The 266,723-nt window shown below is 47.4% G+C and overlaps 34 protein-coding genes across 70 annotated transcripts in view; 30 read left to right on the top strand and 4 right to left on the bottom strand.

Moving 5' to 3' along the window:
* Nucleotides 1-425: 425 nt before the first annotated feature.
* Nucleotides 426-10,202, top strand: nr2f5 (nuclear receptor subfamily 2, group F, member 5). The gene is made up of 4 exons (XM_085919039.1): nucleotides 426-1,259; nucleotides 6,474-6,754; nucleotides 6,858-7,104; nucleotides 8,800-10,202. The coding sequence occupies exons 1-4, from the start codon at nucleotides 887-889 to the stop codon at nucleotides 9,120-9,122; spliced, it is 1,224 nt and encodes a 407-aa protein (XP_085775165.1). The 5' UTR covers nucleotides 426-886; the 3' UTR covers nucleotides 9,123-10,202.
* A 10,812-nt stretch (nucleotides 10,203-21,014) lies between these two features.
* il21r.1 (interleukin 21 receptor, tandem duplicate 1) lies at nucleotides 21,015-24,838 on the top strand. The gene is made up of 9 exons (XM_085918057.1): nucleotides 21,015-21,334; nucleotides 21,483-21,569; nucleotides 21,708-21,816; nucleotides 21,919-22,094; nucleotides 22,343-22,479; nucleotides 22,603-22,795; nucleotides 22,949-23,027; nucleotides 23,362-23,455; nucleotides 23,749-24,838. The coding sequence occupies exons 2-9, from the start codon at nucleotides 21,515-21,517 to the stop codon at nucleotides 24,283-24,285; spliced, it is 1,380 nt and encodes a 459-aa protein (XP_085774183.1). The 5' UTR covers nucleotides 21,015-21,334; nucleotides 21,483-21,514; the 3' UTR covers nucleotides 24,286-24,838.
* A 90-nt stretch (nucleotides 24,839-24,928) lies between these two features.
* LOC147052481 (uncharacterized) lies at nucleotides 24,929-27,702 on the top strand. Its single transcript, XM_085918069.1, has 4 exons — nucleotides 24,929-25,603; nucleotides 25,793-26,008; nucleotides 26,193-26,268; nucleotides 26,543-27,702. Exons 1-4 carry the CDS (start codon nucleotides 25,264-25,266, stop codon nucleotides 26,943-26,945), a joined length of 1,035 nt encoding a protein of 344 aa, XP_085774195.1. The 5' UTR covers nucleotides 24,929-25,263; the 3' UTR covers nucleotides 26,946-27,702.
* LOC147052482 (uncharacterized) lies at nucleotides 27,349-72,036 on the bottom strand. Of its 13 annotated transcripts, XR_015066881.1 has the most exons (8): nucleotides 71,696-72,036; nucleotides 62,549-62,650; nucleotides 56,820-56,921; nucleotides 35,794-35,964; nucleotides 35,642-35,682; nucleotides 35,456-35,559; nucleotides 30,244-30,416; nucleotides 27,349-27,610 (listed from the first exon to the last, which is right to left on the bottom strand). XR_015066881.1 is itself a non-coding variant. In XM_085918080.1 (5 exons), the coding sequence occupies exons 1-5, from the start codon at nucleotides 71,795-71,797 to the stop codon at nucleotides 30,384-30,386; spliced, it is 441 nt and encodes a 146-aa protein (XP_085774206.1). In that variant the 5' UTR covers nucleotides 71,798-72,036; the 3' UTR covers nucleotides 28,284-30,383. The 13 variants fall into 13 exon arrangements, 3 of the variants coding, with proteins under 3 accessions (XP_085774206.1, XP_085774207.1, XP_085774208.1); XR_015066880.1 differs by having other exon boundaries at nucleotides 35,642-35,964; XR_015066878.1 differs by lacking the exons at nucleotides 35,456-35,559; nucleotides 35,642-35,682 and having other exon boundaries at nucleotides 35,863-35,964.
* Nucleotides 29,181-33,004, top strand: LOC147052483 (protein rapunzel-like). 2 transcript variants are annotated; one of them, XM_085918076.1, is made up of 4 exons: nucleotides 29,181-29,340; nucleotides 30,737-30,847; nucleotides 30,967-31,445; nucleotides 31,536-33,004. In XM_085918076.1, the coding sequence occupies exons 3-4, from the start codon at nucleotides 30,972-30,974 to the stop codon at nucleotides 31,740-31,742; spliced, it is 681 nt and encodes a 226-aa protein (XP_085774202.1). In that variant the 5' UTR covers nucleotides 29,181-29,340; nucleotides 30,737-30,847; nucleotides 30,967-30,971; the 3' UTR covers nucleotides 31,743-33,004. The 2 variants fall into 2 exon arrangements, with proteins under 2 accessions (XP_085774202.1, XP_085774201.1); XM_085918075.1 differs by having other exon boundaries at nucleotides 30,737-30,811.
* On the top strand, nucleotides 35,006-38,489 carry LOC147052484 (protein rapunzel-like). 3 transcript variants are annotated; one of them, XM_085918077.1, is made up of 4 exons: nucleotides 35,006-35,059; nucleotides 36,280-36,383; nucleotides 36,491-36,969; nucleotides 37,044-38,489. In XM_085918077.1, exons 3-4 carry the CDS (start codon nucleotides 36,496-36,498, stop codon nucleotides 37,248-37,250), a joined length of 681 nt encoding a protein of 226 aa, XP_085774203.1. In that variant the 5' UTR covers nucleotides 35,006-35,059; nucleotides 36,280-36,383; nucleotides 36,491-36,495; the 3' UTR covers nucleotides 37,251-38,489. The 3 variants fall into 3 exon arrangements, with proteins under 3 accessions (XP_085774203.1, XP_085774204.1, XP_085774205.1); XM_085918078.1 differs by lacking the exon at nucleotides 35,006-35,059 and having other exon boundaries at nucleotides 36,174-36,383; XM_085918079.1 differs by lacking the exon at nucleotides 35,006-35,059 and having other exon boundaries at nucleotides 36,380-36,969.
* Nucleotides 35,041-50,755, top strand: LOC147052485 (protein rapunzel-like). 3 transcript variants are annotated; one of them, XM_085918063.1, is made up of 2 exons: nucleotides 35,041-35,059; nucleotides 49,020-50,755. In XM_085918063.1, the coding sequence occupies exon 2, from the start codon at nucleotides 49,066-49,068 to the stop codon at nucleotides 50,248-50,250; it is 1,185 nt and encodes a 394-aa protein (XP_085774189.1). In that variant the 5' UTR covers nucleotides 35,041-35,059; nucleotides 49,020-49,065; the 3' UTR covers nucleotides 50,251-50,755. The 3 variants fall into 3 exon arrangements, with proteins under 3 accessions (XP_085774189.1, XP_085774187.1, XP_085774188.1); XM_085918061.1 differs by lacking the exon at nucleotides 35,041-35,059 and adding an exon at nucleotides 47,218-47,328; XM_085918062.1 differs by lacking the exon at nucleotides 35,041-35,059 and adding an exon at nucleotides 48,267-48,857.
* rpz6 (rapunzel 6) lies at nucleotides 39,950-43,266 on the top strand. The gene is made up of 3 exons (XM_085918064.1): nucleotides 39,950-40,097; nucleotides 41,726-42,222; nucleotides 42,317-43,266. The coding sequence occupies exons 2-3, from the start codon at nucleotides 41,729-41,731 to the stop codon at nucleotides 43,005-43,007; spliced, it is 1,185 nt and encodes a 394-aa protein (XP_085774190.1). The 5' UTR covers nucleotides 39,950-40,097; nucleotides 41,726-41,728; the 3' UTR covers nucleotides 43,008-43,266.
* LOC147052487 (uncharacterized) lies at nucleotides 51,414-54,487 on the top strand. 2 transcript variants are annotated; one of them, XM_085918058.1, is made up of 3 exons: nucleotides 51,474-51,570; nucleotides 52,486-52,567; nucleotides 52,860-54,487. In XM_085918058.1, exons 2-3 carry the CDS (start codon nucleotides 52,514-52,516, stop codon nucleotides 54,051-54,053), a joined length of 1,248 nt encoding a protein of 415 aa, XP_085774184.1. In that variant the 5' UTR covers nucleotides 51,474-51,570; nucleotides 52,486-52,513; the 3' UTR covers nucleotides 54,054-54,487. The 2 variants fall into 2 exon arrangements, with proteins under 2 accessions (XP_085774185.1, XP_085774184.1); XM_085918059.1 differs by lacking the exon at nucleotides 52,486-52,567 and having other exon boundaries at nucleotides 51,414-51,570.
* On the top strand, nucleotides 55,936-59,465 carry LOC147052488 (protein rapunzel-like). Of its 2 annotated transcripts, none has more exons than XM_085918073.1 (4): nucleotides 55,936-56,032; nucleotides 57,239-57,342; nucleotides 57,450-57,928; nucleotides 58,002-59,465. In XM_085918073.1, the coding sequence occupies exons 3-4, from the start codon at nucleotides 57,455-57,457 to the stop codon at nucleotides 58,206-58,208; spliced, it is 681 nt and encodes a 226-aa protein (XP_085774199.1). In that variant the 5' UTR covers nucleotides 55,936-56,032; nucleotides 57,239-57,342; nucleotides 57,450-57,454; the 3' UTR covers nucleotides 58,209-59,465. The 2 variants fall into 2 exon arrangements, with proteins under 2 accessions (XP_085774199.1, XP_085774200.1); XM_085918074.1 differs by having other exon boundaries at nucleotides 55,944-56,032; nucleotides 57,239-57,306.
* Nucleotides 60,927-66,100, top strand: LOC147052489 (protein rapunzel-like). 2 transcript variants are annotated; one of them, XM_085918066.1, is made up of 3 exons: nucleotides 60,927-60,961; nucleotides 61,504-61,587; nucleotides 64,078-66,100. In XM_085918066.1, the coding sequence occupies exon 3, from the start codon at nucleotides 64,124-64,126 to the stop codon at nucleotides 65,306-65,308; it is 1,185 nt and encodes a 394-aa protein (XP_085774192.1). In that variant the 5' UTR covers nucleotides 60,927-60,961; nucleotides 61,504-61,587; nucleotides 64,078-64,123; the 3' UTR covers nucleotides 65,309-66,100. The 2 variants fall into 2 exon arrangements, with proteins under 2 accessions (XP_085774192.1, XP_085774193.1); XM_085918067.1 differs by lacking the exons at nucleotides 60,927-60,961; nucleotides 61,504-61,587 and adding an exon at nucleotides 63,340-63,915.
* On the top strand, nucleotides 66,178-68,666 carry LOC147052490 (uncharacterized). Its single transcript, XM_085918584.1, has 2 exons — nucleotides 66,178-66,437; nucleotides 67,083-68,666. The coding sequence occupies exon 2, from the start codon at nucleotides 67,102-67,104 to the stop codon at nucleotides 68,272-68,274; it is 1,173 nt and encodes a 390-aa protein (XP_085774710.1). The 5' UTR covers nucleotides 66,178-66,437; nucleotides 67,083-67,101; the 3' UTR covers nucleotides 68,275-68,666.
* Nucleotides 70,680-74,489, top strand: LOC147052491 (protein rapunzel-like). The gene is made up of 2 exons (XM_085918065.1): nucleotides 70,680-70,732; nucleotides 72,619-74,489. The coding sequence occupies exon 2, from the start codon at nucleotides 72,665-72,667 to the stop codon at nucleotides 73,847-73,849; it is 1,185 nt and encodes a 394-aa protein (XP_085774191.1). The 5' UTR covers nucleotides 70,680-70,732; nucleotides 72,619-72,664; the 3' UTR covers nucleotides 73,850-74,489.
* Nucleotides 74,490-74,640: 151 nt separating this feature from the next.
* LOC147052492 (uncharacterized) lies at nucleotides 74,641-76,822 on the top strand. The gene is made up of 2 exons (XM_085918068.1): nucleotides 74,641-74,980; nucleotides 75,630-76,822. The coding sequence occupies exon 2, from the start codon at nucleotides 75,649-75,651 to the stop codon at nucleotides 76,819-76,821; it is 1,173 nt and encodes a 390-aa protein (XP_085774194.1). The 5' UTR covers nucleotides 74,641-74,980; nucleotides 75,630-75,648; the 3' UTR covers nucleotide 76,822.
* Nucleotides 76,823-79,150: 2,328 nt separating this feature from the next.
* Nucleotides 79,151-82,281, top strand: LOC147052493 (membrane-spanning 4-domains subfamily A member 15-like). 2 transcript variants are annotated; one of them, XM_085918070.1, is made up of 6 exons: nucleotides 79,151-79,302; nucleotides 79,931-80,232; nucleotides 80,429-80,485; nucleotides 80,966-81,178; nucleotides 81,295-81,429; nucleotides 81,623-82,281. In XM_085918070.1, exons 2-6 carry the CDS (start codon nucleotides 79,936-79,938, stop codon nucleotides 81,680-81,682), a joined length of 762 nt encoding a protein of 253 aa, XP_085774196.1. In that variant the 5' UTR covers nucleotides 79,151-79,302; nucleotides 79,931-79,935; the 3' UTR covers nucleotides 81,683-82,281. The 2 variants fall into 2 exon arrangements, with proteins under 2 accessions (XP_085774196.1, XP_085774197.1); XM_085918071.1 differs by having other exon boundaries at nucleotides 79,167-79,302; nucleotides 79,935-80,232.
* Nucleotides 82,282-82,523: 242 nt separating this feature from the next.
* Nucleotides 82,524-87,114, top strand: LOC147052494 (uncharacterized). Of its 3 annotated transcripts, none has more exons than XM_085918588.1 (11): nucleotides 82,524-82,654; nucleotides 82,760-82,870; nucleotides 82,957-83,013; nucleotides 83,090-83,263; nucleotides 83,332-83,442; nucleotides 83,776-83,807; nucleotides 84,595-84,739; nucleotides 85,039-85,149; nucleotides 85,230-85,286; nucleotides 85,727-85,885; nucleotides 86,490-87,114. In XM_085918588.1, exons 1-11 carry the CDS (start codon nucleotides 82,610-82,612, stop codon nucleotides 86,670-86,672), a joined length of 1,185 nt encoding a protein of 394 aa, XP_085774714.1. In that variant the 5' UTR covers nucleotides 82,524-82,609; the 3' UTR covers nucleotides 86,673-87,114. The 3 variants fall into 3 exon arrangements, with proteins under 3 accessions (XP_085774714.1, XP_085774716.1, XP_085774715.1); XM_085918590.1 differs by having other exon boundaries at nucleotides 85,837-85,885; nucleotides 86,490-86,636; XM_085918589.1 differs by lacking the exon at nucleotides 85,727-85,885.
* A 389-nt stretch (nucleotides 87,115-87,503) lies between these two features.
* Nucleotides 87,504-91,130, top strand: polr3c (polymerase (RNA) III (DNA directed) polypeptide C). The gene is made up of 13 exons (XM_085918897.1): nucleotides 87,504-87,626; nucleotides 87,793-87,939; nucleotides 88,112-88,376; nucleotides 88,559-88,821; nucleotides 88,929-89,033; nucleotides 89,108-89,281; nucleotides 89,354-89,405; nucleotides 89,507-89,567; nucleotides 89,631-89,781; nucleotides 90,067-90,168; nucleotides 90,388-90,437; nucleotides 90,511-90,660; nucleotides 90,734-91,130. Exons 2-13 carry the CDS (start codon nucleotides 87,793-87,795, stop codon nucleotides 90,831-90,833), a joined length of 1,620 nt encoding a protein of 539 aa, XP_085775023.1. The 5' UTR covers nucleotides 87,504-87,626; the 3' UTR covers nucleotides 90,834-91,130.
* itga10 (integrin, alpha 10) lies at nucleotides 90,897-106,644 on the bottom strand. The gene is made up of 29 exons (XM_085918896.1): nucleotides 106,215-106,644; nucleotides 103,803-103,914; nucleotides 103,616-103,725; nucleotides 103,458-103,546; nucleotides 102,206-102,320; nucleotides 102,011-102,138; nucleotides 100,627-100,775; nucleotides 97,536-97,686; nucleotides 96,724-96,889; nucleotides 96,062-96,132; nucleotides 95,840-95,984; nucleotides 95,372-95,520; nucleotides 95,157-95,300; nucleotides 94,811-95,014; nucleotides 94,603-94,733; nucleotides 94,363-94,529; nucleotides 94,150-94,292; nucleotides 93,966-94,076; nucleotides 93,801-93,886; nucleotides 93,587-93,728; nucleotides 93,326-93,418; nucleotides 93,086-93,252; nucleotides 92,933-93,017; nucleotides 92,671-92,784; nucleotides 92,494-92,601; nucleotides 92,311-92,424; nucleotides 91,995-92,090; nucleotides 91,806-91,919; nucleotides 90,897-91,720 (listed from the first exon to the last, which is right to left on the bottom strand). The coding sequence occupies exons 1-29, from the start codon at nucleotides 106,255-106,257 to the stop codon at nucleotides 91,670-91,672; spliced, it is 3,498 nt and encodes a 1,165-aa protein (XP_085775022.1). The 5' UTR covers nucleotides 106,258-106,644; the 3' UTR covers nucleotides 90,897-91,669.
* A 4,397-nt stretch (nucleotides 106,645-111,041) lies between these two features.
* crabp2a (cellular retinoic acid binding protein 2, a) lies at nucleotides 111,042-115,326 on the bottom strand. The gene is made up of 4 exons (XM_085918190.1): nucleotides 115,093-115,326; nucleotides 112,112-112,290; nucleotides 111,918-112,034; nucleotides 111,042-111,849 (listed from the first exon to the last, which is right to left on the bottom strand). The coding sequence occupies exons 1-4, from the start codon at nucleotides 115,172-115,174 to the stop codon at nucleotides 111,799-111,801; spliced, it is 429 nt and encodes a 142-aa protein (XP_085774316.1). The 5' UTR covers nucleotides 115,175-115,326; the 3' UTR covers nucleotides 111,042-111,798.
* A 6,221-nt stretch (nucleotides 115,327-121,547) lies between these two features.
* Nucleotides 121,548-127,999, bottom strand: ca14 (carbonic anhydrase 14). 2 transcript variants are annotated; one of them, XM_085918894.1, is made up of 13 exons: nucleotides 127,939-127,999; nucleotides 127,707-127,730; nucleotides 125,841-126,020; nucleotides 125,607-125,752; nucleotides 125,409-125,504; nucleotides 125,265-125,331; nucleotides 124,782-124,939; nucleotides 124,288-124,414; nucleotides 123,940-123,963; nucleotides 123,788-123,872; nucleotides 123,634-123,675; nucleotides 122,095-122,148; nucleotides 121,548-121,656 (listed from the first exon to the last, which is right to left on the bottom strand). In XM_085918894.1, exons 1-13 carry the CDS (start codon nucleotides 127,997-127,999, stop codon nucleotides 121,548-121,550), a joined length of 1,173 nt encoding a protein of 390 aa, XP_085775020.1. The 2 variants fall into 2 exon arrangements, with proteins under 2 accessions (XP_085775020.1, XP_085775021.1); XM_085918895.1 differs by lacking the exon at nucleotides 123,634-123,675.
* Nucleotides 128,000-132,884: 4,885 nt separating this feature from the next.
* LOC147052499 (uncharacterized) lies at nucleotides 132,885-138,868 on the top strand. The gene is made up of 6 exons (XM_085919366.1): nucleotides 132,885-133,146; nucleotides 134,289-134,611; nucleotides 134,677-134,752; nucleotides 135,163-135,241; nucleotides 135,443-135,614; nucleotides 135,926-138,868. The coding sequence occupies exons 2-6, from the start codon at nucleotides 134,291-134,293 to the stop codon at nucleotides 136,433-136,435; spliced, it is 1,158 nt and encodes a 385-aa protein (XP_085775492.1). The 5' UTR covers nucleotides 132,885-133,146; nucleotides 134,289-134,290; the 3' UTR covers nucleotides 136,436-138,868.
* A 2,755-nt stretch (nucleotides 138,869-141,623) lies between these two features.
* On the top strand, nucleotides 141,624-146,977 carry prpf3 (PRP3 pre-mRNA processing factor 3 homolog (yeast)). 2 transcript variants are annotated; one of them, XM_085919203.1, is made up of 17 exons: nucleotides 141,624-141,826; nucleotides 142,128-142,280; nucleotides 142,668-142,798; nucleotides 142,860-143,036; nucleotides 143,133-143,210; nucleotides 143,821-144,065; nucleotides 144,146-144,264; nucleotides 144,351-144,538; nucleotides 144,621-144,787; nucleotides 145,190-145,278; nucleotides 145,387-145,530; nucleotides 145,601-145,700; nucleotides 145,761-145,874; nucleotides 145,952-146,070; nucleotides 146,158-146,235; nucleotides 146,306-146,361; nucleotides 146,433-146,977. In XM_085919203.1, exons 2-17 carry the CDS (start codon nucleotides 142,136-142,138, stop codon nucleotides 146,580-146,582), a joined length of 2,100 nt encoding a protein of 699 aa, XP_085775329.1. In that variant the 5' UTR covers nucleotides 141,624-141,826; nucleotides 142,128-142,135; the 3' UTR covers nucleotides 146,583-146,977. The 2 variants fall into 2 exon arrangements, with proteins under 2 accessions (XP_085775329.1, XP_085775330.1); XM_085919204.1 differs by having other exon boundaries at nucleotides 145,190-145,272.
* Nucleotides 146,978-147,783: 806 nt separating this feature from the next.
* rprd2b (regulation of nuclear pre-mRNA domain containing 2b) lies at nucleotides 147,784-158,819 on the top strand. Of its 3 annotated transcripts, XR_015066898.1 has the most exons (11): nucleotides 147,784-148,007; nucleotides 150,971-151,100; nucleotides 151,177-151,358; nucleotides 151,479-151,531; nucleotides 151,593-151,719; nucleotides 151,792-151,967; nucleotides 152,090-152,363; nucleotides 152,446-152,667; nucleotides 152,888-153,055; nucleotides 153,135-155,106; nucleotides 158,674-158,819. XR_015066898.1 is itself a non-coding variant. In XM_085918127.1 (10 exons), the coding sequence occupies exons 1-10, from the start codon at nucleotides 147,812-147,814 to the stop codon at nucleotides 155,021-155,023; spliced, it is 3,417 nt and encodes a 1,138-aa protein (XP_085774253.1). In that variant the 5' UTR covers nucleotides 147,784-147,811; the 3' UTR covers nucleotides 155,024-156,806. The 3 variants fall into 3 exon arrangements, 2 of the variants coding, with proteins under 2 accessions (XP_085774253.1, XP_085774254.1); XM_085918127.1 differs by lacking the exon at nucleotides 158,674-158,819 and having other exon boundaries at nucleotides 153,135-156,806; XM_085918128.1 differs by lacking the exon at nucleotides 158,674-158,819 and having other exon boundaries at nucleotides 152,891-153,055; nucleotides 153,135-156,806.
* Nucleotides 156,950-164,847, top strand: tars2 (threonyl-tRNA synthetase 2, mitochondrial). The gene is made up of 18 exons (XM_085918129.1): nucleotides 156,950-157,853; nucleotides 158,674-158,849; nucleotides 158,924-159,038; nucleotides 159,383-159,504; nucleotides 159,855-159,966; nucleotides 160,335-160,399; nucleotides 160,493-160,571; nucleotides 161,079-161,225; nucleotides 161,607-161,705; nucleotides 161,914-162,083; nucleotides 162,149-162,311; nucleotides 162,812-162,949; nucleotides 163,187-163,264; nucleotides 163,653-163,753; nucleotides 163,848-163,949; nucleotides 164,022-164,094; nucleotides 164,161-164,275; nucleotides 164,350-164,847. Exons 1-18 carry the CDS (start codon nucleotides 157,755-157,757, stop codon nucleotides 164,490-164,492), a joined length of 2,097 nt encoding a protein of 698 aa, XP_085774255.1. The 5' UTR covers nucleotides 156,950-157,754; the 3' UTR covers nucleotides 164,493-164,847.
* Nucleotides 164,848-172,248: 7,401 nt separating this feature from the next.
* On the top strand, nucleotides 172,249-191,247 carry adamtsl4 (ADAMTS-like 4). Of its 3 annotated transcripts, XM_085919132.1 has the most exons (18): nucleotides 172,249-172,437; nucleotides 173,591-173,657; nucleotides 176,233-176,696; nucleotides 177,467-177,675; nucleotides 177,760-178,076; nucleotides 183,095-183,197; nucleotides 185,105-185,244; nucleotides 185,707-185,911; nucleotides 186,244-186,428; nucleotides 187,122-187,236; nucleotides 187,402-187,665; nucleotides 188,183-188,312; nucleotides 188,486-188,690; nucleotides 188,795-188,968; nucleotides 189,047-189,226; nucleotides 189,311-189,490; nucleotides 189,567-189,714; nucleotides 189,795-191,247. In XM_085919132.1, exons 1-18 carry the CDS (start codon nucleotides 172,415-172,417, stop codon nucleotides 189,926-189,928), a joined length of 3,243 nt encoding a protein of 1,080 aa, XP_085775258.1. In that variant the 5' UTR covers nucleotides 172,249-172,414; the 3' UTR covers nucleotides 189,929-191,247. The 3 variants fall into 3 exon arrangements, with proteins under 3 accessions (XP_085775258.1, XP_085775256.1, XP_085775257.1); XM_085919130.1 differs by having other exon boundaries at nucleotides 177,467-178,076; XM_085919131.1 differs by having other exon boundaries at nucleotides 173,594-173,657; nucleotides 177,467-178,076.
* Nucleotides 191,248-194,621: 3,374 nt separating this feature from the next.
* celf3b (cugbp, Elav-like family member 3b) lies at nucleotides 194,622-208,814 on the top strand. Its single transcript, XM_085917446.1, has 12 exons — nucleotides 194,622-194,791; nucleotides 196,146-196,228; nucleotides 205,249-205,297; nucleotides 205,825-205,953; nucleotides 206,026-206,105; nucleotides 206,233-206,397; nucleotides 206,530-206,704; nucleotides 206,879-207,028; nucleotides 207,141-207,203; nucleotides 208,083-208,187; nucleotides 208,270-208,413; nucleotides 208,671-208,814. Exons 1-12 carry the CDS (start codon nucleotides 194,647-194,649, stop codon nucleotides 208,796-208,798), a joined length of 1,416 nt encoding a protein of 471 aa, XP_085773572.1. The 5' UTR covers nucleotides 194,622-194,646; the 3' UTR covers nucleotides 208,799-208,814.
* Nucleotides 208,802-224,069, top strand: cers2b (ceramide synthase 2b). 3 transcript variants are annotated; one of them, XM_085917445.1, is made up of 12 exons: nucleotides 208,802-208,830; nucleotides 212,394-212,448; nucleotides 218,150-218,323; nucleotides 218,564-218,681; nucleotides 218,756-218,874; nucleotides 219,844-219,901; nucleotides 220,025-220,075; nucleotides 220,178-220,270; nucleotides 220,559-220,687; nucleotides 220,840-220,946; nucleotides 221,289-221,442; nucleotides 222,286-224,069. In XM_085917445.1, the coding sequence occupies exons 3-12, from the start codon at nucleotides 218,151-218,153 to the stop codon at nucleotides 222,430-222,432; spliced, it is 1,149 nt and encodes a 382-aa protein (XP_085773571.1). In that variant the 5' UTR covers nucleotides 208,802-208,830; nucleotides 212,394-212,448; nucleotide 218,150; the 3' UTR covers nucleotides 222,433-224,069. The 3 variants fall into 3 exon arrangements, 2 of the variants coding, with proteins under 2 accessions (XP_085773571.1, XP_085773570.1); XR_015066840.1 differs by lacking the exons at nucleotides 208,802-208,830; nucleotides 212,394-212,448 and adding an exon at nucleotides 213,635-213,761 and having other exon boundaries at nucleotides 222,286-223,509; nucleotides 223,634-224,069; XM_085917444.1 differs by lacking the exons at nucleotides 208,802-208,830; nucleotides 212,394-212,448 and adding an exon at nucleotides 213,263-213,761.
* A 172-nt stretch (nucleotides 224,070-224,241) lies between these two features.
* Nucleotides 224,242-232,546, top strand: arnt (aryl hydrocarbon receptor nuclear translocator). Of its 4 annotated transcripts, none has more exons than XM_085917441.1 (20): nucleotides 224,242-224,594; nucleotides 225,488-225,578; nucleotides 225,653-225,697; nucleotides 225,778-225,825; nucleotides 226,476-226,689; nucleotides 226,892-227,105; nucleotides 227,183-227,285; nucleotides 227,382-227,447; nucleotides 227,541-227,626; nucleotides 227,745-227,821; nucleotides 228,000-228,134; nucleotides 228,254-228,328; nucleotides 229,431-229,582; nucleotides 229,746-229,868; nucleotides 230,519-230,603; nucleotides 230,694-230,887; nucleotides 231,446-231,629; nucleotides 231,849-232,023; nucleotides 232,104-232,237; nucleotides 232,320-232,546. In XM_085917441.1, exons 1-20 carry the CDS (start codon nucleotides 224,558-224,560, stop codon nucleotides 232,401-232,403), a joined length of 2,322 nt encoding a protein of 773 aa, XP_085773567.1. In that variant the 5' UTR covers nucleotides 224,242-224,557; the 3' UTR covers nucleotides 232,404-232,546. The 4 variants fall into 4 exon arrangements, with proteins under 4 accessions (XP_085773567.1, XP_085773566.1, XP_085773569.1 ...); XM_085917440.1 differs by having other exon boundaries at nucleotides 224,243-224,594; nucleotides 231,846-232,023; XM_085917443.1 differs by lacking the exon at nucleotides 229,746-229,868 and having other exon boundaries at nucleotides 224,243-224,594.
* A 2,391-nt stretch (nucleotides 232,547-234,937) lies between these two features.
* Nucleotides 234,938-242,018, top strand: setdb1b (SET domain bifurcated histone lysine methyltransferase 1b). Its single transcript, XM_085919045.1, has 25 exons — nucleotides 234,938-235,127; nucleotides 235,884-236,087; nucleotides 236,167-236,333; nucleotides 236,446-236,489; nucleotides 236,670-236,763; nucleotides 236,843-237,019; nucleotides 237,112-237,313; nucleotides 237,387-237,460; nucleotides 237,702-237,892; nucleotides 237,994-238,123; nucleotides 238,248-238,416; nucleotides 238,534-238,650; nucleotides 238,726-239,014; nucleotides 239,094-239,355; nucleotides 239,436-239,526; nucleotides 239,616-239,732; nucleotides 239,816-239,985; nucleotides 240,053-240,277; nucleotides 240,363-240,533; nucleotides 240,629-240,753; nucleotides 240,938-240,957; nucleotides 241,040-241,158; nucleotides 241,231-241,487; nucleotides 241,561-241,649; nucleotides 241,758-242,018. The coding sequence occupies exons 1-25, from the start codon at nucleotides 235,111-235,113 to the stop codon at nucleotides 241,873-241,875; spliced, it is 3,639 nt and encodes a 1,212-aa protein (XP_085775171.1). The 5' UTR covers nucleotides 234,938-235,110; the 3' UTR covers nucleotides 241,876-242,018.
* Nucleotides 242,019-242,163: 145 nt separating this feature from the next.
* On the top strand, nucleotides 242,164-248,708 carry LOC147052508 (meiotic recombination protein REC8 homolog). The gene is made up of 17 exons (XM_085919046.1): nucleotides 242,164-242,368; nucleotides 243,876-243,944; nucleotides 244,057-244,199; nucleotides 244,453-244,528; nucleotides 244,603-244,717; nucleotides 244,855-244,933; nucleotides 245,038-245,105; nucleotides 245,457-245,535; nucleotides 245,621-245,732; nucleotides 246,025-246,172; nucleotides 246,690-246,894; nucleotides 246,988-247,136; nucleotides 247,231-247,276; nucleotides 247,507-247,591; nucleotides 247,655-247,723; nucleotides 247,820-247,923; nucleotides 248,110-248,708. The coding sequence occupies exons 1-17, from the start codon at nucleotides 242,313-242,315 to the stop codon at nucleotides 248,208-248,210; spliced, it is 1,704 nt and encodes a 567-aa protein (XP_085775172.1). The 5' UTR covers nucleotides 242,164-242,312; the 3' UTR covers nucleotides 248,211-248,708.
* A 404-nt stretch (nucleotides 248,709-249,112) lies between these two features.
* On the top strand, nucleotides 249,113-252,026 carry clk2b (CDC-like kinase 2b). The gene is made up of 11 exons (XM_085918193.1): nucleotides 249,113-249,178; nucleotides 249,512-249,602; nucleotides 249,668-249,734; nucleotides 249,807-249,920; nucleotides 249,990-250,156; nucleotides 250,583-250,677; nucleotides 250,934-251,063; nucleotides 251,122-251,204; nucleotides 251,277-251,356; nucleotides 251,478-251,568; nucleotides 251,653-252,026. The coding sequence occupies exons 1-11, from the start codon at nucleotides 249,113-249,115 to the stop codon at nucleotides 251,848-251,850; spliced, it is 1,182 nt and encodes a 393-aa protein (XP_085774319.1). The 3' UTR covers nucleotides 251,851-252,026.
* Nucleotides 252,027-253,761: 1,735 nt separating this feature from the next.
* Nucleotides 253,762-256,219, top strand: LOC147052510 (complexin-3-like). Its single transcript, XM_085917804.1, has 5 exons — nucleotides 253,762-253,869; nucleotides 254,079-254,207; nucleotides 254,307-254,540; nucleotides 255,028-255,111; nucleotides 255,741-256,219. Exons 3-5 carry the CDS (start codon nucleotides 254,307-254,309, stop codon nucleotides 255,948-255,950), a joined length of 528 nt encoding a protein of 175 aa, XP_085773930.1. The 5' UTR covers nucleotides 253,762-253,869; nucleotides 254,079-254,207; the 3' UTR covers nucleotides 255,951-256,219.
* A 1,024-nt stretch (nucleotides 256,220-257,243) lies between these two features.
* On the top strand, nucleotides 257,244-260,257 carry LOC147052511 (cytochrome P450 11B, mitochondrial-like). Its single transcript, XM_085917803.1, has 9 exons — nucleotides 257,244-257,566; nucleotides 257,705-257,860; nucleotides 257,928-258,148; nucleotides 258,740-258,943; nucleotides 259,028-259,185; nucleotides 259,247-259,413; nucleotides 259,471-259,549; nucleotides 259,625-259,831; nucleotides 260,037-260,257. The coding sequence occupies exons 1-9, from the start codon at nucleotides 257,289-257,291 to the stop codon at nucleotides 260,145-260,147; spliced, it is 1,581 nt and encodes a 526-aa protein (XP_085773929.1). The 5' UTR covers nucleotides 257,244-257,288; the 3' UTR covers nucleotides 260,148-260,257.
* A 41-nt stretch (nucleotides 260,258-260,298) lies between these two features.
* Nucleotides 260,299-266,723, top strand: part of pklr (pyruvate kinase L/R) — an 8,178-nt gene continuing 1,753 nt past the window's right edge. Inside the window, exons 1-7 of one of the 3 annotated variants that reach the window (XM_085917801.1) lie at nucleotides 260,299-260,467; nucleotides 263,951-264,115; nucleotides 264,190-264,281; nucleotides 264,353-264,484; nucleotides 265,379-265,565; nucleotides 265,625-265,898; nucleotides 266,421-266,571. In XM_085917801.1, the coding sequence (XP_085773927.1) occupies nucleotides 263,977-264,115; nucleotides 264,190-264,281; nucleotides 264,353-264,484; nucleotides 265,379-265,565; nucleotides 265,625-265,898; nucleotides 266,421-266,571 (975 nt within the window). In that variant the 5' untranslated portion in view covers nucleotides 260,299-260,467; nucleotides 263,951-263,976. Of the gene's footprint in view, nucleotides 260,468-260,499; nucleotides 260,681-260,713; nucleotides 261,327-263,950; nucleotides 264,116-264,189; nucleotides 264,282-264,352; nucleotides 264,485-265,378; nucleotides 265,566-265,624; nucleotides 265,899-266,420; nucleotides 266,572-266,723 lie in introns of those variants that run through there. The other 2 variants (XM_085917802.1, XM_085917800.1) reach the window with 2 other exon arrangements.

The following is a 266,723-nucleotide window of genomic DNA, read 5'->3' on the forward strand; positions in this document are numbered from 1 at the left end:
AATCGAACAAGCATTTGCCAATTATATCAGGAGATCATTTTGTTGTTTCACTTTCTGTTGCCTCAAATAAACAAAATAATTCAACTTCAAGAATTTTTTAGGTCAGGGGAAAACCATATTTATTTATTTATATTTACAAGAATTAATTATACTTTTGAAATATTGAATTTTGCCTAATTTAAAACCTTTCCAATCAACTCCAGTCAATCCACAGTGAGGTCTCCTTTCTAATGGACTCGAGACTCAAAGTTCTGGCCCAGTAGGCCCCTCAAATCCCGAGGGGGCAGACCCGCTTTGACGGGGGGAGGGGGGTAAGTGTGACCTTATAAGGCACTCGTACCCTTATACGGCTCTCTGTGAGAGAGTGGGCGTGGTGAAAGGAGGGCGGGTCGGGAGCAGCGAGCGGCCCGTGCGCTTGTTGTGGGAGCTCCATGGACGTGCGACTCTTGTGTCCTCCTTGTGTTACTTGAATGCACGCTAGAGAGCGCACAACCACACAGGCGAACACCAACTCGCTCGCTCAGACTGAGGCTGTGGCTCCGGATCCCACTCGGCCACCATCGACGAGCGCACAGCACTGACGTGGACGTGGATCGGACTAGTTCATGAGAAATGCGCGGAACTCCAGCCTGAATCTTTGGGGCTTTTCTCATTGCTTGTTCTTGGTCTTTATTGGCCCACCCGGGACGCTCCTTCCTTCCACGAGGAGGGCGCGTTTATGGATCGGCGCGCGGCGTCCAGCGGCACTGGGACATCATCCGACGCAACCCGGTCATGACTCGCCGCTGGCGCCCCTCCCGTGAACTTTGATCCAGCAAAGCCTTTGGACAAAACCGACCCCACTGTTGCTTGTTTGTTGGGCTTTTCAAAGTATCCGCGGGATAGCATGGCAATGGTAGTAAACCAGTGGCCAGAGAGCATTTCCGCCGAGCCGGCCTCTCAGCTGCAGCTGTGCGGCCAGGATTCGGGCGGTGGTGGCGCGCCCGGGACGCCCGCCGGCTCCACGCCGGGCAATGACGCGTTATCCGGGGACAAGCTGCCTAACGTGGACTGCATGGTGTGCGGCGACAAGTCGAGCGGCAAGCACTACGGCCAGTTCACGTGCGAGGGCTGCAAGAGCTTCTTCAAGCGCTCCGTGCGCCGGAACCTGTCCTACAGCTGCCGCGGCAACCGCGACTGCCCCATCGACCAGCACCACCGCAACCAGTGCCAGTACTGCCGCCTCAAGAAGTGCCTCAAAGTCGGCATGCGCAGAGAAGGTCAGGACACTCCTGCCTCCCTCACTCGCGCTTTCGTTTTCCTTTCTCTTCCTTTTCTGCTTTCTTTTCGTCTTTCCACCTTGACACACCCGTACGTGCGACCGATCAGATGAGCAAGCCAAGAAAGCAAATAGTGGAGTTTGCTAATCGATGCCACCTTGACATGCTTTAGAGCCCGAGTAAAAGTGCCCATGCACCCAAGCTACATGAGACGAATACAGATAAGTTGCTGCCCTTTGTAATATTTGCAATTTTTGCATGCTCTGGATAGAAGAAAAGAAAAAGACAAACATGCAAGCAACCTTTGAACTGTGTGTTTATTAAAGAGCGCACATTCTTTTTAACCCCATCAAGGAACATCTCAACCATTAGATAAAGGCTTATAGTATGAAAGAAAATAAAACTTTTATTGGTATTTGTTAAAAGTGCTAGAGGTTAATATCAAGTAATTTTTTTGTAGTGGCTACTTTAAGGCTGTTTTACACTTGAGTACATTTTAAACTCTTTCAAAGGAAGAAAATGTCACTTTACCTCTAATAAATGTATCTTTGGGACAAATATGTCCATCAAATTTCAAAGTAAAGAAAACGGAAATAGCCAGTCAGCCAATCCTTGCTATTATGTTTTTTTAGGACACTTTTGCCCGGGGGACGCTGCCTCCTCATGGCTGCTGCATTTGCTGCTACATTGCTACTATTGTGTTGTATTAACAACGGGTCACTTGCTGCCAAAAGCAGAGCAGCAGCAAACGTGTTGCTGGCTGAAAGGGGAGAGTTGCCTTCAAACACCCCCTCTAATTCCAAACTGTTATTAATTGTCACTCTTTTGCCGTCTTCCTCGTGTCTATTTGCTAAATCATGCCACCTTATTGTAGCAATACATTGTAATTTGCAAACAGGGTCCGTCAAAACGAACAACTTGGATAAAAACAAAGCATTGAGTTTTTCCTGTAACTTCCAGTCACGACCCAGGCTAAACTTGACTTCCCCCTGATGTACAAACATCTCGGCCGTGCCTCCTTGACACCAATGACTCTTCTCAGAAGTCGTGGAAATTAGCGGCGGCGCAGTGCACTTTGCTAACTCTGGCCTTGGCACGAGTATTTTTTCAAAGTTTTTTCAAATACTCCAGCTTTCTGCCACCTTCGGATACCGCTGCAAAACAAAACTGCTCCGTGTTGTTTGCGGCCCAAAATGAGGTGAGGAGGGCGTATAAGGCTCCAGGGCCGCCAGTTTGACACCCAGAGGTTGCAAGGGTCACTCCGGGACACCTCGGAAGTGCCTCTTAAAGAGACAGCAGCCTCTTTTTAATTTTTCCTCCAAAGGCAAGCAAGGCGTCACCTGAGATGCTCCCTCCTGCTTTCCAGGTCATGCACTGCGTCGCGTGCGGCTCTTGTTGATGGCCCACAAGACACACGACCTCGGTCACGCTTGTCCCTGAGGAAATCGCCTGATCATCTGCGCGCTTTCGTAGAAAGAAAAATACAAGAAAATTGGTCATGTGATCCAAAAGCTGAATGGGAGCCCTGATGAAATGAAAACAGAGAAGACTAGGACTAAAAAAAAGAATCTCTTAATCTGTACATTTCCACTGACAAAAACCCTGATGCGGTATTGTAGGACTGTTGTTAAAGCATACAATTAAAAATGTATCATAGTAATAATAATAATAATCTGATTACATTAAGTATGTGTGTGTGGGGGGCGCTCTGCATTTAAGCCCTCGTCCTCCCACACAAGGAGCATTCTCGCCAGAAACGCTTGTCAAAATATCAAAATGCCCCCCAAAAATAAATAAATAAACAAAAAAAAACAAATATATATATATATATATATTTTTTTTTATTTTTTTTATTTTTTTTTTATTTTGGTGTGTGTTTGTGTGTGTGTGTGTGTGTGTGTGTGTATAGAGTTGTGTGTCAGTTTTGGTTGTTGAAGAATGGACTGTTGTTTTTTTTCATTGCAACGTGAGCGCTTTTCAGTGTCACAAATTGTTCCGTTTATTTTTGTATTTAAAAAAAGAGACTATTTCCATAGCCAACATTTTAAATTATATCATTCGTCTATGTCACAACACTTTTAGGATTTTGATTCATTCATTGTTAGAACTCATAAAAGCCTTTCATTCCATTGCATAAAGATATATATACATTTTTTTGTAGAGCACAAACATGCTAATCATACTTGCATTTACCACCAGGACATTGATTATTATTTTTTTTTATATTTATCTCTATATATATATATATATGAATGTATATATATATATATATATATATATATATATATATATATATATATATATATATATATATATATATATGAATGTGTATATATATATATATATATATATATATATATATATATATATATATATATATATATATATATATATATATATATATATATATATATATATATATATATATGCACGCACGCACGCACACACACACACACACACACACACACTGTTTTCTAAAATTTGATTTTCAACTGTTCTAATTGATCAGTCATAACTTCAGAAATATCTAGTGGGAAGTGTTTTTTTTTTTTTTGCTGGGCTGATGTGTTTGAGGTCAGCAGGATTAAAGTCTGTCCTCAAATCCTCTTTTCCGTTCCAACTCATGTTTACCAACAATGGTTGTCTGTGCACTGCTGCGGCCTTGAGCAAAAATGGATGTGTCGCTGAACAGGAAGCCCGCTTTTCGCCCGCTCGCGTGCCAAACAAACCACCTCAACATAAATATTGGAGCGTGGCCCCATGATTATTTCATAGCAACATTCACGGTAAATTGGAGCGCGGCGGCAAACAAATGACTGGCAGTGTTTTTTCATCAAACTTGACAAACTTCAAGTTGATTTATCGATGATCTCGTGAATTCAGAACATGACATCAAACCAACAAAATTCTCTTCTCCATTGCTAAGCTTCAAGCGGAATGAAAGAGGAATGATTCCAAGTCTCCTTTCAGTGCTCGTGATCTTCCAGGAATGTTTTGCTTGTTTTGAAATCCCGCAGGGCAGCCGGCCGGATGAAAACGGCCAATGTCAGCTGCAGGGTGCGACACATTTTGTCTGTTTAATTAATTAGTGCGTAGCTACGTACCAGCGTTTGATTCTGTTTCCAGTCGACACGTTCGTGGCTTAATAACCTCTTTGATTGGTCTTGCTTCTCATCATAAATCATAAAAGTGACGACAAAATGGGAACAGAACAAACGTTTTACTCGACCACGGTCGGAATTTGGCAAATTGACAAATTTATCATTTGACGTTTACATCAATAAAAAATTTACATCACTAATTCAATCTACAGTCGGACCGAAGAGGATGACTAGTGCTTGAAATGTTTCTTCCTGTTTTCATTGCTCTTTCCAATGTATGGTGTCACCACTTAGTGGTCCGCAATGGAATTACATCAAAAATTAACAACGGTCATAACAATATAATAGTTACACACTGCAATAATAGTTACACACTGTAAAAAATAATCTGCCAAATATCGGGACCGCAAAGCCAGAATCTGAGATGGAGGCCTGATGACTGTACCGGATATCTCCAGAGCAGACTGACCAAGGTTCCCTCGGGTGCTGAAGTTAGCGTGTCGGGTGCTTTCCTCTGCCAGGCTGTCACTTTGCTGCTTTTCCATTCCCCAGCGAGACTCACCAGACGTGTGTTGTTTTATTTGCTCATACTTGACATTTAAAAGTGACCAAATTGAGCTCTGAGCGCCTGTGGCATTTTTTTTTTTTTCGGCTTCCGCTCCTCTTGAGCTCGCCCTTTCTGTGTTGTTCCTCCATTGTTTGAGCAAGGAGTTAATGTTTAGCCATTTGCACGCTCATGTCTTCTTGGACTACAAAAGTGAGAAACGCAAACAAAAGGAATGATTGGAATGATCGTCGACGATGTACAGTAGTTGGAAATGAATTCACGGTGACTTCCCCAAATTGAAGCGACGTGCGCAGCGGGATACGCACCCGTCGCCTCCCATGCCTGACCCATATTGAGCCAACAGCGGTGCGCAATATAGGTCAACCAAAACTAAAACATGCAGAGCAGACACAGCCGGGCCCAAAGTCCAAATGGGGGAGCGTCATGGCAGGGGCGTTGGGGGATTTGAGTCCCCCTCCCCCGTGACGCCAACATTTCGCCAAATCGTGTGTTGCCCTTTTGTTGACTTTCTGACTTTTGATTTGACTCTGCGATAATTATTTGATTCATCATTTTAGCCATAGTGTCCATTAAATAAAAATCTGTGATCAGGTAGTAATTGGGGAACAAGTCAATATTTCCCAACACACTGCTAGAATAGGCTCCAGCACACCAGCGACCCCCGTGTTAGCTTTTCTAGCCATTCATCATTTTCTCGCTGGAGTCTTTATAGTGCTTTGGCCTTAGAAATTATTGGGATGGTTTTAAATCCTTTGTGACTGTCTTTGTTGTTTTTTTTCTAGGGAAACTACTCTGATGATTTTGCTCGCGTTTTCCATTTCAACCTCGTGGTTTGCATGCGTGTGTGTGTGTCTTTACGACTTAATGGCCTTTTCTGGCTGTTACTTGACGGTCACATTGTTAGATAGCCAAAAGCTAACTTATAATCTTGTTCTTGCAAGTAAAACCAATGTTGACATCGCTTTGAAGCTGTTAATTCAAAGTCCCGTCCATCCATAGAATCCTTTAAAGTGGGACCTTGTCCTGGTTTCGACAGGAGGTGCCCTTTAGTTCCTGGAAGGTGGCGGCGGCCAATGCTCCACCACCAGGAAACCTCTCCTTCCAAGAAGTTTAAAAGCATCGTTGCCGCACTCTCGACACGTCGTCCTCACTTTGTGCAGCTGCTCTTCAGAACCGCATCCCCCTCCCCAGCCCCCGACTCCACCACGTGTGTTTGTGTAACAGGAGCGTATTGAACAGGTGTTTTCCAAACACTTGCCATCATCAGCATCAACGTGAGCACTGAACATATGGAGGGAGTTGCTAGTAGAGAGTGCCAATGCGTTGCTCTATGCAGAGGACAAAGAATATCTGACTAGCATTGTCAAGACAGGAGAGGTTTAAGACCCCAAAAATGTCCAAATATGACTATGGCCATTATTTTAAGAGGCTGACGCCAAGGCTTTGCTATGTTTGCCGCTGGCTCACTAATCCACCTTGAAACAGGCTTATGAAATCGCTGCCCTGTCTGATTCTGACCAAGCATACGTGCTGTTTGTCTCTCAGCTGTCCAACGGGGACGTACGTCCAACTCCCAGAGCAGCCCGGGCCAGTACCTGAGCAATGGCGCCGACCCGTACAATGGCCAGCCCTACCTGTCGGGGTTCATCTCGCTGCTGCTGCGCGCCGAGCCCTATCCTACGTCACGCTACGGCGCCCAGTGCATGCAGGGCAACAACCTGATGGGCATCGAGAACATCTGCGAACTGGCTGCCCGCCTGCTTTTCAGCGCCGTGGAGTGGGCCAAGAACATCCCATTCTTTCCCGACCTCCAGCTCATGGATCAGGTGTGCACCCAATTCTTTCGTTCTCTTCTGTTTTTCAAGTTACCTGCATTTTCTCCCCCAAAAATTTTTCGGGTTTGACTGTAATGCGGTGGCCTGCTCCTAGGTGGCGTTGTTGCGCATGTCGTGGAGCGAGCTGTTTGTGCTGAATGCGGCGCAGTGCTCCATGCCGCTGCATGTGGCGCCCCTGCTGGCGGCGGCCGGCCTGCACGCCTCGCCCATGTCGGCCGAGCGCGTGGTGGCCTTCATGGACCACATCCGCGTCTTCCAGGAGCAGGTGGAGAAGCTCAAGGTGCTGCAGGTGGATACGGCTGAGTACTCTTGCCTCAAGTCCATCGTGCTCTTCACATCCGGTGAGTGCAGGAACACTTTCGCATCCGTCTGCTTGTTTTCCTTTCGCTCGCCCCCACCAAAAGCAAAGTTTTACATTTCCATTTTCACTTTCTCATTTAAGTTGGGAATTGCACACTATTAAGCCTCGCATAATTGGAAACCGTGTATTTCCTCTATTAATTCCAAAAATTGTGGCTCATTGGGAGGCGGTAGAATTAAGAACATGTATATTACGTATATTAATTTATTATATAAAGGGCAATCTTGATTTTTATGCAATAGTGCATTTATATTAAATGTCAAAATATATCAAATATATATCATGTATTTTTTCTGATTGCCCTTTTTGTTTTTTTCTTGGTAGCTCTTGGCATGTTTCTTCTATTGAGAGAGCGGGGGACATGACTTGATTTGCGTAACAAGCTCTGAGCAAATACAGCAAAAGCAAAACTCGATGTACTGACTAAACGTTAGCCCGCGTTTTCTACGGGCCGCTTTGACGCTGATGACGATGGGCGTTTTGCCCCCGTCGCCTCCAACGTGCTGTCGCAAACCAGACACCTCGCTGGGAGATCATGATGTGAACAACTTAACAGACCCCCCCCTCGTCACCCCCACCCCATGCAGTGTGGATCTTTTGCCTCCTCCATGATTCCATTTCTTATTGAGTCACTCCCGCCCCTCTCTCGCCAGTTAAATTATGTATAGCGGTGGATTGGCCACAGCGCAGCCGTGACCTACATGGTAACCCCCTGTAGCCCTCAGTGCGCCATGTGACACACACACACACACACACACACACACACACACACACACACACATGCACGCGCGCACACAATCAAATGCCTTCTGTCTTTGGCTGGCAAGCAGTCCTGTAAGGTTCATTGAAGACTTGAAATTGTCCACAGGTGGGATTTTTTGGGAAGACTACAAATGTTGGTTTGCGCTCCAGATTTTTCTCCAGATTTTTGCATCTAATGTTTGGAATTAATAATCACCATAGTAATTAACCTTCATTTGGGCAAAAGGGTGACTTAACAAGCGCGGTAGCGATTGGTCGTTTTAGCCGAGACACCGGTTCCGATGAAAGGCCTCGGCCGCGCCAGGCCACTTGGCACAGCAACGGCAGAGTGCCCGCAGAGCTGTCGCTTCGGCACGCGAAGCCGCTTTTCTGGGCAGCGGAGGACAGCTTGACTAATCTCCACCGCTTTGTCACGAACATGGCCGCCCGACACGCACAGACGACCCCCCCCCCCCCAAGAAAAAGCAGTCCAGCTGTCATCTGCTGGACAGAGAAGTAAAGCAGCAATTCACACAGCTTGACACGCTACGGGTTTTTTTTTGGGGGGGGGGGTTACATCAAAGGGCATCGTGACAAAAAGGAGCCCCGATGCAAGCTGACAGGTTCAAACCAAGCAATGGAAGAAACACGAGGGTTCATGCAGAGGTCACGGGCAAAAAGAGAGAGGGAGGAAAAAAAGCGTCTTTGTTTGGACTTCACACAGCGCCAAATCCCTCGTGCTTTCCCCCCGACACAGAGAGTGTGAAAAGTGTAGCCCGCAACGTAACCCCCCCCTCCTCCTCCCACCACCACCCGCACCTCTCTCAGCTGTGCAGTGGGGGAGGGAAGAGGTGAAAGTTCCCACTTGTGTGGCCGAGCTTCGCTCTTCCCGAATTTGTACGCAACAAAACCTTTGCCGACTTTTCCTTTGCAGACGCGATGGGCCTGTCGGATGCAGGCCACGTGGAGAGCATCCAGGAGAAGTCGCAGTGCGCCTTGGAGGAGTACGTGCGCAACCAGTACCCGAGCCAGCCCAACCGCTTCGGCCGGCTGCTGCTGCGGTTGCCGTCGTTGCGCATCGTGTCGTCGCCCGTCATCGAGCAGCTCTTCTTTGTGCGGCTGGTGGGCAAGACGCCCATCGAGACGCTGCTGCGCGACATGCTGCTGTCGGGCTCGGGCTATAACTGGCCCTACGTTCCCGCCGCCGTGCAGCGCGAGCGCCCCGTCTCGCTGCACTACAACGACGGCGGGCCCTGAGGGACGCTGACCGGACGCCTGGCGCTCACCCCGACCACAAGCCATGGTCAAACGAAAAAAGGACAAACGCCAAAAACGTCTTTTTTCTTGGACCTTTTTGCAAAACCTTTCTCGTGTGTTTATACCTGGAGAAAAGTCACAATAGTGTTCGTATGTACAGTGTAGCGTCCATAGCGTTTTGGGTTTTGGGGGACGGGGTTATGGGTGTGGCCACAAAGCTCAGGTTCAAAAACGCGGTGACTTGATGGGCATGGGGGGAAAAAATGTATCCTGCCAAAATGAGATGTGCAAGTTTTCTATGGGGGGCCAATTTGGGGAATCACGGTTGGTTCGCACACCTGCCTTGTAACCTTTGAGTTCAGTTCACATGTGGGTTTTCAACACTCGCATCTCAAAAGGTCACTGAAGACTCCAAATTGTCCACGCTTAAGAATGGGAGAGTGAGTCTGTTTCATTTCATGATAGACTCTTGATTGGCCCTGGCCAGGGATAAGCACTGTTCAACTTTTTTTGGGAGGGGGTTCTGTTTGTTATTGGGGGGGTGTTTTTCTGCAACTAGCTGAACTTGCCTTAGAACAAAAAGAAACTTTGTCACAATTATTTTATGACTGTGCCATAATCTGCCGTTACCTGTTATGACAGGGATTAAGGAAATGAAACAAAACGTGGCGAAATGTATCGCAAACGTTGGACAAAGCTCACAAGGCTCATTTCTGTCGTCTCGACTGACTTCTTCCGCCGGGACTTGCGAGCGCAACGTAGCTCGGGACTTGTTCTGACTCGGCCCCCCTCCCACAAGATCGGGTTGCATGTGCAACCGGCACTCTTGGCTAATCGGCGAAGCACAAGACTGGCGCCGTCGTCGTTTTTGCTGGTCCGTGGCGGTGCTCAAACCTTGGAAAGGCTTCAATAAAATTTGGTTGCTCACACGGACTCTGCTTTCGTGTCACTCTTTGAAACTGGCACGTGGTTTCAAACAAGGCTTTGGCTTTGAAGACGCCTTGTTTAAGACTTGTCATCTTTTTTTTCCTTGAACCTGAAAACCCGAAAACGTCAATTCCTCACATTCCATCCAACCGATCATGATTCGTGTCCACGTCCATTTTCAAGCAACACGAGGGGCCGCTCAGCCCCCACGCCAGACGGCATTGGCATTGGGGGTTGAGGGGCGCATCAATATTTATGAGCGACCAGCTTCGGTGGAAACTTTGTCCCACATCAATATTGATGTCGTTGCCATACATTGCAGTCGAGTCCTCTTGAAGGATTTATAAGGGGGGGGGGCGAATGATATACATTTTCCTCGCACAGCAATTTCTACAAAAGCGAGGGAGGAGGCCGAGATGAGAGCGGAACGGGCAGGTGGGTCGGCGACCGATGCGACTCTCCTGCAAGGGCGGGACGACGCTCGTTGGAAGAAAATGAATGTTTCATAGCATGACAGCAGCCTGTTGACGGCAGAAATAGAGCTGTTTCTTTCAGGACTCTGCGGAACCACCAGACAGCACATTAGCAGGTTAGCATATTAGCTTTGGGCGCTGCCGAGAGGGCCTGTGTACCAAAGGCCTTCATACGTTTTATAATTAATTAAATCTTCTTGGAAGAGAAACGTTCTCCTATGTACCAATATCAGGACTTATAATTGTGCTGATTTTATTACGATGTTTTTTTTCCCCTTAGGCCAATTGGATGTTTAGTTTCTTTGCAGATTTGACATGTTACTGGCAAGGCGACGAGAACGTCGCAGCGGCCTCATCATATCATGGCTGTGGCGCTCGGCTTGTGCAAACATACCATTACGCTGGGGCGCCTTTCTGGGTCACTAAGTTAAATATTTCAAATGGTTTATTTTTAGTGCCTTCTGCTTCTGCGCGCGCACACACACACACATACACACAAAGTCACTAATGCATCTGTGTTGTCCGCAGGCTCCGTTTGACCCACTAAGTCATTTTCACACGGCCGGCGGGCTTTATTGAGTGTTTTGCTTTGGCAGCAAAGTGTAACGAGCCAACAAATAGCAACCATGACAACTTGAACATGACATTGGCGTTTCTCTGCAGGAAAACATCCAAAACAAAAACATCCTGTAAGGAGGCATATGATTTATAACGTCCGATTTGCTTGATGAAACAAATCAACTCAAGAAAAATAACGTGCTTGTCTTTGTCACTAAGCAGCAAAAATGAAGGTGAGAATAGGGTTAGGGTTCAATTCCAGGTTTGGATTTGTGTACAGGTTCAGGTTTTAGCTCATACTTTTTTTTCTGGCTTTTGGTAGGTCGGATTGGTACGGAAGAGGATTACGGCCGGTAAAGAAAAAAACAAAAAACGAGGGATGACAGGATTCTGACTTTTTTTCTCAGAATTCTGACTTTAAAGTCAGAATTCCGACTTTAAAATCAGAATTCTGAGAATAAAGTCAGAATTGTCAGAATTCTGAGAATAAAGTCAGAAATTGGGAATTCTGACTTGGATTCAGATTTGGGATAAAATTAGTTCAGGATTAGGTCATTATTTGTGGTTATATGGGGTGGAGTGGAATTTTTTTTCGCACAGAGTGCAGATTGCTCCCATGGCACAAAAAGTGAACCTAATTTCCACGCTGTTACATTTCAGGCAGTCTCCCACGTCGCGGGTCCTGCCTTGTCTTCCTTTTGTGCCGGTCCCACGCGCGACGCCCGGACCCGTCCAACTTCTCACCTGCACCATTGTGCGCCGCGCCACTCAGCGCCCTCGTTAATTGGGATCGCGGATTCCGGGACAACTTTGCTTTTTGTTTCATTCTGCTGCGAAGCGCTGACCCGGACTTGTGAGGTCACAGCTGCGCTAATTGCCGACCATGATGATGATGCGCGTGCGTGTGTGGTACAGTGTGTGTGCGCCATATGCCGAGTTTGAACAATCTCCCTCTAACCCCGCTTGACCTGATAATGTCGAATTATGAAAAAAAGGCAGTTCGGCCCGCAATCATAATGACAAAACCGTATAATACATATAAATACATATGAAATATTAACGTTCTGAAGACAGAGTAAAAAAAAAGTCACGTTTGAATGAATACTTTTAGTAATTACTTTTAGTTTTTTAAATACTTCTTTTAAAATAAATTACAATTTTAATAATATTGAGTAAATATTTTTAGTTTTTTCAATACTTGAATGAGTTTTTAAAATGACCAAACTGCCAAATTTATAAGCTATGCTAAGTCAACAACTTTTGTGATATCAGACGTTTTTAATTTCTGTGTAAACACACATCGAGCAGCCGGTCAGTGGAAGGCGAGCACTTTCCACTTGCCAAGTTTAGTAGCCATATTGATTTTTTTCTTGTAAAACTAGGATTTGTTTTAACTGTACATACCACAGCAGTGTCACTGTCACCATGACATTATTAAAGCGTGATTAGCCTCAACATTTACTAGCATTGAGAACTGAACACTATCATTAATTCAATCAAATTAGGATCACTGAGAATTACTATATCTGGTTTATAATTTTTCCCGCAGACAATGAGGCGCTCTGATACACCCCTCCTCTTAGAAGGCCCCTCACTACCTTCTTGCTTGGGGCCCCAGGGGACCTGTGCTACACTACTGCTACACTATTCCACGCACAAACACACACGCACCCATGCACAAACACACAATCACACTCTTTGCTGCAGTAACAGTAGTTTCGTTAGCATTTTATCTACTCTCCCTACCCCCCAAGCCACCGAGGAGGAAAGGCAGAGTGCAGGGATAGGTCATGGACAGGTCAGCGCCGAGCGTAATGGGTCGGGTTCTGTCTCGTGTTGAGCTGACAGACAGATGGATTAAACAAGGGGGGTTGGGGGGGGGGGTGAGATGACGAGGGAGGTTACAAATAGCAGCGGTTTGACTCGCATTTCTCATGTTTTTACTACTGCAGGGAAAACGCGGAGGAGCATGTTGTCCAAGAGTCAAAAGACTTGAACTTCACTTAGCTTGATGACCTTCACGACCTTTTCCCTTCGAGACCAGAGAGAACATGCGCTACGCTTTGCCCATATGTGGAAGTTGTTGGAAGCTCTCCTAATGGTGCCATCTACGCCATGAGCCCCTCTGTGTCTTTTCAGATTGGCATTAGACAAAATGCTAAATGTTGGCCTTAAAATATATTTGATTGGCTTTTGTGAACGCGCAAACGTGCTTATCGCGCTTGTGACAGCGGTTTATGGCTTGCGGGAAGATCCACGAGTGGAGATCCTCGTCCAGTTGTGGGTTCACCTGGAGTTCAGAGGCAGGTTCAGCGGGCGGTCGGCAAGCCACGGCCGGAGCGGAGTCATTCTCTTGCTTGTCAGCTCCAGAACCACTGAAGCCCCTAACACACACACTCACACACACACACACACACACACACACACACACACACACACACACACACACACACACACACAAACCCACACACGTGCATAATGACACTCACACGTGCTTCCCGCACCCTCGCATCTCTTCTTTGCACTCAGCTGATCGTTTGTCTTCGCTTTGACCCAGGTTGTGGTGGAATCTGGTGACTCTATTGGGACTGGCTATTTATTTTTAGCCTCTTCTCAAACGTTTTTTAAAATCAATTCTTTTTGAAACGCTCCACTTCTCTTATTTGGAAAGATTGGCCACTTTATTTGAAGCCGGCCACTAACATGAAGGAGGTCATTGTTTGCCCTCAAATTACTTTTTGAATTATTTTTTTAATTTTTTTTTTATGATTACAATTTGACAAAAGCTCTCGGGCTAATCTTGGCTAACATGTCTTAAATGAATCTAAAGCGAAAGGATTAACGCGCAGTCTATTCAGGGAAATAAATGAGAAAAAAATTAACACTGAAGGCTCTAAATTGCCTGTGTGTGAAAGTGAGTGCAGAAAATGTTTGAATGGATGGAAAACAGTTACTGCACAAAAAAAGTTGATGCATTTTCACAATTTTGCATTGTCCAACGATCCTGGGCAGTAAATGATGACCGGAGCAGCCAACGACATCAGCTCGCCTGAACGCAACCTTTTTAATCCTGGTATTGATAATGAGTCAGATACTTAATAAAAACAAATTCATGCAAGTCCAAGCACCTGGCAAAGCGGCGGCCATCTTATCAGGACGCCAAATTACAGAGTGGCACTTTGCATGAGAAATCGAAGCGGCGGTGGCCCAGCTGCCGTGCTTTTTTATGGCCGAGGTGAATTGACCGAGAGGCACGTCAGCTTTTTTTTTCTCCCCTCCCACTCCCTCGTCTCTCGGAGCCTCAGCCGTTAAATGGAGGGTCACGCTTAAGTAACCTTATCTTGTAATTGGGTTCAAGGTTAAATGACCCCCTCCGCGCCGAGGTCCCGGGGGTTAAGGTCACCATGTCAGTAAGAAAGAATGAAGGCAGTGGGGGGAATTTTAATCAGTGATGGATGAAAATCAAAGCTGGGGACGGTCCCATGTTCCTCACCTCCAACCTCAGCACCGTTTACCAACAATAGACAAGAGAACGAATGAAAAGAGCACTTAGCTAGTTAGTTAGCAAGTTAGCCGAATGTGATGAACAGTGTGACAAAGTGGCAATGAGCTAGTTATTTGGCAAATTAGCTAGTCGGTGAGTTGCGTGACACACAATGAAAATAGCAGTTAGCTAGTTATTTGGTATATGTCCTAGTAGGCGAGTAGCAGGAATATTGAAAATGAAAACCGCAGTTTGCAAAATAGTTCACAATGTCGCAAGTTGTAATTAGCAGGATTTGGAAAAAATCAAAATGGCAAGTAACTAGTTGCTACTTGGTGACGAGTCGGCTCAGGGAGATGGTTGACCGGCGTCATCGGTGAGTTCGGGTTCAGGCAGAGCGAGCTGCCGAGCCACCCATTGCCAAGGGCAAGGAAATAGCCCAGATTAAAGAGCTTGTAAATAATGGCCCATAAACATCTGCCCGTTAGCCGACCCAATCCATCTCGTGCTTGCCATCTGTTCGCCTCCTTCTTTTTTCTCCGCGCTCTTGATTTCCTTGAATGCATCATCTCCAGCGAACTCTCTCCAACCCAAACAAACACTCGGATTCGACCCCCCCCCTCCTCCCGGGTCACGTAGAGTTCACGTATGACCGACCCCCCCGCCCAATCTCCTTCACAGGCCCCCATGACTCAACCCAAAGACAACAATGACGGAGCCTTGCCTTGATTTGTCTTGCTTGAGAAAAATCAAAGTGGGCGTTAGTCGACGATTACCAGGATGCAGTTAGCTACCTAGTTAGCAAAATGAAAATGGCAGTTTTCAAATTAGTTTAACATCGAGTAAATCTCGCGCCGCTTTTACGCACCTTTAATGTAAGCTTGCCTGCACCCATCTGCTCCCTCTTATTTGGAGGGTCCCGCTCAAGGGGCGGCTTTGTGCCGATGGACCCCTGGTACCGGCACGGCACCGGCGCCAAACCGCATGTGGCAAATTAGTGCAAACACGGGCTAATTGCTTTGCCTGACTTGCGTTGGCCTTTCATGTGGCGTCCAACAGCGGTTGCGTAAGCGAATGCCGCTAGTAAGCTTTTGTTTAGTTCTTTGGTTGCTGAGCGTTATGCGCAACTGTCGGCTTACGGACCCTCGTATTTATTAGGCTCCTTCGGCTGCAATCCTTGTGGGAAAAGCACTGCTATTAATCACAGATTATGTCATAGCAAACTAGTTAGTCACTTTATTTTCTTAACCGAATGCAGGATTACTCAACAAGCAAATACCAGTTAGCTACGTAACTAACCGCTTTGTGAGTACAGCAAATGTCACGCTGCATCAACTGGCTGTGTGCTTAGCTTGGCAAATTGTTTTTATTTGCAAGGCGGGCAACATTGAAAATGAAAGCAAAGCAATCGTGGATCAAGTATTGATCCCATTCAATTTGACCATGACTGTTTTGTGCTTAATTCTAGTCTAGACTTGATGCAAGTCCGTCACACCATCCTTTCAGGGTTTCCATACAATGTTGATTTGTTTTAAGTGTCAGTTTTATCGTTAACTTTACCCGGAGTGATCAATTCTTTTTCGGACAAGTCTGTGAGTGATCGTCTTCTTACGTTAGTCTCCCATTTTCAAAGAATGCAAAAGAGTTTCAAATGAATGTTAATCACACAAAAGTGTTTTTAGCAAATTTAAATGTTTTCCAAGCACCATATAGAAAAAAGAAATACTCTCTATACATCATGCATTCTCGCCCATTGCTTCTCTGTATACGAGGAAAACATGAGCCGATGTGATTAAAATAAAATCAGAGTTCATCATTTTTACTGTCCCGTGTAAAAGTGTTTTTGTAACCAAAGCCCTGCTTTAAAATAGTCTGAGCCTCCCATCATACTACAAAAACGTTTTTAAAAGGAGATAAATGAGCACAAATTATGGCCACAAACATAAAGTGAGTTTCTCACGCGCACGCTCGCCATCGCAGTCATAAAAGCACAAAGTCCGAGGCTGATAACTCAAAGCGCTATTTGTTAATTCCATAATTCTACCAAAGAGTTGTTTGGTCTGTTTGCAGGATTACACTGAAAGCATTCCCCACCAAATTTGGTGCATGGATGTAGCATATGGTGGCGGAATGTTCCTCTTATTTTGCCCTCTCCTTGGAGGATTACTCGCATGATTTCAATCACATTTCATTGCCGAACGGGGCTCGTTCTTTCTCCAAAACAACAAAGTCCATGGCCTGCTAAGGTTCTCACTGATGATCACGCCATAAACCAATTTTACGAGAAAAGTAGTTTATGGACTCACAGTTCAGCTCATTTGGACTTTTGGTGTGCTAGCCTAATGCTAACACGCATTGGAGAAAGCCATAGACAGGCTAACAAACAACATTTATGCTTTTCTTGCCAAATATCTAACTCGGCATCGGCCTCCACGAAATCCATATCGGTCAGCTTGTTTTTCATTCTTAAACATACGCAACAATCAAACGAGTAGGCTGGAATGGATTCATCGCACTTGAGTTCATTTTAATGGGGAAAATGGATGAAACTTAAAAGTTGCCAAGTTGCCGTTCCCATGGCGGTTGAAGTTGTCCGTGTTGTACGTCTGAAACGTTGCTGTCCTCCTCCCTCGCCTCGCCCTTTTTTGTTTATTTTGTTGCGGTTTCAATTTACGAGCTGCCACTTTGACCGAGTCGACGACCCCGCTCCTTGAGCGCATTCCGACGGCGGCGAGAAATTTATTTGCCGGATAAATCGGTGATTACGAAACGCAGATTGAGGCCCAAGGTCGCAACGGACGCTCTGAAACGAGAGACGGAAGGTTTTTGCCGACCCGGCCAAGTCGACTTCATGACGCGTGTTAACGAGGACAACGCACACATGCGCCTCATCTGATGCTTGGTGGGTGGCCGACTAAGAGCGGATCAGCGGGGGCGGGCTAATTTGACTCGTCCGATTGGTCGGCCAATAGGGCGGCTTATCCGCGACCTTCCAACCTGGGAGGTTTCCAGTTGGCCGCTCAGGAGGAGAACCTTCACTTGACCCCCCTCGGCCCTGCATGCTAACGTTCGGCAAGGGGGCGGGGGGGGGGGGGGCTCTCCGGGTGAATGACACCCGGCTGAGCGATCCCGTATCTGTATGAGAATGGACCTCTGCCAAGGTCAAACAAGCACAAGCTTTCAAAGATAATACCCTCCTGCAGATGTTGACAGTAAGCAGCAAGATTCAGTGACTATTTACCAAGAAATGATCATTTTTCATTTGCGAAGAAATCATTTTTATGAACTGAAAAAATATTCATTAGCAAAACAACATATCCTTTGTATACAGAATATCAAAAATGTTCTGTATAAGATTTATGTATTAATCCTTAAAAAAAAATCCCATCCAATAAAATCGATTCTCCCCCGTAGTTGCTGCCAGCCCAAAAGTCGATTTCTAAATCCAAGCCCAACTTGACTCTAACCCAACTAACCCTAAACTTCCAACAGTTAGTACAACTTTAACCTTGCCGTGTTTTTTTAATTTTTTTTTTTTTGTGAGTGTGACTTTGAGATGCAAACATCGATCGTGACAGGAAGCGCGGGTGCCCCGGCGCAGGACTTTACAAGGAAGTGGCGCCGTGCCAACGCGGGCGGCGCAGCTCAATTAGCTTGTGTTGTGGCTTTGCTGCTTTGAGAGCCAGCGAGAGAGCACGGGTCCAAATCCTCTCCCGTGGGCCCAGCTGGGAGGATTAAGACTGGTTCCTGTCCCGTGGCTGACCTCTCCAAAGCCCCAACAGATGTCCAGATTCCCCCACCCCACAGCCCTTCCACCCTGCCGCCTCCCCAACACACACTTACACGCTCCACTCCTCTCAAAACCTCTCTTGACCCCGCACTCAAAACAGAACACTCAGGCGACCTTTCTTATCAGAACAACCCTTGAATGGGGGCTATCTGCCTCTATCTGCTCTGCTTTGTAGCGCATCTTCTTTCAAGGGCTTCCACCAAATATCCCCCCCCAGGCAGGCCTGGATTCAGATTTGCCGACTTGAGTGCAGTACCACATTGTGCCACAACGTACTAAGCAGCACTGAGGTCTACTGGAAGTCATGAAAATTTTGATGTCAAATTACAACCCTTTGGGCCATGGCCAACTTCTGGCTGAGTGTAACGTGTGTCTCTTCAGCGTATGGAGTACCACTTTGTTCCACTTCTTGCTTCGGGAGGCACCCTGCACACGCCACCGCCTCGTCGGTGGCCCTTACTTAAAATAGGACCAAACTGTTCTTCGAAGGGGGTGCGTACGAGGGGTCCTGGAAGGTCAGCGGTGGTGTCTCCGCACCACATAATGGCCACCCAATTGGCAGCATTTGAGTGGACAATGAACGGATTAAAGCCTTTGAAAGCCCCCCCCCCCCTTCCTGAAATGTCAAGCTTCAAAAACTCCTCCAACTGAAAGTAATCCAAAAAGTGAGATTAGGCGATTGGACGCAGTTGTTCAAATGTGACTTCAAACAATGCCTGGCCTCTTAACAAAGCTTGGTTGGGGTTTAATTTGTGCAATCAGCCGGGGCACAAGTGACAAAATGCGACATTGACTACTCTGATCATTCCAAAAACATTTTCCCACCAAAAAGATAGCAAGCGGATGGCGACAAGCCCCTCAACTTTTGTCCAACATACCCGTCGAGTCTGCTCCTCCATCACAACACTCCTTCCTCTTTCTCCCCGCCAGCTCATTGGTCCAGCCGCTTCCCGGCACCGCCCCGTCAGAGGCGCGCCAGAGCGCGGCTGTCAAGAGTTTTAGGGATGCGCTGAGCTGTGAAATCGCACAAATTGCCATCGCTGCTGCGTCTGGCCCGACAACCGAGGGAGGAGTGCTCGGATGAACGGCCGGCCAGAGAAATGTTACGCTTCAACACTTCCCGACCTGTGTTTACCGCCTCCCTAGGAGCACTCTGGAGCTTGCACCCCTTTTTTGCACAGACACCCACAAGCACGCGCACAGCTGCAACCCACTTTGCCAACACACACGCGCGCGTGTAAATAAATCATAAAATAAAAAAATGAATACTCAAGTTAAAAATAGAAACCTGAAAAACGGACTTTTGTATTTGTACCTTGTTACAATCCCCCCCCACACACACACACACACACAGACACACACACTCACACCATCACCTCCTTGAAGCGTGTAAACGGTACCGGCCTCACCGCCTCACAGCTCAGACACCTCCAGCACTTTGCTTGGTCGTTTGCGGGTCACTTCACGCAGGAACCCACCAGAGGGAAAAAGTACCTCTGACACCCTCCACCAACACTCGCCAATGCTCGTTCCCGTGGAGGCACCTCCTGAGAATTGACAAAAAGGTCACAGACAAAGCATGTTTTGGCACACACACACGCACACACACACACACACACACACACACACACACACACACACACACACACACACACACACACACACACACATACACACATAGGAATCCTTACTCTCATATGTTCTACCCACGACGAGGTGTAGATTCCTGGCATAACCTCAAATAACCAGTATAATAATAATAATTATTATTTGCAATAATAATATATTATTATATATAATAATAATAATAATAATAATAATAATAATTATTATTATTATTATTATTATTATTATTATTATTATAAGCATTTGATTTGTGTCTGTTATGATACAATTTTATTCCTCAAAATACTGACATGTTTTTACCTGATTTGTCACTTTTTTTTCTTTTTTTTTTTTACTATTGTTCTACGGAACAGTTCTATTAAAGTTACAACACTTTTGACGGTTATTGCAAGATTTTTTTCCACAAGTTGAGTCATTCTCTTTCCGACTCTCACGACCAGCAGGTATGCTTATTTACTTTTCTAAGCTTGATTATTTTGTACGATGTCATGAATTCAATCAAGTTTGGAGGACTGCGTTGGTCTCGTGACTCCGATCTATTTCCTGTAAAACGGCTAAAAATGGCGGCCGCGACTTTTGTACTGTCTTGAAAATATAAGTTGTCTTTAAACCAAGTACCGAATGACTTCAAATTATATCCGCAAAAAGACGAGATTCTCACTATAAGCAGACCGGGAGGGCTCAGACGAGCATCGATGGAGTCAACGACGTGGAGGCAGTGACATCTAGTGGCAAAAGAGTATACTTAAACAAATACTGTATTCACAATATTTGGATGGAAGACCCAATTTCAAATGAAAAACAGTGTATTCCTTCTTTTCGCAGAGACAACTTAAAAGGGGTATAGAATACAAACACTTTATTAACACAAGAAACACAAGTCAAAGTACGTAAAAAATCTTCTTTTTTTTTTAAAGTCTTACTGTTTAAACAAATGTGGTTTTACCGCTTTATAGTCACCCAAAGAGGAGGCTTTTAGATGAACAGGAAGTGTGTACTAAAGGTCTTTTATGTGACATCATTTGGATCATCTCAGTATCGAAACTGCACTGGTTTTGTTTTTAGTCATAGGGCAAAATGTACATGCTATACAAAAAGGATGCGGCAATGTGCTTTTACTTTTGCAGGAAGGACAAACAACAGAAGCAAGTTAAAGAAAATGCATGCGCCAAATCTCATCTGCTACACCGGTGGTGCGGCGACACAGTGCGAGGTGACGAAGCCATTCAGCAGAAGGCGATATAACCACATTTGACATCACAGTGGCAGCCGCTGCCACCGCGAGAACCAATTTGGGAGTTTCCGCTCGCACGTCTTCAGCTTTTTGATGTCTTCGGCGTCCAGAATTTAAAAGGTAAGCTTTACTTTTCGTGTTCTGCTTGTACAAATGACGTTCAAGATTGTGAACGCTGCTTTTAAAAGTGAAATAGTGACAAATGGATGTCTTGTTGGGATTTTTTTGTGCTTTCAATAATATGCTCCACTGCTGCATTTTGTTTTAGTGGCTGGGTTTCCTGCTTTCGCAAACACATTCATGGCTGCCGTCCTTTCACTGATGCTGTGGAGCCTGCCGATGCTTCTCCGAGGAGGTATGTTGTTTTGGTGTCCGTAATTTCTTTGCCCCATCGTCTGTGTGCAATGGGGGGGGGGGGGGGGGGGTAACTTTTTTTTTTTTTTCCAATTTTTGATATTTTGCAAATTGTGTATTTCAAACCCTCCTTTCGCAGTCAACTCGCCCACCTGCGGCGTCACCTGCTCCACCGACTACAACACTCTCCTCAACTGCTCGTGCGCTTCGGTACCGACGCAGCCGCTGCGCCTTGACGTCAACTGCAGGTAATCCTCACCTGACGCCATCTCTAATGACATCATCAACAACGTCAGATTTGTATGCAGTGGTGACATCATGTGGCGTCACTCCTCGGTGTGCTTTTGTAGCGACGGTGAGCTTCACGTGGCCGACAGCTGCCGGCTGATGCCGCCTGAGTCTTGGTGCGTCATGTACCCGCCGGAGCTCTATGACATCGCCGCCATCGGGACCGAATGCACGGCGACTGTCAGCCTGCCGGGGGACCCGCATTGCGAGTTATCAGACTGGGCGCTTTACGACGTGGGTAAGTAACTTCTTTTGCTACCAAAGATTTGTTTTTCCAAATATTTTTTTTTTCCTTTAGTTGTGACAGAGCGCATTTGAAATAAAATTTTGAAATGTACATTTTTTTCAGCATAACTATAATTTCTTACTCTACACACAAATTGTAACATCACAGAGTGGATAAAGAATTTTTTTTTGCCATTTGCTTCATAGCAAAAATATAATTTTGCCATGCGGACTATTGAGCTCCATTTGTGTAAATGCCAGTAAAACCTCCGCCACCTTTCAACGTGCGAGTGATGCGCCTCGACGGATTCGACAACATCACGTGGGATCTCACCAATGACAACGATGATTGTCTGATGTACGAGCTGCGAATTCGAATCCAACAAGGTCTCTTGCAGGTAGAACTCAATTTAACACTTTTTTATGGGACGGGGAAAAAACTTTTTTTCAATTAATCAACAGCCAAATTATTACATTCCCGGTTGGACTTGTGAAGATCGTTTGACTTTTTCTTCCGTTAGGATCCGGCACGTTTCTTCTCGGTGGACAAGAGGTTCTTCCTGCTGGGACGCAAGGAGCTGCCGCCCCACGCCAAGTGTAGCGTGGTTGTCCGGGCCAAGTTGTGCCCCAGTAACCCATCTCAGGGCCCGTGGAGCGAGTGGAGCTCCACCGCCAAGTGGACAATCGCATCGACAAAATCTGCGAGCGTCGCAGGTGAGCAAGATCCGCGTTGCGATTTTATTCATGTGCGGCAGAAGCAGTTGTTTCTACGCAATAAGGAGGAACGGTTCCGTTCCGCCACCCGGCACCGTGTTTGAGCATGTTCCTTTTCACGCTTTTACTGATGATTTATTTCCCATGCCTTAGCGAAAGGATTCTGGCTCTACGTCTTCCTGGCCATCCTCTTCCTCCTTGGCGGGCTGCTGCTGGTTTGCTCTCAAAAACAGTGAGTAAAGAAAACGGAGAGATCAACTTGATTTCATCGGCAATCCAAAAATATGACAACAGATCATAAGCTGATTCTGTCACAGCATGACTCATCAGTGGTGCAGCCAGCTCACATCCTGCACGCGAGGGTGATATTTGTTCTCACCGCTTCACCTTTACACTTGATAAGCAGAGCAGGAAACCACGCATATTTACGCACACAGCAGTCAGGCGGGCACGGTTGTTTCACTCGATAGGAAGTCATGCACTGCAAATGCAACACGCATCTCGACTTTATTTATAGAGCAAACGTGTGGGATGGTTGACACTGACGTGTTATTGATTCTTGACAGCTTCTTGATGAAAAGATTTCCGCTCAGCTCGTACGTGTGCAGGCCGCACGACTTCTTCCAGCCGCTCTACCTCGACTACGGAGGCAACTTCAAGGTGAGAGGGTGTAGTTGGCTCCAGTGGCCACCAGGTAGCGTTATGCAAAGGCAGGGAGGGCTTCATGCCCGAAGGCATTTTGATTTCAGTTTCTGTCCAGAGCAGAATGTGATGAATTAATTTTATTAAACAATTAAGGGAGCCGAATTAGCGAATTATAGTTCTGCCCCACGGCCAGTACGTTTCACAACACAGTTTTTGAGTCAGGTGGCTTTCAGTTTTGGTCCGTTATCATTGGAGTCTTTATACGTGGGTGAAATGTCTCCTTTGTATCCTGCTATCATCTGTCTCAGGGATGGGTGAGGCCCTTGTTCAGCGAGCACGACATGTTGGGGAACACCCCGCATGAGGAGATGGCGCCCACCACCAAGAAACAGCTCTACTGCCACAATGCCACTAACAAAGGGGATGACGAGACGCAACCCGCTGGAAGCCTGCTCCTCGTCCCCGCCCCGCTGGCACAATTGGCACACGTGTCCATTCATACGGTGATTGTGTGCGAAGAGGACAATCAACAAGCATCGGATCCAAACCCCAGGGAACTGCTGGACTCTGATCGGGAGGAGCCAGTCGTGGACCGACAAGACCAAGGCCGGCTATTCAACGATTGGCCGGAAGAAGCGGAGAGAGCTTCGTTGGCCTCCAACCGACAGTCGGACGATGGCTACCCCTGCGTGGACATGGACACGGTGGACAGTGGTTTTGGGGAGTGCACCAGTCCCTCCCACTCGAATTCCCCACCCGAGCGGCGAAACTCGCGCTCCAACTACGTCAAGCAGTGGATGATGTGTAATGATGCCAAAGAAAAGTCAAGAAACGCTCTACAGTGAACAGTCCTCCAGTTTTACAGATTTCTTTAAAAACTAATTTTATATGGGCTTGGTGGTGCACTGGTTAGCACGTCCGCCTCACAGTTAGGAGGGTGCAGGTTCGATTCCACCTCCGACCCTCCCTGTGAGGAGTTTGCATGTTCTCCCCGAGCACGCGTGAGTTTCCTCCGGGCACTCCAGTTTCCTCCCACATCCCCAAAACATGCTTGCTAGCCCGATTGGCACTCCAAATTGCCCCTAGGTGTGTGCGAGTGCGGATGGTTGTTCGTCTCTGTGTGCCCTGCGATCGGCTGGCAACTGGTTCAGGGTGTCCACTGCCTACTGCCCGATGACCGCTGGGATAGGCTCCAGCACGCCCGCGACCCCCGTGGGGACAAAGCGGTTCAGAAAATGGATGGATAGATGGATTTTGTATGTACAGCAAAATATACTGTATATTGCTCAGAGTTCAATAGAAAATAAGTTGCGTCATCCCATTGATGACTTTTTAGACATTTTATTTTTCCATCTTATTTTTGTTGGAAACAGAATAGCATCTTTTGATTAAAAACAATTCACCTCCAATACAAACACCAGGAAACCTCATTTGTGTTATTTGAGGTTTTCCCTGAAATCCTAACCCTTGCCGCCAATGTCGACGTTCCTCCGACGGGCTGTTACTAGTCACCCGGGCCTCTAGGGGGCGCTGTGATGGCCGCCCAGCAACGCCGTGACAACCCACAGCTGATCAAGTGTCCGATCAAGTGTCCACAAGATAGACTAGAGGAGGAGGCAAGTGATTGTGGACGTATTTTAAGCAACTACGCCTCCAAATCGAACCTGACAAGCTTCGATGTTAGCCCATTGACGATAGGCGTCGGTTTAGTTAAATGTGACTTTTGCGCGAGCGGCCGTTCTGTCTGCAAAGTAGCACCTTGGTGTTATTAGCCGCTAGCCCCTGGCCCCAAAGCACCCCCTTCCATCGTCCCCCACAGCTAAATGAGGATGAATTTGTCCCAGAACGCCAGTCTGCGACCGGAGGAGGCTCTGGTAGTGGAGAAAGCCATCCGGCTGGCGATCGACTCTGTGGTCAACGTTCTGTACGGCGTCAACAGCGGCCGCAGTCGCGAGTACCTACGGATGGTGGCCGACAGGGACAAAGAGATCGCCAGGTTGCAGCGGGAGGTGCAGGCGCTCCGTAGGCGGGGATGCGCCTCGTGCACGCCGCTCGATCGGGGGACCCCCGACCGGTGCCTGGACTCCGGGGAGCACAAGGGCAATGGCGGTGGGGACGCAGAGGTGGACTCCGAGCAGCAGCCGTGTGAACTCAGTTTCTCCTGTACGTAAGCAGACAGTATTTCAGCAATGTTTTAAATGTATTTATTGAGCAGTTTCGGAAGTTTCCGTTTGCTCCTTAATCGTGCAGCTGTATACAAGTCCACACAATGAACGTGCAACTGTATACAAGTGCACACAGTGAATTGCAAAGTGGCGAATGGGCCATTTTCTCTTTATCCCCCCTCCACAGTGGGTCTCTTTGACAGCCCTCAGTCCCACATCCCTTCCCTGGCACTCCCCTCACCCCCTCGCAGCCAAGTGCACCCGCTTGGCTCTTTGGAAGCGGGCAGCGTCGACGTCAAAGAGGAGCCATGCAATGTGGACGCCGTCCTTGTCAAGTGGGAGCTGAGCGAGGAAAGGTTGCGGGAACAGCCCGAGCCAACCGCCCCTTCTTGTTGGGATGCAGGTAACGCCCACCAAGTGATTATTATTTTGCAGACTACAATGGGTGAGTTCCTCCTGTGCTAAGGGGCTGAGTCCTGCAATGAAAAATTGAGAGCCTTCTAAAGGGTCTTTGTTATTACAGATAGATGCCACAAGGTGGCAGCAAATAATTTAAGTCAACATGGCTTTTTGCTTTGTGTTTTAAGAATTGGAGCTCAGAGAAGTGATGACCTGTGAAGAAGCGGACGGACTAGCGCATGTCACAGAAGCGGAGCAACTGAGGTTAAAACCTTACACTGTAAACAAGTGCCTGGAAAAAACGCCATTTGCGTGGCCCAGATGTACTCGTGGCACTAATGCGCCAATTTTGCAGCATTTAGTGTACGGCGAGCTGCCGCACGTGTCACATGTTTTGCTTGTCAAAACAGTTTAGTAAGTCATAAGTCAGCAAAACAAGTCAGACTTACCCGTGTAAAGTCTCGAAGAAGCTTCGGCACGAGCGCGGCACGGCCATGAGGTGCTAATGGTGACCCGTGTCACCCGCGATCCTCCTCAGGAACAAGAAGAAGCGCGTCCCCACGGCGGAGCTGCCCGAGGATGCACAGCAGCAGAAGCGCGCTGCCTGGCGAGCCGCCTCCCGACGCTACTACGCCCGCAAGGTGGCCCGCCAGCAATCCGGCCCCCTGTCGCGCCCCGCCCACCACACGACGCCCTCCTCCCACTACCTCCCCTGCGGCCCTTTGGCCACAGGCAACAGGAAGCGGACGCCCATTTCCGCCCTGCCCTACGACTCGCAGGCTCAGCAGAGGGAGGCGTGGCGAGCCTCTTCCAGGAGGTACTACGCCAGGAAAAGAGCACAACAACAACACCACCACCACGGCGGACACCTGCGATATCGTCACCGTGAGCCGCCGGGGGACGACAGGGAGGAACTGGGAGGAGTTCTGTGTAGTTTGTGATAAAGAACGGCAGGACATGTTGGTGATTGTTCACTCATTCTCCACCCCGCCCGTCACCAATGCGCAGATTGATTCATTTTCATTAGTCTCTGCTGGCAAATGCCCAAATACTATATATCACACCTCCTTCCAATCAACTTTTGCTAATTGAAATGAGGAAATGCCCTTGTTTTGTTCCATCCTTTAAATATTTCAAAACTTTTCTGTTTGTTTGATAAGGAAGTAGCACTCTATAATGTTATACTTTATCAAACGTACAATTAAACAAAATGGGTAGACTTAAATTGTGCATCATGATTCATTCATTGCAACTTGTGGTATGCGCAACCTAGCCACTAGGGGCAGTACAACAAAGACAAATGAAGACCACTCTCCATTTTTAAGAATTTCATCTTTAATTTTCTCTTTCAAGGTTTATTTCAAGTACTGCTTGAATGTTTTTCCACATTATGTTGTCAGAAAGCATCAACAATGAAATGAAACACAATGTTGCTGCGACACCCTTACCTCTGGGGGGCACAATTCACCACACTTAGGTAATGTGCTCTGAACGCTTGTGAAAATTGGTTCCTCCCTTCAATTCGTGACTCCATACGAGGATCCTTGCCGGATGTTCTTCAGCCTTCTTCAAATAGAGGCACTAGAGCGCCCCAGTCGTCATGTGTCTGTAATTACATCAGGAGCTCAACATCTTTTGCTTTGGGGGCTTTCAAACCGTGAAGCAATTTCCTATAACATAACGATTTTAAGCTGAGATTTGAAAGAAACAAATGACAATGTTATAAAAACTCATCTGTCCTATTTCCAAACTTGTCCCGATCGTGTTTGGTAAGTCATTTAATTAAACGTAAATGTTTTCTATTTTAAATAAATATATATATATATATTTCTTCGGCGTATTCTTCCCAATACGTTTACGTTTGAAATAATTCACGAACCTTTTTAACATATACGTTCGTGTTATTTAGCCCAAATGACGTCACACCTTGAACAAATGCACTGCTTACTGTTGGCGAGTTTGGTGTGCACTTGCAATCGGATCCGCTCGACAGCTGTTCAACGGAACAGGCGCGCTTGTTTTTGTCGCAGAACAGTTGAGGCAGGATGCAGGGTGCGTGCAGGAACTTTATTTTCGACTTGAATCCGAACACACAAATACGAAGCAAATTGTCAGAGGTTCTTTTTGTATATGTCTATTTCGCAATTGCAGGCTCGACGAGGTAATATTTGCCTTGTTGAAGGCGGTGCATCTGATTTGCATGCCCAAGAGGCATGCAAATCAGATGCACCGCTCACGCAGGCGTTTGTTTTGGGGCAATACTGCTCCAACCACCACTGGAGTCGTTTCGATTGTGGTACTGTCACGCTTTTTTTCTCGAGATCTTTGCTCCACGAGTTTTATGGACGCCTCTTTCTAGCGTGCGCCAAACAAAGAGGAAGAAAGCGAAGGCGAGGGAGCAGATGGATGCTTGCGCGCGCAGCAACTGGCTGTGCGCGTTAAAAGGCTCAATTGTGTCGCATTATTCGCTTGTGTGGAGCAATGAAATGCTTCGCAAGCAGCACTAATAATTTTTTCCACGTTGATTTAAACATTTGGAACGCTTAGAGACACCAAATCGAACATGTTTCGTCTTCCATTGGCGTGTGCGCTTCGTTTGTGCGCTTTCTGGTGGACTGCACGGGAATGGGGACTTACTATACATTTAGCCAGCGGAACTTGGCATTTTTACGGCAAACCTTGTATATTTGAAGTACTTTTTTAAAACGTCTTAGATTTTTTTTGTTGAGCACCCATTTGGAGCCAGAGCAAAAGTCCCATTGGCATCAGGGCGCACCTGTACATCTTTGGAGAAGTTTCGTCTTTCTCTTTAACTCTGTTGACTTTTACTGGCCTGAGAGTCGTCGTCAAGCAGTTCTAAAATTCTAAAGTCTCTTTTGGACTTACAAATAGCATGAATGGAGTGTTTGTTAGTGTCTGAAAGATGCCGCAGGGGTTTGTAAAGCGTTTGAAATAATTATTTCTGGAACTCTGCTGCGAGCAGACTGACAATCCGGTCTTGGTTTCTATTTGAATACGGGATATGGACCAGAATATGTTCAAACAAAGGGGGGATTCACGGTAAATCTGAGGGGGTGCTTTTAATATTCCAAACATTTAATGTGGCGTTTTTAAGTAGCACTTGGAAGAATGGATCCATTGGGCTCCAAATACCAATTTTGCGCGTTTGGAAAGATTTGTGGGCCCTTAAGTTATGGTTTATTCCAATTTTTTCACCCCTACACCCTGAACGTACATGGACGTGTCCATTTTGCAGGGATTGCTGGGAAGAAGAAGGAGTCAGTCGAGGGTGGGCCGTCGGGTAAGCGTTCCAAGGTGGAAGTCAGCCACTCAAAGGTAAGAAAGAAGCAGCCTCTCCATGGCTGCTGTTGGACAATATTGCTTGGGATCCCAAGTGGACAGAGTCTAGTCCGCGTTGATGTCGAGAAAAATCAGTTTTCGGAGTTAATTTGGCGTGTTTGGCGCATTTTTGGAACGGCTCGGGCCTCGGCTGTGCGTTACAAAGCTAACACGGAGGCGCGGCTAGAGGGAGCCAAAGCAGGCAGTAAAGAGCCTCACCCAGCCTGCGGGCCCCCATTCTTTACTAGAACGGATGTTTGCCCTTGTTCGAACATCCTCTACAAGTCCGGAAGTCTTTATGATTGCGATTGTTCCCTAAGTCGTGGTAGTCATTTGAATTTGCTGAGGCTCAGTGGTGTGCGCTTCCTTGCTTTTAACTGTCTCACCAACACGGACAATTTTTGTTCTGACTGACAGAAAATGTGCCCCACAAATGCTCTCATAGAAGAAAAAAATTCATATTCAAGTACGAAGAATGAACTTTGATGGTAAAATTGAAATGATTTCCCCCACAATTAGCTTAGCCATTTGCTATGCTTTTTGTTTGAGAGCGTTCAAGATGGCTGTCGAGTTGGTGACAGGTGACGTCACAAGGCTGCTCTTCACTTCCTTGTTTGGATTGGAGACAAAAGTCACCTTTAAAGACCGTGTCCCGTGTTTTGATTGCTATTGTGTCCATTTGTTCAATTACCTAACTAAATGTTTATGAATGGACGTGAAGTCTTCCATGCCCTAAACATGTGATGAGAAGTGGCTATTAACTGAATGAATAAAATTTTAGTTTGTCACACTTCATTTAAATGGTGCGAATCTCATATTCTACTTAATTTGATTGTGCCCCCGCCCCCCAAAAATCCCCACAAGTGTCACAAATGTTGTCAAATATAAAAATAATCTTACTTGGAGCTTGAACTCTGTTTATTTTTTGGCCCTCTTCCTAGGTATCCAAATCCTCTTCAATGGTTGCTTACCTCCTTGCTGTCATCTGTAATTTTGCTTCCCCGACTTAGGTCAAACAATATTAAATCGTGGCCATTTAGCTACATCACTGGATTGGACCACAACCTCATCATCTGTGTAAACAAGAAAACGATTTAAATACTGCTGCTATTAAATGCTAGTTCCAATGCCAAGGTAACCGATAAAAGGAATTCTTCAAATGATGCCATTTCAAGCGCAAAACTGGCCATGGTGATTTCAGTCCACTGGTGGTGGTGCTGAAATCACGAGTGGGTTTTGCTTCCCTCTAGTGGTCATGTGTGTAACAACGCAAACACGCCCTGCGGCCTTGTCGTCCTGCCTTAGGAGCTGTCTGTGTCCAATTCGCTAAGATGTTACTGCTTCATGTACTGTGTGCTTTTTATCTTAATGTAGCTTTTGTGTGTCTTTGCAGCTCAGTCCGCACAAGAGTTTTTGTTCCAGAGGGAGCTTGAGGAACGACGGGGCCAAAAAAAGAGACCTAAGCCTTGTAAGCATCTGTGTTGTCGGGGAATCCTCAGAGAAAGTGCGTGAAATGTTTGGCATGATTTGTATGCACAAGATGGAACCGCAGCCCCAAAGAAAGTAGTGCTTTGGCACTCTCGTCTCCATCTCGTTTAACTTTTTGATGCTCCGTCCCCGCAGCCACAATGGAAGAGGAGATAGTGGAGGAGCACACCAAGCTAAAGCAGGGCATGGTAAAGGTGCTGCAGTGCGTGGCCACCATCTCGTCAGCGGCAGCTGTGGTCAACCCTATTTTCGGCGTGGCGGGCTCACTAATGCGCGTGGTCCTGCACCATATCGACGACGAGGACATCCGCACACTCAAACGCGAGTTCGGTTCCGTCAACCGGGCGCTGGACGAGCTCTCACGCAAGAATCGCCAGGCCCTGGTAGCTATTCAGAAGGAGACGCTGGACAGCCAGTACGCCTCGGTGGAGGAGAACCTCAAGAACCAGTTCCGCAAGTTCATGGATCTGGTGGAGGCTCGGCCTGAGCACAGTGAGCGCAAGAAGGAAGACTTTGCCCGCTGCTATGCTGACGACTTGGGCGACCAGAACCTGCACACGCTCTACGACGGTGTGGTCGGGAAGACCAAACTCTTCAGCCGGCCCATCCTGGAGGTGAGTCTCTCACACACTGCGGTGACGGGCATGGGAGACCTTCTTGCTTTGAAGGAGCTCTTTTTTTTTTTTTTTTTTTTTTTTTTTTAGGTGTACCTGAAGCACTCGGGTGGTGATCGTCGGGCCATGGAGCGGCTGTGCACGCGCCTCACCTACTTATTCTGCATCGGCCTGATCGCCCTGATGGGCTACGCCGCCGTCATTGGCGACGACGAGGCCGGCCTGAGCGAGGAGTGGGCCCAGAAGATGGAGAACGTGCAGGACAAGATGCAGCAGGTGCTGCGTATGTGCCGCTGAACCGGGTACGCGCACATCATCCACGTTAGCTTGCGCAACAGCGGTGGGCAAAGACGCGTATGCTATGGCAGCGTTGCCACCCGGTTTGCATTTCCATCATTGAGCATTCTCAACTACGGCTTGAGCTTTGTTTTCCTTCTTAAATTGGTTGGAGGTATTTTTCTTTCCGAGATTTCATTGAATAATTTGCCAATTGCTTTATTCAAAGTGTCAACGGGGCAAAAGTGTTACATTTTGGGTATGTTATTTAACTGGACGGCTGCCAGCCCGTTTCTACCGATAAATGAACCCGACTGGCTCTACTCACCATATATTTTGCCACAAAAAGGTCTTCCAGTTTTTTTCTCTTTAGTAATCTGCAGTATAACATTTCCCCCAAAACGCTGAGAAAATATTTTTGCAAAATCAAACATGCCAAATATAAATACAGTGGAGCCTCGCTTTTCGAACACAATCCGTTCCAGAAGGCTGTTCGAGAAGTGAATCATTTGAATTCCGAATCATGTTTTTTTTTTTTTAATCCATTCCAAGGACCAAAAAAATGTATTTTTTTTTCATTTGCGCATTTTTGTCTGATCGCGCAACTGCAGCGCACCGCGCAACCGTAGCACGCGCCGACTGCAACTGCACCGCAAGCGCTGATTGCATTATTGTGACAGAGCGACCGCTGAAATTTAGAAAATATTGTTACAGTCCTGATTTACTTTACAAAATTGAAGTGGACCTCAGTGCGCAGGAAGTATCATTTTGTCCGATCGCACAACTGCAGCGCACCGCCGAACGCGCAACCGTAGCGCGTCACCGACCGTGCAACTGCACCGCGTGGTCGCAGTATTGTGAGAGAGAGCTGTCGCTGAAATTTAGAAAATATTTGGAAAGTCCTGATGTACTTTCCAAAATTGAAGTGGACCTCAGGGAGCTTCATTTGGTCCGATCGCGCAACCGCAGCGGAGTCAGTTGCCACGCGGGTCCTCTCAGCTCATCTCGCGAGGTTCGACAACCGAATTTCGTCCGACATCCGAAGCAAAAAAATCTCCATTTTTTTTTTTTCCTTTTTTGTTTTTTTTGTTCGAATACTATGGTAGTCCTCCTATTAGTTTTTATTGTTCTCAACATTAAGCGGTGTAAAATGAGTGAATGAATAATGGGGGTGTACAATATACTATGTTAGCTGTTTGATTGTCTAGGACTGCTCTCTTTTTTGTTATCTCTGCACGTTTTTAAGCATCACTTCAAATAAATATAAGTCCACGCATCCATAATTGTGGGCGTCTTTCTGTTTTTCTGCCTGCCTACTCTCCGGTCTAACTTGACTCTAGAGTAGGGACAATTGCAGCGAACGAAGACGTTGGAATCGCAGTGACCATTTTGTCCCTCGACGCCCCCTCCTGGCGACTGAAAATGATGTCACGTCAATCGCTGCTGGCAGCAGGGGTCGCTAACGGACACAATGTCAGCCGCCTGAAGTGGATGAAAAAGAGTGGCTGCTTCTTCCATCAACATGTCCAGGGTGACCTTGTGCGCTCTGCCTTTCGCCCAAATTGAGCTTGGGTTGGCTCCAGCGTCGCACACTGCGCCACAAATACATCAATCGCCATTAAATGACCCGGTGTGCAGTTACTCAACATGTCCGCCAGGTCTTGCTGTTTCTCAACTGCAAACATTCTAATGTCGCCTAATGTCGATCACATACACGCCCAATATTTCCTCTTCATTCGTTGCATTCTATATTATATGTATGTCATCCTCCAAATCAAGTATTTGGGGTATTTAACATGTTAGACGGTATAGTGACGGTGAGTCTCGAAGCCTCCATTAATAACCCGTTGAACTTTTTCGTAATAGTTGTCCTAACACTCTGCAAATGAAAGAATTTGCAAATGAGACACTCTAATGAAGTACATGCCGAAACATGTCTGGTAATGCAACCTAAAAAAAATTGATGGTGATAAAAGAACAAAAAAAAAGTGCCCGTTGAACATGCCGAAACATGTCAGGTAATGCAATCTCAAAAAAATTGTTTTTGTTAAAAGAACCCAAAAAAAGTGCCCGTTGAACTTGTTCCACTCGTGCTCAATCTATCAAAGAATGCTGATTTGACCCGCACGGTTCTGCTGCTCATCTCTTTAGGAGGTCACGGGAATCACTCAAGCCAAAACTAAAGATGAGTCAAAACGACGAAAGAATAAAATAACAAGTGACTCTTGATTTGCTTGCTGGCGATTTGATCGTCCACTACGCAACGGGAGAAAAAAAGAATTAAGCCAGACGAGTGTACAACAGCATGCTCGATTTTTGGGTGAATTGCTTCAAAATCTACACATACGCACATATGCACAATCACATATGAAACATAGACGAGCTCGTCTACTTCCCTTGAACAGAATGTGTGATGTTGTACACCTCCAAGAGATTGCCTAACGTTGACCAAATAGCACAAAAATAGCAACAAAAGAATCAAACAATCAAATCCATCTCCATACATGTCGACGAAATACCACAGCAAGAAATAGTCCCGTCTGCTTCGCTCGCCTTTCCCTCGCCCTTTCCTCCCTCCATTGCGCATCACTCCTTTCTTTTTTCACTCTCTTCTTTGGGACCCCTACCCATGCAGCTTTCCTCACACACAAGCAGCAGGCTGGCTGCATGGGAATCTTCCACTCAACTTGTCCGACGTGAGAAAGAAGACGCGTATTGGTAAGAATTTGCCGAATGTTCTCATCTGGACCGCAGAGGAAGAATATACACGCAAAATGGGGTGACGCTAGCTTGGGGGCCACTTGCGCGCATCCATTGCGCGCGCTCTTATTCGTTTCATTTTCGACGAATTCTTTTGGCAACCGGAATTGGCCTCGTATTTGATTATTTGTGATGAAATAGCATGAATGGAGTGTTTGTTAGTGTCTGAAAGATGCTGCGAGGGTTTGTAAAGCGTTTGAAATCAGTATTTCTGGAACTCGCCTGCGCGCAGACTGACAATCCGGTCTTGGTTTCTTTTTGAATACGGGATATGGACCAGAATATGTTCAAACAAAGGGGGGATTGACGGTAAATCTGAGGGGGTGCTTTTAATATTCCAAACATTGAATGTGGCGTCTTTAAGTAACACTTGGAAGAATGGATCCATTGGGCTCCAATTTTGCGCGTTTGGGAAGATTTGTGGGCCCTTCAATTATGGTTTATTCCAATATTTTCACCCCTACACCCTGAACGTACATGGACGTGTCCATTTTGAAGGGATTCCTAGGAAGAAGAAGAAGTCAGTCCAGTTTGGGCCGTCGGCTAAGCGTTCCTAGGTGGAAGTCAGCCACTCAAAGGTAAGAAAGAAGCAGCCTCTCCATGGTTGCTGTTGGACAATATTGCTTGGGATCCCAAGTGGACAGAGTCTAGTCCGCGTTGATGTCGAGAACAATCAGTTTACGGAGTTAATTTGGCGTGTTTGCCGCATTTCTGGAACGGCGATTGTTCCCTAAGTCGTGGTAGTCATTTGAATTTGCTGACAATTAGCTTAGCCATTTGCCATACTAGTTGTACTAAGTTCATTTTGTTTCCTTTGTCAATCACTTTTTCTTGGGGGTTCTTTTATCACAAACAATTCATTTTAGGTTGCATTTCCTGACATGTTTCAGCATGTACTTCCGCCTTCATCAGAGTGTCACTTGTAGTTGTGACACGTCTTCATCAGCTGATGGAAATATGAAGGCGTGACTCACCTGTCATGTCAAAAGGCATTTGCTCTACTTTTTGTTTGAGAGCGTTCAAGATGGCAGTCAGTCGAACTGGTGACAGGTGGCGTCACGAGGCTGCTCCTCACTTCCTTGTTCGGATTTGAGACAAAAGTCACCTTTAAAGACCGTGTCCCGTGTTTTGATTGCTATTGTGTCCATTTGTTCAATTACCTAACGAAATGTTTATGAATGGACGTGAAGTCTTCCATGCCCTAAATGTGTGATGAGAAGTGCCTATTAACTGAATGAATCAAATTTGAGTTTGTCACACTTCATTTAAATGGTATGAATCATAATGTTGCCATATATAAAAAGAATCTTACTTGGAGCTTGAACCCATCATTTTTTGGCCCACTTCCAATGCATCCAAATCCTTTTCAATGGCTGCTCACCTCCTTGCTGTCATCTGTAATTCTGCTTCCCCGACTTAGGTCAAACAATATGAAATGGTGGCCGTTGAGCTGCATCACTGGATTGGACCACAACCTCATCATCTGTGTAAACAAAAAAAACGATTTAATTACTACCGCTATTAAATGCTAGTTCCAATGCCAAGGATCAAAAGAACTCTTCAAATGATGCCATTTCTAGAGCAAAACTGGCCATGGTGATTTCAGTCCACTGGTGGTGGTGCTGAAATCCCGAGTGGGTTTTGCTTCCCTCTAGTGGTCGTGTGTGTAACAACGCAAACACACCCTGCGGGCTTATCATCGTGCCTTAGGAGCTGTCCGCGTCCTATTCTCTAAGATGTTACTGCTTCATGCACTGTGTGATTTTTATCTTAATGTAGCTTTTGTGTGTCTTTGCAGCTCAGTCACCACAAGAGTTTTTGTTCCAGAGGGAGCTTGAAGAAAGACGGGGCCAAAAAAAGAGCCTTGTAAGCATCCGTGTTGTCGGGGAATCCTCAGAGAAAGTGCGTGAAATGTTTGGCATGATTTCTATGCACAAGATGAAACCGAAGTAGTGCTTTGGCACTCTTGTCTCCATCTCATTTAACTCTTTGATGCTCCCTCCCCACAGCCACAATGGACATGGAGATAGCGGAGGAGCACTCCAAGCTGAAGCAGGGCATGGTGGCGGCGCTACAGGCCGTGGCCGCCATCTCGTCAGCGGCAAGTGTGATCAACCCTATCTTCGGCCTGGCGGGCTCGGTAATCCGCGTGGTCCTGCACCACATCGACGACGAGGATATCCGCACACTCAAACGCAAGTTCGGTTCCGTCAACCGGGCGCTGGGCGAGCTCTCGCACAAGAATCGCCAGGCCCTGGTAGCTATTCGGAAGGAGACGGTGGATGGCCAGTACGCCTCGGTGGAGGAGAACCTCAAGAACCAGTTCCGCAAGTTCATGGATCTGGCGGAGGCTCGGCCTGAGCACAGCGAGCGCAAGAAGGAAGACTTTGCCCGCTGCTATGCTGACGACTTGGGCGACCAGAACCTGCACACGCTCTACGACGGTGTGGTCGGGAAGCCCATACTCTTCGGCCGGCCCATCCTGGAGGTGAGTCTCTCACACACACTGCGGTGACGGGCAGGGGAGACCTTCTCGCTTTGAAGGAGCTTTTGTTTTTTTAGGTGTACCTGGAGCACTCGGGTGGTGATCGTCGGGCCATGGAGAGCCTGTGCACGCGCCTCAACCACTTGTTCTGCATCGGCCTGATTGCCCTGATGGGCTACGCCGCCGTCATTGGCGACGACGAGGCCGGCCTGAGGAAGGAGTGGGCCCAGAAGCTGGGGGAGGTGGAGGAGAAGATGCAGCAGGCGCTGCATAGGTGCAGCTGAACCGGGCACGTGGACATTGTCCATGTTAGCTTGCGCAACAGCGGTGGGCAAAGACGCGTATGCTATGGCACTGTTGCCACCCGGTTCGCATTTCCATCATTGAGCATTCTCAACTACGGCTTGCGCTTTGTTTTCCTTCTTAAATTGGTTGGAGGTATTTTTCTTTCCGAGATTTCATTGAATAATTCGCCGATTGCTTTATTCAAAGTGTTACATTTTGGGTATGTTGTTTAACTGGATGGCTGCCAGCCCGTTTCTACTGACAAATGAACCCGGCTGGCCCTACTCGCCATATATTTTGCCAGAAAAAGGTCTTCCAGTTTTTTTCTCTTTAGTAATCTGCAGTATAACATTTCCCCCAAAACGCTGAGAAAATATTTTTGCAAAATTAAACATGCCAAATATAAATACAGTGGAGCCTCGCTTTTCGAACACAATCTGTTCCAGAAGGCTGTTCGAGAAGTGAATCATTTGAATTCCGAATCATGATTTTTTTTTAATCCATTCCAAGGACAAAAAAAAAACGTATTTTTTTTCATTTGCGCATTTTTGTCTGATCGCACAACTGCAGCGCACCGCGCAACCGTAGCGCGTCGCCGACTGCAACTGCACCGCAAGCGCTGGTTGCATTATTGTGACAGAGCGGCCGCTGAAATTTATAAAATATTGTTACAGTCCTGATTTACTTTACAAAATTGAAGTGGACCTCAGTGCGCAGGAAGTATCATTTTGTCCGATCGCACAACTGCAGCGCACCGCCGAACGCGCAACCGTAGCGCGTCACCGACCGTGCAACTGCACCGCGTGGTCGCATTATTGTGAGAGAGCTGACGCTGAAATTTAGAAAATATTTGGAAAGTCCTGATGTACTTTCCAAAATTGAAGTGGACCTCAGGGAGCTTAATTTGGTCCGATCGCACAACCGCAGCGGAGTCAGTTGCCATGAGCGTCCTCTCAACTCATCTCGCGAGGTTCGACAACCGAATTTTGTCCGACATCCGAAGCAAAAAAATCTCCATTTTTTTTTTCATTAAATTTTGTTTTGTTCGAATACTATGGTAGTACTCCTATTAGTTTTTATTGTTCTCAACATTAAGCGGTGTAAAATGAGTGAATGAATAATGGGGGTGTACAATATACTATGTTAGCTGTTTGATTGTCTAGGACTGCTCTCTTTTTTGTTATCTCTGCACGTTTTTAAGCATCACTTCAAATAAATATAAGTCCACGCATCCATAATTGTGGGCGTCTTTCTGTTTTTCTGCCTGCCTACTCTCCGGTCTAACTTGACTCTAGAGTAGGGACAACTGCAGGGAACGAAGACGTTGGAATCGCAGTGACCATTTTGTCCCTCGACGCCCCCTCCTGGCGACTGAAAATGATGTCACGTCAATCGCTGCTGGCAGCAGGGGTCGCTAACGGACACAATGTCAGCCGCCTGAAGTGGATGAAAAAGAGTGGCTGCTTCTTCCATCAACATGTCCAGGGTGACCTTGTGCGCTCTGCCTTTCGCCCAAATTGAGCTTGGGTTGGCTCCAGCGTCGCACACGGCGCCACAAATACATCAATCGCCATTAAATGACCCGGTGTGCAGTTACTCAACATGTCCGCCAGGTCTTGCTGTTTCTCTCTCAACTGCAAACATTCCAATGTCGCCTAATGTCGATCACATACACGCCCAATATTTCCTCTTCATTCGTTGCATTCTATATTATATGTATGTCATCCTCCAAATCAAGTATTTGGGGTATTTAAAATGTTAGACGGTATAGTGACGGTGAGTCTCGATGCCTCCATTAATAACCCGTTGAACTTTTTCGTAATAGTTGTCCTAACACTCTGCAAATGAAAGAATTTGCAAATGAGACACTCTAATGAAGTACAAGCCGAAACATGTCTGGTAATGCAACCTAAAAAAAATTGTTGGTGATAAAAGAACAAAAAAAAGTGCCCGTTGAACATGCCAAAACATGTCAGGTAATGCAACCTAAAAAAAAAATGTTTTTGTTAAAAGAACAAAAAAAAAAGTCCGTTATCGAAGAATGCTGATTTGACCCGCACGGTTCTGCTGCTCATCTGTTTAGGAGGTCACGGGAATCACTCAAGCCAAAACTAAAGAAGAGTCAAAATGTAAATCGACGAAAGAATAAAATAACAAGTGACTCTTGATTTGCTTGCCTTCGGCTGTGGCGTCTATCTTGCAGGATTTGCGTCATCATCGTGATGTTTTGGGGGTGGGGGGCAGGTTGGTCACGATGGCGGTGGTTGAGGGGCTCATTTGTCATTTTTGCGCATGAAGCAGCATTTACACGCAGCATTAAATAAATTGAGTTTTACACTAAAATTTTGATCAATCTTGAAAATGCAGCATTTTAGCCCCCCAAAAATCGTCCACTACGCAACGGGGGAAAAAAGAATTAATCCAGATGAGTGTACAACAGCATGCTCGATTTTGGGGTGAATTGCACAATCACATATGAAACATAAACGAGCTCGTCTTCTTACCTTGAACAGAATGTGTGATGTTGTACACCTCCAAGAGATTGCCTAACGTTGACCAAATAGCACAAAAATAGCAACAAAAGAATCAAACAATCAAATCCGACTCCGTACATGTCGACGAAATACCACAGCAAGAAATTGTCCCGTCTGCTTCGCTCGCCTTTCCCTCGCCCTTTCCTCCCTCCTTCCCTCCCTCTCTCCCTCCATTGCGCATCACTCCTTTCTTTTTTCACTCTCTTCTTTGGGACCCCTCCCCATGCAGCTTTCCTCACACACAAGCTGCAGGCTGGCTGCATGGGAATCTTCAACTGAACTTGTCCGACGTGAGAAAGAAGACGCGTATCGGTAAGAATTTGCTGAATGTTCTTATCTGGACCGCAGAGGAGGAATATACACGCAAAATGGGGTGACGTTAGCTTGGGGGCCACTTGTGCGTAAAAGCGCGCATCCATTGCGCACTTATTAGTTTAATTTTCTACTAATTATTTTGGCAACCGGAATTGGCCTCGTATTTGATTATATGTGATGATTTATGGGTGTTTAGAGACAAAACACACACGCACACACACACACGGCCTTAGATGAATCACACGCACATAGTCAAGGACACGCACACAAGCGCGCACACGGCCTCCATTTTGTGTGGATGACATCACCACCCTCAGTGTTGTGTTTTATTGATGATTTTTATTTATTTATTTTTTTTATCTAAAATAATATCTAATAATTGTTTATCGGGTATGTGTATTTTCCTGAGGATGTTTTCCTTTGTGGGTTCATAGTCCTGGTTTTTATTTCACATCTTTTTTTTCCTCACAGTTCACGATTCTACTTTGTACATGCGTCCTTTTTATTATTGGTGTCATTCTACTGTTGAGGACGAGATGGTGACACTTTGACATTTTAGTGTGGCACTAAAATTGGAAGAAGAAAAATAGGAAGTACTTTCATTTTAGCCTCGTTGTTTGTCCAAACTGATTCAATGTCAATCTCCTCCAATTCTGTTTTAAGTGTGTTCAGACAGTAACAGCTGTAAGTTCAAGTTACAGTGTCCATCTTCTGAAAATGATTGATGTTTATTGACGTATATTGTGGTGGAATAAATTGGTTTGGACAAATATGGAATTGGTTTCTTTTTAAAACAGAGAGCTGGTACACTGTTACACTGTTTGTCCAATACTTGTGCTATTCATTACTCTGCTCGTTTGTATGCTTTGAAATGTGTTTGTCTTCTTTTCCAAGTGTATTTGAAGACCTTAAAGAAATTCAGGCATTGTAAATGTTGTTAAAATTTGCCTAGGGTGGATTTTATAGAATATTTCTATATTGGGAGGTAGTGGTGAGGGGCGAGTATTATGTTATTTGTACTCCCTCGTCACTTTTTTTTAAACCTAACTGAATGATAACCCCATGTCAAAAAAAATTCATTGGCTGAGCGACTTTTTGAATCCACCGTGGCTGCTTATGGAATTTTTCCTAGGGGCATAAATAATGGATGCAGAGAGTGCAATAACATGGTAACAAGACGCTTCCTGCCCTACTCATTTTTTTCCCCCTTGCTCTTGTTTCTTTGGCCTTGTGGATGTCGGCTCAACCGATCTGACGATAGCCAGGCCGTTGTCATGACAACGGCTGATAGCTACCAATTGTGTTGATAAGAAGAAGGGAGATGCACCGAGCTTTTCCTTGTGCGGCGTACACCTCAGGGTGTGCAGGGAACATCAAATTTCATTCAAAAAAAGATGATAAGACAAAAGATGATGTATTCAAATATAGCAAGGCTTTTAAAAAGGAGACGTTTGTAAAGTCTTCCTTGGAGCCTCATGTGACTTTCTTGCTGTCAAGAAACGAGAGCATGTAAAAAAGAAGGAAGTGAAATGAAAAGTCAAGCTGGCACAATTTCAGAAAAGCAATTGATGAAAAAGGTATATCATGTTTGGAATATTTACCAGGAGAATTGTCCTGTCTTGTAGACCATGACGAGTCAAGCGGAGAAGATTTTGGCCCAGAAGAAGGAGGCCATCGAGGCGGCTATGGAGATGTTGGAGCGTGGCGCCGAGGTTGTGGCCAGCGCGGTGGGAGAACTTTTCCCGCTGTGCCAGGCCGCCGCTCCGGTTCTGCGTCTAGCCCTGGACAACGTCCAGAGTAAGGAGGTCTTCTATGTTAAGGAGCAGTTCCTGACGGTCCGCAACAGTCTGGACCTCCTGTCGGGCCAGCTGGAGGACATCGAATGCGAGATCAAGAAGGCCCGGCTGGACTCGCAGTACTTTGCCGTGGAGGACAACCTGCGCAATCAGTTCAGGAAGTACATGGACATCATTGAAGCCAAGCCGCAGTTTCGTGAGGTCAAGACCAAACTGTTCCTGGAGCATTTCTCCAGGAGTGGTGGCGAGAAGAATCTTTTTGTGCTCTACCATGCACTCATGGGGGACAGCAGCTTTGGAGAGTCCATTCTGGACGTGGTGGAAAGGTACGTTCACTTTGAAGGACCGACCGCTTCATCGGGCCAATACGAAAGATTAGCTCGTAGTTCAGAAGGTGCTGCTGATGTAATGTGTTTCCAGGTACCTCTCCAGGAACCGACGCCTCCTGGAGGACTTTTGCGTGCGCATGAAGGAGCTCCTCTGCCTCGGCCTCATCGCTCTGATGGGATACACGGCCTTGACCCAAAACCATCAGGAAGAAGATGACAAAATCCTTGACTGGAGCCGCAAGATGGATGAGATCGAGCTCCGCATGAAGGTCACCATCCAGTCCTGCGTGGACGCCTTTGCGGAGCAGGCCAAACTGGACACCCAGCACCTCCTCCAGGAGAAGCAGAACGACAGTCTCCAGGAGACCAGCCAGCAGCTCCTGGACTTCCTGGTCAAGAAATACGACTGGGTGAGCTGGTCGGTGCGCCTCATCAATCATTCGGGGAGCACCTACCGCAACTGGAGGGCTGGTGAGCGCTTCCACCATGTGGTGGGACGCAACTGGTTTGAGGTTCTACAGGTCAACAACATCAACCTGGTGGTGTCCTTCAGTAGCAGACCCCAGACGGTGCCCAGGGATGCCATATTGGAGATGATGGAGGGCGCCGCCCGCAAGGGCAACGCCCCCGTCGTGGTGGAGGTCCTGGAGAAGCAGATGAGCGGCTTTGTGGTTCACGCCGTCAGCCGCCACAAGGAGTCAGCGGCGGCGTGGAGTTTCCCAGACGATTGTCACTACTGGGAGAGGCACAAGAACGTAGCCGTGTGTGTACACGCTGACTGAAAGTCGCGAACATTCCAAAGCGAGAATCCAATCCAACCTCGAAGCGTAATCCCCCAAACTCTAACTATGACCGCTATGCCTGACCCCTTCAAACCTAACTTTAATCTGAAACAAATCACCGGTCAGACCCTAACGCCCACAAACCTTATTATCAAGCTAATCGCAAACATATCTGTGTCCCAATGTAATTTCCTATGCCAACAAAGTATTTCTGGATTGTTTTGTTCTGAGTGTAAATAAAGCGAGTGCATGGTGAGCATTGAATGGGTTTTGCGTCTTGCCAGCGGACAAGTCGTTTATGGACTTGTGGCCAAGTGGTTAATTTAATAGGCTGCTCCTTTTTTCGCAGCATAAATGTGATTGACGCTGCAACGTTAGCATCTGCGGCCGCTAATTGAATTCCCCTTCGCACCCGAGTCAGCATTTCCCAGACCGCAGCGCTCTAATCGCCCCGCAGGCGAGTAGCAAAGTGCTTGGCTTAGCAAGCGCTCATTTCCCAGACGTTGCTCCCAGTCTTATGCGGGCCTGCCTGGCTGTAAAACGGAAAAATGAGCAGGTGCGTTCATGGGACGCTTTCAGTTTCCATCATTTATTTATTTATTTATTTATTTATTTATTTATTTATTTATTTGTCCATCAAATTTATTTATTTATTTATTTATTTATTTATTTATTTGTCTGTCCCTCTAATTTCCTTTTTCTTTTTGTATATAAATTGGAAAATTGTAGCCATGTATGTTGTATCATGTCAGATTGTGTTTTCTGTCATGGTGAATTAATTCAGGTGTTCATATAGTGTCAGCAAATTGATGAGCGGCTTTGCGGCGTTTTGTCAAAGGTAGGAAATATTGATCGGAGACGCTCTTCTTTTCCTCCCCCTCGTTAAAAGGCCTAGCGCCAGCGCCGTCATGGCAACACTTGGCGCATCCTGACGGGATTTACAGGCACAACTCGATGGGAAGGCAAAAAAAAAAATCAGTTTGTTTCATATTAAATGATCTCGGTTGTTATCACAATTTTTTCATGTCGTTTTTAAACTGTTAGGAAAAGAAACCGCAGTATTTCAACTTTTTATCATTTTATTTGCAGTACTGTACATAAAAATGAAAACACGAATATAGAAAAATATTAATTCATAAAATAAGTCTTTGAGAGTGCAATGTTCACTTCCAACCAGCAGAGGATAGCATTGGCCGCCTAACGGATCGCGCGCATTCAAAAAGCAAAGAAGAATCACACCTGGCCAACTTCTGTGTTTTTGTTTGTGTTTGGCAGATTAAACACGAAAAGAAGTGAAACATTCTTTCTGCAGAGGCCAAAGGTCGTCAAAGTCGTCAAAAAGTGGAAGTCGTCAAAAAGTGTCGCCCGATCGATTAGAGATTTTGGACTTCGGAACTAGCAGGAAGTCAACCAGCCCTCATTTCGATAAAAAAAAAAGAAGAATAAAAAAAGAATGACTCAATGTGCAGGACCAGACAAAAGCCAATATCAATATTTCATACGCGAAATGAAAGAGCAAGTCGATGCTTGGCTCCTCTAGACTCAGGATGGCCTAATAAGGCATCCATCCTGCACTTTGACTAATCCAATTGGATAAAGAGCCTTCAACTCATACGGAGTCTTCTTCAAAGGGGACAAATAGAGCCCCCTGGTGGTGACAAATTGTTTACAGGTAAGAGAGAAAGAATCATGGCATAATAAGCGAACCGTGTGTGTGCGATAACCTGATACATATATCTTCCTCAATCTGCCTCACATAACTAAATTACAGTTACTTTTAAATTAAATTAAGTTTTACAGGTGTCAGCAGGGATAGGAGTAGATCTCAAATTGAGTACTGTATCATAATAGTAACAGTGTGATTACTATTTTGTAATTGGGTTATAATGATGCGTAAATGTGTACACCTGTATATGTATAAAATCTGTAAATTTAGTCGGCCTATGTGGAATCGTCAGGAATATAAACACTTGTACACTATGTAATTTGATTGCTGAAATGTGAAAATGTGTTTATCAAAATAGATGTATATCCACTCATCCATTATCTGAACTGTACATACACGGACACAGCAAAGCGTGAGAAACAGGAAATGAAGGAGAACCTTAGCAGGCCAAGACCTCCACTGGGATAATCTTCCTTCTCTCAGCCAATCAGATGAAGACTCACGTTTAGTCATCGGTCAGCCTGGGGGCAAATTCCAGAAGGTCCCCCCCCCCCACACACACACCCGAAACTGCCTTCTAACATGTTTTTTGTCTAAATATTTACAAATTGAACCTGAGAAAATGTTGATGTTTTATTTCAAACACAGTGAAGTTACAGGCGCGATTCTAAAAAGAACGCAACAACTGCAAAAACAAAAGCCGTCAAATGCCAATTAGATAAAACTAGTATCATGGCGTCGTTTAGACGATGGGGGACATTTTGCTGACTCGCGCGTGTATCTCAGCAACTCAGGCAGCGGAAAGTAAATAATCTTCCATGGATGTCACGAAGCAGCACACGGGCCAATAAGGATAATTGGATCGTGTGCCCCGCCGGCGCTCCAAGAAAGCGGGCTCAGCGGCGGGGAATCGATTGCGCTTCCCTCGCGGCTTTTTATCTCTTTCCTCTCCCGTCGCTTGCTATTGACCCGAGATAGTGACGGATGAGCGGAGGCGGCGCGGGAAGCGGCCATCCCGCTTGTCCTCCCTCTCGTCCTCCTCTGACCCCTGCGGGCCAGACATGTCACAGCGCGGCCCGGAAACATCTGCAGCGACATCCTGGGGAGGTATCTGTTGAAAAATGTAATTCTCGCGGACGAAATGTTCCACGCCCCAAGTATTGAAGAGGGGTGTGTGACTTTTGCAAGCTGCAGGGCCTCCTGGCTTTTCCGACCTTCCAAAATGTGCTTTTTGTTGTTCTTATTGTTGGTCCACTTATTCAAGGGAAGGAAATTTGAAGCACCTGTCATAGCATAGCCTTGTATTCATTTTTTCCCCCTTACTGCAGTTGCAAACCGGTTTGTCCCGTCCGTTATTTGCAATGGTAAGCTAATATTGGTGCTTCATCCTTATCTTGTGCGCCTTGTTTGCACAGATGTATTCCCACAGGCGTTATGCGAAATGCGCCAATGACATTGGCACCTGGCACACCTGAAAGAAACACAACCATGAGAAATTGTCCACCGAGGTTAAAAAGAAGAACAGCCTACTAGAATGCGGCGGCAGGTGCATGGTGATTCACATTTGGCAAGACCGAATGTGATCGGTTTCATCGGAACAGGCAGCTTTGAGAGGGTGTGTCGACTTATGCAACCACATTGTCTCATTTTTTTTCTTTTCTGAGGAGAGTGGCACTTTGCGGGAAACATTAGACGCTGGCCAAGGTCAGAGAGATAAAAGCCAGTCAATTTGGTCTTCATGTCGCTTCAACAAAGCAAAGTGGCTCTGATGGAAAAAAAAAAGATTTCATTTTCAAAAGCTCTACTTTGGGAAAACATACAGCCATGTCATCGTCAAATCAATTCAAACACAATGAAACCCTTTTTGCTTTGTTCAGTGCAGCCCTTCTGCTTTGTGCGCCTTGGCCACCAGGGGGCAGAAGAATGCAGACATCCAAAGGCCAGATTGCCCTATGCGACGGACCGTTTCGGACCGGGAGCCATACTTTTGACACTCTGTTCCAAATTTAAACTTGCCTGTTACCTGTCTAACTTGTCGTGATGCGTTACGTGATGTTTGGCCGCCTGTCACGGCACGCTGACACAAACGTGGCCTTTCATCTGGCAGCCGTGCTGCCTTCCGGCGTCGCAAATTCATGCCTTCGGGACCGTACGACTGCTCTTTGCAAACTTGTGGGTTCAAGTTGGTGGGAGTGGGTGCGGTTGCTATGGCAACAAGCTCCTAGCTACAACAAGGCTGGTTTTGTCTTGGGGACAACCGGTTCCCTTTTTACTTCCCCTTTCTCACTTTTTGCCCCCCCCCCCCCCCCTCTCTGTCGCTTTCTCTCTCTCTCTCTCTCTCTCTCTCTCTCTCTCTCTCTCTCTCTTTCTTTCTCTCTCTCTCTCTCACTGGGTGTTTCTCCCAGCATGCCCCGGCATGGGAGGAGTGTTTACAGGATGTTATCTCTTTCTTTCCCAGAGTGCCTCACGGTCCGTCCATCCGTCTGGAATGCTGGCAAATGATGGAGGAGTTCCACAGGGGGCGTGACGAGAGGCATCGAGGCTGAGCGAGAAGTGGAGGGGGAGTAGGGGGGGGGGCGAGAAGGCATAAATAGATGGTGCGAGCGGAGACTGGTGCTTGCATTCCCAGCTGGACAAGTTGGAGAGACTCTGAAGGTGAGCCCGATTTTAATTCTCCATAAATGCCTCAAAAAGCAAAATAACAATTGGATCAAAGAAAGGCAAGAATTGAAGCCGCTTGTTGTGGATTTTGATCGTTCGGGTCCAACATTTGGTTCTCATCATAAGGTGAGCTCGGCTTCAATTCCACTTTGGTTGAAAGAAAAAAAAAAGAAGGAAAAAAAAGGAAAGAATTGGAGTTGCTTGTTGTTCTGACTGTGAAATATGATTGCATTTTGACTTTTCAACTTGAGGATTTGAATGTCACCTTAATCAACTGCCTCAGAGCTAACACTTTACATAAAAAAATAAAAGAGAAGAACCCATTTTGTGCTTGATCATTCAAGTTGGCGATTACTTGAATGTGATCTTGGCTTTGATTCTCTAGTAAAGAACACTTGAGAACACGTTTCGATAAAAGAACATGGAAGTGGACATTTCAAGCACCTTTTTGAAAGAATAAAAGTGAAATTGAATGACCGAAAGCCTTGTTTTGCTCCTCCGATACATTTTGAATAGTCCAATTTGAAGGTATGCTCAGCTTTAAGCCTTCATTAATTGAAAGCATTGAGGGAAAAAAAAAAGCAAGACTCTCTCTTGCACTGCAGACGCATTGAGACCGCTCAAGGTCCACTTGGCTTTGGTTTCACTCTTTAACAGAAAAGCAAGTGAAAATACAAATTGGCCAGTCAAGTTGTTTGAATGGTGCTGATGTCACAGATGACGCGACGTGCCGTCAAGTGACCCGGAATGTTCCATTTGATTCGTCTTGCGCTGCTAATCGATCGTTGTGCGTTTGAGCGCAAAGAAAGGCCATTTTGTGTTGCTGCTCTTGTTGAAAAGCAGGACAAATCTTCGGCTGGCGCCGTCAAGGCCGCAGTAGAGGGGGGATGGGGAGGGGGGGGGTGGATGGGCCTCGCCCTCAGAAAAAAAAATCAACCTTTTGTGTGTGTGTGTGTGTGTGTGTGTGTGTGTGTGTGTGTGTGTGTGTGAGTGCCAAACTTTGGATAAAAATGCTGCACAGCGCGTCATTTGGGGGCACACATGGCGATGAGGACGAGGTTGCTCAAGTGCGCTGCCGAAGGATTTTCATTAGCCAGGCCTGGGTGTGCCTTTTTTCCGCTTTCTCCAGGGAGACCAAACTTAGATCATCTCCCCGGTGTCTTTTCTCCTGCCGACACAATACGTGACGTGTCATCGCCGTAAAATCCCCCTGCTTGTTTCTTCCACTGTCAACATCTGCGCTTGCTCTGGCTGGCCGCCATTTCTAGACAAGTCCAACTAAATGAGCAATCCCAAAGCGTTGATGAGATTCGTGTGTGTATGCGTGTGTGTGTGTGTGTGTGTGTGTGTGTGTGTGTGTGTGTGTGTGTGTGTGTGTGTGTGTGTGTGTGTGTGTGTGTGTGTGTGTGTGTGTGTGTGTGTGTGTGCAGCCGTGAGGGTGCGGCATTGTGAAGACGCGTGCAGACGTGTCAGGACACGATTTGGGTCCTGCCAGGAATTTTGGCGAGCTTTTTGAAGAAAACGTGAGCGCCCATTTTGGTGTCTGTAGCGGCCGTCCACCGATCAATTGTGGAATTGAACAAGTCGGCATATGTTCGAGACACCCGGCGAGTTTTTGCGTTGTGCTCGGGAAAGTGTTCGAAAATGTCTTCTTTAAGAGTGTGTCCCTCCATGTGTCCTTTCAGGCTGTGGCGGAATCATTTTAACAAGCGGCTGTGAAATTGCGCAACCATGGACAGCGTGGCCAACTGGCTGGTGGACAACAAGGACAAGATTGAGAAAGGGGTGAACATCATGGGGCAAGCGTCAGAGGTCCTGGCCGCCACAGTGGGCCAGCTGCACCCCATCCTGGAGGCCGTTTTCGTTGCCTCGGCCGAGATCCTCAGCAACCCGGAGGGCAAGGAGGCCGTCTACTTGACCCAGAAGATCGAGCAGGTCAACCAGAAGCTGGTGGGCATCCAGAGCGACATCGACCAGATCGCCCTGGAGCTGCAGAGGACGTCCATGAACAAGCAGAACCTTGACCACGAGGCGCACATACTGGGCCAGTACGAAAAGTTCCAGGAGTTCATCAACGCCAAGCCCAGCATGAAGGAGAAGAAGAAGGAGAAGTTCATCAAGTATTACGAGAACACGAAGGCTGACTTGAACTTGGACGCCCTCTACAACGCCGTCACGGGGGAGAACACGGCCGGCGACCCAATGCTGGACACGGTGGTCGACACGGAGCAGAGGAGCCGGAGGGCGGTGGAGGACTTCTGCGCTCGGCTCAAGAAGCTCTTTGTGATGGGCCTCATCGCCGTCATGGGCTACGCCGCCCTCCGAGAAGGCGCGCTGGAAACGGGCCTGACCGCCAAGTGGCACGAGCGGATGGAGGATGTGGAGAAGCGCATGAAAGCGGCCGTGGACCACTGCACGGAGACCTTCGTGGACCAGGCCAAGCTGGACCTGGAGGAAGCACTCAAGGAGAAGGCCTCCTGCGCGGTCAGCGAGGACTTGACGCGTTCGCTGCTCTCGGCGCTGGTCAAGAAGTACGACTGGGTCAACTGGTCAGTGCGCGCCTTCAACAGGCGCGAGCGCATCTTCTTCTACAACTGGCTGGCGGGACGAAAGTGCCACGGCAGCGGTGGGGCCAACTGGTTCGAGCTGACCATGGACAACAAGGTCAGGGTGGTGGTGTCCTTCTGCGTGGACCCGCCGCCCATCGACAAGACTCGCATCTACGAGCAGATCGAACAGCAGCGGCTGAAGGGCAACATGATGGCGGTGGCCCTGACGCTCAACCGCTGCTTCCCTGACTGCCTGGTGCACGCTGTCAGCCACTACAAGGAGGTGGTGGAGTCCAACAACTTCAACGTGGAGTCCTACTACTATGCCAGGCACAAGCGGGCCTTCCTCTGCATCCACCCGCAGTAGAGCCGTGTTGATGTGACGGAATATCTGAACTGGCAGGGGGACATATGATGGAAAATGCACATTTTATTTGTCAACTCGGTATGGATTTCTTTTTTTGTTTTTGGGCAGAGAATGTGGTCCAATTTTTTTGTTTTTCACAAATGCGTATGAACAAGTGTCAGACTGCCGATAAGCGCGAGCAAAAAGATGGCGACGGTCGGCTTCACCGTGTCGGCAAAGATGAGCACGTTTGAGCTTTGCAAAAGTAACTGAGCAGCAGCGAGCTTGGCGGCCAGTTTACGTAAACGCTCTCGTTGCGGAACACGGAGACGAGCACACATTGTGACCGATTTTTATTTTTGGCAACAATCCGACGTGCTTGTATCACTGTGATGTTTGTTCTCTTGTCAATGTTCTAAACGTTGTCTTTTTGCAGGTCCATGTTTTGAAATTGGCAAAAAAAAGAATGTAATGTATAGAACCTGCGTGAAAATAAATGTACATTAAAAATGTTTCTAATACGTCATTTGATTTTCAAGAGCAAAATGTTGGATGGTGACAACTCTTTGGACATGCGTCTTTCAGGCTTCAGCTATCATGTGCTTTGGGACCAGCCTTCTCTGTTTGCTGTGTCAACATTACTCGTCTCCGTTTCTTACCTATAGCCATTTAGTGTAGCGTTTCCTATTTACCATCCCCGCCCACAAGACAGGGAGGGGCTTGCTTGCTAAACCGTGAAGGTCAGCTATCAGACATGTCCTGAAATGAAGCCCCCAAACAACATTAAGATTGTTTACGGTTTGGAGAAATTCAGGGAGGACTCCTTTGTCCTTTTTTATTTGTTGGTAGTATAAACACACAGCTGGTTTACAACCAGGCCCAAGAATGCAGAACTAAAAAAAATAAATAAAAAAAATGTGGCCTTAAATAGGCGTTAAGAAACATTAAATGGAGCCCAATTTCAAAGTTATGTCAGACAGGGAGTCACAAGAGGGCCACTTCAAGCTATATTATAATTAAACTTGGATGAATGAAACTTTCACCTCATGAAGAATAAAAAAAAATTAGGCAAGGTCCACATTTCTTTCCGTCTCAAGTTACAGCTGTTGTGAAAGCGCTGGCTGAATAAGAATGCGTCGGATATCTTACGCGATCCATGAAGGGCCAACGCGTTTTGAGTTTACCAAGTGGGTGGAGAGCCGCTTGGGATGACGTCACTTAGTATGCCCTCCCAAAACGGGTGCGCCAAGATCACGTGACCAGAACACGGAAGCATACTGAAGTGAAACTTTTTGACGTCTTCTGTCTTCTAAACTTTTTTTTCCATTTCTTTTAGTTGAGGTGAGTAATACGAAATCACAAATTTAGTAAATATTATCCTCCTCAGATTGCTGTTGAGCTGGTTGAGCTCTTCAAACCGACTGTTTCGTTCTCTTGTTACTTGATTAATGAGTGCTGCGTTCCCGAAGCTTTGTGCCGTCTGAAAAAAATATGTTGGAGTGGCGTCTTTTGCGATTGTTAAGTGGTAAAAGTCAGCATATTAATAGTAGAACGAGATAAAGTGTTGAGTCCAACTTTTCTGGGCGTTGGTCGCATGAGCGCTTGGTCGTGACGTCACTGACCCGTTTTTTTGGTGCTTGAGTTTTGCGTTGATTTTGCTCGTGGGCGGTTTGAGCAATCTTGTTAACGTGGCTGCCTTGTTTGTCTCTCAGCTTGTCGATCGATGGCTTGGCTGGCCATTATGAGAGCTCATTAACGGGCTGTTGGCTTTCAGCTCTCCCATAAGTGCCCTCACGATTGGAGATTGTTTTGTAGGCAGTGGACACTTGAACAATCTTGCACGCAACATGCACCATAACGACGCTTCTGGAACACGCACATGTTGTATGTTTTGACATTTACATTTGAAACAACGCGAAGAATTACCCGTGGCCAGTTCTTAAGGTACACTTAATGCCCACGTCACGGTAAAATGTGGTGTGGTGTTATCTTGATAAGCCTCCGACCCGGATTTGTTTCAAATATTCTGTCCCTCTCACGTTTTAAAGTAGCTGCAAAATTCAGCAATTTTTTTGGGCTTCAAAACATTCTGTAATTTAATTGAACCCACAACCACTAAACGTGGAAAATACTTTAAAATAAATAAAAATAATTTAAAATCAATCTTCTGAAACTACTGAACACATTCTCAGGTTCTTTCTCATTTAATAAGCAAGCACTTTTAATTGTTAAATGTTTTTTTTTTTTTAAAAACAGTTTTCATAACAGCACGATCTGATGGGAGATGAAAAAACAACAAGCCGGGTACTGCTGTCCGTCAGAAATCCCCTGGAGCAACGTAGGCAGATGGGTTATTTTCCATTCCCTGGTTACCGTGGCAACCTGCACCTTTTGCTCCAGAGAGTTTGATCTCCTCTTTCTCGTTAATCTCATTTTTGCCCGCTTGCTTGTTTAGAGGGGACATTTTGATATCCTTTTAATGTGTACTCAATAAAGCGGCCGAGGGAGAAGCCGCAACATTTTATTGAGAATCTCTGGGGCAAATGTTTAAAAAAAACAAAAAAAGTGCAATCAACAGGCCTTCAATGTGAGAAATGACTTCAGTCTTTGGATATTTTGCTCTCCGATAGAAGCACACGGCGACAGCGGAGATGGCCGAGCAGCTGCAGAGGCTTTTGGGGGAGAAGAAGGACTTGGTGGAGACGGTGATGGAGACCATGGAGCAGGGCGCCGAGGTCATGGCCAGTTTGGTGGGTGACTTCTTCCCGGTCTTCTCCATTGCCGCTCCCATCGTCAAGTTGGTGCTGGACAATGTGGAGAGCAAGGAGGCGGCTTTCATGAGGGAGCAGTTCCAGAAAGTGGGCGACCGACTGGACGCCGCCTCCGACGAGATGCAGTGCATCCAGGAGGAGATCAAGAAGAGCGGCATGGACGCCACCTACTTCTCGGTGGAGGCGAACATCATCAACCTGTTCCGCAAATACATGGTCATCCTCAACGCCAAGGCCGAGTTCCGGCAAGTCAAGAAGACGGAGTTCCTGAAGCATTTTGACCGGGTCGGCGGCGACAAGAACCTGCACGTTCTCTACAACGCCGTGACGGGTGAGAACACCTCGTGCAATTCGGTGCTGGAGATCGCCCTCAACTACAAGGAGAAAAGCCGCCGGCCCCTAGAGGATTTCTGTGTCCGGCTGAAGAAGCTCTTCTGCCTGGGAATCATTGCCCTTTTGGGCCACTCCGCCCTGAAGGGCTGCGACGAGGAAGACTCTCTCCTCAAGGAGTGGGGCGAGAAAATGAAGAAGGTGCAGGAGAAGATGAACGCCGTGATCGAGGACTGTGTGGTCAGTTTCCCCACGCAGGCCAAGCTGGACACCCAGCAGCTGGTCAGAGACAACCCAGCGTGGAGCAACCAGCAGCTGGCCGAGGCCATCGTGGCTAAGCTGAGGAGCAAGTATGACTGGGTTTGCTGGTCGGTGCGCGTCTTCAAGTCGCCCACGGGTTTCTTCGCCCCCAAGCGCTTCGACTGCCCGCTGGGGAGGAGTCGTTTCCAGGTGCTCGCCTCGGACAACAAACTCAACGTGGTAGTGTCCTACAGCTCCTCGCCCGAGCCAGTGGACGCCGCCCGCATACGGGAGCTGATCCAGAGCCAGAAGAAGGCGGTTGTGGTCGCCATGGCCGAGATGCTATCGCGGGAGATGCCCGGCGAACGCGTTGTCCATACCGTCAAGTTCAGCAAAAACTTGGCTTGCGCCTGGAGCTTCGGCGACGAGCTGCACTACTGGGAGCAACACCAAAACGTGTGCGTGTGCCTTCACTCGGCCTAACGGCTGACGTCAACGCTTGCCGCGCTTGTTCTCAGACGCACCATTTGTCCCGAGAAGCCAGTTTAACATGCGCTGGAAAGAGGCGTAGTAGAAAAGACACAAGTCTGCCTTTTTGTTTTGAAGTGACCACTTTAGGATCCAAAAATCATCCCAATTTTGATTTGTCCTTTTCTGACATCATTAGCACACAGCTAACGCAACTATCAACTTATGTTGTTCTATTTTTGCTTTATTCTCATTTATGTTCTGTACTTTAGGAATGTATCCGCTGTCATCACCACTAGGATCAAATTTTGGTTTGCCTAAGAAAGAGTTTATCATCGGAGCATTTTTCATCATATTTACCAAAGATGTATCTATAGAGGGTATTTTATTACGGTGGGATGATGTTATTCTGATAGAATTATCAAAATAAACATCAAAATGAAGATCTTTTTTGGGAGCTGTATTTTTGCACTGGATTTAAAAAGCAGAATTTGTCCCGCTCGCATTTTCCAGGAGGAGCAAAAGGATATTTTAGTCAACGGGGAACCACCCTGGCTGCCCTATAATCACGTGGTTGCGGCTTTTCTATCTTTGGCGCAAAACGGCGCGCGTTATTTTCAAACAGTGCAAAAGAAAACAAGTCGCAATCTACATAAGTTCAAATGACGAAAGAGCAAATTCAAACCAAAACATTTGGGTAACCCTCTTTTGACTGCTGATCGTCTGTTTAAAATTTTTTGCATCCATTTTGTGACAGTCAAACATGTCGGATGCAAATATTTTCTATCTCTTCGCCCATAGTTGTGTTTTACAGCGCAGACTAAGCGGACATTGGCGATGTTGAATAGGTGCCGTGATGCTTTCCATTTGAGCGCACAGTCGGCGCATTGAGCATTTTAGCCCCCCAAAGATCGTCCACTACGCAACGGGAGAAAAAAGAATTAAGCCAGACGAGTGTACAACAGCATGCTCGATTTTTGGGTGAATTGCTTCAAAATCTACACATACATATGCACAATCACATATGAAACATAAACGAGCTCGTCTACTTCCCTTGAACAGAATGTGTGATGTTGTACACCTCCAAGAGATTGCCTAACGTTGACCAAATAGCACAAAAATAGCAACAGAAGAATCAAACAATCAAATCCATCTCCATACATGTCGACGAAATACCACAGCAAGAAATAGTCCCGTCTGCTTCGCTCGCCTTTCCCTCGCCCTTTCCTCCCTCCATTGCGCATCACTCCTTTCTTTTTTCACTGTCTTCTTTGGGACCCCTACCCATGCAGCTTTCCTCACACACAAGCAGCAGGCTGGCTGCATGGGAATCTTCCACTCAACTTGTCCGACGTGAGAAAGAAGACGCGTATTAGTAAGAATTTGCCGAATGTTCTTATCTGGACCGCAGAGGAAGAATATACACGCAAAATGGGGTGACGCTAGCTTGGGGGCCACTTGCGCGCATCCATTGCGCGCGCTCTTATTCGTTTCATTTTTGACTTATTATTTTGGCAACCGGAATTGGCCTCGTATTTGATTATTTGTGATGAAATAGCATGAATGGAGTGTTTGTTAGTGTCTGAAAGATGCTGCGAGGGTTTGTAAAGCGTTTGAAATCAGTATTTCTGGAACTCGCCTGCGCGCAGACTGACAATCCGGTCTTGGTTTCTTTTTGAATACGGGATATGGACCAGAATATGTTCCAACAAAGGGGGGATTGACGGTAGATCTGAGGGGTGCTTTTAATATTCCAAACATTTAATGTGGCGTCTTTAAGTAACACTTGGAAGAATGGATCCATTGGGCTCCAATTTTGCGCGTTTGGGAAGATTTGTGGGCCCTTCAATTATGGTTTATTCCAATATTTTCACCCCTACACCCTGAACGTACATGGACGTGTCCATTTTGCAGGGATTCCTAGGAAGAAGAAGAAGTCAGTCCAGTTTGGGCCGTCGGTTAAGCGTTCCTAGGTGGAAGTCAGCCACTCAAAGGTAAGAAAGAAGCAGCCTCTCCATGGTTGCTGTTGGACAATATTGCTTGGGATCCCAAGTGGACAGAGTCTAGTCCGCGTTGATGTCGAGAACAATCAGTTTACGGAGTTAATTTGGCGTGTTTGCCGCATTTCTGGAACGGCGATTGTTCCCTAAGTCGTGGTAGTCATTTGAATTTGCTGACAATTAGCTTAGCCATTTGCCATACTAGTTGTACTAAGTTCATTTTGTTTCCTTTGTCAATCACTTTTTCTTGGGGGTTCTTTTATCACAAACAATTCATTTTAGGTTGCATTTCCTGACATGTTTCGGCATGTACTTCCGCCTTCATCAGAGTGTCACTTGTAGTTGTGACACGTCTTCATCTGCTGATGGATGAATGAAGGCGTGACTCACCTGTCATGTCAAAAGGCATTTGCTCTACTTTTTGTTTGAGAGCGTTCAAGATGGCAGTCTGGTGACAGGTGGCGTCACGAGGCTGCTCCTCACTTCCTTGTTTGGATTTGAGACAAAAGTCACCTTTAAAGACCGTGTCCCGTGTTTTAATTGCTATTGTGTCCATTTGTTCAATTACCTAACGAAATGTTTATGAATGGACGTGAAGTCTTCCATGCCCTAAATGTGTGATGAGAAGTGCCTATTAACTGAATGAATCAAATTTGAGTTTGTCACACTTCATTTAAATGGTATGAATCCTAATATATAAAAAGAATCTTACTTGGAGCTTGAACCCATCATTTTTTGGCCCACTTCCAATGCATCCAAATCCTCTTCAATGGCTGCTCACCTCCTTGCTGTCATCTGTAATTCTGCTTCCCCGACTTAGGTCAAACAATATGAAATGGTGGCCGTTGAGCTGCATCACTGGATTGGACCACAACCTCATCATCTGTGTAAACAAAAAAACCATGTAATTACTACCGCTATTAAATGCTAGTTCCAATGCCAAGGATCAAAAGAACTCTTCAAATGATGCCATTTCTAGAGCAAAACTGGCCATGGTGATTTCAGTCCACTGGTGGTGGTGGTGCTGAAATCCCGAGTGGGTTTTGCTTCCCTCTAGTGGTCGTGTGTGTAACAACGCAAACACACCCTGCGGGCTTATCATCGTGCCTTAGGAGCTGTCCGTGTCCTATTCTCTAAGATGTTACTGCTTCATGCACTGTGTGATTTTTATCTTAATGTAGCTTTTGTGTGTCTTTGCAGCTCAGTCACCACAAGAGTTTTTGTTCCAGAGGGAGCTTGAAGAAAGACGGTGCCAAAAAAAGAGCCTTGTAAGCATCCGTGTTGTCGGGGAATCCTCAGAGAAAGTGCGTGAAATGTTTGGCATGATTTCTATGCACAAGATGAAACCGAAGTAGTGCTTTGGCACTCTTGTCTCCATCTCATTTAACTCTTTGATGCTCCCTCCCCACAGCCACAATGGACATGGAGATAGCGGAGGAGCACTCCAAGCTGAAGGAGGGCATGCTGAAGGCGCTAGAGGCCGTGGCCACCATCTCGTCAGCGGCAAGTGCGATCAACCCTATCTTCGGCCTGGCGGGCTCGCTAATCCACGTGGTCCTGCACCACATCGACGACGAGGGTATCTGCACACTCAAACGCGGGTTCGGTTCCGTCAAAGAGGCGCTGGACGAGCTCTCGCGCAAGAATGACCGGGCCCTGGTAGCTATTAGGAAGGAGGCGCTGGACACCCAGTACGGCCCGGTGGAGGAGAACCTCAAGGACCAGTTCAGCAAGTTCATGGATCTGGCAGAGGCTCCGCCTGAGCTCAGCGAGCGCAAGAAGGAAAAATTTGTCAGCTGCTATGCTTCCAACTTGTTCGACCAGAACCTGCAGACGCTCTACGAGGGTGTGGTCGCGAAGCCCAAACTCTTCAGCCGGCCCATCCTGGAGGTGAGTCTCTCACACACTGCGGTGACGGGCAGGGGAGACCTTCTCGCTTTGAAGGAGCTTTTTGTTCTTTTAGGTGTACCTGGAGCACTCGCGTGGTGATCGTCAGGCCATGGAGAGCCTCTGCACGCGCCTCAACCACTTGTTCTGCATCGGCCTGATTGCCTGGATGGGCTACGCCGCCATCACGGGCGGCGACGAGGCCAACCTGAAGAAGGACTGGGCCCAGAAGCTGGAGGAGGTGGAGGAGAAGATGCAGCGGGCGCTGCGTACGTTCAAATGAACCGGGCACGTGCACATTGTCCATGTTAGCTTGCGCAACAGCGGTGGGCAAAGACGCGTATGCTATGGCACTGTTGCCACCCGGTTCGCATTTCCATCATTGAGCATTCTCAACTACGGCTTGCGCTTTGTTTTCCTTCTTAAATTGGTTGGAGGTATTTTTCTTTCCTAGATTTCCTTGAATAATTCGCCGATTGCTTTATTCAAAGTGTCAACGGGGCAAAAGTGTTACATTTTGGGTATGTTATTTAACTGGATGGCTGCCAGCCCGTTTCTACTGACAAATGAACCCGGCTGGCCCTACTCGCCATATATTTTGCCACAAAAAGGTCTTCCAGTTTTTTTCTCTTTAGTAATCTGCAGTATAACATTTCCCCCAAAACGCTGAGAAAATATTTTTGCAAAATCAAACATGCCAAATATAAATACAGTGGAGCCTCGCTTTTCGAACACAATCCGTTCTAGAAGGCTGTTCGAGAAGTGTATCATTTGAATTCCGAATTATGATTTTTTTTTTTAATCCATTCCAAGGACAAAAAAAAATGTATTTTTTTTTCATTTGCGCATTTTTGTCTGATCGCGCAACTGCAGCGCACCGCGCAACTGTAGCGCGTCACCGACTGCAACTGCACCGCAAGCGCTGGTTGCATAATTGTGACAGAGCGGCCGCTGAAATTTAGAAAATATTGTTACAGTCCTGATTTACTTTACAAAATTGAAGTGGACCTCAGTGCGCAGGAAGTATCATTTTGTCCAATCGCACAACTGCAGCGCACCGCCGAATGCGCAACCGTAGCGCGTCACCGACCGTGCAACTGCACCGCGTGGTCGCATGATTGTGAGCGAGCTGACGCTGAAATTTAGAAAATATTTGGAAAGTCCTGATGTACTTTCCAAAATTGAAGTGGACCACAGGGAGCTTCATTTGGTCCGATCGCACAACCGCAGCGGAGTCAGTTGCCATGCGCTTCCTCTCAACTCATCTCGCGAGGTTCGACAACCGAATTTCGTCCGACATCCGAAGCAAAAAATCTCAATTTTTTTTTTCATTAAGTTTTTTTTTGTTCGAATACTATGGTAGTCCTCCTATTAGTTTTTATTGTTCTCAACATTAAGCGGTGTAAAATGAGTGAATGAATAATGGGGGTGTACAATATACTATGTTAGCTGTTTGATTGTCTAGGACTGCTCTCTTTTTTGTTATCTCTGCACGTTTTTAAGCATCACTTCAAATAAATATAAGTCCACGCATCCATAATTGTGGGCGTCTTTCTGTTTTTCTGCCTGCCTACTCTCCGGTCTAACTTGACTCTAGAGTAGGGACAACTGCAGCGAACGAAGACGTTGGAATCGCAGTGACCATTTTGTCCCTCGACGCCCCCTCCTGGCGACTGAAAATGATGTCACGTCAATCGCTGCTGGCAGCAGGGGTCGCTAACGGACACAATGTCAGCCGCCTGAAGTGGATGAAAAAGAGTGGCTGCTTCTTCCATCAACATGTCCAGGGTGACCTTGTGCGCTCTGCCTTTCGCCCAAATTGAGCTTGGGTTGCCTCCAGCGTCGCACACTGCGCCACAAATACATCAATCGCCATGAAATGACCCGGTGTGCAGTTACTCAACATGTCCGCCAGGTCTTGCTGTTTGTCTCTCAACTGCAAACATTCCAATGTCGCCTACTGTCGATCACACACACGCCCAATATTTCCTCTTCATTCGTTGCATTCTATATTATATGTATGTCATCCTCCAAATCAAGTATTTGGGGCATTTAAAATGTTAGACGGTTAGTCTCGAAGCCTCCATTAATAGCCCGTTGAACTTTTTCGTAATAGTTGTCCTAACACTCTGCAAATGAAAGAATTTGCAAATGAGACACTCTGATGAAGGCAGAGTGTCTCATTTGCAAATTTGACCAATCGTGCGCAAAAAAAAAGACAAAGTTCAGCATCCCTTCTTTGCCGAAACATGTCTGGTAATGCAACCTAAAAAAAATGGTTTGTGATAAAAGAACAACAAAAAAAAGTGCCTGTTGAACATGCCGAGACATGTCAGGTAATGCAACCTCAAAAAAATTGTTTGTGATAAAAGAACCCCAAAAAAGTGCCCGTTGAACTTGTTCCACTCGTGCGCAATCTATCGAAGAATGCTGATTTGACCCGCACGGTTCTGCTGCTCATCTCTTTAGGAGGTCACGGGAATCACTCAAGCCAAAACTAAAGATGAGTCAAAACGACGAAAGAATAAAATAACAAGTGACTCTTGATTTGCTTGCTGGCGATTTGATCGTCCACTACGCAACGGGAGAAAAAAAGAATTAAGCCAGACGAGTGTACAACAGCATGCTCGATTTTTGGGTGAATTGCTTCAAAATCTACACATACGCACATATGCACAATCACATATGAAACATAGACGAGCTCGTCTACTTCCCTTGAACAGAATGTGTGATGTTGTACACCTCCAAGAGATTGCCTAACGTTGACCAAATAGCACAAAAATAGCAACAAAAGAATCAAACAATCAAATCCATCTCCATACATGTCGACGAAATACCACAGCAAGAAATAGTCCCGTCTGCTTCGCTCGCCTTTCCCTCGCCCTTTCCTCCCTCCATTGCGCATCACTCCTTTCTTTTTTCACTCTCTTCTTTGGGACCCCTACCCATGCAGCTTTCCTCACACACAAGCAGCAGGCTGGCTGCATGGGAATCTTCCACTCAACTTGTCCGACGTGAGAAAGAAGACGCGTATTGGTAAGAATTTGCCGAATGTTCTCATCTGGACCGCAGAGGAAGAATATACACGCAAAATGGGGTGACGCTAGCTTGGGGGCCACTTGCGCGCATCCATTGCGCGCGCTCTTATTCGTTTCATTTTCGACGAATTCTTTTGGCAACCGGAATTGGCCTCGTATTTGATTATTTGTGATGAAATAGCATGAATGGAGTGTTTGTTAGTGTCTGAAAGATGCTGCGAGGGTTTGTAAAGCGTTTGAAATCATTATTTCTGGAACTCGCCTGCGCGCAGACTGACAATCCGGTCTTGGTTTCTTTTTGAATCCGGGATATGGACCAGAATATGTTCAAACAAAGGGGGGGGATTCACGGTAAATCTGAGGGGGTGCTTTTAATATTCCAAACATTTAATGTGGCGTCTTTAAGTAACACTTGGAAGAATGGATCCATTGGGCTCCAATTTTGCGCGTTTGGGAAGATTTGTGGGCCCTTCAATTACGGTTTATTCCAATATTTTCACCCCTACACCCTGAACGTACATGGGCGTGTCCATTTTGCAGGGATTCCTAGGAAGAAGAAGGAGTCAGTCCAGTTTGGGCCGTCAGCTAAGCGTTCCTAGGTGGAAGGAAGTCAGCCACTCAAAGGTAAGAAAGAAGCAGCCTCTCCATGGTTGCTGTTGGACAATATTGCTTGGGATCCCAAGTGGACAGAGTCTAGTCCGCGTTGATGTCGAGAACAATCAGTTTACGGAGTTAATTTGGCGTGTTTGCCGCATTTCTGGAACGGCGATTGTTCCCTAAGTCGCGGTAGTCATTTGAATTTGCTGAGGCTCAGTGGTGTGCGCTTCCTTGCCTTTAACCAACACGGAATTTTTCTTCTGACTGACCGCAAATGTGCCTCATAAATGCTCTCATAGAAGAAGAAAAAAAATCATATTCAAGTATTAAGAATGAACTTGAATGGTAAAATTGTAATGATTACCCCCACAATTAGCTTAACCATTTGCTATACTAGTTGTACTAAGTTCATTTTGTTTCCTTTGTCAATCACCTCTTTGGGGGGTTCTTTTATCACAAACAATTCATTTTAGGTTGCATTTCCTGACATGTTTCGGCATGTACTTCCGCCTTCATCAGAGTGTCACTTGTAGTTGTGACACGTCTTCATCTGCTGATGGATGAATGAAGGCGTGACTCACCTGTCATGTCAAAAGGCATTTGCTCTACTTTTTATTTGAGAGCGTTCAAGACGGCAGTCAGTCGAGCTGGTGACAGGTGGCGTCACGAGGCTGCTCCTCACTTCCTTGTTCGGATTTTAGACAAAAGTCACCTTTAAAGACCGTGTCCCGTGTTTTGATTGCTATCGTGTCCATTTGTTCAATTATCTAACGAAATGTTTATGAATGGACGTGAAGTCTTCCATGCCCTAAATGTGTGATGAGAAGTGCCTATTAACTGAATGAATCAAATTTGAGTGCGTCACACTTCATTGAAATGGTATGAATCCTAATGTTGCCATATATAAAAAGAATCTTAATTGGAGCTTGAACCCATCATTTTTTGGCCCACTTCCAATGCATCCAAATCCTCTTCAATGGCTGCTCACCTCCTTGCTGTCATCTGTAATTCTGCTTCCCCGACTTAGGTCAAACAATATGAAATGGTGGCCGTTGAGCTGCATCACTGGATTGGACCACAACCTCATCATCTGTGTAAACAAAAAAACCATGTAATTACTACCGCTATTAAATGCTAGTTCCAATGCCAAGGATCAAAAGAACTCTTCAAATGATGCCATTTCTAGAGCAAAACTGGCCATGGTGATTTCAGTCCACTGGTGGTGGTGGTGCTGAAATCCCGAGTGGGTTTTGCTTCCCTCTAGTGGTCGTGTGTGTAACAACGCAAACACACCCTGCGGGCTTATCATCGTGCCTTAGGAGCTGTCCGTGTCCTATTCTCTAAGATGTTACTGCTTCATGCACTGTGTGATTTTTATGGATAACCCGCCCTCAGAAAAAAAATCCACCTTCTGTGTGTGTGTGTGAGTGCCAAACTTTGGATAAAAATGCTGCACAGCGCGTCATTTGGGGGCACACGTGGCGATGAGGACGAGGTTGCTCAATTACGCTGCCGAAGGCTTTTCATTAGCCGGGCTTGGGTGTGCCTTTTTTTCCGCTTTCTCCAGGGAGTCCAAACTTTGATCATCTCCCTGGTGTCTTTTCTCCTGCCGACACAATACGTGACGTGTCACCGCCGTAAAATCCCCCTGCTTGTTTCTTCCACTGTCAACATCTGTGCTTGCTCTGGCTGGCCGCCATTTTTAGAGAAGTCCAACTCAATGAGCAATCCCAAAGCGTTGATGAGATTCGTGTGTGTATGCGTGTGTGTGTGTGTGTGTGTGTGTGTGTGTGTGTGTGTGTGTGTGTGTGTGTGTGTGTGTGTGTGTGTGTGTGTGCCAAACTTTGGATAAAAATGCTGCACAGCGTGTCATTTGGGGGCACACATGGCGATGAGGACGAGGTTGCTCAAGTGCGCTGCCGAAGGATTTTCATTAGCCAGGCCTGGGTGTGCCTTTTTTCCGCTTTCTCCAGGGAGTCCAAACTTAGATCATCTCCCCGGTGTCTTTTCTCCTGCCGACACAATACGTGACGTGTCATCGCCGTAAAATCCCCCTGCTTGTTTCTTCCACTGTCAACATCTGCGCTTGCTCTGGCTGGCCGCCATTTCTAGACAAGTCCAACTAAATGAGCAATCCCAAAGCGTTGATGAGATTCGTGTGTGTGTGTGTGTGTGTGTGTGTGTGTGTGTGTGTGTGTGTGTGTGTGTGTGTGTGTGTGTGTGTGTGTGTGTGTGTGTGTGTGTGTGTGTGTGTGTGTGCAGCCGTGAGGGTGCGGCATTGTGAAGACGCGTGCAGACGTGTCAGGACACGATTTGGGTCCTGCCAGGAATTTTGGCAAGCTTTTTGAAGAAAACGTGAGCGCCCATTTTGGTGTCTGTAGCGGCCGTCCACCGATCAATTGTGGAATTGAACAAGTCGGCATATGTTCGGGACACCCGGCGAGTTTTTGCGTTGTGCTCGGGAAAGTGTTCGAAAATGTCTTCTTTAAGAGTGTGTCCCTCCATGTGTCCTTTCAGGCTGTGGCGGAATCATTTTAACAAGCGGCTGTGAAATTGCGCAACCATGGACAGCGTGGCCAACTGGCTGGTGGACAACAAGGACAAGATTGAGAAAGGGGTGAACATCATGGGGCAAGCGTCAGAGGTCCTGGCCGCCACAGTGGGCCAGCTGCACCCCATCCTGGAGGCCGTTTTCGTTGCCTCGGCCGAGATCCTCAGCAACCCGGAGGGCAAGGAGGCCGTCTACTTGACCCAGAAGATCGAGCAGGTCAACCAGAAGCTGGTGGGCATCCAGAGCGACATCGACCAGATCGCCCTGGAGCTGCAGAGGACGTCCATGAACAAGCAGAACCTTGACCATGAGGCGCACATACTGGGCCAGTACGAAAAGTTCCAGGAGTTCATCAACGCCAAGCCCAGCATGAAGGAGAAGAAGAAGGAGAAGTTCATCAAGTATTACGAGAACACGAAGGCTGACTTGAACTTGGACGCCCTCTACAACGCCGTCACGGGGGAGAACACGGCCGGCGACCCCATGCTGGACACGGTGGTCGACACGGAGCAGAGGAGCCGGAGGGCGGTGGAGGACTTCTGCGCTCGGCTCAAGAAGCTCTTTGTGATGGGCCTCATCGCCGTCATGGGCTACGCCGCCCTCCGAGAAGGCGCGGTGGAAACGGGCCTGACCGCCAAGTGGCACGAGCGGATGGAGGATGTGGAGAAGCGCATGAAAGCGGCCGTGGACCACTGCACGGAGACCTTCGTGGACCAGGCCAAGCTGGACCTGGAGGAAGCACTCAAGGAGAAGGCCTCCTGCGCGGTCAGCGAGGACTTGACGCGTTCGCTGCTCTCGGCGCTGGTCAAGAAGTACGACTGGGTCAACTGGTCAGTGCGCGCCTTCAACAGGCGCGAGCGCATCTTCTTCTACAACTGGCTGGCGGGACGAAAGTGCCACGGCAGCGGTGGGGCCAACTGGTTCGAGCTGACCATGGACAACAAGGTCAGGGTGGTGGTGTCCTTCTGCGTGGACCCGTCGCCCATCGACAAGAATCGCATCTACGAGCAGATCGAACAGCAGCGGCTGAAGGGCAACATGATGGCGGTGGCCCTGACGCTCAACCGCTGCTTCCCTGACTGCCTGGTGCACGCTGTCAGCCGCTACAAGGAGGTGGTGGAGTCCAACAACTTCAACGTGGAGTCCTACTACTATGCCAGGCACAAGCGGGCCTTCCTCTGCATCCACCCGCAGTAGAGCCGTGTTGATGTGATGGAATATCTGATTTAGCAGGGGGACATATGATGGAAAATGCACATTTTATTTGTCAACTCGGTATGGATTTCTTTTTTTGTTTTGGGGTAAAGGGAAATGTGCTTTCAGCGGTTTGCAAACATATTTTTTAAGGTTGTGTGAAACATATAATCATATCAATATAATATCTAGTATTGGAGTGCTTGTGTGGATTGGTGGGGGTGAGGAATGTGCAGGCACACTGCATGAACTTGTTTTCTGCCAAGTGTTGTAAAACAGGCCCAGACAGGGAGTACGGGATGGTACGAGACGAAGGGAGTACCGGACGATAACACTTCAAGGTCGGTGAGGAACGAGAACAAAGAACAACACCACGTCCAGGTTTTTCTTCGAGAGGAAAAACCCAACCCCCTGACCAGAGTGATGACACCTCGAGGGGGAGGAGATGACCATCGACCAATCATCGCACAATATTTTGCATGCTTTAGTATTCATATTGTTTTTCTTTAAAACTGGGCAACCCGGAAAAATGTGTCGTCTTTTGGTGGTCACAAAAACGCACGAGTTTTAGTGTGAGGGACCCGGGACCCAGGCCTGTATTAGTGCGCTTTGTGAGGAATAAACAATTGGTAAATTTGGTCTGATTGATCTACTGGTCTTCTCTTTGACAGAACGAACTCGCAAAATTGTTAGATGCGCCAGTGTGTGGATTGGGACATAGAAACTTGTGTTAAGTGTTGATCGCAATTTGGAGTCAGATCAATAGCTAAAATCCGTATCCTAACAATTTCTTGGTGACCCCGACGTAATTAAACTTCGATGAATGAAACTTTCACCTCATGAAGAATAAAAAAAATTAGGCAAGGTCCACATTTCTTTCCGTCTCAAGTTACAGCTGTTGTGAAAGCGCTGGCTGAATAAGAATGCGTCGGATATCTACGCGATCCATGAAGGGCCAACGCGTTTTGAGTTTACCAAGTGGGTGGAGAGCCGCTTGGGATGACGTCACTTAGTAGTACCTCCCAAAACGGGTGCGCCAAGATCACGTGACCAGAACACGGAAGCATACTGAAGTGAAACTTTTTGACGTCTTCTGTCTTCTAAACTTTTTTTTCCATTTCTTTTAGTTGAGGTGAGTAATACGAAATCACAAATTTAGTAAATATTATCCTCCTCAGATTGCTGTTGAGCTGGTTGAGCTCTTCAAACCGACTGTTTCGTTCTCTTGTTAATTGATTAATGAGTGCTGCGTTCCCCAAGCTTTGTGCAGTCTGAAAAAAATATGTTGGAGTGGCGTCTTTTGCGATTGTTAAGTGGTAAAAGTCAGCATATTAATAGTAGAACGACCACCACTTTTTGGTTCTTTTATCACAAACAAGGTATTTTAGGTTGCATTACCTGACATGTTTCTGCATGAACTTCCACCTGATGAAGTCAGGCGGAAGTTCATGCCGAAACATGTCAGGTAATGCAACCTAAAATACCTTGTGGGTATTAACCTAATGGGTTATTTTCCATTCCCTGGTTACCGTGGCAACCTGCACCTTTTGCTCCAGAGAGTTTGACCTCTTTCTCGTTAATCTCATTTTCGCCCGCTTGCTTGTTTAGAGGGGACATTTTGATATCCTTTTAATGTGTACTCAATAAAGCGGCCGAGGGAGAAGCCGCAACATTTTATTGAGAATCTCTGGGGCAAATGTTTAAAAAAAAAAGTGCAATCAACAGGCCTTCAATGTGAGAAATGACTTCAGTCTTTGGATATTTTGCTCTCCGACAGAAGCACGGCGACAGCGGAGATGGCCGAGCAGCTGCAGAAGCTTTTGGAGGAGAAGAAGGACATGGTGGAGACGGTGATGGAGACCATGGAGCAGGGCGCCGAGGTCATGGCCAGTTTGGTGGGTGACTTCTTCCCGGTCTTCTCCATCGCCGCTCCCATCGTCAAGTTGGTGCTGGACAATGTGGAAAGCAAGGAGGCGGCTTTCATGAGGGACCAGTTCCAGAAAGTGCGTGACAGACTGGACGCCACCTCCGACGAGATGCAGCGCATCCACGAGGAGATCAAGAAGAGCGGCATGGACGTCAGATACTTTTCGGTGGAGGAGAACATCACCAACCAGTTCCGCAAATACATGGACATCCTCAACGCCAAGGCCAAGTTCCGGGAACTCAAGAAGAAGATTTTCCTGGAGCATTTTGACAAGGTCGGCGGCGACAAGAACCTGCACGTTCTCTACAACGCCGTGATGGGTGACAAATTCTCGGGCGAGTCGGTGCTGGAAATTGTCCTCAACTACAAGGAGAAAAGCCGCCGGCCCCTAGAGGATTTCTGTGTCCGGCTGAAGAAGCTCTTCTGCCTGGGACTCATTGCTCTGCTGGGCCACTCCGCCCTGAAGGGCTACGACGAGGAAGACTCTCTCCTCAAGAAGTGGGGCGAGAAGATGAAGGAGGTGCAGGAGAAGATGAACGCCGTGATCGAGGACTGTGTGGTCAGCTTCCCCACGCAGGCCGAGCTGAACACCCGGCAGCTGGTCAGAGACAACCCAGCGTGGAGTAACCAGCAGCTGGCCGAGGCCATCGTGGCTAAGCTGAGGAGCAAGTACGACTGGGTTTGCTGGTCGGTGCGCGTCTTCAAGTCGCCCACGGGTCTCTTCGCCCCCAAGCGCTTTGACTGCCCGGTGGGGAGGAGTCGCTTCCAGGTGCTCGCCTCGGACGCCAAACTCAACGTGGTAGTGTCCTACAGCTCCTCGCCCGAGCCAGTGGACGCCGCCCGCATACGGGAGCTGATCCAGAGCCAGAAGAAGGCGGGCGTGGTCGCCATGGCCGAGATGCTATTGCGGGAGATGCTCGGCGATTGCGTTGTCCATGCCGTCAAGTTCAGCAAGGACTTGGCTTGCGCCTGGAGCTTCGGCGACGAGCTGCACTACTGGGAGGAACACCAAAACGTGTGCGTGTGCCTTCACTCGGCCTAACGGCTGACGTCAACGCTTGCCGCGCTTGTTCTCAGACGCACCATTTGTCCCGAGAAGCCAGTTTAACATGCGTTGGAAAGAGGCGTAGTAGAAAAGACACAAGTCTGCCTTTTTGTTTTGAAGTGACCACTTTAGGATCCAAAAATCATCCCGGCGACCCCAATTTCAATTTGTCCTTTTCTGACATCATTAGCACACAGCTAACGCAACTATCAATTTATGTTGCTCTATTTTTGCTTTATTCTCATTTATGTTCTGTACTTTATGAATGTATCCGCTGTCATCACCACTAGGATCAAATTTTGGTTTGCCTAAGAAAGAGTTTATCATCAGATCATTTTTCATCATATTTACCAAAGATGTATCTATAGAGGGTATCTTATTACGGTGGGATGATGTTATTCTGATAGAATTATCAAAATAAACATCAAAATGAAGATCTTTTTTGGGAGCTGTATTTTTGCACTGGATTTAAAAAGCTGAATTTGTCCCACTCGCATTTTCCAGGAGGAGCAAAAGGATATTTTAGTCTACGGGGAACCACCCTGGCTGCCCTATAATCACGTGGTTGCGGCTTTTCTATCTTTGGCGCAAAACGGCGCGCGTTATTTTCAAACAGTGCAAAAGAAAACAAGTCGCAATCTACATAAGTTCAAATGGCGAAGGAGCAAAGTCAAACCAAATCATTTGGGTAACCCTCTTTTGACTGCGGATCTTCTGTTTAAAAATTTTTGCATCCATTTTGTGACAGTCAAACATATCGGATGCAAATATCTCTTCGCCCATAGTTGTGTTTTACAGCGCAGACTAAGCGGACATTGGCGATGTTGAATAGGTGCCGTGATGCTTTCCATTTGGGCGCACAGTCAGCGCATTGAGCATTTTAGCCCCCCAAAGATCGTCCACTACGCAACGGGAGAAAAAAGAATTAAGCCAGACGAGTGTACAACAGCATGCTCGATTTTTGGGTGAATTGCTTCAAAATCTACACATACGCACATATGCACAATCACATATGAAACATAAACGAGCTCGTCTACTTCCCTTGAACAGAATGTGTGATTTTGTACACCTCCAAGAGATTGCCTAACGTTGACCAAATAGCACAAAAATAGCAACAGAAGAATCAAACAATCAAATCCATCTCCATACATGTCGACAAAATACCACAGCAAGAAATAGTCCCGTCTGCTTCGCTCGCCTTTCCCTCGCCCTTTCCTCCCTCCATCCATCCCTCCATCCCTCCATTGCGCATCACTCCTTTCTTTTTTCACTCTCTTCTTTGGGACCCCTACCCATGCAGCTTTCCTCACACACAAGCAGCAGGCTGGCTGCATGGGAATCTTCCACTCAACTTGTCCGACGTGAGAAAGAAGACGCGTATTGGTAAGAATTTGCCGAATGTTCTTATCTGGACCGCAGAGGAAGAATATACACGCAAAATGGGGTGACGCTAGCTTGGGGGCCACTTGCGCGCATCCATTGTGTTAGGGTTGAATAGATTAGGTTGATCATATTATGTTGGAATGTAATCAGTAATAATTAACCTAAGCTTGTCCTGTCTTAACAAAGTAGGAGAACAAAGTGCTAAGATCCTTTGCACTGATTGACCAACTGTAGAAGACGCAATCAAAGTTGTTCTGTCTACTCAACGTCGTAAAACAACCCCTGCTATGATGTGATCACAGGCCAGGGGTTTCACCCCCACCTTGGCCACCACACATGTAAATTGTCACCCCCATCCTGCCCACTCTCACCCCCACCCTTCTTCTCTCAATAAATAGCCTCTTGCATGACTCGAACGGCAGACTTTGTTCGGACATTGCTGTATCTACAGTAACAAACAAATTCTCCACTTGCAACACTTACGTGTTCAAAGGGCATACTGTCTCCCGTGTGGTTCTTGCAAAATAAGTTAGAGTCGGAACATCTCTAACACATTGTTATTAGTTTACTTTTCGACTAATTCTTTTGGCAACCGGAATTGGCCTCGTATTTGATTATTTGTGATGAAATAGCATGAATGGAGTGTTTGTTAGTGTCTGAAAGATGCTGCGAGGGTTTGTAAAGCGTTTGAAATCATTATTTCTGGAACTCGCCTGCGCGCAGACTGACAATCCGGTCTTGGTTTCTTTTTGAATACGGGATATGGACCAGAATATGTTCCAACAAAGGGGGGATTGACGGTAGATCTGAGGGGTGCTTTTAATATTCCAAACATTTAATGTGGCGTCTTTAAGTAACACTTGGAAGAATGGATCCATTGGGCTCCAATTTTGCGCGTTTGGGAAGATTTGTGGGCCCTTCAATTATGGTTTATTCCAATATTTTCACCCCTACACCCTGAACGTACATGGACGTGTCCATTTTGCAGGGATTCCTAGGAAGAAGAAGAAGTCAGTCCAGTTTGGGCCGTCGGCTAAGCGTTCCTAGGTGGAAGGAAGTCAGCCACTCAAAGGTAAGAAAGAAGCAGCCTCTCCATGGTTGCTGTTGGACAATATTGCTTGGGATCCCAAGTGGACAGAGTCTAGTCCGCGTTGATGTCGAGAACAATCAGTTTACGGAGTTAATTTGGCGTGTTTGCCGCATTTCTGGAACGGCGATTGTTCCCTAAGTCGCGGTAGTCATTTGAATTTGCTGAGGCTCAGTTGTGTGCGCTTCCTTGCCTTTAACCAACACGGAAATTTTGTTCTGACTGACCGCAAATGTGCCTCATAAATGCTCTCATAGAAGAAAAAAAAATCATTATACTAATCATACTAATCAAGTATTAAGAATGAACTTTAATGGTAAAATTGTAATGATTACCCCAACAATTAGCTTAGCCATTTGCTATACTAGTTGTACTAAGTTCATTTTGTTTCCTTTGTCAATCACTTTTTCTTGGGGGTTCTTTTATCACAAACAATTTATTTTAGGTTGCATTTCCTGACATGTTTTGGCATGTACTTCCGCCTTCCGTCACTTGTAGTTGTGACACGTCTTCATCAGCTGATGGATGAATGAAGGCGTGACTCACCTGTCATGTCAAAAGGCATTTGCTCTACTTTTTGTTTGAGAGCATTCAAGACGGCAGTCAGTCGAACTGGTGACAGGTGGCGTCACGAGGCTGCTCCTCACTTCCTTGTTCGGATTTGAGACAAAAGTCACCTTTAAAGACCGTGTCCCGTGTTCTGATTGCTATCGTGTCCATTTGTTCAATTACCTAACGAAATGTTTATGAATGGAAGTCTTCCATGCCCTAAATGTGTGATGAGAAGTGCCTATTAACTGAATGAATCAAATTTGAGTGCGTCACACTTCATTGAAATGGTATGAATCCTAATGTTGCCATATATAAAAAGAATCTTACTTGGAGCTTGAACCCATCATTTTTTGGCCCACTTCCAATGCATCCAAATCCTCTTCAATGCCTGCTCACCTCCTTGCTGTCATCTGTAATTCTGCTTCCCCGACTTAGGTCAAACAATATGAAATGGTGGCCGTTGAGCTGCATCACTGGATTGGACCACAACCTCATCATCTGTGTAAACAAAAAAAAACATCTAATTACTACCGCTATTAAATGCTAGTTCCAATGCCAAGGATCAAAAGAACTCTTCAAATGATGCCATTTCTAGAGCAAAACTGGCCATGGTGATTTCAGTCCACTGGTGGTGGTGCTGAAATCCCGAGTGGGTTTTGCTTCCCTCTAGTGGTCGTGTGTTTAACAACGCAAACACACCCCGCGGGCTTGTCATCGTGCCTTAGGAGCTGTCCGTGCCCTATTCTCTAAGATGTTACTGCTTCATGCACTGTGTGATTTTTATGGATAACCCGCCCTCAGAAAAAAAAATCCACCTTTTGTGTGTGTGTGTGAGTGCCAAACTTTGGATAAAAATGCTGCACAGCGCGTCATTTGGGGGCACACATGGCGAGGACGAGGTTGCTCAAGTGCGCTGCCGAAGGCTTTTCATTAGCCGGGCTTGGGTGTGCCTTTTTTCCGCTTTCTCCAGGGAGTCCAAACTTCGATCATCTCCCCGGTGTCTTTTCTCCTGCCGACACAATACGTGACGTGTCACCGCCGTAAAATCCCCCTGCTTGTTTCTTCCACTGTCAACATCTGTGCTTGCTCTGGCTGGCCGCCATTTTTAGACAAGTCCAACTAAATGAGCAATCCCAAAGCGTTGATGAGATTCGTGTGTGTATGCGTGTGTGTGTGTGTGGAGCGTCCGTCCACCGATCAATTGTGGAATTGAACAAGTCGGCATATGTTCAAGACACCCGGCGAGTTTTTGCGTTGTGCTCGGGAAAGTGTTCGAAAATGTCTTCTTTAAGTGTGTGTCCCTCCATGTGTTCTTTCAGGCTGTGGCGGAATCATTTTAACAAGCGGCTGTGAAATTGCGCAACCATGGACAGCGTGGCCAACTGGCTGGTGGACAACAAGGACAAGATTGAGAAAGGGGTGAACATCATGGGGCAAGCGTCAGAGGTCCTGGCCGCCACAGTGGGCCAGCTGCACCCCATCCTGGAGGCCGTTTTCGTGGCCTCGGCCGAGATCCTCAGCAACCCGGAGGGCAAGGAGGCCGTCTACTTGACCCAGAAGATCGAGCAGGTCAACCAGAAGCTGGTGGGCATCCAGAGCGACATCGACCAGATCGCCCTGGAGCTGCAGAGGGCGTCCATGAACAAGCAGAACCTTGACCACGAGGCGCACATACTGGGCCAGTACGAAAAGTTCCAGGAGTTCGTCAACGCCAAGCCCAGCATGAAGGAGAAGAAGAAGGAGAAGTTCATCAAGTATTATGAGAACACGAAGGCTGACTTGAACTTGGACGCCCTCTACAACGCCGTCACGGGGGAGAACACGGCCGGCGACCCCATGCTGGACACGGTGGTCGACACGGAGCAGAGGAGCCGGAGGGCGGTGGAGGACTTCTGCGCTCGGCTCAAGAAGCTCTTTGTGATGGGCCTCATCGCCGTCATGGGCTACGCCGCCCTCCGAGAAGGCGCGCTGGAAACGGGCCTGACCGCCAAGTGGCACGAGCGGATGGAGGATGTGGAGAAGCGCATGAAAGCGGCCGTGGACCACTGCACGGAGACCTTCGTGGACCAGGCCAAGCTGGACCTGGAGGAAGCACTCAAGGAGAAGGCCTCCTGCGCGGTCAGCGAGGACTTGACGCGTTCGCTGCTCTCGGCGCTGGTCAAGAAGTACGACTGGGTCAACTGGTCAGTGCGCGCCTTCAACAGGCGCGAGCGCATCTTCTTCTACAACTGGCTGGCGGGACGAAAGTGCCACGGCAGCGGTGGGGCCAACTGGTTCGAGCTGACCATGGACAACAAGGTCAGGGTGGTGGTGTCCTTCTGCGTGGACCCGCCGCCCATCGACAAGAATCGCATCTACGAGCAGATCGAACAGCAGCGGCTGAAGGGCAACATGATGGCCGTGGCCCTGACCCTCAACCGCTGCTTCCCTGACTGCCTGGTGCACGCTGTCAGCCACTACAAGGAGGTGGTGGAGTCCAACAACTTCAACGTGGAGTCCTACTACTATGCCAGGCACAAGCGGGCCTTCCTCTGCATCCACCCGCAGTAGAGCCGTGTTGATGTGATGGAATATCTGAACTGGCAGGGGGACATATGATGGAAAATGCACATTTTATTTGTCAACTCGGTATGGATTTCTTTTTTTGTTTTTGGGTAAAGGAAAATGTGCTTTCAGCGGTTTGCAAACATATTTTTTAAGGTCGTGTGAAACATATAATCATATCAATATAATATCTAGTATTGGAGTGCTTGTGTGGATTGGTGTGGGGTGAGGAACGTGCAGGCACACTGCATGAACTTGTTTTCTGCGAAGTGTTGTAAAACAGGCCCAGACAGGGAGGACGGGATGGTACGGGACGAAGGGAGTACCCGACGATAACACCTCAAGGTCGGTGAGGAACGAGAACAAAGAACAACACCACGTCCAGGTGGTCGGGCTTCGAGAGGAAAAACCCAACCCCCTGACCAGAGTGATGACACCTCGAGGGGGAGGAGATGACCATCGACCAATCATCGCACAATATTTTGCATGCTTTAGTATTCATATTGTTTTTCTTTAAAACTGGGCAACCCGGAAGAATGTGTCGTCTTTTGGTGGTCACAAAAACGCACGAGTTTTAGTGTGAGGGACCCGGGACCCAGGCCTGTATTAGTGCGCTTTGTGAGGAATAAACAATTGGTAAATTTGGTCTGATTGATCTACTGGTCTTCTCTTTGACAGAACGAACTCGCAAAATTGTTAGGTGCGCCAGTGTGTGGATTGGGACTTAGAAACTTGTGTTAAGTGTTGATCGCAATTTGGAGTCAGATCAATAGCTAAAATCCGTATCCTAACAATTTCTTGGTGACCCCGACGTAATTAAACTTCGATAAATGAAACTTTCACCTCATGAAGAATAAAAAAAATTAGGCAAGGTCCACATTTCTTTCCGCCTCAAGTTACAGCTGTTGTGAAAGCGCTGGTTGAATAAGAATGCGTCGGATATCTACGCGATCCATGAAGGGCCAACGCGTTTTGAGTTTACCAAGTGGGTGGAGAGCCGCTTGGGATGACGTCACTTAGGAGTACCTCCCAAATCGGGTGCGCCTGGATCACGTGATCAGAACACGAAAGCATACTGAAGTGGAACTTTATGACGTCTTCTGTCTTCTAAACTTTTTTCCTTTTTTTTTTGTTGAGGTGAGTAATACGAAATCACTAATTTAGTAAATATTATGCTCCTCAGATTCCTGTTGAGCTGGTTGAGCTCTTCAAACCGACTGTTTCGTTCTCTTGTTAATTGATTAATGAGTGCTGCGTTCCCGAAGCTTTGTGCAGTCTGAAAAAAATATGTTGGAGTGGCGTCTTTTGCGATTGTTAAGTGGTAAAAGTCAGCATATTAATAGTAGAACGACCACCACTTTTTGGTTCTTTTATCACAAACAAGGTATTTTAGGTTGCATTACCTGACATGTTTCTGCATGAACTTCCGCCTGACTTCATCAGGTGGAAGTTCATGCCGAAACATGTCAGGTAATGCAACCTAAAATACCTTGTGGGTATTAACCTAATGGGTTATTTTCCATTCCCTGGTTACCGTGGCAACCTGCACCTTTTGCTCCAGAGAGTTTGACCTCCTCTTTCTCGTTAATCTCATTTTCGCCCGCTTGCTTGTTTAGAGGGGACATTTTGATATCCTTTTAATGTATACTCAATAAAGCGGCCGAGGGAGAAGCCGCAACATTTTATTGAGAATCTCTGGGGCAAATGTTTAAAAAAAAAAAGTGCAATCAACAGGCCTTCAATGTGAGAAATGACTTCAGTCTTTGGATATTTTGCTCTCCGACAGAAGCACGGCGACAGCGGAGATGGCCGACCAGCTGCGGAAGTTTTTGGAGGAGAAGAAGGACATGGTGGAGTTGGTGATGGAGACCATAGAGCAGGGCGCCGAGGTCATGGCCAGTTTTGTGGGTGACTTCTTCCCGGTCTTCTCCATCGCCGCTCCCATCGTCAAGTTGTTTCTGGACAATGTGGAGAGCAAGGAGGCGGCTTTCATGAGGGACCAGTTCCAGAAAGTGCGTGACAGACTGGACGCCGCCTCCGACGAGATGCAGCGCATCCACGAGGAGATCAAGAAGAGCAGCATGGACGTCAGATACTTCTCGGTGGAGGAGAACATCAGAAACCAGTTCCGCAGATACATGGACATCCTCAACGCCGAGGCCAAGTTCCGGGAATACCAGAAGAATATTTTCCTGCAGCATTTTGACATGGTCGGCGGCGACAAGAACCTGAACATTCTCTACAACGCCGTGATGGGTGAGAAATTCTCGGGCGAGTTGGTGCTGGAGATCGTCCTCAACTACACGGAGAAAAGCCGCCGGGCCGTAGAGGATTTCTGTGTCCGGCTGAAGAAGCTCTTCTGCCTGGGACTCATTGCCCTGCTGGGCTACTCCGCCCTGAAGGGCTCCGACGAGGAAGACTCTTTCCTCAAGGAGTGGGACGAGAAGATGAAGAAGATGCAGGAGAAGATGAACGCTGTGATCGAGGACTGTGTGGTCAGTTTCCCCACGCAGGCCGAGGAGGACACCCGGCGGCTGGTCAGAGACAACCCAACGTGGAGCAACCAGCAGCTGGCCAAGGCCATCGTGGATAAGCTGAGGAGCAAGTACGACTGGGTTTGCTGGTCGGTGCGCGTCTTCAAGTCGCCCACGGGTCTCTTCGCCCCCAAGCGCTTCGACTGCCTGCTGGGGAGGAGTCTCTTTCAGGTGCGCGCCTCGGACGACAAACTCAACGTGGTAGTGTCCTACAGCTCCTCGCCCGAGCCAGTGGACGCCGCCCGCATACGGGAGCTGATCCAGAGCCAGAAGAAGGCGGGCGTGGTCGCCATGGCCGAGATGCTATTGCAGGAGATGCTCGGCGAATGCGTTGTCCATGCCGTCAAGTTCAGCAAGGACTTGGCTTACGCCTGGAGCTTCGGCGACGAGCTGCACTACTGGGAGCAACACCAAAACGTGTGCGTGTGCCTTCACTCGACCTAACGGCTGACGTCAACGCTTGCCGCGCTCAGACGCACCATTGGTTCAGTCAGGTCACAATTTCTAGCTGTGCACATACCTGAGCATGCAGCGCCTTCCGGTGGTAACACTCCCTCCACTGTCAATACATTTACTATTAAAATAATTAAGTAGGCTACAAATACAAAGCAACGCTAAACGTCGCCCCTGGATAGCCAGCGGACTTTGTTGTGCAGCAGGAGATCGGCATATTCACTGTCAACTTCATGGAGCAATTCACGGAACTGGTGGTGTTTTAATGCTTTTGCGATTATTTTGTTCACAATATTGATGACAAGGTTCATTACCTCCATACACTGGGAATGTTTACACACACATTGCCTCTTGGTGCAATATGCAATGGAATGTAAGCAAATTTCGATCCAATGCTTTCTGCAGTAAAGTCACAAACCCCTTTTGTGACACTCTCATACTCGGTGCGCCGTCTGCAGCTCCTGAAATCAGGTAGCCAGTGTGTATCTCTGTCATTTAAACACTGCAGCACAGCCTCGCAGATGTCCTCCCCACCGTGTTTGACCTTTTAGTGGTATAAATTTCTTCTTGCGGCCCATTAGAGTTAAAGGGAAATGTGCTTTTAGCAGTTTGCAAACATATTTTTTAAGGTTGTGTGAAACATATAATCATATCAATATAATATCTAGTATTGGAGTGTTTGTGTGGATTGATGGGGGGTGAGGAATGTGCAGGCACACTGCATGAACTTGTTTTCTGCCAAGTGTTGTAAAACAGGCCCAGACAGGGAGTACGGGACGAAGGGAGTACCGGACGATAACACCTCAAGGTCGGTGAGGAACGAGAACAAAGAACAACACCACGTCCAGGTTTTTCTTCGAGAGGAAAAACCCAACCCCCTGACCAGAGTGATGACACCTCGACGAGGAGGAGATGGCCATCGACCAATCATCGCACAATATTTTGCATGCTTTAATATTCATATTGTGTTTCTTTAAAACTGGGCAACCCGGAAAAATGTGTCGTCTTTTGGTGGTCACAAAAACGCACGAGTTTTAGTGTGAGGGACCCGGGACCCAGGCCTGTATTAGTGCGCTTTGTTAGGAATAAACAATTGGTAAATTTGGTCTGATTGATCTACTGGTCTTCTCTTTGACAGAACGAACTCGCAAAATTGTTAGGTGCGCCAGTGTCTGGATTGGGACATAGAAACTTGTGTTAAGTGTTGATCGCAATTTGGAGTCAGATCAATAGCTAAAAATCCGTATCCTAACAGAGTTTACGTATCTGTTGGAAATCGGTCACGTCATACGACTCATCACAGGCAATTGAGAAAGCCGGAGCTGAATTGATGTGCTTGATTTGCTGATCGGTGATATTGTTTGCCATTCAAATTACCATTTCCTTCACTGTTTTTGCGGAGAGGCATGTCTTTAATTTTCTGAATTATCTCGCTTTTGTTTTTGAAGTCCGAAAATAGGCACTCTGATATTTTAACGAATGAATCCTTCATGTGCTCGCTATCGGTGAATGGTTTTGCGCGCTTTATTATCTCCCGGGCCGCAACAAAACTTGCAGCAGTCGTAGAGTTTGGAGATGCAATCCACTTCTTGAAACTGTTATTTTCGTTCCTCAAATTTTTCCACCAGCACTGCAATTGCAATTTTCCTCTCAGTTCCAACCGGGTGATCGGCAGCAAATTTCGCATTCTATAGCTGAAAAAGTCGCTTCAAATTGCTCTTCTTGTTATATTTGACAACGTGTCATTGCAAATCAAACATTCAGGGTATCCTTCAGCATTGGCAATGAAAGCAAATAGTTCAGTCCATTTTTCTTAAAGCCTCTGTTCTCATCAGCAATCTTTCTCTTTTTGCCTTTTGAATCTATGACCCGTCACTCACACACCTGTTTGTTTACAACTCTCCTGTGCTGTGTCGCTTGCCGTGACGCAATTTTGCGTCATTCTGAAATTCGGTATTTTTAAAATAGTTACAACTACATACATTTTCTACAGCATAAGAATGTTTGTGTCATGACTACCATAAAAAAAAAAAAAAAATTTCCATTTTCACGCATTTTTGCAAGAGCTCCAGGGAGCCGCTTGGGGCGTGCTAAAGAGACGCATGCTGCTCTGGAGCCGCGCGTTGCCGACCTCTGCACTAAGTACGTAATTAAAAAAGAAAAATTTAGATTTTCTATTTTCATATTTTTTCAAAGAGAAAACTGAAATCTTCTTATATTGTAATGTTACTTCAAAACTGTATTTTTAAAACTATTATTGTTATTACTCTTATTATTATTGTGTTTTGAAACTAATAAGACAATTTTTTTCCTGTTTTGGTTGTAAATGTTGGAAGTGTGCCCTAAGGGTTAACGCAGTTGCAGCTTTTTATTGCGCTTTCCCGGAACAAGTGGAAATGCCCCTGCGTCCTCAGACGTCATTCACCATTTGATCGGAGACTCTATTCCGACGTCTGAATCTACGAAAAAGAAGTAAGTGACAACCTTTTTGTTTAATTAATAGCAAAGGTGAAGCGATTGTCCTTGTCGAGGTGTCGTATTTTCACAACCTTTAGGGGAAGTAAATCTATGTCGCAGTTTATTTTGCCCGCTCACGCTCGTGGTGGGATCGTATATTAACGGTTCAGAGTGTTGCATGGAGCGTGTTGGTGCGTTACTGCGTTACGTCATCACATGTGCCATATTGGATGAAGCAGTTCCGGTCTGTAAAAGGAACAGATTAGAAAATAATGCTTTTTTTCCCCCTCCAACCCTGTCCTTTCATTCATCCATTTATGATAATAGAGTAATGAAAATTTTCTAATTATTTGGAATTGCAACATTTTACCAGGAAATATTGTTATTTCTGCATTGTCATTTTCAAAAGGAGTGTTATTTCACTTCTGCTCAGCCATTGATTATTGCCAAAATAATCCATAGATGAACTGATGAACTGAAAAATTGTTAGTTGCAGCCCAAGAACTCTCCACCAGACAAACTTAACAGCTGCATGGAAACTGCCTCCGTTTGTTTCAATTCAAGCTTTAGCTGTTGCGGCCAACGTCATCCTGACGTCATCGTGGCAGGTCTTTCTTCCATTAACACGTTGTCGTTTTTCAAGACAGAATGGCGATAAGTATGAGCAAAGTAGACGGAGTCACAATTCTGACAATGGCCACCGACCCCACAAGTAGCTGTCCCCCCCTGTGCCAAATCATCGGGGGCCTGTGCTACAGCCCCGCGTGCTGTTCGGTGTCTCGACGCCTGGGAGGATTCATGGGGACCTCTCAGTCCGTATTGGGGGTGCTGCACATCATGACGGGCTTGCTCAACATTGGCCTGGGGGCCATCCTCATGTGCAGCGGACCTGGCTCCTCGTGGCAAATGGACTCATCTGGCTACCCATACTGGTTGGGAGCGCTGGTAAGAAAAAATGAACCGTTCGTTCATAAATATTGCACAATATTAGGGCCTAACTAGATTGTATTTTGGGGGAGGGGTCGCAGAAAAAAAAACATGATTACTGAGAAGCTTGGTCATTCGGGAGGAGCTCAGATCAGAGTCGCCGCTCCTCCGCATTGAATTTTAATTGATCTCGTTGTTTTGTCGTCTGCTGCAGTTCATCCTCTTCGGCATCGTCTGCATTTTATCGGAGAGGTTCCCCAGTCCATGTCTGGTGAGTGGCGTTTCTCCGCTCATGCAAAGGCTCGGCACGTTTTATCCGGAAAATGTACAAATATTGTTGATGGAGCCCTGATGATTTTGCTGCAACATAAAAGCAGCAACAGTAGACACATACAAAGCAGACAAGTTATTCTCACACCAAATATAAATTTAAATTCATTGTTCCGGAAAAAACATTTTGTTTTAGATGAGAAAATGAACAATTTGTAAAAATGAGAAACGTCGCAGTTCCTTTTTGGGGAAAAAAGATAATAATTCTACAAGCATCAATTGGTTATTGTTTCTATAATAAAAGTCACTTTAAAATAAAAAAAATGTTTTTCTTATTGAAATTAACTCACAATATTATGGGAAAAGTAATACATTTTTTCTTCAAGGTCAGCTATAATATTCTACGTATTTTATCATTGTTTTGTGAATAATTTATCTCCTTTTTTGAAGAATAACTCATTTGTACCTTTTTATGTCTTAGGTGATAGTCAACGTGATTCTGAACTTGTCAGGAATTGGCTTCGCCATCGCCGGCATCGTTCTTTACGCCATTAACATGTCCGACATATTCCTCTGGTACATTTGCCGTGGTGACAGTTATTATAATGACTGGTCCCGAACCACCACCAAAAGCCCGAGTGGCACCGAGCAGATATACTTGCAGCGCTGCCTGCACGCCAAGGATCTTCTACTCGTGAGTGCACGCTCATTTTCTTTTTTAGCCATTGTGGTGTTTTTTTTCCTTGGAAGTCATCTTTGTTGGTTTAAAAAAAAAAAAAAATTGCTATTCTTTTTTTTGCGGTCGTGCAGATGCTTCTGAGAGCCATCAACGGCATGGCCATTGTACTGTGCGCCCTGGAACTCTGCCTGGTTATCAGCTCCTCCGTGTTGGCCATCAAATCTCTTTGTCGCCATGGCAACGACAAGCACCACCATGACCCGCAGGTGACCGCCCCCTGTTGGTGGGCTCGCAAAACTATGTCCGAAAATTGATGGCGCAGAACAAACAGAAAAATTGTTCTGGAAAATAAAATTAGTGAATGGTTTGTTTTTTTCTATAAAAAGCTACGGATGTACATATGTGTGTGTTTGCAAAATAGAAAGTTAAGATACCTTTTGTCGGTCTTTGGCTTTTTAGAGCCGTGACGACCCAGAAGGTGGATACAAGCAAATTCCAGAGGAGGAAGTCGTGGCCTAACGTGCACCGTGGTCGTCATCTCTATGTACTCTTACGTCTGCAATTTTTTTTTTTATAGATATCAGAAAAGCACTTCTTCATTCTTTTTGCACTTTGTTTAAGATTTAAGTTGACAAGTATGGCAAGTTCTCTCCCATGTGTCGATTGGGCACACTTGACCATCGATGCATTTTGAATATGATGTATTTTTGGCTGCTTGCATCTTATTTTCTCTTTTTTTACATTAAAACTTGTTGACAAATAAATCTATAAAGACATTTGGGAAGTCTTTTTCCCGTTTTTTATCAATACAGTGGAAACATTTACCTTTTCACCATTTCCCCCCAAGTACATTTTGGGGGTAAGTGCTAACGCTGATTTTATTTCCCACGAAAATATGATATATCTCTGATTATTAAAAAAAAAAGAGAAGTTAAATAAATCTGTGAAGTAACGTGTGTCAAATATTCACTTCTCTTTTTTGCTTTTCAATGACCAACAAATAGTGGAAAACGAAGACAAAAATTTCACTCTCAGCTGGTCAGTCCTCTGCGTGACTGTGTGGATTATTTGGACATTTTTGTGCTCTTGAATGTGTTGGAGAAAGAAATAAAAGCACATCCCTGTTCAAATGGCAGTCTTTTAAAATACACCAAATTGTTTTCATTTTCTCCAAGTGGTTGCACAGTTGAGCACACCCTTTTATAGCTGATTTCTTAACACGAACGCAGGCAGGAACATGAGTAAATAAAGGAAGAATTGGGGGATTTTGCTCAGCATTTTTCCAGCTGATAGCAGTGTTAGTTTTTGCCAGGTGCATGGGTGCTTTCATGCATGAAAAAGGCAAAGCCGTCTACTCAGCCTGCACTCCCGTTCCCTCATTTTTTGGGGGGGGGGGTTTGGGCTGCTAGGCCCGGAAAACGCTTTGGCTCGGCAGTGGCGACAGACATGTCACCGCCCGACGCAGACGCGCGCCTCATCTCTGCCTTTGGGGTGAGAAAGCCGACCGCGCTTCTTTGCCTTTCTGTCACTCTTTAATAAAATCACATTCAAAGTTGTAATGTTAGCCAATAACGTCTCTATCTTGTTTTATCCCAGACAATTCAGATCCTGGTGGGTGCGCTCAACATTGGCCTCGGGCCCGGGCGGACCAGCAGCGGACCCGCAGATTTGAGCGCTTTGGGCGCTGCCTACTGGCTGGGGGCTGTGGTGCGTCACCATGACAACGTGTGGGCATCTTTCCCCTCTATAGGAATGTTTCGTCCACTAATTGAAAATATGTTGTCTGTCGTCAGTTCGTGGTGACGGGAATCATGTCGCTTTTGTCTGGACGTTTGCCGCCTCCTGGCCTGGTGAGTCCTCAATTTTAACATTTTATTCTACTTTGCACTTTTTTTCTTTTATGAATTGAATTTCGTTCTCTTGCAGAAGTGCTTTGCGGCTTTGCTGAACCTGGCCTGCGCTATTTTTGCTCTGGCCGCCTTGGTTCTGTACGCCGCCGATGCGGAAAACGCTTCCGTCCTGTGGTTGTGCCAACCGAGATTTGCGGGACGACAACGGCGGCTGTACGCCGATTGCGCAACGGTGGCTCTCTTGGCGCAGGTGAGCCTCCGCCAAGGAAATTGCGGGGGTACTTTTGGTCATGATGAGGAATCTTGTTGGTCCGTCAGAGACTGCTGACATCTGCGGACGCCACTTTGACAGCGCTGGCCGTCGTTCAGCTCTTCGTCAACCTCAAGTGTGCCGCCGAGGTCCTCAAGGGTCCGGTCGTCGGGCGAGAGGTACTCGTTGCCACCCACCGGCCTACTAATGACTTTCGAGAAAGAACCTGTTAGCTTAATGCTAACGCTAAATAGGATTCTTGTTGCAGCGCTTGAACCCTTACAGCAATAAACCAAACACAATTTGTTCAACAACCACATGGAGAGAGATTAGGCAGCAGGATATTTTCTTTATCCTCTGTGTAGAACCACCGTACTAATAGCATCATTTGGAGCCAGCCAACATGAAAGCCAGCTAGCTTTTATTGTGAAGTCAAAGAATAGACAGGAAATGGGTTTTGGCCTGCTCTTTATTGACATTTGATGTTTGTCCTTATCCACTTGCTCTCTCAGATGACATCTGGCCGACAGCGAAGAAACAGCAGGTAAGAGTTCTCATTTGATGCTCACAAAACCTTCATGACTAAATCGTTTGCAAAGGAAAAATTGAGTATAAAAGTATAGTAAGAAAGTAGAGAACTTTTGCCAAAATGGGCATTTTGTACAACCTTTTCCTTGAAATTATGTTTTTACTTGGAAAATATGTAGGTAATACGACTGTACTACTCCTACTACTCATCATCATCATTGTAAAATATATACTTTTCTTCTAAATATATATTTTTTTTCTCCTCCAAAAAGGTTGGCTTAGAGCACATGTGTGTCAAACTCAAGGCCCGGGGGCCAGATACGGCCCGCCACATCATTTTATGTGGCCCGCCAAGACAAATTGTGCATCAAAGTCATGTGTCATTACTAGAATTACTAATTGTCTTCACTTGTTTTTTTATATTTGACCAGTTTCTACTAGTCTGATTTGAAAATGAGTTATTTGTCAGTTTGTTTTGCAGCTCATACTGTATATAATATGAGGTGCTCATACATTTATTTGGGTTGATAGTCATAATGGCCATCCAAAAAAAACTATGACTACAATGCGGCCCGCGAAAAAAATGAGTTTGACACCCCTAGCTTAGAGGAAGCAACAAAACTCTGAAGTCCTGCATACTTGTGGTACATTTGTATCAACATTGCCGAGTGCACCTGAGACAAAGAAAAATGTTATCTTGAGTAATGCAAACAGACAAAAGCTGCCGCTGACTCTTGATTGACGTCGTCAAATTCCAAATTGTGTTCTTCCTGATTGATTGCTGCCGTCCGTCATCCCACCAGGATGTCTGTGACAGCGATGGGAGACAAAAATGTTGCCGTGGTGACGGTGGCTTCCAATCAAACAAGCGCACTTGGCTCCATCCAAAGTTGCGGCTGCTGCAGGCCTTGCAGGGTGTTGAAGGGCGAGGCCAAAGCTGTCCTCGGGGTAACTACAAGGGCCTTTCACCTTATGTGCACGGCTCTTTTCATTATACGATGATTACAATTAAACAAGGGCAGTGTACGGCTTTAAATGATTAGTGTTGTGTCTTATTCCTATTACAGTACAGCTTTAATCTTGTATTATAATTTTCCAAACCATAAATGGTCTTTAATCTTAAAAAAAAAAAAGAAACGGCACTTTAATCTTGTGTCTTGCTGAATCATATTTCAGCAAAAATATTGTGCTAGACTAGGCTTGGGTAGGCTACATGCTATTTGGCTTGTTGCTAACGTATGTTGCAGACCATTCAAATCCTGGTGGGCGTGATCAACATGGGCTTGGGGGCGGGCAGGACACGGATACGCCCCGGTGACTTGGCCAGTCTGGGAGCAGCTTACTGGATCGGAGCCGTGGTAACAATGACTTTGGAATCCGGCAAACGTGCTGCTTTGAAATAACGCCTCACTTTGCGTCTTGTCTCTCCTCTTTGTAGTTTGTCACCACGGGAGTCTTGTCGCTTTTGTCAGGCCAGTGCCCATCCTGCTGCTTTGTGAGTATAGCCCAAATGGGCTCCCTGTGGTGGTAGGCAAATGACTGTTTAGTACTGTTTAGTTGTATTTAACTTGGAAGTTCAAAACACTAATCTTAAAGAATGGTTTGTTTTGAAATTTCACAGGTACAATTTGTATTACCCTTTATGTGCCTCTCATTTTAATAGTAAATTCTTTCGTCATTAGTTTTGATAAGTTTAGGTGTTTCACCACGGGAAACATTTTAACATGTAAAACCAAGGCGGCCTAAAATGAGCAAAATTACTTTTTTTTGTCTTTTTCAAATATACAGTTAAACTTTTTCCCCTCCCCAAATTCGAAATGATTTTGTGTCAATTTTAAGAATCCAATTTGTGCAAAAAGAAATTATTACACAGAACATGTGACAGAAGGTTTGGGTTAATGCCTATGAAAATGAAAACCCTGCTTTCTTTGTCAGGCTAGTTTGACAGTGACCATGAACGTGTTGTGTGCCGTCCTGTCTGTGGTGGCCGTGGTTTTGTACGCATTGGACCTGGCGCCTCTGTCTGTGGGTTTATTTTGTGGCAGTGGGTCCTGGTACGACGGTGGATGTGAAGAGGTGGCCTTGTACGCCATAGTAGGTCAACTTTGGCTTCCCTACGCCCTTCAGATAACAAGAATGGAGCAACACATGCACACAGACAACTTGATATTCCTCTGTAAAGAATGACAAGTTTGCTGTTGCAATACGCACGCAGTCAGGCAAGACTGAAAATATGACTTGAATCGTTTTCTATGGCTGGCTTGCGTCGTAATATTAATATATTTTATATATTTTTCAAATTAAATGTGACTGTCATATGCAAATAAAGGAGTATTTTTACTCACCCACCAACTATTATACTTAAAAAAGATTGAATTTTAATCCCGTAAAATCACAACAATAGAATATAAAATAGCATCATATCACAGAAACAAGAAAGAATAAATTTGAAATTGTGTTTTTCACTGTATGTGTTTTTACAAAATACTCCAAATTTGGTTTTTCACTAATCTCTATTATCGTTCATAATTAATTTGTTTGTTTGTTTGTTTGTTTGTTTGTTTGTTTGTTTGACTTTACAAATTACTCCATCCATCCATTTTCTGTACCGCTGACACATTTAATCTTCTCTGTTTCATAATGTGATGTTTATGGTTGAGAAAACATGCCATGCTGACATTCATTTTGAATCACTCAGAGGTTGACTCGAGGACTGGACATCACGCTGCTGATTTTGGCTGTTCTGGTGCTCTGCGTCAGCATCAGCATGAGCGTGCTCGCAGTTGCTGCCGAGCCGCCGCCACCACGGAAACGGGTCGTCAAACAATACGCCAGAAAGTACATACAATTGACAACTCGCCAAATTGCTTTGGCTCGTTAGGTTATGTCAAAGAAAAAAAATCTGTCAAATTAAATGTATTTTCAAACTAAGAGTGCATGTTATAATGGTATTATGTTGGATTCTCAAGATGAAAAGGCAACAAAATTTCAACTTTTGAGAATGAAATGTATTTTAGGGACGTGAATAATTTGCTTTGTCGATTGGATTGAAAACACAATTTGTCATTCGGACTGTCTTTGTTTTGCAGGGAAAGAAAACCTGAAAGAATTTGAAATAAGTCCAATTGGACTCTTAAGATTCTTGTTCTACAAAAAGTGGTTGTATTTTCAAAAATAAAAGTCCGAATATGTGTACAGGACGTTTAGGCAGATATAAAGGAAAAATATTTTGTCAGCACCATAACTTCATGAAAAGCAGCATTCTGGATCCATACTGACATCATGTTAGGAATTGAACACAACTGCCTAATAAATGCCTTTTGCGAATGAAACCAGACCTTTGGATTCTTACGCACCTCCCACCGTTCAAAAGAAAAAAAATCTGAACAGAATAACAACGCGTCCTTTAATTTACGTTGAAAGTTGTTCTAAATTCATTTTGTTTCCCTTGTCAATCACTTTTTTTGGTTCTTTTCTCACAAACAATTTAATTTTAGGTTACATTACCTGACATGTAACCTAAAATTAAATTGTTTGTGATAAAAGAACCAAAAAAAGTGATGGGTTTGAAATGTACATAATCGCACCCAGGATTTAAATTGACGTAGTAATAAGGGAATAAAATGTTTGCGTTGTTTTTGTTGAAGTGACTTGCCTCCGAGTTCGAAGACTACAATTCCCACAGTGCACTTGGCAAGCGTATCCGGAAATGATTACATTGTGGCAAAACTTCCGGTATCCTCGCCGGCATGGCGCAGCCGCAAAACGCCTCTTGGAACTTACTCTTCGCGTGTGAGGCACATTTTTAACATTAAACATTTGCCGAATTCAAAAGGTTTGTGATTACAAACATACATTTAAAAGAAGCTTTTTCGTAAATCACATTCTTAACGTGTCTCCCATTTCCAAGCCAATTTAACATTATTATTTTTTTGTTTTGTGGCGTTGGTATCTCGTCTTTATTACCTCTGATTTAATTTATTTATTTTCTTTCTGTCAAGATGACTTCCCAGGAGGTACGCCTCTGCGGGCTTCTTCTTCGAGAGCACTTTGGAGAAGTTGTGGAGAAAGTGGGCACACAGCTGCTTCGAGGTGAAGCGCAAAATCTGAGGAACATCCTTCAAGAAACTGGCGTCTCTCTGGACTTGGTAAGATTTGATCCAAGATTTGATTCTGATGATGCAAAATGTATCCCTAAATCGAATTCTGAATAGGACAATTTCAAACAAATATTAACAGAAATTTAAAGTTAGTATTTCTTATTGGGTTTTATGTGGGGACGGCACACATTTCATGGTCGTCTTGTGCTCGTGACAACAGGTGAAAAAGTCGCTGTGCGTGCTGGTGCAACACGGAACTTGTATGTTCAGCACGGGCCGCAAAGGTCTCGGTAGGCCTAGCGAGTATCGCGCCAGCTGCCATCTCATCCTGAGGATCCTGCGCTACCCGCGCTACATCTACACCGCCAAGACACTCTATGGCGACACCGGCGAGCTCATCGTCGAGGAAATGCTGCAGCGGGGTCGCGTGACCATGAGCGACATCGTTAAAGTGGTCGCCGATCGCCTCACACAGACCATGGAGGGTCAGTAACACAACCGCTAGATACGATTTATAGGACATGATAACAACGATAACCAGCCTGGGTTTTACCAATTAGATAATGATAAGTTAATTTCGCATAAGTGTTGGAGTGATGCGGAATTGCTTGAAATGTTCCTGTCTTGCAAAGTTTTCCATTGTGCTTGCTTGCTTGTGTGGTGACAGAGGGCCAGAGTATGGATTACAAGGAAGTGTCATCTACCTTCTCCAAACTGGTGGAGACTCATTTCCTTCAACGCTGCCCTCGAGCGGCAAGCAAGGGTGCCGCGGATACGACGGAAGCTCCCGTGAGAGCAGAACCGCCGGCTCCCGAGAGTTTCGCCGACTGCTATTCGGTGCCGCAAGTGACGCTGGTAGGCCGAGGAAAGAGGCAGTTGGAGGATGCCGAGGAGCAAAGCGTCGCAAAGAAAGCCAGGATGGACTCTGAGGTGCGTCTCACACATCCCGCTCCTATCACTTCCTCCTACATGCCCGACGTCGGTTGTCTTTGCTCTCTGCCCGCTGCATCTTCAAATACGTCGGTGTTTGTGTTCAGACTCACGGCGATGAGGGCATTTACTGGCAGGTGAACTTTGAGCGGTTCCATCTGCACTTTCGAGATCAGGCCATCGTCAGCGCCGTGTCCAATAAGCTGGACCAGGTCGGGCCTCGGCACACCCGCTCGCGTCGCACGCGCCGTGATTTGACACTTTAGTGTGGGCTCTTTGACGTCAGACGGGCGGTGAGATCGTAAGGACCATGCTGAGGATGAGCGAGGTGACCACCCCCCCCGACGCAGCCTGCACCAAGCCCCTCTCGGCCAACGAGATCTTCAGATCGTTGCCGGCCGCCTACTCCGTCCCCAGACAAGTGCTGGACCAGTACCTCACTTTGTTGGTGGATGACCCGGTACGACCGCTTGCCTTCGCTCCTCACAGTCCCGATTTTGACTCACAATAAACATTAACGGCCTTTTTTTAGATGGAGTTTGTGAGCAAAGCTGGTGAGAGCGGAGGTGGGCTGTACGTTTTCAGTATCCTTTACTTCCCCAAAATGTTTGTTTGTCTAGATGTACTCTGAGAATAACTGGCAGCTAGTCCAGAATTGAGTTGATTTCCTCGACCGACGTGTCAGATTTGCACCGAGTCCTTTCCAATCTTGCGCGGGCCACGCTAGAGTCTGTCGTGCAAGAGAGGTGAGCTCGTGTTTGAAGCCTTCAACTGAACTCCAAAACGGCTCCCTAATCCCATTTTGACAGATTCGGATCTCGATCGGCGCGCATCTTCCGCCTGTTGCTGAAGAAGAAACATCTGGAACAGAAGCAGGTGGAGGATTTTGCCATGATTCCCGCCAAGGAGGCCAAAGACATGCTCTACACGCTTCTGTCTCAGAACCTGGTCCAGCTGCAGGTAGAGCGCCCCACTCGGCGAACACCTTTCCCTTCCGGTAGCTGCTATCGTCGGAGAAAAACGAACCACGATAGCTTTAAATTTCCATCCAATGCTGCAAATTCAAAGCATTATTTTCAGTTTTGTACCAGCTCTAAAATGTCTCGAAACGTTGCAGTGGGCTTTGGTTGCTTATTTGGGGGCAAAAAAAATCCCGTTATCGCCGGCAGCTTTGTTTTCCGCGCAGTATTGCTTGTTCCGGTGCCGTCCTTGTCTGGATGTTTGAACGCTTCGTGTTCTCATCAGGAAATCCCCAAGACACCAGACTTTGCTCCATCTCGCACTTTTTATCTTTACACCGTCAACCAGCTCTCAACGGCCAGGATGCTGCTTCAGAACTGCTACAAGGTAAAAGTGTAGACGTACAGCTCGAGAAAGGCGACAGAGTCGAAAGAGAATTCTGGTTCTGGTGGTTCTTTGCGTATGGATATTTATAGACAATATGAAGAAATGTATAAGTCGCAAAATCGTCCCATTTCCCGAGCTGTACATCATACGTGCTGGTCTTTGTATGTTATATGTTCTCGTCTTTGCCAAAATGAGAACTTTGCAACTGTGTGTGCGCAGACCGTGGCAAACCTCATCCACAGACGTCTGTTTGAGACATCCAACAACAAGTCAGTGCCTCGTGTCCTCGTCATCACTTCCCGAACGCAGGTGGTCTCAAAGTGTGTGCTTTTGGTTTGGCAGACGACTGCTGGAGAAGTCTCAGCGCATCGAGGCCATCCTGGCATCTTTGCAGGCCGGCGGGGCCGAAGCGGAACAGCTGACGGAGGTGGAGGAGATGATCACGGCTCCCGAAAAGCAGCAGCTGGACTCGCTGCGCCTTCACATTAACAAGTAGGATCGCCAGGCGTCACAACGCGTTTCGGCTCCCGCCTGACGCCCTCTTGCGTTGCTCTTCTCGTGCAAGGTTGGATTCAGCGGAGAACCAAGTGGATGAAACCATTTTCCTGCTGGAAACTTACATCAACACCACCACCGCCGCAACCGCCACCTCCTCCTCAAAATGATCAGATTGTATTCACAAACTGTGTCCAAACATCAAGCAGGCTTTTATAGTTTATTGGAGCTAATTGCCCTTTTTTGTCCGGTTCGACACCATCCAGTAGAACCTGTTTTTTTTTTTCCCTTTTAAAATTTATGCTTCATCTTGTGTATCACCAATATTAGTTTTCCATTGCCACATTTGTCAGAGTAAAATTCTGATAATCAATTTGTTTGGGAAAAAATAATCATGAATACAAGAAGTTTTTTTTTTAAGTCCTTCCATGTATACAACAATAAAGACACGAAATACGGGCAGAACATTTGACTGATTTACAGCAATCTGTCCTTTGTTTCTTACAACAGAGAGGAAAAAATCCTTATTTCTTGTTATTTTGCAATTATATTGTTATATTGCAATGTGTAAAAAACAAATGTGCTGATTTTTGCTCTTTTCAAAACAGGCCGTTCCATCAAGGCAGTGCCCCCCCCCCTCGAACTAGTTTCATGGAAAGTAGTTCCCATCCTTTTTGCTTAATGAAGGTGAAATGGACACAAAGAGCATTTTTCATCCGTTTTAATTTATAAAAAAAAAAAAATTGCGTTTCGAGAATCAGTGATTGTTTTATACGTAAAACCAAGAGCATGTCTGTTTATTAAATTAAAAAATGTGATTTGAGCCACTTCCAAATGTAATATTTACACAAGTGTTCCCAAGCCTTGGACCAGTGGCGAGTGCATTTCCGTCATAGGGCCCCTTTGGCTGTCGCGGGAGCCGGATGCTTTCTGTCTTTGGGCCCGCTCGAAGGCGGAACGCTTGACAAGCCCGATAAACCCAGAAATGTCCCTGCAAGTACTGCTTTCACTCCTCTTGGTTCTCATCTTCTCTGTGCTTGCGTGCGAAGAAGCCCAGCTGTGCAGAAAGGACAACAAATTATGTGATGGCTGCGCTGAGACCAGTCGACTTGAGAAACATCATCTGTGTTCCACGCGCTCACCTTCCATAGAATGAAAATGATGAGCGCCAGGAGCAGCAAGCCACCAATGATGCTCCCGATGAGAATCCACAGCGAGATGGGGATAGCTCGCCCCTTCAGCACCTCCAGCACAGTCTGGAGGCAAGCGGACATGTTTGAGAAATTCAAAGTTCCTCATCTTTTGAACGTTACATAACGCGCTGCCGTTACCTCTCGCCACACCGTTCCTGTTGCCAAGGTGATGAGGTTGGTCTCGCCAGGCGCGATGTGATACATGCTCACGATCCTCACCGACTTATACTTGGCCTGTAGAAAAGAAGGACGCACAAGGTGTGAGCTCAATTTCTTAAGCCAAAGCGGCTAATTACATAATCATCCTGAAAGCATCATCTGGAGGTGCAAAAAATAGGAAAAATTATGTAATATGCATGCCATGCCAGTAGTTGGCAATGTCTCGTCAAATAAAGGACTCGTCGCAGTGGCTCACTTGTGTGATTCGTTTGGCTGCTGTTCAATGGCTGCTCACCTTTCGGAAAAAGTCATCATGGACTCTACGGCTGAGGCGAATAACTTCGGCTTGTCCCCTCTGGAGCTGCTGGACTTGACACTTTATCTCTATGCACCACGACCTGCTGCAGTTCTTTGGGAGGTTGGTAAACACAAAATCAGTTTTTGAGGATGGCTGGCCGTGATGCCGCGAGGTCCTCACCAGGACGTCGTTCTCCATCATGTCTTCGGTGTGCAGTGGACGCACATCTTTCTGCCGGCCTTTCAGCGTGGCCAGATCGCTCGTGACGCTGCAATTGACGGCTGTGGCCTGGGAGACAATTGGAGTGTGTCACCCGGAGAGGAAGAAAAGGGGGGCTCGTGACGGGGGACGACTCACGTTGTGAGAAGAGATGTCCGTGACCGTCATGAAGACTTGGTCTTCCGCAGCTGCCGATGGGAGAAGCAGCCTCAACTCCAGATTACTCACAGGGTAACAACCCAGGTTCTGGAGCTGCAAAAAAAAGTTGCCTCAACTTTACAAAGTCAGGAGTCTTTTTCTTAATAGAACTAGCACTGGGGGAGAAAGCCAGGCAACTCGTCTTGAAGTCTTGAGGCCTCGCCGGTTCTGCCCATTCACCACTGAGGTTTTGTGAGTGTACCTTAAAGTGTGTGTAGAACTCTGGCCCAATGGCTTCTGACATTGTCCGCGTGGGATGCACTTCATATCGGTTTAAATTCGAGTCACTGCAGAAGGAGGAATATAGATGTGAAGACCCAGCGGCAGGACCCCATAACGAGGACAGAACGGTTACCTGCTGACGAACAAGTCGGGCTCATACTGGACAAAGCTCTGCAGCTGAACACTATTGTCCTCTAAAGTGTCGACTCGCTCCACACTATCGCTGGCTACATTTATCTTCATTTGAATTCGATTGTTCAGGGTAGCACAGCTGAACTCAAATTCCAGCATGAAGTTCACCTTCGATCACAGAGAAGAGATGGATTACATGGGTGCCGTTTGCGTCATGTGATGCGCTTATTCCCACGGGTACCTTGGACTGGGAGCGAAAGACCGGGTAGCTGACGTTACACGAGTGACTGTTGGAGCCCAGGCCTGTACACTCAATCTTGAAGTTGCTTTCTTCCTACAAACAAAATGTGAAACCGTCCAGAAAGGAGACAAGTTTCCTTGATTGGAATAGATGCAGTCCCAAATGATCCGCCAAAAGTGTGGTGCCCTTTTGAAGAGGTGAATGGCACAGATGCCACAGCTAGAAATGTAATCCTGCCAAATTCCTGTCGTTGGGTCATACCCGAATACTTAGGCTGGAGAAGTGCAGGTTACGTGAATAGTGCAGTGTCAGGCTGGTGTTGTAGGCGTTTTCCAGTCTGTTCTCCAGTTGGACTTCCACTGACATACGCCTACGAGGACTGCGGATCACATAAGGTTTGTGTCTGTGGAGGAAACAGGAGAATGTTGACTCTGTGGAACGTTAACAGCTGAATTGTCATGTTACACAACCTTACCTGGTCCCAGAGATGTCCATTTGGGCCTGGATCACCAAATCCGTGGTGCAAACGTCATCCTCCCCGCAGTCTTTAAAGAAGGGGATCTGCTCAGGGACACATGGAAAGAACATCAGGTTTGGCTGGGGAAGAACAGGAACTGCGGGCCCACTGTTTTTCACTCACGTATTTCTTGACGGATGTTGGCCAACCCTCGTCCATTACAGGACCGCTCAGAGTGTCGTTGATCTTGAAGCGCAGTGAGAAGCTGATTGGGCGGATGTAGTCTGCCGTGTCCTGTCAGCGACAAGGGATGAAAATGAGAAGGAGAGTTGCACGAAGCTTGTGAACGTCGGCCTGAAATGCTCACATAAACGTGGAAGGGCAGTTTGTAGCAAAGAGTCTGTCCCGTGTGAGCCCGCACCACCAGCTGGGTCAACCTGTGGGAGCTGTCATCAAACAGCGCCCGGGCTGACAACTTCCTGTCGTCCAACATTGCCGCTACCCACAAATCTGGGAAAGATAACGATCTAGCCAGGTTTTTTCGAAAGCAGACCTGGATCAAAGGTGGCAATTGACATACCAAAGCCATTGCTGCGCGGCCCAGGGGAGCGGGACATGGCCGTGAAACAGGCGGTGGCGTCAAGGCAGGCGGACTCTCGCCCACCGCGCTGGCACGTCTTTTGGATGACGTTGATGGAGTGCGGCTGGAAGGACAGACTGACATTGATCTGCACGATGCTTCGAGATCTGCAAAACGGGGGATGAATGCTGGAAAAAACCTTCTACTTGATGGACAGTCCCTGTTTTTTTTTAGGGTCACCTGAGCAGCACGGCACTGCCGTGGGCTCCCACCCCCAAGTCGATCAGCCCGTCTCCATCCAAGTCCAACCTGGCGCTGACACTACGGCCAAAATACCGCAAGGACGGGGACACTGACATCCCAGCGATACGCTGCAAATCAAGCAACCACTCTGATTAAATTCTGGAGTAATTTTGGGAGGTCACAGGGGATAAAGACTGCCGAATACCTGTTTGTAGCGGTGGTTAATGTAAATACTTTGGCCGTGGTACACGTACACAGCCCCACGATGGTCATCTTCCAAGGGGGCACCCACCAGTAGGTCAGTGAATCCGTCATGGTTGAGGTCCGGAGCAACGACCATGGCGTAGCCAAACCTAGCATCTTGGGACTTTTCGTCTGATTTCAGCGTACCGTTTGAGACAAACTCCTCCTGAAAAAAAAGGCAAGGACATGGAATACAAACTGGGGACGATAGTTGTCGATGGTTGAGTGCTTTGAATGCCCTCCTCATGGTTCTAATTTGGGATTCAAATCCCACCCATTGCGTGTTCCCCGTTTTTGTGGAGTCTTACCCCACTGAGTGTGTAGATGTAGACTCTTCCAGCTTCCTTGTTCCCGGAGCCCAGGTACATGGGTGCTGCAACCAGGAGAACATCAGTGATTCCATCCTGATCGACATCCACACCGCACAGCTCGCTGCCATAGTAGGAACCGATCTAGGGGCGGCAGACATGTTCTTTCAGTTTCCTGACAGCAGGGGGTGGCGTTGTCACTCTTGGATTTGCACCTGTTCTCCATTGAGGGCCTGCACGATGTTGACGTCGGCGTTGTCGCTGAGCTCAAACAAGATGACTTTGCCTTTGTGCTTGAAGCGCGGTGCGCCCGCCACATACAACCTCCTCCAATCGCCCACCAGCACAGAAGACACTGTGTAGCCTGCACAAATAAACCATCGGCCGGGTTCTTGCATATGAACTCCTGGAAGAACTATCACTTTGGACTGACTGGAAAAATGATTTTAGCACAGATGTGTGGATTTTAAGATCCTGATACGCAGCCACTCAAGGCCACTTTGACGTAGCTGATTTCATGTTCTTACATCTTCTCTGTTTCCCAAATGAGACTCATTGCTTGCTTTGGATGATCCCTAAAATGGTTTAAGATCGCTCTTAAATAAGGGGTCAACATCATGTGGGATTAACAAACAATCAATTACTCCTCTCATCTGATAGCACGATTTAGATCTGCAACGTACCGAGATATGCTGCGTGATTTTTCAGCTCCAGGGGGAACTCGCTCTCGAAGGCCTCTCTGGCGGGTACGATTCTCCCGTTGGTGCCCTCCTTCAGCACGCCGCCGTCCCAGTCGTAAGCGCCCACCATCCCAAACAGGATCCCGTCCTGAGCGCACCGCCACCAGACAAAGCCATGAAGACCCAGGCAGTGTGCGAACGCGCAAAGAACGAGGTGAAACTCACATCCAGCATGTGGGTGGAGAAACCGATCTGCGACATCTCCATATGGAAGGAGCTCTGGTTGCCCAGAGTGCCTGCGGGGTGAGCCAGAGCACAGAGGTAGAGTACGGTCAGCGCTCGGCATCCTCTCGTTGCTTGATATATCCTGCCTTCCCTCCCTTCCGCCTTCCTTTTCAGCACTTTCTCAAACTCCATAGGTGACAGCAAAGCCGCACCCTTTTCCTTTGCCGTCTGATTTCTTGCCATATTTTTGCTGGTGTCACTTTTCAGCACTACTTCCACTCCTGATATGTAAACATTGCTGCAGTCATTTATTCACCGTGGGATGGTGGGAAACGTAATTTTGATCTCTTTGTGTGTCTTAACGTGAAGAAATTGACAATAAAGCAGACTTTGACTTTTGGGTACGCACTTGCACTTTTTCGTACTCACGGCCGTACTTCGTGTTTCATCTTTCCAGCCTTTGAAGTCATTTTAAAGTCCAGTGTTTACTTTCTTATGATTTGATGTTACTGTCACTCAATATCATATTCGGTCTAGTTCAGGGGTCATCCTTAAGAGACAAACCGATTCCTATTGAAAACATGTCAAAAATGAGTTGCCATGTTTTTAGATCTGCCACAATTTCCTTTGATGGACTCGACCGCCTGGCTCCGACCGCCCACCTTCCAGTGAGAAGATGCGGTCTCCCAGAGCGTCCACGATGTCGTTGAGCGCCGCTTCATCGGTCACGTTAAAGAAGTACTTGTCGTCCGGATCGCTGGCGATGTACTTGATCTCGTTAATGAAGGTGTCGGGGTTCTGCTGCCTTCGGTGGTAGTGGCCCAGGACCTGGGGAATATCGAGACCAAGTCACCGTCACGTTTGAATGCAAAACTAGTAGAGAGCATAAACAGCAATGTTGCCGAGGGCAACCAAAAGGCGGTCCTGGTCATGCAGTCCTGACCAACTTTTCTACTCCTTGGTGCGTTGAGACAAATTGAATTTGTTTCATAACCACACTCGTGTCTCAAATCATCCCCGCCCATCAAAATACGGGTCATACAAACTGTACACGACTGTCTGGCTTTTCTCGACAAAAGGCAACAAACTCGCTTTCATTCTCTCGTGGCCGCGGGAGGAGTTTGCGGCCTTCGCCCACAAAAAGCATCTGCTGTTGCTGCGTAGGCAAGGCGGAGCTTAGTCAAGGCCACTGAGACCAAAGTGTTCATTTGGTGATTGGAAGACGCTATTTAGGGGTCACCAGCATCTTGAGGGCGTGTGGAGCAAACTGTGTGAGGAATGTCAGGGATGTGTCATCCCTCTTTAAAATAGTGCGTGACTTTTTATTGGACGGTGGTGCCCAAATGTCTTCATTTCCAGATCCAAGCCGTCACTTCCCCAATTTGCATCAAACAATGTGTGAAATGCCTGAATGGATATGAAATGAAACTTGATAGCTCAAAACACATGTGAAATAGTGGAACTGTAAACTCACAGCGATGGCGTATCTGGTTATGTTTCTGCTCTCGCACTCCAGCAGAGCGTCAGGCAGCTCCTCGCCGTCGTGCGACTCTCCGTCCGTCACCACGATCATCACCTTGGTGGCGCCCTCCCTCGCCCCTCGCTCGGCGCTAAACGCCTCTGTGCTGCGTCGTGCGTGCGTAGAAAATAGAAGTTTGGCTCACAAAGAGAGACACATTTTGTCAGCAAACTTGAAATGGGAGTGGCATTAAAGCGTCTGAGGCCTTGCAAATCAAAGCAGAAAAAAAAATCTGAACGCCTCATATCTTGGAAAAACGGGTAAGTGAGATTCTTGTGCAATTTAAAAAGTGAAATCTCAGATTAACTGTTGTAAGAAACCCCAAAATGTTTGTTTGATGCTTTACATTAGACTTTTTCATAGGTTCCCCACCCTCCATAGGATCATTTCAGCGCCTGGCCATTGCATTTAAAGGACTGATGCAGATCCCTAATGGACCACACATTAGTCATACTGGACACAAATAACGTAGCCGCGCTTTGACTCAAAAGTGGGCAGTGTGTGTGTGTGTGTGTGTGTGTGTGTGTGTGTGTGTGTGTGTGTGTGTGTGTCAGGGCATCTGTGCATTCCTATGCAATGGTGGCATGATGAAGAGGAAGCTCACACGCACAGACTGACCAGAAGCCACACCCTGTTTGTCTGCATGAAACCTGTACTCAGTGGGACCTGCTTTACGCTTGGTAAGCCACACACACACACACACACACACACACACACACACACACACACACAAACACACACACACACACACACACACAGTGTCAGGGAGAGCGGGAAGCATCGTCACTCAAGTCATTTTCAGGCGTCACTCCAGCCCCCGGCTAAATTTAAAATTGTGGTCGCTAGTCGGCCTACCCAAGTGCAGAAGTTAAAAACAAGCGTTTCCTTCCCCCAACAAGCAGTCTGCAAATTACATAGGCCAATAGACCGACGAGCCAGAAATGGCGTACGGAGAAAAGAATGAACTTAGAAGTGAGGATGTCGAGTGAAAGTGTATCAAGAGAAATTCATCCGTTCATTCTCGGGTAGCGCAATTCCCTAACGTGCAACTTTTCCCCGTCTCAACTGTGAGGCGGAAAGGCTAGCTAGCGACCTGCCGTCTGTATCGAAACATTGCGGACAGAAACGCACAAGTTGTCCTTGTATGAACTAAACAATACAACTAGAGGAGGCGTAAAAGGAAAATGTGATGACACCCAAAACAGCATCCAAATGAAAAGAGGAGAAGGGGGAGGCAGAAGATGAGCTCATTTGCAGGCCGGCAAACTTTGACAAACCGTGTGACAGAGTCGCACTCACACGCTGCTGACACACACACACACACACACACACACACACACACACACACACACACACACACACACACACACACACACACACACACACACACACACACACACACACACACACACACAGAGCCATGCGTGGTTGTGCGTGTTTTGACAGCTGCAGAGTGCAGCCGAGCCGAGCAGGCGCCGCCTCACCTGCGGCCACACTGAGCCAGCAGCCGGTCGCCCACCGGTGTTTTCTTACCGTCGAGCCAACTCCGCCCGCTCGCCCAGCTGTCACCGACCACTGTGTACGCGTGGGTGTCAGGCAAAGGCAACATCGGAGGCTGGACGCTCACATGGCCGGCCCGATTGGTTTAGACTAATGTCCCGCAGATCATCGCAATGACAACAACGTGTATGTGTAAACTAAATCGAGCTGTGAGATCGTACGACTCATCTCTGCAGCGAAGGACAATTTGAAATCTTGGAAGGCAGAAGCTCATTGAGTCCAATTGAGGCTGTTTTCAAAAACGGAACCACAACGGAGCCATTGGCGGCATTCCCTCCACCAGGGTCCTTTCGCTCACCCACGAGTGCCCCCCCCAATAGAAAAAGTGCAGAAAGGACATTTTGAAAGCGTGTCAACATTTGCACTGCAGTGTTTCACCGCCTCTTCAAATGTTGCATTTGAAATGGAGCACAAAACAGGAACTCTCCAATTAGCTGCGTGCGCGAGGGAGTGTGCGCATGTACGACTCCAGTAAAGCAGGAATTTGATTTGGAATAGAGACGGAAAAAAAAGCAGGGTTAGTTTCAAGACTTTGTGGTTTTTCGCCTATAGCAAGCTGTTTCTTTAGGCTTGGCTTCGCGGGCCATCAGGCCCTGCCCCCTTTTTGGCATATTTCTTTCCGAGCGTGATCTGGAGCAAATTAAAGAAGCCGGCATGTTGCGAATATATTATCAGCGTATATCAGATTTCATGAGAGCGAGCATTTCCCTACATCAACTTATCTTCATCTGTAACACCTTGCTGGGAAAGTCCTTGAATTCAGTTCAGGTCAAGCAAAATGAAATCTTGCACATGCACAATCATTAAACAGTCTGAAAACATGCACACAAATGTTACGGGGGCGTTTCCATGATTGGTGAATTTTTTTCTCAATTATATTCATTCACAACTAATCATACTTGCGCATCTTTCCGACTCGATATTTGAGCTCAGGATTTTGGGGGAATTGGAAGTCCACAAAATGTTTTATTTCATTTTTTATAATATATGTTTTATAATATATATTTTATCTCATTTTTTATTTTATTTACACATTTATACATTATATTTATTTATATATCTGTTATAAATAATAAATGGAACATTAGTAAATACCACATCCAGCTAGCATGTATTTAATATCGGATATGATTTTATGACTATAATTTGTCTTCATTCATTGGTTGGCAGAAAACATCAAACAGACGATTCTGTTTTTGAGGTGTTGAGGGTCCCATTTGAGTGTGTTCTAAAGTTACCAAATATGGTTCCTTGCCCAATATTAATAACACGTCTGGGTTTGTCTTCGCGGCAGAAATATTCCATCTTTTAGGAAAACCCGAGAGAGGGCAGCTGCTTACATGTCTTCTACTCACATTGACTCAACATGCTTGTTTGGCCGTGACTGCGCACAATTACTAAATTCTGACTTAAGTAAGAGACCAAATGAGACCATATGATTTGGAAAGAGCCCAAAGTGGTGCTGGTGGTGGTAGATGAGGCCTACCAGGCCATGTTGATGGCATAAGCTGTGCGCGTCTCCCGTCCCTCCTGGCGGCTGATGTTCTTGGCGGCCTCCACCACCTCCGGTGTGCTCTGGTAGTCTCTCAGCGACCACTCGTGGACCGCCACCTCGCCGTACTGCAGGATTCCCACCTCCACGCAAGAGAAACCAAACATAGTGCCTCAAAGTTAGTTTAGACACACTAAACAAAAATCAAAAACAAAGAGAAGCCTGTGAATTTGAAACAACCACATAGCTTAACCTTTCGGTCTGCTATCTTAATGCTAACGCTACATAGCATCTATGCTTTAAACCAATAAGCAATTGATTGAAGACAGATGATATCGCAACACATGTAGACAGACAATGTACTTAGTCATATATTCTTTATCCCCTGCATCGAGCCACTTATATTAGTGTTGTACTGAGAGGAGTTGCACATTACTGCCATTAATGATGTTTTTTTCCCTTGCCATAATACACACAACTGTTTTGGTTGTTTTAGGGGAGAAGGCTGAGACCAATTAACAGCATTGCCATTCATTTCAATGGGAAAGATGATTTGAGAGGAGCGAGCATTCACACAACCGATCCAAGTCGTATCTCAAGGCACCACTGTACTCGTAGTCGACGAAAATATAAGCTAGAAGTCATAAAGAAAACCACAAGCGCCCCCCCACCTAAAGCAAACAGCGAGTTGTTGGAATCTTGGACTTCAATGGGAAACCAGAGGAATTTCCTTTTCACCCCACATTGCCTGTTTCTCTTACAACCCAAACCAACCTTCCCCCCCCCCCCTTCTCCCTCCTCGGCGCGTTGAGTTGGCCTCCAAATGCCCCTTGATGTCACAGCAGCAATCCACATGGACCGACTTCCTTTTCTGTTCTTGTGCATGCTTTGGCCTAAAAAGCTTGTCCGCCACTTTTCTGTTGCCCAGGGTTCAAATACAACCAGCAAAGAGCCTCATGCAGAAGAACAAACTTCTACAACTCAGCAGGCTGCTGTCATATGATGTGGATAAAGAATATATGCCTGAGTATTGTTTTCCTCAATTATCTGTACAGTGTTGGGTCACCATCTGCATTCAAATGTCCCAAAATCATGACTATTGTTGTTAACGTTAGCGGGTCGATGGAATTTTCCATTCACGTTAGCATTAAGCTAGAGGGCCGTCATAAAAACAACATTGTGTGTTTGTTTGTAATACACAAGGTGTCATTCTCTTTGTTTAATATTTAGTCTGAGAGCAAACTTTAATCTGGAGTGTCTTTAAGCATCTCGAAGGATATTTTGGACCAAATGTTCGATAGTTGCCAAATTATTGATTGTTGTTGGGTGACTTGTTGCTTGTGTAGAGGGCTCTTATTTGAAGTTTGTTCAAACTTACCTGCATTTGGTCCGGGCTGATGTGGAACTTGCTGAGGATGTTGCTGAGGAAGCTCTGCACCTCGAACCAGGGGTAGATGCTGTTGGAGCCGTCCAGCACGATCACAATGTCCATGTAGGTCGTGCACCCTGCGAGAAAGAGACGTACGGCTACCTGCGTCTTTCTCAATGTACGTGCTCGTGTGTTAGCGATTACGTCGAGCCGTCGGAGCGATGATCTCTCGCGGCTGGAGGTCGTCTCCAACGGAGGCGCAGATGCCCGTGCTGAACATGGACGTGCCGCACTCCTGAGACCACAGTGGCGCGCATGCCTGCCAAAAAAGTGCGGTCACCCAACAAATTACACTCGTGTCTCGATGCACCGCTGACACATTCATATCCAATAATAATGTAAACATGTCAATAATACAAGCGGATCCGGCGAGATGTCGGTCTGGACCGGAGGATTTCTGCGCTAAGCTATTCCGGTGCTTGTTTGCTTGGGTCGAACATTTGAGGTGTTTCGCTAAAAAAGTGACTAAATAAGGGCAGGCAGTGAGTAAAAGCAGGCAAGAGAGGCAGTTGGTCATGGAAAAATTACAATATGCGGTTTGGGGGACAGAACGGGAGAGACGGAGAAAGTGGTGGTGGTGGTGGGGGGTGAGCATTGTTGTCATCTTGGCAGCACAAGAACACCAGACCAGTCAGGCAATTTGGATCTAATTGAGCTAAGAGTGAGGGAGAAGCACTACGCTGCTGGCGCTCACGTCAAAAGTTGGGGTGGAGAAACATCCTGTCCTATGTTTTGCCCTCTTATTACAGAAAGTGGATCCTTCGGGGATGGAAACGAAAATCAACAGAGGTGCGTTGGCTTTTTGTTCGTCTTTTATTAACAAAAGTCCGGAGACGCATTCCCGGCCCATTATAGACCTGACCGCCGGCCTCAAGAAAAACACGCACACATTCAAGTGGCGACTGCGCCCGACAGCTTTTCACGGACAATAAAGGAGCCAGCTCCGAGACGTGCGAAGACATGCCGGTTTAACTGAAGGCACAAAATGCCACATGCTGAGTCAAACCCGGTAAGAGTCCAAATTACACGCCCGCATGCTTTCGGAGTCGGCCCTCGGAGAGCAGCCAGATCCATTTCATGGATTTTGGGCCCCATTTATTTAGGAACAATTGTGTCCTTCTTCACATTTATTTGATGTAATTCCACCGTTGACCACTAGATGGTGGAAGACTATTTTGTCTGTTTGTGTAAATTTGAAAGAAAAAGATTAAAAACAGCAAGTTGAGTATTTCTGAAGATTGTTGAATGTGAAATCCTCTTTAATCCTGCTTTTTGTGCATACGGATGGCAATGTTTGTCTTATGCTCTTTCTACATATGTGTCTGAATTATCTTCAAAGTTTGTTTAAAAACAGAAGCAGGGTAGATGCTTTCAAAACTGAGTTGGAGGCACGTACCAAGAGGCCGTCGGGTGAGTCCGGCGTGAGAGTCATTCCCAGGTGAGAGTTTTTTAGGTTTTTTGAAATATTCCGAAAGGCCGCATCACCTGTGACGGATGCAAACGACAGCTCAGACCGACAGTTCTGGACCTTCACCGGAGGATGTTGGCTCTCACCTAAATCCAACTTGCTGCAGTTGGAGTTGCTCTCCTCCGTCACGCTGCATTTGTAAACGTCTCCTTTCCTGTTGTCGGGCCGCCCGTCCCAAGGAGCACCCACCAGCATTCTGCGGGGGTGATCATTCGCAAGGTCAGTTAGCGGCAAAAAAAGCAGCGCACCACAGCCTAGCCTGCGCAAGCTCACGATTTCTCGCCCTCTGCTTCGTGCTGTAACACAGAGAAACCGAAAAGAGCATCGTCCGGACCGCCGAAGATCCGTGGATGTGTCACGTCAATGTTGAAGCACTGGCACCAGCCTGCAGAATTGAGCACAAGCAAGAGAGCTCCCATCAATATCGACCAAAGGTGGTTGGGATCTCGAATTATTCAGCCAATAATCGATTCTAAAAATATTGGATGGCTGCTGTCCTAGTTGAGAGTGTTTCAAAAGAACCAAAGCGATTTTGCCAATTTTCCCCGATGTACGTACGATGATGCACTTGATGCAAATAACACATCAGACTAGAGCCCGCTATACTATATTTTTGTTTCGGTTTTAAGGAACATGGACTGGCAACCGGGAGGACGAGGGAGCCAGTGAAAAGGAAATAAACAGCGGCGGCATACGGCTAGCAGGGCTGAAAGGGAGTTCAGTCCAGAGGTGAGGAAGGAAAGGCGTGTTGGAGTGAGGAGCATAGTGAGCACCCTGTTGACGGCAGCACAAGTCTGCCCTTTGATTCCAACGCGAACGGCAAGATGCTCGTCGGCTGGCTGGCCCACTCCGGAAAACATGCCGGGCTTCTTCATTAGAATCTTGCGGTGTCCGTCTGAGTGGAATTCTCTTTGGTTTTCTTTTGCATGAATCAATGAGGGATTTGACATGCATGACTTTTTTTTTTTTTTAATCCAGTATACATGTCTTGCATGTGAGCTAAATTGTACCTAATGAAGTGTCTGGTGAGCTGACGTCACTTGCGGTTTTGCAGCAACTGGGTCCATTCGTGACCGGACTGACTTGAGTGTGCAGCTCACGAACGAGCGATGGCAATAAAGTCGCCGGCATACCCACAAATTCTAACCAGGCGGGCAAAACCGGAGATGCGGCCATCGCGTGTCGTTCTTGTCGCGCTTGCTCACCCGCCGCCGGGCTGTTTTTCTTCCTCGTTGAGTCGAATGCGTTTGTGGGCCAGCAGCGTTTGGCTTCCAAGTGGCGCTGCTTGTACTCGTCCAAACCTCGAGCAACTTGGACGGGTCGCGACCATCCTTATTGATTCCACGCAGATGTTCCGAAGCTTTCGGAACGCCAGTGCCGAATCTTTCCTTTATGGGCCTTTGGGTTATTTTTGAACAGGTCGTTGCCTTGGATTCTTTTCTTGTGGCCGCGAGCATCCACGCCCGACTCTCCACAATAAGATTCCTTCTCGTCTCCTTGATCCTCCTCTTCCAAAACCATAAATGGCCTCTTTTTTTTTGTCTGCAGACCACAAGACCCCCCTCACCCACGCCTTATAGACCCCCCCCCCCTCGTTCCCGTTTATATATATGACATTGTACCGCGGCCTGTCTTGACCACCCATCGCCATGACGACTGGCTGCAAACATTTATCGAGTCAAAGCGTGTCCAGATTCTTAACCGCACGTTCAGCTCTGGCTGTCTGAGTGCGTGTAATTACTTGCGTGCGTTGAGCTTGATGTGAATGTGTTTGGACGCTTGCGAGCATTTTGATGAAACACCAAAAGAAGGGATCTGTTTTCATGGCTGACGACATTTTCGAATATGGCCTGTATGGGATGCAGTCTGCTTGTTGAGGGGCTTGTACTCTGGCGCTCGCCTCTTTCTTCACCTTCTCTCCCTTTTAACTGAAGGCCCGGTGAGGTGTTGGATTCCTTGATTGGATTTCCTGTTCCACCGCAGATTGTCTCTCCATTATCTTGATCATTTCATTCTCATCCGTCACCGCCTCGCGGGGATACGGGGGTGGAAAGAGGTTCGGCGTGCGTGGGAATAAAAGTCAGCTCGATTAAAACGAGCAGAATTTATGAATGGCTGCGCACGTACAGGAAAACAGAGCGCGGCTGCTGTGAGCATCACGGCAGCTCTGTTGAAAGCATTAACATGACACGCATACTTGCTCACCTACATGCTGCTGTATGACACACACACACACACACACACACACACACACACACACACACACACACACACATGCGAGAACACTTAAAGCGCAGGTTGGCAAAACACTAACAGAAGCAATGAATGCAATACTTGATAACAATCGGATCCAATAGACACGCAGGAATCAAAGTAAAATTGCATTGAGGTCATTTTGATCAGGAGAAAAGTAAAAATATAAGAAAAACAGTTCATGCTCATATCATATGCCATCCTGATTTTTTTTTTTCACGCTGAAACAACCATACTGAGATAGTCCTGTACTCAAAAGGTTCATGATTCAAGGTTTTAGACACCAAAACCAATTGACATTGACTTGGTAGTCCACTAAGAGCATTTTTTGCGTAACGGTAAAGAGATTAACCGCTTCTTGACTGATGAAATTAAATGAAAATGAGCCATACGCATATTGGAAGAGAAATATGAATGAAAGCTGGCCGTTACCTTTAAGAAGGAAGATGCACAGCAGGTATGCCCGCAGCTCCATCTAGAACAGCCAATCAGACTCCCACAATGTAGGTTTGTTGTTTGTGTAGTTTTGTTTTTTGTCTCCCTAGCTTGTTGAAGAAACGATAAACCCTTTTGGTGGTGTCGTCAGTGCAGAGATGCGTCGATTCCAATGAAATTGTGCTGCAGTGGCATCTCGGCGGAGATTTCAGTTCGGCGTTGGGTGTCAGCAATGAAGTTGTATCCAATAAGCGGCATCGGCTAAAAGTGATTAAATCATGACGAAGCGAGAAGTGGCCGTTGTTCCTTTGGAGCGCGCCTCTCGATCCACAAGTGTGCGTCGGATCGGCCACTCAACAGGTCCGCCGGGCCATGCTCCTCTTGCCCAGAATGGTTTGTGGGGAATGCGCGCGCGCACGTGCACTACAACGAGGCAACCCCCTTGGTGCGCGCTGCAGTTCCGACTTTAACCTGTTGCGGTTCACTTTCGGGGGCAATGAAAGCGCGCATTCATCATGCCCTCCTCACATCCAGCGCGCGCCGTCGTCCAAAGCGCACAGCGTCTGTTCTATTAAGTAAGTTTGAGCCAACGGCTCACTCTCTCTTACACTACCCCCCCCCCTCCCTCGTTCTCTCCCCCTCTCGCTGGAAGACTGGTTTGCCATGCTTTCGTCATTTGCGGCTTGCTTAAGTATACAGTAGTTGTTTAAAAAAAAAATGGGTTGGTGATATATCTCCTGGGAAACTGAAAATGGGAGGTTTATAAACAACCCGGTAACCCCAATTTGGAACTAGATTATCTAGCTGTCATTTTCTTTCTCTCTCCACTAATCTTCCCTCCTTCCAACCATCCATCCCCTGATTTACCGCGAGTCGGATAGAATTGCAGTCGCTGACAAAAATAGCATATGACGTTTCCGCCATCTGCCGGATATAAGCGGTATAGCGTGGCCTAAAGTTTGGTCCAAAAGTATTCGGACAGTTGCAGTGTTGGGCCGTGATTTAGCTTTTGTACCTCCGCAATGAATTTGATAACAATTGATTGGTTTGCTGACTTTTCACTTGACGTCACACAAGAGTTAACGTTCAGGAATTGGTCATTTCGTGCCGACGGTGGCACACGAGAGACGTGAACAAAAACGTTGTCTTGAAAGGGCGATAGAGGATTGGCTTGAGGATTGAGGAGTTTTTTTTTTTTACTTCGTGGGATGTCTCACATCCAAGTTAGTCAGAAAGTTTGTCGTTCTCCCAATTCGTGAAAGTCGTCATCCTCTGAGTGTTTTTTGGTTGTTGTGGTAACCGTGCGGTGGTCTGGTGTTTTCTTGTGGCCATGAGTTGCCATTTTGTCCACTTGAGGGCGCTGCAGCTGTTCTAAGCCTATCTTGGATCTGAGCTGGCCTCTATTTATCCTATTTTCTCTCACTAGTAAGATGAGCCTGGGCTCGTTTCCTCCCGTTTGCCTCATGATAGTCACCTGATGTCAGAGTCATCATTTTTCTTGCCCGTAATTTGTTGCTGATGGATTTGTGCCAACTTGGTGGATGAACTCGCTTATGTGTGTCTTAAGAGCTCGATGGAAAAGAGGGGAGCCACTTTCTGTTTTCCACAAACAGGGGTACTCAACAAAATAAACAGAATGCTGAGTGGCCAGCGGGAGTTGCCACGTCGGTGGGATATTTATTTTTAATACAAACGTAAATCAATGTCCGACCTGGCGGCGGAGACGGATTTCTGTAAAAGACCATCCAACACCTGCGTGTTACATATCATCCGCTCCGAGCGCTTGTGCGCGAGACAAGCTGATGACAGTCAAGCGTTAACAGACGAGGAGGTTGTCCGTCAATGGGCACTATCTCATTTCTCCAATCACTAACTTTTGTTTCTCGATCGTGCTTTTTCCAAAATGCCTTTCAATTCATCTCAAATCCAGGTTTTCTTGGGAGAACCTTCCAGACCTTACAGATTCTGCAAACTCGAGTGAATGTTTAAGTACTCCTTCAAAGGTGCGACAGCCTTTTAGTTTGGATGTTTCCACTTTTACAAGGTGTGCCTCATCCAGCCACGCTTGGCCACGTCGGTCTTCTGCGAGCACCTCAGCTATGCACCAGATGCTCTCGTCATCTGGAATTAGTCAAAAGAGGAAAGGACAGGACGGGGGCGGGGAGGGCATGTTAGAGCTCATGGAAGCGGGAATCCAACATCATACGTGGTGGGGCGGGACGAGGTCACCTTCGTGAATGTGGAGGAAACTGATTCGTCTCTCCGTCTCCTGTCGTCACTTGCTTCCAGGGTCGCTAATTACACCGATCATCGGGACATTCATCATCGCTACAGAGAACGAGTTCAAGACAAGCCTACTGTAAGAGCATTGTCTCACGCGAGAAGGGGGAGGGGAGGAGGGGGCAGTGGGAGGTCATACCAGGGTAGTAGTCATACCGCTTTTGATAAACGGTGCTCTCATTTGATGAGATCTGCTGATCCAAAAGCGGATGAGTCACCATGTAAGGAAGTTTCAAAAAGATCATTCCACCTCCTTCGGGTTGACTCAAACTCTCTGATCGTCTTTTGTGGAGTTTTTTTTTTCCTCGTAAAGAAGTTGGTTTATTGCTAGGCACTGATTGTTCTGTATTTCTAAAGTGGAGCTGCACGCTAGTAATTATTAAGATCAAAACAAATTTCTCATCTCGTGTGTTTACACATTAAAAGAGTTTCATTTGTCCTGGCGACTTCAAATATTTGTATCTCAGATCGTCGTTCTCCAATGGAATGATTAGAAACGCAATTAATTTGTTCTAAACTTTTCAAAAAACAGTTTATAATATGATGACTTTGTTTGTATTATTCCAGGCATTGGGAACATGGCGAAGAAAGAAAAGAGCCCCGCCCCCTTCCTCGTCCCATCATGTTGCTCTCGTGTGTTTCCGCAGGGCCTTGCTTCAGGTGCCCTCCCACTTCTTTCCCAGATTGCTGTTGACCCGTGTTGCAATTTTTGCTTCGGTTAACTCACTAGTCACCAGCCTTGTCTCATGTGACACATCCTCAAGTATACGGAGGTGTCCGCAGTCCTCTGCCTCGCTCGACTCCGCCCCTTCCTGAGCACATACAACTAACTTTGTTGCTCTTCTCCCGACCTTGCTTGATGCCATGGATAAACATTTGTCTCCCTCACAAATCTGTATTTGTGTAATTTTGCCAGGTTGTGGCACAACATGCCGTCCGGTCACCTTTTGGTTGTTTTACGAGCCGATCGCAAGCGTTTGATGTCATTCGTGTGAAGAGCTTGGGCGTGCGTGTGTGTTTTTGTTTAGCTTTGTGTGTCCGGTGTAAGGAAAGGCGTTTTGAAGAGAGACGTGACAGCTGCTTTTAAGTGCCCCGGGGGGTAATAAACAGCTCGGGAGGGCTAGTTATTTATCCCTTTTATTAGGGCAGGAGGTACAAGGGGGTTGAGGGGGGGGGCTTTATTGGGGTCACACTGTATCTGCACACAGCTGGAGGGCAAAAAAGCAAGATAGTTTGCAAGAAGCTGTTTTAGCATCACTAAATTCCTGACTAACAACCCGCTCGCAAGTCATGAGACGTCTAAGCGAAGCGGCCATCTTTCTTCCCAGCCCGCTTTGCTCTCCTCTCCTCGTTAAGCACATCTGCTGTCAATCGGCAATGCTTTGTAATCCTCTCGGCATTTCCTGCCACCGCCGCCACGCCCGCCTAATCTCGGCTCATTGACCACTTGACCAAGGAGTTCCCCCAAAAAGAGATTTCCACTTCCATGAAGTCACTTGGCGATAAAGTTTGAGAAAGGCGCTCACGGCTTGGCAACCAGGCGGTTGCCAAGTAACCCATTGGCGGGTTCATTGTTGCTCAGTTGTTGCTCGCAAGTCGTTGTTAGTACAATTTGCTTTGTCTGCTTGACAACAAGCCGTCGGCGGTAAATATCCAAGACGGTGTCAGCTAATTGGCCGTCGACTCGCTCCCAAGTTGAAGTCGAGTCTGCTCTCAACCATCTGGATGTGTTCAGAAAGGGACTTAAAAGGACAAGGGGTCACCAATCCTTAGAAGCTTACCCGACTTCTGTTTCTACGCCCGAGAGATTCCCTACTTGTGTCTCTAAAGCTTTTCTCATCCCATTTGGCATGGATTCAAATAAAGTACCTTGATTTGATTCGTTACGTTTTCCTAAGTGGAAGTTCCAATGACCAAAAAAATTCCTTCTGAGGCATCAATGGATTGAAGTGAAACCACCAGAAAAACTCTTCTGAGTCCAAGCAATGTTTTCAAGAACATTGAACAGATTGTTTTTTCTTTGAAGAGTCTTCAGCGCTTTTGTGTCCATGGAGGGTGCATGAAGGTTAGCACGATTTTTGTTTTACATTTTGGGTGACTTCAACTATTGTTAATGCGCAAGTCAAGAAGTGGCTTCTTCCATTGGCTGAGTTCCCCAAATAGCTGCTTCCGCTCCTCTTTCTGTCAAAATGAGATCATGGCAAGATGTTTTATAGTTTAGCTTGTTCCACTGCCTGAGCTCAACTCCATTCGTTCTAGCTGGCAGCTCTGAAATTGCACCGCTGTACGTTGGACAGGGTCTTGAGGGCGCTACTCTGTATGAAGACGGCAGATGGGGTGGAAAGGGGGGTGGGGGTAATGGAAATATTTGCCTACCTGGAACACGTCAAGGGAGAAGGTTCGAGGGAATGTGGCAACGAGATGATTGACAGAGTGTAAACGGGGGCACAGACAAGTTATTCGAGTTGCACACAGCTGAGCCAAAGCCCAAAACAAAATAGCGACCTCGGTCCCATCTACACAAATTCTGCAAGCACTTCAATATTAAGTCAAAGTTGCTGATTTATTGTTTTCCCATCGGAAACGTTGCTTCATAGGATTGAATGTGGTAGAAGTGAAACGTAAAGTAACAACTTGTGCTAATAAATACCAAATGAAAAGATCAGTCGGGGGCAAAAAAAAAAAACAGGGGAGATCGTTGACAAAAATTGGAAACGCATACGCAGCAAATAAAAGCCGCACATCTGTCATACAACTATTTCTGTATTTCAAACGGGGAACATTTTCACAAGCGCCAGGAAAAATGGTCAGAGCGCAGGCGAAGACACGAGAGTGAATCCGAGCCTTCAAATATCAACGAGCACACTTAAGAAGTTTGCCATCCAACAGCAAGCAAATTGAAAAACAAACTGCTCGCTTAAGGCTTGAATTAGCATGAATAAAAAATATCGTTGACATGCTAGCATTAGCGTTGATGCTGGTGATTTTTCAAGCTAAAACACAAAAGCGAAAAGTACGCATGTAGTCTTTATCCTCTATATTGAAAACAATTAATTGATCAGTTTGTGGGAAGAGATTCAATTTACCCGCCAATTTGAAGTTTACATTTGACTTTGTTTGTATAATGTACAATATTCAAGAGTAGCAAAAAACAAAAACAAACAAGCAACAGGAAAAAAAATATTTTGGGCAGGACGTTGGAGCAGTTCCATGGCATCTTCATTCATTTCAACGGGCCAAGATTGGAGAATTGGAACAAATTCAATTGAAGGCATCACAGGGACGTGAGAAGTGCTCTTGTTCACTGGCGCTCGTAAACTCTGGTGCACACCACGTCATCTGCTCGCATGGTCTGCAAAGAGACACCACAAACGGTTCGATTCCCGCCAGAAAGTGTTTTTCTTCTCTGTCTCTCTTTACCAGCACGAGTTTGCCGTCGTTGGTTATCTCTCGGGTCCAGGAGGTTTTAGGCCCCTCCCCTTTCTGCAGGGTCTGCTCGCAGCTGATCTTGATGTCCGTCTCCCAACGTGGAAAACTCTGAGCGGCGAGAGAAATAAACAAGAGCATTGGTACGATGCGTTGGGCAATGTTGCGGGGAATGTTCCGGGGCATACCGTGCAAGGCCGGCCGTCCACTGTGCTCTCGTTGAACTCCTGTCCCACGGTGAAGGTGATGTGGGTTGTTCGGACCGTGGTGGAGGTCTTGATGGACAGAGTCTCGCCATCCTGCGTGATCTCCACCAAAGGCTTGGACGCCGCCTTCACCGCAATTTTACGCAGCATCACGTTCACACCTGCAGCACACGTGGTAGCAAACATTTGAGACTGTTTTTTTTTTTTTTTTTAATCAAACAATATCATAGAAAAATGCCATCATTGGATTTTCCAAATCAAGTGTGTCATACTCAGGTTGCAGTGCTCATTGCGAGCGCACTTCCTCTTTTGGGAAATCTTGTTCTTTCCCATTTCAAACCCCAACATGGCCAACAAACAAATACTAATAGTGACAGATAACCGACGAGAAGAAAATACAGGCGGGCTGAATGTGACAAATGTTTCCAAACAAGCAGCTTGAATGCCAATCTCATCGACTACTTCTGTTGACTTTGTTCTCATCAGGCGTGTTCCTCACGTCAACCGATCAGCTTTCTCCAGCCTCTCCTGTCTTGCACAGGTGCGCCTTGTGTTCACCTCACTTTGTTTTGCCTGTTTCAAGTGTGAATCAGGTCTTCTTATCAAGCTTCTTGTTAGTGGTGAGAGTTTTGTTTACTTTTTCACTTTGAGGATTTTTGTTGTTGTTGTTGATACATACTTTGGACATTATTCCCACATGTCACCACTGTCTTATTTTTCCTGAAGACTTGAGTCATGGTGATTTCGAAACTTGGGTTCAGACAAAGGTAAAAAGCCGCCGAGTAAATACTTGTGAGTGCAACTCAATGAGACGCCTACAAAGGCGAACGCGGACTTGAGAAAATAGACGACTATTGTGTGACTCCGGTTGATGGCCACCAAATGTCAGAGCTGAGTTAACTGTGATCCGACATCTGCAATTGAACATTAAATAGGGCTTTTTAAATCGACAATTTTATTCCAAAAAATATTTTCTTTTTTTTTTCATTGAATACTTGGAATATTTGGAAGACTACTGTTTACTTTTACCGGAGTCAAATGTGAGTATTGTGTGTGCCCGCCTTCCAGTTGAGTTTCCCACCTGACACGCATTCCCACCTGTCAGCGAGAGTAAATATATATGCAACAAGAAATGCGCAGCGGTTGGCAAGGCGGCAGCACGTCGTACAGTGCAGCCGTTGTCTCTTTTGTCTCGTCCGTGCTTGAGTAGTTTTGAGCACCTTTATATTCAATTTTTTATTTTTGCTTTGACTTGGGAGTACAAACTTGAGACGTGTGCGCCTGTGCTGGCAGTGAACTCAACTTTCTTCATGATAAGCAACCCTTTTGCAAATAGTGAATAATTGTGACTTTGAAATGTTTAAATAGCAACTTCAAGATGTTTACTGTTACTCCCAACTGTCAAGGTAAACTTAAAATGAAGAGAATGATACATTGTGGCCTTTGGAAAATCTGCTTTGCTTTATGTTAACAATGCAAAATGCTATTTCGGTTAGCCGTTATGATCCATCTTTGTACACTTTAGAACTGACATTTGAACACAAACGTTGAAATTATACGTAGATTGATAATGTACCAATATTCAAAGGCAATGATTCTACTCCTTGTCCAAAAATTACAGCATCTTAGTAGAAGTCATCATCAACTGTTATACTGCTCCCTGGTGGCCAAGGCAGGCACACCAGAAAGAGCAGCGCAATAAATTAGATTGAAGCATATACTCATGATGCAAAAACTGTTTAATTTTTTACATTGTAAACCAAAAAATAAGCTTGAACAGTTGGCATACCACTAGAGAGAGCCATGTACCAAATTTTGAAAATCACTGCCAGAATTACCGACACTCTTTTAAAATATTTTTGTGGTACCGCCACAGAAGTGACAGCAAAGAGGAAAAAATGTGATGACATCTTCTTGTTCCCTCGCCATGATACTTTTACAATATTTTAGTTGACGCTTCTCAAGTGACTGCCATCCCAGCTGACTTTGAGGCAACCAAAAGGCTCCAACGCGACCATATCAGGCCTAGCCGGGGCGTGTTCGCCCGCTGACTGAGCTTTGGGGTCAGAGGTCAGGGAGCGGAGGAAGCCACGGGGTCGGTTGGGGCGAACGTTGCGTTGCTGGCTGCTGACAGGTCGCATCCAGCTGCGCTTCGCCACCAGATGGAGATGGGGTCACCGTGAGTAGCTTAAACGCACGTGCTGATTGAGATTTGCGAGGCCACAAGTCAAGGGTCAAATTGCCATTTGGCTTAGAACAGCGTTTGGGTTACGACTACATGGGAGCTCAGAACTGAGGGCTCATTTAAAGCAAAAAGTGGTTTAGGTGGAGGAAGGATGCATACAGCCGCTGGTGCTCATTCATTTGCTTTAGTAAATCAAATCACCTTCAACAGATACCAAATATGTTTAGGGATGTGACTAACCATGATTAAAAGAATGGATTTAATCTTTCATCTGGTCAAAATATTAGGTAACTTTTACATCCCTGTGTATAGGAGAGCATGACTATATTTCAAATGAAAAGTGCAAACAATGCAAATGTTTTGACATGGGAGCCAAAAGCTTGCGACCAGCAGGTGCCCCCGCCTCGCCGTTCCTGACTGTCGCTTTGGATCAGGCCGATCCTAGAGCGTCGCGCACTGTACCCGCGTCCCGGCCTGCTTATTGACGAGCGACGCGCGCGCGCACGCACGCACACAATGCGTGTGCTGCGCCACAGGCAGATGTGCCGCCGTTTGTCTCTTTTGTGTTATGGCAGCCCAAACGGGGGCGGGAGTGGGGTGAAGGGGCTTAGTGACGCTGGCCTGGGGCCAAGGCACTTGAATTTTGGAGCGTCTGCAGAATGACAAAGACCCCCTGCCTGTGCGTAATAGAGGCCGGTGCACAGACAGGAGATGTAACCTACAAAAACAAAAGAAAAGAAGAAGTGCGGCGGAAGTGGGGTAAATTTGCATCACTCACCCAACACTTTTAAGAGTTCCTCAAAGTTCTCCGAACTTTTCATCTCCCAAGTGCCGGAAAAGTCCGGGATTTTTCGCTCCATGTTGGTCTTTGGGCTCAGATGGCAACTTGTTTGTGGTCCTCTTGTAGCGATGCTGCGTTGCGCACCTCGACTGAGACTCGCTCGTACTCTTCTGTTCTTTCCTGGTCCTGGTCCTGGACTTCACTGGTATTGCCCCTGACCGCGTGTGTGTGTGTGCCTGCGCAAATGAAATGTAATTGCGCCGCGGAAAGGGGCATACTCGTGGAGAGGCATGTCCCCGCCCATTAATAGTCAATCCACACCCCTTTGGACAACCAGATTATCGGCGTGGATCCACGTACCGTACATTTATAGAATTACGCCCCCTGTAGGCACCATGTTTGGAGGCGCTTTCCTCTTTTTTGTCTGGATGGGATGTTACGGTGACGTTAGGTGTGGATGTGGTGAGCATGATTTCCAGCTAGTGCAAGTCGGTGGCAGCCTGCTTGACTACTTCACTGGGGCCAAGTTCATCGCCCACGATCTTAATGCTGCCGCCATAAAAATAAAGGCGCCGGTAATGGGATACAGCTTCTGGCCGGCACGATGGAATATCCGTTTAAAGGGGAGGCGGGGTCACTGGGAGGTGCTGGAAGAGGACATTTAAAAAAAAAAAAAAAAAAGAGATGGGATCGGCGCAGGTTGCCGATAGCTTTCCTTTGCCTTTCCCCCGCTGCGTGAACGGAAGAGACGCGAGGGGGGTGTGGGGGGGGGGGGCAGGGTCAGCGGTGTGGGAGGTAGTTAGACCACGCACGCGGGCGCGCACGCAGGCCGCCCATGATGGATGGCGCCGATTCAAAGCCGACGTTAACCATTGACTCTTGATGGATGATCCCATCCGCTCCGCTGCATGGCGAATTAGCGCGCGGTAACCTGGGCGACCGCTCGAGGGGGTTACTGTCGTGGCGTGGCTCCCCGCTACAAATATACTCTCGCTCCGTGTCAGTCCACACACGCAAAGCGCAATAAAGAAGAATTACACATGGATAATTGGATAATTGAAGTCACGCGCCTTTACGCGCGTCCAAACTGCGCCACCTTTTGCTTTGCGCGAGGCGGTAGCATCTCAACTTGCGCGGATTGCCCAAAAACGGCGAAAGAGCGCAAAAGAGCGAGGGGCATACAAATTAGACTTATCCAAGATACTGCAAGATTAAAAGATGTAAAATTACAACAGCGTTTCGAAAACATGGTAGGAGAGAATGTAGATGGATGTCCTCATTTCAAAAATCAAAATGTTTGGCATTGGCACAGGAAAAATACAATGTCGGCACTGTAACATGACAACGTTTTTGTACCAGTATGACTAACACCTTAATGTTACAACTTTGGTGTTCCGGTGTTGTTGTTACAATTTATATTTCAATCGCTTCCCCCCTCAAATATAACTGTAACCATTAATGCTAACCGTTAGCTCGCTAATAGGATTTTCCATAGCATGAAGCTCGTGAGCTGTTGTTAAGGCAACCGTAGTTGAACATTTGAGTTTCTTTTGGGAAACTTAGCTGCTTTCTGTCTAGTCTCAGGGGCAACTTTGTGGGACGAAAGACCTCAAGGCCTCGCTTTGCTTCTACGGAGCGCTTTGATGACTCTATTTCCATCTCACTCATGCAGCTTGTTTGCTGCGGCGCTCCCTCACACAGGCAGGACTCCCAAAGTGACGCTCGAGCTTTGAAGATGACTGAAATGAATACAAATGTTGGCGTCGGGGAAGAGTCACATGACCGTGAAGCAGACGGCGAGTGTGTGATGAAGAGCTGCGCAATGTGTGTGTGACGCTACATGTCGGCGCAACATGACAAAGGGCCGCTCGGCATTCAGGCGCACTCAGCCGTGAGCTGCACCCCTCAACCTTTCTCTCCTCTCTCCTTGCCTTCACCTCATACAACTTTCTCCCCGGACGCTTTTCGTCCCCCCTCCCCATCTGGCCTTTGTTCTTTTGTGCCACTCGGACACATTCCTCAAGCACGTCGAGGAGGGCAAAAGCGAAGGGGGGGGGGGGGGGCGCACCCTGATCTGAAATCTAAAAAGAGGGAGAGCATTGGAAACCCCGGACGAGGTCTTTTTGGCCGGACTGGCTTGAATGTTATGAGGTTTGAGGCCAGTGGAAATGAGATCACTTCATAATGAGAAAGTTCTTGTCATGGAGCCACTTGACAAAGTGAGAGAAAACGTGTGAGCATCATACTGTCCACGACCTTCTCACCCAGCAGGCCAACAGAAATTTGCTCATGTCAGCGCAAATGCTCGTGGAGCTTTAGCACGTTGCTGGAAAATGGTCGAAGTCAAACACGCCGAAGCGGTGCGGCGCTTCACCTTTTGAACTTTCTCATGAGGTCATGTTGTAAACTGAGAGTGTGGAAAAACATTGTGGAGCTTCCAATCTTCCTCTTTTTCCTCTCGTGCAGCATATCGTTTCCTATTCCCAGCCCTCTGCAGAGTATCACGTAAGTTCCCCTTCACACAATGTGGACAAGTCCAGCCCAGAACGAACGACCGTCAGAGAACCAAAGTCGTGGAAGTTCTCCATCAAGGTGTCCCGTAGCTGCTTCTAAAGTCACACTTTGCCGCCATTCTTCACTTTATGGTGCCGATGACCTCAAATGAAAGCGCTCAAGCCGACAAGGCAGATGTGAACTTGACCTTGCCTATCTTGCCAACTCCTGGAAGTCATTATCAGTGACCTTTTGGCCTCCTAGGAAACCACTGGACTCAATTTCCTGGCAGCAACCATGACTGACTGTATCTTTGTTGTGTGATTTACACATGGACCACTGGGGGAGGGCGAGCAGGGTCTCGAACTCCTCCAAGAGTGGTTTGGAGATCAAGTGGCATAATGTGGGGCAAGAGAGGGTGCACAAAAAACGCCGCGACTAAGGTTGTCAATGATGTGGATTTTTGGGACTCCCGTCGTGTCTTTCGTTGATCTCGTATGTGGACAAACACAACGTCATCAGCAACATGCGGCACGCTGGACCTTGAGCTGCTATTTTTGGATGTAAAGGGATCCCCGCCGTCTAGCCACGAGCGCACTTCTGCCAAGTGGAAGGCCAGAGTTGCGTATGGCAGCGAGCGCTGTGTGCTGCCAGTAAGTCCCTCCCCCCCGTCCCTCTCACACGCAAAGACGAAAATCACACTCGACGGAAAAGGTCCCACATTTGTAAATTTCAGGGCAGTTTTCAGCTCAGCCGGAACTTTTTCTTTTGCTAAAAAAAAAAAGTGTGGAGATTTTTCTGTGGTTGTTTTGCTTTTATGCAGAGCGGAGAGACAGACAGCTGTTGACTCGTGCGGGGCTGCGGCAAGCTGAGACAGAGCGCCGCCCTTTTGCAGGAGGTTGTGAAAACCCAGCGTGGCCTCTGCCTGGACGCGAGTGAAAGAGTTTCTCTGGTCATGGCCGCCGCGGGCTTGGCGCTGATGCTGGCCGCTTGCGTCCTGTCGGCCCATCGGACACTTGCGCGCAACGACGCTCCCTGCCAGCGATCTAAATGGAACAACGGCTACAACACGTTTGTCAAGCGTCACGTCCGCTCGGGCCTGCCCGCTTCTCTTGACGCTTCCGAGTGGATGAGCTACATCAAGAACAACGGCGGCTGCGATAGACCCACCCAGTCCTTTCTGGACCCCAAAGACCTGGACAGGGTAAGGGCGGTGTGCTCCAGCAGAGGGGGCCAGATCTTCCAAGAGAACCTCTGCATCAGCCGGGAGCGCTTCTCTTTCGTCACGGTGAGGAGCGACCTGGGGACTTGTGGCATCAAGAACGTGCTGCGGGAAAGCAAACATCTGATCCTGGCCTGCGAGGAGCTGGAGAACCAGTGTCTGCCGGTCCATTTTGAGGGAAACCCCCGAAGCGCCAAGCCCGACAACAATGCCAGAGGCTGCCAGGATTCTGATACCAAAGGACACGCCCCCAGCTTGAAAGCAACCTGGCTGTGGTTCTTTACCGCCATCTTTGTTGTTATGGGCCTCGCCGGATGAGTCACTGAACAGTTTTGAACATGCTTGTGGAGCCTGTCCCGCCTCCACTTGGCTAATCGTTCTTTGATGCTAAGCAGGGGTTTCTTCATCTGCGCCTTGATGTTGTATTGAACAAAAAAATAAATAAAAAGGGAAATGGGCTCAACTCGTCGCTCTTGCTGATACCAAAACTGCAACGGCCGTTGTCTTTGATTGAGTGAACATAATTTGACTGACCTTTCATCGTGGCCCGTTGAGAACATTGGGGAAAGCAAATCTAATTTCTGAAGACAAACGATGGGCAACTTTCCACTTATCTGCTTTTTGCTTTCATCCTCTCACCCAACTTTGCATTTTGTCTGAGCGCATCATTAGCTGTCTCCGCTTTGCTCTCCGTTGCTGTTTCTCTGGGCTCCTTTGTCCTCATTAGCCTTGTGTTGCATCATCGTGTCACGATTTTGTTACCACGCAGGCCTGCAGCTGTGCCACAGAAACCGACGCGTGCTTGCTTGCTTTTCCCTCAATGGCAAGCGACATCATTTAAAAACGCATCACGTATGCCTTGAGCTTCGAGCGGCCCGGCTTCCAAGTTTCTGGAGATGGAGCCATCGTCAAGTAACGTGTACTGGCTGGTGACTTAACTCGACTCACTTTGCTTCAAGCGGAATTTTAGAAAATAGTGCACAATTCATTGAAAAAAGAGCTCGCTGATCATGGATGAATGATAACATCCAATAGGAAATACCATAGACACACAAGCTAACAGTTGGCATCTATTTGATTGTCTTACTCCTACCTCAAACCTCAATGATAGTTTCATTAACCCATCTATGGTGTTTTTGCATTGTGCGTTAGCATTAAGCTAGCAAAGATTTGTCGGTTATGAAGGTGACCCACGCTTGATAGACACACAAGCTAACAGTTGGCATCTATTTAATTGTCTTACTCCTCCCTCAAACCTCAATGATAGTTTCATTATCCCATCTATGGTGTTTTTGCATTGAGCATTAGCATTAAGCTAGCAAAAATTTGTCGGTATGAAGGTGACCCACGTTTGATTGACTGAACTTGACCTTATGTCATAAATATGTCAAGCATGCTCAACTGCGACTGCAGAGGAAGCAAAAGTATAACGGGTGTTACTCAAGAAAGGTGAGAGGTGAATAAAAGAATGAGTGGCGAGTGAGAAGCCAGGCAGGGGGCAAAACAGTAGGACGCAAGAAGAAAAGGAGCAGTCACACAATCGCAAGCAGCCGTGCACTTTTCATGAACTACGCAGGCTTCAGAAAACAAAAAAAAACGGCCCAGACACAAATTGAGGTGCCAACGATGGGAATGCACGCTTTGGTTTCTTCTCAGCTTTTGCTCACACCTCGTGTACTTTTCTATTTCCTTTCTTTTCACGTCGGACCTTCCGCCTGCTTGTTAAGATGCAACGGAATGGGCGGCATCCATCCGGGTATTGATAAAGAAGCCTGTAAATTCACCCCAAATGTCAATCAATATTTCAAGCAATTCATTTTTCCTTTCTGCTCTCAAACCTGCTGACTTTTTTTCTCGCTCACCCATAAAAAGCAGCATGTTGTAGGCGGACCCACTTGTGGAGGGCCACTTGTAAAAAAATGAGCCCCAGAATTAAAAACTTAAAGTGTAAAGAGCTTTTCAAAGTGCAAGAGGCTGCGGGGGAGAGCAGGACAAAAGGAACGTGAGTAATCGAGGCACTTGAGTCACAAGCTGCCCATAGTGAGCCACTCTTCTCTTTCCTTTCTGATCAATGGAAAACGCCGTTGTAAATGTGGGAAGGCTCGGTGGATCTGAAGACGGCCCGGTAGGCCCAAATGTTCTTCTGCTGCAATTCATTTCATCTCTACGCAATCAGGAGAAACTTGGATGTCAAATAAAAGCAAATGAGACGTCTGAAGTGCTTCTTAGATTTAATTGTGTTGCGCATCTTGAAAATACAATAACAATTCAAAATGACAAAAGACAAATCTGGACAATATGCTACACCAGAAATCTATTGTGTGACTTTATTTCGGTGGACCGTTTTGCTTCGACGCTCACGTCCCAGCGCAGGCTCATAAAGAGTACATCGGCTAAATATGAAACATGTCAACATTTCGGTCAGTGCAGTATGTGCTTGTGCTGAAAGGCAGGATGGAGATGATGGATTTACGGCGGACTTGAAAAAGGGAGGGGCGGAGGGGGACCCTGTCAAAAGGATTTCCACAAACAATTCAGGCATGCCAGCAGACATTGCAAAGTGGGACAACGAGAGCCAGCAAAGTGACATATTTAAGTGCTTTGCGTGCAACCACGCAAAATGTTTGCCACCATTATTCGGTGGAGGCATTCATGACTTCATCCTCATGATTTCCTTCCGCTTTCTTCCAAAACCGTTATTCCCGTCATGGACGAGTTCCAACATGTTTCGAGACAGCTAGGGCTCGTTTTGTGCAGACGAGCGCTCCTCGAGCTTTTCTGCTTGACCGGTGCAGTTGAGAACCATCTCTTGTTGTTTCTCTTTTGCTTTCTCGGGGTGCTTCATCCTGAAAGAGTAAAAGCAAAAGCGTCACCCCCTTCTCCGTGTCAGAGTAGTTTGAAAGGTTGACCAGCAGAGGTCCCTCTTCGGCAAAGAATGCAAGGAGAAGTTGCCTGTTTGGTGTATGGTGATTATTATGGTGGACGTTATTATATAGAGAAAAAAATGAGATGATTAGTTATTAGTGGAAAATGAGCTCAGTAAGCGAGGGTACAAGGGAAGAAAATATTTTTTTTCATACTAGTGGTTGGTGCCCAGTTCAGAATGCCCCTGCTGAGCCTAACCTAACCCCAGCCCCACCCGAAAGCCTGAAGGAACCCTTTCCAGATCAATTACATCTGGGATTGTTCCATCGCTACTGGTGCTATTAGCCAAAGAAAATGAATGGGCTGTTAAAGCAAAGAGTTTCAGTTGAGAGGGAATCATTGCGGCCGCTTTGGTCAACCTTTGCGTCGGAGCTGGCCGGTTATTGGTAAGGACGTCCCAGCTAGAGGTAGAGCTGTCAGATCACAAGAAAAAAAATATCATTGACTTGATCCAAGCACAAAGTGTTATTAGTCACAACTGATTGGATTAGATTGAAGTTGATCATTTGAGGTGCTGTGTTATCTGATGGATGTTAGTTTCCAAAGACATGGATGTCGTTGTCATCTCTTTGGCAGTACGCTCGCCCACTCAGTTCTGAAGCATTTGACTAAAGACGAGGCGAATTCATCCTGAATTTCTCACACCTCAGATGGTTCTCCATCACTTGATTTGGACGTCAATAAACTTTCATGCATATGGAATCGTGGCTGTTGAGCACCTAAAGCTGGTAGCAGTTGTGTCCATGTCCCAATACTTCTGGACCTGAGTGAAACTCCAATCAGCTTTTAAAGCCACTTAGATTCCAACCTCCTCAATTTCGCCGCTTCTTTCGAGTCCAAGTCGTAATTTGGCGAGCAGTACTGGGCACGAGTGGTGTTATTGCGACAGGGCAAAGAGGATCAGATTATCTTCAGCGCTAATCTCGGGCTCACTTTCTCTTGTGTTTCATTTTTCCCGGCAAGCCGATTACATATTGAGTTGATTTATTTCTTAGAGCTCAACCAACATAAAGATTGTCCGCTCCTACGTGACCATGTGATGGCTTGCGTGGTGCATTTTGCTCATCTTTCCTTTGGCGCGCGCAAATGTTAACGTCACTGTCGGGGAAAGCGCGGAAAGTAGCTTAGCCCGATGGAATGCGGCCATCATTAGCGTGAGAGATTCCTCGTGCTGCGACTTGGACAGGTCAAACGTCTGTTGACTGTTCTGCAACCGCGAAACAAAATAGCAAGCACAAAAATAACCCATTGGCAGATGTTGATTTGGCCTCTGACGACGTACGTCACTTTCATCGACCGCATAAGGGTGGTTCCTCCAAAATGGCCTCCGCAATTCAGACGGCCGCTTGGTCCCAAATTTTATCCGTGTCAATGTATGGTCGCGATCTAATCGTCACCGTGATGCTGTCTTCGCGGTTCCCCCCAAGTACAGCGATGGCTTGAGATGGACGTTTAAGTCATAGCAGTTCATAATATTGTACTTAAAAACATGATGAAATCATCAAAATGAAAAATTATTTAACAACTCTGACCTCCTCAGTACGGCGCTAATATTAGTTGTTTTGGGCAGCGGATAAAGAATTTATGACAGTAATTACTGTAATAGAAGTTGCTTAATGGATTAAGGCGTTAGCATTTGGGCATTAGCATTTGGAGAGCAGCCTGAAAGGCTGGTTATTTTAAACACGTAAGGTGTCGTTTTTCCCGTTTTGTTTAGTTTTTGAGTAAAGGTCAGCTGAAAATTGAGCAGTTGAGTGCAGTGACTGGTATCTCAAGGCAACGCTGTTTTTTTTCCGATTTGACTGATTGTAGAAAAGCGCTGAAAAACATCTGTCAACCCAAAGGGGAAGGTGACAAACAAGACGGATTGTGGTCTCCTTGTCGGTGATGTGCGCCACCTGTTCACCGCGACCCTTTCACGGCGAAGGTAAGCGAAAAATCTGCCAAGAGACGGGAAAGTTAAAACGATCGCGGCGGGATGGCGGCCAAGTGGCATTCGCCCGTTTTCAGGAGCCATCCGGAGCCACGAGGCGAGCAGGCGCGCCATCTTACCGAACGGTCTTGACGATAAAGCGGACGATGACTGCCAGGCCCACGCAGCCGCACATGATGCCAATCACAATGGCAGTGACTTCACCTGCGAGCGACGAGGCGAGAAAAGCTCAGGCGATGAGAAGCCTGCAACGCAATCATGTGGGCCTTACCCGAAGAGAGCTCCTTGCCCGACTCTGCAACAAAGAGAGGAAGGCATCATTCATTTCGAATTGAAGGCCTTGTCCACGTTTCGGCCCTTCCACTTCAATCACTCCGCACAAATGCTTTCATTTTTTTGTCTCTCTTGTCCTCTGTCCCACTTTTTGTGAAAACAATAAAGTCAGTGTTTGGTTTTTGCCAAATCCCGTCTTTTTACCGCTAATCGGCTCACAAAGAAACACGGTTCTTCTTGCCGCCTTGCTCCTCGTCGTTGACATTGCCACATTTCTGTTTTTTTTCTTCTGTCAATACCGGGAGACGTGACAAAACAAGCGCCCTTGAATGATCCCACGTGTCACCTGCTGTGAAGGAAGCAAAGATCACTCTTTGGTTGAGCGACTGCGTGGCGCGATAGTTGTCCTGCAGCAGCATCCGGTCGGGATCTTCTGCTCGACTGGAGTACAGGAGGGTCTCCATCTTGAGCAGCTGCAGAAGACACACATGCTGGAGTCAACTAAAAAGTAAGTTTTGCTTTTCTTCTAGCTCTGCCTCTCACCGATAATACAACTTTTTGGCCTGTCCAATTTTTTTTATGCCGGGGGGGTGATATCTTGTAATATTGATAATACTTTTCATTTTTAATTTAATAAATAATTCATTTTAATTAAATAATTTTTTATTAAATAATTTTTATTATTATTTTTAATTTCATTTTAATTTTAGTTTTAATTAATTATTAAAATATTTCTATATCTAACATTGTAGGTGTGTGCAATGTTGGGACTTGTTGGGACATCTGTTGCGATTGCCTGGAGAGAAATCGGTTGCGAATGTCTGCAGGTGTCAGGTTCACCTGAGCCTTGGAGATTTGAACCCTCTCATGGAACAGAGTCCAGATCACGCTCTGGTAGCACGGCGGCGTGGTCAGGGAGCCGTTGTAGCGATAGTAGCGACCCAGGTCGGTAGGAAGCAGCGACTGAACGTCAAAGGCTGGGATCAACACTTTCTGGTCTTGTGGTGGGGAAAAAAGTAGTTAGAATCTGGACGACAACCACGAGCTATTCCCAAATCGCAACAAAATGAAAGTAAGGTTAATTTAATTTGATGCCATCTTACAACATTGCCCTTCAAAATCTCAACTCACATATCATGCATAGAGGGACTCATAATACGGCCGCACTGATAATCTGAGAGAGGAGCTGAGCCTCCAGTACTGTACAGCATATTGTGCTGCCCCCTGGTGGCCAATGCATGAGTGACACAAGTCAAGTAGAAAGTGTGACAACAGTTTTCGTTTGTCTTGGCTGAAAGACAAAACTCCACTCGTTGGCCCTACCTGCATGTCTGATGCGGCTCAGGTAGTTAATAATATTGTTGAAGGACGGGTTGGTCTCCTCGCCTGTCTGAAGCACATCAAGGACAGCGATCAGCAAGTGCGGCCAGTTTGCAGCCAGGTGGTTGAGCAGGGCTTGTACCTTACCACAATGAGAATTCCCAGCACCGCCAAGCCGTTCCTTTGCGTCATGGCGGCGGAGGCGTTGGGATAGAGCTCTGAGTTGAAGTGCACCACGTGCAGCTGCAACACGACGCAAGTTTTCATGGGATTGGTGAACTGCCGACAGCGCGGGCCTTTAGGTTCCCTCTAGCCTTGGCTACGCGGTTACAGTTTGGTGCCTACCTCCGCCTCTGCGCTCTGACCGTTGATGGTGTGTTCACTGCCCCCAGAGCTCGGGCCGCCGCTGCCCCAATGAAGGTGCATCTGTATGGCCGAGAAGAGCCAGGGCAGCCCACCCAGGCTCATCCAGTCTGGCAGCTCGATCACAGCTGTGTGTGGGGGTGTGTGTGGGGGGGGGGGGGGGGATATTTCACCGCACTTCACCTAACGTTGCAGGAGATGGGCTACCGTGATTACCTGTGTGTCCATTGTTGTAGAGCGTGAATGGTCTGTTGCCGTGCTGACTGTAGCCCAACGGGGTGAGGGGGCTCAAGTCAGGGTCATATTTAGTTTGGCTGGTCACCACGTCAACGGGAGACTGAGAGGAACCGCCGCACTCGGGGAAATGTTCCGACCACTCCGATTGCCCCACCATGCCTTCAGCGGGGAACATGAAATTTGTTATTTGGCTTGACAGTAGGTTGGATGGTCGCCCTGCTGCGCTTTACAACTAAATAGATCCAAAATGTCACGAAGAGATCATCGTCCCCCTATTTGCCCCCAAGCAGCACCTCCGCTCCTCGTCACGGAGGTCTCTATGGTAACCTAGGGCTGAAAATTCTCGGCCCCTGTGCTGGCCCACCTCTGTGAATGCATCGGCTACATGCACACGCACGGTGATTCACGTAGACAAACAAGTGACAGCGGACAGCCCGCTCATTTTTGCCGTCTGACATCTTTCGTGTGAGAAAATCCAATCGTTTGTTTTTTTCCACTTCAACTAACAAGCGAGCTTGAGGCCACATCGCGAACGGCCGTCATTCAAGCGAGCACCATAACGAACACTTGTCATAATGCGGCCCGAAATTCAGGCGGCCCCTCTTCAAGAGGCCCCCCACCGCATAATGCAGGTTGTGTTCAGATAATTGATTTGCCCCTGTGCCTATATTAGCATTAAGCTAGTAAGGGTTATGTAGTTGTTTTAACTGTGCAAAGTGTGATTAGCTTCGTTTGACTGCCAACTTCAACTGGGAGTGGCAGTAAACAACTTGACACCTTCATTTTTGAGGAACTTGTGAAGTGAGTCGAGTCACCTGCAACGCCATAGCGCTCGCATCTTGCTCACTCAAAGCAGGATTGATGCCACAGTACAGAAAAACAATCAGCTGAAAGTTATAGTAAGTATATATCAAGCCGACGTAGTGGTATCGGTTTTGTAGTATCGGTGCAGTTTCCCCACATATGAATGCAGATGTGCCTTGTCGGAAGCAGAAAGGCGTCTGGGTCCGCCCCAAGTTGAAACCAGCTTGAATAGAAACCAGTCGCTGTCTGGTACTGGTATCGCCAATGCACAAAGTGCTCTGCCCCCCCCCCCCTCGATGCACCCCATTCATGCCCGATCTACCATTGTCCATAGCATAGGCACGCTCAGTGTGGGTCTGCAGCACAATAACCTGTGTGTTGATTGTGCGCCGCAACAATACACCACGCAACTGGGGAGGCTTCGGCCCGGCCCGTCTCCATCTCTCGCTCTGGCCCGCCAGCGCCATCGTCATGCACTTGCCTCTCTCTTCATTTGGCATTTTTGCCCCGGAATCTTCGCTACCCCCTTGCAGACCTCCATCATCTCTGTGTGAGCACTGCGCTCACGCCAGCCTGACCAACTGGAACTAACACGTGCGGAGAGGCAAGGAGAGGGGCAACAGAGGGAGAAAAGGCGGGGACAATTGAACACGCACACAAAAGCAGGCCAACCATGTTTTGGATAGTCATGAGATGGAAGCCTCGCATCTTCATATTGGGTGACTTGAAACTAGATTTGGTGGTGTTTTGCTCATGGCTGAGACACCTCTGGGCCAAGTGTGAGCATTTAACAAGGCCCGCCGTGCAATACTAACCAACGTAACCCCCCAAAATCCTTTTTGCTATTAGAATGTTTAAGAACGTTAACCACCACTGCTGTGGGGATGTCACCAACATATTTGTGGCCATGCAAAAAAAAAAAAAATCACTAATGACAGAATTTCCACCTTGGTTCCAAACTAAAATGCCAACTGAGCAGCCCGGATGATAAAACAGCTTTTTTTTAATCATCTCAATACACAAAAAAACATTCTTACTTACCAGTGTAGGTCCAGCTTGTGTCCTCTGGAAAACACAAGAGTCAGACCTCTTTTCAACTCATTTTGAAATCATTCAAGTCTCACAACAAAAACTCCTCCAACCCGCAGACGGAGTTTGCGGCTACACTGCGACTACTGTACAACACATCTCTCGGCAACACATTTCATAAATGCAACAAAAAAAAAGCCCTCAGCTCACCCGGTGCTGATTATTATGTAAATGAAATACTTACCGGCAGCTGCCCACTGGAGGCCGGGCAGCAAAAGCAGCACAAAAGGAGCCACAGAGTCCATGGGAGCCCACACACACACACATACACACACAACACTGCCAAACGCGCAACAGTGGACGGAGGGATGAGGAGTGAAGTGAGAGAGCGAGGGGGACAGAAAGGGACACGGAGGGAGAGACCAAGCGAGCGAGAGAGCGAGCAAGCGAGAGAGCGGGCGAAGGGGGAGAGCGGCTCGCCGGGTACGGCGAGCCCACCTGCCCACTGCTCCTTTGAGTGGGCAACGGATGGATACAGGCCGGCTTGTGGGATACTTGAACAGGTGCTGAAGTGAGCTAAGTTGCAAGCACCAAGTGGCCAAGGATAATTCAGTGACACAATGATAGTTATCGTTCAAGAGGGAATAATTGTTTCTTGGAAATACGTTTCTGCATCCTAACTGTCTACATTGTTACTCCACCGTTTGTGTTCAAGCATCCGTTGCTTCTAAAAACGCAGCGCTCAGTGCTAAGCATTAGCGTGTCATTGGCATTGTTTGTTAGCATTAAGATGAGCAGACTTTCATAGAACAAGAGACGTTGTCAAGCACAACATCTATTGCTCGCTTTCTGTTTAGTTTGACAGTAAACTTCAGCTGGGGGTGGCATAGTCCTTCAATTTGGTTCAGTTGTTAACCAAGACTGTATCTGTGATATGACAAATTTCTCTTCATTTTATAGGTAAGTCAACGAAACGTAGGCAAATGGACAATGAGGAACACCTAAAATGGAGGCCCGTCATCCAGTTCTAGTCTTTTCACCAAGGCTTCACTGGAGGGTAAGAACATTTTGCAAACTTTGCATAATGTCATTTTATTCTGAATTGTTTCGAATGTTTAAAGCTTAAAACGTCACCTAAAGAGTTCTCAAATGTTTCATGCTGAAAACTAATGCATACATTTTTACAGTTTTAAGCCCTCAATCAGCGTCACGTTCCAATGAGATGATTCATCCAATAACTGTATTCTATTTAAGACAAACACAAATAATTCAAACTGTATGCAAAAATATTTAAAACAAGCATTGGGTAGAATAAAATAGAATAAGTGCCTCCAGAACAGTGCAACATGCATTTAAAAAAGTTGTAATAAAAAATAACAATTGCATCAAAAGAATATGATCATACATACAAATCTGTCTTGTAGATTTCGGTAATATAAAAATATTAAATAATAAATATTATGTCCTTTTATAGGAAGCCCAACACACACACACACACACGCGCGAACGCACGCACGCACGCACACACACACATCTCAAATTGTGCTTGATAACAGTCGGCGATACATATTCGTGTTTGTGCTTTGCAATTGTTTTACACTTGCGTCATGCTGCTGGGACCTGTTTCTAATATTTTGCTCACCTATTTCTACTACTACAACTCTCTTGCACATACTCGCGTGGGCATGTGTTGTTGCTAATCTTTAGCGTGCTTCTGATCACTTTGGTAACAGTTGCATAATAAACCAATGGCACTCTGCCCGTTGATTGGCTGTGTGGCTCTTTGCCACTAGAGGGAGCCATCACCACACGAGACCGCCCATCAGTATCATCTCGTGCAATGAAAAAAATGTCATTCCATCCTTAGCTCCTTGTAAATGTGTCAACGTTACCACCGACTACCGTAAACGTGTGAGCTGTTTTTATTATTTCTATCAAATATATCGAGACCATTTGTCGACAAGATTTGTAATAGTTTTTGTCACGTGTGTTGCAGTCACGCCCGAGTTGCTGTCGGCGTGCGTGCGCGTGCTCGTGCCGCGACCTGCCTGCTGGAACGTGCAGAAACGACTCACCCAAATTATGCAACATTGGCCTCCCCTGCCGGCCGCCCATTGGTCGCTCCGTTCGCTTTCTGGGGGCGTGGAAAAACGGCTTGGCATACTATTGGCCAGCTCTTCTGAAGGGGCATGTCCACTTTTCATTCATAAAAACTGCCGAGGGTAAAAACATAGAATGGGGGAAAAAAAACCAAAGTGAGATGTTGAATATGAGTTTTGTACTGTCATCATAAAGATAATTTATATTTATATTTTCATGCATATTCCACCGTAATGCTATTCGGACTATGGTGCCTCTCGTCACACATTCGACATGTTGTATGAGCGAAGTGTCCAGTGAGTGTTAGAAAACGCAATACGAGTATAGTAAAGGCTTCATAATCTCGATTGCCAAAAACATTGCCTCATCACTCGTCCACACATACAGACGAGTCAGCAATGGCCCTCACTGCTCCATTTTGTCTTGTCAAGCAGGACAAAGATGAATGTAATGGTGGAAAAGTTGGTCAACGGGGGCCGCTAACCTTGTGTGGATACTCGGCTTGTCTTAAAAAAGCAAAACACACACGCAGAGTTAATCCTTTAATGCCGGCCGGAATGAGATCTCGTGAGGTGTGCGGCTGGCGAGCGAGTCCAAACCGCAGGCGCATGTCAGTTGTCTCCGCAATTATTTTCACATTTCCTTAAACTTAACAACGTGATCATCATCAACCGCTGGCTCGGGACCCAAAGTGGGTCATGAATTTGTTGTGGCTGGGTCGTAGACCCCTAACCCAAAATAGATGCACGCACGCTTGAGTGATGACTTTGGCGCTTAACAACTGTGTTTTTCATTCGACTGCGGTCGACGCCTTGTTGTGAATCGAAGGGCGGCCCAGTGACTTAAGTCCAATGAAGCCTAATCTCATTCCCGGCCAGCGCAAGCCTTGCGAAGGCTCCCCGGTGAGTGGTTAGGCTAATCATTTGACTTGATTTGCAGGCTGCGCTATGTGTACGCACGTATGTGGAGAGGCAACGACCTCCAGCTTAACTGGTCTCTCCAGTTGCCAGGCCATTATTGATGGAGAACGTGCAAGCAAGCGAACGAGCCAGTGCAGAATGCAGGTGGGGGATGGGAGAGATGGGGGAAGGGCAACTGCAGAGATGGAAATGATGGGGGTGGTCTTCACAAGCCATGAACGCCAAGCAGGTTCACTGGGTTCATGTGTTACTGAGGAATGCCGGAGGGGGATGGGCTGGGCCGGGCTTTTTCTGCTATTGACCTGCTCAGTGTATCTGCAAACAGACCTCCATCACCCCACCCCCTTCCCCAGGTTTACTATTAGTAAAGGTTAACTATATGCTTGCTGACACTACTTGAGGCTGCTTTGCCTCTGCTCTTCTCGTTTCTGGTGACAACCCTCCCCCCATGCTCATGATCAATGGTAAGTCTTGTCAACAGCGTGAGGATACGGTGTTTGCTTGCGCGCGTGCGCCCTGAGGAGAGGGTCAGAGGGTTCACATGTATGTTGCGTAGTGGGGGTGGGTGACCTGGCCCATTTCACAAGGCACCACTCTTCACTCATTCTCTGTGCATAACATGTGAGCAACACTCATGAGCAAAGCCTTCACGGTGACCGGCTTGCTAGCAGAGGAGCGGAAGTGGCAGTAGACTGACTGACCGACTCACCGGATGGATGGCCATCATGTGCCACTGAGCAAGCAGGAGAGAGAAAGAAACTTGCAAATGAAATTTAATCAGTACACCCAACACAGAAGCTGTCAATTCCAAATACTACTGAGTCATATTACTACCGTGGTCCAGTCCAAAGCCAAGAACAGGTTGGCCCAACCTGAGCAGCATGAGCTGAAATCAAGTGTTGATAAATCAATAGCAAGTCAAGTCTGATGCTCGAACTTCCCCTCCCAGCGTTGGCAAGGTGTTGTTATGTTGAACGGTGGCCTCGGCTAACACTTGCATAGTTAGCAGTGTTGCCTGGAGACAGACACGGCAACGTCGACGCAAACGCCGGCCGCTCTTTTGCTCGACAGACAGCGCTTCGTGACGACGAACGCTGATGGAGCTGCTGTGCATCTTTTTGTGAATCTGCAATTGGGCTCGGTGTACGGGATGGACGATAGAGCGCATGGTAGCTTCGTGGATGGAAGTGGAAGGACAGATGAATGACTAGATCAGTGGTTCTTAACCTTGTTGGAGGTACCGACCCCCACCAGTATCATATGTGCATTCACCGAACCCCTCTTTAGTGAAACTTTTATTTTTTTCAAATTCAAGACATCAGTGTTTATTACTGGTGCTCAAAATGAGCCGTGCATGAACATCACCTTGTTCAAAGAAAAAAAAAAAAACAACACAATGCATGAAGTCAAAACAAATTACATAGTGACTTCTGCTGTTGCCTTTGCGAGACCAGTTCAGATATGCGTCATCACCAATTTAAATGTCAATCTGGTATGTTCGGACCTCCGCAGTGGAGGCTCTGCCGAACCCCTGAGACCGACTCACGGAACCCCTAGGTTTCGATCGAACTCACTGGACTAGATAGACCGAAAACGTCTACATGCCGCTGTTCAAATGCCAAATGTTTCTCATATACTCTGACCAAGGTGAATCATTTTAAAAGTTCTTCCAGCCCTCAATTAGACTTTAGCTATGGAATTATGAGGCGGTCCAAATCACAGTTGAAAAGAAACTGTCAGGAAAAGCCGACTGCAAGGACTGAGGTTTTGAGGTTTGAGGTGGTTCATTTTGAAAACAGCCGATGTTCATAATAGGGTGTGCAAACTTGTGCAACCACATGATCTCAGTTTTGACTTCACCGCCCTAAAATATTGCAGGGAGAAGCAGACTTTCAGTCAGAATGCTGTTTTTTTCCCCCTCAGTGGAGGTGGGCGGGGTAGCGCAAGCGTGTGTTTACACCCGCTCGCTCTTGTAGTAGAAGCAAAGCCGCAAACGCCGCAACAAGCCTCCACACGGGCGGCACATGAGTAGGCGGGGCCACGAGCGGCCGCGTCGCCGTCCAATCGGCGCCCAGCAAACCAAACACTGGCTGAGCATCTCGACCAATGGTGCGCGGCCCCCTCAGGTATCCTCCGCCAATGGGCCGCGCCGGCGACGTGGGCACGTGGATCCCGGCACATGTTGACGCTCGTAAAGTGAGCGGGGGAAGAGCGAAAGCGAGGAAGAAAGCGCAAGCAAACGCACACGCAAGGCGACACAAGCTAAAGGCGACGCACGGCCGGCCGGAGTTGACGTGCGGATGCAAGTGCGACCGAGTTGAGACCGGTCGGCCAAATGCTACTCGGCTCACCCTGCACGGCTCACTGACGGAAACAAGTCAAAATCCAGCTACTATTGTTGTGTTTTGTATCGTGAAAGCACCGAGTGGAGGGTGAGTAACGTCATTTTCCTCTCTGTTTATGTGTATGGCTCTCCGAAGTTGGCAAGCTAGCCACATCCTGTTTATTCGCCTCTATCTATCTTTCTGTGTATCTATTTATCTAAGCTATCATCTATCTATATCATCTTTGTAAACAGTATTTGTGCGATGCATGCTCATTGTTTTATTTACACGCTGAAGAATTCTGTTGTAGTTCAAGGTTTTTTTTTTCTTATATTTTTATTTGCCAAGGTTACTGTAAAATGTACATGCAACTTGATATCTGTTACCTTTTGGGCCTTTTTGAGTCTACATTTGTGTCATTGGTCGCCTACATCGAATGTGTGTCACCAACCGAGCTTGTTATAAATTGTTCACTTCCCTTGTTAAAATGAACTCGTGATGAATGAAACAATCTGTAAAAGTGCCGTTGCATTGCTACAAGTCCAACCCGGTGACTTTCAATGTGCCTCTTCTAAAGTGGGCGTGAAAAGTATGACCTCCCTCAGGGCTCAGGGTCCAGCAGGGAGAGCGGAATGGATCGGGTGGGGGGCGGGGGTCTACACGACAGCATTTGCTCGAGCCGTGGTGCAATTGTAAATGCACTAAAATCCTCCGAGGTGCTGCTTTGAGAAGCCTTCAAACGTTTGAGCCACAAATGGCGAAATGTTAACATGGCCTCTTGTTTATCGTAAATATTATTAAAGGAAGTGGCGGAAGGAAGACAGAGAGGGGGCGGCCAGCCCGAATGCGTACGTGAGAGGATGAGAGGCATGTAGAAATGCAAAGAGAGGACTTTGTGTGTGTGTGTGAGGGGGGTGGGGTGGGAGAGGAGGAAGGAGGCGGGGGTCTCGTGTGAGGGGGGGGATGAGGATGGCGCTTCAGCCCAGAGCCGGCGAGGGCGGCGCTACAAGCACTGGAGGCTGTGAGAGAAGCAGACTGCCTATTCCGATTCCACCACTCTCGCCCACCCTCACCCCTTCACATTTTTACTCTCTTCCGTCTCCAATCTCTTCAATGGGAGCCAGACATACGCTACCATTGTGCGCTGCCTGCCCCCTGTGCCGCCTTCAAGTAGGACACCACCATTTTGTGGCACGCGGTGCACGTGAGCTTTTGGATGTGACTGATTTGTGTCGGTTCCCCTTTGCCAGAGATGCAGTCCCAGGGCAGCACGTCGTCCCAACCCTCCTTGGACTCACTCAGCTCCAGTGACAGCCTCCTCTTCAGCGACTCTGACGACGCCGACGTCTTCCTGACCGACGCCTCTTCCTCAGCCCTCCTGGTGGCAGCGGTGGCGGCGGGGGGTCCGATGGCGGGGGGTCCGGCGGCGGCCAACGCCTGCGCCGGCCGGGCCTCCAACAGCCCCGCCTCGCAGTGGGCCTGTGATGGCTACACCGACAAAGAGCAAGAGGAGGACAGCGCCTCACCGGCCCAGAATCCCAAGTCGCAGGGCGACCTGCTGTTTGCTCAGAAGGTGAGAGGCCACGCTCCACCTCAGAGGGGCGGCCACTAATCCATCCCTCTGCCGCTTCCCTTCAGTGTGCTGAGCTTCAGGGATTCGTCAGGCCCCTGCTGGAGCTGCTCAACGGGCTCAAAAAGGGCCGATTTGACCGTGGTAAGCGTCCTTGCTTGTGGCTCGGGCCTTCCCAACCTTTCCTCAGCTCCTCGTCAGCAAAACAATATAGAAATAAAGATTTCTTGAATTGCATTGTATGCCTGTCACTGTATGTCACTGGCATTGATGGATGACCAAAGTGACATGATTCATCATCGATAAATAATTGCGTCTGGAGCAAATGTGATGGGACAATTGGGTGTGAGCCACCTGATGCTGGCGGCAGCACGCTATTGTCTTAACTCTGCTGAATACGCCAGTCTACACTCTTTTCTGGTCTGCTAATGGGAAGAGCGCATACTATTGATCCGGGCCAGCTGATTCATCACCTCCATCGGGGTGATCGGGGCGACCGGCCCGACGGCTTCGCGGCGTGAACGCTGACGAGGGCTTATGTTTGCGATTGACAGGTCTGAGTAGTTTCCAGCAGAGCGTGGCCATGGATCGCATCCAGCGGATTGTGGGGGTCTTGCAGAAACCAAACAGCGGGTAAGATAATCCTCATACTGACACATCATGTTTGCTAGAGGATAAAGAATATATGCCTGTGAGTCTTCAAATCCGTGCATGTTCCTCACACCCGTGTGGTAGCTACTACCTAATGAAACATCTGTTCGGTGTGTTGTAGGCGACAAGATGGGCGTACAGATGTTCCCCCGGTTGAAATTATGCATGGTTGTCTTCTTCCAGGGAGCGCTACCTCAACACGCTTCTCCAAGTGGAGATGATGCTGAAGCTGTGGTTTCCTCAGATCGCCGCCCTCCCACGGTCATCTGCCGCTGCCACCACTTCACCCGCCTGCCCCGCAGCGAACGCCACCCCCCCGCACAAGCACAGAGATCAGCTGCATATCCCGGTCAAGGTGAGCGCCGATCAAGCGTTGACGCTCCGCGTGGTGTCATCTTTTAGAAGCATCACAAACGGTGGAGCAACACATGTAGACAGGGAATGCAGTCCACTCCTGTTGTTTGCTCGATGACTGCTGGGATAGGCTCCATCATTTGTATTTCTACATTTGAATTGTATTTATTTTCATGTAATTGTGTTTTGCATTTATTTTCTTATTATAATTTGATCCTCCTCAAGCGTTACAGCTTTATCGCAGTAAAATTAGGACTGAAGAATGAATTGGTAATTTTCCAGGACATATGACATTGCCGTTGACATTTGCAGAAACGCCGACTCAGCTGGACAGGAACCGACTCCCCCACGTCCTCTCCGGGCCTCCCCAAGTGCCCTCGCCTAAGTGCGCAAGAGAAGCATCTTCAAGACGACAGCGAGGAAGAAGAGACACAAACGGAAGCCACGGAAGGTGGCCCCTGCCCCCCCCCACCACCACCACCCCCTCCTCCTCCTCCTCCGTCGTTGTCCTCGCCGCCGCCACACCAAAATAGCACAAAGGGAAACGCCAGCGACTCTGACGGTTCGGGCAACCCGTCAGAGTACAAAACGGCTCGTGGTTCTGAGCCCAGCCTCACGTGGGTACACGTTGCCCCCATCCTGTCCCCAAGGAAGACGGGCGCGGCAGCGGCGGCCACGCAGGACAGCGCCGTGTCCTCCACCACGCCCCCTGAGCACAGCAAGAATCTCGAGAAAGCCGCACGCTGCCAAAGCCACGCAGCTGCTGCCGACGAGCAAGGAGGTGAAGACCATCAGGACCCGGGCGCGCCCTCCGAGACCTGAGTGAATAACCCAGCCGGAGCAAAATCAAACGCGTGTTGATAATCACAAATTGTGTCAAAATTTGCAAAGAAATCATGGAGAGTAGCAAGTCAAGTGAAATCTCAAACAAGATGACCTGAGTGGAGCACTTCCTGTCAGGAGAGGAAGTGGCGGACAATGTAACCCTTTGCAGGTTGTACATAGCCACCGCAAGGAAAAAAAGCAAATGGCGTTTGTACTTGACTGGACCAGTGATGCATTCAAGGACTTTGGAGACTGGGGAGAAAGGAAACGATGTCATCAACTCACGAATGTACTCGGAGATCACCGTTAATTTATCTGACACTGCATTTATTTATTATTCTTGGTATTTATTTTTCAGGCAGCTGAGGAAAACGCACAGCGAGGGCGTCAACCGTTTTTTACTACATTGTTGACACGTGTGTTTTTCTTTTTGAACCGTCGGACTACTGTGCCTTTTACCAAATAAGATGTGTTTGTTTTTTTTGTTTTTTCAGAAGGAACAATTGGTGCTGGGAGTGCATTTCTATTATATTTTGATTGTTTGCTTTTAAAACAACAACAACAACAAAAAAGATAACAACACAACACATCTTGACAGTAGTCGCCTGGAACCTTTGTACTTGTAACATAACAGCGTCCTGCACACTCATTAGCCCAATAGCGTAAATGCCCAAGTCATTTTTCAACATTTTCCAGGAAACAAGCATTGAATTTAACCTTTGCCAAGCACCACGAAACACTGGTCATTTTTACTGGGACTTTCCCAGTAACTTCAAAATATTACACAGGTATTTTATGCTATTCGGCTAATGATTGTTAGCTGACTAGCAAAAACATTTTGAATATTGCTGTAAATTTGGTTCAAATTTTGCAGATGACCATAACTGACAATCAAATGCTGACTTTGGCAATTGCGCTACGCTAACGATCTGTTCCAATTCATAAACATGCCTCCATCTTGTCAGCAGAGGCTAATCTGCTAGCCTTTTTTTTTTTTTTTTGCTGCTTCCGCCCAAATTGAGGGATCGAAGGAGGCGCACTGAAGCCTGGGTTAACTGCAAAACTTGAAATGATAGAAAAATGTAAACAAACTTGTCTCAACTTGCCAGCGGCGAGCAAGCTAGCTAGCGAACAAGCGCCGCTTCCTTCCTCCTCCTGTGCTGCTAACTCGCATCGGAACTCCCGAGTCCAAAATGGAGGAGTAGCGGCGTCCTCGGTGTCGCAAACCAGCAACTCATGCTAAAGTGCTGGAAACATTGCCACTCAACTTTCTCAAATTATTTCCATCGAGCCAGCAAGGCGGCTGACAAACGCCTTTCAGTTAATTTCCGTTGGATGTTATGTAGAACTGATTTTGGTTCATGTTATTTTTTTGATTGATTTTGTTCATTTTGATGTTTACAATTATTCATATTCCCTATTCAATGTTAGATTTTTTTTTTTAATTCTATGTCACTTAAATTTATTTTGTTGAATTCCCAATTGCGTTGGAGTTTTTTTCCTTTTTTTTTTTAACTTTGTTTTAAGTTGCATTTTATTTTGTTTTAGATTACTTTAGTTTTTTCTTTGCTTTGGGGTTTATTTTGAGTTAGTTTTGTCTGTATTTTGTCAAATGTATTTATAATTCATTTCAGTTCTTTTTTTTTTCAATTTTGTTGACTTTTTTTCAAATTTAATTTGACTTCTACTTGATTTTGTTTTTTGTATTCCATTTGTTTTTATTGAAATGTAAACTTGATCAATTTTTTTGAGTTGTTGATTTTTGTTTAATTATACTAATTTAGCGTTTTTAATTAATTTAATTATATTTGAAATCTATTTCTTTCAATTTGTTTTATTTATTGAGTTGCTTTGAATGGCTCCTTAGGTGGTAGCGTGGCGAGGTGTATCGCAGGCCTTATTACGAGAGTCTGACTTAAAAGCCTCCCTGTGTCCATCACACACTATCAGTCTCCGTTTGGGGGAGCGTCTTGTGTTTTGTGTGTGTATGGGGGGGGGGGGTCGTCTTCCACACTTCCACTTTTTTTCTACGGCCAAGGCGTGACCGAATGATTGCACTTCATTTTTCATGTACCTTTTCTACGTCATCTACGACTGCTTAAGGAACTTTTGGGAATCTTGTAGCCTTCCTTCCTTCCTTCCTTCCTTCCTTCCTTCCTTCCTTCCTTCCTTCCTTCCTTCCTTCCTTCCTTCCTTCCTTCCTTCCTTCCTTCCTTCCTTCCTTCCTTCCTTCCTTCCTTCACTACTGCCAGCTTTACTACTTTGCTTCGCCCCTCCCCCACAGCACTGGGCTTCCCTCTACGCCTTCGTCCTTCATCTCCCTCAATCTAGTTTTTGGTTCACCTTCACTCGAAACTTACTTCAGCTACATTTTTTTTCCCGTGACCACACAAAAAAAGTACAGTTTTGGAATAAAATGGCATTTTTCACAGCTGAAATGGAAACTCGTGTTGTTTTTCAAAGGGGCTCACGGCAAACAGATGTGGCGCATTGGGGGTGCACGTTAAGAGGATGGACATTTTCATATGGGTTTGTGCGTGCGTGACTACAACCTCACAAATCTGGTTGGGGTGGGGGGGGCGCATTGAGCCTCCAACCAGCTGCCAAAACAAAACACCACACTTGCTCGTATATGTGGCTTTGACGCTTGTGAGTAATGTTGAGGGAATATTTTGAATGGAGGGGTCCGCGGGCAGGGCAATTGAAGCACTCGCTAGACATCAATCAAAAGCCCTGCATCAACAACAAAACAATCAAATTCAATCATAGGAAATTGAAATGTGCAGAAATACAATTGAATGTAAACAAATAACTGAAGACCCAACATATCAACCTAAAACAGAAACGAATCAAAACTAAATCAGACCAAAAAAATGACACAAAACTAGTAGTTAAAAATATAAGTGAATCTTGTCATTCTTGGCAGAGGATCAAGAAAGTAGTTTGTCTATGTGTATTGTGTACATGTGTTGCTCCACTCTTTGTGTTCATCTTTTGCTGACACTGATGTGAGTCACGAGCCCATCACTCGCATTGTTTACAATCGGCTTCTTTGAAAAAAAAGAAAAGCTCCAAATTGTTGGCTCACTTGTATGTCACAGTGCCTTTGTATGAAATAGGAGCAAATATCCAAATGCAAATTGCTCCTCAAATTGTGGCATTTTTTGTGCTCTGCTTTGCCAGAACTTGATGTGTAAGGGGACTGGCGTATTTACCAAGGGTGTGGTTTAATGCCACCACCACCACCCACCCCTCCCCCACTCTCTGAATGAAATCAGCCATGGCTCTCTCACACATCCACAAAAAGTCCTACAAAATGCACTAGTATTTCCCTCCCACACACACATAGAGTGGAGTGAGACCGTTATTGTTGGTTGATGTACGAATGGGCCACTTTTCTGACACAGGCACCAGTGCCCAACCCCCTCACCCCCCCCCCCCCCCTCATGCCCCCCCTTGTATCCATGCAGTTTTTAGAAGAGAAGCCCCTGCCCTCCCTGCCTCCCTCCCTCTTCCCTGTCTGGAGGCTGACACGCTTTTACTTGACTTTTGTAAAACACCAAGGCTGTGATCTTGAAATACAAGTTTTTGCAGATACAAGCCGTCGTTTGGAGAATTTTGCTGGCCATTGGGCAAAATCCCCATACCGTCCAAAAATTTAAGAGCAAGTCAAGTCCAAATATGTCTTTGCAATAATATGCGTGGTGCTCAATGGATCAATGTTGAGCACACACGCACACGTGCTCGACGCCGCAACGCGTGTAGATGCTGCCGAGGTCCTTGTGAGAACGTATCCAGACAGTAGAGGTCCTCGAAGAGAGGATGATTTAGTGCCTCCTGTCAAAAAACCCGCCTCAAAGTGGGTCATTGTGATGAAACATTGCAAAACACAATGAGCCAGACCAAACCATGCACCACTTGGGGTTGCCTATATTTTCTCATAAATGACCTTATATAACAAGACACTTTACATATTGGTGTTATTGCAACGAGGCCTTTAATGGGCCGCTTAAGTGGAGACGGAACAGTTGCAATCAGAAAGTACACGTTTTGTCTAGGTTATAAAAGTGCCTGAGGGTGTATTGGGGGGGAGGACCATGTGTGTGTCCATGCGCGTTTGTGTGTGTGTGTGTGTATGTGTCAGAAAGTGCGCTATTGTCATTTTATGTGCAAAACTGTCATTGCATAATGGGCAGGTTGGCAAAGAGGTCAGGGTGGGTGTGAGGGGAGTGTTTGGGGTACACATGGGGAGGTCCATTACAAAGGCAGAGCGTGACGTCAGCATATCTCTTCTCATTGAGTGTTGAAGGTTTTATTGTTTCGAGAATGACTAAACAGGATTGGACCCAGATCTGAAACTATTGGGACACCTATAACAAGATCTCTGAAAGTACATTTGGTTAGATTTTGTATTTTACTACACATTTTAGGTTTTTCACACAGCTGGTTAGTTTTGCTCTTTCTCTTGAAGGACATAGATGATTTGTACAATTATTTGGGAGTTTGGCAAAGGGAGGGATGGACGGATCAGGAGTGTGTGCGTGTGTGTGTATGTTTACTGTCTGGCAGACGAAGCGAGGCCCCGGGCTCATGAGCGCTTTCGTGATCATGCTACTCCATTGCCACTCAGTTGACCCACTTCCTGTAAAGATAGTCAAATTAGGGGCGAGGGTGGGGGTATGGGGGGGGGCTGGAGTGTGTGTGTGTGTGTGGGGGGGGGGGCTGTCACTTGATCATCACATGTTCACGGCTGCAATCAATAGATAAACTATGTTTTACTCCACACTGGCAAATCAGACTCGATTAGTGATCTGCTGCAGCAAAATGTCAACAAAAAAAAACTCGAAAGGATTTTGTCACGAGTTTCATGCATTATGCTTTATTCTTACTACATTTACTGAAAACAATCACTTTTACTGTTCCCCTAATCGTGTTTAAATTTCTTTCTGAAACACAATACTCAACTGTACAGTAGATATATTTCCTTAGATATTTTGGGTATTTACAACTTTGCAAAATTATGTTAAAATGGTGGTATTATATTGAAAAAACATTTTACTTGTTTTCATGAAACTCGCTCACGCTTTTCGTGAATGCACTGTACACAGTTTTTTGCCGCTAGAGGGCGACCTAACAATAAACCTCCAAAAGCCCCTAAAGTGACCGCGAAAAGAAGAATGGCAAGAAGAAGACTCATTATTTCCTTTTCCGGGTAGTACGGCAACAACGTTGTGGGAACGGACGAAGTCTCGCGACCCAACTTTAATTTGTCAAGAAAACATCTTCCTTTACGGCGTGATAAACGTCTCTAAGCGGACCCGAGTTTAGTTATTTTCACCACGCTGGTGTCCACATACCGGCTCACGGAAACGAGAAAGCGTTTGTAAGGTAACGAAGCGGCTTTTTGCACCCTGTATACCACTGTGTGCTAATGGTGCTAATGTTAGCATGTAGCCAGACATTTTTCGCGGTCGGGATTGACTTTTGGCAACATTTTCGCTCAATCACATTTAAAACCCGTCATTTCAACATGTTAATCACATGGTTGTTGTTCGCCCAGTGTCCAAACTGAGTCAATGGCTTGTGGAACGGTAAAAGTACGACTTAGCACTCGTTTTTCTAAAACGAGCGAAGTGCTTCGTCGTTGTGTCTCAATCAGCATTTGTAAAATTTTACGTTTATCTTGCAGACGTGAGAATGTCGCTTCCTAAACGGGAGGTGGAGGAGTTGAGGCCATGGGTGGAGCGCACTGTGAAGAAGATGCTCGGCTTCTCGGAGCCCACCGTGGTCACCGTGGCTCTGCAGTGCGTGGGGAAAGGTCTGGACAAAAGGAAAACAACAGGTACATTTCGATTGTGGATTTCTTTTATACAAGTGTGCAAGTATGCAAGAAGGGGGAAAAGGCTCATCTCAGATGGACTGAGGAGCAAGGTGGGAAGAGGTTGAAATATTTTGGGGAAATGAGACGAGATGTCAACTACAGGTGATGTGACCTCATTGTTATGCCTAAAAAAATAAACTGTCTGCATCCTGAGAACATATTTGACTTGATGTGTAGGTAAGGAGAACTAAAAACAAACCTCTTCACTGCATTTCTTTAATTAAAGAAAGCATCACAGTTTTAGTACTACATCCTTGCAAACTACAATTCACATTATAATTGTGAATCCATTTCGGTTGTATTAATTGTGAAAGGTTCAGTAGTGGATTCATCTTCGATTCCTCTTAGACCAACTGCACCCCTTCCTGAATGAATCAGCCGGGAGTTTCGTAGAGCGTCTCTTCGAAGTGTTGGAGGAGAGCCGTGGTTCCCGAAGCAGCAAAGGAAACGGAGAAAAGACGCGGAAGCGAGAGCTGAAGGTAAAGAAGGACGACTTGAATGCAAATGTCCCAGACTTTGACCTCCAACTGTGCTTCTCAGGACGCGTTCAGTGACGAGACAGACACGGGCGGAGTGAAAAGTGCCGCGGTGCCCGCCGCCGATGGCGGTGGCGCAGCACCCAAACGCAAGCGGGTGCCTCGTTTTCAGGAAGTGGAGGAGCCCGAGGTCATTCCGGGACCGCCTTCAGAGAGTCCGGGCATGCTCAGCAAATTGCAGGTGAGATCTCACCTCAGATGCGACCCACAATAGACGAGATTGTGGAGACACTCGGTGTGGATCCTTTTCTGATTGCTCTTGTGCATCATCAAACAGATCAAACAGATGATGGAGGAAGCCACCAAGCAAATTGAACAGCGAAGGAAACAACTGAACATTACATCTCCTGCTCAGGTAATTGGAGCCAAAAATTGACCAACAAAAATTGTTGATTCAGTGGACACACGTTGTTTATGGGAGATTGGGACTCGCCGATAGCCAAAATCATCAACATTAGATTGTCATGGATTTGGCGACTTGATAAGGAGCGATGGTGTGTTTTTCTGCAGAGAATAATGAATATATGCCTGTGATTATTGTGATATACAGTGATCCCTCGCTACTTTGCGTTTTGTTTGTCACGGCTTCACTGAATCGCGGATCTTTTTTCCAAATTAAAAAAAACATTTAAAAGTCAAAATAAAACTTCTAAATTGAGGAAACGTGTGTCTAACCTTTAGGAAAATGTAGTATTGCTCCAAATGTTTGTTCACATTCCTTTAGAAGTCCGTCTTCGCGCGTTAGCACGATTGCGAATTAGCATCTCGTTAGCCTGCCCGGTACTTCTTGTTGGTGACCGTACTTAGCGGATTTCACTAATCGCGGGTGTTTTTTGGAACCAATTATCCACGATAAACGAGGGATGACTGCACACGTAAAGCGTCACTATTTGTTTTCAAAGGAATATCATTGATCGGGGTTTAGTGCCACCCCTTGACTCCTTTGCCTCCTCTCTTCCCGGCAGACACAAATGGAATCTCCCATGTCGCGTCTTCTGGGCCCCGCCAACATGGGCGGCTCAATCATGCCCTCGCAGGCCGCCAGCTTCATGAACGACGCCATTGAGAAAGCCCGCAGGGTGGCCGAGGAGCAGGCGCGCCTGCAGTCGCAGATGCCGGTGAAGCCCAACATCCTGGGCATGTTGGGCAACTCCATCCCTCACAACTTTGTGGCTCTGGCCAATCTCCACGCCATGGGAATCGCCCCACCGTGAGTTACGCGGGGCGCTAAAATTTGGTCCGATGTCTGGTGTCTGAAAGGCTTTTTTTTTTCCCTGTGCTCTCTGCCAGGAAAGTGGAAGTGAAGGAAGTGAATAAACCGACACCGCTCATTCTGGACGACAAGGGCAGGACGGTGGATGCTACCGGCAAAGAGATTGAGCTGACTCATCGCATGCCAACACTCAAAGGTACCTTCATTCACGACACTTGTGACTCGCAGTGCAGGCTAGTTTGGGTGTTACTAGATCTGCCCTCCGTCCTCTCCCATGTCCAGCCAACATTCGAGCAGTGAAGAGGGAACAGTTCCGTCAGCAGCTCAAAGAGAAGCCAGGAGAAGAGCTGGAATCCACATCCTACTTTGACAATCGTGTAACTCTGATTGCATCCCAGCGGACGCGCAAAACCTTCAAGTTTCACGAGCAGGGTCGGTTTGAGAAGATCGCTCAAAGAATTCGAACAAAGGTAGGAGTCCGCTCCACGCCTGGTGTCGCGAAACCCTCCGACGGTCGCTTTTCAAAAGTAAACTTTTTTTGTTGGTCGGCAGGCCCAGCTGGAGAGGTTACAGAACGAGATTTCCCAGGCCGCCAAGAAGACGGGAATCCACGCCTCCACCAAGCTGGCTCTGATCGCTCCCAGGAAGGACATCGGCGACAGTGAAGTGCCCAACATCGAGTGGTGGGACTCCTTTATCTTGCCCACCAACATTGAAATGTAAGCGACAAGCACGTGCAAGCGATGCAAGAATTCTACATCCTTTGAGTGCAGCGGACATATTGTTGCTATCAAACGTTTTTTTTTTAGAGTGGATATACAATTAGTTCATATGAAAGTATCAAATGAAATATGCCCTTTTAAATCAGGTCACATTTCAACTGAAACAGGAGTTACTGTTTCGTTATTTGTTTGTAAAAAGTCTCCTGCAGAAATGTAAATCGTCTTAAGCATGTCCGCTGTTGTTGGAAATGTTGGTGTTTTTTGTGAGAAGGACAAAAGATGTGTTTTGGATTGGACAGAGTAACTGCATTTACTGTAAGAATGCCACAAAATAGGTTCCTAAACATTTGGGTACAACTTTTAAGATCTCTATTTTCTTTTTTTTTGTACCCCATGAAGAAAGCCAGAAACCAAACTTGATGAGATCGTGCTTTTCGGAGTGACCAATTTAGTGGAGCATCCGGCCCAAATTAGTCCTCCTGGTAAGTGTAAGTGTGAAACTCCTTCATCTTATTATTTATTGCATCAGCGACCACCTCATCGTCAAGGACTAAACCGGTTACAGTGTTTGCGTGTGCTTTTTGTGCCACCGCCAGTCGACAAGGACAAACCGGTCACCCTGGGCGTTTACTTGACCAAGAAAGAACAGAAGAAGCTGAGACGACAGACTCGACGAGAAGGCCAAAAGGAAGTCCAAGAAAAGGTCCGTCTTGGACTGATGCCGCCACCGGAGCCCAAAGGTAGCCGCCATGCGGGTGCGAAAGACAAGGAGCGCTGGGCGTGTCTAACGTATGTCCTGGCTTTTGGCAGTTCGCATCTCCAACCTGATGAGAGTATTGGGGACCGAGGCGGTTCAGGACCCCACCAAAGTAGAAGCCCACGTCAGAGCGCAGATGGCCAAGAGACAAAAGTAGGTCATCCGTCGCGCCGCTCTCGGGGTCGGCTTGACGTGGTCTCGCTCTTTGTGCAGAGCCCACGAAGAGGCCAACGCGGCGCGCAAGCTCACGGCTGAGCAGCGCAAAGAAAAGAAAGTGAAGAAGTTGAAGGAGGATCTCAGCGGAGGGGTTTACATTTCCGTGTACAGGTTAGTGGGCAGCGGGTACGTACGCCTCCATCAAATGTTTGCAGACTCTCAAAAGGGGATCCGCTCTTCCCGCACAGGATCCGTAACCTGCAAAATCCAGCAAAGAAGTTCAAAGTGGAAGCCAATGCCAACCAGCTCTACCTGACTGGCACTGTCGTCCTGCATAAAGACGTCAACTTGGTTGTGGTGGAAGGAGGTGAGCACATCAAATCGTCAGGCGTTGTTGTGTTTCCCTAACGATGTGGCTTGAGTTCCCATCCTGATCTCGGGTGTCTCGTTGCAGGCCCCAAATCTCAGAAGAAGTTCAAGAAACTCATGATGCACAGAATCAAGTGGCAGGAGCATAACTCCAAACGAGATGGTGAGAGACACTGGCATCTTTTCGTTTGTCTTTTTGAGATCTCAAGCTCACGCATCCAACTCGCACACAGATCCGGACGGCGACGACGACACGAGGAGGAACAACAAGTGCTGGTTGATTTGGGAGGTGAGTGTCTAAGCGAGCCCCCAGACGCAAATCAATTGGCATGGTTGTGACGGGCGTCCCTCTCTGTCCAGGGCACGGCCAAAGATCGCTCTTTCGGGGACATAAAGTTCAAGCAGTGCCCCACAGAAAACATGGCCAGGGAACACTTCAAGAAACACGGCACAGAACACTACTGGGATCTGGCTCTCAGTAAGAGTGTGCTAGACAGCGCCGACGATTGAAGACCTGAACGGGAACAACACGAGCGCTTCAGTCCCACGTTATAAAAGAGACTCGTAGGCTGGCTTCACCTGACGTCGTCCTGACTGACCGATTGACACGAACTTGAAACAGTAAAAGGGGTTATTTCTGCCGGACACGCCGAGTGGCGGGTCAGGCTGTGCAAGAAGATGATCAATCAAGCCTTTTCTGAAATGCCTGGCAAATAATGTATGTATGGTAAGCGAGTGAGCGAGCGTGAGTGGGGCTTATGTATGGCTGTTTTTTTTTTTTTTTTTCTAGGTTATTCTGTAAGATTACACTGTGATATAAAAGATTTAGCCACACATTTCTGTTATGATAGGCCACTGCAGTGTATTGAGTCAAGGTGTCAATAAAAGTTGATCCCTTCAGTGAATGATGAATTTTATTATTGTCAAAGCCAATAAAAACACATTCTCGGGAATAGTATATTGAAAATACTCATCGAGTCCATAAATTGGAAAAATAAGTTGGAGTTGGAGTAGCCCATTTCTGAAGCCTCAACTTTAGGGACTGTTTTAACAACTACAGCTGTAACTACATAACTAAAATTAAAAACCTCTTTTTACAACAAATTTGACATTTTGCTGCATATTTATTTTCAATGTGTTGCTTAAGGGAGCTGGTTGGTCTCATTCGTTGTTTTAGCTACATACTGTTGGACCCATGACAATCTTGGTCCTTAATATTAAGGGAGTCTCCGGGAGGTTGAGAAACGCCCTGAACTATCTCAGACATGGAAAAGTAAATGATGTGCAGCCCTCAACATTTATCTGAAAATGAATTTACTAAATGAAAAGTAGGGGGTGTGGTCGTGTGTGCCTCTCATCTTCATCGCAAAACGACGAGTACAATTTTCGCGGGAATTATTCGTCCACCAGTCACGGCCCGCTGCAATATGATTGGCAACAGAGGACAAGCCGCTGCAATATGATAGGCTCTTGTATCTAGGAAATGCCTGCTTGTGCGATGACCATTCCAAACAGGGATCACATTTGTACAAATAATAGTAATACTAATTTTTAAAAAATCTAGTTTATTAGGGTGGGTGAGTGACAGATAATAAGGCCCCCACATTTCAGTCAGGCGTTCGGCAGGATGCAGCAGCCAATCATATTGCAAATGCTCGCGTTCTTCAGCCAATCATATTGCGGCGTGGCGCATCCACCCCAAGTAGTTTCTTCAGCCCGGCCAAGCCAGAGCAGCAAAAATGGCCGCCGGTACCGGAGCTGCGAGCGGCCACGGAGCCCGCAGCTCCAACGCCGCTTTGGAGGCCTCCCTGGACCGCCGCTTCCAAGGAATATCCAACACCATGGAGTCAATCCAGAGCCTCTCCGGTTGGTGCATTGACAACAAGAAGCAGAGCGCCCTCGTAGTTCGCTACTGGATGAAGTGGCTCAAGAAATGTGAGTAGCCCGAGCGTGCGCTAAGCTAAGGCTAAACTGAGGCTAATTCGAGTGCCATTGTTTACCGAGACGATGCAAATTGGGGAAAGAATTAATTTGGTGGGACGCGAAACAGCGTTGAGTTGTAGCAGTAATGATTGAATTTCCCGATCTTAGCTAGCTAAAGATGTTCGACCAGGCTGATATCTACTACCAGTTAGCTGCAAGCTAGCAGGCAGTCGGGCCTTCAGGTCCAAACGTTTGTTTCTTCTCGCCAGGAGTTGGCCACTGCAACACTAAACGCTCCCCCACCGCCTTACGAATACCTGCTAGTTACGTCTTTTGTGACGTGTCATACAAGTCTTCAGAATTCATGTGGTTTTGTGTGTTGAGGCTTTCAAATTCGGGCTACCGGTCGTCAACAAAACATGGCTTGTGGTTGTTGTTGCTCCTGTCTATGTGCTGCCCTTCACCGATTGGGCTGCGTCTACTTGTTGGATGAGATTAGTCAGTGCCTCAAAATGTTTCACTTTTCACAATCCGTCGAATTATATCAAACACTTTCTCTTGTCACATTTATTTGTACCTTTGTCAATGGGATGTTTTGTTTTTAAAGAATTTTTTTTTCCTGTCCTTCATACTGAAGACCATCAAATGTATAGAACCCTAAAAGATATCAATTCAAAGTGATTTTCAAACATGCGTGTAAATCCTTAAACAATTCCAATTTTAGTGCAAAGAACACAGATAACTTGAACATCTACTAAAGAGCCACAAATACATCACATTTGCCTACATTCTTTTTATGAAAGGAATCTTCTATCAATATCAATCACGTGTCAGTCACGATGCGTATTTATCAAAATACCACCCAGCTCTACTGAAGAGTTTTGTAAGATGTGTGCAGTCGATTGTTGTTTTGCTTAGGTTTTCAAGCAGTTGAGACAAAACAATGTCACAGCAGAAGCACTTTTGTTTGTCAACCAAAGAAGTGAAGAATTAAGTTTGGGCTGTCGCTAACTGATCTTTTTAGAATCAATTATTCTGTTTATCGAGTCCTTCTGTGGCTTGTTTGCATTTGTCATTTGTGAGCTGTTTGCAATTGTCTCTCATTTTTGCCAGTGCTTAACAACCCCTGTGCTCATTCTATTTTGTCAACATTTAAAGACAAATGTTCGCCTGTATCGTTAGCTTTTCTACGTGTGCACGGTTGATGGTGCGCATCTGGTTGTTCCACTCGTCTTCCTGCTGGAAGAATATCCTTCTCCATCGTGTCCCCTTCCAGCTTCCATCACTTTTTTTTTTTTTTTTTGCAATGTTTTGGTCCAAGTTGGGTTGTGGCAAATCTCGCGTTCTTGAACCCGATCCAAGATAACGCTATCAGTGACTTGTTGCAAACAACAACACGAGCAGTTGTATTTATTTTTTGGGACAATTGCGTAATGTGGTTGGCATGTCTTCAGGCTCACATGTTGAAGCTGCTTGCTTTTCCACCAGCCGCACGCTATGGCTGCCGCTTGGCGGCTCTGTGCAGGCAAATTGTTAAAGTTTGCATTTGCTTGCGTGGGTAAGTGCTCGTGCAGGTTTGTCATCTTATTGCACTATTTTAGTTCTATTTGAGGGGCTTACCATTCTCAATTTGTATGTAAACTCCAGATGACCCCAACTGTGACATTTAAAAAGGCATTTCCTTTTGAGATGCCAAGGGCAGGGGGCAATCAATTAATTTCATTTAACATCGTAAGCTGATTTGATCAAATGACATTTTCTAGTCGCAAAGATTTGCCGTGATTGGACTGCTCAGACTGTTTTACGAGTGGAGCGGACCGGGTGGGAGGCCTGGAGATAGCAAAGCTAACTTTGCCACACTCGCATCAAGTGATGTGGCAGTGAGGAGTTGCTTGCTCTTTTTTGCCCTGGAAGGTTAAAAAAAACCTCACTTTTTGTAGTTTGTGTTGTTTGGGCTGCTGTCGTCGGTTGGAGCATGTGTGGTGCAAGATGTCTGCAACTGAGTAAAACACCACTGCGTTCTAATACAAACACATAAAAAAAACATTGGCCCAATTGTCTGTTTTTGTTGCCCCTGAAAAATATTTTGTTGCTGATGGAACTGTTTTAGAGTTGATACCCCTTTGCAAGCATCTGCTGGCTCCCGCGAAAGAAAACGCAGGTGCTTGCTTCGTCCGCTGAAATAGTTTGGAAAGTTGTCAAGCTTTGCTACACATTAGCACGTACGACTTTACTGGCTGAAAGAAGACATTTTTCTTGTCGTCTTGATTTGACTTTGTGCCCTACTGATTTACGGGATGTGCCTGTGAACGCTTGGCAAATTGGCAGACTACATGTCAAAGTGTTTATTAAAGTTAATAACCTCTATTTGCCTTCATTGTGTCTTGACATGTGAAGAAATTGACAATAAAGCAGACTTTGACTTTTGATCTAGGAAACCTATCGTGCTTTTTTGATTTGACTGTCGTCAGAAAAATCCGTGCCAAATCCCTTCTGTCCAAGTCCGTTTTGACTGGCAAGCAATATCAATGTTGAATCACCTCCTCGTGTTATTACACACCGTTCTGAACCTTGACAGATGGCAATTGGAAAGTTCAATAGACATTTTTAACAAGCGCCACCGAAATTGACACGCTTGATTTGCTTTTTGAGCCAGATGAATTAATGTGATAAATCAGATCTGGCCCCCGGGCTTAGAGTTTGACACAGTTTCTGCCATTGTTTAGCTTCAAATGGTCTAAATTCTCTGACTTCAGCTTTTCCAAAAGTACAATTCTCTAATTTCTGAAATCCTTCGTGAGAGAACATTGATTAGCTCGCTGTTCATTTGCATTTACCGTGATGCAGATGGACTTTTCTATAGCTATTGACAATATTCCAGAATGAAATCTCCCAAGTGTAATATTTCTGCCTTGTCTGAATGAACATCTTGTGTGTATTTGTGGGTCCTTCCATCTGTTTGTTTCTTCTTTCAGCTGACCACAATCATCGCTTGAATCTCTTCTACCTTGCTAATGATGTCATCCAGAACTGCAAAAGAAAGAACGCTATTGTGTTTCGCTCTGCCTTCGCCGACGTTCTTCCCAACGCCGCCCTGCTTATCAAGTGAGCCACCGACTTGTCAGCTAGTCTCTTCCCAAATGCTTGAGCGTGAACCCAATTGTTGTGTGTGCGGCCTCAGAGACGCCAAGGTCCGCAAATCGGTGGAGAGGATCTTGACCATCTGGGAGGAACGTGGCGTATATCCCGAGGAGCTGCTCAACCAGTTGAAAGCCAACCTGAACAAGAAGGAAAAGGATCGGGACAAGCAGAAGGACAAAGAAAAGCTGAAGGACAAAGGCGAAGAGACGCCGCCCGTAACCGGTGAGTGTGCCTCACGCATTTGGTCGGGCCCGCCGTGCAATTTGGAAAAGCAAGTAACTAGCGTGGCAGGAGCTTGAGCGAGATGCTACGGTGGGATTTAAGATGTTTGTGGATTCTTAGATCCAGCCAAGACCAAAGCCGCAATCAAGTCCAAGATCGTGGACGAGTTTGCGGTAAGTCTCGCGCAAACGTTGGCATGTTCGTTGTTGTGCTTTGACGTTGCGCTTCTTTTAGCCCAGCGCGCTCATCGACCAACTGTCGGCATATGAGCGGGTTTCCGCCGAAGAGGACTTCAGGGAGAAGCAGCTGGCAGCTCTCAGACTGGACATTTGCAGCACTGAAGCACTCAAGCGGCTGAAAGGTTGAATTTCATGTTCACGTCAGTCTAAATGGAGTCTTGTGCGTCTTTGCTCAACCCTGAAATGACTTACAGACAAGGCGGGAGGCAACAAGTTTGCCAAGGACTTTGAGGATGGCTGCCAGACGCTGCAGGACTTTGTCGGCTTTCTGGAGGAGGAGTTGAAGACGGGGCCCTCTCTGCTGGAAGCTTTGGAGAACGCTGACATCTTCTACCACACGCAGTACAAGGAGGTCAAGATTGTGGCGAACGTGAGTCAGTGTTGCGTTGTTGGGAGGCTCTCTTGAAAATCCAACTCCCCCATTTTGACGGCGCAGCATTTTTTGGGGGTCACATTGTCCATCTTCCGATGTCTTTCCGTCCACCCACACAGGCCTACAGTGCTTTTGCCAACCGTGTGGCCAGTCTGAAAAGGAAGCTGGACTCCCTCAAGTCGACTCTGCCCGGGTCCGAGGACTCACCTGTCCCCTCCCCCTCGGAAGATGCCCCCTCTCCCGCCAGCTCCGACTCCCCCTTTGTAGGGATGGCCGGAGCGCGAGTGGACCCAGAGCTGGACGGCAAAGCTATGGATGAAGGAGACCTGCCCGGTGACGGCCAAGAGGATGCGGAGCCGTCTGATGAAGAGGAGCACTCTTCTCCAACGGCCGGTCAGCCGCCGAACCGTGCCCTCGCCCTCTAGGCTGACTGTATGGCGACGCGGGTCCGAAAGCGTATTTCTCTACGATGCAGGTGACAAGACGAGCGTGATGTCCCCGGTTGCCGTCAAGTCAGATGCGGGCTGCAAGACTCCCACCACGCCTACGAAAGCATCAAAGGCTAACAGCGCCGCCGCGTCAACATCGGTCACACCTCAAGCGCCATCCGCTCCTCTGGGAGTCAACATGGCCAAGGTGGACCTAGGAAAGATCAGCTCCATCCTCAGTTCGCTCACCGCCGCCATGAAGAACACAGGTGTGTGTCTTGGCATATCATGGTCAGAGAGAATGTTGGAATCTTGACTCTGACATTGTCTGCCACTTCAGCTTCCTTCCACATTGCCAAAACAATTCATGTTAGGTTAAATGACAACAAAACAGTCCATAAGTGTGAAAGAAGCGGACTTCAGGAATGCTTTTCACAGAGGGTTTGCGTTGAACTGGCTTTTTTCCCCCCATGATCTCATGTGTCCAAGCAGGGAGCCCCTCAGGCCGGCCGTCTCCGGGAACACCCGGCGCACAGACGGCCCAGTCGACAGCCTCCAAGGCCACACCGGCAAGCCCCGCCCTCGCCACTATATTGTCACGTGTTGACATCACACCTGAAGGCATACTCAATGCTCTGTCAAAGAAAAACACACCAGGTATCCAAATGTATTTGGACTCTGGCAAAAAGCAAGAACTGACAATGTTTATAAATCTGTTTTTCTTGTTTTTTGACAGCGTTGTCGTCTCTCCTGCACAATGTGACAAACTCTGCTCAGCCCACCCGAGCTTCACCAGAAACAGCGGCGACCGCATCCTCAGCAAAGACCCCCAAAGCAAAATCCACGATGGGAAACAGTCTCAAGCGAGTCGCACCCAGCAGAAACAGAGTCTGGGAGAAGGGCCGGCAGCTGTCCCCGCCTCCGCCGCCGCCTCCTCCTCGTGTCTCTCCTCCCAGCCTGGAATCCAAAATCAACAGTTTCTTGCAGGGCAATCCTGGTTTCAGCCTGGCCTTAGGCGACGCCAGTCCCGATGGCGTGGACGGGACACCGGTGCGCGATGAGGCTGCCGCTACCCCCACCCAAGATGAGATCATGGATGCACCCGGGAGCGTGCCCGAGTCTTTGGGCTCGTCTGGCAGCAACAACCTTTCGCCCACGGCATATCGCAGCGAGCCCTGGGACGCTGTGATCACGCCGTCGGCAAGTAATGACGACGGCGCCGGTGACTATACCTCCTCGCGCTACGGAGGTGCAAAAAGGAGCAATGAGGCCAAGAATGCGAGGAAGCAGGCAGCCTCCGCAGGCACCAGTGAGGTCGCCAAGATGAAGAAAGATACACAGCGCATTCAGGCTGCAACAGCAGGAGGAGGCGCGAGAGCCAAGGCCGAGCGTCGGCTCTCGGCTGGTTCTCGAAAAGCAAGCGTGGGCTCGGAAGACGGCGGCCCAAGTGGGAAAAGGGTGGACGAGCGGTCGCCCAGTAGGGACGGAGGGGGCTACCATCGCATCGAAACCCTGGTTTCCCCATGTACCGAGGGCGCACCCATCGAGACGGTGGGCTACTCTAAGCAGCCCCCCGCGGGAGAGCGAATCAAGACGGTGGAGAGCATCCGCGTAATTGGCCGAGACTCTCGGCGAGGGGGAGGAGCCAGCGCTCGCTCCGGTGCATCCATGTGGTATGAAGAGGAAGAGTACATGGAAGCGCATTCCGCCTCGCCCCACACCGTCCCCACTCCTCTCGGCGCCGGCCAGGGAGGCGGCGGGGACATGCCTCCGCCCGCCATGCCGCTCCCGCATCATCTCCTAGCTCACCCCTCTGTTCCTCCTCCAGTCCGTCACCCGCTCCCTAATCTCCCCCCACCGCAAATTCCCTTCCAAATGCTTTACCATGCCGAGAGTCTGCAGACTCCTCCGCCTTCCCATCTTCTACACCCGCCTCTTCCCTCACCCCATTTCTTTAGCGCCCCCACTATACCTCAACCTCCCCCGCCTCCCATGTCGCCCACACTGTCCCCCTCTTTACCCCCAGGGATCATGGTCGGGGGACTTTGCTTGCCGGTCGACCGGATGCAAGCCGGCCCGGGTAGGCACGACGGCGCGGAGCGAGGAGGCCCCAGGGGCAACAGGCCCTCGCCTCGCCCCCTCCTGTCTTTATTAGGGGAGCCTCCCAAAGCGCCTCGTCCCGGGACGGTCAAAGAGCCTTTTGCCGCCCACCATACGCCTCCTATCCACCGCCCGGGCGCGCCCGGCGCTCCTCCGCCTCTCCTGGGCCGAGTCAAGGAGCCCCCAAATGTGCAGCCCGCGTCTCCTTCGACACCACCTTCCCCTGCTCCGGATGGCGCGCCCGCTAGATCTCCTGCGGCCCCGCCTCCCGGGCACAACGCCCCAGCTAGTCCTAGCGGGCAACCCCTCAACCACCCTCCCAGTCCCGTGCCCCTCTTAGCACTGCCCACTCAAAGGCCTCCCCTGCTCTCCAACCCGCACAGGCCGCCGCAGCGGGGCCAGCACTCGCGACATTTTAACGAGCAAGGCGGCGGGAGGTTCCGCGGCAACAAGCGTCCTGGCCCTACATTCACAGGCGGCCCCTTCCATGGCCCGAAGAGACCCTTCCAACCACCGCGCTACTGAAGTGGCCACATGCTGAAAGAGCGAGAAGGAGCGCAAGCCACAACACTAATGTGTGCGTGTCGGCCTCGCTGCTGTGAGCCTAGGTATATTTCCCTACTTTGAATCCTAACACTTGTGTGTAAATAGTCTATTAAATCTTCAAAGAATGCTTAGTGCACCGTGTTGTATAAGCGCATCTCTAGACTCACTGTGGGCATCATCCTCAACGCATATTAGGAGATCAAACTAGCGTAGAGGTCCGTTACATACATCTATTTGAATTCCTTACAGTGGTCATACATTTCACGGAAGGTCCCAGTTGATACACAGCCAAAAAACAAAAAAATGTTCAACCATGTCAACTCATGAACCACAATTTGTTCCAAAGTTGCTTTTCCTCCCTGAAGGTATGAATGTGTGCACTGTCCTCCAACGGTGTTTGAAGCCAGTTCCAGAATTTGTAAATAACCCTTGTCTAATTTCCTCTTCCCGCCTGTCCCTCCCGCGTTTGTCATTTTAAGATTATAAATATGAACGAGTGACTGCCTGCCTTTTTTCTCCCCTCTTCAAACTCTTGTAAATTATGCTCACTGTTTCAGCCTGTTGTTAATTGTGATCCAGGCCGTGGAAACCCTCAATTAGTGCCGATTGCCTGTTTTATTTGTTCATTTTTTCCCCTTTTTAATCCATCATATGGAAAAAGAGTAAATAATTTTGTATTTTAATTAGGGATGGGCATGCTAGTCCACCCGTAGTTCTGGCTGAAGAATATAACGTGATGGGAGATTGAGTTATGTCCATGCAGTGACCTAAAATGAGTTCCTTGATGCTTTTCGAGAAGATTAAAGTTCAAGATTTCCCTTCACAGAGTACACACAGTACATGTACTCAAATGCTCATCCCTAATTTTAATTTCAAACCTATTTTGGTGCCTTGAGATATGAGTGACCCGATTTGCAAGCAACGATATTCACATGCTCGCATCTCTCGTTGCACTTTTTGAAAGACAAATGGTGGCGTAAGACATTTTGACCATTCATGTAACGCTACGCACTGACACCTGTTCTTTGTCCTCCGCAAAAAGTGACGATTGCACAATTTTGCCGAGTCACTGTTAGTACTGGATAAAGTTTTTGTTTGCTCTGCACTGCCTCCAGTGGCCAAGGCGAGGACACTGAAAGGAGCAGGAAAATTAGGTAGTTTACAGAAATGAAAAACTGTTCCAGTCTTTCCTGTGTTTGTTGGTGCTGGGATGCCTTTGCAGAGTACAACTGTAAAGAATGCTATTGTCCTAACGTAGACTATTTTCGGGGGTGGGGGGTGGGGGGGGTCCGGAACAAACGAATGGCTTTTCCATTCATTTTACTCAGAAGAGTTTTGAGTATTGAGCTCACGGAAGATATTCAGCTGGGATCTCAAGGCACCAGCACGCTACAAGTTAGCATCTTGGAGGGAAAGCAGTCATTATGCCACAACTTGGGGGGGGGGGGCTCCTGCATGTCCTGACTTGAATAAAATCCAGAGTTTGAATGAAAGTGGAGCGGGAGGGACGTGATTCGCTCTTGAATAAATAGCGCTTTGTAGTTTCCGTGCGCTTCTCTTTCTTGTATAAATGCCGTTGAGGTCGCTCTAGACAAAATTCAAATTTCACTGTGGCCGATCAAACACATTTGCATTGCTAAGGATTGCTCTGATGACTATTAACCGGAATACTGTTCAGTTTTTCTCTCAATGTCTAAGCTTGTCTAAATTTCTTTTTATTATTTTTTTATTTTCCATTTAGAATGTATTTTTTTCCACCCACGTTGTATTCTTAACCCAAGTTGTTTCAGCCATAGTCTGGTCTATGAATCTGAATTTAGAAAGACCTTTCAAAATAGTTCAGAATTTAGATGACATTTAAATCACCTATACATCACTTCAACTCCTCTCAGTACCACAGGAAATATTAAATTGGCACTCTTGTTTTGCCATCCGTAATTAATTCATAACATCTTATTTAAATATGTTTTTGTTACACCTACGCTGTAATGACACAATCCTGATGTCACATTTTCAGCAGTGTAAGTTTTAAAGTGAACTGAGCACATACAGGTGCTTTCTCATACGCATGTACTCATTCACTGCCACAATGACGTCACTACCTCCAAACGGGTTATCTGAAGACGGCTTTAGCGTCACCCTGTGTTCGAAATCGTGTACAACACATACCACTGATCATTTAAAAGTTTCACATTTCCCCGGCCGTGGCAGAATTTGCCCCAATTTGTTTAGTAGATGCTACCTGGATTATCTCGCTAACATCGGTCCCCCCCCCCCACACACACACACATACGCTGTCTAGTACATTAACGGTTTTAATCTCCAACGGTGCGTCTAAAATGTATTACCCTGCATTTATTTTAAATCCATATTGTGACGATTAGTAATTTGTAGACTCTGAACAACGCAAAATGGGTGAATCATAACTTTGCTTTTGTTTGTATCTCATTCTTTTTTTTCTTCATTTTACAAACCGAAAGGTTGCAGTTGAATAAATTATTTTCCAGCTCACTTTTCAATCTGGCGTCGTAACGGCGCCTGTTTACATGCTCACGTGCAGCTACTGTACTACAGTATGCAGAATACGCGCTCGTGTCCGCCTGCGAACGCGCATGTCGTGACGTCACACGCGCGCTGTTCCGGGATCATGGCTGCGCGCGTCGAGTTGAGTGCACGTCGGTGTTGCTTGTAGTTTGACGTCGCGAGGCGAATGCTCGTCCCGCCGCGTGTGTTTGACATGGCAGTGACTCATCTTTTCCGGCCGCTCGTCCGGCAGGCGAGCGCTCGCGTGTACAGGAAGTACAGCAAGGTGCGCAAGTGTTTTATTGAGTCACCCGCTGTTAGCATCAGAAGCTAACGTTAGCATGCAAGGCGGCCTGTGATGTCATTCAGTGTGGCGGGACACCCTTTCTCATTAAGTCAAAATACTTTTACAACTGAGGACTTGACCTTGTCATATGTTTTTACACTCGTTTTCAAAAATGACCGTCAACTTGACCTTGTCATATGTTTTTACACTCGTTTTCAAAAATGACCGTCAGAGTCACCCTATTAAATGAAATGGCGCCTTTGCTTGATTTTCCAGCACGCAGATAACGTGGGACAAAAGTATTGTTTGTAGTGAGGCAAACATTTGCAACGCCACGACATGGAGGTTTGGACATATTCGTGTTATCTTGGGAGCAGCTACAAAACCGAATTCCCCAAATGACGTCAATTGATTCTTCTGGGTCACTCCTCTCTAGTTGATAAATGTGCACAGTTTCAAGTCCAATGCAATAATTCCACAGTGGGCTATTATCATAAATGGGCTACTCCAAACAAAGAAATCATTACAAAGCCAGGAATATTTACATTACATTGAAGAGAGTTTTGGATTACTAAACTCCAGTTTAACAGGCACACTTGGTTCTCAACGCTTTGGGGACTCTTTACGCTCCAATTTATTAGGTACATTGAGTATCAATTGGCAAGGATTTTGTTGCCCAATGTGTCTCTTGCATTGTATTCTTGGTCCCGTGTTTATTCTTGTAGAGGAGATAAAGCACCATGTACTCAAACTTCAGTTTGATTCCTCAAAGGATTTTTTTAATGTCACTTCCTCACACTATGAACATTTTTGTCTTCAGGCATGTCCAACATTGCCAGAGAGAGTGCAAGTCTTTGAGTCTCTTTGGGAGCAAAAGATCAAAAAAAGGAGAGCTGAGGCCTCTGAGAAGTGCATCAGTGTCCAGGTCGGCGATGGGCAGCTTGTGAAGGGAACTGCTGGCGTCACAACGCCGCTCTGGGTCGCACAGACTATTCTGTAAATCCTTTTTTTTTTTTTTTTTTTTTTTCCCTCTGCCGTATGCACTTTGCTGATTTCATTTTCTCTCACAGTGAGAAAGGAGCCTTGGTGAGCAAGGTGAACGGGGAGCTGTGGGATCTTGAGCGTCCCCTCGAGGCTGACTGTCAGCTGCAGCTTCTCGGCTTTGACTCGCTTGAAGGAAGAGAGGTGAAAACATTTGCGTATTTCAATTCTGCACTTATCTTTGTTTTCACAAGCTTTCTCTGTTATTTAAACCAAAAGTCATCCAATTCACGCAGTATGCAAGAATATGACCAGGCAATATAATCAAGCATCTCAGGAAATATCAGAAACTTTAATTTATTATTCATTTTTCCTAGCAATGCTGTTTTTTGTTTTGTTTTTTGTAATGAGCAACTTGTTATTCCTACTTGCGACCACAGATGTCACTGCTGTACACCAAAACCTTTGCCCTCCATCCTTTTACAATGTAACAGCTACTTTGAAACAAAAAGTTTGTTGCACTCAGACTCTACCTTTACGACCTCCAGGCAGCTTGGCGAACAGGAGCATGCGTGCTGGGCGGAGTGCTTCAGAGGGAGTTTGGCGCCACTGTCTATCGCCAAGGAGCGTCGGAGCTCGGCCTTCACTGCGATCATGTGTTGGACGACAGGTCAGCACGGCGGGCCTCCAGTGTGGGAAGCAAAAATGCTTGGAAATACAAATCTTACAAATAGAAAAAGTTTTACACTTCAGTACAGTAAGTAGGGCTGTTCATGTGGAGTCAGCAGTGCCAGGCTGAGTCTAGTTTGCCCAAGATGGTGTCTTCTTGCAGCATAATAAATCCCCTGCCTAGATGACCCCCAAAGCGCTATGTCTGACATTGGGGCATGCTGGGCCCCTGACGTACTTTATTCTCACATCTTGAACTAGTTGCCCCCTCTTTGACACCTCCCCTGCCTCCCTCTGTCAAATCTCTGCTTGTCTTTTGATGGTCCACCTGCATCTTTCCTTCACCCACAGTGCTGCCCTGTCTCTGAGTGCCGTGGAGGAGCGATGCAAGGCAGCCGCCGCCCTCAAGCTACCTCTGACCAGGCTGGAACTCGACGCACAAGAGATGAGCGACCTCTTCCGGGTAAGTAACGCTCGTGCGTTCCAATTAGTCACCCAGTGCCCTCTCTAAGCAAGACACAATGAAGAAGTAGCAGTCAAAGTGGCCAAAACTCATCTGTCAAGTGAATGAGACAGACCCGGAGGCCATTTGCATACTAGGTGAGCTTGCAAGTCCAAACAGGTCTCAAGTTGAGATGGAAACATTTCTATAGAGCTGAAATTTGAACCCTAAACCTATGAGACCGATGTGCCGACCCTCACATGTTGACTTCCCCAAAGTAGTCAACGTGTGCAGTTGCAGCGAGAGACTTTGTTTCTTTCTTGCTATTGCTTGCCTCTTCCTAACCTGGAACACATGAGGAACCTTTTCTTTTTGTGTGTTTGTTTCAGGATGACCTACTCAGATTGCGGTTTGCACGGGAGCAGTTAAAGGACCTCACTGCTACAGTATACAGGCACGTGTGTGCGCGCGCACCCACGCAAACAGGTATTTGGAGTGTCCCGTAAGCACGGTGAAAAAACTCTTGCAATCCTTTTGTGTCCCACAGGTGTGGAGACTTTGTAGCACTCTGTAACGGGCCCCTCCTCCCTCACACTGGCCTCCTCGAGGTGTTCAAGATGCTTCAGGTTTGTGTCTTTTGGAACCACTCATCCTCCTGACGGGTTTTGGGCCATGCAGAGCTCTTTGGCAACTGTCTGTAGGCAAGAGGCAGAGTCAGATGTTTGTGATTGCACTGTCAATCAAAACAAACACTTACAAAGTGCTTTACGTCAACTAAAGCTCAGACAAAAACAGGCAGTTGCGTGTTCAGCCTGGCGAACGTGCACAAGTGTTTATTTTGGCCCATACATGTGGAGGGCTTAATGCGGCTGTGTGAACGGAATGTTCCTCGTGGTTATTGATCCATGAGGGAGCCCTCTTCCATCCCAGCCCGTCATCCTGCCTTTCCGTGGCGCCGGCAGGATGTTGTTTTGTCAGAGGGAGGCCGGTTTCCTGTCCTTGGCTCTTCCAAACACACAAACTCTGCGACTGGCATGGCTTCGCCCTTCCGTTCCCTTTCGCCACCTCTTTACTCAGCGCTTACATCGACGTGAAAGGATCAGTTTCTCGCTCTCTCGCCCCCCCCCCCCCAGCTGTCACCCCTCACCCTGGCCGATCAGAGCGAGTGTCCGCCTTTGACGCGTCTCTTCGGGGTGGCCTTTCCTACAGCCAAGCATAAAGAGCAGTGGGAGAGAGAACAGGAGGAGGCCCGCAGGAGGGACCACAGACGCATCGGCACGGTAAAAGCACTCCGGACCGGCCAATGATTGAGAGCCAACATCATCATTTGAGCTTCCAGTCCATATCTGTTTCCTGTGCTTACAAATTAAAAGCAAACAACACACACACAGCGACATTCTAACAATGCTTACATTCTTCTATTCTTTTATCCTCTGCATGGAATTAGTGCTGTATTTGAAGAGCTGAGGTGTCATAACAAATCCTACTTGAGTTCTGGCACGGCAATATGATTGGCTGCAGAATAATGGCATTTATTTCAATGGGAAAAAAAATAGATGATCATATCTGAAGGCTTGACTGCTTAAAAATACTCAGAAGAGGGAAAAGAAAACATTTGAAACACGTTGGCGTCTGTGAGAAGTCCGACTTTGTTTTTCCAGGAGCAGGAGCTGTTCTTTTTCAACGATGTCAGTCCTGGAAGCTGCTTTTTTCTCCCAAAAGGTGCGCACGTGTACAACGCCCTCACCGACTTCATCAAGGTGAGAGTTGGGAGGCTTTATTTACTTTAGCGCCCTCTGCTGTTGCATTCCGCTGGCGCAAGCATTGGCTCAAAAACACACACCCCAGAGGACATTGTTTCTCATCGTCATTCAGGATATTGCGCTTGTTTGTCTGCGGCGCACAGTGCAAGCGTGTCCTTGCACTCTTTATAACACGTGCATCCTTCCTCCCTCCCTCCTCTGGCAGAGCGAGTACCGGCGCCGAGGCTTCACCGAGGTCATCACGCCGACTCTGTACAGCACTGCCTTGTGGGAGCGCTCGGGCCACTGGCAACATTACAGCGACAACATGTTCACCGTCACTTCAGAGGGCTCGCAAACCTACGCGCTCAAGCCCATGAACTGCCCCGCCCACTGGTACGTGCGTACAACCGCACAAGCTCAATGGCGTCGAATCCCAACTGGCGGCGTCTTCATTTCAGCCTGATGTTTGAGCAACGCGTGCGCTCGTGGCGAGAGCTTCCTCTGCGCTGGGCTGACTTCGGGGCGCTACATCGCAACGAGCTCTCCGGCGCTCTCGGGGGTCTCACCCGGGTCCGCAGGTTCTGCCAAGATGACGCTCACATCTTCTGCACGCCCGAGCAGGTCGGTATGAAAACGTGCGTGAGTGTCACATTGAGATGATCAGGCCGCTGCCAGCCGCGCTGTTGTCCCACCGGTTCTCAGAGGAGCATAGTCAAGACAAACCCAATGGTGCTTGGTGTTTAGTAATCCGAACCAATTTGACAAATTGTGAATATTTTTTTCAAAAGCTCTTCAAGCTGTTTAAATACCTTGAACAATTTATGCCCAGCCCAAAGGTTTGGTAATTACACATAGTGGACACAAGGTGGCAGCAAAGACTTTTTGGGTAAAACTAGACAAGGCTTGACTAAATGAAGTCACCTGCTCAACATAGCTGGAAATAAAGTTTTTTTAAAAATCCAATTAACGACAATTGACTCAAAAGTGCTTCTATTCCAACACAACCTATAAATGGGACTCGTGTGGGTTTATATTAGAGCAATTTGATGGGCGTGCCTGTAAACAAGTTAACACATTCTCCCTGTTGCCCTCGGGCGTTTGTTTTTCTTTGCCCCTTACAGCTGGAAGACGAGATTGTGGCTTGTTTGGACTTTGTGAGGGGCGTTTATCAAGTGTTTGGGTTTTCCTTCAATTGCCTCCTTTCCACACGTCCAACCCCCTGCCTCGGGGAGTCCGAGGAGTGGGATCGCGCCGAGCAGGTATGCGGCCACTGCAAATTGCCTGTAATTGTGTTTACCACGAATTGCGGCAACCGCTACAAAACGCTTGCTTGACTTCAAACGATTTTTCAAGCTGCTGCGCCGCAGATGTTGATCTCAAAGCAGCAATTAAAGCGCATTCAATTGCGCGCGATTAAATGCGCACACACCCTCATGGATGGACGTGACCATCAAACCGCTGTTTTTGTTTGTTTGTTTGTTTGTTTGCGTGGGCAGCAATTGGAGCGGGGTCTGCGGCAGTTTGGCGAGCGGTGGGAGTTGAACCCGGGGGACGGAGCCTTCTACGGGCCCAAGGTGAGCGAGGTCATCGATCAAAGTTTCGATCATGTTGGCAACGGCCTTACTTGTAAATGTTATTGGAAATGTAGCGAAAGGTTCGGTTGGTTAAAAATGTACAAAGCCAGGAAGAGATTTCCCAGCTCAGGTGTGTGAGCCCGGAGTCGAGGCAAGTCAAGTCAGGGTGCGCTTCGGCAAAAAACCTCCACGTTCCATCAAAACAAACATTCCTCCCTCCGCATCCAGTTCAGGCGTGTTGGCAGCAATTAGCCGCATCCGCTCCTGTCTCGCGGTAGCTCGTTTTATGAGTATGTCGCCCCGCAAAAATGTAATTTGTGTCCCGCACCTGTGAGTCGGAGCTCTAATGCCCCCCCCCCCTTTTTCCCAACTCTACACAACGTTGCAGATTGACATCCAGATAAGAGATGCGATTGGGCGACAGCACCAGTGCGCCACCATCCAGTTGGACTTTCAACTGCCGATAAGATTTGACCTTCAGTATGTCGGGTGAGAGCTCATTTCAGATGTTTTTGATCTTGTTCTTCGTGGATCATGAATCCGTTTCCTCATGAAGTCATGGTGGTAACTGTGTTTTTCTCAGGCGAGACGGCCGGTCCCATCGGCCGGTGATGATCCACCGCGCGGTGCTTGGTTCGCTGGAAAGGATGATTGCCATCTTGGCTGAAAACTTTGGAGGGAAATGGTGAGAACAAAATGAAGTCTGTGTGTTACCTATTGAGCAAATGTGTCACCGTCTGTTGTTGGTCCCTCAAAGGCCGCTTTGGTTGTCTCCGGCGCAGGTCATGGTCATCCCTGTGGGAAGCAGCTGTGAGGTAGCTGCCAAGCAGGTCAGTAAGAAATTTACTCACAGGACTAAAGGCACAATGAGCTTACAATGTTTGTCTTGTACTAAGTTGGTGCAGCAGTTTCGCAAAGCTGGCTTCATGGCGGATTTGAACGAAGACGCCGGCGCCACCTTAAGTAAGAAGATTCGCTCTGCTCAGCTGGCGCAATACAACTACACCTTGGGTAAGGACCGCCAACAGCGAGGTCCCGTCGACTTTTACATTTTGTTTTTCCGATGACAAATATTTTACTTCCAGTGGTCGGCGATAAGGAGCGTGAGAGCGCAACAGTCAGCGTGCGCAGTCGAGGCGGCCGGCAGCTGGGCAGGAGGTCCGTCCAGGAGGTTCTGACGATCCTCACGCAACTACGAGATTCCAGGAGTAACCTGGATGACTTTTAAAGGCCGACATTCGCAATCAAGCAACGCGACCGGATTACACGCGCACATTTTTCGAGCTACCGTTGGCCTTCACAAAATTGAGGACGGCTCTTTCTTGGAACTCAGCCTTGAACTCGCTATGGTAACACGATGGCTCTTTAAGACTCAGAATCGGCCGATTGCATCGGGGGAAATCATGTCGTAGAAATGTCAAACTCATGGGAACTGTTGTTGAAATGTAAGAAGCATAATGATTTATATGTCAACATCTGTGGAACAATTACAAGTGTGTCATGTGACCAATGTTTATTTTGTGTGCTGCCCTTCAGCTGGGAAAAGGACATCTTCAATTTCCAATAAAACTGCATCAACCCTTTTTCTGTTCATTAATGTTGCTCACTCCTAAATCTCAAAGCTATTGGGAGCTCACTGTCTATGATGTGCTTACTTAATGTGCCCCCCCAGCCCACTTAGTCATGCTGTTAGAATAAAAGAGCTGGCTTGCCTTTAAAAGAGTGGAAGAAAGGGAGGATGCTGGTGAGGAGAGGAGGATTTGACTAAAATAGGAGTTGGAGCAGCAACCGGCAGTGGCATGTTTTGGTGGAAACTGCCAAGTCAAGGTACAGGTCAAAATGATTGGATGTTTCTTTCTTTTTTTTTTAATTGAGGGAGGGCGACAGGATGGAAAAGACATGAGTCACAACACAAGGGTGGACAAATGGAATGGCCACTGTGGAAAAATCCGAGTGTGTGTGCGTGGCGTTCTTCCGGAGTGGAAATGATCCCAAAGTCTGTGACATACCTGAACACTTTGACCTTAATTTGACATGGCTCTGACTGACTAAATTTGGGCGGTCTGCTGGTGCCTTGAGATAAGGGTTTCATTTGTTCACAGAGAATGCTTGTAATTCAGCTGCTTCCAAATAATTGCACTGCCCTTTGACCCATGTGTGTGCTATGCCAACAACACGTCAGCTTTTTACAAGGCTATTGTTCACCGTTGACTGTAAAAGGAAAATGTGCAAATATTTCCAAAGTGCACACTTTTCCAAATAATCATTCAAAAATACTTTCAAATATACATTGCGAATCAGAGTCACACTGCATCTCAGATCATTTAAAGATAATTCGATGTCTGTTCGAAGGATGCACACAGCAGTTTGTATATGCAACTTTATTTACATATGATCTTTTTTATTAGTCAACTCTGTATTTTTTACCCAGTTCCCATTTCAATGCCCACAATAACGCTAACATTTTGGCCAATGAGCGTGTAGACGAGAAATTAATATGGACAGACGTTGCCGTCCTGTCGGTTGAGGTCTGCTTGAGTGGATTGTGCACTCTCCCTAATCGCCAGATGCGCTGCTCCAACGTTGCCCAGTAGTAGTATCTCCATGACGCGCACCATTAGCTCCACTACACACTCCTCAAATCTGCTCTTCATGGATAACAAGATGAGTTCCTCTCCCCCCCCCCACACACACACACACACATCCCGAATTCCTTCATGTAATGGAGAGAGAAGATAAAGGTAATTGGTGGTCTAGATAGACTAGGGGGGGCTTTGTCAAGTGTCAGACTGTGGGAGGACTCTCCCTCTTGTCCCCTTGTGTGTTTTTCTGCAGGGCAGGGTGACGGCGACCCAGAGCGGGAGGCCGCCGAACCCCGCGGGCCTGGCCCAGAGGAAGATAAACAGGCAGCGCGCTATTGTTCTCCCGCTATCACTGCCGCCTGCCTGACTGACTGATTGAAGGCCGGACCTCCCAAAATAGGCCCGCTTGACATCTTTCCCTGGTACCCTCCTATAAATACCCCCCCCACACACACACACACACACTCTCTCCTTGGGAGGGCAAAAAAAGAAGAGCGAGTCATGAATAGCAAAGTGACCGAACGCCATTGCAAACAACAGAAGGTTGTGATCAGTCATAGTGACCCCAGAGACCCCCAGGTGACCCAAACACATGCCACGTGTTTTCATGGCCACAATGGCGCGTAAATTGAATTTTGCCATCAGAGGCGGCGGGCTCACGTTTCAGCTCACTCTTGTGTGCCTCACCCCAGACTTTCCGATCATCTCTGCTCTGCACACTGAACACTCCCATGAGTCGTGAATTCTTGTCTCGCTTGTTGTGGGTCATGTGATTGATAGCGGTTGAGGTCAGGGTTTGTTCCCTTTGCATATCTGTGACTCTTCTTGCTCTTGACAAAAATCGCTCAATCACATCTTAGCCTATTGACAACTTTGTAAAGTTGCTCTCGAATTAAATTACAAACTGAATTTTAAAGTTTGAACTTGCCTTAAGCATGAGCAGGCACCTTTGCTAATTGTCGCAATTTCCCCATTTAGGGCCGTGTAGACTTGACACTGACACTGAACTATGCGCGATATGCCGCACGATGACCCGCTTTGCTCTGGCGACACCTTGTGTATTAGAGAGCGGGTGGGCGGGCTTCCTGTGTGAAAGAGTTTATTGTTAGAGCCAACCTGTTGAATCCTTCTCAGGGAGGGGGTGGCGGTTTGTGGGTTCACAGGAAGGTCAGGGGTCACGTTGACTCTCAGGCCAGTTTATACGAAAAAAGCCATTCCCAAATATTTGCATTTGTTCTCGCCTCCCGCAGAGAAGAAGAGGCCGACATCAGCTTTGAATTTACCAAATATCGTCTGTCTTGCCGCGGACAAGACAAAATGTTGTGCACGTCAAGCAGTCGCATACAAACCTCTCCAACTTGCAACATTTCCAGAACGCTGAAAATGTCCTTTCTCCCTCCTCCTTTCATCTTGAATAAACCTTTCCTCCCTTCGCTCATGTTTAGAAGCGGTGCAGGGGCACCTCGGGGAGTTTTGACCTCTCGCTCTTGTTTGGATTCCTGCTTTTCGGAGGGTAACTTGAAGCCAGTGAAAGAGGTTCCGCTCACCTCGTAGGAGACCCTTAATCGGATCAGAGCCGTTTATGCTGTCCAAGTTGTGTATTGCTTTTCCTTGTCAATTGACACTTATGAGCTTGACAAATGACACAGTGGTGCCTTGAGATACGATTGAATCCAATTGGCGAGATTTTCAAGATACGAGCTGACGTTTATTTTTTTTTGCGTTGCGTGTCGGTGCCAGTGAACTCAGTAAGCGGCACCTTGGTGACTCGGGAGCGATTCTGCCAAAAGGAGGCTTTGAGCTGATTAATGTCACTCGAACTTGAAGTCGGTAGTCACTAATTAATGCTAACGCCAACTAGAAGCTACATTGCAATACTAGCCAACCTTTTACAGAGTTGTAGTTTTCTTTCAGCTTTCCATTCAAATGCCACAATAGGGTTCAAACGTCCGCGGGCCCCGCATTCTCTGGAAGTCGGCCCTTCTCATTCATATCAAGTGATTCTGATGAAATGCAAATTTGTGTGGGAATATGCGCAGCGCGGCCTCTGTATTGATGGAAGCGATCGGAGCCTCCCGGCGTGTTTTCTACAGCCTCACTCGCGTCAAAGGGGGCTCCTGTTACACGTCGCTCACTCGCTCTGCTAATCTGCTCGACGCTTGCGCAAAAAGATAAACGCTTACACAAAGGGTTGAGCCACTGACCTTTTAGGGCTTCATTGCGTCGCCATTTTTAGTTTGACGATTTTTACGAGTAAGTTGCGTCTGCCAAGAATTGTGCTCCCTTATTTTTTTGGGTGAGCTTGCTTGTTTGGTTTAGTTCTCAAACACCTAGTTAGCTTGTGGTTTTGTTTTGTCTTTTGGTTAGCTTGCTTATTAGTATGTCCAAAAGTAGTTTTTTAGTAAGTTTTTAGTTGTTTAGCCTTTTAGTTCTTTCCTATTTTAGTTAGTCGGCTACTTAGCTAGTTGGCTAATTTGCTAGCTAATAAGCTACTTAGCTAGTTTGCTAGCTAGTTAATTTGTTAAGACGCCGAACACGCTTCCACTTAATATTTTAGCTAACACGCTGTCAGTTCTGTAAAAGCGCTAACTGGCAGACACCAGTGCAAAAGTGTCACGCCGTTTTCTCGTATTGACTGTAACACGCAGCCTGGAAGTGACCAGGCAGAACGTAGCAAATATTGACTCCATTTGAGCGGGATAAACAATTGCACCTCCCCCGCTTCCAGCTGCCCGCTAATCTGCCATTGTGGCTTTTTCTCTAGCCGGTGCCTTTCATCGCCTTTCTCCTCGGCGCCTTTTGTGCGCTCGTCCGTCATCCTCTCGGGCCTCATGGCCTCCTCCTCCTCTTTTATTTTTTCAATTGTATTTCTGTTTTATCTTTTTGTCTTCATTTGATCTAATTTTCAGAATTTTGGATCACAAATGCATATGTTGTGTTATTGATGTCTGACAAGGACAATGTGTGCAGGTGTTGGAACAGTTCCTCCACTTGAGCACATTGTTGCCTTAGTGAAAGTCCAAGTGAACACACACGCAGACAGTGCGAGTGTGCGGCCGGCCGCCAACATACTTTCATGTGATATTTATACGCGCTGCGGCTGACTGCCATGTTTGCAAAACCAGACTGCGGTCATAAATTTTCAAATCTTTGTGAGCGGACTCAGTTGTGGTCTTGATGTGTCTCTGGCGCTACTGTGGCACAGCCAACCGAAATGGGAGAGCTGCTGTGCGTTGTGCTCACTCGACATTGGTTTAGACTTCTAGTGGTGCCTTGTTGAATTTGTTTTTGTTGCAGATAAAGAATATATGCCTTTGAGTATTGTGCCACTATTTTGTTTTCAATTTTGTTGCTTCAGAAATGGTGACTATATTGGTGTTTGCTGATAGTAACTTAGTACGCATGCACAGACTTGGCCAATAAATCTGATTCTGATGTTAATGGCACGTTTTATAATGTATAAAGTCGTAGTGCAAGTATCCCGCCATCAGCATTCGATTAAATAAATCCATCTGGCCCCTATTAGCAGAAACACGAGTTTGGCTACATGTCAGCCCGCCATGTGACCAAAAGCAAAATGCGCCTGTTGCATAAGTTTACGTAAAGACTCTCCAGGTGCCGCTTCATGTCTGCTCTCTGCCTTCCCTGAGAAGTAAATTTTCCCTGCCGCAAATTTCCGCTCCGCTCCTCTCCTTTCCGTTCGGACGTCTATCACCATCACGCTTAAAGCGGCACCAGCTGGTGGCAGCCTTTGCCCAATGGTGACGGTTTAGCTCATTCCCTCATCTAGTTAGCGTCAGACGGGCGGGCAATGGTGCAAGGCTTGTGACCTCTGCCTGAGGGCCTGTTGAACTTTGGCGCTAAAAGGCCGAGTTGGGGGAGGGAGGGAGAGAGACTTTGGAGGTTGGCGCTGGTGTCTTATGGGGTGCTGGAGGTTTTTGAGTGATTTATGACCCATGCGGGGTGGGGGGCCGACCCAGTGCGATTAGTCAGATCAGCCATCCGAGACCAAGAGGAGATCTGTCGCGACACGCGCGGGGCCCTACGTGCAAAACACAACACGCCTCCCTAACTCCGTTCATCCATCTGCTACTCACTACCCACCGTGTCATTCACTTCATCTACCGAAGTGTTTTCCACTTCTTGGTATCTGGCTCCCACCTATGCAACCGTGGCACTGAGCTCCAGCTAATTGTGTTTACTGACGGACACGCTGCCGCCAAGTGCAAAGATATCCGTTACAGCCCCTCAAATCTAACTTATGTCTATACATGTGCCTGGAATCCACCCTCATTCCTCTCACTGACTTTTTCTCTTTGCACTTTCAAATCTCCACTCAGCCCTTTTAATGTGGTCGCACTTGACACGCTTTGATGTGGGCTAATCTCTGGCACCATCGCCAGCGTGTCGGCCAAAAAAAGCCCGGTGGCGGTGGCATTATTAGCAGCGTTGGGTGTGGCTCTAGGCCGTCATCTTTCCCCATCATGAGAATGAAAATGGAACTCTCTAAAAACATAGAGGAGCGAGTCAAACAATTTCAATTGTGCTGCTCCCTCTGGTGGCAGACATGCGATTAACTGGACTCGTGGCGGCTCAGCTTCTCGGTACGGCAGTGATATTAGAACGAGACTAAATATGTTTGTGACTCCGCTTAGATGGCAACATGTGTTGCGGATGCTAATTGTTAGCCCGGTAGCCTATCGACTTTGCCATTGTGGGAGTGTTCCCAAGTGAACTAATTGAAGGTCAACCAGCGTTGCTGTGAGGCCGCACTGTAAATAGCATCGAGACAGGCACCGCCACCTTTGAACTTTCACTCTGTTCCAAGATTAAAGAGTTTTTCTTCGCCATGTTTGAGTGTGCCAAACTAGGAATTTGACTTCGGTACATCACAGCCTCTGTTCAACATTTAGGTGACTAACAACACTCAGGACATGTGAAAAATGACAAATATTCTCAAACATCCCCTGATCCTAAACTCCCAGGAGGGCAGCTTTATCACCCCGAAGTTGCTCAACTAGCATTTTAGTCCCGGCTGGCCTGAGAATAAAAATCCTTGTTTATCTTTGTCCAACCACTTGAACCAAAACATTTTGCCTTCCTGACCGATTCACTTTTGTACTTTTAGTTTTGGAAAGCGCTCTCCAAAATTGAAAAAAAGAAAACCAGCTGTGACTCAGGCAACGTTGGGGAAATACAAGCACATAAAAATAGTGTCAACACTGTGGGAGGCGCCACTTTGCACATCTGCTCTGTGCCGCAACCACACACACATTCGAAATTGTGCTCATAAGTCAAAGCCAAACATTCGCTCGTGTCTTGAAAAATTCTCGTCAGCTCGGTGCAATGGCTTGTGTGTTCCTCTTGTCATGTTTCTGGCATTGTGCAAGTAACCGGCCGCCCCTCCCTCACCGTTTGTTGCAAAAACATTCATGTTTGCATTGGCGCTGTGGCATCCCATCATACTTTTTGTCTGCAGATGCCGCTTCCGACCGAGAGCGGATGACGGGGCAGCGATCATCACAATGGAGCGTTCTTGGGATGAACTGTGCTCCCGGGAGAGTTATGATAGCCCAGGCAGGGTCCGCTCTGTTGCCGTGTACATTGTGTGTAAGGGGGATACACACACACGCACACACACACGCGCGCGCACACACACGCGCGCACACACACACACGCACACACACACAGTTCTGATTGCATGTTTACATCTACTGGTTATGGATATTACTAATGTATCGTAATCCCCGCCTTCTTTGCAAAGACTCCAATCCAAACTGCCCCCGTACTGAATGAAATCCGCGATATCGAAGCACTCGCTAACAAGTATTAAAGGGCGGCATTTCATTTTTTAAAAGCTCTTAAAAATGATACATTTGAACACAAAAAAAAGTGGCCCAGTGTTAATTAGAGGCAAGGTTATTTTAGTATGTGAGAATTAACAAAATAACTGAAAGCAAAATTGAAAAAAAAAACGTGAACAAAATAAAACAAACAAAATTGCTTTTATTAAAACGAAAGTGATCAGAAACTACGTTTTACGTTCACAAAACTAATTCAAACTAACTATAATGATAGCAAAAATGCCTGTCGTTTTCCTCTTTACTTAATAGCTAATTATTCCGCCCTGGAATAAACGGACATCTGAAATAAATCTTAAATTTAGGCAAACCCATAATGATGTAAACCTCTGGCCACCTTTTTATGTATAATTAACGCCCAAAGAGACAAAATAGTTTATGGGAAAAAAAAAAAAAGAAAAATCAGGAGAGAAAGGTTTCTCGTAAGGATGGGGGGGGGGGGCGTAATGGACCCGTAGAAGTGTGTGCGTGAGAGGGGAAAAATCGGAAGACTTCCCACTTTGCACGTTGGCGGGCGGGCAGACAAGCAAGCAAGCAGGCAGAGAGCAGTGACAGGAGCAAGGACACACTCGCAAGAGACGAAGCCAGAGTGGAGAGAGGCGACAAGTTGGACACTTCACTCATTGTTTGCTTCGCCCCTCACGCGCGCTCACGCACCAATAATCGATCTCCAAGTGGACTGATCGTCGCGAGCGGGGTCGGGGAGTATGCGGCTCGCGTCTGTCTTCAGGTACGCAAACGGGCTTTGCGGGCTTCCTTTTACGCACTAACTTTTTTTTGGGGGGGGGGGGGCTTGCGCTTGGCTTGCACTTAAAATGGACGCCAGTGAGATGATTGCAACAATATGTCACAGAAGCGACGAGCTCGCGGGGGGTCATTACTTCAGCCTCGGCGGTTCTCTTGTGCCGGGGAGCCTTTGTGAGGCGCTCCCTCTGCGTGCGTGCGTCTGTTTGGGGGGGCTGCTTGTTGCGCACTTGTACACAAGCAAGCTGCGAGGGAAAGGCAGTACGCGGTGCGCCGCATTGGCGAAATCGAACCACGGGAGCAATTAGCCGGCCTGGAGTGTGGCTTGCGGGCTGCGCGCCGCGGCGATGCTTGCGGTTGTTGGAGCCACAAGTCCATCTTGAATCGTAGTGAGGCGTTTTGCGGCGTGTCATCACTCGAGCGAGCTGTTGGAAACGTTTTCTTGCTTGTTCAGCGGCAGCGGATGGCGAGACTTTTCAAAATAGCCTCAATGAGATGAAATGGCAGTTGAGCGTGCTTTGGAAATGACGGGAAAGCCAAAATAGGGCGCACGTTAACACATACATAGACAGAGCACAAGTCAATGAAAAAAAAGTGGAGGAGGCCAAATTGACTCCTCGGGGCAGGTCAGCTGCTTCTAAAGTGAGTCAAAGCGTAAACCCACATCTGATAGTAACTTTTAAACAAAGTCAAACTTTTTGTCCCCTCTTGAAATCTGAGCCCAAATGTCCAAGTCAACATTTCCTGACATTTTAACGTTTTGTGACGACTGACTTCTTTTTGTTGCTAAATGCCTCTGCCTTGCTCATGTTGCGGCCAACGATCGGGCTTCACTGAACCTGAGCCGATCTTTTGCTGATGAGCAGTGCGCCAACATACCTTTTGGAATTACGGCCCAAAAAGTTCAGTTTGATTCCCGCCAAGGTAAATAAAGGCCAACATGCTGACCAAAGCAACAGCCCCCCCCAAAAAAGTGCTTTTAAAAGCACCATTTCAAAGCAAAAACCACAGCCAGCAATAGTCCACATTGAGGCAGCGAGCGTGAAATCAAACTCGCATCTATTGATTCGACATGTTGCCGTCAAGATGTTGCTATTTTTTCTGTATTTATTTTTTAAGCTTCTGCTCTTCTTTCCCAGTAGGCTCTTTGCACTGTGGGCCTTTGCGGAGGTCGCGACCTCGGTGAGCAAGCCGGCCAAAAAGAAGGTGAGTGGTGAGCTCCTCGCACGCCGCGTTTATCGACTTTGACGGCTTCACCTTTCACCGTATCAAGCATTTGAACGCATACTTAGGAAACGATTAATTGTTTTTTTCCCCACATTGTAAAATGTCAAAATTGCACTTAATTGGAGCATATTTCGGCTGACTGGAGCATCCAGGTTTTTGTCTGATGCCGTGTGGTGTGATTTTGAGGGCTCTCCGTTGCGCCACTTTGATGTCCAGGGCACGGCGTTGCTGACGCAGTCCTGACGCGAGCCGGCTCGTCATTTAGCCAACCGTGTGTGACTTTGTGAGTCGGTAATCCGTTTTTTCCTGTAGTGGGGCCCGTAGCTGTCAAGGCGCCACAGTGACGCCTTTGTGATCATTGGGTCAAAAAAAAAAAAAAAGGCAGGTCTGTGGGTACAGTGTTGAAGGAGTTGAAGCAGTAGCAAGTAGCAGGAGGTCACCGGCGGCCTCCTTCAGGGTCAGCGCCCACTCCTCATTAATGCTCCAACTCTGTGGCAGCTGTGTGTTTGATGTCACTCATTCACACACATACACACACAGTCATTAGGCCTGTCTGCTTTGACCCCCCCCCCCCCTGTTCTTCATGCCCCTCCCAACCCATATCTCCCGCTCCTTTCGCTTTCCTCGTTCTCCCGCCATTATACTTCCGACCTGTCATTTGCATTCCAGCTCATCTGGACTTTAATACTGTGGAACAGGCACATTTGACCAAGTGCACACTTTGGAAAAAACAAACCAAAAAAAATAAAACGAGCGGTACATTTGACCAAGTGCACACTTAGAAAAAAAGAGCGGTGGTTCTTCACATTACTAAATCAAGCCAAAAGGTTGCATCGTTTGTGGCAGCATATAAATTAATGATATTGTGTTAGTGGAACAAGGCAAAAAAAAATAAAAAATCTAACAATGACTAAGTCCTCCCCAGCAGTAGATGGCGCTGCAGCTGTTTGACACACCAGCAAATAATCGGTGCCAGGAAGAAAAGTAATAATTCCTTTTTGTCATTTTTTTATTCATATTTTGTAAATTTTAAAAATCCAAAGTGCCAGCAGTATCGTTATTCAGATTGACACGTGTGCAGCGTACACACACACATATTGACATACTTGACAGGCTTTGAGCCAGCTGGGAAGTGGACCATTCACATTTTGCTGAATGGAAACTTTTGTCCCGCTCATGTTCGCCAAGCGGGCCAGCGAGCCACTTTTATCATTTGACAGCGCACAAGAAAGCGAGCAAAGTCCAGCCCGGCCCACGTCACAACACATAGATGCACGTAGATTATACGCTTTGCTCTACACCCATCTGCGACCGAGCTGCTCGCTTGGCATGTGACTCAATCCCCCGGAATCGGCACCGATCGAGTACGGCTTTAGGATTTACCTTTTGCCTTGAGAAGGAAGGAAACTCGTGAGGCTCGAGGATCAGCCATGGGCTCGTTGACTTAATGTGGTCAAAAGTATTAGGACAGCTTGCCTCATAACCACTTGCACTCCTCTTGGAAGATTATCTGTGGGAATTTCTCTGATAGTTCTTTTTCTTTCCCCAAATATTCTGCAAAGTTGAAAGCTGAGTTAATATGCTGGTATGACATTTTTGTCACGTTCCTTTGACCTCTTTTGAGCATAGCTGGAGCCTGCCCACTCACTCCTTTACGGTATTTAGTCATTGTGTGACATTTAGGAAGCAGTGAGAGAACAAAAAAAATCTTCAACTTGCAATTTAGCTCCGAACCCGAAAGAGGCTGACCCGAAGCGTGTCGTTTACCGAGCTGTGATTGCTGCAGACTAAACACGCTTATTAGGTCCCCAATGAAAATAGCAGTGCTGTTCAGATGTTCCGCTTGAAGGCCCCCCAAGTGACCTTTGGCTCAAACATATTTTCATACCACGGCAACACAAACAAGCATGTTTCCTCTGCATGTACACTCAAGATTATTTTGGGTGGGGCTAGCGTGAGAAGTTGGGTGAGGTCGCTCAGAAGAACATCAAGTCTTTGCTCCACACGTTTGGAGTATCAATCACTTTTCTGCGATGATATCACGTCATCGTATTTTGCGCACGGGCACAGTAAAGAAGATTTTCTGTGTGAAAATATGCGCTAACGTCAGAGGAGTTGGTTCGATTGTGCAACAAGGGTCAACAGTACAATTCCAGAGTTGCGACAAGACTTTTCTTGGGCCAACGCTAGCTTGGTTAGCATAATGACAAGTTAGCCGAAGATATCTAACGGGTCAAGGAAAATAAATGACATGGCAATGACAATTGTGGAGGATAAAGAATCTATGACTGCCGATATTGTTGTCTGTCCTGTCTGCATGTGTTGCCAGTGACACGGTTTGTGCAACAGCACTTAAAGGCTTAAAGCACCGCATCATGCATACCACGAGTGTCGACATTAAGCTAGCAAACTGAAAGGCTAAGTAAGCCATGCGCTTGTTTTGAATACACAAAGCGTCATTCTCTTTGTTTGGTGTTGAGTTTGACACTCAACCTCAACTAGGACAAGTCAAAGGCCAAGATGGTGGAAATGTTTTTTTGTTTGTGTTTGTTAGGCGGCCGGGCGGAGGTCCAGACAAGTGTTGGAGGCGGAGCCCGTAGAAGGGGTGTGGTCGACGTGGGCGGAGTGGTCCTCTTGCTCCCAGTCATGCGGAGTGGGCGTGTCGCAGAGAAGCAGAATGTGCCTGCCGCCTCCGCCCGCCCCTCCTTCTGTTTCTTACCCGTCGCCCAACTGGGGCGGGTATTTCCACCCTTCCCCTCAACTGCCACCCCATCACCAGGTGCCCGATCCCAACCGGGGGATACCGCTCTACCGAAATACCCCGGCGGGGGGCAGCGATCCGCCGTCGCCTTTCTATCAAACGGAATACCCCGCAACCGCTCGGAACCGAGTGTCCGTGTACCGATCGCCTCAGCGGATGCCCTCACCGGCCTACGAACAGCAACAGCAGCGCAGCGTCAGGAGGCCCAGCAGCAGGAGGTCGGCCAGTACCGCACGGGAGCCTATGCCCGTCAGGAGGTGAGTGATGTGCTTAAAATCCACATGGTGGCTTGGCGTTTGTTTCATCGATGAGCTGGAGAAACTCTTTTATTTATGTTTTTGTTTTTCCAGACACACTAAGTACACTTAATGCGAGATGTGACATTTGCTTTGTGCTGCGTCCCCAAACTTGTCTGCAAAGTGACATGCAGGAAATGAAACTTGCAAGGCTTGCATAAGGCATCAGCGCTTTGGAATGGTTGCGAGGACTTTTTTTATTTTTTATCTTTCTCGTCAGGACCCAGTAAAGAATAAGGGTCCTCCAAAAAAAAATCAACTGGGTATTCGGGAGACGTGTCTGAAGACTGGCCGTGTAAAAAATGTGACTGTGATGATTTTGTAGCTGCACAGTATCCTCATCATGCTTTGGACTTTGGTTTTGGCATTAGTGAATGTTTGTTATTATGTTCCAGCCCACTAAAGCATTGCAAGTTGAACTGATGCCTTTCTAAGACGCTGAGTTTTTGTTATCACTGCACTATTACTAGAGGATGTGAGTCAAAGCAAACTTAAAGTCTCACTACGATAATTTCTTGTTGAGGATAAAGAATATATGCCTGTGTCAACGAGTGCAATTTTACAATCTGGGACGTAGGATGCTTTTAGCATTACAATTTCCATCGATGTTTAGCATTAGCAGAAAAAAGCTAAGTGGCAGCTTATATCACAAGGCAGGAAGCTTTCATTTTGACTTCTGATTGTGACCTTTTCACGTCATGACTGCGGACACTCTTGTGTGCGTCCTGCAGGTCTTCATCCGTCCGTCCAGGCCAGTTTGGCTACGGTAAAGTCCCCTTCTCCCTGCCTTTGCACCGGCCTAGTCGACAGGCTCGCCACACGGCCAACGGCACCATCTCGGCCTCCTCGGCACCCCAACTGGCCAACGAGGAGAGAGTGGAAGAGAGCGCAACCACCGCCGCACCCGCCACTAGTGCCACACCCCAACCCCGTGCCAGAAGTAAGCACAGGAGGGTTCGAGTTCCGCCCTCCCCCCCTGACTATCTGCTGCGGTCTCCATCTTCATCATCTTCATCATCATCAGTGTTGTCCGGTCACCGCCGCTTTGACTGGCGCACCGTCACTGCCCCGCCCCCGCCGCTCCCGGCTGGCTCGCCTCACTCGCAGCCGGCTGGTGCCTCTTTGGCCTACGCCTCCCCTCTGCACCGGCCCTTGCACAGGGAAAGGACGGTGCACGCGGGATTGGGACCCCGGGCCCCGCAAGCCGGCAACGTTTACCCGCTTCGGCATTCCACGGGACCACATGTGAGCGAGGAGGAGGGTGGCTTTGGAGCGTGGAGAACGGCGCCCAACTACAGATGCACCGGTTCCGAGAAGGAATATCGCAGGTGCTTCTCGCAGGTAAGCTGTCCAACCACATTGATGCTGCTTTTTAGATGTTCGACTCGAAGGGTATGCTAGCTAATTGTTTTCGAGGTGTCAGTCTGTGTTTTCAACCTCCAGCGGGGGTTTGGGGGGGGCTCTGTGTGCGTGTGTGTCCCACACAGTCCTCATGAACATTAATGAGGGCACAGTGTTGAAGGCTGGTGGCATCGAAGAGAGAATGTGAAGGTCAACAGAGTGTTTTTGGGAGGTTTGATCATTCCCTAGCGCCAACACTGCCCTGTTGTGCTTGTGCACTGACATGGAACCTATCAAATGCGTGCGTGCTCATGCACAATATGTGTGTGCGTGTGTGTCTGGATGAAGACCAGAATACACACATCTGCTTTAGAGGCCTTGCTGACGACGGGTGGGCGTGCCCAAATGTCTTGTGGAGAACTCGTCCGTCTTACGGGGGTGCGGCGAGGTAGGGGGGTTGACTGGACGGGCAGGTGACGAAAGCCAAGCCAAGGCGGCCATAACTGCGCTTTCGCCCGGGCAAGAATGCCACGCTTGGGAGCTCCCGCAATTAAAAGTGACATTTAGAGAGGAGCAAAAAACTTGGGGGAGGTCGATGGGATGCCTGAATGAGTTCCAACTCGACAAGCCCTGAGTCAAAGGACAAAGGTAATCCTCCATCAGGCACAAGAACCATATTGGGTAATGCAAGAACCTGTTCAAAATAGAATCGCCTTATTTGCATATTTCTGTAGGCCAGAGTCCCATGCGGACGTGTTGCTTTGTGGGGAAGTAAACAGCGGGAGAGAGCCGGTCAGTCGCTACGGAATGCGAGTATGTGCCAGAAGAAAGGAAGAATTCATGGAAAAGTGTGTGAGACAGACCTGCACATTTGCGTGTGTGCGGAGGACCTGTCAGAAGCTGGGGGGAGGGAGAAAGGTGGAATTTGAGAAGAAGCAGTCAGAAGAAGAAAAAGCAGCCGTGGCAGCAGCACTCCTGGTCTTGGTAGAAGGACGAAAAAGAATCAACATTCCACACATCTCGGTGTAGACATCCTTTTTCGCACGCAGTCGGCCAACTTAAAACGCTAAGAACACGCTCCCACCGCACGCTCTCCTGATGACGTAAGGAAAGGCATGATTAGCCAAACTTGTGTGCACAATTGAGCTGCAAAACAGCCCCAAATGGGTTGCAGCGCGCTCGCTCGCACACGCGCAACGCCCGTGAACACTTGTGGACTTTACAAGCGTGTGCGCCTGGGAACTCCTGCGTGGCTTGAGCGAGGCCCGCCCGCTTCCCTTTTTCTTTTCAATTTTATTAGCACTCTGGGGGAGTTCAAACAAAAGTTGTGGCTGATGACTTGTTATGATTATTTCCTCAAGAGAATTGCAAACACGTGTTTTCATTGAAAAGTGGCACAGCTAAAACAATGTGACAAGAAGAAGCGTGTCTTAATTGATATTTTATAAAGTTCGGAATGTCAGGAATAATTGAGTGATTATCTGCCATTTACTAATCGACCTAGTTGCATTGTTTTTTCGTCTGTGTCACAAGCCAAATTCTGAAAATGGTTTTGCTTTGGATTTGCGAGTGCAAACCTGAGACAACATTAAGCGGCACAAAGTTAGGGATCGACTTCGTGCTAACAATGCGCAACGCCTTTGACAGAATAAGTCGTGAAGGCAAACGCGAATGCCTGCTCGCCCATTTAAGAGGAGGAAAAATGGGGAAACAATTTAGCAATCGTTTTGCTCAATAAGCCAACTGTAGAAGCGAAGAGTGGTGAGCGCGTTGTTTCCAAAGACTGCCCAGCGCGTGTGTGTGATTCATTCCTTTCTGCTCTCGCTCGCGAGTCCAATTTCTTATTTACCCAAACAGTAGGTTCTTTTGGTCAATAATGCGGAGCAGGACACGCTTGAGGTTGCAACCAACTTGTGACTTGCAAGCTCCGCCCCCCTCCCCCCCAACCCCCTCTGGGCTTGTTTGAGAAACTGTAAATAAAAGAGTTTTTTTTATGTGCCATGATGGTGAGCGTGACGTCACGGTCGCCGCTGGAAACCTAACTGTTGTCAGACAACATCTGGGACGTTCTGTCCACTTCGTCCAACTTTCTCCACCGTTCTTTCACTTATCTTGTCATTGATGGATGCTCTCTTTTTGTATTCTCGACACCACTTTTGATTTGTGTGTGTGTGTGTGTGTGGGGGGGGGGTCAAGGCCAAGGGCCGGCCGCTTCCCGCCATAGAATGCTAATCGCTAACCACAAACAATGCATTTGTGCACACACCCGCATCCAGATAAAAAAAAAATATTCATTGAAAAATTTGACAAGCAAATAACATTTCCTGTCACGGCCAAACCTGCCTGAGATGTAAGATTAAAAATGATGGTTGGTAACTCACGCCCAGACAATTTTGTGTATGACAGAAAAATGCAACCCAGAAGGGAATCCTCAGGCTCCATATGTGGGCACTTGTGCACCCTTAGCCGGATTGGCCAGGAAAATTGTGACGGCGGCCTAGCTCCATCCCTTGGATCCGTTTTGATGAGACATAATGTGGTATGCTTTGGATCAAATTTCATCTCTGAGCCGCGTTTGTGTGTCACACGACAGTAATGCTTGAGGAATGACCGTGTCGGTCCTCCTTTTGCTTAATGCATCGAGTTCACATGTCCATCTGTTTAGGCGTGCGCTCACATGAATGGCGTCAATCTCAATGACGCACCACTGGGACCCTTCCCTTCCATTCACACACACTATTCTGTTGTCCAAAACTCATTAGTTGTGTCTGTCTTGGGCTTTGTTTTTCACCCAGGAGTGTCATGCGTAATTAGGACCAATGTGTGCGTGTGATTGTGTGTGTGCGTGTGCGCGTGCACAGCTTTCCATATTGAGCAGCTGCATTGACTTTGCAGCTGCTCTTTGCTTGCGTGTGTCCTTCACTCATTGTGTCAGCTCGGGGCGCTGATGTTTTCTTTGGGGAGGCTTCTCCACGGCTCGCCGCCATTCGCCGCCACCATGCACAATGCCAACACAAGCAACACAGCTTTCTCCTAGTTGTAAGAAAAAAATTAAGTTGTACAAGACAGCGGCGGTCTACATGAGGTAGAAATCAGTTTACTGTTGATTTGTTGTTTGTTAATACAATGTGATTATAAACCTGACATGTGGAGTCGAGAGTGTGCTTTTAATGAATCGGCTCATTCCACATGAATCAATTCCTGAATCATGTCAAGCGACGAATCGAATCATCTTTTTCTTGAGAGATGCCCGCCCCTCATTTTTCTCGTTTGCCTCTAACCCCAAGACGCCTTCCCATCTGCAGTTAAATCAATCAACGCCCCCAGCCACGATTTGCATGTCTGCTCTTAGTTAGTTCCTTTTTTTTCTGCTCTCTTAAGGAACAGAAAACAATGCTTACAGTATGTGAAGAAGTGAACAAAAGAGAGGGAGGGAGTTTTTGGCTTTGAGTGCAGCTGGCGACTTGATTGTTCCACTGGGTCGAGTTCGCCTGGCGAAATAATCCCACACAAGCCGTTTACTTACGAAAAGTTGATCGGTGACAACAACGAGCAATTGTGCGAGGCCCGCGTGTGCCACTGCGGACGAAATGGCGAGGGGAGGAGGCTTGACCGCTGACCTATGGAGAAGGGGGCCCGCTTTATTGCTGCGACTTTGCTTAGCCAGTTTTTGATTTGGAAGGATCGAGGATTGCATAACAAGAATGATAAATGCGCCGCATGCTAACCGGCTGCGAGATATTGATGACTAGAACAATGATTTGAGAACGACTCTTGAGTTGCAAGTTTGACAGCAGAACAACTTGAACTCTTACCTCAAAGCACCAAAATATTCCCCTTCATACCTCCGTGAATGTGTCTGACTACGCTCCAAAGTGGTTGTCATGGTGACAGTAAACATTGACAGTGGTGTGTGGCTTGTTTTCATCTTTGGCGGAACTTAGACGTGTGAGTGAAGTCGGCTGCGAGTAGATGGTGCTTCATTTCACTTGCGCCCTCTTCTTCCCTGTTGATAATTTCAGACTCTGTCGCATCTCGCCTCTTAAGTGCCCATCCCATCCAATAAAGCAGTCAAAGTTTCCCTTGCCTAACTTGAGTGCTCTTCATGCATGTGATGATTAACGGCCCCTGACAGTGGTGCGTAAAGTCGGCATCTGGTGTCTTGGCTCAAATGCAAAACGGTTCTTGCTGACGCGTTCCACTGGAGCTTTGTGTCAACAGGTCCGTGCTCATCTTGTCGTCTCTCTGTCTGTCACCGGCTCTTTAACTCTTTCACATTTTTTACTTCATTCATTGCCCGGCCCGGCTCTGCCCGCTCCCACGCCCGGCCTAGTCCGCATTCACCTTCTAATAACACACAAACACTCTCCAGATCCTCCCCCTCCAAGACTTCGTCTGCCCGTGTCTGTTCTGACTCTTCCTTCGTACTCCGCACTCTGTTTATCCCATTAGCCCCGCCCCCTTCAGTACAATCAAGGCATGGATGTCTGCTCCGTTTCGTTTTGAAAGCACCTGCCGCACGGCCCTCCTTGTTGAGGGGCCGCAGTGCAGGAAGCGTCCACTTGGAATCGGAGCCCGGCGTGTGTTTACAGTCCAGCCGACTATTTACAACCATTAGCGGCCACAAGTTTACACGCTGGAGCTTTCAGGTGGTGCTTGTATACTTTTCTGACCTTCAACCCCCCCAACACACACACACACACACACACACACACACACACACACACACACACACACACACACACACACACACACACACACACACACACACACGTGTTCTCAGAGTGGCTCGCGGTTTGTGGTGGCAAGCTGAAAGCCAAGATGGATTCATGCGCTTCTTTGGCCTCTTTCGAAAAGCGATTCCTTCCATATGGCCGAGCATGCGTTTGGGCTCGTTGGGCCTTTCCCCTCCTTTGTTAGTGGTGGCATTCCCCCGCCTATGTTTTTCAAAATTGCCTCCGGGGACCGACCATTCACAAGATGGCTAACGTTTTTTTCTTTTTTTGCGTGTGTTTTAGGTGTGCGCTGGCATCCCGCTGGACTCACGGGCTGAGCAGTGCGCCGCCTTTAATGCCAAAGAGTTTATGGATCGTCTCTACGACTGGGAGCCTTTCACTGAGGGTGAGTGTGCGTGCATACACACACACACATACACACACACACACACGCTCTCACATACATGTGCTTTTACTTTTCCAATTGACATTCATTGAGTGTTTGTTTTCTACTTTAGATTAAGCACGAATGAAATGTGCTTGTTTTTCTTCTTTTTCTTAACCAGGGAGTGTGAATTATTTTCCCACCTGTGGGTATGGGTGAGGTGGAATGACAATCGAGCCATTGAGGCTCAAACTCTTTTCCACTTTTGCCCCCCCCCCCTCACCAAAATGCTCCCCTTCTTTTCTGTGGCTCCCTCATTTGTAGAACCTCGCCCTTTCTGGCTGCCTCCAACGCTGCCAAGTTTTTCCTCCCTGCTTTGGACTCAGCTCTCAGTAGATTCCTGCCGAATGAGATAAAGAGTAGAGCGAAATGGAGGCCATGGGATGCATGTGTCACATGGCGGCGACGTGGCCCGACCCACTTTTACTGTCTTATGCAAATGCCAGGAACACAATTAGAAAACTTCCAGTGGAGATCTTGCCGAAATGCCAGGTTTTGGCAAATCTTTTGTTTGAGTGGGATCGGTTGATTCTGCATGTGCAGGTGTCATCTTTTGGTTTGCTGTTCTTGGGCCTCATCCCCCATCCAGAGACCCCCCCCCCATCCCCATCCAGCCCCCAACACTTCCTGTCCTCTGGCATTAGCTTTCTCTGCTGGCGTGTGTTTAGATGGAGCGATAGAGGGAGGAAGTATATTTAGACGAGACATATTCCACACTCTGAACACTGAGCTTCGCGAGTGGAGGAGAGAAAAAGGCCAAGCGGACATTTGCTGGATCCGGCCTAAGCTGGAGTTGGCAGCAAGGAGGACAGACGGCGTGCGGGCACTCATCCACACGCCTGGCGAGCACTTTCGAAGGCAGCAGCCTCTTCTTTGCCCTTGTCTGAAGTCTAATCTGTCAAAGATAGCGATGAGAGCGGGTGGAAAGAGCCAGGCCGAGATCTCTGCCTCTTCCGACGGCTCTCCACACACGTTGACTCGACTAGTGATGAACTTTTAGGCATTCTTTTCTCCTGGCTAGTCTCGCACCATTTGTCTGCAGTCACATTGCTTGTAGAAAAGTATTCAGTGTCTGTTTGAGATGTTTGCTTTCCAAAAGCGCCATTCGGTGTTGACGCCTGACACTACACACGCAGCGTACTCAAAATGTCAAAAGTCCAAATAATGGCAGAAGAAACCACTTCTTCATGCCTTATTACATGAAAGCGAGTCGAAATATACTTTGCAAATGCGTGGAACTGCGGTTGGAGTTGGAGTTATTTTGAGACATATGATACAGCGTTAAAAATTTCAATTTCAGGAGCAAAAAAAAAGTTTGTCCTTTTCACCCGTGGCCCTCCCCCTGCTCCAATGTGCAAGTCACTGTGTGAGCCTTTTTTGCCACAATGAGCTCACGTCTGTGGCGCTATCACTCCACTTTGCCGTAGGGCTCCAACCCCGCAACACCTCTGCTCGGTGACCCCCGAGACAACTGCTTTGTTACTTTTCAAAGAATAGTTTGTCTTTATTTGGAATAAGATAATCTCATTCTTTCAGAGGTAGCAAGGGAATGTTCAGAATGGGCTCATCCATTAAAAGCTGGACAGTTTTTGTCAACAGTTTCCAGTATCATGTTAGCCATTAATCCATCTTCAAAATGCACTTGTGGGCTGCTGCGAAACCCCCCCCCCCGTGAGATACCACAGTTGTCTCGTCTATTTGAGCGATGAAAGACGCGATGCACTTTTGTGTGTTTTCCTTTGAAGCGCCCCCCCCCCCCCCCTCCCCAAAACCTCTCGGGTTCCTCCACATATCATAAATTGCGCTACGAAGCCCACGAGCCTGCTCGTAAATCTCACTCCTGACTTTTTCTGTGCCGTGTGTTCCAGTCGGTCCCGAGAAGCAATGCGAGCTGACGTGCCGCCCGGCGGGCTACCGCTTCTATGTGCGGCAGGCCGAGCGGGTGCGAGACGGGACCCCTTGCTTCAACGTTACCTCCAACGACGTGTGCGTCCAAGGGCAGTGCCTGGTGAGTGGTGGGAAAATTCACAAAATGAATCAACACTTTTAGGAGAGGAAAAGGAGCACCATCGCTCGGTTGGATTGACACAGTCCGGCTCGTCTCCTTGAACCGTTGACATGACGTTGGCCAAAGGAATGCAGCACCCCTGCAAATCAAAATGGAATTCTATTCCCATTTAGCCTTTCTTTCCTTGTCCAAGTGGATTTTCATGGCTTTTGGCTCTTGGGTTTCATTCCAATTGGACTGAGCTCCATGGCGAGCCGAAAGGCAAGCCTCACTAAAACGGAGGCACCAAAGTAAAAGAGTTTGCTCAGCCTCCCTCGCCCCAGTTGGCAGCGATCGTGCTCGTAAACGGCGACATCGACAATGCAAATGTTTATAAGACGGGAATGTCTGTTTGTCTTCATCCCTAGCTCCTCCTTGTTGTGTTTTTGGCCCCTCCAACCCATCCCCTCTTGTGTCCGTCAGACGGAGGGCTGCGACGGTGTCCTAGGCTCCAGCCTGGCGCTGGACAAGTGCGGCGTCTGCGGGGGGCGGGACTCGGCCTGTCAGAAGGTGACAGGCAGCTTCCAGAATGTCAGTGTACCCCTCGGCTACCACAAGATTTTGGACATCCCGGCGGGGGCCACCTTCATTAATATTACAGAGAGACGGGCCAGTCCCAACTACCTGGGTGAGACGCTCACGCAGTTTGATTATATTTTAGAAAACTGCAACTTCCTGTTTTATAATATTTTTTGTTTTGAGTCGCGGATATGCTCGCGGGAAACTCATTTGTCGAGGCACGGCTTTGTATCTGTTGAAAGTTTGGCCCCTCAGGGGGTGTTTGCTACCTATGGCGGGAGATCGTCAATGTTGTGGCCGGGTCGAGTCGGATCCGATGAAGCTCACGCCGAGCTGAGCCGGCGTGTGGATTTGTCTTGACAGCCGGCGCTCGCTAATGAGCGCGCTCCGCTGCGTTTTGACCAAGGCGCTCACTCGCACACCTTCTTCTTCACCTCGCAGCCATGAGGAGCGCAACAGGGGCTTCGGTGGTAAACGGCCGCTGGGCCGTGGACCCCCCGGGGGAATACCGGGCGGGTGGGACTACCTTCACCTACGCTCGACCTCGAGTGCAGGCGGAGGGGGAAGATGAGCCAGGGGAGTCCCTCAGGGCCCTCGGGCCCACCAGCGCACAGCTGCAGCTTTATGTGAGTATGCGACCGACCCGTGCAAACTATGCAACGTGCGTGGCCACAGGCTGAGCTTCCCTTTGTGTGTGTCGAGATCTTTTTGTGAGACAACATTGTGAGAGAACGGGATTAAAGCAGACATCTAGAAAGTAGGCGACTAACAACATTCACCCCGGGCTAAGATTTAATGAAAGAAAGGGGCCTCGTCAGCAGATTTGCCCGCAGGAGGCGGTAAAAATAGCAAACAAACGCTCACATACATCCGCTTAAATGATTTGATTTTGGCTCGCTTCGCTTGAATTCACGCTGAATTCTAAATATGATCTCTGTTGGAAAACACACAAACTGTTCCACAATCCAAATGGAAATCATTGGTGGTGAAGGCGAGCAAAACTTCTTGTACGCATTGTCCCTTCACGGCAACAACTCTTTTTATAGATGAAAAATAGCCGGTTAAAACGGGAGCCCCGCTGAGTCGTGTATAGATGACCTTGGCCATGATGTGCCACGTGCTGGCATACTTGCACATGAGATTAGCGGCAAGCTTTCACCTACACAAGATGGACTGTTGTGTTTTCCATGGCTCACTAAGTATGATGCTGTCATAGTTTTTTTGCAGAGGATAAAGAATCTATGCCTGTGAGGATTGTTGTATTATCTGTTGACATTTTTTTTTTTTTTTTGTCATTGCTTTGCCTGATGTTTGCGCAGATTATTTACCACCAGCAGAACCCGGGAATTGACTATGAGTTCTACATCCCCGTGGAGAAAACGGAAAGCGAGACACCCAGCGAGAGGCAACCCCAGGGGAGGGCACCCCTTCGTGGTGAGTACCCGCACACTACCCCAAATTGATGCTGCTGCTTTGATTGATTGTCGCGTGCGGGCGTGACCTTGATGGGAGGGAGGGATCATGAGACGGCAACTTCTTGAGCATTGCAGTTTTTTTTTTTTTATTAACGTCCTTCCTGTTTGTGATCCTCATGCGCAGCCACCCTTGGCGTGACCATCGATGAATCTGCACCTGCCGCCATTTCTCCTCCTCTTTCCGTCCCTTCTTTTCCCTCCCCCTCCTCTTCCCTATTCGTTCCCCCGTCATCACAGCACTGGGCCGCAGGGAGGTCGCCACCTCGGGCCTCAGCGCCCAATCGCAACGCTCGCATCCCACCTCGCACCGACCTGCCGCTGGACACGCAGTTGCCCTTTGTGTGGAGGAGGGGCTCACTGACGCCGTGTTCTGCTTCCTGTGGCAAAGGTTAGACACTCGAGTCGGTCCACACCGGATGGAGGCCTGATATTTTCTTTTCCTCCCTTGCAAATGCAGACTTGATACAACGCTGTATTTTGGCATTGAACGACTGCTGAAAAAAAAAAGCTGAAGTTAATTCTAAGGGCACACAAACACAAAAAGAAGTACACGTTGTGTATTCACCAATCAATCAAACTTTATTTATAGAGCACAAGAATGCAACGTGCAAACACAGATATGCAAACATACACAAGATGAAAAAGGTAGTTGAGCAATGAATCACCAAAGAACCTTGCACTCCGCTGGACTGGATTTAAGACAAACATGCAACCTTGCTTCTGCTAGCTTAATGCTAATGCTAACACATAATAGGAAACGTACATACATATTTAGACATCCATGTACAACCGTGTCAAGCTTGCATGTGACTGATTTAAAATGATGTGCTGCGTCGCCATCTTGTGGCGGGATTCCTCAAGTACATGCAGCCACTCTCACAGGTTGGCTTGCTTTGCCCTCCCAGGTCATCAGTCTCGAGAAATCATCTGCATTGATCGCCATACAGAGGAGCAAGTGCATGAGAGGAAATGTGACTCCGCCGCTAAACCGGCACCAGAAGAGGAGCCTTGTAATACGCACGGCTGCCCACCATTGTGAGCAAAGATGCACACACACACACGTGACCTCCACCGAGGCAGCAAAGTCCATTACTAATTCCTTTGACTTCTGAGATCAGCGTTGTGCAAAACTGCTGCATTGATTTCCACCTCAAGATATTTTTGAGTTGCGTATTAGTGCCGCATTGACAGCTTGTCTCTGTGATCAGCTGGGAGGCGAGCACTTGGTCCGAGTGCAGCGTGTCGTGCGGGCCTGGCGCGCAGCAACGGCAGCTGCAGTGCAGGCAGACTTTTGGCAACCGCTCCACCATGGTCCACCCACAGCGCTGCGCCGGACAGGTTCCACCCGAGTCCACCCAGGCCTGCCAGCTGCAGCTCTGCTCGCACTGGGAGGTGGGCTCCGACTGGAGCACGGTAAAAAAGAAAGCAATCCACCATATGAATTGATGGGTTGCTCCTATTTCAAGACGGCACTTTAAAAGCATTGACTAGCATTCATTCATGGTTTGTGCGCCCAGTGCTCGGTGGACTGCGGCGTGGGCAAGAGGACGAGGAGCGTGCGCTGCGTGAGCGACGAGGGCAGTGTGGTCAACGACATGGAGTGCAGCTCCAGGGTTCGGCCGTTGGGCAGCGAGGAGTGCAACATGGGCCCCTGCGTCACCAACTGGTACTCGTCCGCTTGGTCCGCCGCCGTGAGTGCCCCGCCCAGCCACGCAGACAAACACTTGTTTGCATCGCCCGTTCATAACTCACCGCTCGCTCATCCCAAGTGCTCGGCGCGCTGCGGCCCCGGCGTCCAGAAGAGGGAGGTGGTGTGCCTGACGCGCGGAGGCGTCCGAGAGGGCCAAGGAGCGGCGGACTGCGTCGCCGAAAAACCGGCCGAGCTGAGAGCTTGCAACGGTGGTCCTTGCGTTCCCGTCGCCAGTTGGTACAGCGGCCCGTGGACGCAGGTGAGAATGTTCCCAAACCGACATTTTCAATCCCGCCCATCCGATTGGCTTGACCTGTTCTCGTTGATGGCTTTCATTTTCCAGTGCAACGTTCGATGCGGGAACGGAACCCAACGTCGGGACGTCATCTGCGTCCAGAAGTCGGGCGACGAATTCACCACGCTGCCCTCAGCCCAATGCGCCCACGAGGACAAACCGGCCGCCGTGCAGGAGTGCGAGATGGCCGATTGCCAGCCGCAGTGGTTCACGACTGAGTGGAGCGCGGTGAGACGCCTACCCAGCCAGCGTCGTGTGTAATGGAAGCCACAACCACCTTTTGTTTGTCCGTCTTTGCCGTCAGTGCTCTCGCTCTTGTGGGAAAGGCCTCCAGATGCGGGAGGTGCGGTGTCTGATTTCGGACAGGAGGCACAGCCCAAGTTGTGACGCCAGCACCAAGCCCCACCAGGAGCAAAGCTGCAACAGTATCCCCTGTGGCCCGCAAGTCACAGGTTACGTCACACAGGCACATTCATCAATCTATGTTTGCCCGTATACCAACCTGCCCCCTCTCTTTGTTTTCGGACCACAGACGAGAACTGCAGGGACCGACGCCACAACTGCATGATGGTGGTGCAGGCCCGCCTCTGCGTCTACTCCTACTACAAGACAGCCTGCTGCGCCTCCTGCACGCACAGCGCCGCGCAGCGCGCCAAGAGACATTGACGGGAAACTCGCAGCTTCCAGATCGGGTCCCAGTTGCACCCCCCCCCCATCTATCTTAAACAGACAGCAAGTTATGCACTCCTCCAACTCGAAGGGCTCAACTTATATTTTTGAAATATAGTGGTAGGCATGGGAAGTACCCAGCGCACAACACCGATGTGCCACTGATCAAGGTTGGCCGTGATCATTCCCACGGCGGCGCAGACCTCCCTCTCGGAGATTGTCTGCCAAGTGACCAACATTGCATGGGTCGAAACCGATTTTTCGCAGAAATTTGTCAGGCGCCGTGCCAGATTTCCAAAATTAGAGCCCTGGAAGGAAAACTACAATAAGCGCATCATGCGGGGGAAAGCGAACTGTTTTGATTTTTTTGTCTTTGCACACCGCAGCCTCTCGATGGTCAACCGACCGAGGATTTCCACCATCTTTGCCAAAAATATTCCCTTCAAGTGCCCTTCTAGCATTCTTCTTTTTTGAAAGATAAACCAAAGGAGGCAGTGAATGACCAAATGTGTTGCAGAATAATGCCCAAAAAGTCAACGTGGTTGCACAGCAAAGGTTAAATTAAGATGAATTTAAATCGAGACAATTATCATGAAATCATATAAACTGACCAAGATCGTATTCACTGTTTCCAAGTCCAACAATTCACAAAAGTCTTGTTATTCATCCATCCATTCATCTTCTCATCCTCTGAAGCCTATCCCAGCAGTCTACGGGTGGTCTGCCGTTAAAAAGAAAAACCCACCTCGTAAATATTGAGCACAATGTGCTGATCGATCAACTGTACATATTGTATGTGTGAGGACCTTCATCGGTTCCAATTTTTTTTTTTTGTACCTCCCACACAGCACAAAATCAGTAGCCACGCTCCCACTTGTAAGGTGAGCCATGTGTATATGATGTATGTTTATCTTGTGTATAAGACGTTTTGAACATAGTAAGCGCTTCTATTTTTTAACTCAGTACTGTATAGTTGACATAGAAGGATTTTATCCATAGCTAACTAGCATATTGCTGACTTGAAAATAATCTCTCAGTCTGTTTTTCTGTCTCTTCCTTGTAGCCACTTTTGAAGTATATGATAAAGAAAGAAAGGACAGTAATTTATCTGTATCAAAGAACATGTAATTTATTTTTTGTGCTATTTCTCCCCCTAGCAACCACCAGATTTTATTACAAAGGCACCTTTTGTTTCCGCGTGCACACGCGCGCGCGCACATCTCATAGTACACAAAACAGTGTGACACACTTACGATCTCAATGCTTAGGTCAACTGAATAAAACTAAAAAAAGCAGATAAATGAAGGCTTCCGTTCATTGTCAGATGGGGAAAAGGCGCCGTTACGCGGTCCGTCAATGGGTGACGCCGTTGAGTCGTGTTATGAGTCATTAGTGTTTCTCAAGATTATTTAGGACAATAAGAGTAGAGTTACCAAACGAGATGCGCCCTTTCACAATTATGGACAGTTTGGACTCCTCGATTAAGCAAACGTGTGTTTTTTTTGGAACGTGGATTAGAGGAAACGTGCAAACGTCACACCGGAAAGTGCGAGCGCCAAACCTCTCAGTGGCGAGACACGCAGTCACTGTGCTGCTCATAAAATGTCGTCTTCTATTTAAAGATGATGGTTAAATTGTTCCCGAACCTTGGGAAGCACTGGTAGATTTTTTTTTCTTGTCAATCCGCTACCTGGCCTGGACTAACCGTTTGACTCTTTCTAATCTGAGCACCGTCTGGCCAATTTGGCACTGAAAACAAACTCCAGAACCAAGTGCGCCAAAATGTCTTCCACTTATTCACTCTGTTAAGTGGTTCAAATGCGAAGAACAGCATGATTTCAAAAGACTTTGCTTAACTTTAAAACATAGCTTGCAAAAAATTGCTTACATATTTTAAGTTTTTTTTTTAAACATCTAACACATTTGGAAAGTAGTTGAAACTAACGATAACATTACATTTTGTATGACGATCCATGCTTGTATTTTCTATCTTGAGATTGTATTCAGTTAACTAACCATAACACACACACTTTCCTTGTAGTCCTGCGTGCGTGCGTGCGTGCGTGCGTGCGTGCGTGCGTGCGTGCGTGCGTGCGTGCGTTAGAACTGAATGTTGACTCTTGGCCGCGCGGGGAGATTCTCAATCAACTCCGGTGGCGTGCGGGCTTGGTGCTTGCACCTCCTCGGGGCCCTGCGTCCGTAGCTTTGCTGCCTCTGCCGTGAGAAGGTGTGGGGCTATACATGCGAGTGAGTGGATGTAGCTGTGGCAGGGTTGCTTGAACATGGACGGGACGAGGCAAGGAGGCAGATGGTGACCTTTCGGTTGTAAATTACCTTTAACCGCCCCCCTTCACACCAAGACACGCGCATACGTCAGGTTAGGTCTCCGCGTTGCCAATGAGTTGAGCGGAAAGTAGGCCAAATCCTTCCACCTCCTCCCTTTCCGTCATTACGCGGAGTGGGCGTGAGCGTGATTCCGTTCTCCGGCGTGAGCGGCAGCTGTAGTCGGTCGTGAGCGCGTGCACGCGTGACGTCTGGGGCGCGCATCTGACACAGGTCGTTTATGATTTCAACCTAGGCAAAAGTGGGTTGCAACACGATAGGAGGTCCCACCCAGGGTAGCGGCAGTTGTGAAGCGCTCTTATAAGCTAAAGCATTCTCATCAGGGCCATAATTCTTGTCGTTCGTGCGATCGTACTTTGTTTCTCACCGTAAGAGTCGAATAAAAGGGGGCGTTTAGTTTCAGCACCAAGGCCAGGGCTCCAGGCAAGAACAATAGGCGTCGACGCTAAGGCAACGTCTACAAATAGGCAGCCGCAAATAGCCGTCAAAACTGTTGGACAAACATCTATTTGTCATTATATAGCTGGAAGTACAAAACTGCATTTCTCTATCTTTTTTGTCGGCAGCAATATTGGCGTCAAAGAGCCGGGCTGCGTGTATTTTGTGTAAACGTGTATGCTATTTGGAGACGGTTCCCAAAGTACGTCACAGGCGGGGGGAGGGGAGGGAAAGGGGGAGCGAGGATACCGGCAGAAGATGTGAAAGGAAGGAAAGCGAAGGCAACCGTCGGACGGGCGAGACGCAAGCGGGCGCACAAACCACACATTTCACTCTCAACAAAACAGCAACAACAAAAACAGCAGCTGGGAACAGTCACGACGAGCTTGGAGGAGGAAGACGAGAAAAGCACGTTTTTTTTCCTTTTTTTTCACTAGCAGCAATTAAGCTCTTTTCGCCCGCCATTTAGTTTGTCATCACGTCGTGAAAGTGAAAAGAAGCTATCTCGAACAAGTCGCCGTTGTTGTTTTTCTCTTGACCTCCTTTTCTTCTTGACAAGTGTTTGACACTCACTTAGTTGCTGAGAATAGTCTTCTTCTGGGCTTCTTTTTTCCAAAGACATAACTTGTAATATCCGAGACGGAGGAGGAGGAGGCACAAAGAAGAGCCGCCGCACAAGAGGAAGGCGACCCCACGAGCATCTTTTCCCTCCCTTTTATCACAAGCTTCACCTGCAAGAGGTAAGACTTTGAAACATGTCATTCCCCTCCACCACTCTGTGTGTGTACATTTAGGAAGGGAGGGAAGGGGGTGGGGGTGTCGGACAAAGAGCAAAGGGAGCCCCCCCCCCCTGACATCCGTGTTGTAACCTCCAACTCCCTAAACAAAGAAGCCCGTCCAATGCAATCATGTTCTCCCTTTCTGCACTTGTAGGCATCCCCGCGGCTGCTTTCTCCACCGAAAAGGTAACACGCGCACACACGCCTCCCACCTATCCTCACCTCTCCCCACCCCCCCATTCATGTTCTTTTGATCGAAGGGAAACGGTGCCATTATTGTTTTTTGATTGGCTCATTAAAATTTGCATAATTGTTTGAAGAGAAGCAGCTCTTTGTCATCAGGCGCGTGCACGCACACAAACGCGACTCAGTCGTGTGCATTTTCATGCTCAAGCGGGATTTTTCATGACTATTTTCAAATCATTTAGAGCGGTGACAAATCAAATGGACAAATGATGACATTTTGGGGGATATGTCTATCCTTTACGAACCCTTGTGTCCAAACTTTAATTAAAAAACAAAAAAGCCCCTTATGCTTCTTTAACACGCTCGTGGCTATGTGTCTTTGTCATGGAGGACAGCCTCACGCTGTCATGATTGTTGAGGGGATACGGCAAGAGGCTCGGCATAAAGCCTTGGGGGCCTCCGTTGTTCAAGTGCCGTCGGTTGCCCAAGCGCCACAAAGGAAGGGCCAAAAGTTTGAAGGCAGATGTGCAAGCCGCTAATCCTCCGAGCTTGTTCTATTCAAAAGTCTCCACTAAATTGCTCGTGCTTTGAGAAGGTCACTTCATCACTGGCTTTCCCAAGTGTACCTAAATTGAGTCACTTGAAGAAGCTTGTGAAAAGCTTCTCTTATTAACACAGTTCTCCAACCTTTGACACCATGCGAGTAGCACCTCAAGGAATTCTTGGCTCATCCTGACCAAACCAAAACGTAGCATCTCCCCCACGCCCCCCAGTATAAATGTCAGCAAAAAGTTAAAACAGTGGGGGCTGCAAATGGCTCCCGAGCTGGCCTTTGGGCCCCACCAGCCTCCTAATGTTTTGTATTTTCCATTTTTTTGATTCAGCATACACCGGCCACTCCTGGTCCTTGGTCCTTGAACAAGCCCCCTTCCCGAACCCCCCTTCCCCTCCCCGCCCCGCTCCGTCCCGATGAAGGAGGCCGACGCCATCAAACTATTTGTGGGGCAGATTCCTCGGAATCTGGAGGAGAAGGACCTCAAGCCCATCTTTGAGCAGTTTGGAAAAATCTACGAGCTCACCGTCATCAAGGACAAATACACGGGGATGCACAAAGGTGAGCACACGGATCGCATTGGCGGATAGATGTCGCCATGGAAACGGTCACGCCCCCTTCCGTCTCCTGCGGCATGACATGGGAAAAACACGCAACGCTCTGCAAACTCTTGCAACTCGAATCCGTAAAGAGAAGGCCAGGCAAACTCGAGATGTCAGAGGGGTGTGTGCGTGCTCATGTGTGTGCGCGCGCGTGTGTTATGAGGCAGATTAGGCTGTACGCGCCAATCAGGGTAATGGGCCTGTAAGCCCGTGTGATACAAGCAAAAGAATCTGCTGCTTTGAGAATCCGCTCAGTCACAGTAAGCTCCTCTTAAAGCAACGAGATGGACCACAAGATGCATGCGTGTGCGTGCATGCGTGCATGCACGTGTGTCTCTTGTCCGTCCCTTGTAAACATGCATGCTGCAAATGTCATCTTTGGAAAAAAACTCAATCGCTTTGCTCTCACAAACTGACGACTGCTGGACAATCAAGTTAACCGTGAATCGATGAGCCAAAGAGTCGCGCGGCTCCCTTTAGTACTAGAACAAAAAGTTCTGTTTGACGCAAAGGGCATCTTTTCGTATGAAAAAACGTGTTTGCCAAGAAAATATAAACTTGAAGTCACCGCGGTGCTCTGTCGCAGTCTGAAATGAGGCCCAGGACATTTTGCGGGAGTCATCTCGACAGCTGCTTCTGGCAAGTTCCATCCACTTTGTGGCTTCTGCTGTCGTCCGAACCTCCGTCCTCTCCTCCCTCCCTCACCCCCATCCCTCCATCCCGATCACGGCGTTTCGTCTTCCTCTTTGCCCTACGTACCTTCTTCATCAGGCTGTTACCGGGATGCTAACCTGCTGCCAATCTTGTTGTCTTAGTGCTGGTGACAGGTGTAGTAAACGGCTCCGGCCAGCCTCCCTCACACATGCAGACGCAGGTACAGCCCGTAGGCAAGCAGCGGTTGGGGGGAAGGGGTATTTGGAGTGATCGTGAGGCATGCCTCGTGGTTGGTATATAAAGCCAGCGTAGACATCAGTGAGTGATTGTGCGGCGGCTCGGCCCGCTCGACCCCGCGCACACGTATGTGGTGCCGTGACGTGCGTGCCGTGACGTGCGTGCCGTGCGGTGTCCTCTGCTCTAAAGTGCATCATCATGCTGCTCTTAGCCATCCTTGCAGTGCATGAATGTGAATATTCATATCTGTAAGTCCCTTGTGGCAGCTGACAAGTCATCTGGGGTGGGAGGGGTGGGAATCCTGCAGGAGTCCTTCAGTCACACTGTAGTGGGGTCGTATGTAGGGGGGAATCCGATAGAATATTTGAGCCTGAAGCGGCCTCCTCCTCCCTCCTGGCTCCTCACTGTTGTCTTTGTGACAGGATGCGCCTTCCTGACGTACTGCGCGAGGGAGTCGGCGCTGAAAGCCCAGAGCGCCCTGCACGAGCAGAAAACGCTACCGGGGGTAAGTCACTTGCGAATCGCGCACGCCGTCCGAACCCTTCATGCAACTTGACATGCAACAAACACACGGGCGAGCCCGGCCCCCGGTCGGAATCACGGCATGATGTCAGACATACAAAGGCGGCAGGCGACATGCGGAGTTCATCCAATTAGGGCCCCTCCGAGGGGGCTGACCTTTCTGTCAAATTCATTTCCCAACTGCGGCCTTCGACTCATCCGCTGACCTTTCCCCCTCCTGATACGTTGAATTGATGATTTTTTTTATTATTCTTCCTTCTGCCTGGCGCATTTACAGACAAAAACCTTTACCAAAATAGCAGTGTTAGCAATGCTAAGCTATCTTAAGCGGAATGAATGGGCCAAAGTTAGCCACGAATGCTACATTGTTAGCATGAGTTTTTAGAATGGCATGTTAGTACAACAAATGCTGTCAGTTTTATGCTTTGGAAGACGTAAATTTAATTTAAACGTAATTTAAAAAGACGTGATCAACTTACCACTGTGCCCTTGCCCTGTTACAATTTTCTCGGCTTTCTACTCAGTTGTTGGCAAATAAGGAATGGTTTTCTTGGCTCCGTGGTTGGTGACGCAACAAATGTTCCAACATCTGCCATCGCTCGTGTCTACCTGCATTTTGTGCCGGGATTGAGCGAATTTCACCTTTACTTCGTCCCTTTCATTATCTCCTTTTGCATTCACATGATCCGCGATCTGTCCTCTGCTCATCTTTATGTCCAGCACTCTCTCTCCCGAGCGCCGGCGCAATTTGCCGGCATAATCTGGCCACCCCTGGCTCCTTTCTCCCGCAATGTCTCCCCGCTATGCCTTCATGTGCCTTTTTTCCCTAATGTCCTCTTCCCCGCCCCGGCCTCTCGTTTTCCTCTGATTCTCATTTCACAGTCACTTATGGCGACCCTTCTCCTAAATCTTCCTCTCTACATCGACGCCCCTCCCACCCCCGCCACTCTACGCTTCCGTCCCCCCTCACCCTTCATTTAATTTCCCCTCCTCTTGATTAGTTGACCCTTTTGACCGTTTCACAATACCCCCCCCCCACACACACAGCCACGCTCACACTCGCAGCCTCCTCCACAGCTCCACTTGTTAAGCTGCATGATTAGTTTCTCACAAACTCATTTTCATAGTCCGGTGCCGGCTGTGCTCATCATGGGACGAGAGGACCTGAAGTGTGTGTGTGTGTGTCCGTGTGTGTGCGTGTGTGTGTGTGTGTGTATACGTGCCATTCAACGATGAGTCGGTCCGAACCCGGCTGGGAGAAGAGCAAACGAGAAAGAGGCAGATGGGCAGATGGCCTCCATTCTGCACCTTCTGTTTACTTCTAAGGAAATAAAATCGCACGTGCAGAGATTTGATCAGGCTCAGTGGCTGAAAAGCAATACTGGGACATGTTTTGCCATATTTGATGTGGCGGCAATATTCCCTCTGGGATATGAAGTCAATGATCTAGATCTCGGCCTCATATCGGTCCCCAAACTTCCATTGAGTGGTGCCTTGAGATGGCGCTGAGCCTTTTCAAATCATCGGGCATGAGTATAAACTTCTGCTTTCACTTTGACTGGCGTCAAAATCCAAACTCCATCTAAAAAGCAAGCTTTGACTTTGCCGTCAGTCTCAAAGACTCAAAAAGCCCCTTCAACCTCATGGCTTAACTCTGACCTCTGACCTTGGAAACAGACCGCCAACCTCCTGCCACCATATTGCTTTACGAACAAGATACACATATGCCACCTCAGTGGCCTAGTGGTAGAGTGGGACTGAGACTGGAAGGTTGTGGGTTCAAACACCGGCCACGTCAAATCAATGACTATAAAAATGGGACCCATTCCCTCCCTGCTTGGCACTCAGCGGTAAGGGTTGAAATTGGGGGGGGTTAGATCACCAAAATGATTCCCGAGCGCAGCACCGCTACTGCTCACTGCTCCCCCAGGGGATGGATCAAAATCACACGGGCATGGGTTAAATGGAGAGGACAAATTTCAGGACAGTGCCCCTACCCCCCCCCCTCCAGTGCCAGTGCTTCTGCGTCCACTTTGCGTACATGCCGCGTGAAAGCCATGCAAATGAAGGCCCACGCAAAAGAAGGCAAAAGCGGACGTGATCCGCACGTCGTCATCAACTCGACTCTCGGCCGGCCACTCGCTCACTCGCTCTCCCCCATCACGATCTTTGGCGGCCTGCAGCTGCTCTGTAATCTTTTCCTTATCTCCTCCTTTTGTTCTCCGCTGTTGATCTCACTCTCTCAAATCCGCTCTCTCCTCCCTGGCCTGTTATCGCTCCCCTCATCTTTGTTCCACTTGAGAGTCGCTCCACAATCGCCACATACAAACACGCGTTTTGGCTCAGTCACGCTGACTTCCCCAAATCTTCGTGTAGGTGAAATTAAAGTGTGATAAGCAGCTTAGCAGGTATGTGCTGTCATGCTTCACTGCTGTCCTGGGAACGCTCTTCTTTAATTAGAGCCTAGCCTATACACACACACGCACGCACGCACACACGCACACACGCACACACACACACACACACACGCATATACACACACACACGTGTGCTTCACTTCCCATGACACATTGGATGCCTGCTAAATTATTAATCCGCATCATTGTTCCAGCAGCAATGTATCAATGCACTTGCTTGTGAAAATATGCACTTTGTAGTCGCGCTATTGATTTAAAGGTGCGCGGACTGACTCAATACTCTAGCGGCAACCGCGAAAGGGGTTTGAGGCGGATCCCGGTTAGCCATTGTGCGGCAGTCGTATCATCACCGATGATTTTGTGTCATCAAGAAAATTATAAACAATGACACAAGTGGCGCAAATGGCAACAAAAAAATTGTCATTATATTCATCATTGTATTAATTGAAAAAAAGGTGGTATTAATCATCCCTAGTTGGTTACAAACATTGAAGAAGTGTGTATTTAAAAATAAACGGTGCAGCAACATATGTAGGTTGACAATTTCAGACTGCTCGTGGGCCCATTTTCGTTTCGCCTCTTGGAAAAACGACGACTATTACTGCAGCTGAAAAAGCAATTGGGACCTTCATATAAATCAATCTGACTGACTTTGACCAATTTTACTGATATTGTCCATTGATCGGCGCATGGGCCAACAATTAGTATCTATGCGGCAGTGTTGTTCCCTTTTTGACCATTAAGTCATGGAGATCTGAGCACAAATGGTGCTGCAGCACATGTAGCAATACTCACATGCATGTATTCTTCATCCTCTGCAAAGAACGACTAATATGACGTACAGGCCGTGCAAAGCGTGTAAGTTGGCGCGTGTTTTTCCACTTGGAATGGAAGATGCCCGGCAGGAGGCCTCCCGACGGGGCAAAGCCATGATGAGCAATTATCCACTAGGGCGACTTTGTGGGCTAATTTAGCATATTTATGTGGTCAGCAGCACTGTTTACTATTCCCCTTCACTGCTTACTGCTGCACTTTCAATTTAGAAAGCAAGCGTGCTTCCTCTTGCCTCCCTCTTTCTTTCTCTCTCTCTCTCTCTCTCTCTCTCTCTCTCTCTCTCTCTCTCTCTCTCTCTCTCTCTCTCTCTTCTCTCTTTCTCTCTCCTTTCTCCTCCTCCACCTCTATCTCGCCCCGCCTGATGGGGTTTGTGATGTGTATCACCCACTCCCCCCACCCCACCCCTTCCCTCATTCTGATTCCCTATTTTTATCTTCGCTGTGTGTGGGATGGGAGTAGGGCGACAAATGTAGAATCAAGTGTGTGTGTGTGTTTTGTGAGTGGAGCGAAAGAGGCGGAGCCTGAGTTTGGGGAGGGGGTTGGTGTATCGCGAAGACCGATAGGGATTTAGCCTGTTTGTTTCATACAAAAGTCTTTGCCATGTGTGAGCGCATTTGGCAACATGGAGACAGAGAGAGCGAGAGAAAGAAAGCCTGCCTCATATTTCACCACAAAAATGAAGCGGAATCTAATCATCCTCTCATAAATGTCTGACCCTAGAGAGAACCTGCCTCTTTGGAACACACACACGCAGATCCATGCGTTGTCTTTCTCACACACACACAAACACACGTACACACACACACACACACACACACACACACACACACACACACACACACACACTCACACACTCACCACACACACTCAACCAAGAACATTTGTAGCTCAGCTTCTTGTACGTCGACATTCACTCGTGTGGACCTGCTCGCCCACTCTTGAATTATAAAATGGCAACTTTCCAATATCACCTTCTTCATCTTCTTTTTTTACTCCCTGAGTATTCTGACTTTTTTTTCTCGTCGCATGCCAGCATCTTGTCCTCCGTTCGCTTGACGTCGATGACACTTTTTCTTTTATGAGGCGCGACGAACGACGTTTGACGTAGGGCATTACGTTCAAGGTTAGAGTTAGCTATTAAGGAGACTGAATGTGTAGTATATGCTAACATTAGCACGTGGGTAGACGTATGGAGGGAGCCATATGATGAGTGAATGGAACGTGTCAGGATGAAAAAGGAGTCTGGGCCTCTTAGGAGCGTTCGAGCTCATGAAGAGGTTTGCCATGAATGCTGTCGGGCGAGACTGGGAGGTGCAGGGGGGCGGGGCTTAGCGAGAAGGAGGAAGACAGACAAAAGTTTGCGTGGAAGAAGGGCCGGGTGGCTGCTGTGGGGAAGAATGGCGTCTGCGGGAGGCGGCTCCGCCGGCGGGGTGACGTCTGGCAGCACTTCTGTCACTTTGGGACAAAGACGTCGGCCACTGGTGTGTGCGTGGTCGGACAATTCGGGCCGTGACAGGACTCTGGTGGCGCTTGGCCTACGACCTTTTGACTGCAATCTCTGTTCCGGCACACGGTCATGTCAATGATTTGTTGGCTGTAAGTCGATGCTTAAGATTAATCCGAGTTTTTGAAACATTTCTTGAATAAGCTTAAAGTTGATCTGTAAATTTTTTATTGCATTCTTAGCGTTTTGCTATACGAAACCCACTCATGGGGTCATTCATGTCAAAATCCAAAAGTGTGGATCCAAAAGGGAAAAAATGCCTTCCAGTCTCCCAAATGCTTTGAATCCAACATGACAGGACAAAAAAAATAGACATGTGACATGATTCTGTACTTTTCCGTTTCCTCTTTTTCAACTCGCCAAGTGTGCTCTGCCTGCAAAGTAATCTCATCATTCTTTTTTTTTTTTTTTTTTTTTTGCAATCATGAATTTGTATGGATTTGAGCTGCCTTTTTAATTCTTCGGCTCATTTCCCAGAGGACTTAGACTCCCCCACCGAAAATAGAAAGAAGCTCCGAGCACATAGGTCGAGCATTTATCCGCCGTAGTCCTGTTGGATTATGCGACGCTAAATCCAAAGGATCAAATTTCACTGAGCGCTGTTCTCGCCTCCCTCGTGCAGAATGCTCCGACAAAAAACACACTCATGTTAGACAAATCAACAAGGTGGTTAGTTCTGCTCTATGCGCACTTTCACGCCATATTTTTCTGGAGGGGAGGGGCTTGAAATAAAAATGGCAGATCAAGAAGGCATGGTTGTCACGTACTCTTCAGGTGTGAAAAGTGGAAGGCTCAGGGGGGGGGGCTTCTATGATGCTAGCGGACCCCGGTTACCAGGCGACGAGGCTGAGCGAGATGCCAGGTTGCTAAGCAACCCGGCGGATGCAAAGACCAACACGATGGGGAAGAGGAGGGGCTCGTCCGCTCCGCCGCCGTTTTCATCCAGCTGCAAAAGAGTGTAAACAGCAGGGTCGTGTGCACGCGCAACTACTTTGCGGGGGCGGTGCTGTGTTGCGCGCTCCACTTTCCCGATCCGCGCTTCTTCTCCCGCCGTGTATACAGCGCTTAACACATATTTATAAAACAAGATCGAACGTGACACGGTTGTGAAAGAAAGAAACAACCAGCTAAGAGGGAGTAGAATGGCTGCGGGGAAACGCGGGCATCACGCAAAATAAAATCATGCTGGATAAAAATAAAACGAAATGTGAAAGTGTGTGCTCGCTGAGAGGAGGAGGGGTGTGTGCGCTTAACATATGCACCCAAAATAATTGTCTCTTCTCATGCTGTGCACTCTAATCTCTCCCATCGTTGATTTTTGCAGGAGGTGATTGGCCTCCAGCGTTTTGCAGCAAAACACAACCAATACAAATATGGAAATGAATTAACACTGTCCTTTAATCCTTGTTCCAAATAGCCCCCGCCCCCCTCCCGCTGGATGTGGGGCAATGGTTTGTTCCACTGATTTTGCCAAGGTGGGGGAGGGAGCGAGTAGAATACGATTTGATTGGATAATCCGAGGATTTAATATCCCCTAATCCTCCCTGCATCACTGAAGGGAGGAAGATTAACTCTTGTGTGTAGAGGACGTGTTTGTGGGCGCGCAGAGAAAAGTGCGAGCCGTGCATGTGGAGACACGAGCGCTTCTCCATTTTTGTCAACTAGAGGCACGGCATGCAAATTTGAGCGCGTTTGCATGCGGGCTCACGCGTGCATGTGCGAGGTTGTGCTTTCGAGCGGCCATTTTACGATATGTCATATATACGTCACATCGCATGCTCACGAAGCATGCTCCTCATCCCTCGCGGATGCCGCCCAAAACAACAAACAGAAAAACCACACGAGTGAACGCCCGCTCGTATGCAGATGGTTCTTCTTAATGACGTCTTAATTGGAACGTGAGTAATGAGAGGCTAATCTGACTGGAAAGGCGCGCGATGCTCTCCACGCGTGTGCACTGTCACGGAAAGAAAACGCAAGGACGCAGCGTGTCTGACATGCGGCCGCTATACTTAATTGACAGCCTGAACAAAGTTGTATTGTGACATTGAAGCACTCACTAATACTAGAAAAACGGCCCCAATTTGAGCATAAATGCACTTTCAGAAAAGAAAAAAAATCACAGTTCATTCTTCCAAAGCGGCTGAAATCTGCTCTTACGTACAGTGTGCGGCAAAGCACTTAGCGATTCTTTGTTTAGCACAAGATCGCAGCGGTCGCCCTTGGCAACTGGAATCCTTGTTTACCTAGCCCGCGCGTGCCGTCGTGCAGTCGCCACGGCAACCGGCTGATTTCCTATGCCGTTGTTTTGTCTTCGCATGCAGAAGCGCCCGCCGTCTTGCGTGTGTGCGTGCGTTCTTTGCCATTTGAGCAGAAATGCTTTGTAAGAGGAGCCGCCCACTCAGGTCACGCCGCAATAAAGGCCCGATGAAGGCAGAGATGGACGTGCTGAAAGTTGGTGGCACAGATCTGGCAACAATCAGCCGCCCTCACTACAACGCGCGCGGCCTCAAATCAATGAACAAGACGTGGCTGATCGATGACTCGGTAGCGCGAGACAAATTGCCGCCCGAATGGGCAGCGGATGATGGACGGACGGACGGGTGGTGTGAATCCAAGGTCACTGGGAACACTGGCGCTGGTGTGTGTGTGCAAGTTTCAAGAAAGGTGTGAGGTTAAAAATATGTCACGGTGCCCCCGTCGACGACAACGGCGTCATCGATCAAGCGCTTGTGTTGACAGCTCAGAGCTGATGAATCAATCAAACGTATGGATCCGCCACTCCCGGCGCTGCGCCCTCCTCAATTAGTAGCTTCACTACATGAACGGCCTTAACACCCCACGGGGAGCTTTCTACGTTCTACTGCGTCCACACGTAACGCTGCTCCATGTGAATTCTCGGAGGAAGCCCCAAGGACGCTTTCCCGTCTTTACTTTGCTGTCACTCATCACCATACAGCTTCAGTTAGGAAAGGGATGCGTCCTTCATTTCACTTGTCTTGGAATCAATATTGTCCTTTTTCCTCCAAATAATTTTGAGCTTCTTCTCTTTGTGGAGTTCTCTCCCTTTATCAGGGGAATTTTGCTCGCATTTCTTGACTTTTCTTTCATTGCTATCGTTCCCGCATGCAGCCCTACTCTTTCCCCGCTGGCATTACCACTCCGTCTCATTTCCTCAGTGCTATGACTAAGCAATATGTGCGCGTGTCTGTGTGTGCGTGCGTGCGCGCGTGCGTGTGTGCGCTGAAGGGCTATGCAGAACATGTGTGCGCATGCATGCATAATAAATCCCGGGCGATGGATCTTAGTTGTCGTGACATTTTTTAGACAGAGCAAGTCACGACTGAATCACACTTGCCTCTCCCGTTCTCTCTCTCTCTCTCCCTCTCTCTCTCTCTCTGTCGCTCTCTCGCTTGCTTGCTCACTGGCTCTTTTTGAATCATCCTCTCCAGCGCCAGCTTTGCTTTCATCCTCCCACACTCCATCCCTCCGTCGATGCGATGCCTGCTGTACTCCCCCCCCCCACACACACACACACACACTCCGCTCTCCTCTCCAGCGGTCCCATTCACTGCCTGTGTTCCTCTTGGCCTTCCATCTGCCCTTTATGTCGCTCCAAAGTCAGCCGGGGTCCCGCAGGCCTCTCCCTTCTCAAATATGTTTTTCTCTCTTTATTTATTTTTTTATTTGGATAGACTGTGGCCGTTAGCTTCCCACATTTTGTCACTTCAGCCACCACCCCTTCTCCTCCCTTCCTCTCTCTCCCTTTCTTGTCTTCTCCCCTCTCTCTCTCTCAACCCACTCGTGTCCCTCATCTAATCCGTAGTCGCACTGTAATCCAGATCAGATGGCCTTCACTCTTAATCTCGTCACTTGTCTATCCCCCGTGGTATTCCACTCCGATTTTGTGTGCGTGTGTGTGTGTGTGTGTGTGTGTATGTATGTGTGTGTTTGACAGAGGGAAAGAAGGAAAGGTTGTGTGACAAACATTCTGCGTCAAACTTCATGAATGATAAATGCCAAATGTGATTTGCCAAGTACAAAAACGTACACAGAAATATTTCTTTTGCCTTTTTTCTACATTTTCTGATCAAAAATAGCAACAATAAGCAGACATAAAGGTGAAATTGTGTTGACATTTTTTGCTGGATTATCGTCACTAATGAATTAGAAAGCAAACAAATGCCACTCATTGTAATGTCCAGTTTACAAAGACCACCTGTACTCATTCTTCTTTTTCTTCTGCAGATGAATCGGCCCATCCAGGTGAAACCGGCAGACAGTGAGGGCAGAGGAGGTGAGATACGCACGCAAGTATGCACGCACACACACACTGAGTGACAGAGAGAAGGCTAAGACTCCAAATGAATCAGACAGAGTTGGAGAGTAGTCATCAGGGGATTTTGGCAGCCTCCACGCTTGCAGTCTCCTCGTTCCACTGCAGTGACTGCTGCGCCCTGGTGGACAATAGAGGAAGCGTTCTACCAAAACAACAAAAATGCCCCTGAGTAGTGAGTGGTATGGTAGTGTATTGTAGTGTACAATTAAGTCCAAATTTGTTCTAGAATATCACTGTCATGGAGTCAGCTTTGTGAGTGGAGCAAGTGGGTGCAAGTGTGGTGGGAAAGTAGGGACGTTCAAGGAAGAAAGATCAGCGTAAACAGAAAGGTGGACTCGGAATGACATGCTAACGGTTAGCATCAATAGTTGCTCTATTGTTCCAAAAATAATAGAAGAACACGTGTCTTTTTTAAAAAAAAATTGTTGAGTCTCTTTGGCCGAGGCGCTCCTGATGATTTCCTTCTTGTTGGTTTTCTTGCTCAGAGGACAGGAAGTTGTTTGTGGGGATGCTGGGAAAGCAACAGAGCGACGAAGACGTCCGAAGGCTGTTTGAGCCCTTCGGCAGCATCGACGAGTGCACCGTCTTGCGAGGACCCGACGGTACCAGCAAAGGTAGACGAGCGAGCGAGCCTTCTGCCAGGACGCGACGTTTCAGATCTTGGTTTGTCGTTCTTCCTCCTCTAGGGTGCGCTTTTGTCAAATTCCAGGGACACGCCGAAGCCCAGGCTGCAATTGGTAGCCTGCACGGGAGTCGCACAATGCCTGTGAGTTGAAGGTGCTTTCAAATGTTTGGCTGCCAGCATCTTGCACGCTTAATTGTCTCCTAAACACGCGACGGTGGCCCGTAATGGCGACAAGCCCCGCATTGATGCTGAGGCGCTTTGGCGGCAGGGGGCGTCGTCCAGCCTGGTGGTGAAGTTTGCCGACACGGAGAAGGAGCGAGGTCTGAGGCGGATGCAGCAAGTGGCCTCGCAGCTGGGCATCTTCAGCCCCGTCAGCATCAGCTTCCCCGCCTACAACGCCTACACGCAGGCGGTCAACGCTCAGGCAAGTGGTGCGCTCTTCAAAGGAGCTCCTCGTTTCCAAGAGGCAAAGTGGAGCTAACCCCGTTCGCCGCATAACAGCCAGTAACCCGCCAACTGGGGTCGTAATCACATCTCTCGTCATTTGCTCCTTCATCGCCGTAAGCGGTCGACTGTATCTTTGTTTCCGCTGCAGCTAGTCCAACAGCAGGCTCTGGTCGCCCAGTCGGCGTACTTGTCCCCCGTGGCCACAGTCGCTGCTGTGCAGATGCAGCAGATGGCGGCGCTCAATGCCAACGGAATCATCGCCACGCCCATCACGCCCATCACTCCATCTTCGGGTAGGCGCTCGGTCTCGCCGCAGTCGGGGGGCATTTTACCCTCAATTTACCACAGCCTGGTATCGGTGATGGTATCGGCATCCTTCGCAAGTACCCGATGAAATAAGCTCCAAACGCAACATTGACGTACATCTACCATGTCTGAGATTCCGTTCGTGCGACTCGTGCCCGCAGGGACGAACACTCCGCCGACTATCACGGCTACGCCCGTGCCAGCTCTCCCTCCGCCGATCGGCGTCAACGGCTACGGCACCGTGCCCGCGCCGACCAACGGGCAGCAAGGAACCGAGACTTTATACACCAATGGCGTTCACACATATCAAGGTATGGCGCTCACTGCACATGCACAAATGAGCATCGTTGCCTTTTTTCACACGAGTAGAAGGACCACGGGGAGTTTTTCAACCTCAATTCGATTTTTTTTTTTTTGTTGCAGCTCAGACTCCGGCAGCCTTGGACCCGCTACAGCAGGCCTACGCCGGCATGCAGCACTACACGGGTGGGTGCTCGCTTGCCTTTGATGGTATTTCCTCCTCTATCATCTATAATTCCACGGACTTATTCCCTTTTCTATCAATTGCTCGATACTTTCTTCGTTGTTCATTCTGTGTTATTACGAAGCGCCTTGTAATTTTGTTTGAAAAGATGCTTTACATAAAAAGTTTCCCCTTAAGCTAAGGGTGATGTAATAGTATTAGAGCATTTCAAACCCATCGGATTGCATTACCCTTAAAAATCATATCTTTTGATTCTGGGGGAAAAAAAAAACCCGGAATTGCTCAAGTGCATCCGGCAAAGTTTTTTTGGTCATTTCCACTAACGTGCTGGGCTAAGCTTGACATGTTTCTTGTCTCTGTCTTGCCGTGAGTCTTACTTCCTTAACACCAATTCCTTTGTAGTCAGCAATCTGGTGGTGTCTTGGAGTGATTTCTTTTAGCAAAGAGTTGGGCACTAAAAACAGTTGAATTTGTGAATATTAAACAAGAAATGTGTCAGGGATGTTTGGTTTTTATGTTTGCTACCCAAGATGCTCATGCCACTCTTTGTCTTTGTTTCTTTAATATTTAGCGTATTCCCTGACACCAGTTTGGCCCGAGTACTGCAATTTGTAAACAGGAAGGCAAACCTGTGAAATATTGTTGTCCGCTCACGCATCAGAATTGGAAATGTGCAGCGTGGAGGATTTACAGCCGGAGAGTGGAAAGGGAGGTGGGGGACAGCGGTGGTTTCGCTCATTGTTTTTACAGACGTTTTATAGTTTTCACCTTCAGCCGCACGCATTTTGGCTCCAAATAAATGCGCCCCATTGGACGTTGCCGTGTTGCCACCTGTTGGCGCCGGCCAATCGGATAACATGGCCGTTTATCTCCCCCGATAGCGGCGTACCCCGCCGCCTACGGATTGGTGGGCCAGCCCTTCCCCCAGCAGCCCACGCTGGTTGCCCAGCAACACCAGCAGCCCCAGCAACAGCAGCAAAGAGAAGGTGAGGGCACTTTTTTTTTTTTCGTCTGTGTTTAGAACCACACCCCTTTCCTCGAAACTTGTCTTGTGTGTGTGTGCGGCAGGTCCCGAGGGATGCAACATCTTCATCTACCACCTGCCTCAGGAGTTTAGCGATTCCGAAATGCTGCAGATGTTTTTGCCCTTTGGCAATGTCATCTCGGCGAAGGTGTTTGTCGACCGGGCCACCAACCAGAGCAAATGTTTTGGTGAGACATCCCATACACACATGGAGCAGACAAGGGGAGGGGCGGGAGGGCAGATAGCAGCTGTATCGGACACAGGAAAGGACAAGTGATTCAAAAACAAAGACAAAACAAGGGGGGCTCTTACACAGAATCAATTAAGCCACCCACCCATGAATTATTTTGATCTACAACGCCTTGCTGTGTCTCCAAGTTGAGGCAGGACGAAGTGAATTTATCAAAACAACCTGTCCTCTTTTTTTTTTTTCCTCCCCTTCCAGGCTTTGTGAGTTTCGACAATCCGGCCAGCGCTCAGGCCGCTATCCAGGCGATGAACGGCTTCCAGATCGGCATGAAGAGACTGAAAGTGCAACTCAAGAGGCCCAAGGATGCCAACCGCCCCTACTGAGTAACAACGGGAAGAGGAACACACAAATTAAGGTGAGCGTGGCAACGACATGCCACTCAAAGTCTCGTACCGCTTGAGGCAAACACGGGAAAACAAAGATGGAAAAACGTGAATGAAGCGGAAACAGAAAAGCGCGGGTTACCGTGTTTCCTCAAATAACAGGAGGAATTGTGGTGGCTAAGCTTGTGTGTTACAGTAGCACAAAGAGGAAACAAGTGAACAATAAAGTGAGAGATCTGACAGTCTGTTGCCAGAAACATTCCATTCATTTTGGTGTCAGAGCCTATCCACACTTTGCTTTTTTGGCCACAGCTATAGATTATTAATCCATTCACTTTAATTTTCTGTATGTAAATATGAAATTCTCCCAACTGCTATTAGCAGAAGTACGCTATGCGCGGATTTAATCTTTTGTTCTGTTGCTATCATGGCAACTCAACCCAGATTTTTCCATCCAATTGTTATTCAGCAGGACCCCCATTGCCTTGGCAATGGTCGCCTAGCGAGCGATAAAGCCCCCTCTTCCCTTCCCCTAACAATATAGTACGCTGATTGGCCAGTCTGTTTTTGTGTTGCCACGGCAATTGATTGCCTGGGTTGGTCGGCGGTTTGTGTGTCGTCAGCTCGAGCGCGCGGCCGTGCGCTGACCTGCGTGTCCTGTTGCCATGGTGACCGCAGACTGTGCATTGTATGCTGATTTTCTATTGACCTGGGCTCATTGATCAATAATGGTCAAGGGTCACTACGTGATGAAAATTTGTTGCAGTAGTTTGAGCCATTGTGTAGTTTGTTTCTTTAGTGGCTTGGTTTTTGATCGGTTCCTGCAGGTTATTTTTCTGAACAGATGGTTGGCATGTTTTCATGTCAAGACAGTACCGTCGAGGCGGGTGGGCGTCACTGAACACATGTAGACAAGTAGTATCGTGATTTGATATCTAAAAAGATGAGTTATTATTTTATAATTGTAATATTGCTGTTTAGAGGTAAAGACTGCCACGGAGCCTCAAGGGGAACACAATCATCAAATAGAACCTTAGGCAGTGAGTCTCAGAGTGTAGTAGGCTCCCTCTAGTGGTGGTGGAAAAATCACTGAATCGCATCAAAGCTACAAAAACAAACCTTTGATTGAAGTACAATACATAACGTTTTCAGTCGTTTTACAGCAGTTTGTTTTCAAACACTGATTTAGATACAATTTCTGTTGAACTTTTATGTGCAAGTAAATTAAAAACGCCAATTAGACAAGTTTGATGGTTCCATAGTATTGTATTGCAATTTGGTGAAAAAAACACCCCAGTGACGTGCGGTCAGAGGAGGCAAGGGTTAGTGCCTCCCCTGCCATCCTGAAGAGGGGAAAAACAAATTCAATGTTTTTATTTTAAAGTCATTTTCCTTTTAATTTCAGTAGTTTTGTATCATTTTGAACCAAAAGTGCTTGATTTCATGTGCATTATTTAGTGTTTTTATCTGTAAAGACTAATGATATGGGATTTCAGTTATAATAGTTCAAATTAAATAATGAAAAAACTACTCGAGATCAGCGTTCCCCAACCTTTTTTGTGACACGGTTAGGTGTCAGACAAATTTTACCGGGGGAGGGATGATGTCAGTGCCTCCCCAGTCATGAACCTCACCGCACGTCACTGAACCCGCAGAGAATCTTGTGACTGCAATCCAAATGTGACACATGCAAAAAATGTGTGGCAGCTGTCAGGCAAGTGTGAGCAGGTGCTTTCGCACAGCAGCCCGTATTATAAATAAAGGAGTGTCATGCTATTTTAGAAATGCTTCTGCATAACACACACAGCCTCCATTTGCCTCCAAAACCCTCTCAAAAAAGCATATAATAACGTTAAAGCAAATTGTCAGCATTTGATCATTCCGTTTGGGCGAGCTCACCACGGACTGCAACACGAGAGAACTCAACAACAGGCCCACGTGACAATGAGCTTGCTAAAAAAGAAAACTCCCCAAACATGTCTAACAAGGCTTCTGTCCTTCTCTCTTCCCCCTGTTCAACCACCGCCATTATCATCCATCCATCCATCCATCCATCCATCCATCCATCCATCCATCCATCCATCCATCCATCCATCCATCCATCAATCCACCCATCCATCCATCCATCCATCCATCCATCCATCCATCCATCCATCCATCCATCCATCCATCCATCCGCCCCTCCCTCCCTCTGTCCGTCCATAGGTGACCTTTCCAAGCAGAGGTGGAAATTCCAGAGCGCTTTCCTGTCGCATCTGTTCATCGGCGAAGTGCATTCACATACTTGCATTGACACACACACACACACACACACACACACACACACACACACACACACACACACACACACACACACACATATGCACACAAGTGTACATACCACACTCGGTGAGAGCGCCACCTAGTAACTGACGGGGTGTTTAATTCCAATGCGAGCGTGCCGTATGTGAACGGTTTACTCCCTCCACCCCCCCTCTGAAAAAAAAAAAGTGCTGATATATCACTTCCATATACATCTCTATTACCTGAAAAATATAGAAGGATCCACTGGCTGGCGGTGGGTTCATTTCAGTATGAGGACAAAAAAAAAAGTCAGAATCACAGAAGGAAAATACAGAAAAAAAGGACATCATGTATATAACAGTGGACAAACAGCATTTAAAAGACTTGCAAAAAGATCTTTAGCAACTCTGAAAAGGGACAAAACATTATTATTATTGTCATTATTATTATTGTTATTATTACTACTACTACTACCACTAGTAACATTATCATCTTCATAAAAATTGATTATTACATTCCAAATTGTACAATGGGAGATCACTAACCTATTTTAAATTTCTACGTAGATTTTAGGTGAAAAACACTGGGAAGGGGGGGGTTGCACTTTTACTCGGGAGGTTTTAATATTTGAGCTATTTTTTATTTATTTATCTAATTATTTTGTTTATCGAGGGGAGAAAGGGGATTTGAGTGGGTTGCAATATTTTCATTTTAGAATTTTTCTAGAGAAAACAAAAGAAAAAAACAAGACGTTCCGAGGGCCCGTTTTGTGTCAGACTCTCGCAATGGCGTAATTATAATGTATGTATTATCAATGACGACAACAATTATATTTATTTCTAATTTATTGAACCCTGTTTTTGATCCGCTCTCTTTTTAAGTTAAAATAAAAAGTATCATACTTGAGGCGTGTCTTGTTGTTGTGCAAAGCTAGGAATGGCGGAATTGTCTAACATATTCATTATTTCTCCCTGAAAATGTGTTTTTGTATGAGTGAATGTTTTTCATAATTTTTACTGTTGATTGTAGCAACATTATCATTTATTATCTTAATCCTATTTGTAAAGGAAAAATTGAACTGAAAATTTCTAAACGTGATTCCACTTGTGACCAGAGAGGGGCGTTAGCGTCAGGATAAAAAAAAAAAGAGCGAGAGAGATAGCAGTGTTTGAGCCAAGTGTGTGCGTTATCTCATAGATTTCTCTGTGGGAGCTGCGTGCTAATAAGCCTATCATTGACAGTGACAGTATTTATTTTTATAATACATTTTTTTTTGTTTACTGTTCTCATTTCAAACCTGTTTCCCACGCAGGACATCATGTCTCGTGTTCATGAAACACTTCTTAACTGCACAGGTGACATGTGAGGTAGGTCTATCGATCCGTCCACGCTTTAGGCGCTCACTGAGCTGAAGTTTCGGATTCCCCTCCCGGTACAAATAACAAGCAGTTAGCAAGCCTTCGGTACATGTCACAATTGATTAACTGCAACATGTACACGTTACCCTCCTGCCTTTTTTCTATTAATATCGGCCAAAGGTTAAACCAAACAAGATGAAGCCGACGCAGCAGGTCCGAACAAAAGTAAAATGTTTGCGACGGCAATCTGATAACAAAAAGAAACTGCTCGCCATTGTTTCCCCGAAATAATAAAATGGTCTAAATTGAACCAAATGTTCACAAGAACGGTGCTGTTGTTTAAATATGATTGAAATGTACGATATGCAGCCAAACGGATACTAGCACCTGTATAGTAATAACAATGTAGTGTTACAGATATGTATCACAACTATATGCTGTGCAACGATTAATCGATAACCAATCGGTTATCAAAACAATTGACAACTATTTTGATAAACAAACAGAAGAAATCCATGTGTTTAAGGACGCTATTGTCAATGGGAAGATAAACCGAAGAACAGCAGAGCAATATCGAGGTTGTGAAGCGGCTACATCTCCAGCGATGCGTGGGCACAGCTGCGCACATCTGTGGGGACAAATGGATGGAGGGACGCTGTGTCGCCTGCTTGCCTGCGTCCTCCAAGCAAGACAAAACGCGGATGTGTGTCAATGTCGGACGCTTGGACGTCAGCCAGCCAGCCAGGCAGCCATCGTCCCTCCCTCTCCGTTATTCCCTCACTCCTCCCCCCGGCCTGCTTTTGCTGAACGCTTTCCCTTCCAAGCGACCGCCGGCGCCCCGCACTCTTTTCTCTGGCTTCCCCCCCAGGCCAATTTTCGCCTCTGGCCGGCCACATGCACCCAGACGCCTGACGGACCCTGCTGAAGGACAATAGGGCAGTCTGGACAATGCGTGCGAACAAAAACAACAAGAAAAAGAAAAAATAAGTGGACAACTGTGAGGGGAACACCAAGCGGGCGCATTGCAGCATCACGCTCTACCGCCACGCGTGGAAATCTCCAGTTGGTTGGTTTTAACGGCGTCCTGAGGACATTTTAAAGCTTTTTTTCTTACCCGTTCTTTTTATTTTTGACGAGAAAAGTGATATTGGACTTTCGGGGAGTGGGTAAAGATGTAAAAAGCCTCCGTGTGCTAAGCTTAAGCTGGACACATTCATTCAGCTGCACCGTTAGCTCGCTCGTCTCTGTGGAGACCGCACTTTTTTTTCTTTGCCAAGCCGAATTCCACACTTCTCCTCAGGAAGAAAGAAAAGGAAAAACAAGTAAGTGTTGTTTTTCCGCCTTTCTCGCTTCTCGTGTCAATAAATGTACGTTGTGTGCGTTTTGCGACGGCTTGGCAGGCGAATAGCGACGACGTCATCACGCAGTCACGACAGTCATTTAATTAGCTCAAAATAACGGGCCTCGGGTCATGAAACGCTGCCAAACATCTCTTAAATGCAAAACAAAACCTCTATACATTTTATTTAAAACATGTCGTGGTCAGCTTTTGCCGGCATCGGGCTACTCGGCGTCGCTGTTAGCATTTAATAGCTTTGTAGGCCAACACAGCTGGACGCGTAGGGACGAAAGGTCCTCCACATTTATCTAAATTAATCACGTTCAGGAATCCTTCGTCCATAATGTGTTCTCAGACGGAGACTCCTCGCTGCGTTTGAATTGCCCTGCTTGAGTGCTGTTTAAGATTCAAATATTTGCCACACACATACACACACACTCAATATACAAAAAGTACAAAACACCATGAGCAAGGACATTTTTAATTTGGTTGGTCGCCCAACACTGATGCAAATATAACAAGATAATAAAAAAGCAATTTTAGTAAATGAAAAATTGCATAGCGGGGTTTAGCTGATGTATAGAAGTACGGTTTTAAAAAAATAAATCCAAAAAGACTGTTTATTCGGGTTCAGCTGCAGTAATTGTCATGTAGGTACAAAAGTAATGTGGCTATATTGTGCAGATGCCGGCATGCAGGTTGCATATTGCACAGTGTGAACTTTCAGGTGAGCGGGAATAGCAAAGGAAAATGTATGGTGGTGGGTGACAGGTTGTTCACACGTCTGTTGGTTTATGGGAGGACGATAAGTCTTGTGACTGACAAGCACTGTAGCATCTGCGAAGTGGGAGAGTGAGTGTGTCCCAAATCAAATACTGACAGACCTGTTACGGTCCTTTATCATGTTTATGACTGTTTTATGAAGCACTAACTTGGGAGTGCAGCTGAAAAAGACTGTAACACGAGCAAGCTTAGCCATCACAGTTTGCAAGTGGTTAGCACGTCCGCCTCTTTTGGGTTTCAGAGTTTCCATCTTTGCTACAAGCCCTTCTCATGTGAAGTTAGCATGTTCTTCTATGTCCACCCAAAAATGCATATTCCCTGGTGTTCATAGACACGACTGCTCGTTTGTCCTGCGGTATGCGATTGACAGGCGACCTGTCCGTGGTGACACTGCAGCTCCCAAGCTGGTCAGCCTGGGCAGGGCTCCAGCTCAAGTCACGGCTGCCATGTACGTTTTGTGCTTTGTTTATCTGCATTGTTCTTAAGTACACACATGAATAAGTGATAGCGTTTGATTTACTAATCAAGCATGACTTACTTAAGGCTCGTGATTTGTGCCATTATCTGCCCCAGTATCTTTATTGAAGTGTACTGTATGTATACATCGGCAGAAACTGGAGCACTCACCTCGTACTCATGAAAAATAAATATAGCTTTATTGGCAGCTCACTGCGTGGCCCTGCAGTTAGAGATAAACAAATGAAACATCTAAATAATACAAAAAAAGCTTGACATAGATCACAAAACCCATCAAGACATTGATAGCATAGCATCTGCCCGGCAGTTCCAAAGTTAGCTTGTTCTCCCTTATTTTGCGGGAGGGGGGGGGGGTCAAAACAACTTGGCGCGATCAGGACTTTGGAGCCGATCAGCGAGTTTAAAATAGAACCCATCGGATTGACCAATCTATTCAGTCTATTTGAAGAACTTGTTGGTTAGGGACTGGCTCGGCCCACCAATCGCCCAAATTGGAGTTCAGTTGATGCCTGTTAAAATGCATTGGGAAATAGTATTGACAATTCAAGGATAAAACGTTTCCCCAAAACTGGGATTAAATTTATGCTACCATTGAAGGACATCTGGTCCTTAAAATTGCATACAGTGTCTTGGGCAAATGGTCCTCGAGGACTACTATAAACGCACAAACTGCTTTTCACACGTTGTCACCACTTTTCACACAGATAAGTGAAATACTTTTCTGTTATTTCCAACAACGATTGAATTGTTAGCAATGTAGGGTCAAAGTAAAGTGTGACCCCGTGTCATCTGAACGGGGTGTTTCTCCTCTGTCTGCTAGTATCTGATTTAATCTCCTCATTTATAACCCATCAAGTCACAAATCAGTGTGAAAGCTACTCAAGTTGACTTTGTTGTGATCGCTAGTTACTCTATGGACAACATTTGCGTAACAGCTCATCAAATACAGTCTTTTACCGTCTTTGCCCGACGGCCGTCAGCCTAGTCGGAATGTCGAAAATTCCCACAATGGGTTCGCCACTCGAAGGCCTGATCCGAGTTAGCACTAGCCAATGAATTGTGAGCGAGAAGCGTGCCAGCCTCCCCGACGGCCACTTCGGCCCACAATGAGCGCATTCAGGCTTGGGCGGTGTCGCTGTGAAAACTGCAGCGATGCCGCCACCAATTCGGGAAAACAATTTGCCCGGTCCGGTCTGATTACCCAAAACTGAGAGATTTTACCATTGGAGACTTTTGTTTTAGGTTTGTTGATTTGAGAAGAACTTAGGCCAGTTGTGAGTCCTTCTTTTGAATCAACCACGTCTTTAGAAGGCTGCATTGTGGTGAGGAAGAGAGAAGAGACACAACTTCCTGTTTCCCTCCCTTGCCAGAGGCATCCCCTTCTGTCATTGGGCCTTTAAAATGGTCAGAGCCTGCTCATATGATCCGCTACACCAATGGAATGTTGGGGGGGTGAATATGCTGAAATCAACAGATGATCTCAGCACATAAACCATAATATATCGCCTTGATTCGGAAATTCCCTCCAACATTGCAGCTCCACCTATTATGTGTGTTTGTAAACGTGCCTGTTCTTACCCTTTGGACTTTTTTTTACCTGATTTGTGCGCAGAAAGTCATTTTCTTATCTGCTCTGGCTTAGATTTCTGCTTGAGTGCTACGGGACATTGCACCATCACCTCGTCTGCCGCACGAGTCTCAAAGTGGAAAAATAGACGGCAGCATACGCGACGGTGTCACATGACGCTGGCAAAGAATCTTCATGTTGTCATCCCTTCAATAAGATTGACGAGGGGAGACGGTTAGAGGAGGGTAGCGGACAAAACTGAAGATTAGAAAAGATAGAAAAGAGATGCAGAATAAAATGAAATACTTATGCTAACCATTTTCCCATTGAATTGAATTCAATAATTGATAAATAAAAGGAGAGAATGCAGGACAGGAACGAGAACAAAGGCTTTAGAAAATTGATATAATAGAAAAAAAAAGCACAGTGTTACAATACATCGCTGTCAAAGAAGCTTGTTCCTCCGTTTCATCTTTAAATCATGTCAATTTTTGAGAGCTCTCAAACGCTCTCAATAATTAAAAGTCTTCCATAATTAAAACCAGTTTGTAGAAACACAACGAATTTTGGCATTTGTCCTCAGCTGTTTTTTGAAACAAAAATTCCTCTATAGATTCTCACGCGAAAGCGTTAAATCTTGCTTGACAATAAATTTCACTTGAGCATATTTTGCTCCACCCAACCCCAGTGCACACTGCGTCTGGTGGGATCGTACTTGTTGGATAATGTCTACATGATGACATGAGAAAATGTCGACAAAACTAACAGTCTGAGGTTACACGCGATGAGCATCGAGAGAATAGTAGTGGTCCCAGTACCGCAGCTTGAGGGACACCATAATTAAAGGCTCTGAGGCCTAACAGGAGCTATTGGATAGTTTTAAACCCATCAAGTGAGCAACATCACAAAATATGATTCACATATAACACTAATACTAAGTGTTTAAGTTAGCCCCTCTGTAATCCGAAAAAGAATCAAAGCTGCATGCTTCCAAGGTTGTCGAGGGAGTGGAGAGTCACACATGCCACTGATCTGATTTCTGGTGGAGATGGAAATGGAAATGCTTAAAGCTCTTCAGTATTTACAGATGCGGTGGCTGGGAACAGCTCGAGCGTTGCACTCCCGAGTACGGAGGGCCCCCGCCGCCGCCGTCCGCGCATGATGAGTAATGGCTCGCACGCCGCTTCCCCTTTCACGCTGGCCGCCACTCCCTCAAACATGTCCGCCTTGGGTGCTGTAGGAAAGTATGAATGTAAACTCGCAGTGGCTCTGAGTCACGTTCCCTCTCGTGGGCCTCCCTCCGCAGGCTCGGCCTCTGCTTTATGCATCAGCCAAATGCAGCCGCCCACATTCACAATCCTCGAAACGACACGGTACCAGCTGTGCCTCATGTCCGGCCTGGCCCGGCCCGTGGAATGCACGTGTGGTCGTTAACCCCCCGCTGCATTCACATTTAGGGTGGAGCGCTGTGACTCTTTGGGCCTGGGTGCGCAACGTGCGTGCCTGTCCCGTCTTTCTTCACTTTGATGCTTCTTGTGTTTTAGGATGCTGTCCGAGCTCAGCGCCTGGTTCTGGCAGGAGCGGCTGTGGTTTCCAGAAGGGTTGGGCTGGGCCGACCTGGAGGACCGGGACGGACGAGTGTACGCCAAAGCCACCGATTTGTGGGTGGCCCTGCCCGTCGCCCTCTTATTCCTAATCGTCCGTCAGGTCTTTGAAAGGTCCGTTTGTGTGCCCGTGCCTGCTTGTCCGTGTCTTTGTCATCATCATCATCAAATCATGTGATTCTCAACATTTGTGTCTGGTTTGGCAATTCTTTAGCCCTTGACTCCAAAACATGCTCCTAATGTTCACTCCCTGCTCTGCTTAATTAAAAAGGAGTTATTTATTTATTTGTTTGTTTATTTTATTTAGTTTTTGTAATTATCTGTTTGTTTTATTTTTTTGTATTTGTTTTGCAGAACAGTGGCAACGCCCCTAGCCTCTCTGCTGGGGGTAAAAGAGACGGTACGGCTCAGGGTACCCCCCAACCCTGCACTGGAGTCCTACTACTGCAAAGTTAGCAAAAACCCCTCACAGGTAAATATCTAAAAAGCCGTCGAGCGAGGTCGGCCTCCCCCGGGTGAATGACGTGCCACTTTGCGCAATTGCAGCTTTCCGTGGCGAGTCTTTGCAAGCAGACGGGCTTCTCGGAAAGGCAAGTGCAACGATGGTTTCGGAGACGGAGGAATAAGGACAGGCCCAGTTTGCTGAAAAAGTTCAGAGAGGCCAGGTAAGCAACGAATGCGTAGCGTGTGACACGCCGTCACGTTGCCCAGAGCGGCGCTCCAAACAGCTGCCATTCATGTGTCACTCCTGACTCGATGAGTACATTTCTGTGGGCAAAAGTAGCGCTCTTTTTTTAGCCTGCACATGCTACAAAGCCTCCGTGGACCTTTTGCCCCGTCGCACACAATCATTAGCACATGACCCGCCGCAGTAACTCAATCGCCACTGCTGCACATGTTGGTGTGTGAGCATGACTGAAAACTTCCCATTAAGAAAATAGTTTTTTTTGGGGGGGTCGGCCTTGGTCCTTCTTCGCTAAGTTTGGAGAGCCACTTTACCTCGCAATCGCTACACATCACGAATAAGATCAGATCATCTTTCATCAGATTATTCTAGGAGTCTTCCTGACATTATATTGGAAGCTGTGACGCTGATCCATGATGATCCATGTGACCGCGTGTCGATCAGCCGCACTCGTGTCTTTAGCTTCGTGAGTTGGAACTCGTGTCAATCCAACCATTGTGCGACGCACACTCACAGCAAGCAGCATTGTGTGTGGTTTTTGTCCACATTTTTTCTGTCCATTGAGCCCAACTCGCCCTTCTCGTGCGTGGCTGGGTGTTGTCGGACCCATGGCGTCTTTTCATCCGTTTCGGGCCACCTGTCACACCAAAAGACACAGTGGAACATTTTTCCAGTCATTCCCATGTTGTAAAGTGAATTTGGGGATTTGTTTTGTAAGACATGATAGATATTTTAAAGGTGCAAAGATCGACAACTTTGGCGCCGACTCCAAATACACGGAGCAAGAGTAACTGATCTGCTAACTATGTTGTGGTTGCAGACTTGACCGTTGACTGCCATCTTTGCCATTTTGATTGCTTAAAAAATGGTACGCTTGAGGAAGTGCATCTTCTCCCTCTCCCCATTGACTGAGCCAAAACTTTGTGTGTGTGTGTGTCTTCTCTTGTAGTTGGAGATTTACCTTTTACCTCCTTGCTTTCATCGCTGGCCTGGCCGCCCTCATCGACGTGAGTATGACCCGCATTTGCCCCCCCCATTTCTCACATCCAAGTTTGACTGCTGGTTTGGACTCGTCCCTGTGCTGCGACAGTCGATGTATTCGTCATTGACATGTCCCGTTCTTCTTGCAGAAACCCTGGCTGTATGATGTGCAGGAGATGTGGCAAGGCTTTCCTGTGCTGGTACGTTTCCTGAAAGCGCATTTGAATGATGAAGCATTCCATATGAGTTTGTCAAGGACTCGTCGATAAAGAAAATGATGTTGTTTTGTTTGCCTTCCGCAGACTCTGCTGCCGTCTCAGTACTGGTACTACATGATCGAACTGGGCTTCTACGCCTCGCTGCTCTTCAGCGTGGCCTCCGATGTCAAACGCAAAGTAAGCCGATGAAAAATGGAATCAAAATCAACACACAATCTTATGGGGCCGGGGGACAAAACTGGCAAAATCATTCTGCCTTCTCCCCGTGTGATCGCTTTTGGAATCTGGCATGTGCGGGTGGACATTGGACTGCTCTCCCACGTGTGTATGAGACTGAAAACGTCTGCGTGCGCTTGTTTGAACTTTGCTCAACGTGCGTACAAATCTTGCCAAAGAGGCACAAAAGAAGTTTGAAGCCAGCAGAGACGTCAATCGTTTCTCTTCTGTGCTGCTGTTCTCTTTTAGGACTTTAAGGAGCAGATTGTCCACCATGTGGCCACCATCCTCCTCATCAGCTTCTCGTGGTGCGTCAACTACATCCGCGCTGGAACGCTCATCATGCTGGTGCACGACTCCTCTGATTACCTTCTCGAGGTAAACACACAATTTACTGTTTTGCAATCCAACACTTGCCATGTCGGTAAGGTGAAGTTCAGCAGCGAGACTGCAAACTGACAGAAACACGAATGCCATACTGTCCCCTAGTGGAGAAAAGCTTCACTGTTTTCCATTCTCTCTCTTTACAGTCTGCCAAGATGTTCAACTATGCTGGCTGGCGAAATGCTTGCAACTACATCTTCATTGTTTTCGCTGCAGTCTTCATCGTCACTCGCCTCATCATCTTCCCCTTCCGGTACTGTTTGTAATTGCACGCCAAACTTGACATTTTTCAACTTGCAAAAAACAATCCATCCTGAAATGAAAAACAGTGGCACCTGTCCATGCCTCATCGTGAGCGACCCGGCTCCAGGATTTTTCCATGGACACCTTGCTTCTTTAAAACACCCAAACAAGAATGGCCTAAGAATGGCCTACTTAATGCTAACACGCTAACGGTTAGCATTGCGATTAGGACCCTCTAAGTGAGAGATACTGGAGCCCGCGGTGGCGAGCTACGCGCCAAGAAGTTACTGTGAACGTTGGACCCCCCCCGGGGGCATGGGAAGTCTTCTCCAAATGTTTTCATCCTGTGCAGGATCATCTACTGCACTTGGGTGTATCCAGTGACAGTCTACCAGCCCTTCTTTGGCTACTACTTCTTCAATGGACTTCTCATGGTGCTGCAGTGTCTTCACATCTTCTGGGCCATTCTCATCATACGGATTGCTGTCCGCTTCCTCACCAACAACGTAAGAAGACCTACGTCCCAAAATAGCCAATTTAGAGCGCCTGATTGTCACAGTGTACAGATGTGCGGGTTCATGTTGGAAGCTGAGTGAAAGCGGATTGACTTTGCTCGGATTTGAAGACTATTATTTTTTATCCAAATTGCGCAGGGTTGTTTGTTGTTGCAGACTAATTGATGAATCGCAATATTCCCCTCCCGTATTTCTCAGTGAATCAGCTCCTGGCCACTGGGGGGCGGTGTAGGCTTTACATCTTTTTGGGGGGCTTTACTTTGTCAGTGTTTAGACAGCTTTACTATCGACTAGGGTTGGGAAGATTCATCGATATGCATCGGAAAATCGATACGATGTGTAAGATGCAGTTGTATCGTATCGCACTGGATCGCATTGTTTTAAAATTAAATCGTACTGTATCGTAGGAGATGGGAGAATCGTATCGCATCTTATCATTGGCAATTCCATGAATCGTGAATGCATCGAATCGTTAGCAGTGTATCGAGACGTGTATCGTATCGCTTTGATGGTGAAGATTCCCATCCCTACTATCTACACATTGTCATCAATATTTTTATGTATATGTACTTTTTATGGAATCAACAGCAAAGCATTCAAATCAATATGGAATTGAATTGCGACCGCAAGAACCGAATTTGAATCAAAACGTTCTTAATGCACTTTTCTCTGCGGTGTGTCAAATTTAGAAGCCATTTGTTTTCCCTTTTCGGCTACTGTTTTTAAATTTTTTTTTACAATGGCAGTAAAGTGGACTTGTCGTCGTGCGTAAAGTAGCGTTTAGCACAGAAGGTTCGCACGCATGCACACAATTGCTTTCTTCTCGTCTTGCAGGAAAAAGTAGACGACGAGCGGAGCGACAAGGATGAGACGGACGAGTCCGGGGAGGAAGACGAGGACGCTAAAAAGGTCCCAAAGGCAAACGGTCCGCTGCAGAATGGCTACGCAGTGCACAACAACAACCACAGCAAGGTGGAATGACGGCAAGGACGTGCGCGGCACTGCAAGGACTCGTTTGGCGGTGGCGGCAGGAGTCGAAGGCATACAGTGACAAAGAGGGAGATGCAAATTTGACACTTTTGCACAGCACGACAACACTCACACCTTCATTTGTACAAAGCCAAACGAAGACGGCGGGAAGCGGCATGGCTCGCTCACTCGTGCTTGCTCGTGGACGCACATGTTCTCGCCGGCGAAACTGGAGACTGGAGAAGAGGGGGGGAGTGAGCACGCCACGTCCCGCGTAGCTTTCCTCGCCCCTTACTGCGTGTGCCTTACAGCCCGATAACGGCTCATTTCAAAAGAAAAGAAAAAACAAATGCCATTGTAAACCTCGACGCTTTAATTGTTTTGGCTTTGTGCTTGGATGACAAGTGAACAAACGGAGGATCCCTTTCATGAAAGGGCAAGACGGGGCATTTATCTTCCTCAATTGTGTCTATGCAATTAGCAATTGCGATGCCTTTGCACAAGCCGGCGCTTCCTCTTCTTTGGGTTTGGTTGTATTCTTCAACCGTGTGCCTCACACTTTCTGACGAGCATTGGGGACTTTCCTTCACTTCCAATCTCACGAAACACCAGGCGGGAAATGATTTCTCAATCATAGCATATTTCCTCAAATGGTAGCTAGCCCTCTGTTAGGCCCGGCTAGTGGCTCCTTCATCCACTTATGCCAAAGCAATGCCTCCCTCGAGTTAATCTTTGAAGTACATTTTTCAATATTTCCACGTACATCTTGATCTGCAGAGAAGGGCAGTGTCGTGTCTACTACCCACGTTCATAGCTCTGCCTCTACCCATCTGTAGTTGAGTAGTGGCTACTATTTGTGGAGAGACTGTATGTCAAGCAAGTGCTGTTTGAAATCTATCTCATTAGCCCAACTGCAGCTTTGAATGTGTTTCTGTTTTTAATTTTTTTTGTCCCTCGTTGACTGGAATGAATGGATCCTTCCTCATGGCAGAGGTAACTGCCAAGGTGCTTGGGTAATGTTGAAGAACCCAGGCCAAAATTTGGTATATGGAAAGAGTGTTCAAGTGTGATATTTGACGGAGCCAGGAGGTCATTATCGCAAAGCCATGTTTTGTTATGCTTTTAATGTTTCTCTCTCTCTCTCTCTCTCTCTCTCTCTCTCTCTCTCTCTCTCTCTCTCTCTCTCTCTCTCTCTATTTGACGGTGCCAGGAGGTCATTATCGCAAAGCCATGTTTTGTTATGCTTTTAATGTTTTCTCTCTCTCTCTCTCTCTCTTTTTCTCTCAACCCCCTCTGTCTCTCTCTCTCATATGTCAAGTGCCTTATTTGTCGTTTCTGGGACATTCCCTTTCCTCTCGCCTTCCTCTGTCTCCACCTCCCTCTCTCACACACACACACACACATCACAAGGAGCATGTCTTCCCTCATTACTCACTTTCCTCCTCCGCAAATCCCTCATTCCACCGCCACCTACCATTTCTTCTTCTTTCCAACTAACCACGACCGACCAACCAGCAAGCTTTCTTCTTGCCCAGTGACGCAGAAGCAGCAGCTGGCTCCGGGTTAGAGTGTTCTTATTTTTTGTTAAATGATGCCCAAGTATTGTTATTAACAATAAAAGCAAAAGATCATTAATCACAGATCATGAATCTTGTACGTCTTGTAGTCTTTTGTATTGAAGCAAATCACACCTTAAGATAATGCTAAACCTTTTTTTTTTTTTTTTTTTTGCTGTTGGAAATGTGAGTTAATAAATTCCAGGGGTGGATCTTAGCGTGGATTCCCCAACTTGTGACGTCGTATATATCCGCTGGCCTGGCGTCCAATGGGAGGAGCGGAAAACAAAACACTGCTTGTCGCTGTCGCTGGCTAAGCTAGGTGCGCCATCTTGAAGCCTGAATGCTGTTGGAAGCCGACACAAAACGGCCAAACGCCTCAATACGAGTGCGGGCGTTTGCTTTTTCTTACCTTCGAGGGCTATCTGGAACCGCGTTCGGCATGGCTCGGACTTGTTACAGCGCACATTAGTGACGCGCCAGTGACGACTTGGCCGCAGTGCGAGTTAGCTTCTCGCTTTTGGGTGGGAGGGAGGAACGGGGGATTTGGGTCCATTTTTTCCCCCCGAAGTAGTTTGTTTATGTTATTCCACACGGACATGTCATCTTCAAACCAAGGTAAAGTGCCACAAAAAGTCACCTAGATATTCTAGTGACACGGACGCGCATAGCTGTTTGCTGTTTACTACGCGTTTTGTACCCAATAGTCAAGTGGGACACTTTGCAGAAGATAGCGTGACAGCGGCGCCTAAGCTAGCCTCGTAGCTAAGCTAAGTGCTGATATCAGAAGGGGAGTTGCACAAGTCAGAGAGCCTACTTGCACAATTTCCCTATTCATTTTTATCATACCCTCACAATAACAAATGCAGATGTGCTTGCCAAAAGTATTCTTTTGATGTCTGTCCTTGTATATTCTCATCATAGAAATCTACACAGGTTTAATCGAGGCAACCGGGGTTTTCCTCCCCAGAATTGCTCAAAAATAAGTTGTGCCTATCGACTGCCGTTAATAGCTTGTCGAGTGAAGCTTATGTCTGATTTGTCTCTCAATAGCGGACAGTGTACATTAACAAACATTTTTAATTAGTACTTACCACAAATGTTAATGCACTATGATGCAGTGTTCATAGTGTGTTCTTGATTATCTAAATTTTATTTAGATGAAGACCATACAATGATGTCATTTTGAGTAACGGCAGCAGTTTGTTCATGTGACCCTTAATTCTGAAATGAGCCCAGTTGGCTGCTCATTTGAGCAGAGCACAAAAGATGAGAATTGTGTCCTGATATTTATCAAGTCGTCTGTATGTCACTGTACACTGTATCTCTGTGTGTACTTATGTGTGAATAATGCGAAACTGTTCTCATTCATTTTTTTGCAATAAATTACAGTGTGCCCATAAACTGTCTTTGCAATTGATCAAATTATAGAAAGGAGACAGTTTTTCTCCTTGTCTGGTTAAGCAGGAGCAAGGCCCAGTAGGGATTGACCTGTCATTGTCTATTTCTAGATTTAGCTGAGGCAGATCTGGGCATGGGGGCCAGCGGGGCCCAAGCAAGCGGTGGGGCCGTCATACCAAAAAGCAGCAAGAGGCGAGCAGCGTAAGACTGCATCAGCATTACCCTGTGCATTTTGTTTTGATATTTGCAATTTGTGTCTCCCGCTTGGATTGCAGGCCCGATTTTGACGACGACGACGACGAAGGAAACAAGTTGTTCAGGTATTGCAGTCTTATTGTTTCCTGCATTGCGTCACCATAGCGACAGCTGACGGCTGTCTGCGCCATCTCTGTGTTATCAGGTGCGACGATGACACGGGTGGCTCCAACGACAAAGAGCGCTTCGCTAGGTAGGCCCGATGGGCAATGGGCACTTGTTTTGTTCTTGTTGTCAGCACGAGCCGTCCTCGCTTTTCGTTCTCTTCCTTTTGTCTTTCCCCTTTTGATTGATGATGTTAGTCCCACATCTGTCGTTGACCCCACGTTGGAGGTTCTTCTGGAATGTGTGGGTTGTTTTTTTTTGGGGGGGGTTGGTAGGTTTGAAGGCAGGCCACTCCTGCCGCTCACCAACTTGTCCCTCTTCAATGTGCAGATGACTTAAGTCGCATCCTCGTCAGCCATCTTGGCGGGACTGACACCTGTCAACGTTGCACATCTTCACCAAGAGCTGGCTGCCTCTCTTTGTTAGTGCTCACTAACAAGCACACTTGCTTTCACCCTGCTAATCCCCTCCCTTTTGTCTTTCTTTCCCTCCTCAGGCTCTTTCTCTCTGTCTTTGCCCACACGTGCTCTCTGTTGTCACATATACATATGGCCTTGAAAGAGCACTCTCCCGCTTTCTCACCATCCTTTTTCTTTTCTTTCTTTTTGGACAAATCACAGTTCATTTCTTCATCCCATTGCCACCTCTTCCTCACAGCTGCGCCGCCGCCACATTGCGACATTAACGCTAAACTCTTCCCCTCGTTGCCCGTCCGGCTCCGCCTCCCGTCCGCTCCAGGGAGAACCACAGCGAGATCGAGCGGCGGCGGCGGAATAAGATGACGGCCTACATCACGGAGCTGTCGGACATGGTGCCCACCTGCAGCGCGCTGGCGCGCAAACCTGACAAGCTCACCATCCTGCGCATGGCCGTGTCGCACATGAAGTCGCTGAGAGGCAGTGGCAACACCAATCCGGACGGCTCCTACAAGCCCTCCTTTCTAACCGACCAGGTGAGGAGAGGACTCCTTTGGCAAGGCGTTAGCTTGAAGCGTGCAACGGATCGTGCGTCACGCTAGCTTTTAATGCCTACAAATTGGAAAGGTTGCTTTGAACCGATAACCCGCCGGAGACCTTTCAGGGGTTTATTTAAGTTTCGGACCAGCAATGCTTGACTTGTCTTCTAACGTGTACCTCAATGACCTTTGAGCGCAGGAGTTGAAGCACCTCATCTTGGAGGCGGCTGACGGCTTTCTGTTTGTGGTGTCGTGCGAGAGCGGTCGCATCGTTTACGTGTCGGACTCGTTGACGCCCGTCCTCAACCAGTCACAATCCGACTGGCTGGGTTCGTCGCTCTATGACCAGCTGCATCCCGATGACACGGAGAAGCTAAGGGAGCAGCTGTCCACGGTGGAGAACAACAACACAGGTAGCCCGAGCGGGAAAGCGATTTTCTCCTTGAAGCAGTCGACGGCGCTCACCCCCTTGCGTTTCGCTCCTTAAAAGGGAGGATGTTGGACTTGAAAACGGGAACGGTGAAGAAGGAGAGCCAGCAGTCCTCGGCCAGGATGACGATGGGAGCCCGTCGCTCGTTCATATGCCGAATGAGGTGCGAGCGGGAGCTGCCCCCGAATGCGGCCGGCATCTCTTCACTTTGCTATCCCCGAATGCGGCCGGCATCTCTTCACTTTGCTTCTCATTGCAGGTGTGGCTCATGTCCGGTGGAACCCGTGTCCATGAACAGACTCAACTTCCTTAGGAATAGAAACAGGTGATCCTAAGCGCCACTGTGGCACCGTGCCAACTTGAAGCCATCCCGTATGTGTGCGGCGCATTTCATCCTTTTCCCGCTGCTTCAAATTAGGAACGGTTTGGGTGTTGCAAAGGAGGGAGAGCCGCAGCATGTGGTGGTCCACTGTACAGGATACATCAAATCCTGGCCGCCCGCAGGTAAAACGTTGCGGCCGCTGACCTTACGTGTGGGCTGCGGATCTATTTGAATCTCTCAATGCTTCCTTGATGCTTTGTACATTCGACGCCGTTGACACACTTTTTGTTTTGCTTGTAGGTGTCTCCTTATCAGACAACCAAGCGGACAACGCTCAGGGGAGTCGCTACTGTCTCGTTGCCATCGGCAGACTGCAGGTTGGAATCGCCGCTGTGGATTCAATTCATAATCTACTCTGCTCTCCTGAGTATGATGGCGATGGACACGTGTAGACAGCGCAAGATATGACCCGATGGCCACACTCCAGACTTGCTGACATTTGTGCACTTTGACTAACTTTTTGTATTTGTTTTTGCAATATGACGCCTGCACCAGGTGACTTGCTGTCCAGGTGACACGGACGTCAACAGCATCAGCGTTCCGGTGGAGTTCATCTCGCGCCATAACTGCCAGGGCATTTTCACCTTTGTCGACCACCGATGCGTGGCGGCCGTCAGCTACCAGCCACAGGTGCCGAACACTTTTTTTTTTTTTAATGAGCAGCCAGCGTGAGCTCATATGTTGTGTTCCTTTTTGGTTAGTTTTTTTAATACAGTTAATGTTAATTTAATAGCGGTCGTGTGTTTTAGGAGCTGTTGGGAAAGAATATTCTTGAACTTGCCCATCCCGAGGACCAGGGCTTGCTCCGGGACAGCTTTCAACAGGTATAGAATAAACATTGAAACAGTCGTGCAGTTCGAGTGGCGCCGGTCCTCGGCCACCTAAAAACTAACTTGTTTCTGGCATGGGCGAGATTGTGTAAACTCTACGCAGGAAGGCCCAAGCACAATATTTGACCTTTTTCTTGTTCTTGTCTAGTTGTGGCATGACTGCCGAGCTTGAGTTTCCCTAATGCGCATGAGTAACTGGCTTCTGCCCTTCACCATGATTTGTTAAAGGTCACGTGTGTGAAACTGGACCCAGCGATGTAGTGGAGCGTGCATGAATGTTTGCAGCAGGCGACGTGCAGACACACTTTGTCTCAGTGACACGTGTTGTGTTGCATGTGCGCCTTTGCTTACACTGTAAGGAATGAAAAGACAACTGTGGCATCTCTGAATCATTCTAATTTTAACGTGGATTTAGTTCCACTTGAGGGCGGCTCGGTGGCGCGCTGGGTACCACGTCCGCCTCACAGTTAGAAGGGTGCAGGTTCGATTCTACCTCTGACCCTCCCTGTGTGGAGTTTGCATGTTCTCCCCGTGTCTGCGTGGGTTTTCTCCGGGCACTCCGGTTTCCTCCCACCTCCCCAAAACATGCTTGGTAGGCCGATAGAGCACTCCAAATTGTCCCTAGGTGTGAGTGCAAATGGTTGTTCATCTCTGTGTGCCCTGCGATTGGTTGGCAACCATTGTCCCCTGCGTACTGCCCGATGACGGCTGGGATAGGCTCCAGCACGCCCGTGACCCCGGTGGGGACTAAGCGGTTCAGAAAATGGATGGATGGATAGTTCTACCTGATTAGCCAAGTCATCAAACCTTGCTGGCACCCTCACACAATAAAAAAAAAAGTAAATCTTTTACAATTTGGGTGTGCTCATTGATCTTGGAAATGTTCTTCTAATCTGAGAAAACATTTTTTTTGAAGGACACCAGCTTGTGAGATGACTCGCAATGGCTGCTTGAGTCCAAAATGGCAGATTTCTGAAAACGATTGCTTCTTGTTGGAACATAAAGAAATCGCAAGCTCCCCTAAATTCACAGGAGCCGGTTTAAGAATTCACTTGAATGGTTGCAAATTCCCTGAGCTGCTACTGTGTGTTCGCAGGTAATGAAGCTGAAGGGCCAAGTCCTTTCAGTGATGTTCCGCTTCCGCTCCAAATCCAGAGAATGGATTTGGATGAGAACCAGCTCCTTCACCTTCCAGAACCCGTTTTCCGAAGAGATTGAATACATCATCTGCACAAATGTCAACGTCAAGTGAGTTGCCTTTTTCAAGTTTCTTCTTTCTCGCCGGCGATATGAACACTATGAAACTCACATCGCCCTTGTAAGGTCGATGCTTATCCGAGCCCCCGGTCGAGCACTTTCTTGTCCACTCATCGCTGTCTCCCTGTATCCCACCTCTGGGGGGGAGCAATAGAAATGCGACTAAGGACCCTCACACACCCGCCCGCTCCCCAGGGGGTTTGCTGCCCCCCTCCCTGTGTCAGAGTGGCTCAAACAGCCCCCCTGTGGTTGTTAGCCCCGGGCAGGTAGCTACCAGGTGAGAGCAGGCCAGACCTTCTTCACGCTGGATGACGGGCTCCTCCTTCTCCTTCTTCTTGACAGCATTCCTGGTGTTAGCGATAATGCATGGCAATATGTTCCCGATGGATGCATTGTAGTCTACTTCAAACTAGGGCTGGGCCATTGTACAAAAAGTTATTATTATTATTATATTATTATTATTATTATTATAACTACTTTGTCACAAATTAGGACAAATATGCGTGTTCATATTTTATCTGTCTCTATGTCTTCCTACACACTTCCACCACATCAAGCAGTTTTCTTTGATTGTAATGTCTTCATGATCGCAAAAAAGCCAAAATGGAAATTGCCCAGCCCTACTTCTAACCAAGTTTTTCCAGGTGTCATGCATGGGAGCAGCGTACGCTACACTAGAACGTAGTTAATACTCTGCCTTCCCTCTTTTTGGTGTTGCCATGGTGACCGGTGGTGGTTCTTTTTTGTGTGTGTGTGTGCGCGTGCGTGTGTGCGCGCGCGCGTGCGTGCGTGCGTGTGTGCGCGCGCGCGTGCGTGCGTGTGTGCGTGTGCGCGCGTGCGTGCGTGCGTGTATTCGTCACTCACTAGGTGCAGGTGTGGTAGCTTTTTAACAAGCCAGCTTTGACATCACTCATCGTGCTTTTGCAGGCAATTGCAGCAGCAGCAGGCCGAGCTGGAAGGGGGCGGGGCCAGTGATGGCCTGTATGAGGGGGGACCGATAACGCTCTCGCAGGTATGGCGAAGGACGCTCTCATGAATGTGCACCCGTTCGATGCAAAACAGTCGTGCTTTTGAAGCTCATCTCTGCTCTGTTCCTCCTCAGGTACCAGTGCAGCCAGTGACTTCGGCTGGGGCGGACCACGGCAAGAGCCTGGAGAAGCCCGACCTGTACCCGTCGTCCCTTTTCCAAGGCCCCGGTCAAAGCAAGGGCATGGCTGCCCCTCCAACGCCCTCAGCCCAAATCTACCCCCCTGTCAACAACTTCAACGCCGGTCACAACGCCAGCGATGCATACAGGTTGGATGTCGATGACTTGTGATAAAAAAAAACACATTTCCAACAACCTGCAGTTGAGTGAATAAGTAGCCTAGACACAATTTTTGACATGGTAGTTTTAAATTGAAGCAATTGGAGCCATTTGTCCATCACAAAGTAATAATAATAATACATTTTATTTATACGGAACCTTTCAAGGCACTCAAGGTCGCCGTATAACACATAAAATAGCATAGCCTTTTTTTGTTTGTTTTTTAAAGCAAACAAAATATATTGAAGTATAAATTGCTCGACTCTAGTTACTCTTGCTCAAGCATTTATTTGTGACGGAGCTGATCAAAGCCAGCAATAGTGGGAAATGCCAGTGTGTCATTGGCAAGACATAACCCTCAAGGAAGCTTGAGAGGTTTGACCACATTGCCTTTCAAGTGGTTGCAGAAGCGGCCTGACCAAAAGTCGTGGGCTCCTCTCTCAATTGTTGCTCGTGCCCTCTGGCCCGCTGTAAATGTTGCCGCGCCGTCTCGCGCTTGGATTGGAGGTACATTCATCTTTCCCTAACCCCGCTCACACACCGTGCAGGCCAGTCAGCATGGCGCCGCAGATGGCGCAACCGGCCCACTCGGCGGGGCAGATGCTGGCCCAGCTGTCCCGACAGAATGGAGCCCCGCAGCCCGTCACCCCCTCCAACATCGCCAGCCCCCTCCACAGAGGACCGGCAGGAGGCTGGCCCGGAGCAGGCGCCGGAACCCAATTCACGAATCAGGTACAGTAAAACACCTCCCCATATTTGCGTATTTGGCCGCCATCTGCTGAAATGTTCGTGCCGGCGTTCCATGTCCGTTTGAGATATCCTGTTGGGTTGGCGGTCTTTGAACACACCTCCTTGTCGCTTCTCACCTGATGTAGTCTTGAATAGCAATTTCTCACCCAACCCAATTGCTTGCTAATGACCGGTTACTTGCTCCCTCCTCCTTTGTAGCAGGTGGCTCCCCAAGCAGCAAAGACCATGTCTCCGCCGTATTCGTCCATGGGTGGGTTTGGAGGCGGCTCTTCTACTTCTTTTGGCCAGATGCCCACTGGTACAGCTCCCAGTCAAACCAGCGGCCCAAACTACCCACAAATCAACGCACGTGCCAACGTCAACACAAACGGTTATGGTAGGCAACCTCTTCATACATGTCTCTCTTCGACTTTGACGTAGTGGAAAAGTTGACGCGTAGCCGGTTGTGCTGTCCAGATGCTTCTCAGTCGCAGTTCCCCTCTCGGGCAGCGGAGGCGGTGTGGCCCCAGTGGCAGGGCCAGCAGCAACACTCACAGAGCAACGCCGAGCAGCAGCCTCATGCGCAAGCCAACCAGCAAGACATGTTTACTGTGAGTCACCCAAGCACGCACACGTGTGCCACTCGGCCGAAAGAAAAATGTCTTTTTCGTTCATTCTTTCTTTTCTTTTTAGGACGTGTTCTCCATGCTGGACCAGCCCAGCAACTTCAATAGCGATGACTTTGATATTCCCATGTACCCCACATTTCACGAGTGACTGCAGGTGGGAGACGTACAGCCCCCAACCCCCCTTTTTTTTTGGTCCAAAGCCCACACACACACGACTTTCCCCTCTTTGTTACTTTTCACGCTCTCGAGAACGGCCCTCTTTGCTTTTGGCTCAGCTTCCATCGCAGTGCTCAACAAGGACCCGTGGAACAGTCCCGGCTGGAGGTAGGAGGTTGAATTAAGGGATGGCAGCCTTTTGATCCGCAGAACACTTCTTTAGTTAAACATAGGCTGCAGGTAGGAAGTTGAATCAAGGGATGGCAGCCTTTTTCTCCGCAGAACACGTCTTAGTCAACAAAGATACAAAGTGAATCAACTCATCCGCGCTCACACACAATGGCCTTTCGCTCTTTTACAGTCCTGATTCTTCTCAGGAATTTTAACTTTGGACATATAGGCTTCATGGAGCTAGTCTTTTTTTTTTTTTTTTTTAATAACTCTCAGGAAATGGCAGTCATGTTTTGCTTTTTTAACTATTATGATTGCCAGTGCACACACAAGTGCATGTCTGCGATTTTAAATGGCGCTGCTTCTACATCACTTTGATTCATACTCTGAACTGTTTTCCACATGGCTTCACCTACACATTCTTTCTCTGGGCAGAATAGGATTCTTTTTTTATTATTATTATTATTGCTTTTAATATATTCTACAGTGGAACTTCTAAAGTCACCCGCCATCTGTTCAAAAATAGTAAGTGAAAACCCGCACATACTTCACAAAATCGAGAGAGAAAACAACAATTTTGTGGAAAGAGTAACACAAAAGGGAAAGACAGCAAATAAGTCCGCAATGTCAGTGAACTTGGCTTTGCCAACTCGACACTACTTGAGTTTCTGCCCCCAAAAACTCTTCAAAGCGTAAACAAAACTTTGTTCCATGAAATAGCAAACAACTTATATCCAAATAACCCAAACACTTTTGGCTGGCTTGTTCATGCGAGATAAAATTGTGATAGCGTAAGAGCGCCATTTGGAGTAACAACTCGAGTTTCTCGCTTTAACGTTTTGTTGTATTTCGACGGAAGCCCATAACATTGGCTGAAATGAGGTCACGCAGCATCGGGATGGGATGTGAGCCATATTGTGACCAAATGTTTGCGCTCGTAAATTTGAGCTTCCACTGTACACGCCAAAGTGTTTGGATTTTTTTTTCCCTGAGTCTGGTAGTTTTGAGTCTGACAACTCGTGCATACTCTATATATCAAATGCGCGAATGAGTGAGTGAGTGAGTGAGTGAGTGAGTGAGTGAGTGAGTGAGTGAGTGAGTGAGTGAGTGAGTGAGTGAGTGAGTGAGTGAGTGAGTGAGTGAGTGAGTGAGTGAGTGAGTTTCATAATCGGTTTGAAGAGTCTGATTCAAACGTGCTCGTTAATCTCTTCCATCGCCCTGCAATACTCTGTACTACGTATGGGCACTTTGTAATCCTTTTGTAAAAAAAAAAAAAAAAAAAAAAAGAAAGAAAAGTTGAAGAAGACATCACATAGCAATAAGTAAAAAAAAAAAAAAAAACATGAATTTTGTGTTTTTAAAGCCATTCTTTGTGTCCTGACTGGAATGGAGATGTGGAATCATTGAGTCATTTGTGATTTGGCTGACTTGCCGGAGGTTGCTTGATTGGTCTTAATGGTATTTTCTGTTATGGTTTAATCGGGGTACTGAGGATACAAATGAGGAAAATACAGAGGTAAAAAAAATCTGATTGTTTTTGTGTTTGCGACAAATAATTGAAATGGGACTGAAGGGTTTGCCACCACAATCGTTTTGTTGTTTGATCACAATGTTGTAAGGTGATAAATATTTAAAGGTCATTTTAAGTGTTGAAATTTGGCCATTTTTTCAAAGAAGACAACCCTCCATCGTTTGTGTGTAAACCCCGTACGACTCGCTGTGTGTAAAGCCTTTCTTAAGGTTCTTTTTGTTTAGTCTTTTCGGTTGCTCTCTGTGCAGAGGTTTTCCAATGATGTGAACTTTTATCACTCATCGAGACACAAATATATAAATATACTGTAAATGTCTAAGAAATGTTCAACACATGAACAAAATGTTTGTTTTTGTATTAAATTGATATATTGATGAAAGATTTGTGAATATTTTTTCCTCCAAAAGTGGGAAAAAAAGCAATGTCTTTTTTGCCACTGACCACTGACTCTGTGGTTGGACATCCTAAAGCCCAGATACGGCCCGCCACATCATTTTAGGTGGCCCTCAAAGACAAATTGTGCATCAAATTCATATATCAATTCCAAAATTTCAATTTTTTTTCACTTACAAAAAAATAAAGATATTGTTAGATATTTTTAATACCATTAATTTTTTTAATATTTTTTATTTTGAAACGTTTGATTTGACTTCAATAATTCATTTTTAAATATTTGAACAGTTTTATTAGTCTCTGTCTTGAAAACTAGTTATTCATCAGTTTGTTGTGTAGCCTATACTATATATACACAATAGTTGACAATTTTAATGGCCCTTTGAAGCAAACTTGTCTATAATGCGGCCGGCGACAAAAATAAGTTCGACACTCATGTTCTAAAGTTTAATACGGTGGACGTTTGTGTGTTGCTGGAGAGTCTGAGGGGCGGCGCAGGCAACACCGCCCATTCGGATGATGCTGGAGACAAAACGTGCGCTATTCTATTTGGGTGCTAGCTTTAGCCAGTTAGCTGTTTGTGTTGACGTGCGGGTAGGCAACGATGGACTCCGGAGACGGGTAAGTGTTGCCTTCCAATCCTCCTTTAGAACAACTAGGCTACTTCTGACGCTTTTGTCGCATTTGTCGCGGTGCGCTCAACACGGCAGGCATTCTTTGCGCTAAGGCTAGGCTAACATGCTAGCCCCTTGGATTTTGAATGGAAACACCGGGCTCCTGATGTTCCCCAAATTTGTTCGCCTCGTAATGAGCGTCCGTCGACGTTCAAGGAGTCTGAGCATGTTGTGCACCACAGCGACCTTGTTTACTGTGTAGAGAAATTAAACGCTTCATCATATTTCATGTGATCATATTTCTCCAAATGCAAGTATGGCAGCACTACGCTCCCGTACATAAATGATTGCATAGATGTTAAAAAACTGCCAAAAAAAAAAATGCTTGTTTCCTAGATATTAAAACAAAAAGCAACCAGCATCACGTTATTTATCAACGTTCAAACTATGGAAGTGAATAAAGAATATCTTCAAGTACCGGAAACTTCTGACATTATCGCAATTAGATTTTCTCAAAATGTTTTTTTTTTGTCACAGTTGAAATCCATAGTTACAAAAAAAAATCTACAGAGTATACGGGAAAGGTAAATTGTCTATTTTGCAAGGATGTTCGACTTGGATCAAAATTGTATGTCGTTACTACAATCAAATAATAAGCCTTTTTTTTTAATTATTAGCTCTTGTTTAATGTAATTGGTGATGAATAGTATAGCATCACTATTTGAAAAAAATCCTTTCTAATGGTCCATATGTCCTCTTTCAGAATGCAGGTGGATGGCTGGGACCAGAGTGTGGAGGAAGAGCTAGGCGTCTCTCTGGATGAGCTGAAGAAGTGGATTGACGACATGGTGGAGAAGAGCGAGCTGGTGCAGAAGAAACGGGCTCAGCTCAGCGAACTGACGCAGTGGGTGGAGCAAAAGGAGCAAGAAGAGGCAGCCACGGAGAAGCTCATCAACGAGGCCAAGAAGTGACCCCGCGCGACGGCGGCTCATTGCGCGTGCTTGAGGCGTGCGTGTTGAATGATGATGAATCTTCTCTGTCCTCAGGTCGCTGGTGGAATGTGAGAAGCTGGTGAGGGAAACGTACCAGAAGAACGGCCTAGTGTATAAGAGCAGCTCGGAAGACGAAGACGGTGGCGGCGGCCTGCCCAGCGGTGAGGTCATTGAGATAGACGACGATGATGACGACGACGATGTCATTGCCGTCGGCTGCTGTGAGTGTCAAATTTTGTTTTACCCAGTATCGCGCCTCACATTGATTGTCCTCATCAGCCTTCATCTCGGACCGGTTTCAATTATGCATTGTTTCTCTTCTTTGCACACCAGTGGTCCCACCACAGAATCCTGTCATCACTGTCCAAGAGCCAATGGTGAGCGCTTTGGAAACCATGACAATTTTGGACAGAGTTGTGAGCCAGAATGTTGTTTAACTTGGGCTGGGCCGGCAACCGGTTGACGATGCAAAGTCGGCAGGGACAGGCTCCCGAAATGTGTGTGCGCGAGATGCTCATGGGCTCAATGTGGCATAACAATGTTGATGTTGGATTCAGGATACCTCCAGCACATTCAGGAAAACTGCCGAACAGGTCAACAAGTTGGTGCAAATTGTCACCAGGCCTTCGCAAAGATCGACAGCACTGCCAGGTGCCCGCTCTCGCTCGCTCGCTCTTTTAATTAATTGAGCAGGTTTTCCACCACTAAGCCCCGTCTGGACCTCTCGCAGGGACTAACTCCAATCCGCCAGCCGTGATTGTGTCTCAGATAATGGCTCAGCCGGTGGGCCACGTCAGCCCCAGCCCCAAGAAGAGAGAAGATGAGCTGCAAGTGGGCATGAACATTCTGGGCAAGAAACGCATGAAGACCTGGCACAGGGGCACCCTGGTTGCCATCAACCCCATTGGTCAGTCACTTAGCGTGCGTGCGTGACAGTTTCTGCTGACGAGGTTTCGAGTGCGCACATTGCTCACCTTGCCTTGCTGTGCGTATGTCCAGGCACCCATACGTTCAAATACAAAGTGAAGTTTGATAAAGGCAAGAGTCTGCTCTCTGGAAACCACGTGGCCTTCGACTACAATCCCACCTTGGAGAGTTTGTTCGTGGGCGCCCGTGTGGTGGCCAAGTACAAGGACAGCCACCAAATGTGGCTGTACGCCGGCATCGTGGCGGAGATGCCCACCACCAAGAACCAGATGAGGTGCGTGCCGGACTGCCTCAAACCAAGGGGGAAGGGAAGCACTCGGCTGACGTCCCGTCACATTTTCTGGCAGGTTCTTGATCTTCTTCGACGATGGCTACGCTTCCTATGTTAACCTGCCGGACCTCTTCCCTGTCTGCAGACCATGTAAGGATCCTCTTTTCTCTTGATACGCTCGTAGTTGGCTCCACAACTTGACGATGGTTCGCTCTTGACTCGGGTCCAGGTTGCCAAAGGTGCTCTTAAGAAGGCCTCTGGTTGGTCACGTACGGGGTTAGGGTTCCTTCCCACAAGCTCTCGCGGACTTGCTGTGGTCGTATCGTTTCGTGTCCTTCGTCATCATCAACTGTCTGCTCCGATAGCCAATCGAGTTTGATTTATTTGACAGTGAAGCGCACATGGGAGGACATTGAGGACGCATCGTGCCGAGACTTCATTGAGGAGTACATCACGGCGTATCCCAGCAGGCCCATGGTGCTGCTCAAAGTCGGCCAGATCATCAAAACCGAATGGGAGGGAACCTGGTGGAAGAGTAAAGTCGAGGAAGTGGACGGCAGCTTGGTCAAGATCCTTTTTCTGGTACAAAGAAACCTTGCTCGAATCGAGTCACTCTGTGGAAAAACACCGGGGTTAGCGATAGTCGGTTGCCACCGTTCAAAGTGCCATTTCCTGTGCGTCAGGATGATAAGAGAAGTGAGTGGATCTACCGAGGCTCCACCAGGTTGGAGCCCATGTTCAATTTGAAGATGACCACCGCCAACACGCAGGAGAAAAAGCTGGCCGGCCAGCTGAGGACACGACCCAATATGGGTAAGACCCGCCCGCTCCTTACACCGCATCGGGTTTTGTGTGTATACTGCAATTGTGTTATTGGGACCCAAAAAGTCAAACCCTAAGGTTATTGGCAAAATGAACGGTTTGTGTTGATTCCAAGGTGCATTGCGAAGTAAAGGCCCCGTTGTTCAGTACACCAGCGATGGTCACGTTGGAGCCACGCCCATCAAGCCAGCGCCGGCCCCGCCCCAAAGCACACCGCCAACTCCGATCCAACAGTCGTCGGCCACTCCATCCGGCGGCCACCTCACCCAGTCGCCACGCATCGAGTACGTTGATGTCCATTAGGAATGAAGCTGCACAGGAGAAGAAGCCAAGCCGTCCCACTGACACTTTATTCTGGAGTCATTGTAACAATGTTTTCGTTTCCTCTCTGTGCTCCGCAGTGGTAGCAAATATCAGATGGCCAAGAAGAGCACATCTCCGTTTGTTCCAGGCGTAGGCGGCACTCATGCCTCTAAAGTCATGCAGTCGCTCGCCAGCAGCCCTGGCAACGCGCCAAAGTGAGTAGCCCTGCCCCCCAGCAGCTTTGGAGTAGTTAGCTGAGAAAGAGGCTTCTTTTTTTTTCTGGCCGACAGAATCATCAGTCCCACGGCCAGCGCCACCCAGGTTCAGTTGTTCCCCAAGCCGGTGAGCGCCCCCGCCACTCCGCCGGTAACGGCCCACCCGGCGGCCACTATCCCGCACCAGCCGTCCTACCGGGCCCCTGCCGAGCGCATCTTCTACATGGAGCACATATGTCAGCCGGCCTGCTTGAACCGCGTGCGGCCGGCCAGGCAGGACATGCACCGAGGCAAGAACCCTCTCCTCATACCGCTGCTGTACGACTTCAGGCGGATGACGGGCCGGCGCAAAGTCAATCGCAAGGTGAGCGGGAGTGGACGTGTCGAGCAAAGCCGCCTTGCTCAAACTGGTACCAAACATGTCGGGCCTCTCCCTGCCGCAGATGACCTTCCATGTGATCTACAAGGCCCCGTGCGGCCTCTGTCTCCGCAACATGGCCGAGATCCAGCGCTACCTCTTCCAGACCACCTGTAACTTCATCTTCTTGGAGATGTTCTGTCTGGACCCCTACGTGCTGGTGGACCGCAACTTCCAGCCGCTCAGGCCCTTCTATTACATCCCGGACATCACCAGCGGAAACGAGGACATCCCGCTCTCCTGCGTCAACGAGATCGATTCCACGCCGCCCCCGAAAGTTGCCTACAGTAAGGACGCAGTGGATGTGCTCAACAGCCCGTTGATTCTGTCATGAAAACGGAGAGATGATGTTCTCCCTCTTTTCGAGGCAAAGAGCGCATTCCTGAAGACGGTGTGTTTATCAACACGAGTCTGGACTTCCTGGTTGGCTGCGACTGCACCGATGGCTGTCAGGACAAGTGAGTCAACTTGTGCTTGCCATCCCTCCATTGGAAAAAAAAACAAAAACAAACTGTCCATTCAACCATTGAGTTTTGTTTGTTTCCAGGTCCAAATGTTCCTGCCACCAGCTGACACTGCAGGCGACCGGTTGCACGCCGGGCGGACAGATCAACCCAAATGCTGGATTTCTGTACAAGCGTCTGGAGGAATGCCTCCCCACAGGGTCAGAAACGGGCACTTGAGCGGGCACAGAGGTCGCGGCTGGCCCCATTTCTTACCGGCTGTCGTTTTCCCGTCGCTGCTCAGTATCTACGAGTGCAACAAGCGCTGCAAGTGCTGCTCTCAAATGTGCACCAACCGGCTGGTGCAGCACGGCCTGCAGGTGCGCCTTCAGCTTTTCAAGACCCAAAACAAAGGCTGGGGCATCCGCTGCTTGGACGACGTGGCCAAGGGCTCCTTCGTCTGCATCTACGCCGGTACGTCGCACTTCCGAACTGCCAAAATGTATGCCTCCGTGCCAATGCCGCTGCTCGCCTTCTTCAGGTAAAATCCTGACGGACGACTTTGCCGACAAAGAAGGCTTGGAGATGGGCGATGAGTATTTTGCCAACCTGGACCACATAGAGAGCGTGGAGAACTTCAAAGAGGGCTACGAAAGCGAGGCCCACTGCTCCGACAGCGAGGGCAGTGGGGTGGATGTGTCCAGGTTGAAAATCCAACCGTCTGCCTTGGTGTCCGCCAACGCCTTCGGACGGCAGGCCAAGAAGGGTGCGTTGGCGGCTGGGACGCGTCGCCAACTCTCGACGCACCTTCCTTCTTCCGCCCACCCGTTCGTTCTTTGTCACCCCCCCAGCTGTGGACAGCTCCGGGTCGTCCGAAGAAAGCAACGAGGAGGAAGATAAAGAATCCAAGAGTGACGAAAGCGACAGTTCAGACGACACGTTTGTCAAGGACACGTACTTCAGCAGCAGTTCTGTGTGGAGGAGCTATACCACCCGCGGACAAGCCAAAGGCCACAAGGAAGGTGAGCTTGCCGATTCGGAGCTCATTCAGCCTAACTAGCCGGCTATCGCTCACTGATCGCTCATTCGTTGGGCGAACGGTTCCCTCCCACCTCAGGGAGTCAAGACGGCAAAGATGGAAACGCGGCGACGGCCACAGGTGACGACAAGTCGCTGCCTGTACCCGAGGAGACAGGAAAAAGCAAAGTGGCTTCCTGGCTCACTAGTCAGGGACTGAAAAAGGTGAGTCAACGCAAAATCAAATCATTCGAATGACGACGACAATGGTGATGATGGTTTGGATACCTTCTTCATGAAATTGGGAGACAGGAAGAAGCGGCCATGGTGTCCTGTGGTTGTTTTTCTTGAATTAAATGTTCTTCATCTTGCCCTTTGGAATCTTAATCTTTTTTTCTTTCCTTGACAGGAGCCCGTTGACATCAAGAGGTGGGTCATCCTCTCACCACCTGGAATTAAACAACAATACGCCATCCTCACCTGCTTGCTTTTTTTTTTTTCCCACTCACAGTCAAGTGAAGGCCGACGCGGCCAAAAAGCAGGACGTGACCACGCTCTCAGACAGCGACGACGTCCAGACCATCAGCTCAGGATCCGACGACAACAAGGATAAAGACAAAGTAACCCCGGGTGAGTAGGGAGAAAGGAGGCTTATCCATCCAGACGTGCTCCTAACTCGAGCTTCTCTCTGCCTTGGCTCAGGTGTGGTCAAGAAGCAGGTGGCTGTGAAATCCACTCGTGGCATTGCGCTCAAGACCCGACACGGCATGATGGTGAAGACGGGCGCGCCCGGAGGCGGAGCCTCTCAGGGCGGGCCGGGAGCCAAATCGGGCCAGCAGGGCCTGACTGGCGGCGGCGGCGAGAGCGGCCCCAGAAACACGCGACTGTTCTTCGACGGCGAAGAGTCGTGTTACATCATTGACGCCAAGCTGGAGGGAAACCTCGGCCGCTATCTCAACGTGAGTGAGCTGGGCAAATTGTTTTTCCCCGTCGCGATCGCTGTCACATCTCTGTCCTCTCTTTGCACCACAGCACAGCTGCAGTCCCAACCTGTTCGTCCAGAACGTCTTTGTGGACACGCACGACTTGAGGTTCCCCTGGGTGGCTTTTTTTGCCAGCAAGTGAGTTTCAAGGCCCGCAAACAATACGGCATACGTCTAGTATATGTTCGGAGGTGGTCTATGGTTTGGGTTTTGGTTTTCAATCACGCCCCTCGTGTCCTGGCGCAGGCGTATCCGGGCAGGCACGGAACTGACGTGGGATTACAACTACGAGGTGGGCAGCGTGGAGGGCAAAGTGCTGCTGTGCTGCTGTGGCTCCACCGAGTGTCGAGGAAGACTCTTGTGACCGCCTCACTCGCCCCTTTCCAACAAAAAAAAAAAAGCTGCAATGTGTTGCAATTTTGTCAATTCCCTTTTATATATGCATTCATTTCATTTCACCCAAAGGTTGATTTGTATCTGAATAAAAAGTTGTTGTTTTTTAAGGAACCACAGCTTCACATTTTATTCGAAGGAATATTTCATCCACCCGTATTAGGGGCGTGTATGCATCTGTATCTGTTTTAATCTCGAATTTTCCGTGTAATGTGCGAAACTGGGAGCTAGTCCACCCCCCCTCCCCATCTATAAGCAACTCTTCCTCCCTTGACAACAGGTAGGATGGACCAATCAGTGCGTCCCATACAGAAACATTCGACTGTGTTTTTTTCCACTTAATAAACTTTGGAGCACTATCTACGACCATCTACTTATTCCTCACTCTGATCCAGTTAATTGGCCGAGATGTTTTACGACCATGTAATTTTAAGACGAGGAACTGGAAGTTTCGCGACGATTTGGTGAGTAAAACATGCAATTTCCGTCCTGTAATATATATATATGTGATCTACTAGCTTACTAACCAAACCACGGTAATTGCTGTTTTTTAAAACTACGATTACACGTGTATTCGTCGGGAAAACAATTTTTCAGGCATGTATTTCACCTGGCATAAGATTTAAATATAGTTATATACCTGTAGTTAGAAGGTACAGTGATTTGCGTGTTGCGCTCACGTGTCTATTCAAGTAATGCTACTTTTGAATGGAAATTGATTTTTAATATGCCAATTAATCTTTTTTTTTTCCAATCGTGGATGCAATAGGAAGCACAATGGAAAGATTAAAACATGGCACTATACGTGCAATTCGAAATTAATATCCAGCGCTCGTGTCTAGTTTAGTTAAAGCGCGTATGATGGAAATTCAATTTTAAAATGCAACTTAAAGTATTTTGAGGGCATTACATAGATTTCCTTTAATACGCATGCTAATCTATGTGGCACGATGGAACGATTAAAATACGGTTATATATGTGTAATAACAAAATTGTTGATCCCGTATGTAGCGTACGTGGCTATTTTTTTCAAATAGCGCGTATATGTTTGCCTTTCTTCCCCAAAAAATGTGAAAGATTTTTTTCGGTGGTTTAGTTTTTAAAACCTGTTTTCTGGGCTCACTTGGTGTGCTGAGGTTAAGGTTAAGTCTTGTGACCCCAAGCACTCCTCTTGTATTGGATTCAGATGGTATAGGCGCACCCGATGTAGGATGACCAGATTTGGGTTTCTAAAAATAAATAATAAAAAAGGACACATTTTTGGGGGCGTGGTCATTTTTTGGGGAGGGGGCGTGGCCAATTTTTTGGGGGAGTTTGGGGTCATAATTGTATTTATTGGCCCGAATAACACAAAACAACATGCAATAACAAAAACATATTTACACTAACAAAACAAAGTGTCCAACACTGACACTTGTAAGTTTTATAGTGGTATGCTAAGTAAAAAAAGACATAAGAAATACGCCTATCGGTGCATTTGAAGAAAAAAAAAAAAAAAGGGCTCCTCTTCAGTCCTCCTCTTGCGGTGGTGCGTTGGCACCTTTATTTGCCACAGACTGTGCCTGCCTTGCATATCAAGCACTCAGCTTCACAAGGATCACGACCCTGGCGAAAGCACGGGAATTTTTTTGGTCAACTCCTCCGTGAACGTGCATTTTCGTTTCGGCATTGCTTGTAAACTCTCGGTGTAGACTGGCCAGCCCACCCTACTTCGTAGCAAAGTGACTAGATTTGAGGAGAAGGGCCGTGACTTATTTGCAAACGATACAGAAAAACCTGGAATTGAGTGAAATGGAACGGACTGGCAGTTCTATTGACAATGTACTGTACATGTATTATGTTTGAAGCAGTCCAACAAAATCCCGGACAATTTTTGAAATACCCCTCGGACGTTTTTTAGGGCTCAAACGTCTGGTCACCCTACCTTATGGACTTAGTGAATTTATTTATTCATTTATTTTCTGGATATAGGCTCGCTGCGACGAGGGGCACTGTCATTTCTCGCAGAGAGTTCCTGAAAGTCAACGTTGCTAGCACCTGGTAGTGTCATTTTCTTCTCTTTGTTCCCATCTTACTTGAACCTGCCTGTCATATTCAATACTTATCATCCTGATTGTTTCTTCCCACTAATATACACTTGATGACTTGGTAGCAACGACATCATGAGCTACATCCTGGCGCAAGTCCTGCCTCCTCAGCCCGACCTGCCGCGGCCTCGGTTTTCCCTCTACTTGTCCGCCCAGCTGAAATATGGTGTCGTGGTGGTCTACCACCACCAGTGTGCCATCTTGCTGAGTGAGGAGCGCCCGCTCACATCACACGCACACCACGCTGCTGTTAACTCCTTCGGCGGCAGCCGTTTGGAGAAAAGCCTGGCCGGCATTTTGTCTCACAGAATATTGTTTTCGATAATTGTATCCAAAACAGACATACTGCTTTTTTCACCAAGAAAAGCAAGTTTTATAGTAATCAGAAACTGGAGTCATTGGTGGTTTTGTGAAATGAAACATATAAAGCAGTAAGTACGTGAACATGCTGTCCTCCTCAGAGGACCTCCAGTCCATTGTCGACCAGCTGTTGAAGCATAGCAGGTCCAAGACGCTGGACCTGGGGGAACCGGGGAGGTGAGGCCTAATGTCGCACTTCTCGTTCTCACGCCACATTGCACATGCGAGCACTGCTTCCCCTTTGCTCTCAGACAAATGATGCTCTCCGCGGATGCGCTGTCTCACCTGAACGAGATTGACGGGCCTTTGGACCCTTTCTTTGGAGAGATGGCCGAGTTCCTCCCGAGTGCCAGCGCTCTGATGCAGGTACTGACAACAAAGACAAATCAAGTCGTAAACTTCACGTCTGCTACTACAAAGATATGGGGGAGGTTTCAAGTCCAAGAACACAAACCTCATCTTGTGTACACAGTTGTTGCAAGCATGTTGTGTTTGCGTGTCAGGACGAGCCATCTCCTGAGCGACGAGCCTCCTCCACAGAGCATGAAGAGTCCCCGGCCAGCTCCGCTTCATCTGAGCGCAGTAAGCGCAATTTGGCCTTCATTTTCTCGAGCGCTTAGCGTGCAAAGGAAGCTGGAGCCTTTCAAAAACGGACAAAAGCCTTCTTTGCTTTGACCCCCTTCCAGGACACACCGCATCCCCACAAGACATCACGATCGCAGAGCCGCGACCCGCCGACGCCCCTTTGCCAGAGGTACACAAAGTGCAAAAGTGAATAAGCTGTACACGACTTGTGTAATGCTGGGCGGATGTTGAAGTTTGCTGCTGCCCCCTAGTGGTGGATTGATTGAAGCTGACTTGTGAGTCAATTTTTTGCTGGCAGTACAAAGCAGAAAAAAGAACACGCAAAAAAAGCTTCCAAGTTAAGTCAAGGAAGCAGCATGTTTGTTCTCTTTTTTTAACGTGATTTTTTCAACCGTCCTGCAGAATGGACGCATTTACAGATGCTCCAGCAATGTTTCTGTGCAGCAGAATGACTGAATCACCGAATCCAAGCACTTGTTGTGTGATCGTTTTTATTTGTGTGCTTGCTGTCAATCGGCAGTTCTTTGGCGAAGAGCTGGAACCCGCTACTACGGATACACTTGACTTTCTGATGGGCCAGAATGACAACTTCCTCGACGGTGAGCTGCTCGCCGCACCACCCAATCGGAACTTGCTGAAAATAAAACAAACAAACAAACCCATTCACTTCACGTCTTCATTCAGATTTGTTGAGGGCGCCGGAGAAGGAAGCAAAGGTGTCGCCAGCCAAAGAAGTGGAGGTTATGCGAGAGAGGGAGCCGGAGCTCGAGAGCGAGGCCACAGCCAGCACTCTCAAGTAAACCCAAACCACACACACATTTTACATTTTGACGCACCCTCTTTTCTGCATTTTAAAATCATACAACTACGAGGGAGTGGCATATGCGGTGATGAAGGCCCACTTTGTGCCGTCGCCGAATGACTGGAGCCACTTTGATTAGCCGGGAGTCAGTACGCTGTGACCACTCCCACAGCTGCGCAGCACTCCCTCTCGCAGATCCGCCGGCACAGAGATGCACCACGAGCGCGCCACATTTACGGCCGGCGCTATAAAAAATGGAGCCCTCACTGTGACCGTCCTTATTTAGCGTGGATCCCGCGAGTGTGTCCAGTCGGGACCGCACCTTGCCTACCCAGGATGAGCCTCGCCCCCTTGCTGATCAACAGACCCCCGTCGGTGTCTCACCGCCATCCTTGTCGCTTCCGAAAGCTATGGCGCAGATCCCGGAGTCAGAGGTACAAACTGGAGGAGGCTCACTGCTCTGAATGCAAGGGCCATAGCTGAATATCACTTTTGTTCATGGCATGCTGGACACACATTGGACTTAGGCACCTGACACTCACAAGTAGCTAGACACATTTCCTTCCTTCAAGAACTCATTCTCAAAGTAGAAGCAGTAGTGTATGAAAAGAAAATCTGTGTGTTACAGTAGCTTTTAAAGGACTTGCTGTAAATATTTCAAGCTCAGTCAGTATTTTTGGAGCGATTTCTGTTGCGTGGCATTCAAATGAAAGCAGACGGCATTCCAGACTAGCGCCGTCATAAAAACACACCAACACAGATCAGAGGTGAGAGGTGATAGAACGAAAGCAATGCCATCATGACATCGCTCAAAGCGCATCCCTGGCATCCTAATTGATGGCTTGATGTCTTTACCACGGAATTCCATTCACATATGTCGAGTGACGGGCGTGGGTTCAAATGATCTGTTGGAGTGTCGCCAATGTTCTCTCTCATGTTGTGGCCTCCTAGGATGTGCCCCCCCCAGAGGAGACGGTGCCGAAGAGGAAGAAGGGGAGGCAGCTGATCTTCTTGGACCCACACACGCAGCTCTCCAGAGATGAAATGGAGTCGCAGATCCAGAACCACCTCGCGGAGACCAGGGTGCGACCGTTTCTGCCGCCAGAGTCGTGGAGGCTGAAAAGTGCCGAGGAGCTGCTCAGCGAGCCCTGCGGCGGTCAGTGCCATAAATGGAAGCACAATGCTAATCAGAATGTTTGACTTGACATTCCTTTACAAAAAGGAACCACCTAATCTTTCCTTCCTACAGTCTTGCCTGAAGAGCTGATGTTGCTATGGAGACAGGCAAGCACCATCACGCCCATGGTGGAAACTGAGGCTTGGCCCCAAGACAGAGGCACGGAGTCCAGCGGGTTCGAGAAAGACCGTGGGATCGGCTCTGACAGCAGCGCTCGTGAGGTTGGCAAGGGGAGGGAGGGCCGCCCGCTTTATCATTCCAAAGACAGCCAGTAGGATGAGTCGAATGACCGTCGCGTCTCGTGTGTGACGGCAGGTGCAGAAAGACGGAGCAGCACAGGAGGAGGCGCACGAGGGTTCAGGTACACCGCACAGGTCTTTTCTCCCGGAGGACTGGCTGTGAAAAGCACATTGAACAAAATGGTCTCCCAAGAATACGATATACATAACCTGTTGTTCCAAGTGACATGAAAACAATCATCCATTCACGTGAATGTAAATCATCCTGTGAACGTCTGCAGCTAGCTGTACTTGACGCTCGTCATGGACCAATCCCAATATGGACATATTGTCCCTGTGTTGTGCGTGTCAGTTCCTGGTTCATTTCCTTTGGAGGCGGCGGACCAACAAGAGTCCTCCCAGATTGTCTCGCCCATGTACCCACTGGAGCAAGAAAGGTAATGTTCGTAAACTTCCCTGCCTGCAGGGATGCTAGCTAAAGTCAACTCCCTGTTTCCAAGCATGAGCAGGACCAGATCTAGCGCCTCACTGGGGGCGATCACCGAAATGCCCGAAGACATATCTCTTTGGTAAGCATCGTCACCTGCTTTTCAGCCGCGTTCCTGACAAATGAGTTCCCAAGGGAGCGTATAAATGTCCATGTGTGCGTGTGTGTGTCTCTCCAGGCCGTTGCTGGAGGAGCAGCAGGAGAAAACTTTGCTTTTCACCTCTCTTTTACCACCGGAACCCGACCGCAGAACTATCAGCATAGTGTTCCAGAAGTTCATAGGTAAGACAGTGAGGCAGTTCTCAGCCTTTAATTGAGCCAATGGAATTCATGTAAGACGACTTGACGATCTCACGCCTATTCACTCGGGCTGGCTCATTTGCAATTATTTTCAAACAGCCTTTTTGACTGGAATGGTTCTGGCTGGATCTTTCGATGGAAGGGTCAAGTTGTGCTGTTGTGTTGTAGTGACGTTGGCCACCGGCAGGTTAATCGCCGAGCAAGCCGAGCCGTGCGGGGACATCGTCATCCGCCCCGGTCCCAACTACGACGCTGACCTGCCTTTTTAGTCGAGTATCCCTTGTTCTGTCTGTTAAGCTGTTTTTACAAATGTTTGTGATGTTGATTTGACAAATTTGGAAAAATTTCCAGTTTCCTAACATTTAGGAAATGAAACACTTTTACCTATCCAAACAAAGTTTGCTATTTTTACAAAATGTAACTGTTGTACTGTTTTTTTGTACAAATTTTCCAGTTTCCTAACATTTTGGAAATGACATACTTTGACCTATTCAAATGAAGTTTACTATTTTTACAAAATGTAACAGCTGTACTGTTTTTTTGTACAATTTTTCCAGTTTCCTAACATTTTGGAAATGAAACACTTTTACCTATTCAAAGAAAGTTTGCTATTTTTACAAAATGTAACTGTTGTACTGTTTTTAGATATGAGCAGAGGCCGGCCACCCCCCCAGAAAATTGTCAGTTGTTTTAGAGGCCCAATAGTTTTTGATAAGTGATAATGTTGTATTTTGTGGTTGCGCAATAAAAGTCCAATGGAATGTTGAGTGAGTGTGCGCTGTATATTGTAAGACATGTGCGCTATGCCTGGTAAGACAGCTGTTGCAAAACACAGAGAGGTTAAGGAGGTGCGAGGAGGACACTCGCGCGAGTCAAGTGAAACCGGAGCTCTGCCCCCTCTGACCACGTCTTGATTCTTCGGCCAGTGCGAGGGGGCTCAAGTTTATTCTTAGTCTCAGCTCCGTCCTGTCTGCGGCTCTCTCACTTTTCGCCCTCGGCCTTGCCGTTTTTGCTTTCTGGTGTTTCTCTTTTTTTTTCCACGTTCTTGCCCCCAACCTTTCACTTCAGATTTGCTCTGACGACACTGCGAGTCATTTTGGGTTTTGGCCTCGACTCGCGGCGGTTGGCTTTTCTTCCTCCATCCTTTTGTCGGAGGTTCTGCTGCTGCGCGATGGGCAAGACGGCGCTACGCTCCATGTGCAAAAGCTTCCTGGACTGTCTGTGCCTCTGCTTGTCGGTGAGTATTTCATCGTGGCCTTGACCTCAAACTGTCTCCACACACACACACACACACACACACACACACACACACACACACACACACACACACACACACACACACACATGAGTTGATTCAGTGTAGGCGTCGCCGACGTATGATGGGCTCGCGCACAAGCGCCGAGGCTGTTCATATTAATAACGGTCGCAGAATGTGGATAGATGGAAATAGAGCCCAAAGAGGTCAGATGTCACAGCTCATTAATTAAACTTTGTAAACAAGCTGGCTGACGTTTGTTGCACACACTTTAAAGTGCATCCATGTGCTTATCTCCTCAATCTGATCCTCCAGCGAGGAAGTGGCGATGCGGCGGCCGACAGCAACCGAGACGCCGAGAACGGCCACCTGGTATACAAAAACGGAGACGTCCTGGATGAGCGATGTAGGTAACGGTCCGGCGTTGCCTCCCGACAAGCGTGCCGTGCTGTAATTTGAGTCCCCTTGCAGATGAAATCCTGGACACGCTGGGCGAAGGGACCTTTGGCAAGGTGGTCCAATGTTTGGACCACAGCAGGTATGAGGAGCATCGTGGAAATCACGAAAGTTGAGCTGGAATTCACCAATTTTTTTCTTGCACGTGCACAAGCGGGCGTCCGATTGCTCTGAAGATTATTAAGAACATTGACAAGTACAGAGAAGCGGCCAAACTGGAGATAAATGTGCTGGAGAAAATTAGACGCAAAGATCAGCACAATCTATAGTGAGTCACATTTTCAACTTTTGTCTCCATTTATTTATTTTTGTTTGAACATCCTGTCCCTCCAACCAGTCACTGCGTGCAGATGCTGGATTGGTTCAACTTCTTTGGCCACATGTGCATCTCCTTTGAGCTCCTGTCTCTGAGTACCTTTGACTTCCAGAAAGGCAACAACTTCCTGCCTTACCCCATCCACCACATCCGACACATGGCTCAGCAGATCTGCCGCGCCGTCTGCTGTGAGTTCAAGCAGCGGAGCCGCTTTATTTTTATTCCTTACTTGCTGGCAGATAAATGCGTCAGTAAGAGGATTATGTAGCTGGGGGGAAAACAAATCTGCAAAGAGAGAAAGAAGTGAAACTCTGAGGATGATATGAGATTATAAGTGTTTGTGAGTTGAACTCAAGTTAAATAGAGTTGCGCTAACATCCTGGAAATGTGAAATTGTGGAAAACTCTTGAAGACAGTCAATAATTTAGCATCAGCGCGTACATATGATCAAAGGCTTTTCTATTTTTAACCTGATTGATAATGAAACAATCGACCAAGAGGAGTTTCTCTCCAAAAAGTATTTTAAATCAAAAAAGGTATCAGCCAGAAGAGGGCGTTGGCATCCTCCTAGTGAAGCACCACCTAACACCCCCCCCCCTGCCTTTCCACTTCAGTTCTCCATGACAACAAGCTGACTCACACCGACCTGAAGCCAGAGAACATCCTCTTTGTCAACTCTGATTATTCTGTCATATACAACGCTGACAAGGTTAGACACAAAAGCGCACACACACAGAAATGCAAGTTGTGCCTATTTTTAACAAAGGGGGTGCATTTTTCATGATTGAATGCAACTCAAGACTCTGCATGTATTTATAGAAAGAAGTTTATCCTTGATTGCAAATACAGTGGCCACGAATGGTCATAAATATATCAAATATTCGTATTTCTTCTTGAAGCGGAATCATGATACTCACAGAGCTACAGTCACATGATTGTAATTGCTGCATGTGTTCTTCTTGCAGAAGTGCAACGAAAAGCGAGTCAACGACAGCACGGTGCGCTTGGTGGATTTTGGCAGCGCCACTTTTGACCTCGAGCACCACTCGAGCGTCATTTCCACGCGCCACTACCGAGCCCCCGAGGTCATCCTGGGTAAGGCCGCGTATTGTTCTGGCCGCCGTCTTCTGACTTTGTCCTCTGTCCGTTCCAGAGCTGGGTTGGAGTCACCCTTGTGACGTGTGGAGCATAGGCTGCATCCTATTTGAGTACTACAAAGGATTTACGCTTTACCAGGTCTTTCAATTGCGTCTTTGCACGGCCGCAAATAGAGCGCGGATGAACTCGATGTGACATCTGCTTCTGCAGACTCATGACAACAAGGAGCATCTTGCCATGATGGAGCATATCCATGGGCCGATTCCTCAGAGAATGGTTCAAAGGAGCAGGTAACAAACTACGCGTCCTCGTGGCGTCCTCTGTTTCATAAGAGTCTCTTTGTGCCATACTTGAGGTTTCGTAGCAAGGCCACTCCTGAATTGTCCATTCAACTTAAGCTCCTCTCTCCAGGAAGCAGATCTATTTCCACTCTGGCCGCCTCAACTGGAACGAGTGCACCAAGTCTGGATGCTACGTCAAAGCCAGGTGCAAGCCTTTGCGGGTGAGTTTCCCGCCCAACCTTTCAAGCCCAAGTCGAGGTTCGAGTCATAACTTGACTCCCTGCTTGGTTTTTTATTCCTTACAGAAGCACCTGCTTTCACAGGGCAGGGAACACCATCAGTTTTTTGACCTTCTGGAGAGGATGCTGGAGTACGAGCCTTCCAAACGCATCCCTCTCTCCTCTGCTTTGAGCCACCCTTTCTTTCTGCAACCCCAACAGTCAGCAAGGGCTCGGACGTCTCGAAATAGCTGCAACATGCATGGGCCCGTGATTTCAACCTGAATGCGTAAACAGCACCTTGAGAGCAGTCTGTTGATTGGTTAAGCAACCGCAGAAGTGGCACAGGACTGCCGCCATGTTGCGCTATGTATGTAGCGGACGCTTTTCCACTCTCCCGCGTGCGGCGGGATCAAGAGCCAGGTCAGGGTTATGAGAGCTGAGCCATGGTTTGGACAAAGGAACTGTAGCGCTTTTGAACGCTTGTAGCGGAAACTCTGCGTGAAGGTTATTGGAGGGGCGGCGCCCCACCAGATCTTGCAGATGCTACTGTTTGTGTATTTACGTAATACACTGTAGAATACTTAATGTCTCTCAATAAAGGTAGAATCTCCCTCGAGTTGGAGAAATCCTCCCTGTCTGTCTTGACTTGCTGGACCCTTTGAACCCAAAACCTGGACCACCGCTGACACCGAGACCATAGTGACCTTGGAGCCTGGATGCACTCAAACGCTTGGATCACGCTAGCCCAAGAACTGTCAGAACCAGAACTGCTGGAACGAGAAGCTTTGGAATATGAAATGTCTTGGACAGTGAAACGACTCAAGACCGGGAATCCAGAACTAATGTGAGTAGGACACACTTGAGCATTTGAGATTATCAAACTATAAGAAAAACTCATTGAAGTTATTTTAACAACCAGTGAAGCTCTTTGCTAGGTTCATGCTAACAAGCGTAATGGAAAGCATTCACATTTGGTAGCAATAGTGATTTGTCAAAAGAATACGCACATCCTTGACACTGTGAGAGTTGGCGTAATTTTCTCCCAAGTGCTTGCAAGGCTCTCGATTAATACTTTGTTTTGAACCTGTTTTCTTCCTCAAGATTCAACTCTGCTGCTTTTTTTCAATTGACGTCTGCAAGCTTGTAGAAATGGAGCATTTTGATGGAGTGCAGAGAGAGCTGTCAAGGCTGCCAGTGTGTGTTCTTACCTCCAACCTCGCTCGATTTGCGTGCGTGTGTGCATGCGTGCGTACGTGGGAGGCTGCTACGCTTATCTGCTTGTCATCTTGTCCCTGCAATTTTCGGATTTCAAGTGAGTACAGTGACGCCTTGAGATACAAGTTAAACTCGACTCAAAACACAAGTATTGCAAATTTACTTCCTGGAAGGGATTGAATGCAAATGTTTTTGAGTTTTCCGAAGTGCCTCGTGACGCCACTTTCTTTTAATTTTATTATTTATTTATTTATCTATTATTGACCAATGTCAAGAATTGCTTAGGTGATGCCATCTTGGTGGCAAAAACTGAAACTGTGTTGTGAGGGGGAGGAGCTTCATTTATACAATCCGTATCTCTGTCTAATAGAATAAGAGAGCTTTGCTGCCCTCTTGTGGCATTGATAGGCAATTATCAACCCTTTGTTGTTGTTTATAACTTCAAAATAATCAGCGAAAAATGTGTGACTATGAATATGCAAGTTTTGCACGTGTTTGTAATGTGCGCTTTGCTGTGTCATGCTATCCTCTCTCAGCACGTGTGCCATGTCGTGTGGCGTGTCAGGGCAAGCTAAGTCACCTTAAGGAGCTGACATCAGTTAGCCTTCTTATTCTTCAATCCTCATGCAGTGGCCTCCTCAGATCATGTGTTATATGTAGACTTTTATGCTTATCCTTCAAGTGGCTCTTTTTCGTGCACTCAGATGGAAAGCTGTGACCCTACACTCGCACGCATCAATCGTAAGCAATGACCTCACTTTGTGGCCATGATGGTCGAGCGGTGGGGTCCACGCGGCCGAGCCGACGCTTCACAAAGCGGCCGGCCGGCATCGACTGGTGTGACATCATCCCTCCGTGTCTCTTTTTTAAGCCTTCCAACCGGGCACGTGAGTCACGGGGCGGCTTGACCTGTCGTGCCTAACGAGATCTCCCTCATTAAGAGGTAATCCTCGCAGGAGAGTGGCGTGCTGAACGAAAAGAAGAGGAAGGCTTGCCTCTTGCAAGAGAGAAAGCAAGAGAGTTGTTGAAAAGAAATCCCGCTCCAAGCCTTTCTGTCAACGCGGGACCGCTGACCTTCAACCACGGGTAAGACCGAGCTTTGTTTGTCATTAGTCAACATTCTTTAATCCAGCAGTTTTATTAGCCTCTTTGTACCCAGCATTAAGCACCCCTCCCCCAATTGCATTTCTCATCTGCCTTACCTGGATAAGTAAAGGTTCAAGAAATAATTATTTGCTCCATATTTCACAACCTGCACATTAGCCTCTGTGACTGGTGTCCTTGTCCTTGTCCAGGTCTCCAGCTGATTTATGATACCGCCCGAGAGCATGTGCTGATTCCCGAATGTGACTCATCACGTCCGCATGGCATGACTGAAAGAGAGAAGCGCCACAGCACAGCCCTCTATTAGCACTTGTGAATAAGTAAGCTGTGCACCTAGTGATCATACAAAGTCCATGTTATGGCCAAGAAAATGCTCCACTTGGGTTCCCCTCCAACAAAGCGTTTTGTTGGATTTGTAGATGATGGAGTCTATGGCAAAAGTGAGGAAATCTCTGCGGGCGCCCATCAGGAGGCTCAGCGGCTGCATGAGTGCTGTGAGCAGCCGGAAATTGTGCGCCAAAAGTAGGAAGCGTAGAGATCGAGGAGGAAGAGGCTGCGGCCGGTCGGGAAAGGCCCCTCCTCGGCCAGCCGTTGATGCCAAATATCCGTGGGTGGCCCGTGTCTACCAGGCTGACTTGGACAAAGAGAGGCAAGTAGAAAACACAGCAATTGAGTTAACTTCATGGAAGTCAAACTTGGCTGACTGCAACATCTTTGTGGAAAGAGAAAAGAAAGGCCTTGACTCCTCTTGGATGTGGACCTGCACGCTACCGGACAACACAGACGCGGGTCCGCGTGCTAACAAGGGAGCTTGCTAGCTTGTGGCGTTGTCCATAAGTCAGCATCTGACTTAGTTTTGTGCCAATAGCTGAATTTTAAACACGGCACCGCGCCGCGCACACTGACTGACTCCCGTCACATTTTTGGAGCCTGACCTTTTTTTGAGGGTGGGGTCTAAATTTGTTTAATGCATTAACTATATAAGACATTTTTATTTTCACTTGACAGGGACCTCAAAACTTGTCACCAAGTTATGAAGTTTTATGACGTTTATATTATAACGACTGAAACGTAATTACATACTCAGTCCAAAGAGCTTTATGTTTATTGATGTTTCTTTGTTTGTTGACATGCAGAAAGCTGCGTGAGGCCACAAACGCTCACAAGAATGCCCAGAGAGCAGCCATGAGAGCTCACTTCCGGAGAAAATATCAACTGTCAGAGGTGCGTTTCTGTAGCACTCTGGAGACAGAGGGGGAAAAAAACCCCAGTAACTTCAATTTCCACACATGCTGACATTTAGAATATTTAATCAAACATATTCATGACTTCATCTTGGACTTATTTTTACTTGTCAACTGTTTGTGTTGGCCTATTTCTTATTTTGGTATATATGCTCGTCACAAGTGTCAAAGTGGCGGACAGAGTTTTAAATGCAATTTTACGGATTAAGAAATCATCTCGCTTCTCATCATTCTAAAGGCTTAAAGTGGAAAATGGAAAAATTGGAGCGTAAACCTGCGTCAAGATCTGATGACATTTCATAACAGGATACGACTCAAAACATATTCTTTTTGCATGGAGAAAATCGAAATAATATTCAAATTATTGTAACTGTAGGCAGAAAGAGAGAATCAAATTGACAGTATTTTTTTTCTTTTCGTCCGGCAATAGAGATGTCCGATTTTGAAGCTTCAAAGCAGCAGCTCGTGGATATGTAATAAATATACTTTTAAAAAGGATGGAGCGCTTGATTGATTTGTGAACAATAGCCATGAGCCACAGCGAGATGAGAAAAAGATCCAATGTTATTTGTTCGAAACCCCAATGTTGTTGTGTTCCGTGTCGATAAGGACTCCAAGGACGCCGGCCACCTGAAAAGTGTTGGCGGCAAAGTGTCGCTCCCCCGCGCGCTGTCCAAGCTGGTGCGTCCCGACAGCAAGACCAAGGATGACGGCTTCAACCTACTCGGCGCTTTCCAAGGCCTTCGCTTGGGCCCGCTGATGGGAGGCAAACCCACCACCGCCGCCCCACAGAGGGGAAGGCCTTGTCAAGTCATGTGATGGATGCACAAACTCTTTAGTGCGGTTGCACTCTCACGGTCAAGCGCAAGCACTGTCCTATTATTGTTCAATAATACAGTGGTGTCTTTATAGGGCAAGGAATTTTTGCTATTTGAGTCAAATGGATGCTACGCATCTCCCTCAAAGGCATTAGAACTTTGTGAAATCCCAGACAAATCAGTCAAAACAGGTAATCCCATTTGTATACAAATGTATATCTATCTTGTATGTTATTGGTTTTAAACTGATTTGAGAATAAATAATGTCATCAATTTGTAAACAATTCAATTGTATTTAATATACAAGAATAAAATGACATGATTCAGCAGGTTTTTTTTTTTTTAATGATTGAGGATAAATCCCATTGCAAGTCTAGCGCAGTGCAATCTGATGGTGTTCATGGGTGGAGTTTTCTTTGGGTGCAGTGTTATTCCTAGACAGACGCAAGGCCAGAGAGAGAGTGCTGCTTCGTCTTTGCATGTAGCTGCAGGAAAGTTGGTGTGGCCATCCCGTCTGCCTGCGTTTTCAAAATCCAAATCATCTTATGCCACCTGCGCCACAATTTATACCAGGTTTTGGGTGCTCTAAATTGTACTCTACCATGGGTGAGGAATGCCGGGGTCATGTAAGAAAAAATGCTCAGTGTGCCTGATTGGCCTTCGAAGCGCAAGCATTATTTCCAAACACGCTGAACTTAAATAACCTTTCAGTATTTTAAAAAAAGTCCCTTTTTATGTACAAATATTATTTCCAAATATTTCTACAAATCCACCGAACAAGTTGAAACCATTCAAAGCATTTTCATTGATTTTTATTCCCCCCCCCTCCCACCTGGTAAATATTGAGCTATTTGAAGACATCCTGTGCCTCAGCAGGCTGGTTGGCATGGCAACCACATTGTTGAAGTCTCCTTGAAGGTGCTGCGGCTATTGTGATGATGTTTTTTCATCATGTGTTCAACATGTAGATCAGATCAGATTTTTTTGAATCCAAATGTATGACATGGCCCAAGTTCGATCTCATAATCTTAAATCAATCACAAAAGTTTGATTATCATGACAACCTTTTGGTAGGGTTTACGCTTAATTCTTCCTTTTGGTGTTTAAATCTGGATTTTTTAACATTTTATTTCAAGAGACCGAATTCAAATGAAATGAATGTTTCATTGACACTTTATTTGTCCAACTGGACGTCCTCACTAGGATCTTTTCCGAACAGCGCTGTCGTGTTTTGTTGTCCTTCTCTTGAACCGTCCCCCTTTGCATCCATAAATCATCGGCTGCTATCAGGACCAGCGCTTCCAAGGCTTCTTGGAGTCTGCAATAAACCAGACCGCACATGTTGCTGGCGCCTTTGAGGAGCATGTCCACCACGTTTAGAACGCGCGTCTCGCTTCGGCTCAGCGGTCCCGCGGCATCCAGGACGCTCGGTCAGACGGTGGGAGAAAAAGAAGCCTTCGGGACGAGTAACGGCGGCCGTGTGAGGAGTTTTGAGGAGATCCCGCACACGGGCGCCAACAGATGGATCAACCTGCTCACCTTCTGGAGGGAAGGTCGCTTCAGGCAGCTCCACAAGCACATGGAGAGCTCCTTCAAGGCGCTCGGACCCATCTACAGGTACCGCTCACTTGTGCGTTATCATCTCGAACGCTTGGGCCCGAGTTTGATGGTGCATGATATGGGATGCAATTGATCACCTTGCCAACTTTCTTGTTCCTGTCAGGCATTGACTGTGTGTGTGTGTGTGTGTTCAAGGGAGCACCTGGGCCTTCAAAGCAGTGTGAACATCATGTTGCCTTGCGACATTGCCGAGCTGTTCCGCTACGAAGGTCCGAACCCGCAACGGATGGTCTTGCAGCCGTGGGCCATGCACCGGGAGATCCGCGGCCACGAGAAAGGAGTCTTCCTCAAGTCGGCATCACGCGCCCAAATAAAAGCATGCGGCGACGGGCTCATCGGCCGTCCTCTTTGTCGGCAGGAACGGTGGGGAATGGCGCACCGACCGTCTGCTACTCAACAAGGAGGTGATGCTGAGCGCTGCCGTCAAGAGGTTGGTCCCCTCCATGGACGAGGTAGCGAGGGACTTCTGCCATATGATCGAGGGCCGGATGATCGAGAGCCGGCCGGAGGGCGGAAAGCACGACAAAAGCAGTTTGACCTTCAACCCCAGTCCAGACCTCTTTGCCTTTGCGCTGGAAGGTCAGACTCCATTTCGCCGCCGTCTCACCTCCTACTTCTGCAAAACAGACTACAAATGCAAAACAGAGTGCTTCACTTTGTCTCCATTTTGTTTGGCTGCAGACAGAATGTGGGAAAAGCAATGCACCATAAATACTTTGTGCATGCGAGCGACCCGTGCCAGGTCACACCTGCTTAAAAATAGAAGCTAGGCGATGTCACACCTTTCCAAGTGTGCTCCTTGCTTGACTCAGTTTTATGCATCCGAAGGAGAAGGCGTCCTTAGTCGTTGCGCCCTGCTTGTGGAAAACGATCTCTACCGGGTGTTAAGCTGCTCCAGGAATGGATCGTCCATCCATTGAGGTGCTGGCAGCATGTCGGATTCTGTCTCGAGTCAAGGAAATATCACGCGAAGAAGTCCCACAATGCAAAGGCCTGAGCACAAGTTGCAAACATGGCAGGTTCAGAAGATCATGGTCAAAAGACTCGCTCAACACTGGACAACGAGTGATGATCTCGATCAAATATGTGCAAGTCTAGATTTTGTAAACTGCTGAAAGTCTGCGAGGATGTCGCTCATTTGTTTGTGGTTCTCCCTGTTCGTGCGTGCAGCCAGCTGCTACGTTCTATACGGAGAGCGCATCGGCCTCTTCTCGTCCAAGCCCTCCATAGAGTCTCAGAAATTTATCTCGGCGGTGGAAAGAATGCTGGCCACCACCGTGCCGCTTCTCTACCTGCCCTGCGCGCTGCTGGAGCGTGTCGGCGCCTCCTTGTGGACCCAGCACGCGACGGCGTGGGACCACATCTTCACCCACGGTAGCGTTGGAGGTTTCCTGTTCTTGGTAACGTGAGGGCCTTCACTGTCGACATCAAAACCAACTTTTGTACTTGCACGTGCAGCCGAGGCCAGGATGAAGAGGGGCTTCCAGCGTTTGTCTTCCAGATCTGAAGGGGGCGAGATGCCCGGCGTTCTGGGCCAGCTGCTGGAGAAAGGACAGCTGCCCCGCGAGACCATCAAAGCCAACATGACGGAACTGATGGCGGGCGCGGTGGACACGGTGCGCCAGCGCGTCCTCAGTGTAGCGTCACGGCACCTAATGATTGCGCCTTTGTGTTCAGACGGCTGTTCCGCTGCAGTTTGCTCTGTTCGAGCTGGCTCGGAACCCCGCCGTGCAGGAGAACGTCAGGCGGCAGGTGAACGAGGCGGTGGGCCAGGCAGGGGGGGACCCTCACAAAGCCCTGGAGGGGGCGCCGCTACTAAAAGGCACCGTCAAGGAGATTCTCAGGTACTTTTTCAATCGTGCGAATTGTCTGACTTGAGGTCAGACTTGGATTTCCCACAGGCTGTATCCAGTCGGCATCACGGTGCAGCGCTACCCGGTCCGAGATCTGGTTCTTCAGAATTACAACATCCCTGCCGGGGTGAGTCACTACGGTCAAGCCATCGCAAAGGCACACAAAAAAGATTGGCTCCAATGGAGTCTCGCGCATCCTCAGACCTTGGTCCAGGCGTGCCTTTACCCCATGGGGAGGAGCGCGGAGGTCTTCGATGACCCTCTGACCTTCGACCCGGCTCGGTGGGCCCGCATGCGCAATGAAAGGGCAGACGGCAGCACCTTCCGCTCGCTGGCGTTCGGCTTCGGCTCCAGGCAGTGCGTCGGCCGCAGGATCGCTGAGAACGAGATTCGCCTTTTGCTCATGCACGTGAGTGCTATCGGCCAGCCGCCGCGCCTTTTTTTGCCCATCTGAGATCATGCGGGAAAATCTTGTCTTCGACTTACAATTAGTTGAATGGTGCCGTTGTCATGGCCGTATTCAACAAAGACTAAACAAGCGGCCGAAAACAAAACTGGTCACTCTCAAGAGCAAGCAAATTTCTGAAGTCCGCCTTTTGCTTTTGTGTCTTTAGATCCTGCTCAATTTCCACCTCAGTGTGTCCTCGTCTCAAGACATTGACACCAAGTTTACGCTCATCCTGCAGCCCGAGTCACCGCCCAGGATCACCTTCAGGATGCTCTGATGCACGCACGTGCGCACACACACACACACACACACACACACACACACACACACACACACACACACACACACACACACACACACACACACACACACACACACACACACACATTAAGCGTTGATTCCCTCCACTTTGTATTCAAAGGTTAACTCAACTCCAAATAAAGTGCACTTTCTGTTCCCTGCGGTTGTCATGAAAAGCAAATGTCTGCCAGAGTTGTCCTGTAGGTGGCGCTCAAGCTGAGCCAGCCCTTTGGTCCTTTCCTGCCAGGAACGCTTGTGCGCTTTCATTTACGGCCTGCGGCCAGCTTCGTCCTGCAGGTTGGTGCTTCCCTTCCTATCACATGCACATTTTACGACTTTCCTCTCATCTTCCGCCTCTGTCGCTTGCCGGTCACTTGCCAGCGTCGCGGCCTGACTACTTTCTTGCTAGTGAAAGTTCTCAATCAACTTTGATTTCTCATGAGTGGCGGCATAACTAGGAAAATGGTAGCTACCTTGTCCAGCTTTTTGGAAAGACTGCTGGATTCCGAAGTGCGTGTAATTAATCTATCATCACTCTGCTTGATGATTTTGTGAAGATGACACAAGCTTTGTGCGTCGCCGCATTGTGTTTGTGTGGCAGCGAAAGGGCAAAGGTCTATTTGCATTCGAGCTAAAGATTGACACCCTCCTGCTTTCGCTAGCCAAGCCACCACGCAAGTTGCAATTATGTCAAGCCGACTTGTCAAAGTCTAAAAGTCGTAAAAGCGGCAGACGTGCTCGCCGGGTATGATTGAGCTTGCAAGAGGGTGTGCGCATGCATGTGTGTGTTTCAGATTTTGTGTGAGTTGTGTAATGCTGGAGCAGGGCCAAGAATTGGCAAAGGTCCCACTGAATTGAGCGCACTATGGTGTTGTAAGTAATGAATTGGACAAGTTTTTTTCCCCTTACGTTTTTAGGACCTTGACACACTATTGTGACCTGAGCGTGTATATGTGTGCGTGGTGTGGGTTGAAAGGGTTAATGAGAGAAGCAGGTAGAGGTGTGGCTCGTAGCCACTTGACTTTGATTTTGACAAGCGTGTCAGCTGAGTGAGCAGTTACGACAAAGGAGACATTCAGAAACCAGCCTAAATAGTTGCACTTATTTTTAAAAACTTGACGGAAGCAACGTGAGGAGCTCAGTGGTATCAAAATGGGTGAGTAATTTTCTTTTTTTCTCCAATCAAGGCATTTATCATATGTTAAGATGTGAGCCTGGTTCGGAATTAAATGTTACTGTCATTTTCTTATTTGAATACAGCAGTGCCTCGGGACCAAAACTCTGTATTTGAAATGAATGCAATTGACATTATTCCCTTTCACCTGATTTTTCCTAAAATATGGAGTAACACAATTAAAGAATTAAACAAGTTTTGCCTGATAATTTCATACTGCAGTCTTATTCATGGCGCTGCTCCTTCTGTTGTGACCACCAGGGGACAGTATAATTCAATTAAGAGGGGCTCTTCTGTGTATTTGAATTGTCTCACTTCTCACTCAGAATGAGTTGCACCGATAGGATTCTTTTTTTTTTTTTTTTTCTGCAGATGAACAATGTATGCATGTGTTGGGGTATTGTCTGTCTAGATGTGTTGCTCCATCGTTTGAAGATGGGACTTGCCATGTTTGTGACGTCATTTCCCCATAGTAGGGCATAGATGACTTCCATAAACGGGGGTCGGGGTGTGTGTGTGGGGGGGGGGGAGACAAGATGGAGGGAAAAGGGTGGACGAGATTGAGCCCACTCATCTCCACTTTTGTTCTCATTGTACTCTGTTGAGGTGCCAGTTGACTGTGAAAACCTATCAAATGATTGTCGGGGCCTCGCCGCTCGATTCTCAGCCCTGCATGAAGAGCTCATCAATCTGTCTATTTTTGAAAAGCGCTTGTCCGCATGAGCGAAGGCAAATACCATTTGAGTGTTATTTTGTTATGACACTGCCACCTGACCATAAAATTTACATTTTTTTTCAAAACACAAGCAGTCACTCAGCCCATTTTCTGAGAACTCAGTTCATCTTCCAGAACTTTGATAAATGGTCAACAGTTGTTCAAAAATCTGTTGATGAATCAATGACTGATTACAAAATTGACGTACAGCTGTCGTGTTCCGTAGGTGTAAAATACAGGATTGACAAAGTTTTAACTTTCAATAACTTGCAGCAAAAACTGTGCTGTCCAAGTACAGTGTCTTGTTCTTTCGCTTTCAAATCGTCTCCAACAAAATAGCGTGCTGCCATCTAGTGGCCAACGGTGGAATTGCTCCCAAAATAAATCCAATCAAAAATGGTAAATGTGTAAACCACAACGGAGAGCAGTGTACAATAACGTGAAGGTTGTTAACCTTTCCCCTTGAATGCCGTCAGTGTGAACTCCATGACCTCGCTGTTGGGTGGATCCATTTTGGTGAGTAGCGTCTCTGAGATGCTGATTAGACATCTTGCAGATGACACATCTTATCGCCAAGAGCTCAGCATTTTCCGCTGACCTCATTGACAAACGGCAATGTAGTATGTGGAGCATTGAGCAGATGACAGGGCCACCCCCCAAAAAATTCTTCACCCCTCCCCCCACATCAAATGACAAATGTTTTCTCCTCAAATTTGTTTCCCCCTGCTCATATTACGGCGTAACTCTTAAATTTTTATATTGTCCTTCATTTTTCTACTTGCGACTTTATTTCCAGAAAATGTTAGAAATGTGTACTTTTCAAAGTCAAACTGCTCATTTAATTTTTTTTGCAAATACGGTGATTGTATTCTGCCTGTAGCCTCGTAAGAATAGCAATTTTGCTCCCATGAAATCATGGCAACCCCCCTCCTCGATATTTTGACACCTTTGTTGAGTGTTTTGTCACCCCTAGAGATGTAAACTTTAGTGCTTGAGTGGCAAGTAGCAGTGCAATGTTTTCTTTCCTTTGAGCATAAACATGTAAATGCGCTAAATGTCAAGCCACCTCGGGGGGGCTTCCATTCGCCACAAACGCATGCAACCTCCCTGCCGCTGTCAGAACACCATATTGATTTGGAACGGCTTGCATTCATAACTGTTGGGGGGGGGTCTCCATTTATGGTCGACACGACGGCCGGACGATCTATGGCTAAAACCCAAACATTTGGGGCCATAAAATGCTCAAGAGTGTATGATAATAATTCCATCATTGTGTATTGTGTAAAATAACTATCACTTTCTACAATTTATATTTGCGATGATTTTTGCTTTTTTAAATCAAATTAACTGTGCTTGTCTTTAGCCAAATGGGAAAGTTCTAACCTGAGGAAATTAGAAGTTAAATAATATTCCAAAAAATAGTGTGGCCCTGAAAATGGCCTCTGATAAGATGTAAGGTTAGAGTCTGAGCATCTCCAGCTTGTCTAACTGCCCCCAAGTGGCCTGCAGTCCACAAACGGTCACTCCAACGTGAATGCTAATTAGGATTTCCACGTTCGCTTGACATTCAACTGTTGTTTAGCATGTTCTCTCCGGCTGTGGTGCAAGAGATGAATACAGTAATGCAATTCAGTTAGCGTGACTGACACACACAATATGACACACATATTTTGGGCCGACATAGCATTTCGTGTTTTAGCTTTGATCCAGTTCATCCAGGTCAGATTGTCTTTTGCAATACCAACAAACAAGGTAGAAGAAAAACGTTCTTGGCTGCTGTTTGAAAACTACAGTCGCTTGTTTACTTTCAAACCGGGAACAGCGCTCGATGACCTTTTTGTGTCAGCTCGTCTCTGACTGTCTACCTTTTGCCTGTTTGGTGTGTCGGCAGCTCGCATCAGACGCTACTCGGAGTCCATGACGCTGCCCGACTCTTTCATCCAGCGCCAGCAGCTGGATGCCAGCATGGCGGACACCTTCTTGGAGCATCTGTGTCTTCTGGACATTGACCAGGAGCCCATCACGGCGCGCAACACCAGCATCATCTGCACTATCGGTCAGCAACGAGCAGCCGCTCGCTTTGAAAAGTGCAATGTCAATCAAATTAACTTTTTTCCCTTCCTTCCTCAGGCCCCGCCTCCAGATCCATTACCAAACTGCAGGAGATGGTGAAAGCCGGAATGAACATTGCACGTTTGAATTTCTCTCATGGTTCCCACGAGGTGCGTTTTCATGCAGTGTCCACGCACGGTCGTGTTTGCACTCTGCCAGCGTTCTCCACGTTGTCTCTCAGTACCACAGTGAAACCATCAAGAACATCCGTGAGGCAGTGGACACGATCACGTCGGACCCCTTGTACTATCGGCCCGTGGCCATCGCCTTGGATACCAAAGGACCAGAGATACGCACTGGATTGGTGAACGGGGTAAAGACGCAACACGGGACACTTATTATTTACCCCTCAATCTGAACACAACCGCGCAATCAGTGATGCGCTGCTTATCAACGGCTAACACGTTAGCTAATGCTAATCTGTGGTTCCAACAAAACTCCATGCAGGTCTGCTTACCTTTTGGCTTTGATACGATAGTAGGGGGCATACATCCTTAATGTTTGGGGTGATTTCTCAGTCAGAGTTGTTCAGACAGTGTCGTCAGACTGTTGCTTGAAAGCGGCTGTGGATCCTCACCCAGCCTAGCTGAGTGTGTCATGGGCCTGGTCATTATGTAAATGAGCCTCACTGATTCTTAAGAGTGTGGTGGAAGTGCGATTAAGAAGTCAAACTTTCCACAATGCATTCCTTTAATTAGTCATCTTTGGGGGTATTGAATCTTGGCAACCACTACAACAACAGGTGGTGGTATGCGCTATTTTGGGCCACGTTATCATGTTCTTTTGTATTTGCATTGCACCGCCTACTTTGCCTGCTAAATGACTGCAAGCCGTTGGAAACCTTTTCATGTCTTGATTGGATTACTGGCTGCTCCGCATGACGCACGCGCCGGCTTCTGAGTTACGTCGTCAAGGAGAAAGTATGCAAGTGTTCCGAACACACTCGGGATTCAGGCCGCTAACGACGCTTCCTGCCATCTGACTGCAACTTTAAATGGAGCAGATGGCTTTTAACCTCAATGCTGACTGTGATCATGATTCATCATTTGAGCTGCTAATGGACAAAGTTAAATCAAAACAAAATGCCACTACGGGGGATTTAGTTTTTTAATTAAAGCACATAATAAACAAACAAATGACAGGAAGGCAAGCATGAGACCTGATCCCCATTCAGCCAGCATGCAGTGATATGTGTTTGTTTGTGAAGAAAGTGGAGGAGGAGGTGAAGCTTGAAAAGGGCAGCCATGTCCATGTGGTGACAGCACAGGCTGACAAAGACTCCACAGACGGCAAGACCATCTGGGTGGACTATCCCCGCCTACCGCAGGTCCTGAAGAGGGGCGGCAAGATCTACATCGATGATGGCCTCATTGGGCTGAAAGTTCTGGAAACGGGTACGAAAATATTCTCGCATTAGCCGCAACCTCGATTCTGACGTATGGGCGGCGCGCAGGTCCGGACTGGGTGGACACGGTGGTTGAAGCCGACGGCGTGCTGGGCAGCCGCAAAGGCGTCAACCTGCCCGGCTGCGACCTGATCGACATGCCGGCGGTCAGCGAGCGAGACGAGGCCGACTTGAGGTTTGGTGTGGCGCAGGGCGTGGACATGGTCTTCGCCAGCTTTATCCGCTCGGCGCAGGATGTCCGTGACGTCAGGCGAGCCCTGGGCCCCCACGGCAAAGACATCAAGGTGATCAGCAAGGTGGAGAGTCGCCAAGGAGTCCAGAAGTGAGTACAAAAATAAGACCCATCGCTCACGTGCTCCTTATTGTGGGAACATTGCCGTTACCGTGAGGCTGTCGTTGAGAAAAAGAGCCGAAAGGCAGCCAACATTGAGGAAGGGCGCAGCTACTTCCTGTCGTGGTCGCCGACGGCATGCCGGTTTGACGGCCGTCTGCCAGCTGTCACGGAGGCGACGGCATCTGTCGGTTCGCGCTTTCTCTCACAATCTGTGACTTGAAGTGACAAACGGCCGCCACTTAATGTGTCTTGACACAATTTAGCATTCTGATCCGATGCCCACCGTTACTTAGCCGCCAGCCGTTTATGATGATCAATTTTTCTCGAGCGTCTCATGAATATTTGACTCTGTGCAATTACGGCGCTATATTTGTCATAACTGTCTCATCTGCGGCGCGCTCGTTTTGAATGCGTGCCACGTGAGTCAGAGAGGGCACTACGGTCAGATCTTCTATTTTTGCTCTCATCCCCAAATATGAATGCCCTCCCCCTTGCTCATCTGCGTTTCAGCATCGAAGAGATCTTAGCGGAAAGCGACGGCGTGATGGTTGCCAGGGGCGACCTGGGCATAGAGATCCCCGCCGAGAAAGTCTTTATCGCCCAGAAGATGATGATCGGTCGCTGCAACTCAACCGGCAAGCCTGTCATCTGTGCCACGCAGGTCAGGAACGTGGTTTTGCCCTCATTAAAATGTCTCCTCAACATTTGTATTGCCCAGTGATGAGCAATCATGCGCGAAGGCGCTGTTGGGTTTGGTTTCGTACATGAGCAATAACAATCAATATTTGCATTGACCCTACACATATGCACTCG

Source organism: Syngnathus leptorhynchus, chromosome 8 (genome assembly GCF_054491065.1).
Source record: "Syngnathus leptorhynchus isolate UIUO chromosome 8, UIUO_Slep, whole genome shotgun sequence".
Classification (NCBI taxonomy): Eukaryota; Metazoa; Chordata; class Actinopteri; order Syngnathiformes; family Syngnathidae; genus Syngnathus; species Syngnathus leptorhynchus.

What these genes read in the sequence shown, in the direction of transcription:
- nr2f5 (XM_085919039.1), top strand. Translation starts at nt 887, where the DNA reads ATGGCAATGGTAGTAAACCAGTGGCCAGAGAGCATTTCCGCCGAGCCG. An exon ending in AGTCGGCATGCGCAGAGAAG is followed by an intron (nt 1,260 to 6,473) that starts GTCAGGACACTC and finishes TTTGTCTCTCAG; the next exon opens with CTGTCCAACGGGGACGTACG. An exon ending in CATCGTGCTCTTCACATCCG is followed by an intron (nt 7,105 to 8,799) that starts GTGAGTGCAGGA and finishes TTTCCTTTGCAG; the next exon opens with ACGCGATGGGCCTGTCGGAT.
- il21r.1 (XM_085918057.1), top strand. Translation starts at nt 21,515, where the DNA reads ATGGCTGCCGTCCTTTCACTGATGCTGTGGAGCCTGCCGATGCTTCTC. An exon ending in TCCAACAAGGTCTCTTGCAG is followed by an intron (nt 22,480 to 22,602) that starts GTAGAACTCAAT and finishes TTCTTCCGTTAG; the next exon opens with GATCCGGCACGTTTCTTCTC. An exon ending in ACTACGGAGGCAACTTCAAG is followed by an intron (nt 23,456 to 23,748) that starts GTGAGAGGGTGT and finishes CATCTGTCTCAG; the next exon opens with GGATGGGTGAGGCCCTTGTT.
- LOC147052481 (XM_085918069.1), top strand. Translation starts at nt 25,264, where the DNA reads ATGAGGATGAATTTGTCCCAGAACGCCAGTCTGCGACCGGAGGAGGCT. An exon ending in GTGTGAACTCAGTTTCTCCT is followed by an intron (nt 25,604 to 25,792) that starts GTACGTAAGCAG and finishes CCCCCTCCACAG; the next exon opens with TGGGTCTCTTTGACAGCCCT. An exon ending in CCCTTCTTGTTGGGATGCAG is followed by an intron (nt 26,009 to 26,192) that starts GTAACGCCCACC and finishes TTGTGTTTTAAG; the next exon opens with AATTGGAGCTCAGAGAAGTG.
- LOC147052483 (XM_085918076.1), top strand. Translation starts at nt 30,972, where the DNA reads ATGGAAGAGGAGATAGTGGAGGAGCACACCAAGCTAAAGCAGGGCATG. An exon ending in TCAGCCGGCCCATCCTGGAG is followed by an intron (nt 31,446 to 31,535) that starts GTGAGTCTCTCA and finishes TTTTTTTTTTAG; the next exon opens with GTGTACCTGAAGCACTCGGG.
- LOC147052484 (XM_085918077.1), top strand. Translation starts at nt 36,496, where the DNA reads ATGGACATGGAGATAGCGGAGGAGCACTCCAAGCTGAAGCAGGGCATG. An exon ending in TCGGCCGGCCCATCCTGGAG is followed by an intron (nt 36,970 to 37,043) that starts GTGAGTCTCTCA and finishes TTGTTTTTTTAG; the next exon opens with GTGTACCTGGAGCACTCGGG.
- rpz6 (XM_085918064.1), top strand. Translation starts at nt 41,729, where the DNA reads ATGACGAGTCAAGCGGAGAAGATTTTGGCCCAGAAGAAGGAGGCCATC. An exon ending in ATTCTGGACGTGGTGGAAAG is followed by an intron (nt 42,223 to 42,316) that starts GTACGTTCACTT and finishes ATGTGTTTCCAG; the next exon opens with GTACCTCTCCAGGAACCGAC.
- LOC147052485 (XM_085918063.1), top strand. Translation starts at nt 49,066, where the DNA reads ATGGACAGCGTGGCCAACTGGCTGGTGGACAACAAGGACAAGATTGAG.
- LOC147052487 (XM_085918058.1), top strand. Translation starts at nt 52,514, where the DNA reads ATGAAAAAACAACAAGCCGGGTACTGCTGTCCGTCAGAAATCCCCTGG. An exon ending in CAGAAATCCCCTGGAGCAAC is followed by an intron (nt 52,568 to 52,859) that starts GTAGGCAGATGG and finishes GCTCTCCGATAG; the next exon opens with AAGCACACGGCGACAGCGGA.
- LOC147052488 (XM_085918073.1), top strand. Translation starts at nt 57,455, where the DNA reads ATGGACATGGAGATAGCGGAGGAGCACTCCAAGCTGAAGGAGGGCATG. An exon ending in TCAGCCGGCCCATCCTGGAG is followed by an intron (nt 57,929 to 58,001) that starts GTGAGTCTCTCA and finishes TTGTTCTTTTAG; the next exon opens with GTGTACCTGGAGCACTCGCG.
- LOC147052489 (XM_085918066.1), top strand. Translation starts at nt 64,124, where the DNA reads ATGGACAGCGTGGCCAACTGGCTGGTGGACAACAAGGACAAGATTGAG.
- LOC147052490 (XM_085918584.1), top strand. Translation starts at nt 67,102, where the DNA reads ATGGCCGAGCAGCTGCAGAAGCTTTTGGAGGAGAAGAAGGACATGGTG.
- LOC147052482 (XM_085918080.1), bottom strand. Translation starts at nt 71,797, where the DNA reads ATGATGAGGTTGTGGTCCAATCCAGTGATGCAGCTCAACGGCCACCAT. An exon ending in TTACAGATGACAGCAAGGAG is followed by an intron (nt 62,651 to 71,695) that starts GTGAGCAGGCAT and finishes TTGTTTACACAG; the next exon opens with ATGATGAGGTTGTGGTCCAA. An exon ending in TTACAGATGACAGCAAGGAG is followed by an intron (nt 30,417 to 35,862) that starts GTGAGCAGCCAT and finishes TTGTTTACACAG; the next exon opens with ATGATGAGGTTGTGGTCCAA.
- LOC147052491 (XM_085918065.1), top strand. Translation starts at nt 72,665, where the DNA reads ATGGACAGCGTGGCCAACTGGCTGGTGGACAACAAGGACAAGATTGAG.
- LOC147052492 (XM_085918068.1), top strand. Translation starts at nt 75,649, where the DNA reads ATGGCCGACCAGCTGCGGAAGTTTTTGGAGGAGAAGAAGGACATGGTG.
- LOC147052493 (XM_085918070.1), top strand. Translation starts at nt 79,936, where the DNA reads ATGGCGATAAGTATGAGCAAAGTAGACGGAGTCACAATTCTGACAATG. An exon ending in CATACTGGTTGGGAGCGCTG is followed by an intron (nt 80,233 to 80,428) that starts GTAAGAAAAAAT and finishes CGTCTGCTGCAG; the next exon opens with TTCATCCTCTTCGGCATCGT. An exon ending in AGCACCACCATGACCCGCAG is followed by an intron (nt 81,430 to 81,622) that starts GTGACCGCCCCC and finishes TTGGCTTTTTAG; the next exon opens with AGCCGTGACGACCCAGAAGG.
- LOC147052494 (XM_085918588.1), top strand. Translation starts at nt 82,610, where the DNA reads ATGTCACCGCCCGACGCAGACGCGCGCCTCATCTCTGCCTTTGGG. An exon ending in CTTACTGGATCGGAGCCGTG is followed by an intron (nt 85,150 to 85,229) that starts GTAACAATGACT and finishes TCCTCTTTGTAG; the next exon opens with TTTGTCACCACGGGAGTCTT. An exon ending in AGGTGGCCTTGTACGCCATA is followed by an intron (nt 85,886 to 86,489) that starts GTAGGTCAACTT and finishes TGAATCACTCAG; the next exon opens with AGGTTGACTCGAGGACTGGA.
- polr3c (XM_085918897.1), top strand. Translation starts at nt 87,793, where the DNA reads ATGACTTCCCAGGAGGTACGCCTCTGCGGGCTTCTTCTTCGAGAGCAC. An exon ending in GAGTCTGTCGTGCAAGAGAG is followed by an intron (nt 89,568 to 89,630) that starts GTGAGCTCGTGT and finishes CCATTTTGACAG; the next exon opens with ATTCGGATCTCGATCGGCGC. An exon ending in TGCTTCAGAACTGCTACAAG is followed by an intron (nt 90,169 to 90,387) that starts GTAAAAGTGTAG and finishes GTGTGTGCGCAG; the next exon opens with ACCGTGGCAAACCTCATCCA.
- itga10 (XM_085918896.1), bottom strand. Translation starts at nt 106,257, where the DNA reads ATGGAGCTGCGGGCATACCTGCTGTGCATCTTCCTTCTTAAAG. An exon ending in AGGCCCTCAATGGAGAACAG is followed by an intron (nt 95,301 to 95,371) that starts GTGCAAATCCAA and finishes TGCCGCCCCTAG; the next exon opens with ATCGGTTCCTACTATGGCAG. An exon ending in TTAACCACCGCTACAAACAG is followed by an intron (nt 94,734 to 94,810) that starts GTATTCGGCAGT and finishes CTTGATTTGCAG; the next exon opens with CGTATCGCTGGGATGTCAGT.
- crabp2a (XM_085918190.1), bottom strand. Translation starts at nt 115,174, where the DNA reads ATGGAGCGAAAAATCCCGGACTTTTCCGGCACTTGGGAGATGAAAAGT. An exon ending in GGAACTCTTAAAAGTGTTGG is followed by an intron (nt 112,291 to 115,092) that starts GTGAGTGATGCA and finishes CGTGTGCTGCAG; the next exon opens with GTGTGAACGTGATGCTGCGT. An exon ending in ACGACGGCAAACTCGTGCTG is followed by an intron (nt 111,850 to 111,917) that starts GTAAAGAGAGAC and finishes GTCTCTTTGCAG; the next exon opens with ACCATGCGAGCAGATGACGT.
- ca14 (XM_085918894.1), bottom strand. Translation starts at nt 127,999, where the DNA reads ATGGACTCTGTGGCTCCTTTTGTGCTGCTTTTGCTGCCCGGCCTCCAG. An exon ending in TGCTGGGAATTCTCATTGTG is followed by an intron (nt 125,332 to 125,408) that starts GTAAGGTACAAG and finishes GATGTGCTTCAG; the next exon opens with ACAGGCGAGGAGACCAACCC. An exon ending in TTCAAATCTCCAAGGCTCAG is followed by an intron (nt 124,415 to 124,781) that starts GTGAACCTGACA and finishes TGTCTTCTGCAG; the next exon opens with CTGCTCAAGATGGAGACCCT.
- LOC147052499 (XM_085919366.1), top strand. Translation starts at nt 134,291, where the DNA reads ATGCAGTCCCAGGGCAGCACGTCGTCCCAACCCTCCTTGGACTCACTC. An exon ending in TTGCAGAAACCAAACAGCGG is followed by an intron (nt 135,242 to 135,442) that starts GTAAGATAATCC and finishes GTCTTCTTCCAG; the next exon opens with GGAGCGCTACCTCAACACGC. An exon ending in AGCTGCATATCCCGGTCAAG is followed by an intron (nt 135,615 to 135,925) that starts GTGAGCGCCGAT and finishes TGACATTTGCAG; the next exon opens with AAACGCCGACTCAGCTGGAC.
- prpf3 (XM_085919203.1), top strand. Translation starts at nt 142,136, where the DNA reads ATGTCGCTTCCTAAACGGGAGGTGGAGGAGTTGAGGCCATGGGTGGAG. An exon ending in CTCAAAGAATTCGAACAAAG is followed by an intron (nt 144,539 to 144,620) that starts GTAGGAGTCCGC and finishes GTTGGTCGGCAG; the next exon opens with GCCCAGCTGGAGAGGTTACA. An exon ending in GCCGCCACCGGAGCCCAAAG is followed by an intron (nt 145,531 to 145,600) that starts GTAGCCGCCATG and finishes GGCTTTTGGCAG; the next exon opens with TTCGCATCTCCAACCTGATG.
- rprd2b (XM_085918127.1), top strand. Translation starts at nt 147,812, where the DNA reads ATGGCCGCCGGTACCGGAGCTGCGAGCGGCCACGGAGCCCGCAGCTCC. An exon ending in GATGAAGTGGCTCAAGAAAT is followed by an intron (nt 148,008 to 150,970) that starts GTGAGTAGCCCG and finishes TTCTTCTTTCAG; the next exon opens with CTGACCACAATCATCGCTTG. An exon ending in AGATCGTGGACGAGTTTGCG is followed by an intron (nt 151,532 to 151,592) that starts GTAAGTCTCGCG and finishes CGCTTCTTTTAG; the next exon opens with CCCAGCGCGCTCATCGACCA.
- tars2 (XM_085918129.1), top strand. Translation starts at nt 157,755, where the DNA reads ATGCTCGTCCCGCCGCGTGTGTTTGACATGGCAGTGACTCATCTTTTC. An exon ending in ATGAACTGCCCCGCCCACTG is followed by an intron (nt 162,084 to 162,148) that starts GTACGTGCGTAC and finishes TCTTCATTTCAG; the next exon opens with CCTGATGTTTGAGCAACGCG. An exon ending in GCAATACAACTACACCTTGG is followed by an intron (nt 164,276 to 164,349) that starts GTAAGGACCGCC and finishes TTTTACTTCCAG; the next exon opens with TGGTCGGCGATAAGGAGCGT.
- adamtsl4 (XM_085919130.1), top strand. Translation starts at nt 172,415, where the DNA reads ATGCGGCTCGCGTCTGTCTTCAG. An exon ending in GCAAGCCGGCCAAAAAGAAG is followed by an intron (nt 173,658 to 176,232) that starts GTGAGTGGTGAG and finishes TGTGTTTGTTAG; the next exon opens with GCGGCCGGGCGGAGGTCCAG. An exon ending in TGGGCTCCGACTGGAGCACG is followed by an intron (nt 188,691 to 188,794) that starts GTAAAAAAGAAA and finishes TTGTGCGCCCAG; the next exon opens with TGCTCGGTGGACTGCGGCGT.
- celf3b (XM_085917446.1), top strand. Translation starts at nt 194,647, where the DNA reads ATGAAGGAGGCCGACGCCATCAAACTATTTGTGGGGCAGATTCCTCGG. An exon ending in AGACAGTGAGGGCAGAGGAG is followed by an intron (nt 205,298 to 205,824) that starts GTGAGATACGCA and finishes TTTCTTGCTCAG; the next exon opens with AGGACAGGAAGTTGTTTGTG. An exon ending in TCAACGCTCAGGCAAGTGGT is followed by an intron (nt 206,398 to 206,529) that starts GCGCTCTTCAAA and finishes CATCGCCGTAAG; the next exon opens with CGGTCGACTGTATCTTTGTT.
- cers2b (XM_085917445.1), top strand. Translation starts at nt 218,151, where the DNA reads ATGCTGTCCGAGCTCAGCGCCTGGTTCTGGCAGGAGCGGCTGTGGTTT. An exon ending in GTCCGTCAGGTCTTTGAAAG is followed by an intron (nt 218,324 to 218,563) that starts GTCCGTTTGTGT and finishes TTTGTTTTGCAG; the next exon opens with AACAGTGGCAACGCCCCTAG. An exon ending in CTCATCATCTTCCCCTTCCG is followed by an intron (nt 220,947 to 221,288) that starts GTACTGTTTGTA and finishes CATCCTGTGCAG; the next exon opens with GATCATCTACTGCACTTGGG.
- arnt (XM_085917440.1), top strand. Translation starts at nt 224,558, where the DNA reads ATGTTATTCCACACGGACATGTCATCTTCAAACCAAG. An exon ending in TCGTTCATATGCCGAATGAG is followed by an intron (nt 227,286 to 227,381) that starts GTGCGAGCGGGA and finishes TTCTCATTGCAG; the next exon opens with GTGTGGCTCATGTCCGGTGG. An exon ending in CAAATCCTGGCCGCCCGCAG is followed by an intron (nt 227,627 to 227,744) that starts GTAAAACGTTGC and finishes TTTTGCTTGTAG; the next exon opens with GTGTCTCCTTATCAGACAAC.
- setdb1b (XM_085919045.1), top strand. An exon ending in TGGTCAAGATCCTTTTTCTG is followed by an intron (nt 237,893 to 237,993) that starts GTACAAAGAAAC and finishes CCTGTGCGTCAG; the next exon opens with GATGATAAGAGAAGTGAGTG. An exon ending in CTTCGTCTGCATCTACGCCG is followed by an intron (nt 239,986 to 240,052) that starts GTACGTCGCACT and finishes CGCCTTCTTCAG; the next exon opens with GTAAAATCCTGACGGACGAC.
- LOC147052508 (XM_085919046.1), top strand. Translation starts at nt 242,313, where the DNA reads ATGTTTTACGACCATGTAATTTTAAGACGAGGAACTGGAAGTTTCGCG. An exon ending in CCGACGCCCCTTTGCCAGAG is followed by an intron (nt 245,106 to 245,456) that starts GTACACAAAGTG and finishes GTCAATCGGCAG; the next exon opens with TTCTTTGGCGAAGAGCTGGA. An exon ending in CGCAGATCCCGGAGTCAGAG is followed by an intron (nt 246,173 to 246,689) that starts GTACAAACTGGA and finishes GTGGCCTCCTAG; the next exon opens with GATGTGCCCCCCCCAGAGGA.
- clk2b (XM_085918193.1), top strand. Translation starts at nt 249,113, where the DNA reads ATGGGCAAGACGGCGCTACGCTCCATGTGCAAAAGCTTCCTGGACTGT. An exon ending in AAAGATCAGCACAATCTATA is followed by an intron (nt 249,921 to 249,989) that starts GTGAGTCACATT and finishes CCCTCCAACCAG; the next exon opens with TCACTGCGTGCAGATGCTGG. An exon ending in GATCTGCCGCGCCGTCTGCT is followed by an intron (nt 250,157 to 250,582) that starts GTGAGTTCAAGC and finishes TTTCCACTTCAG; the next exon opens with TTCTCCATGACAACAAGCTG.
- LOC147052510 (XM_085917804.1), top strand. Translation starts at nt 254,307, where the DNA reads ATGATGGAGTCTATGGCAAAAGTGAGGAAATCTCTGCGGGCGCCCATC. An exon ending in ACTTGGACAAAGAGAGGCAA is followed by an intron (nt 254,541 to 255,027) that starts GTAGAAAACACA and finishes ACATGCAGAAAG; the next exon opens with CTGCGTGAGGCCACAAACGC. An exon ending in GAAAATATCAACTGTCAGAG is followed by an intron (nt 255,112 to 255,740) that starts GTGCGTTTCTGT and finishes CGTGTCGATAAG; the next exon opens with GACTCCAAGGACGCCGGCCA.
- LOC147052511 (XM_085917803.1), top strand. Translation starts at nt 257,289, where the DNA reads ATGTTGCTGGCGCCTTTGAGGAGCATGTCCACCACGTTTAGAACGCGC. An exon ending in CTTTGCCTTTGCGCTGGAAG is followed by an intron (nt 258,149 to 258,739) that starts GTCAGACTCCAT and finishes TCGTGCGTGCAG; the next exon opens with CCAGCTGCTACGTTCTATAC. An exon ending in ATTACAACATCCCTGCCGGG is followed by an intron (nt 259,550 to 259,624) that starts GTGAGTCACTAC and finishes GCGCATCCTCAG; the next exon opens with ACCTTGGTCCAGGCGTGCCT.